This window comes from Mytilus californianus, unplaced genomic scaffold, assembly GCF_021869535.1.
Source record: "Mytilus californianus isolate M0D057914Y unplaced genomic scaffold, xbMytCali1.0.p SCAF_5, whole genome shotgun sequence".
In the NCBI taxonomy this organism is placed as follows: domain Eukaryota; kingdom Metazoa; phylum Mollusca; class Bivalvia; order Mytilida; family Mytilidae; genus Mytilus; species Mytilus californianus.
The window spans coordinates 16882050-17108834 of NW_026262701.1; the positions used below are offsets into that span (position 1 = coordinate 16882050).

A 226785-nucleotide genomic window follows, 5' to 3' on the forward strand; every position below is an offset into this window, starting at 1 on the left:
GAACAGCAAAATCTCTTAAGGTAAGTAGTTTGTGATTAGTTTTTACGATTTTGGGACTTTCTTTCTTTCAAATTCACTTAGGGAAAATGTCCACAGAAAGAGGTAGCTTTCAGGACCTGTACCGTCGTCTAAAGAGTCGATTTCTAAGCGAAAACGATGTGTACGTACCAAGATTCAAGATTTATAAATTATATTTGGGAGTTTGAGTTTAAATCATCGAGGGATGAGTAACGCATTGTGCACTCTATATTGCAATCATAACAATACATATGAGAGGAGAACTAAAATACATAGCTATTTGATTAAGCATTTAACAATTATAAAATATTTTTCTTTTTCAGTTTCAAATGTAGCCAACAGATTTCCACAGGCCATAGGGGATGGAAATATCACGGAACTGTTGGATCAGTTCTCATAGTATTAGCTGTCTTCTGATGAACTACCCAGTTTTGACCAGGCAATAGCAACATATATTGTATAGTTTGTTGGGAGCAATGGCAGAGATCATAGATGACATTTTAGATGGCAAAAAAACATTATGACACTCTTTCAAAGCTTCATGAAGCTATTTTAGTTCAGCCAAATATCAATTCTGACTGTGAGAGATCATTTTCAATTATAAAGAAATTTACACTGAATTCTGATCAGAACTTGACAATGATATGTTGTGTGCCTTGTTATCAAGTAAATGTAACCAAATCAGCAGGTGTTTTGACTATGTGCCTAGTGGTGTTGCTTTAAAAGCAGCAAAACAGACCACTGTTGAATACAATAAAAGTTTACAGTTGAATATTGTTTTTATATTAACAAATTTGCATATAATGTGAAATTATGAACATTGTACCACAAGGTTCCATATCACAAAGGGAAGGCTGGGATTGAGTTTGGGGGTAATTGCCCCAAACGTTCAGGACTTAGGGGCAAAAAAGGGGTCAAAAACAAGCATTTTTCTAGTTTCCAGACAATGACTTCTGTTTAAGTGTATGGATCTCTCTGAAATTGTACTTCAAGGTTCCATAGCACAAAGGGAAGGCTGGGATTGAGTTTGGGGGTAATTACTCCAAGGAGGGGGTTAAATAAGTGGGGGGATTTTTCATGTCCCCGCCGTAGCGGAGGGGGCATTAAGTTTTACCCTTGTCCGTCCGAACGTACGTCCCAAAGTTGGTTTTCGTTCTCTAACTTTAATTTGCTTCCATCAAATGCTACGAAACTTATACACAATGCTAATAACCACAATACACAGATCAAGTTTGAATTTTGGTGGCCTCACTTTCACCGTTCTAGAGTTATGCCCCTTTACAAATTTTGTTCTCTAACTTAAATTAGCCTCAACCAAATGTTTTGACACTTATACACAATGCTTATTACCACAAAATACAGATCAAGTCTGAATTTTGGTGGCGTCACTTTAACTGTTCTAGAGTTATGCCCCTTTACAAATGGAAAAATTGCTGGATTTTTCCTTCCATTCCGTTTTAGTTTGCCTTAACCAAATGCTACGAAACTTATACACAATGCTTATTACAACAAAACGCAGATCAAGTTAGAATTTTGGATTTGTCATTTATACTGTTCTACAGTTATGCCCCTTTACAAATGGAATAAATTGATTTGCCGAGCGCAGCTGGATACGACAGCAGGAGGTCCAACCCTGAACAGTTGGGGCAAAAATGGACACAATATTCGTGCTTGATACAGGTCTAAATTTGGATTGAAATTAAAGGTTTGACACATAATAGGTTTCTGACACAGAATAACTGTAGTCAAAAGAACTTAGAATTGGTTGTATAATTTGAATTTATATTCAATTTTTTATACGCCTGTCAATTTTTGACGGGACGTATTATGGTATACAAATGTCCGGTGTCCGTCCGTCTGTCTGTCCGTCTGTCCGTCTGTCTGTCCGGCATAAACATGTCGCACCGTAACTTGAGAATGACTTATCCAAATTTCATGAAACTTAACATAGTTGTTTCTTATGATGGTCAAACAATCTGTATACTTTTGGTGAAAATAAGATTAAAACTTTTTGAGTTACAGGGACTTAGTAACTAAAACAGGTGTGTGTTTTTTTTCACATGTGGCACCGTATCTCAAAAACAATTTATGATTATTGCTTTAAACTTTACACACTTTTTAGTTATATTAATCTTAAAATCTGTATACTTTTTGGTGATGATTCAAACTTTTATTTTTGATTTATTGAGTATTTTGTAAAAAAAGGGGGAGGGTTTTTTCACATGTCGCGCTGTATCTCAAAAACAGTTTATGATTATTGCTTAAAACTTTACACACTTCTTAGTTATACTAACCTTAAGATCTGTATACTTTTTGGTGATGATTCAAAATTTTATTTTTGAGTTATTGAGTATTTTGTAAAAAAAGGGGGAGGGTTTTTTCACATGTCGTGCCGTATCTCAAAAACGATTTATGATTATTGCTTAAAATTTTACGGGGATGGGTTTTTCACATGTCACGCCTTATCTCAAAAACAGTTTATGATTATTGCTTAAAACTTTACACACTTCTTAGTTATATTAACCTTAAGATCTGTATACTTTTTGGTTTTGATTCAAAATTTTATTTTTGAGTTATTGAGTATTTTGTAAAAAAAGGGGGAGGGGTTTTTCACATGTCGCGCCGTATCCCAAAAACGATTTATGATTATTGCTTAAAATTTTACACACTTCTTAGTTATATTAATCTAAAGATCTGTATACTTTTTGGTTTTGATTCAAAATTTTATTTTTGAGATATTGATTTTTTTTTTTAAAAGGGGGGTTTTCACATGTTGTGCCGTATCTTAAAAACGATTTATGATTATTGCTTAAAATTTTACACACTTCTTATTTATATTAATCTAAAGATCTGTATACTTTTTGGTTTTGATTCAAAATTTTATTTTAGAGATATTGATTTTTTTGTAAAAAAAAAAAGGGGGTTTTCGCATGTCACGCCGTATGTCAGAAACTATTTATGCTTATTGCATAAAAATTCACACACCAGATGACGGGTGTATCATGCGCTCATGGCGCAGCTGTTTATTTGCTTTTGTGCAATACACTATGCTGTTGCGAATTTTTTTTCACCTTCTCCCTCTTCTTTTTCCCCCCAAAAAAATCTTTCCCTCAAGATATGGTCATTATCTCAATTCAAATTTCCAATGTAGTTTGCAACCATAATTACCCATTTAAATACATCATAAAAGTCTTAAAATAGAAAATGACATACATAATCATGTGGTAAAATAATATATCTTTAATCAGCATTTTTATTGGTAACTTCTAAAAATAAATTGACAGCTAATCACCTCAAGACAATACAAAATTTCTTTATACATAATTTTAAAGCAGTGTAAGGGAGGTAATCCAAATTAACATTGTAATTAGACTTTAGGTTTGCACTCTGTCCTTCTGTTCGTCCGGCAACTCAGTTATCCACACTTTTTTTCTTCGTTCTTGAAGATATTGATTTGATATTTGCACTACAAACCAGTAAAAGTCTGAAATGGCCTATATCTGTACTCGACTGTACTGATTTTTACTCGACCAGTCTGAATTGGTCTGAAATTTACTTGATAATACTCGACTGTAGTCTGAACCATATTTAACAGTCCGAACATGTACTTGACCCTTACTCGACCAGTACTTAACCATTTTATACGCGTCTGAACCATGCTTGACCTAGTCTGAACCATGCTCGACCTAGTCTGAACCATACTCGACCTAGTCTGAACCATACTCGACCAAGTCTTAACCAACCTAGACCTATTTTTTGTATCTATCTATTGTATTTCATCAATTTAGGAACTGTTTTTAACAATAGCTATTTCCCCTGGCTAGAAATTTGAAATTAAAACCAAAATATCACAATTAACATAATGTAACTTCATCACCATATTCATCAACACTTATATACATACATATATATCACCTTTAAAATAAAAATAAAACAAGCTGATCAAATAATCTCAAAACTGAATTGTGACTAATATTTTCAATGTTATTCCAAATTTTTTGAATGTTTCAGATATATTTTATGGTTACTGGACAATTTTCACCATTAACTTAAGCCTCGTATAGATTTATGGTGTCAGTTGAGTTTAGTTAATAATGCAGTGAACATTTTTTTTATTAAAATATATATAAAATAGCATATAAAGCAACTTAATAAATTTAAAAAATGACACCTTTGTTTTGTTAAACCAAGAATTTAAAATATAATCATGATAATAGAACTTCCATAGTAATCCTGTGATAAACTTTTAAAAAAGGAAAAGTGTTCCAAATTTAAAGTTACAGTAAAAATTTATTTCAATTAAATTTAAATAATTTTTGTCAAAATTAAAGACATGGCATACAAGAAGCACTTTAATAAGGTTTAATTACCTAAGTACATGTGTGTTTTACAGGTAAAAAGAAAGCCCTATTTTTCTTAAACTCCGTGTATTACTTATCTAGTGAATTCAAAAGGCCTTGCGATTTAAGTTTCACAGGATGTTGCAATTTTGAATGAATGTTATTTAGAATTTAATACTCTCTGACCAGGTGTGATCTTTTTTATGAGTTTGCCCAAAGCAGGAGGTATTACTTTATACTTCACCACTAATCAGAAGAACAATTTTATTTATTTCTTTAATTTTTATCCCTTTTTGATATATATTGTACATGTTGTATATAATATATCCCAAATTATAATAATAGATATATTTCTAAAATAAGGTTAAACAATTTCATAGATTTTGTTGGCTGTTGTTACCTCATTAAAAAGATAATTATATAACTATTGTACATTTTTTGTATGTAACCATGAAACCTATGTAGTTTTTATTTAGGAATTTAGGAAAATTAATTTAAAAAAAAAACACATGCCAAACAAGAAGCACCTTAATAAGGTTTAATTACCCTCAGTATAGGTGTGGTTTTTAGGTAAAAGAAAATCTTTTTTTAACAAAACTCTAAAACTTTTAAATTGATATAATTAAATTATTATATAAGATAATTTGATTTAACTATCTCTATTCGATAAATCTGAGAATCATGTAAGAATGTAAAAATCTGTTTTTATAATATATCATTATTTTATCATGTTTATTGTGGCTGTTGTCATGTCAGATAAAAAGAAATTTATTTTAACAGTTAAAATTTAGAAAAAGTAGAGGTTATTTGGTCAAGTATGGTTCAGACTGGTCGAGTATTGTTCAGACCTTTGGTCGAGTATGGTTTAGACTGAAAAAAATAGGTCGAGTACAGGTCGAGAATGGGTTAAGACGGTTTCAGACTGGTCGAGAAATAGTTCAGACTATTTTCAATGGCAAAGATAAGGGTCAAGTACAAATCAGTACATTATTGTTAATTGTAAATGTCCCCGTGTGACCCTGATTGGAATAACAAAATATTTGATTTGAATCGATTTTATAACTAGATTCCCCCCTTTTAAGTTAAAAAATCTTAGTTTTTCATTTTTGTTTTCTTCAACAGTAAGACGACCTCTTGTCTCTCATTTAGGAATATCCCTCATAATTTAGGGGGATTGTTCCAAAACCTGCGTGCCTTTTCCGTTGTTTTGATACTGTTTTTATACGCCCGTTTACGGGACGTATTATGGTATACCGTTGTCCGTCTGTCCGTCTGTCCGTCCGTCTGTCCGTCGTCAACATGTCGGCGTCTGTCCGTCCGTCTGTCCGTCGTCAACATGTCGGACATTAACTCAAAAATGCTTTAACCAATTTGCATAAAACTTTGGTGAATTGTTTATATCTATTGACATGAACTCCCTTTCGTTTTTTATAAAATTTAGATTTTACGTTTCCGAGTTATGGGGTTTTATTCATTAAAAAAAAGGGGGATTTTCCAGTTTTCGGACAATAAGTCAAGAATGCTTTCACCAACTTGCAAGAAATTGTGGTGAATTGTTTATATCTATTGACATGAGCTCCCTTTTGATTTTTATAAATTTTAGATTTTACGTTTCTGAGTTACAGGGTTTTATTCATAAAAAAAGGGGGGATTTTCCAGTTTTAGGACAAAAACTCAAAAATGCTTTCAGCAATTCTTATGAATATTTGGGGAATTGTTTGTATGTATTGATGTAAGCTCCCTTTAGAATTTTATAAATTTTACATTTTACATTTCTGAGTTATGGGGTTTTATTCATTAAAAAAAGGGGTGACTTTCCAGTTTTTGGACAATAACTCAAAACTGCTGTCACCAATTCTCATGAAACTTTGGTGAATTGTTTATATCTATTAACATGGGCTCCCTTTTGATTTTTATAAATTTTAGATTTTACGTTTCCGAGTTACAGGGTTTTATTCATAAAAAAGGGGGGGATTTTCCAGTTTTCGGACAAAAACTCAAAAATGCTTTCAGCAATTCTTATGAAAATTTGGTGAATTGTTTGTATGTATTGATGTAAGCTCCCTTTAGAATTTTATAAATTTTACATTTTACATTTCTGAGTTATGGGGTTTTATTCATTAAAAAAAGGGGTGATTTTCCAGTTTTTGGACAATAACTCAAATTTGCTGTCACCAATTCTCATGAAAGTTTGGTGAATTGTTTTTATCTATTGATGTAAGCTCCCTTTTTATTTTCATAAATTTCTAATATGACATTGAGAATAAATTGAACTTTATTTGTTTATAGTCTGAAAACAGATATACTAAGTATTGCACAACAGCAAGAAATCTTTAATTGAATATAAATTCAATTCATATAACCAATTTCAAGTTCTTTGACTACATTTATTCAGAAACCTATAATATGTCAAATATTTAATTACAATCCAAATTCAGACCTGAATCAAGCTTGAATATTGTGTCCATTTTTGCCCCAACTGTTCAGGGTTGGACCTCTGCGGGCGTATCTAGCTTTATTATTATTTCAATTTTAACAATTTTCAATTTTAACAATTTCAATACAACTATCCGTTTTAGTTGACTTATTTTGCCTAGAATTTTACTTATCACCATCGACATCTGCCTTTCTCTTCCCCCGATTAATAAAAGAAAACATTGAAATTTGACGATCCGCCATTTTTGTCAATGAAAACAAATTAGCGAAGCGCGATAAGTATTTAAATTTTTACGGTGCGGAAACGAAAAAAATCCGGAATTTGAAAAAAAAAAGCCGACCACCTCCTGCAATGGAAAGGTGGTCGGCTTTCAAAAGAAGGTGGTCGGCACACCCAACTTAAATGCCGAATGGAAAACACTGAGTACAGATATAGGCCATTTCAAACTTTTACTGGTTTGTAGTGTTGGTATGTAATTTTATCATGACAAGTTATAGATCAAGTTCGAATTTTATTCCGGTCTGATGATTTAGTCCACAGTTATGTTCCATATAAAAACTCCATAACTAATGTTAGAGTACTATGTTAAACCATATATCTGTACAAAGGGAGATAACTCATTTTTTAAAAGACATTCTTTGGTAAATTGTTTGAGGAATTTTGTGGCAGGTTTATATGTTATTTTGTATAAACTAATTTTCTGTGTATTTATGTATATTTTTTTTTTATTAAGTGAAATCCTTTAATTAGATAATAATCTATTTTTATTAAAGTATATATTTCATTACATTACATTGTGTAGATACAACTTGTTGACATTTTATAGATAAGTTACAAATCTTTATTAGTTTGTGACAAATGAAAGAAAAAATATTTGGAACTATTAATTATATTTGATTGTAATTTGAAAATAGATATACATTGTATTACATCATATCTAATGTTAGAGTGTTATAGGTTTTCCTCACTTTTTTCATCATGCTTGAAGATATGGATTGACAATTGGTATATAGTTTTATCATGACAAGTTACAGATCAAGTTCAAATTTTTGTTTCGGTCTGATAATTGTGTGCAGAGTTCTGGTCCTTGGACTTGAAAAGATTCACTGATATATTCAGTTTTCCACACTGTTTTTAGTCATGCTTGAAGATATTGACTTGATATTTTCTTTTTGTTTACACCATGTCAAGTTATAGAACAAGTTAGCATTTTTTTCCAGTATAATAAATTTTTACCCAGTAGGGGACTATGTTTTGCCATGCAATACTCTCAGAATGCTTGTTAAAAGTGATTGTCCATATACAAGAAAACCCTTGTTTTTCCCCCCTTTTTTTGCTCCTAATTCCTATACGGTTTGAGCCATTACCCCCCAAAGCCAATTCTAACCATCCCTTTGTGGTATGGAAACTTGTACAATTTCAGAGAGATCCATACACCGTTCCAAAAGTTATTGTCTAAAAACTAGAAAAATGCTTATTTGGGCCCCTTTTTGGCCCCTAATTCCTTAACTGTTAGGACCATAACCCCCAAAATCAATCATGACCTTCCTTTTGTGGTTATAAACCTTGTGTTTAAATTTCATAGATTTCTATTTACTAATACTTCAGTTATTGTCCGGAAACCATGTGTCTTCGGACGACAACGACGACGAGGTGATACCAATATACATTTTTGCGGTCTTATAAAAATTGCTGGATTTTTCGTTTCCATTCTCTTACTTAAGTTTGCCTCAACCAAATGTTATGAAACTGATACACAATACTTATTACCACAAAATACAGATCAAGTTTGAAATTTGGTGGTGTCTCTTTTACCGTTCTAGAGTTATGACCCTTTACAAATGGAAAAATTGCTGAATTTATTGTTTCCGTTCTCTAGCTTAAGTTAGCCTCAACCAAATTTACTGAAACTTGTACACAATTCTTATTACCACAAAACTCAGATCAAGTACAAATTTGGGTAGTGTCACTTTTACTGTTCTTCAGTTATGTCCCTTCATAACTTTATATGATATGCTAGTGGGGGCATAGTCTGTGTCCCATGGACACATTCCTCATTTATTTTTCAATTTTTTTGGGGTGGTTCATACGTTTTTTCTTCAAGATTTTTCAAATTTTCAAATTTTTTCAAAAAAAATTTTTTAGGGTTTTTTTTTTTTTCATAATTTTTATACGCCCGTCAATTTTTGACAGGACGTAATATGGTATACAAATGTCTGGTGTCCGTCCGTCCGTCTGTCCCTCTGTCTATCCAGCGTAAACATGTCGCACCGTAACTTGAGAATGACTTATCCAAATTTCATGAAACTTAACATAGTTGTTTCTTATGATGGTCAAACGATCTGTATACTTTTTGGTGAAAATAAGATTAAAACTTTTTGAGTTACAGGACTTAGTAACAAAACAGGTTTTTTTCACATTTCACGCCGTATCTCAAAAACAATTTATGATTATTGCTTAAAACTTTACACACTTCTTAGTTATATTAATCTTAAGATCTGTATACTTTTTGGTGATGATTCAAAATTTTATTTTAGAGATATTGAGTATTTTGTTAAAAAAGGGGGAGGGGTTTTTCACATGTCACGCCGTATCTCAAAAACAGTTTATGATTATTGCTTAAAACTTTACACACTTCTTAGTTATATTAATCTTAAAATCTGTATACTTTTTGGTGATGATTCAAAATTTTATTTTTGAGTTATTGAGTATTTTGTAAAAAAAGGGGGAGGGATTTTTCACATGTCACGCCGTATCTCAAAAACGATTTATGATTATTGCTTAAAATTTTACACACTTCTTAGTTATATAAATCTAAAGATCTGTATACTTTTTGGTTTTGATTCAAAATTTTAGTTTTGAGATATTGATTTTTTTTTTTTTAAAGTGGGGTTTTTACATGTCGCGCCATATCTCAAAAAAAATTTATGATTATTGCTTAAAATTTTACACACTTCTTACTTATATTAATCTAAAGATCTGTATACTTTTTGGTTTTGATTCAAAATTTTATTTTAGAGATATTGAGTTTTTTGTAAAAAAAAAAGGGGGTTTTCGCATGTCATACCGTATGTCAGAAACTATTTATGCTTATTGCATAAAAATTCACACACAAGACGACGGGCGTTTCATTCGCTCATGGCGCAGCTGTTTATTTGGGTTTTTTTTTCCTAAATATTTTCCATTTTTACATTGATTATTTCTGATTTATATATAAAAGCAACAAATACTGATATGGCAGGAGATACGCACCAAACATGGTGTGTAAATTATTATATAACAGATTAACTAAGTATTGTGCAATAGCAGAGTATTGCGCAATAGCAAGAAATCTTCAATTGAATAGTACTGTGGATTCATTAATATTCGTTGGATACCAATTTTCGTGGATTTCGTGGGTACAAGGGAACCACGAATTTAAATATTCAACGAATTGCAAATTTTCTAAAGGAATGTATGCAGACTTTGCCAAAACCACGAAATTAAATATCCACGAATATGCAAGTTTTCCTCAAACCACGAAAATTGGTACCCACGAAAATAAATGAATCCACAGTATTGTGCAATAGCAAGAAATCTTCAATAGCACAGTATTGCGCAATATCACAGTAAATTATTATATAACAGATTAACTAAGTATTGTGCAACAGCACAGTATTGCGCAATAGCAAGAAATCTTCAATTGCACAGTATTGTGCAATAGCAAGAAATCTTCAATTGCACAGTATTGCACAATAGCACAGTATTGCGCAATAGCACATTATTGCGCAATAGCAATAAATCTTCAATTGAAAATAAATACAAATCTTTTAACCAATTTCAATGGGATTAATTTAAAGTCTTTAAGTTTTGGGGGTTCTAACCTTGTATTACTATTTTGGATATTGGGACCATTTTTAAATTGGTCTACATTGAGGTTCAGAGGGTCCAAAATTAAACTTTGTTTGATTTCATCATTATTATTGAGTTATTGAGGCTTTATGATATGCTGAATCTTATTGTGCATTTTGATTTTTTTATTTTGGGTCCTTTTTTCAAATTAGTCCATATTAAGGTTTGAAGGGTCCAGAATTAAACTTTGTTTGATTTCAACCAAAATACATTTTTGGTGTTCTTTTATATGCTGAATCTAACCATGCTGATAGATTTTGAATATCAGACCATACTAGGTAAATTAAATGTCCCATTTCAAATTTTTAAGATCTTTGACCACATTTATTTTGTGTCAGAAACCTATATTATGTCAAAAATTTGATCACAATCCAAATTCAGACAGTATCAAGCTTGAATATTGTGTCCAAACTTGCCCCAACTGTTCAGGGTTCGACCTCTGTGGTCGTATCAGGCTGCCCTAGGCAAAGCATTTTATTACATTAGATATAAATATACATGCATAGATTGTCTTGTCATCTGTTACACCTTATTTACAGGAAATGGAGCTAATGGAATGATGTACAATCTCTTGATAATATGTGCCTGTTGCCTTCTGTCATGTTTGTGGGGAATCAGGTGTTAAAATGAGGTCGAGGTAAAATTTACTTCACTCTATGATTATACTCCTTTTACTTTGTTTTAAAGACTGATTTCAGAACTGCATCTAATGATATTATAATTAGTTATGACACTGTACTTCAATTATAGACACTTTTCAAATGATCTGAGAAAGTAACCTTTCTTTAATGTTTATCTTATTCTTTTATTTTTCATTTATTCCAGATTCTCTATCTTATTGAAATCAACTATACACTTCTGTTTTTGATTTAAATTAATTGACTATAGCTGCCCAGCATACTAATCAATGACTCAAGGTCATTTGAAAAACACCTGTACCAGTCAAAAAAGGATTCTATGTTGCCATTTGAATTGGTATATTAGCCTGGAAAATAGACATTTAGCCTTGAGAATTGTAGGGTCAGTTTACTCCATTCAAACAATAGCAGTTGATAAATTTGGCTTCATGACTGATTGAGGTGTTTTTCAAATGACCATAATTGCAGGTGCTTTATGCAATTACTTATACCAATCATCTCCATTATTTTGTTTATAAATTGTGAATTTCACTACTTTTTATTTTATTTTTCACAGAAGAACAATGCAACATAGTTGAAATGAGAACCTTGAAAAGAGAAAAATCATGCCATAATTTCTGGAAGATGTCTTCATATGTTCTTCTCACAATTGACATTTTTGTTTTCAAACATATAATTCATTATTTGTGATTTATAATAAATTTTTAAAAGGCAAAGGGTATATGTTCCTGACCAGATAAGAATATATGTATAATTATTGTTGACTTATGTGGTTATTACATTGTGCATATCTTGATTTTTTTTAAATTTAGTAATTTGCCTAGTTTAGATGTAATTTATATCCAATACACACAGAAATATCTTGAATATTTAAATTTTATCTATGGTATGCATACAGTCTGCTTCAACCAGGAGTGTAAGCATATGATTTAGACAGTACTCATTTAATCTAAATGCAAATTGGTCTGGAACATATATACCTTAAGACTTGTTATTGTGAGAATAATCATTGTTATATATTTTTTTTAAAGCACTATTAATGAAATTATCAAATAGTTTGACTTGCACGCATGGAACAGATTTTGCTGTACATTTCTTTTCATAGATTATATTTATGTATGTTCTGTAATCTCTGTTACCACTTTAATCAGTGTTAAAAATTCCTATATGATCTGAAATGTTGATTCTTCATATGTATGGAGACGAAACTACTAGATGACTACTACAAGAGCTAAACTTGTTCATTTTAGATTTCATTTTGATGGTAAAATTTGGACAACTTTTAAGACTGATGAACATTTACTGCTTTTAATTCTATCTCTCATTTCAAGTAATACAGTAGTACTGTGATCAATTTAAGTTTTTTGTTTTCATTGTATTTATTCTTGTCAAATACAAACAATACTGTGGATTCATTTATTTTCGTGGGTACCAATTTTCGTGGATTGAGGAAAAATTACATTTTCGTGGATATTTGATTTCGTGGTTTTGGCAAAGTCTGCATACATTCCTATAGAAGATTTGTAATTTGTTGAACATTTGAATTCGTGGTTCTTGGGAAACCAAGAAATCCACGAAAATTGGTATCCAACGAATAATAATGAATCCACAGTATATTTAAATGTTTATGTTAAGTATAAAAAGTGTAAAATGCTAGTAGTTGAATTCTCGCTGCTTTATTTTAAACAGGTAATACTTTTGTTTTAGCCTGAAAGCTTTTTTATTTTTTTTAAATTTAATTTATGAAGCATTATATATTTTTATCTGTATCATCTAACTGTGATAAGGTTTTTGTCTCACCCATGACGTTAGTCCTAGAACTGACGCTAGTCCCAGGCAAATGACAGTTTTTTTTGCTGAAATCCATATTTCACATATACTGAAAGCAAAATGTCAACTAAAATTAGTGTGTGGAATGATTTGTACTATGGTGTACACATCTGACTATGACCTCATTTAAATGGTTTGTTGTTAAGATTTTGCAGTTGGTTTAGTCTGGTTTTTTCAGATACTATAAGCAATATGTCAACTGATTGTAAGGTGTGCATGTCCATCTGGCAGGATTTATTTGACCTTGATATAATCATAATGGTCCAATGATCATTAAATTTTCATTGTTTGTTAGGTTTGTCAGATATTATAAGCAATTGGTCAACTGTATTAAGTGTATGGAAGTATTGTAAAGTCTGTCTGACAGGGTTAATCTGACCTTTACTTCACTTACATTTATCATTGATAATGTTAAGTTTTAAATGTGATTCTTGAAGTATAACTTTATCTTTAAGACCTTCAACATGATCAGTAAAGCAGGCATGACATTGCAGCATCTACACTCTTGAAGACTATATGTCTCTTCCTGAGATATTTTGATGAGATTCAAACTGATTGTATTATATATTACCTAAAAAAATTATAATGGAAAAGTTTCCAAACTAGAATTGGCAAAACTTAATACTATGTCAAATGGAGATATGTATTAATTTTTATTCTGCATCATGATACTAAGCATTAATGTTAACATACACCTGGTCAACTTTCCTTTGTTGATATGCTGCAGATGTAGCCCATTACAAATTTTAAGCTGAGACAATTTTACAAATTTTTAAATAAGAAATTTTTAGACCTAATAAACTTTAATCACAGGCTGTGTCACTTTCCAATGCTTCATTAGTTCATGCATACTCAGCTATGGTCTTCTTGATGTATACCACAAATCTCTTTTTAATCATGCTGGATGTTTTTTTATTTTCTGTTCAACTAAAAGGATTTTAAAAATGGTAAAGTACTTAAAAATTCAATTTTATAGTTATCTTCTTTATACAAAGTAGTATTATGCTATGTGATGTACATCTATAGGATATTTTGAAAGGTACATTCCTTCATAATTTTATCACTTTTTCATTTTTATGATTTAAATCTTCCAAGAAAATATTGTCATTTGAAATGAACAAATGTTAGAAAGTTATAAAGAAACAAATATTTTTTAAATTTATAAACTTTAATCATATATCTTTTTATGAATATCTGAATATTTATTTTACAAAGAACAAATTCTAAACCTTTTCATATACATTTTCTATATCTATTTAATGTTTTCCTTGTGTTTTGATCATTATTTGATATATTTATAAAAAAAAAATCATTAGTAAGCATTATTATCTTTTTGGCATTGTTATTTCTGATATTAACATATTATGGCTAGAAAGTCAGATTTTTTTTTTGGTTGTATACACCATGTCAATAGAAAAAGAGGGGCAACAGATGCCAAAGGGACATTTAAACTCACAAGTCGAAAATAAACTGACAACGCCATTGCTAAAAAAGAAAAAGACAAACTGACAAACAATAGTACACAAAACACAACATAGAAAACTAAAGACTGAGCAACACGAACCCCACCAAAAATGTGGGGTGATCCCAGGTGCTCTGGAAGGGTAAGCAGATCCTGCTCCACATGTGGCACCCGTTGTGTTGCTCATGTTAGTACAAACCTGGTAATAAGTCTTAATTCAGTACGTCACTTGGGAAAAGGGGACAGGATTGTAGTTACCACATCAGGAACATATCTGCTATCATCTGTGAAACGGATATTCCGTAACGGTCAACCAACTCGTGATGGCATCCTTAAAATTTACGAAGGGATGATTTCAACTTCACCACTTGGAATTCTTGGTTTAATAGCTTCCTTGTGAGCAGCAACCCTCTATCAAGGAAATCATGATAGGAAATACAAGCCCTGGAGTATCGTATCAACTGGGAGATATATACTCCGTATGCAGGCGCTGCTGGAATGTTGCTACATAAAAATGGTAAGTTTACAATTGGGAAGCTGAAATCATCTCTTTTGTCATAAAGTTTTGGTTTCAACCGACCCTCATTGTCAATTTCTAGATGTAAGTCAAGATATGAGGCAGTCTTAACTATCTGTTGTATCCTTTATCCCAAGTTCGATGGGATAGATGAGTTCAACATAGTTACCAAATTTTGAATTATTTAGTGAGAGAACATCATCTATGTAGCGGAAAGTAAAGTTGAAGGATACTGCTAACTTCTTTTCTTTCTTCCTAAGAAGTTCCTGTATGAAGTCAGCCTCATATGAAGAAATCAAGCATCTTGATAATGTCAGTTTCAGAAATTTTTTTGTTAGAATCAGAGTGATTTTTTACAAAGTAGAATTTATCCCTCCCTAAGACCAGATACTTGTATCTACGTTGGCCATTCTTTTTTATGAAACAAAGCAGGACCAACTCTTTCAATTTGTCTTTTAGTTTGGAATGGGGAATACTTGTGTGAATTGTAGAAAAGTCAAATGTTTTAATACTATTGCAAGATGAAAGAGTCTTAGATAGTATGTACTCTAAAAGATCTTTGGAATTTTTAAGTATCCACATCTGATTCACGCCACCTCTTGGATAGGTAGTTTCACAATAACTTTGAAGCCCGGCTTTGATTGCTGATAAAATCGATGTTAATAATTTAGAAAGAGGTTTCGTGGAGCACTTGGAAGACCCAGCAATATACCGTTGTTTGTGGGGACACTAATGTAGTTTAGGTATCCGATACAGTGATGGAAGATCCAGTTCTTCATCTTTGTTTGAAATTTGAAAGGAACATAGAGCAGACCTATGATTATCCAGGATTTCCTCTTTAGTATAAAGTATAGTGGGAGTACATGTTGAGTTTCCAAGTGAATTGTCAATACCTAATTCATTTATCAAGCAGTTTATGTAATGTGATTTACACATAAAAACGATGTTGTTTGGGGCTTTATCTGCGGGGACAACAACATATTTGTCATGGAGGTAGGACAAGTGTTTAACAACATTTGGGTCTTTAAAGATTGATGTAGCATGGGTATTAATAGACTCATTCAGTTTCTTTATTCTGATTTGTATTAACGACATCACAGCTTTAATCCATTCGGAAAGAGTATCTACTCTTCTTTCTCGCGTTTAACCCATTGCCTGGCATAATCCGACTGAATCCATCAGTATTTTGAAGTTGTGTTTCCAATTGATGGATTTAGGCTGACGATATTTCGGGCCTTTGGATAACACATGTCGCAGAGAAGTGTTATTGACAATGTTTAGGTCACCAGTAATAACGTGGCCAGCCGGGTTATATATGAATTGGAAACTATCACAGGTGCAATCAGGAGGTTTAGACTTGAAGTCGTCAATATTGCTGTACAACATTGGAACAAACCTAACTTCCAGTAAAACATGGGAGCTACAACAACTACTCACCTATGTTCTAAATAAAAACATGTCAGCAACAGGGAGAAATTCAATCACATTACCAACAACATCAAATGTGAAACAACACCTCACACTATTATTGCTTATAATAGGAGGCGATATAGAACTAAACCCTGGGCCCAGAGGGAAACCACAATGCGGATACTTATGTGGACTATACGACCACCCAGTAACATGGAAATGCGATGGGGTTTGTTGCGATGAATGTGACATATGGCACCATAGATCATGTATCGAACTAGGTACAGTTGACTATGAACTTCTTCAAAGATCAAACATACAATGGCTCTGTTGAGCACATCAAATTACTACGAACCGCTTATACATGAAATCTCATTCGAATCTGTGTCATCAAGCATATTTAGCACTCTAGAGACCAGCAGTCCAAGACTCAAAACACAATCCTCAACGACAAACAATTCCAAATATTACAGTATTAGAAGTAGAACGCAAAGTAATAATATATTTAACCTGAATGAAAAAGGAACCCGAGAATACTAACTGTCAATTACCAAAGTATAAAAGACCTCCGAATTTAAAGCAGCCTTTAAAACTACATGAAACCTGACATCATCTGTGGAACAGAATCCTGGCTCAAGAGGAAAAAAAAAAGAGAAAACCAGCACTAAAGATGCTATCAAATCCAGCGAAGTATTCCCAGATGACTACACCGCCTACAGAAACGACAGGGGAACACTTGGAGGGGGAGTCTTAATCCTGGTCCACAAAGACATCATATCAGTGGAACAGTCTAGTCTAGTCACCAATTGTGAGATAAATAAAAATACACATTGAATGACAGCAAATACAAACACAAATATCATGATAACTGGTGATTTTTACTGCCCTGATGTAAACTGGGAATCAATGTCAGTACCAAACAACTCAAATGACAAGGAGATACAAACTTAACTCATGGAAATAACTGCATCTTTCCAACTCACTCAAATCCATGAACAACCAACAAGAGAAGACAACCTCCTTGACATAGTACTAACCACAAACCCATCACTTGTCAAAACATCCAAATACACACCTGGCATATTAGACCATGAAATGATAGTTACAGACTAACACCAAACCTTACTATCAGCGTAGCATACCCAGGAAATGCTACATTTACTCTAAGGCCAACAGGAACAACGTAAAAGAGGAGATTGCATTAACATCAACAAAAATCCGACAGATGCAAGATCGTGGAACAAACGCACAAGAAATGAGTGACACTTTCAAGAAGGAACTCTTCCAAAGTATGGACAAACACATTCCATCTAAAGAAATCCGCTCCAAGAACAACTTACCCTGGAAAAACCACAAAACAAGGAAACTGTTAAAAAAGAAACAAAGGCTATACCAACAAGCCAAACGAACTACAAAATGGACAAATTACAGACAGTTCCAAAAAGAAGTGAAACGGCAGGTCAGGAAAGCAGAATACTCTTACATCAATGATACTACACTACAAACCAGTAAAAGTCTGAAATGGCCTATATTTGTACTCGACTGAACTGATTTTTACTCGACCAGTCTGAATTGGTCTGAAATTTACTTGATATTACTCGACTGTAGTCTGAACCATACTAAACAGTCTGAACTTGTACTCGACCTTTACTCGACCAGTACTTAACCATTTTATACGAGTCTGAACCATACTCGACATAGTCTTAACCATTCTCGACCAAGTCTGAACCATGCTCGACCTAGTCTGAACCATACTCGACCTAGTCTGAACCATACTCGACCAAGTCTTAACCAACCTAGACCTATTTTTTGTATCTATCTATATTATTTTTTCATTAATTTAGGAACTGTTATTCATATATATATATATATATATAAAATGTATATCACATTTAAAATTAAAATAAAACAAGGTGATCAAATTTCTGGTTGGATTAAAAAAATATCATGTAATAAATTAAGTTTGTTAAATGAATTTTCATATACATGATATCATGTTCACATTGATTTATGCATCAAAAATACTATAACTTTCAACCATTATTAAAATATCTTAAATGTTATTCAATTTTTTTTTTATCAAAATATATATAAAATAGTATATCAAGCAACTTAATAAATGTTAGAATTGACACCTTTGTTTTGTAAAATCAAAAATTTAATATGATAATAATAATAAAACTTTCATCTTTTTATCCTTGATAACCTTTTAAAAAAGGAAATGTATTCCAAAGTTGCAGTAGAAATTTATTTTAATTAAATTTAAATACGTTTTGTCAAAATTAAAGACATGGCATACAAGAAGCAGTTTAATAAGGTTTAATGGTTTAATGGTTTAATTACCTCAGTACAGGCCTAGGTGTTTTACAGGTAAAAAGAAAACCATATTTTTCTTAAACTCGTGTATTACTTATCTAGTGAATTCAAAGGCCTTGTTATTTAAGTTTTACAGGATGTTGTAATTTTCAATGGATGTTATTTAAAATTTATTACTCTCTGACCAGGTGTGATCTTTTTAATCAGTGTGCGTCAAGCAGGATGTATTACTTTATAGTTTACCCCTAATCAGAAGAAAAATTTTATTCATTTCTTGAATTTTTTATCCCTTTTAAAATACATATATATCCCAAATTATGAATAGGAATAGATATATTTCTGATATAAGGTTAAACAATGTCAGTGATTTTGTTGGCTGTTGTTACCTCATTAAAAAGATAGTTATATAACTATTGTATATTACCATGAAACCTAAGTACAGAAAGTCACAGGACAAAAAGTCACAGGACAGAAAGTCACAAATTTGATAGGACAAAAAGTCACAAATAATTTGTATACAATTGATTGAATATTTATGAGAAAGATCTTGAAATGTTTACTTTTTATGACACATATTCATTTTACAGTTTAGGGAATTGTTCATAAGACTTAATTTGATAAATAAAGATTTATAAAATTTTAATCATGCAAAGGATATATTTCTTGGCACCATGAAGCCATTTAAGTACCAAGACATTGTAACATTTTGTTTTCTTAACAATTATTTGATCATTATTGATATTGTTTCAAGAAAAATACAAAAATGTTTTTTTAAAAATAAGTGTTCTATTGTTCAAAGAAAAATAACCTCAAAACTGAATTGTGACTTTTTGTCCTGTGACTTTCTGTCCTTCATTCGTTTTTATTTAGGAATTTAGGAAAATCAAGTTTTGTTTAAAAAAAAACACATGCCAAACAAAAAGCACCTTATTTTTAATAAGGTTTTATTACCCGCAGTATAGGTGTGGTTTTCAGGTAAAAAAAAGTCTTTTATTTAACAAGACTCAGACTTTAAAATTAGAAAATTTAACTATCTCGATTTGCCAAATCTAAGAGAATCGATCATGTATTATTAAAGAATGTAAAAAATGTTTTTATATATATCTTTATTTAATTGTGGCTGTTGTCATGTAAGTTAAAGAGAAAGTTATTTAAACAATCAAAATTATAAAGAAGAGGTTATTTGGTCAAGTATGGTTCAGACTGGTCGAGTATTGTTCAGACCTTTGGTCGAGTATGGTTCAGACTGAAAAAATAGGTCGAGAGCTGGTCGAGTACTGGTCCAGACTGGGTTAAGACTGTTTCAGACTGGTCGAGTAATAGTTTAGACTATTTTCAATAGCAAAGATAAGGGTCAAGTACAAATCAGTACAGTCGAGTATGGTTAAGACTGGGTCGAGTAATATTAAGTAAAATTCAGACCAATTCAGACTGGTCGAGTAAAAATCAGTACAGTCGAGTACAGATATAGGCCATTTCAGACTTTTACTGGTTTGTAGTGCTATCATCAAAGGCATTTTAAACAAACAATACAAAACCATTCTGGAAGTACATCAAATCCAGGAAAACAGATAACATTGGAGTATCACCTTTAAAAAACGAAGGGAAGCTGATCCATGACAGCAAAGGGAAGGCTGAAATTTTAATCCAACAATTTAGATCCATATTCACAATTGACAAATCAGCATCAATTCCTTAAACAACAAAATACATCGAAGGAACAATACCTGAACTACAAATAACTACTGAAGGTCCCGAAAAACTACTCAAAGATGTGAATCCATCAAAAGCATCTGGACCAGACGGTATACCAAACAGAGTACTAAATGAATGTGCAACAGAAATAGCACCAGGACTAACCGCCATCTTCACAACATCAATAGACACTGGAATACTACCCGAAGACTGGCTCAACGCAAACATTTTATGTGTTTTCAAAAAGGGAGACAAACACGCTGCAGAAAACTACAGACCAGTCTCATTAACATCGGTACCTTACAAACTTCTTGAACACATTATATGCAAGCACATCCTTAAACATCTCGAAAAGCACAGAGTCCTAACATCACTCAACCATGCATTCAGATCTAGATATTCATTCGAAACACAACTGCTAGTCACCTAACATGACTTCATGAACGCATTCGACGCCGGCCTACAAACGGACATTGCAATCCTGGACTTTTCCAAAGCTTTCGACACTGTACCGCATAACAAATTACTATCAAAAATGGGAGAATACGGAATTCGAGGACAACTAAACAACTGGCTAAATATGTTTCTGACACAGAGGAAGATGAAAGTAGTAGTAGAGGGAGAACAGTCCGAAGAAGTAAACGTTGGACCATTACTCTTCTTATGTCACATAAATGACCTCCCAGACACTGTCAAATCATCAGTACGGCTGTTCGTCGATGACTGTTCACTGTACAGAACCATCAAAACAGAGAAAGACCACAAACTATTGCAAGAAGACCTAGCAAACCTAGAAGATTGGGCAAACAAATTGGGTATGCGATTTAATGCAAACAAATGCTATATCCTAAGCATCAAAAACAATAGATTCTACACACTCAACGGCCACATACTCCAACAAGTCCAGAACAACCCATACCTAGGAGTGCAGATATCAGAAGACCTGAAGTGGAGCACGCATATCACAAATGTTGCAAAAAAGGAAAATTCAACCCTCGGCTTCCTTACGGTACTGCCCACAGGAATGTAAGAAAACTGCTTACATTTCTCTAGTACATTCAACTATGGAATATGCAGCAACAGTATGGGACTCTTACAGTATAGCAGATTCAAACAAGCTGGAAAGAATACAGTGGCAAACAACACGGTTCATAACAGGCGATTACAAAACAAGAGAAGATGGCTGCGTAACAAACATGCTTACCAAATTAGAACTCCAAGAATTACAACAAAACTTGTATTTTTGTACAAGGTGGTTGTGGGGCTGGTTCCTGCTATTGATCCAGACGACTTCTTAAAATCATCAAGACCAAGACGAACCATCACAGCAAAACGTTTGACAATTACCAAGCAACAAACATAAGTGAAAAACCAGTGAGAATCAATACTAGGTGTTTTGACATTCCCACCAGTAAAACACCGCAACATTCAAATTCATTCTTTGTGTCCGCAATAATCAACTGGAACCATCTAGAAGACACAATTGTGCGCACAACAAGTGTAGAGAGCTTTAAATCTGCTCTCGCGAAATGTCAATAAATCGACGGCGCCTTCACCCCGTTGTATAATAGCCAGTATTGGTAACGACGACGTACCCATACAGATACAGATATTGAGATCCTGCAACACGTGTTTGTAATTGAAAATTTTAGTTGCAATTGGTTTGGTATACGTATAATAAATGATAGGTACAGACTGATCTTTGAAATAGGGAGGTATTTTCGAGTGAACTAATTTATGATGAAGGATACTGCTCAAATTGATGGCATCGAGACCTTTGTTGGCAAAGGAAAGTTTAAGAAAGGATCGTTTCTCTTTTTCATCTTTTCCAATGCGAACTGGTTTGAAAAGTCTGTGACTTACAATATCCGAAATGATAGCTGACAGGAAAACAGCAGCTGTTTCCGTGCAATAACTTGATCACCATTAATCCAATGCTTTTCAAATTTTAAGACTTTATAACTAATGACAAAATGCATGTTAGGAATGAAATTGCAGATTTTCACTTTCGTCATTCTGTAGTAATAGTTCTTGATAGATAAGGGTGGGGTTCATATTGTGGTGCACATGTCTGCCACACCATGAAGATTACAACTCTGCTTATGCACCTTGTCCAACTGATATGAAATAAGGATATGTGGTATGATTGCCAATAAGACAACTATCCTCAGAGTTCAAATGACATGGATATAAGCAGTTTATAGGTCACTGGACGGCCTTCAACAATGAGAATAGCCCATGCTGTATAGTCAGCTAGAAATAGCCCTGACAAGCAATATCTGAAAAAAATTCAAATGAGAAACCAACAGCATTATTTATAACAATACAAATACGAAAAAATCAGACATGATGGGCATGAACCAATGACAATCACTGAATTACAGGCTCATGACTTGAGACAGGGGCATAAGGAATGTGAAGAGGTGAAACATGTTTTATAACCCACCCTAACCTGGGACAATGGTGTAACAGCACAAACGTAACAAGCTCTAAAAATCAATTCACATAAGATTCATTAAATACAAAGGTTCGATATAAGAGTCTGCAATTATTGAAAGCTAGTTCAAAACCAGAAATACTTTTACAAAATTGATAATATCTAGAGGATTGACCATATACCAAATCTGTCACATTGTTTTTCCTTGAATCATGTGATCGAATTTAAAAAAAAAAGATTTAGTTGATGTGGTTCATAAGTGTTTCTCGTTTTTTATATACATGTAAATTAGACCGTTGGTTTTCCTGTTTGAATGGTTTTACACTAGTGATTTTTGGGGCCCTTTATAGCTTGCTGTTCGGTGTGACCTATAATAGTTTACTTTTACAAATTATGACTTGGATGGAGAGTTGTCTCATTGGCACGCATACCAAATCTTCTTATATCTAATTAGGACGGGTGCCACTAATTGGAAATGGAACTGCTGACCGCCCAGGTTTGTTGTTTTGATTTCTGTCTTCTAATCTTTTGTTATTTGTTAAAAGTATGGGGACTGTTGTTTGTTTGCTCATATTTTTATTTTATGGTCATGGTATTGTTTGTTTTCTTGGACTTTCTGTTTTAGTTGCACCTCTGTATCTTTTTTTTCTTTTTGAGCTGTAAATACAATTTCTTAATATATATCTGCCCTCAATTTAAAATGAAACAGGCATACACAAGCAAGTTCTAGAATTGGTGTTATGAGTGACGAACCATTCATCTTTTGTAAAAGGGAGTCGGGAATGGTTATTTTTTTTCACTTTAAACAAACACATTTTGATATGTAAAACCAGGAACAAGATTTTCATTATAAAACTCAATGTTGTATTAATTTGTTTTTTTCATAATTTCGAATGGAATTTTTATTTCATTACTCAACTTCTCAAAGTAATTATCTTCAAGAAATTTAGAATCGAACAATTTATCTAAAATCGACCATTATCCCCAGAAAAGATGGATGATCAGTGCCTGAATAAAATATATAGTTTTTATCCTGTCTGTTGAAGAATGCATGATAGATACCAATCAATTATGAGTAATCATATTGGTGGCTTTTTATCAAAATATATGATAACAAATTGTATTTAGGTAGTTCATATGTATCCATGCCAGCCAGTGGTTATCACCAATCACTTTGACGACACTTTAATGCTGCGATGAAAAAGTTAATTTTGTCTCTCTTTTTTAACAAAGTCGCGAAGGTGAAATTTAGGCGTGCTCTTTCAGGCGGTGGAGGCATTAACAATGTATTATTTTGTGTTGAGGTCAGTTTAAAAAGAACCACTGGTGGCAAGTCAATGAAATGCTTAGTATGCAGTATTTGTATATCTCCATTCCATTTGGAATATTTGGACCCAATCTTTCAGTCATGGTCTTTGAAACTTTTGCTTAGTTAACATGCATTAGCTTGTAATTAGGTCAGTTGAAGGTTCATCAGACGAAATTGACAAATCGGATAGTGTTTACCCTGCACAATTTACTCTTTGTTCAGACAAACCTTTGCGCCTTGAAAAGTTTTAAGGAATGGCAGGAATTAAATAAATGTAAAAGTAATTAAATAAAAGTAATTATGAAATTTAAATACATTTTATGTGTCAGAAAATTAAAAACATCCTGGATTCTAATATTATGTCTATTACAGGTGTACTATCTGTGTGGTGTTTTTATGTTTCTCTAACATTTGATATTTTTGTATAGAGGTAAATAATTTGTTGTTGGAGAAACTTGATTATTATATAATACATATAAGTTAATGAAATTTACCTGCAGTTAGAGTAATTTGACCAAGGATTTATAATCTAATATACTAGTACGTCTTTGATTTGACAGAAGAAAGAAGTCAAATTCGGAAGAAGGAAACATTTTAACAAAAGAAAGAAGACGGACTTTACCTAATATCATTAGCTGGTTATCAACATAACAAACATTCAAAAGCTGGTAGAGATTAGAAAGTGGAAAAATGGATAAGAAACTGTTATCTGTAACCATGGTAATCAGGCCACTGACTAGAGAGAAAAAATAGATTAAATCGCATGCAATTATTCGTGTATAATTCGGAATTTGTAGAAAACTATGTTGGAGGATTTTATAGAGTGAAATATGTTCCAAGAAAACAGAAATTATATGTGTTTGTAATATTTATATTTTTAATGAGTTCTTTGAATTTGAAATAAACATTTACAGAAATGACACAAGCATATCAGTTGCAATTCCAGTATTTTGAAAAAGGGGTGGGTCACCAAGGCACGTTAGGAGTGGGATTTCTTAAGAGTCTATGTAGTAACCATGTAGCTCTATAAGACTGATTTGCTCAGGGATCTATCTCTTGCTTCTGTTTAAGTTTTGTAAAATTCCATGAAGGTTTGGCAAATTCTTTAAATATTTTTCACAACAGACTATACCTGCATATTGACTTGCCAAACAAATATGTATTTGTAATTTACGTAAGAATGCGTGAAAAATTGTCAGGTATTTTTAGCGTATGAAGAATCTTCTTTAAAAGTTTCCTGAAATTCCTTGAAACTTTGAGGAAGTTTTTGATATTTTGTTAACTTTAACCCTAGGTTGTATCTTAATGTTTATTGATCAAAAATAAGTCTAATCACCAGTGAAATACTGAAAAGTAAAAAAAACAACAAAAAACACTTTTTTATTCAGTTGTCATTTTTTGGGTCAAGAAAAAACTGATGCCTTTGTTCTTAAAATGCTATAAAGTTATTGATGTCTTGAAACTTTAACCCAAGACTATATCTAAATATTAACTTCAAAAATGCCATTTATCAGTAAAACAAATTTGAAACAAATATTTTTAAATTTTTACTCTTGATCTTGAAGAAGCTGCTTGTTTCATTCCAGGGGCCACGATGGCCAAGTGGTCTAAGTAGTCTAACTACTGTGTCACTAGCCTATCAAAACTGAGATTGTGAGTTCGAATCCCACGGTGGCAGGTACGCTCGACTCCAATCATAATTGACTTAAGAATTTTCAATTTTCCTACCGAAGGTCGGTGTTCTCTCCGGGTCCTACGGCTTTCTCCACAAATGAAAACTGACCGCCACGAAATAGCACAATAATGTTGAAAGTGGCGTTTAAAACAAACAATCAATCAATCAATATATTAATCCATTATGCCTCGACAAAGTTATTGATGTTTAAAAAATACGTAATCTTTAGACTGTATTTAAATAAACACATCATAGATACCAGACTTTAAATTGTGTACGCCAGACGTAGAATTCGTTTACAAAAGACCCATGAGTGACGCTCGCATCAAAAAAGTTAAAAGGCCAAATAAAGTATGAAGTTAAAAAGCATTGGGGATTCAAAATTCCAAAAAAATGGCCAAATATAACTAAGGGAATCTATCCTTGAATAAAAGATCCTCAGTATTTCGAAAAATTCAAAGTTTTGTAAACATTTTGCCAAAAAAACTAAGTCATTGTATATAGACGAAGTGTCTGTCAGTTAAGCAAAATTCCATGAAGATTTAACAAATTTATTGACATTTAAAAAAAGAAAATGACCAAAGAATGAATCCAAATATTGATGAGACGGGAGAAAAAGATAGCTATGTCTAGCTTTGGCGACTTTCCCAGGTAGCACAAAAACATTGTATTGATATTTTTAAAATATTTTGCAAAATGTCACAAAAATATCATTCAAAAATATTTTTTTGACGTGAAATGTATGGCTGTACTCATGTGAAGAGCATATTTTCTGGAAATATATGTTCTGAATGTTTAAAGAACATTATTTTTAAATATTTTGATTTTATATTTAAATAACATAATTTTGATATCATTCAGTGTCAATTGAAAATATCCAGACAACATATATCAAACGTTTTCCAAAAATATCCTTTTCATGTCTATAATATGTTTTACTAGTGGATGTCTACCAAATGTTTTTAAAATATCAGAGGCAAGTTTAGGTAGAAATATTTCTTGGAAATGTAAATTAAATATTTCAACAATGTTTTATGGACGTCTTCCCAATATTGATAAAATATCTTGGTAATATATTTGTTAAAACATTATATAAATATTCAAAAAATGTTTTATGTTCAGGCCAACTCTCAGCTTACAAATATATCATGCATATTTAGACCAACATTTATCAGCTCTCCTCCAGGGCCCCTGTTTCTTGTTCTATCATTATATGTAGTGTAATGTGGACTGTTTTTTTTTGTATTTTTTTATTCGAATTTGAATTTTCGTTTGATATTTTTCAGACTTTTTCAAACAATTAAGAGCAGTCAAAGCATGACATGTGTATACTGCCAATACAAAAGCATTAATAGAATAGCTTATTCATATGACAGGACTTAATTATGACTTTCAAAGAATATTGAATTTTCCTGAATAGCATTTTAACATTTTATTAATTAGTCAGAATCTGTATCTTCTACTGCAAGCCTCCTCCTCTTGTTTGCTTTCTGAAGAAGAAAAAAATACATAAATGTTTAAACTCAATTGAGATTTAAGCTTTAAAGCCGACATTAAGTCAAACCGTTGATTTTTTTTTTCAAACATTATGACAAAAATTGTATTATAATAATTAGATTACAGGTATGCCGTTATTTTGATTATGATATGGATTCAGGAAACAGAACTATGTCAAAAACGTTCTAACTAAATAAATAATTCAAGTGAAAAAATACAAAGTCAAATCTAAATCAAAGTGACACTTAGCATTAACTGTAATATCAAACATTTTATACATATATATCTGCGAATTTTAAATCCGATTTAGCATAAAGGATGGCTATTATGTTACTTACTTAAAGTAATTCATTCTGGGCTATCACATGGTAGAATGCATTTTGTCCCATCTCCATTTCCATGCATTTTGTAGCCAGAATATTTTCAAGGATTACTACTATTCCTTTTGCACTCTGATCTAATTTGTCTTCTGTAGTACTCAAATACCTGACCTATATGAGAATGTAAAATTGTACATTAAAAAGAAAACCTACTTCAAGTAATTCATACACGAATCTGTCTGCAAATTTGTATAGACTTTTCCGTTTAGAAATATCCTAAAGTGGGATATTTTTTCACATATACATGCTCTTTCATTTTGTTTTATATATAACTTTTGATGCAGTTCACTTTTCCATGATTTCGTAATGTTTAATTATAAAACGGCATACATATAATTTAAAGAAGTAGCGTCTTCAGCTTTTTGTGATATTTACTCCTACAACATGTACAAAATATTCAAATACAGATTTTATTTTGCTAAAGTTTTGCAGAGGACAAAAACAAGATTCAGTCGAGTCCGTATACATGGTATATCAATTACGAATTTTTTAAATTACATGTTTCTTTCTCTTTGAACTGTGATTTTCTCTTTTGGTTTTCTTTGTTATCACTGCTTTCGGAAGTTACAAATAGACGACAGGAAATAACCTCAAAAGTGACCATGCCATTACATTTAGATTTTCTATAAACTTAATTACCATAGCAACTAGCTTTGAAATGTGTCCAACATCTGGTTAACCTTATCAGAACGTGCTTGATTAACAGAATGGCTGTATCAAATATCACTCTATATAATTGCTTATTATGTTTCATAAATTAAAGTTGAACGAAACAAGTTATAATAATTCATGATTGAAATGTTCATCAAAGGTTAACATTATCAAGGAGGTTATATTATATAACCTCTTTGGAATTATTAAAGCTTTTCTATAAAAATGAGGAGACATTCATGTTAATGTGATATCTAAAAAAATATTTCTTTTTCATATCAAACACTTGCTTCACTCAAATATTACTAACAAACATTTGATAAACATTTCTGTCATACATCTTACAAATATCTATAAGACATATTATGTTAAAATGTTTATAAAATATCCTTCAACTAATATTTTCTAAATAACATCGAAAAATATATTGTTATGACGTTATTAAAATATTCATTAGATATTACCAGCTTATATTTTTAATTAGGACAAGAAAATTATTTAGATGTTACATCAAAAAGATATTTTATTATACATCAAACCTATGCTTTAGTACGCAGATATTAATCAAAAATGTTTTATAAACATTTCTTTTACACATCTTACAAATATATATTATAATTATAATATAAAAATGTCCATCAGATATTGTGTGAATATTGTAAAGAAATATCTCTTCGACATATAACTGTTCTCATTTATAAAACTGTCTATTAAACGTTTACAAAACATCAGCAAAAAATATTTATTTATTTATTATAAAACAATATTTACAAAAAATGTTTTTATATTAGCAATCAAACATTGGGATGAAATGTTATTGGTAAAATATCATTCACACCTAATTTCTAATATATAAACAAAATGTCTTTAAAATATTTTTTTGAAAATATTTCTGATAAACATATATATAACCAGTCAATAATATCACGAAAATATTTTGTGTTAGCTGGGTTAGTCGTAGGCTAGACAAATAGTAAATTGTAAATCAGGATATACTAAGAATATCAGATTTTTTTTCTTTTGTGTTATGAAGTTTTAACTACCTAATAAATTGTTAAAACTCATGACGGATTCAAGATATTGTTTAGAGAACAAATATTCAAATTATGCATTTGGTACGAGAACATTGCATTCGATATCTTCTTGAGTTTCATTCCAGTACGCAATAAAAATAGTTAATTCTTAAAAATCAGTCATTTCTCATTCATATTTATCTTACTTATATTAGTTATGTTCTTTAATATAATACAAATACTAAACGCAAATACTCAATTTTTGAAAGTTCACATTGTCTTGTATTAATTTTAAAAAAAGGTGGATCTTGTGGATGTAAATCAAAAGTCAGCAGACAGTTTGCCACTGATTCTGATAACAATCTATTTATGTGTAACAGTATGTTTACAATACATAGTAAACAGTTCATTTCTGGTCAGTTATCTACAATATTGTCGTCATCAGCAAATTCCTGCTGTGAAGACAAATAAACAGTCAAGTGTTTGAATAAATGATGTACTGTTCTGGCAATATATTTAGCTGAAGAAACCCAAAATCTGGCGTTTGTCCTGTAACTGTATTGGACAAAATGCACTATAAAATCTGAAATTATGCATAAAAATGACGAAGTAGTATACTGCAGAAATAAATATTCACAGGCATAATATTTAGATAAGGGCACTGTAATAAAAATATAAAGAATATAGACGTTATCATTCAAAGTCATGTAATGTATTACGCAAATACCTTAAGAGAGGCAAAATTCAGTTATAATTGTATTAAAAATTATATGCATATTATTAACCATAAGAATATCTTAAAGGGAAACTTCGCAAAAAAATGAAAAATTGATATTATGTTCGTTATGTATAAAAAAGCACAACTTCATAAATATTAAAGTTTTATTCTGCTAGATAAGAGATCACCATCGATTTTAAATTTAGAGTATCAATTCTCCGCATGCGGCCATTTTGACATCCTCCCTGAATAGAAACCACGATATATCTATAAACCACAAAGTACCAAAACAAGCAGTAACCTAACGTAGCCGTAATTGAGTGTCGATATCTTGTCAAGCGTACGGTTGTTTTATCCGACAAGGAAAGCATAAACAGTTTCCCGGGTCACAAAAAGATTATAATAGTCATGGTTGTGCAACCTTTCCTAACTAACTTGATACGGAAAATGTAATAATATATTTTTTTTAAATAACTAGTACTATGGTCTGTCGTTTTAAAACTGTTTTTTTTTTACTAAGTTTTTGAAACAAGAAACTTTAATGGAAATTAGTTAATAGTCAAAGTTCAAAGTCATAAATAAGTGTTCCGTGTAAAATTGTTTTCGAAAATCTAGTTTGTTCATAATTCTTTTATGTAATAAACTTATTTAAATGAATTCGGACCTTCCCTTATCTGATCATTAGCATGGCTTAAGAAATCCCAGAGGTATTGTGAGGTGACACGTCCAGGTATTCAAGCGATTTCCTATCGGGCTTTAAAACTCTTATTACACAATTACGTAAAGCAAGTTTGTGCATCACTTCACTTCTGAGGGTATTGATCAGTGTACACGGCCGATAACTTGTAACTTTCCATTTTGAAACTATCAGGTGTAATATACATCTTTGTCTTGCGTGTCCGATAGTGATATACTAGTCATTACTAAACTCATACGCTTGTTTATAAATAACCTTTCTGGTGTAAAGAATGATATTTATGAAAATCTAAATAATTCCAAAAAAAAAAGATTTGATAAAATAAAAAATCTATTTACATATTTTCCAAGGGTAAATTGGGGAAAATGTAAGTATATACTCGTTGTCAATAAGTATGGATATCTTGAAACATACAAATATTGATTTAACAAAATGTACGCACTTGTCGATCATTGGTTTATACGCCTAGATAGAAGGTTACGGAACTATAGATAGTCGCAATTTAGAATATATACATGTAAATTGAATATACGAGAGAAACATCCAGAACCAATCTGATTTAAATACAGTTCGATACATTACTTGCTTGGGTTCATCGAAGTTATGGACATAGTAAAATCACAGATTTATTTTTCAATAAGATTATTTTGAACAGTTTAAGAAATTCGTCATCATCACAATTGTTGGGTATAATGTATAATAATGTGAACATGGTTCTAAAAGTACCTGATGTCAATTTTCCTGTTCCGACATGCATGTAATATATATGCCACTGGACGTACACTTATGATCCCCAAAAAGTCTATTTGAAGAAATAAAGAAACTTCACTGCGGATAGACTGATAGTAGTTGTATTAACGTCTGGTCAGCTAGAGGGCTGATTAATTTATTTAGTTAGCTTGTGGTGGTAATAAAACATTCCCAATATTGCACTTATGCATAAAATATCAAATGAGAGTAATATAAGAGAAAATATAAATACGAAAAGTCGCATATCTGGTACAAAAAGTCTCACCATGAACTATAGGATTTTACGTACGATTGTCATTCTTAATCGAAATAACGGACAGTCATTTAAATACATGCATGTACGCTGTGATAAAAAAGGGTGTCGCAGTTGCAAAGTATTCATCATAAATCTATTTCAATTTTATACTTTCCTGTTATTTTTATAAGTTAACGCAGAGACATGTATACATCTCTAGCTAACGACAATCAACTATATAAATATCTGAATCTGATGTGATTTACCGTTCATGTCTTTCTTTTTCTCCTTTTTTGTTATTTTGGCAAGAATATATACATTGTAAGATATACTGTTCCCAGGTTTGGGGAAAGGGGGGGGGGGGGGGGGGGGGGGGGGGGTTGAGTTCATGTCTATCGAAAGTTACAAAATAAGAACGGTGTATTTATGAATTTACAAGAAGAATTCTGTTCTTGGGCGTAGTTTTCTTCTTTTTTTTTAGTTCAGTGATTTAAATTGAGAAAAAAAAATCTAGTCAGAATTTAAATTAAATCGTACCGGCAATCCCCCACCTAAGACGCCTCTAAAATAATGAATGGTCATGCTTCACAATCATCAGAATTTTCGTTGCATTGGTATATTCTGTATCAGTAGTGATTAACCTTGACATTTCCGGGTATAACAGAGCTACTTGTATATTACCTGTATGTGGTTAGGTGATCTTAGGTGACGTCCCATGAGGTCTTACGTATACAGGTTCACATTTATAATGGTGTCTGATATAACAATTAGGTTTTATGACATTCACACTTCTGCATGTTCTGTATACCAAATTCTTATCTTTTTTTCAGACCGAATGAGGATGTGAATATATTCCAGGAAAAATATTGAGTATCAAATTAATTTCGGGATTTTTTTCTTTCTTGGTATTAAATCACAGAAATTTAAAGAATATACTGCTTGTCCGTTTTAGGAGTTTTCTTGTCAGTTTAAACAGACGTATATAAGTCTTTGCTTTAGAGTGGGTTTATGAATGAATGATAAGTCTTGCAAAGGTACAAGATATAAAGCACATTGAAAATTGGTTCCGCCGGTCTTTCTCCATTCAAAAAAGGAAAGTTGACGTTAGATTGATTCTGTTAATTTTTTAAAACATCGTTGGTCAAATAGCTAAAGAATCTATACGTTGTGAGATTTAGAATATTTTAATCAGGGCATTCCCGATTAGGTAAATGTAGATCGCTTTGGACGGACCAAACTATATTAATGTAACTGATAATTTTCTCTGCACATTTAAATAAATATTCAAGGTTACCGATGATAATTTGAAATAGTACAGTTTTGATTTATACGCTCGTTTTCGTGAGCCATTTTTATCTATAAAATTATTTAATTGAAAGTAATTCAGAATTTCGATGTTACAACAAAATGATCACTTATTTATTAAAAAATTGAGCTAACGCAAAATGTTCATAAAATATAAAACGGCGATTCAGTTATTTTGCCACCATATTCCTCCCCAAATAATAAAAAAAAAATATCCTGTCTCAAACCTGCACTTCTGTTTTATCCTTTTTTTCCCCATGTTTTTCATACTTACAACGGTGAACCCTTGAGGCCAAACAAAACTCTTGTGAAGATCAAAAGATTAAAAATACATAATGCTAATCTTTTAATAACCGTGAATTTAACCACGCCTTTACCAGGTGGTGTCAGTATAATACACATGCATTGTATTTATACAGTACTAGACTGAAGCAAGGATTTGTATAGTAAGACAAATCCTCGACTGCATGAAGTAATAGGTGAGAATACAAACATGCATTTTTATTACACTATCAGTTATATATGTTTGTTCAACATATCCGTCGGAAAAAAAATCATAAAAACATTCTATTGTATGATTTACTTTTATTACTATAATCATATCAGAAATCCTTAAAATATAAAAGGTGCATTTTAATTTTAAAAGTTGCACGGCTGATCACTTTTCTTTCTGAATTATTAGTTGGTTAATAGCTACGCCAAAAGTCGTCGATGCGCTTTAAATCGCGTTATAAGATGATTAACGAACAAGACTTAAAATGAGATTAATCCACTCCCGGCATGCAAAAAGACTTAAACTACGTCACAGAATACAGGAAGTTCGAATAAATGAAATTAATAATTCCCAATTTTCTTCTTTATTAGTGTTCATATCCAGATAAAACTTGGTGAATATGTTTTTTATGGTATTATGAACATAATAAGATGATAAGTAAAAAATCGCGAATTTTCCCTTAAATAAACATACGTGTAACAAATAAATATAAGAATTTGAACAAAATAAAACTACACAGTTTTTCAACTCTTTTGTTTTCTTAGACGGTAAGTTCTTAATACATGTATAACGTTGACAGTCTGTTATTATTGTTATTTGACATGGGTCGTTAGATACCATGGCTGCTACCTATATCTGTATGGCTTCACAGCTTATGTACATATATGTATATTTTTACATAGAACCAATTTATTTATTATACAGATCCTTGACTAAACCAAATAATGCATTCAAATAAAAGAATGGATTTTTTTAAATTTAATTTCATTCCTTTTCCTTTTATTTTCTACAGTTATTTTCATCAATTGATATATATATATTATTAGATATCTAGTATGGAAGTTATATTATATATCATATACAGGTCGCACTTAACCTTGCAAAGGCAACAATTTTAATTACTATATAAACACCAAACCCATCTATTGTTAGACACTTGTTGAATAAACTTCAAATGTTGTAGAACAGTGAATAAACCATCTGGGTTACACAATGACAATATCATTTTCGCTCTACATTTGAGCAAATGTATCTATCATTTGCACTAATGACGAAATTTGATTTGAGCTTTCCTTTTTCATTCATAATACATATGAAATATATTGTGGGAAATCTAGCTTTTGGTCAATTTTTAAAAATGTAATAAGCGGAAATGTATATTTGCCTTTCCTGGTATGTGGTTTGTTTTATGATACATCCGATGTTTAGTATCAAAAGTTTTCTATAAACTTATAAAGGCAGTCATAACATAAATTGTGACATAAAAAAATATAAAAACATAGAAACATAAAGTATTATACAAGTCATTTTTATTATTCATGAGAATCCATTCTCAGAAGTCTCATACGAATAAATAAAGACACAGAAGAGAAGAGCAGTACAGTGGGTTCTTATATTTTGATGAAACGTTATGTCCTATAAAGTAGAATAGAAGTGCACACAATCCACATATAACGGTGTATATCAATATTGATGATACAGTGATTGGACTGGTGCTGCTGTCTGAAAATGAAAATGAAAGTATTCAAATGTTATTTGTTACAAAAATAAGCCAAATGAAATGAAGGAAATGAAGGAAAGTATGCATTGGCTTATTAGTCTACATTCAATTTATTACCTCGATTTCCTCGAGGGCCATTATTGAAACATATTAATTCACCACGCATTATGAATATATTAATCCTTCTAAACAGAATGGGGGCCTCGATGGCTGAGTGGTCTAGTATTTCATCTACTGTATCACTAGCCTGTCAAGACTGATGTTGTGAGTTCGAACTCCACACTTGGTAGTTGCGTTCGACTCCAATTTTAATAACCAGGATAGTCAGTTTTATCAGGACACTTCGGCTTCCCCACCAATAAAATTGACCGCAGCGACATAGCCAAAAGTGCTGAAAATTGCATTAAACAACAACAAGCAATCTCAATAGAATGACATATGGTAGTAAGTAGATTTAACTTGGGGTAAGGGTTAGGGTTATGGGTTAACCCTATCCCTAACCTTAAAACCAAATTTGAAAAAAAAAAACATCTTGAGTTGTCTTTCAAACATCTATGTGTTAATATGAAGGGAATACTTTTATTCAACAGACATACGACAGCCCTACGGATTGCATTTGTTAACCCCTTTTGATCGACCATTGTCTGTGCAACGACTCCTCATTTATGAGCTTTTCATGGGAAAATAATAGAGGGTTCCTTGGTCGTTTATTTCAAGTATTCATTTATGAGGTACTTTCATTAGATAACTTATTTTTGTGACTATTTTCATGGAATGTGTTTCAATGTTAACGATTTCATATTTTGTTTTCGTTATAAAATTTCATTTTATTCGTGCAGAAATATTCAAGCAGCAACTGCATAAACACTGAGTACATATAAACCCGAGTTCACCACTTAATTGGCTAGAATCATCGTTTGGATGAAGTCGTATGTGCAATGTTTGCTAAAGCTTCTTGTCTTTCTTTCAATTTTCCACCGTCATTATTTGATTCCCGGTTGGTTAATTAAGTAATGTATCTGATTCATGCATAGCTAATGTTTCTTGTCCGGATTTGGCTATACCTTTTTGTTTTGTTTAGTCAGCTCCTCAAATTTTGTAGTAGCTAGACTTATGGATTTTCAAATATATTTGCCGCGAGCATCACTGCAGAAAATAAATTGTCAAAATGCCAATCTGATGTGGTTCAATTGGTACTGTTAATGATATTGTTATTACCATTTGTTTCCTCATTTTTGTCGAGCCTTCGACTTTAGTCGAAAAAGCGAGACATAGCGATCCTACATTCCGTCGGCGTCGGCGTCGTCGTCGTCGTCGTTGTCGTCGGCGGCGTCCACAAATATTCACTCTGTGGTTAAAGTTTTTGAAATTTTAATAACTTTCTTAAACTATCCTGGATTTCTACCAAACTTGGACAGAAGCTTGTTTATGATCATAAGATAGTATCCAGAAGTAAATTTTGTAAAAATAAAATTCCATTATTTCCGTATTTTACTTATAAATGGACTTAGTTTTTCTGCCGGGAAATATTACATTCACTCTGTGGTTAAAGTTTTTAAAATTTTAATAACTTTCTTAAATTATCCTGGGTTTCTACCAAACTTGGACAGAAGCTTGTTTATGATCATAAGATAGTATCTAGAAGGAAATTTTCTAAAATAATAAATCCATTTTTTGCGTATTTTACTTTCAAATGGACTTAGATTTTCTGCCAGGAAACAACACATTCACTCTGTGGTTAAAGTTTTTAAAATTGTAATAACTTTCTCATACTATTTTTGATTTGTACCAAACTTGGACAGAAGCTTGTTTATGATCAAAAGCTAGTATCTAGAAGGACATTTTGTAAAATAATAAATCCATTTTTTCCGTATTTTACTTTTAAATGGACTTATATTTTCTGTCAGGAAACAACACATTCACTCTGTGGTTAAAGTTTTTAAAATTTTAATAACTTTCTTAATATACTATTTTGGATTTGTACCAAACTTTAACAGAAGCTTGTTTATGATCAAATGCTAGTATCTAGAAGGAAATTTTGTTTTCTTCCAGTTAACATTACATTCAGTCTGCAGTCAAAGTTTTTAAACATTTATTAGATTCATAAACTATCCTGGATTTTTACCAAACTTGGACAGAAGCTTCTTACAATCAAAAGATAGTATCAAGAGGAATATTTTTATTGACTTACTTCCTCATTTTTGTTGAGCTTGCGATTAACAGAAAAAGTAGGCGAGACACTGGGTTCCGCGGAACCCTTACGAATTTTTAATCAATCAAACCATCGAACAGTAATGCAACTTTTCCCATGTAGGTGATTATTTCGCAATAAGTTGATATATAGTTTTTTTCACTTTATTATAGAATTACTTTTTAAGAATTGGATTGAAAACGATTATCTAATTACATTTGAAAACGTTAAGTACGTATATCAGCGGACCCTTAAAACTAGAAATCAATCAGTTAAAGCGCATAAAAACATATGCATTGCAATATAATTATATAGACCAAAACCCGTTGACCTGTAACCAAGTTCTTTTTATACTGCCATAAACACATTTTGAAAAGTAATTCAAAATATCAAACGTAACTAATGTATCACATTACTTCAAACGACAACCGAAGTTAATAGTAGTTTATAGATGTTAAAGTCTCGTAAACACTACCATCACTACAAACCCAAGGAAATCGCTTGAACTCCACACAGGGCTATACCGGTTGCATCGACAGAGTATTGTTTTATACTATGCATGTTTTAACCATCAACGTGTAACTACTCTCAGTCAGAATGTCAAGGAGAATGAGTGCTCAAACGATTTGCATGTCAGTCCTGAGTTTAATTCTCAAGTTTTCCAACCCCTTTCTATTTTCTATGATGCACGTAAAGAATGCTTCTGAAAAGAATTGTTTACATTCAAAAATTTGACAGTTGTAAATATTAGGTGTGCATTAAGTATATCTAACATAACGTACCATTAATCTGGAAGGTGAACGTACAATTCTGGTTTCCATAACTGTTTTCCAAGTTTATAATTAAAACATTTACATTTAGAAAATCTTTTGCACTGACTGTCATAGTAATGACATAATCTGCTACAACAAAAGATCTGTTACAAGATTGTATAATAAAGGAATTATTCTGAACAAACATATTGTACCAAGAGCAGTTGAAGAAAGTATTGTACATATTGTTCAAGCATTTCATATACAGATGTCCGCTAGGGTTGTAGACACTAAATGAGATAGTTATATCTTCATTTGTTGACAATGGAATTTCATTGTTTTTATGAAAACATTCTGATTGACCTGAAAATATAAATAATGTACGTATACTGTCAAAACGGGAAATACATTTTTCAATCAAGGAAATTCTGAAATAACGTGACTGTCAATAATTTCGTATGGGAAGAGATATGTACAAAATAATTCTAGAACGATCATTAGTTAAATATGGATAAACTATATAGTATAATGACAAACTGTTATATAACGAAAAGCACAAAATAAATCAAGATACATACATCACACAAAAATTTGAATATTCCGTTGGAGATATCACATTACTTAATATATGTTTTAAAGTCAAACAATATTTGTTTTTCAAACATCATAATAAATCAAATTTTAAATCTGTATTAGCATAAATTTTATTATTGAATATATTCCCCCTGCTGTTTCCGTTTTAGATATTTAATTCAAATGGTAACCAACAATATGTCACCGTTTTATATGGTTGTCCAACCTGAATATCAACATTGCTGGACACCTGTTATGAATTTGGTTCAAATATGTTATTGTCTTCCCAGACAACGTCTCCCCTAAACATCGCCTTCAAAAAATCATATATTAGATATTGAATGTTTGATCAAGAATAACACAGCATATAACCAAACAGACCAAATAGGGAAATCCTGTACAATCATAGATCTGTTTACGTTCTTTGGAATTTCTTTAAAGGGTGATGAAATTGATCATACTTCAATCAACTTTATGTTCGTACAAAAAACTTAACATTCTGTGTTTCTGCAAATTGATCCCAAAAACTGTGTTCATCAGTTATAAATTGGTTTTCTTCAAGCTATCAATACTTGGCTTCTTATTAACCGTACACTGATCATAACAAATCGTTCAACGAAACTAACTTTCAGCATAAGATGATTGAACACCATATTTTCATGGACACCATATAATGTCTGGCAGATGTAATTAAAGAACCTTTGTGAGCACGCTCACATATCCCACGGCCCCACATTGGCACTGACGTGGCAAACAAAATCACAAAGACTCATAACTCGTACAAAAATCAACTGATAAACATTTCTTGTGCATATGCATATCTACATATTATATCCTTATTATCGACAAAGTTTCATGATATTCTTTTGTTTGGTTTCAGAAGAGTTGTGATGACAAACTGTTGCAGTAGAATATTTAGGCCAAAATTCAAGTTCAAAGGGGCATAATAACTCCTAGAAAAAAATTGAATCATAATTTTCTATCGATATGCATAGTATGTCCTTATTATCTACCAAGTGTTATGAAATTCTGTTGTGTAGTTTATTCCACATTCCAAACTAAAAGACAAATTGAAAGAGTTGGTATTACTTTGTTTCATTAAAAAGAATGGCGAACGTAGATACAAATATCTTGTCTTGGGGAGGGATAAATCCTATTTTGTAAAGAATCACTCTGATTCAAACAAAAAATTCTCTGAAACTGACATTATCAAGATGCTTGATTTCTTGATTGACAACATATTTATTGCGTTTGGAGGATGTGTTTTTCAAAAGACTGCCGGAATTCCAATGGGAACCAGTTGTGCCCCTCTTCTTGCCGACTTGTTTCTTGATTATTATGAGGCTGACTTCATACAGGAACTTCTTAGGAAGAAAGATGAGAAGTTAGCAATATCCTTTAACTTTACGTTCCGCTATATAGATGATGTTTTCTCACTAAATAATACAAAATTTGGTGACTATGTTAAACGAATCTATCCCATCGAACTAGAGATAAAGGATACTACAGATACAGTTAAGTCTGCCTCATATCTTGACTCACATCTAGAAATTGACAATGGGGGTCGGTTGGAAACAAAACTTTACGACAAAAGAGATGATTTCAGCTTCCCAATTGTGAACTTTCAATTTCTATGTAGCAACATTCCAGCAGCGCCTGCATACGGAGTATATATCTCCCAATTGATACGATATTCTCGGGCTTGTATTTCCTATCATGATTTTCTTGATAGAGGATTGCTGCTCACAAGGAAGATGTTAAACCAAGAGTTCCAAATGGTGAAGTTGAAATCATCCCTTCGTAAATTTTACGGACGCCATCACGAGTTGGTTGACCGTTATGGAATAACCGTTTCACAGATGATATCGGATATGTTCCTTATGTCGTAACTACAATATCCTTCCCTTTTCACGAATATGACCCACCGAATCAGATTATTTACCGGATTAGCAATAACATAAGCAACACGACGAGTGCCACGTACATGTGGAGCAGGATCTGCCTACCCTTCCGGAGCACCTGAGATCACCCCCAGTTTTTGGTGGGGTTCGTGTTGCTTAGTCTTTAGTTTTCTATGTTGTGTCATCTGAACTATGTTTTGTCTGTTTGTCTTTTTATTTTTGGCCATGGCGTTGTCAGTTTGTTTTCGATCTGTGAGTTTGACTGTCCCTCTGGTATCTTTCGTCCCTCTTTTTAAGAGGAGTTGCGATGACAAGAACAGGACTGACGGACGGACGGGTCAAAAACATTATACCCTACGGAACAAAGTTACTTTGGGTATAATAACATTAACGGTACATTTACTGACTGAGATGGGCATTTCGAAAACTAATGTTTCGTCATTGATGTTCGAAGCAAGATCTAAAACAAACATTGAAGACAAATGTATATTATGATTATTTCATACCCAAGTCACACCTTTTATCATGCAATGGTTGAAAAACAACATTATCTATCTTTGACACTAATTAGAATTTGTTCATTTATAAAAGTAATGTAAGAGGTACATTTCATTTAAAATATTTAAGATGTGTCGTCATAGAAAAGTCGATCGTACGCTTAAGAACCTTTCCCCGAAATGCTTTAACATATAAAGGTACTGAACATATGGCCGTAAATATTTTGACGATTTTGGTTATACTGCTAAAATAAGCGGAAACTAACAACCCTCGAAAATAACCCGATATACCGTAATCTACAGAAAACTGAGACGACACGTCTACCAGCAGTTACATCGACATAGTAGTTGTCAAAACTCACCAATAATATCATGATCATAACTTGGCACGCCATACGCACGTGTCGTCTATATTATATGAAGCTAATAAATGTAAGAACGAAAATGAAGGGCCTGTCTAAAGCATATATAATTAAAACACGGCCCTAGAAATCAATAAATATTTGATGTGTTTTTACTCAGAAGCGAACACATTTTTATCGAGATATTAAATATGTGCCGTTTTTAATTTTCTTGTTCAAGTTAGTGGTCATCCTGTTGGTACCTTCACTGGGCAGGTTTTTATTGGTGTGTTTCAATTATATATCATATGTTCTAGATAGAAAAATGGGCCTGTAATAAATAAGTTATCTTGACCATGTGTGTTCTCATAAGCTGTAGGATATTTTGGGAGATTCTGGTTATGAAATATCTACCACATTGCATTATAAGATATAATGAGTTTCATTCTCTATTTATCCCCAGTTGCATCTCTGACAAACTTTATATTTTCAACATACCTTTAATGAATAACAATATGGATGCCTGAATATTGAAGAACCGGTTATCTGCTCCACATTTTAAACATTTCAAATGGTCGTCCTTTGACGGTACAAATAAGTACTGAAGCATAGATGTATTAGTTACATTCAGAACATCTTCTTGATATGACAAATACAAATCTGGTCCTGGTAAGCCACCTTTTACAAAGCAATTTACATCTAAAGGTACCCCTTCTACTCCAAATAACACGCCTGAACCATTATCACTGACCAGTATCGGGCTTTCTTAAACATAAAAATCGAACATTTCAACGTACGTTATAAGAATACAAATCTCAGTGTTTCGTCTAATGTAAGGATAAACTTTCAATTATACTTTTTTCTTACAAAATTACAATGATAATCAGGAAAATTGTTGTTTGACCATGCCTGGTTAGATCCTTTGACCTTCTAAACCCTAATTAAATTCTTGAAAAGAGTTTCATTGTCTGATCGTCAGTACAGCATTAGTATGCAATTATAACGCAGTTGTTGTCTGTACGCAATGCGCTTTTGAACAGGGGTATTTATAAAACAATTTGGAATAAAATTAACAATTAACTTCGAATAAAACGTCATAAGAATCCATAAGAATGTAAAGATATTTCTTTTGTTCATATATAACAATTCAAATATTGGATATTTTGAATTTATTTTTAGACGGGTTTGGTTAAAAATTAACAATCAGTATAATTATTAAACGCCGATTGTTAAGAGAACAATTTAAGGTCTTTCCACATTAAATTTGTAAATAATTGACAAGGAGCTTCTTCGGTTTACTCAAAGTTACTATTGGTGTCCAATCATACATTTCGTCATTCTTATTAAAAAAAATATGGTTTCTATGTACTTCTATCTGAAATAAGGGAGATAATTCGCTTCTATTATAAATTGTCATCATCGGTGTCGTATGATAGCTTTATTAACACTGATCCCAAAATATATGGTTCCTATATATGTTTGCCTGAAATAAGGGAGATAAATTGCCACTTCTGGTTTAAAAAATGTCATTTCCGGCCTCATATGATAGCTTTATTTGCACTGATTTTAAAAATATATAGTTTTTATACACTTTACGTTACAATAAGGGAGTTAATTTGCTACTTCCATTTTGAAAGAAAATGTCACTTCCGGTATTATATGATAGGTAAATTGACACTGATACCAAAAATATGGCTGTTTACTTTTATATTAAAGTAATGCAAAACAAATGGCTACTTCCGTTGACTTTTTCAAGGTCATGCGTAGTCCTACCAAATGCAAAAAACCCGATGGCTTTATCATGTATCAATATGCGTTATATCAAAGGTCACAATCTAGAAAGTCAAATTTACCTTTGACCTTGACCTCAACTTCAAGGTCATCAAGCAAGGACCTCATATCAAAAGACATAAGGGCTCTTCTATGTATTGTTAATAAGTTATGTTACCATACATCTTATTTTTAACATTCCAGGGGAAAATTCTCCTAGTAAATCATGTAAATGTAAGCGTACCGCTTTGAAGAAAAAATGTTCCTGTTACGACATATCACAACTAACAATTTAGTAGAAAATAATTTGTCGATTTATATTACTTTAGTTTCTTAGGAGAAGCATGCACAAGCTAAAGCAAAAAAACAAAAACATGACCTTGACTTTTGACTTTGACCTCATTTTCTTTTTTGGTGGACCCAGGACCTGAAGTCAAAAGACCCTATATATAGGTCTCTATCGCTTATGGTTTATGAGTTACAATAACATTTCACTTATGTTGAATACTTAAAGGGAAATAACTCTCATATGGAATCTTAAGATCTCTTCGATCAAAATTCTTCTTGACAACCTGAGGATATAACGAGCAATTTGGCAAAATAGTTTTGTCGTAATCTTTTACGGTTGCAAAGGAGTAGTAAACACAAGATAAACCAGTGTTTGGGGAGATAACTCTTAGAAAGAAAAATTTCAGTTAAGCAGGGTCAGTTTCAAAAGCGTATAAACAGTTCTATATCATATACAAAAAATCTAAGAGATATCTTATGGAACAACAATACCGCACAAGAAAAAGATTAAGCAGAAGAAAAAAATAATCTTAACAAATCAAAATGTCTTTCAACGGACAAGTGGAAAGACCTTATAATAATAATCTGAACAAAATCAAAGTTCGTAATTTTTGATATTTTACTTTTTTCAAGAATAATATTGTCTTAAGCATTGCCTATGCGAAATATCATTCTCCGTTGAAGAAAGAGTGCACCCATTTCGTGTCGTAATCTATGGCTCCAAAAAGTTTCTGTAATGAATGTGATATGCTATTAACAAAGGATTAGTGTAATTACTTACTTTAAACTTCAGAAATTTAGTTAAGTCAATATTTTAATAATAATGACAATAATACTAATACTAATACTAATAATATTAGTTATCATCATAATTACCTGCTATTAATGCTTTCATTGTATGACTAATCGTTTTCCCATTTTTCACAGTGTCACAGCTAAAGAAGCCCTGGTCGTTCTTGGAAAACATAACAATCTTTAAATTGTATTTTCTTTTTCCATTTTTAAGTATGACTGCATTGTGTCTGGTAATATTAAGGTCTCGATTAATTTCTCCGTTTATTCCTTAAATTGTGAAGTTAGGTGGACCTCGCCATACAATTGATACTTTCTCCTCCAGAAATGGACATACCAAAATCACCGAAGAATTTTCTTTGACAAAAATAATATCACTTGATACATGTCTTTCTGTTTTGAAACAAATACACATTAACATTACCTAAATCTAACAAATGTCGTAAGTTGACAATAAACCTTTAAGTCATAAAACATAGTGCTATTTATTCTGCATTTAATAGTGTTGTGTCGTAAACAGAGAGGTAGGCAGCTCAGTTGAACTTGAAATGAAAGTCTTATAAGATGACAACAAGGTATTGTTTTTGATTGTTTTTTATCTCCATGTTTTGTGTCAGGTTTTTTTTTTCTGTTTTGTATTTGTTTTTTTTTTGTATTTAATTTTTGTATTAGTTGATTAAGGATGCACACCTCTGAGGAGCCAAAAATTTCTAGAATTAAACTTTTTTTCTCAACCTGATTTTTGGGTTTATATGAATGTAAAAAAATAATTGGTAAAGAAAAAATATGGTGGTGCACATCTGATTTTGCTACGGCCCTTTGAAAGTACCCAATTTTGATGATTTTACATCAATTTTTACCTGTTTTTGGGCTATTATCGTGAAAAAAATCACAGTTCCACAATTAAACAGGAAGTGGACCAATCCGAATAAATTTAACTTGAAAAAACTATAGGTAGGTGTTAAAATAAGAAAGTTTTATCATATTTTGATGCTTTTTTGTGTCAAATTAACCATGCTGTCAATTTTGTAAATTTGTGATTTTTCTCTATTTTAAGAACAAAATGCATATTATTTCAACTTCTTTGTTATATATGATTGAAAAAATACATATCTAAGAAATTTGAAAAGAAAAAAAGTGATATGGGATGTACATGTTTCTGGTAAAATTATTTCTTGTACCCCTCACCCATTTTCTCAAAATTTTGGCTAAAAAGACTGACTTGATTGGTAATAAAATTTGAAAAATTGATTACTCAAAAACTACTCATTGTAAATACGCATTTTTTTCACAGAGTTAAGTTTGATTATAACATTTTTAAAATTCATTGATATTTTCCACTTGTATGAGCTATAAACAAGTTTTATGTGTGAGAATACAGAATTCTTTTTATCATTATTGGAATATTATAAAAGACCACAGAGGGAATTACATAAGGAGAAAGAGAAGATACTAAGTCCAATTAAAACAGACAATACCAGGGCAAAAAAAAACAACCTCGGAAAGACAACACACAAAAAACAAACATTAAATAAAAACTAAAGACCGAGCAACATAAATTCGAAAGTTAACACAAGTGTCCCAAAAGGGTAAGCAGTTATTGATATCTATGTGGCAAGACATTCATTTAAAAATCACCTAACATACATTTAATAAGAAAGACGTGCGTTTCGTCTACATTAGACTCATTATTTGCATTGGACTAGTAGTAAACCATTTGGAAGGAACCAAATACAACATTTTGCAACAGAAACTGCTAAGGTTATCTTTACCTTGGATAGAAAAACCTTAATTATTTTAATAATTCATCATTTATAAGCAAGAAATGAATAGAAAATGACAGTATGAGTGATATATCATTACAACACAGGAGTGCTAAATACCAATACCGGGCTTGTAATACCATTTGAGACAAAACGTCCACCAGCAGAGGCATTGGCCTAGTGATGGTAAAAACTAATAAAAGATACAAGGCATTGTATATTGTACGACAAACCAGAGTTTCCTCTCCATCAGACACAGCAGTAGCGCTCGATTCAGAACAATTCGGAGGTCGAATCACAAAACGAGAATGATTAACAAAGAAACCTTAAAATCCAAAACATTATTGGCAAAGACAAAAAAGGCCATATATGCCTCGGAGTAGAAAACCTTTACTATTTTGAATTATGAACAAATCGGCTGTGTAAAATTGTCCATTATATAATTGAAGTATTTGTTTACAGAAATATGAATTATTGTTGCATGCCTTTTGGACTTTCAAAGTTATATCGTTCCATTAATCGTTTAGTGGAACACCTTTTTAATTACGGGAAATTTGCTTTTGCACAGGATTTGATTTTAGTTTATTTTCTCATAAAAAGTTATTGAACTTTGTCAATTCATGAATAATTTCCCATTTGTTGACAGGGGCTGTCTCTTGAACTGCTATTCCTCTAATGCTTTATAAGTTTAAACACATTTATACATACAGGTGACATGCAGGTGCAAAAATTGAATTTCGTCATTGCATTATAAGAATAAAAGATACCGACGTCAGTATCTTTTTTGAGAAACTTTCATAATAGGATATGGGTAGTTCTATAACAATTATTTTAATATGTGCAAGGTAACATCTGCACTGTGCCAGCTTCATAGAACGGCCAGAAAATTATATGGCTATAGAATTTATTACATTCCTTAGTAGTATGATACCCTTTCCTTTTCAGCTTAATCTTTGGTCCTAATGCAGTACTACATATAGTAGCATGTAGCTGATTTATCTGTCATGTTTTTCATTATATCATAAATGATAACGACCTTTGTTCAAACATCATTACTTCCAACAACTTTACAATGTTTTCCTCTAATGCATAGCGGGGCCTCGGTGGCCGAGTTGTCTAAGTAGTTACTACAGTAATCACTAGCCAGTCAACACTGAGGTTGTCAGTTCGAACCTCGTTCGTGCGGGTGTCCTCGACTCCAATCTTAATTGACAAGGATTGTCAGTTTTCCTATCGAAGGTCGGTGGTTTTCTCCGGTCACTCCGGCTTCATCCACCAATAAAAACTAGCCGCCACAAAATAGCCCAAAAGCGGTGCTTAAAAGTGGCATTAAAACACCAAAAATCAAAAATCAAATATAATGCATAGCCGTTGTTACTAGGTATATACGTTTGAATAAAAAAAGAAGATGTAGTATGACTGCAAATGAGACAGTTATATATCATAATATGGCTTTAAACAACGAGCAGAATCTATACCTTATAGTTTTCTATAGAATGAACAAAAATATGAACGAACGAACTAATTAACAATAAACCAATAAACGTAAAACGAGTATGACCGACCACTCCCTGCAAAAACAACTAGATAACAAGCTGCTGGATTATGTTTTCGGAACGCTAATGTTTTCCTACCCCCATACGTATTTTGAACAATATTACGGAATTTTAGGTTTTAAATGCTCTTCAAATTTGTACTTGCTTTGACCTACCAATGTATTTGTTTCGAGCACCACCACTAATATAGACGAAACGCGCATCTGGCGTAACAAAATTATAAACCTGTTATCTCTGATAATTTTTTATGAGATTTTACTTGATTTCGATAATGTTTATGTCTTTCATTGAATGCTATATCTGTCCTATTTTGGTTAATAAGTGTATGATTAAAAGCTACCTTATGTGTTATGAAGGACACATATATTTTCCTTTTATATGTGTGTTTTTTTTAATCTTTACATATAATCTAAATATTATTTCAAAATAAAAGTCGAAAGAATATATTTCAAAAAGAATAAACTATAACTATTTGCATTATCACAACACATATTATAATCATACTGTATCAATTCTGTTATTTCAATTTATTGAAAACTAAGATTTAATGTGTAATTTGTCACTTTACCTCCATTATAACATGTCATTATTATGTAGACAGGCAACATAACGGTCCATCTGTGCACCAACATGTCTTTAAGAAGCGTACAGAATCACCAAAAAAATCTCTTTTTTTTTAAGAGAAGTTCTTATAAAACTCTGAAAAATACATCACAGATATTCGCTCAAATTGGCTCTATGTTTTATAGATTAACTTAACGATCAACATAGTAAAAATGAATATATAAGATCAAACACATTGCAACAGTGATCATCAATAAAAAGTATAATCAATACAATGATTCATGAATAAAATGTAAACAATGATGAATAAACTAATACAAACAATTAAGCCATTTTTTCACTAAAACATCTTCGAATAGATCATCCGATGTCTTCCACATTACATTACAACATCCAAAAGAAACTTTGATTGATTAGGTAAACTGATATATGTCTTCCATTATGGAGATGAGCCCAAACACTCATCTGTTTATTTCTCAAAGCGGTTGGACCGATTTGCTCTGACTGAATTTATTTATATTATATTTGACACACCCGTGGTATTGCCCAATGAAAAATCTGGTAATTACTTATGATTGTTAATGTTCAAGACTTACAAAACTCAAAACTTATGCCATGCATCATTTGTGACACCTTCAGTTGATAACAAACAATGACCATGAAACTCATCCAAGAATGAGTAACACCAGCAAATAAAACATCAAAGATGAAAATAAATTAATATATAAAAAAGAAGATGTGGTATGATCACCAATGAGACAACTCTCCACAAGAGACCAAATGAAACAGAAATGAACAACTATAGGTCACCGTACCCCTTTCAACAATGAGCAAAACCCATACCACATAGTCTGCTAAAAAGGCCCCGAAATGACAAATGTAGAACAATTCAAACGAGAATACTAACGGCCTAATTTATGTACAAAATAATGAGAAAAAACAAATAAGTAACACAGCAACAAACGACAACCACTGAATTACTGAATATTTCTACTTTCAAAATTTTAATCAGTGCATAACACACAATACAATTGTTTATATTTTTTTTATATATCACATGTTATATAATTTTTTAAATGGATATAATACTGCGCCATTCAAGTAGCCAAACATTTTACAGTCTGTTTATTCACTCTCTAAGAAAGAATGATTTACAAATTCGTGTTTAAACGCGTATATGGTGCAGTAAAATAAAGTTAATGTTATAACTACCACTGGGTCAAAACCTTTACTGGTGGACTGTTAAATTAAGGATTATATTTTCCTCGTGCAAATCTTGTAATGTAAAATTGTGTTTTATATTGTTATTGTTCAATTTATAAATATTTGGTATAAATTCTTGATGCTTTAAGTTATATAAGTAGATTTGACATGACTTTCGGACAAACTATGTTGTAAACTATCCATCTAACTATTTCTGATATTATCATAGATTATTGGACGCAATATGCTGTTATTAAAGATGGAAATTGAGTTGCTCAATTCCACAAAGACTGTTATATAATGTTTTAGTCACTACAAGTTAAAGATAAATGACTTTATAAATTGAACAATAACAATATAAAACACAATTTTACATTACAATAATGACGTCATTATTTGGTCTAAAGATTTTTATTCTCATTTACATCATTTAGAATTAATCTTTAATAGATTAAAAACAGCAAATCTAAAATTGAGACCAAATAAATGTGAATTTGCTAAACCAGAAATTTTATATTTAGGACACATTATCTCTAAAGAAGGTATTCAAGTTGACACATCTAAAACTAAAGCTGTTGAAACTTTTCCAATTCCAAACAATCAACATGTTGTCCGAAGTTTTTTTGAAATGGACTTCATATTGCCAAAAAGCTTTTGAAACTTTAAAAACTGCTTTAACATCAACTCTTGTTCTAATAGTTTCCAAATTTTAACAAACCATTCATTTTATCATGTGATGCATCAAGTTCCGCCATAGGTTATACTTTATCATAATTTGGAGAAGACAAAAAAGAACTGGTTATTGGTTATGGGGGTAGAGCATTAACTCCTGCAGAACAAAATTACACGGTGACAGAACAAGAAATGTTAGCACTAGTGTCAGCCGTTGCATATGTTCATGTTTATCTTATAAGCAACAAATTTACTGTTTATACAGATCACAAAGCATTATCTTGGATACAAACTATTAAACATACAAATTTAAGATTAATTAGGTGGGCTTTAAAACTCCAAGAATACAATTTTGAAGTCATTCATAGACCAGGATCACGTAATTTTATTAATAACAGATTCCTTCTCGCATTGGTGCGAATGTTTTCTAATGAGAACACAAGAGGCAGAAGAAATTGCAAATGTCTTATATTCTCAAATTTTTACTAGATATGGAGCCGTTATTTGGTGTCTGATAGACACGCAAGTAATTTGAGCTATCTTGTTAACATCTTATGTAAAATGTTCAATGTAACACAACACTTTACCAGTTCGTATCATCCACAAAGTAATGTTGCCTGTGAAAGAACAAATGCTACTTTGGCACAATCATTAAGAGCTTATTGTTCTAAAGAACAAACAAATTGGCCAGACATTTTACCCAGTATCATGATGGCATTCAGAATGAGTCCTTGTACACAATCAACGGGTTTTTCTCCGTATTATATGATTTTTGGAAGAGAAATGCCTCTACCTATCGATGCAGCGTTAATTCCAGAGGAAACGCAAACAGACTTAAATCTTATAAAGATCCAAGTGATTTTAGACCACCTCCTAATCAATTAATCAACGATGAAGAAACAGGCAAAGATCATGATAAAGAGGAACAAGATAAAAGTGATGAATTAATTCCAAATGAGGATCAAGAAAACGATTCTCAAAACAATGTCAATGCTGAAAAATTAGAGAAAACTCAAAGTCAAAACAACTCAAATGAATGGTATGAAGTAGATAAATTATTGAAGTTCAAATGGAAATCTGGAAAAAAGTATTATTTAGTTAAATGGACAGATAATTCAGACCCATCATGGGAGCCACAAGAAAAAATTAGTCCACCATTAAAAGAAGCATTTCATTCAGAAAAAGTGCGCAAACGATTAAAAAAGAAACGGAAATAAGCAAATGAAATAAGCATTGACTATTCATTAATCCGGCAAATTAATGGCAAATACATTCAACTTGCAAACCCATATTTAAATTGTCCCTTATTTAGAAAACTGGAAACAAATTCATTCCCTTTATTTTTGACCACCAGAAACAAATTAATTCTTTTTTTTTATATTGTAGGCATGCCAAGATTTTGATTTGTACCGAAGCTAAATAAAACTTTATTTGGTAAATCAAAGCGAAGCCTTTTACCTTTCATAGGAAATATTTTTGAAGGATTGTTCGGTTTAGCTACTCAAAAACAACAACGAAAATTAGCTTCTCATATCAATTCATTAACCTCTGAAAATAATAAAATCTCCTCTGCATTAAAACAATATGGAGGAAGTTTAACATTATTCGTTTCCCAAACTGAAAAAAGAATAGACAATGCAATGAATAGTATAAAACAAAACCACCAAGCTTTTAATTTTTTAAATGCTCTTATTCAAAGGGATTTTCAAAATCTTGAAAAACATTCTACTGATTATTTTCAAATATTGACTGATCAAAGTCAAGATACAAATACAATCCAAAATTATATAATTGATTTAAAAACATCTATAGTTAGTTTACTTGAAGGTAAATTATCTCCTCTACTTCCCAAACCTGAAGTTATCCAGCAGACGTTACTTGATGTTCAATATATTTTGGATACTAATTACGCAGGATATAACATTTTAACTGTAAATCCACATTATCATTACAATTATGCTAAATATGTTGTTTTGCAAAATGATACTAAATTGTATTTGGCAGTTAAGTTTCCATTAACAACCCATGGCAAAGTGTTTGAAACATATAAAATAAAATCATTTCCCGTAGAAATAACTAACAAACTCTACACTCTACTCAACTTATGAATTTACCTCAATATATGATTATAACCAATGACCGCAATTATTATACAACTCTGACTTCTGAACAAATAGGCACATGTGAAAGTTCAAATCCAAAGCATTGTAATTTTGTTCCTTTGTTTAAATCATCAAAAACAATCGAATGTCCTTTTATATTTTTAACAATGATAAACCTAAAATAAAAACATTCTGTGATTTCAAAGTTTTGCTTAATTCCATTTCACCACATATTGAACAAATATCTGATGATTCTGTTTTAATTTATAGACTTGAAACTTTGCACTTAAAATGTAATTCTTAAAATACAACGGTTCCTGATTGTTCCTTCTGTGTATTTACAACTCCTTGTCATTGTATTTTATTGTCAAACCCTTCTAATTTCAAAAGCAAAATAGCACTGTGTGAAGATGAAATAAATGATTTTACCATTTAGTTAATTTAGCAATTTTGCAACACTTCTTTGACGATAATAAACTTTCAAATATTCTTGCTACCACAACTTTTACTAATCCCATTACCATCTCTTTACCAGAATTTAATATTTACAAAAATAAAATGAACCACATTTTTGCCAAAGATGAAAATTATCACCTCAGTCTTAATAAATTAGTTAAAAGAGTTAAAAAACAAAAAATCATATATTTTACTTTGGCTGATACTATGGTTGATGGACAAATAGATCTCGACTTTCAACAATGGCCAACTACAAATGATATGATATCTTTAGTCTCTATAATTATCACGTCAATAAATACAGTCGTTCTAATTTGGCTATTTTATAAATTCAAAATCATTGCAGCTGCAATTGCTTTGTATCAACCAGTTCAAACGTCGGCTACCACAATTCCAAACTTTAAGTTTGAATCCCCTACAACTACAACATCTTCTTCTTGGATAAATGTCTTAAATTCTAATTTAAATTGGGATCATGGCATTTTTGCATTTTCATTTCTATCCTTTTTATTAATCATTGTTTTGATTATTAAATCTATCAAACGCTCTAATATACATACAAAATTATGTATACAAATTACTACTGGATATCAATGTATCTGCATTCCAATTATCTCAATGCCTTTATATCCAATATTTTGAGACATTCTATATCCAAACATAATTGACAATTTATTGGTTGTTAATTACCTCAGACCTAAACTACACGTTTCTTATCCTAATTTCATAATCAGAAATAAAAATACTCTACAATCAATTGTCATACCCGATACAATTAAACGTAATGTTTTTCAAGCTTGTGCATTAAGGTCAATACTCAAACATTCGATCTCAGTTTATATAATATTACTTCATCATAATATTAAATACCCCATTGAAAACCACAATATAGATACTAAAATTAAAAAAAGTCAATAAATCAACAAATCAAATGACCAATTTATATCTATCATTATACTTATTGACATCTTTCTATTTCCCAGGTTTCACAGATTTACAAGACGTTGAAAATTTTACGCCATCACAAGTTTGGTAAACAATCACTTCGATATTGATTATCTCCGGAGTATACAATATTTATTATCATATGATTTTAACCCTTTGATTCTTCTAGTTCGCAATCTTTTTGTTTAAATACCATTTCTAATAATCTAATAATTCTAGTATATATATTCCTGAATTACCACCTCACATATACTTACACATTGATTATTTTCATGAATTAAAACAATCATACATTTCAAATTCCATAATTATTTCCATTAATCAAAATGGATATCATCTGTAAGTTTAAAAATACTACAATACTTTTATATGGAACGCCACAGCTGTCTTATGTGGAACTCTGATATTACGTTATGTTGTTTTATTATTACTTGATGATATTTTGCCTTTACATAATATGGTTTTGACATTAAGTAATGATGTTTTGATATAACTCAATATGGAATAGTCATTACTTAATGATATTTCGATATTACACGATATGGTTTCGTATTGACTTGAAATAGTTTTGTCATTACTTAATATAGTTTTGTCATTACTCGATGTGGTTTCACCATTATTTAATGTGGATGTGTCATTAGGTAATTTGATTTTAACATTACTTGATGTGTATGTGACTTAACGTAATGTAGTTGTTTCATTACATGATGTGGTTTTGTTATTTCGTAATGATGATTTGCCAATTCTTTATATGGCTTTAACATTACGTAATGATGTTTCAAAATTTGACGATTTTAAACTACATGATGTGTTTGTTTCAGTATTTGACGTGGTCCTGTCATTATTTGATGTGGTTATCACATTACTTGATGAGGTAAAACCACGTGACCAATTTTGAAAAACTAGTTCTATTTTTAAATAGATTTCCATGTTTTATGTGCCTTGGATGAGTGTGGCCATCCATCGAGTTAGTGTTCAAATTAAAGTTCGGGTTACTGTTCGAGTTAAACTTCGAGTTAGTCTTCGATTTCGAGTTAGAATTCAAGCCATTATTAGAATTAAAAGTTAAAGTTAGCATTGAGTTTCGAGTTGAACTTCGAATTTGAGTCACATTTAAAGGTAGAGTTCGAGTTACAATTCGACTTCAACTTTGAATTTGAGTCACCTTTTGAGGAAGAGTTCGAGTTAGACTCGAATTTGAGTCTCATTTAGATTAAGATTTCGAGTTGAAATTCGAGTTATCTAATATGAGTTCGTATTTAAATTTTCTATAGCGGATCAAGGGCTTTTGCTCGGGCTTCCGAAAAGAGGACTAAGGGGTATGCGTACAAAAGATAAACAATGTTACAGTATACAAAACACAACATAGAAATTGAAATAAAGTTAGATGTAGTGTGATTGCCAATGAGACAACTATCCACCAGAGTTTAAATGCAGTGGATGTAAGCAATCATAGGCAACCGTACAGCCTTCAACACACCGTATAGTCGGCTACAAAAGGCCACCACGTGAAAATGTGAAACAATTCAAACGAGAAAACTAACGATCTAATTTATAACAAAACAATCTACGAAAAACAAATATGACACACATGATACAACGGCAACCATTGAACTACAGGCTCCTGGCTTGGGACAGGCACATAAAGAAAGTGCACGTGGCGGAGTTTAACATGTATGTGAGCGCTAAACCCTAACCTAACCTCGGACTGTAGTGTAACAGCACAACATAAGAAAAAAATGTAAAAAACAGTTTCAATTGGCTTAACTCAATAGATCGGTATGACTGGGTAGTACTCCGAAAGGGTAAGCAGATTTTGCTCAACGTATGGCACCCGTCGTGTTATTCGTGGAAGTACAAACCCAGTGATTTGGTTTTGGTAGTTCACATTCGAGGAAAAGATGACAAGATTGTGGTTACGACAACTGGAACATATCCGTCGTCACCTGTGATACAGATATTTGTTTTTTCAATTAGTGCGAGGTATATCAGAGAATGCAATTTATAAAAATAAAAGATTGATATTCGTATATGTTCAAATGATTATACAAGCTAAAAAAAAATCAGAGAATTCTTATTCTATAGGAATTGATGCTTTGTCGCTTAGTCCGATCCCCCATTTCCCTGTAACTTTAGTGTGAGTTGATTTAAAGTATCTCTTTTGTTGACAATAAAGTACAAGTCTTTTGATTTGTGTCGAGCCTGCGATATTAATGTAGCGGCAGTGAGACACAACAAACCTATATTCCGTCGTCGGTAGTGGCGTCGGCGTCTTCATCATTTAGATCGTTAGGTTTCTCGTTTGAATTGTTTTTACATTTTTCATTTCGGGACCTTTTATAGCTTACTATGTGGTATGGGTTTTGCTCATTGTTGAAGACCATACAGTCACATATAGTTGTTAACTTCTACGTCATTTGGTATGTGGTTGAGAGTTGTCTCATTGGCAATCATACTACATTTTTCTTATTTTTATATAAGGTTTTTTTTTGGCATTAAATATTACCGAATTAAATTGTTTTGACATGATAAATTTGTAAACCTCCATGAATTGTTATAAAACTTGTATAGGAGTTATTTTTCAAGATCAAGATAAAGCATCTACAGAAAAACATTGTTTTTTAAATTTTGTTTTTTACCGATAAATGCAGTCAACATTACGCTTTTACACTGACAGCAGCAATATCAGGCGAGATACAGGGTTCCGTGGAATCTTTTACGAATTTATTATAATACTGCTTCCATTTAAGAACTATGAAAAAAACGGCAGGACCAAGTGGTTTGGGGATATCCCCCTTATGTCCGAAATACTGTTAATTTTTTAGTACTTTTTTCTTATTTTTGTCTGCCGTTCCCCTTTTTCATACCAAATAACTCTGAACAACAACTCAAACTTTAATTTGAACTTTAACTCAATGGATAGCGATACTCATCCAAAGCACATTAAACAAACGACACATGGAAATCGGTTTAAAAATAGAACATATTTTTTTCCGAAATTGTCACGTGGTTTTACCTCATCAAGTAATGTGATAACCACATCAAAGAATGACAGGACCAAATCAAATACTGAAACAAACACATCATGCAGTGTAAAATCGTCAAATTTTGAAACATCATTACGAAATGTTAAAGCCATATAAAGAATTGGCAAATCATCATTACGAAATAACAAAACCACATCATGTAATGAAACAACTACATTACGTTAAGTCACATACACATCAAGTAATGTTAAAACCACATTGCCTAATGACACAACTACATTTAATAATGGTGAAACCACATCGAGTAATGACAAAACTATATCAAGGCAATACGAAACCATATCGTGTAATATCGCAATATCCTTAAGTAATGACTATTCCATATTGAGTTATATAAAAACATCATTACTTAATGTCAAAACCATATTATGTAAAGACAAAATATCATCAAGTAATAATAAAACAACATAACGTAATATCAGAGTTCCACATAAGACAGCTGTGGCGTTCCACACTTATATCTCATGAAGATAATAAGTTTATTAATCTATCTGAATATTTTAAAGCTTTACAACGCTTTAATGAAAAAGAAGTAGACTTATTTGATGTTTCTGCCTTTCAAATTCTTAGAGAAAAGGTAATACATAATTCTGATATTCCACTCGATAAGGATATTTTAATCAAAATTGTTAAAATAATTTCTTTTCTGAATATATCTGAAGACAATTTCAAACAATTATTACCATTTCCTCATATATCTATCCATAATATCCAATATTTCTTACCATTTATTCAATGTTTATTGATTTTACATTACCCAAATATTGCAAAAGATTGGGCAATCAGAAGTAGGCTTCCATTATCATTATTAAGCATTCCTCTTATTTCCTACAACAAATTTAAGCGTGCGTATAGAAACGCAAAATGCTTGCATGAATATAAAGTTAAAATTTTAGCTCGGTGCCGTTGCCTTCAATGTACACAATTTAGACATAATTTATCATGGTATGACCAAGAAGCACCTTTTCATGAGGAAAATTATGTTCCTTGTTTTGCAATGCGAGGAAAGTTAATTAACGTTGGAAAAACATCTTAAAATACATGTATATTGACCTTGCTTGAATAACATTTACATAACGATAATCGTTTGTTTTAAAATATTCATTTAATCAAGGTTCATAAAAAAAGAACTACGTACAATTGTAAATAAAAGGGCCTTTTATTGTTTAAACATATTAATTACTTATTATATAAAATCTTGTATACCTCATGTTTATATCTCATGTTTATATCGTATGACTTATATTATTCTCATAATACCATTTTATCATAATAAATGAAAAAAAGAGAACAAAAATAAAAAAAAAAAATAAAAAAAAATAAAAAAAAACCAAATACATAATAATAATGATATATATTTTTCCTATTTATTAATCTATTGTATGTAATTTTCCTTAATTGTTATATAATAATTAATAAATAATGTTTAGATATATGATTGGTGGAACAATCATCTTTTTAAAGGGAGGGTAATTATTGTAATATAAAATTGTGTTTTATATTGTTATTGTTCAATTTATAAATACTTGGTATAAATTCTTGATGCTTTAAGTTATATAAGTAGATTTGACATGACTTTCGGACAAACTATGTTGTAAACTATCCATCTAACTATTTCTGATATTATTATAGATTATTGGTATCAATATGCTGTTATTAAAGATGGAAATTGAGTTGCTCAATTCCACAAAGACTGTTAAATAATTTCTTAGTCACTACAAGTTAAAGATAAATGAATTTATGACAATTTCTATCATAAGGAAAATCTAATAATGTATTCTGGGTCAAATTGCAGATGCGACATGGTCAAAGTTAATTGTTTTCTTTTTAAAGTTTAAGATCATAAGTACTGTTATTATTAGAACTGTTTTATTAAATTAAGAATAATTAAAAATATATGTTTCATTTTTATTAATGTTTTCAATTTACAACTACTTTGAAAAAAACAATGTATCAGATATTATCTAATATTGTAATGTCTTAACTTTATTCTGTAGTAAACCATTTCGAACACTTATTGTATTCTAGATTTTCTGGTTGCTGATTCCGGCCTTTCTACAATTGATTGTGAGTTTGTTTCCCCCTTTATTGTGGCATACGTCAATACGATAGCTAGGGTCTCACGCTACGATAACAATTGTCACAATACAAAGCTCTGGTTCCTTGCTGGCTTTGGTTATAATGTTTGTTTTATCTGGTTTTATCAGCTCATAAATTTTCTCACAAGTTTTAGATTTTCAAATATGTTGGCATCGAGTATCATTTAAGAGACATTTATTGTTAGAAAAAAAAGCAGTAAAACTAGTTCGTTAATATTACTGCATTTAGTCTTTTATTAAAGTCATATGAACTTTTAAGTTTAGAAAAAAGTTTATAAACTTGAATGTTAAATTTTTGCTAGTATAAAACAAATGAACATGAACTTTTTTGTAAAATAAAAATCGTACCAAAATCTTCAGAAATGTACTGTTATTGAATTATTGTCTTCTCGTACTCTAATCCACCGATACCTTTTTCGTATTCAATGACCCAAACCACGCAACCTCTTGTTAGAACTTCGACAACCGTACAACGCAAGTGTGAGTGAAAATCGTGATTAAAAGAATGCAAACAAATGTGCACTGGAAGGTAAATAGCGTTAATGATACCGAAAGAACAATTTAAAACACAAAATCATTAAAGGTATCCGGCCTATAATTAGCCAATAAACAACTAGCAAAAAAAATTGCATTTTTATCAATGATTTTAAGTTGGAGGTCTAAGAGTTCTTACAACAGAGCTGGGTTACACTGCCCCCCTTTTTTGTTTTCAAATGTCTAAGAAGGGGTTTAAATAGTATTTAATTTTCAGAAATCTCTATAGTATAATTTACTACTCTATCTTTCAAAAGGGAACCTTAATAACAGCTAACCTTGTCAAATTACACCAATAAAATTAAATTGTAATTTGCTATTCTATTTTAAGGTATCTTTTATTGTTACTAGAAAAATAAAAAGAAGAAAAGTCTAAAATTGTTGAATCTTATATCTTCATGAGTTAAATGTTAAATATTTTAGCAGAGCATTTAAAATAGACACTAGAATTAACTTTATATATTGTTCAATCCTAAATAAAAAAATCAGAAACTTTTACCGTACTGATTTTCAGAAATTTTGATTCATAATGTCAAGGTCAAAGTTTCTAAATGTAGATTGGATATCACAGTGTAAATTTATATAGAAGGTCGCCATACTTGATGTAAACTTATAATTAGAATTAAGTCTGATACCTATGGCATGTAAAGTTCAAAAGGTCAGAGGTCAATGTCATTTTAGGAACTGTTATGGCAAAGTTTTATTTATTAATGGAAATGCATGGAAAATATAACACACAATTAACATCGCTCTATCAACTTCCTTATTATTCACGTGCTCCATGATTCCGTGTTGATTGTTTATCAATGTCATGATCTGATAAACTATTGCAACAAACCCAAAGACTAATTAGAAGCTGAAGTTTGCGATCGACATTCACAGAATGAAATGATTTTTGTCTATTATATATTATTGGTTCGTAATAAAAGTAAAAACGTGCTTAAATGACTTAATTTGGTACAATCTATATATACATGCATATGTTTGCTAATTTTTGTAATATTATAATTACAAGAAACTAGTTTCATTTGTCATTAAGATCTGAAGTGTCTTTGATATGTTATGAAGTAAAACGTAAATTTATATTATGCAACAATGTTTAGTTAAGCTGAGAATATCTTTATTCAGATATATTAGAAAAGGAGGAATACAAAATTAAAAGTAAAAAAGGAATCATTAACGCAATAAATATATTTTCATCGGTTTTATTGTTTTAGTCGACGTTTTTATTTTATTTTTGATAATCATTTACTCAGAGTAAATAACTTATTACTTTAAAAGTATGAAAGTACCTTTTAATTTACCCAAATTCATTAAGTTATCGCATGACTTTTCGTCGTCACTCGGCATTTTACGACAATAGACGTCACAGTTACGACTTAAATGAAAAAAAAAACATGACAGTAGAAGACAAATATTAGGAATTTAGAGAATATAACGTGTACAATGAAAAACAAATAATACGTACAATTCATGCATCGTTTTCAAAGTATTAACATTATATATATATGAATTATAAAAGTGCCACAAAGTTTAAAAAATCATATAATTCTTAGATTAAGGTTGTATTAAATGTTTGTATACATTTGTGTCGTACAAAAATATTAGTATGATATCCCTAGAAAATACATATGGACATTTTGATTTTCCGCAGTTTAATACATCTAAAATAAAATTAAATATTTTCAGCTGTCTATGTTGTTGACTTGCATCGGAGCTCCGCTAGGGACATGCAAAGAAAAAAATATATATTGTGCGCACAACTTAAATATATTGTGCGCACAAAATAATATAGTGTGCGCACAAAATAATATAGTGTGCGCACAAAATAACATATTGTGCGCACAATTTAAATATATTGTGCGCACAACTTAAACATATTGTGCGCACAACTTAAATATATTGAGCGCACAAAATTATATATTGTGCGTTCAAATTCATTGAGCTTACACATGGTACGGCGCTTTTAATGTCTCCTTTTCAAAGAGACAAATGGAGAAATACATAAGGGTTTATTTTGAAATGGGGTTAGTTTACATGGATATACTCGCAGTTTTAGCAAAAAATCATTACTGCATTGTTTCTTATCGACACCTGAAACGAATACTGAAGAAGCTACGTTTATTTCGTCTGAAACTTGGTTTACCAACAGATGCGCTTGAAGGTACCACTTTGTATCGGTGTTTATTGGAACGGTTTGAAACAGACTTGGCATTAGAGTGAGGTCACTATCGAACTCATGTAGACTTTGATAACATGGTTTTACCTATTCTCATGTAACAATTTTAAAACTACTATTTGTGCTTATGCATTATACTTTATATCTTCAAATCTCAAGATTTTGTTTATGTTGATTGACACAAGACTGATATGTTGCTCAATTCACGGCTTTCGTTTGTTATGCTCCGTCGACGATATAAGATGGTCATTATATTTAAAAGTCTTTGCGTCCAACCATCCGTCCTCCTCTTTTTAGGATAAATGTTTTGGTCATAGTAGTGTACAATGAAGTTGTAGTGTCATCAACTTAGATAAATTCTGTGGTTTCACTGAAGATATCATTTTAAAAGTGTAAAGTAAGTCAAATCCACTTAAAACTAAGTACGCGTACAAGTTCTTTATTAAAAGATATACTATGTTTGATCATGTTTAAGTAGGGTTTTGACCCAAAATTTACTGTTCATAATTGAAATGTGACGGTGTGATCAGTCTAAGAAGTTCACTATGAAGTTGTGATCAAATGAAGGTAAAACTGAGTACATATATAAATTAGAAAATGTAAAATGAGTGCCAATGAGACAACTCTCCACCCAAGTTACAATGTATTAAAAGTTAACAATTATAGGTTAAAGTACGGTCATCATCACGGAGCGTTGGCTCACACCAAACAGTAAACTATAAAGGGTCCAAAAATGACTATTAATAAGGTATTAAATAAAACTGGAAATCAACATCAAGTTTATAAAACCTGCATTACTCCTTACTGCTTAATTTCGTGGTTTAAGTTAGATTATTTTTTAATTTGATGTTACTATTATTTTTTTTCATCTTAGTTGATTTTTTCATATTCAACCTATTTATTATGATTTAAAGACATATTTTGCATTATAACTTACCTTCAGAAATAAATTTCAAACACTTGATAGTATGACTAAACCTTTTCATGTTACTTAAACATGAAAACTTGAGATCTAAGCTTACTCCATGCATGCATGGACGAAGGCAACTAACGTTAACTTAATCCATGCTTGCATGGACTAAGTCTGTTTGAATAATTGAATAATTTCAAATGTCTATGTAAAGTTAATTTAGCTCATGCATGCATGGACTAAGTCTGTTGTGTCCAACTATATGTGCCCATATAAATTCATTGATCGTCCAAACCCCCGGACCCCCCTGTGTAACGCGTATTCTCCTACTTAGGATATGTGTTTTAAATTAGCCATGCGGCAATTTTCTCAGTTTTAAATTATTTAATATACCATACCTTTTGTCCAGAAGAAGTTTGAACTGTTGAACTGTTGAAATGTCAGTGCGAATGCAAAAATAACGTTTGTAAACAATGAATGACGCCATGTCTTAAATCCAATCACATAAACGCTTTACAATAGGCAATTGTATGTTCAACATTGAAGCGCTTTTGTGATTACGATAATAACATCAACGGCAAGATTTTGAGACTACAGCAGAGAAAATGTTGTTCTACCAGCCACTTGCAAAAATTCTTAAAGTTATAGAAACAGACGATTTCTGCGACAAGTCAGAGATGGAGGGTCCGTTCCGAATCGTCTACAGATTGCTATTGTTCATGTAAGTTTTACAAACTTTAAGAAATCATACTTTTACTCGTTTTATTTTGTGAACATCCTGATATAATTTCTGATATTTTGTCTTCTATTTCGACAAAAAACTAGGCCTATTTCATTGCACTTATTTTAGTGCTAAGTCAATAATCATTTTTCGGAACATAAATACACACTTCATGCATGTAACTATTAAGAAAAATACATTCAATAAAAACGAAAAGAATAGAATATTAACAATGTCAATGAATGATTTTTTGCACAGTGTCATCTGGATTATATAACGGTTTAGCACATACAGTATAAAATTACCTTAGAGTCTACCTTTTTCATTCTGTTAACGTCAGACGTATGCAGTCAAATTCACAACTGTATTCACCAAAATTGCTTTTTCAAACAAACAATAAATGTGTGTACATTTGGTTCACATGCATGATGACATTTATGTGTAAGACAAAAAAATAATTTTGTCAAAAATGTCTTTCCTTTGGAATTTAGTTCAAACGGGGTTCCATAAGGGGTAACAGAACGTTAGACTTGCATATATTTGTTTATAAAAAAGAAGATATGATATGATTTCCAATGAAACAACTCTACACAAGAGACCAAATGACACAGAAATTAACAACTATAGGTCACCGAGTGGTGCTCCGTAAACGGAGGGATCTACGTACATACATACATACATACATACATAGCCACCTGACCACAATTGTCAGGAATAATGTAAAATTAGTAATCATGATTTTTAGTACTAGTATTGAAATATTTTCAAAAAGTAACTCAAATCCATGTAACTTGTAATAATTTATGTAACTTGTAATGTGAGGTTGATGAAGTCATGAAAGGAGAAGGTCTTTTTGTGGGAATTTATGTTAAAAAATCAAAAAGGTTAATATATGTACCAAATGACATCCTTCAGACATTTTAAAATCAGTCTGTTGGAAACCGGTCTTTAGATTTTTATACTTTTTTTTAACCTCTGTATGTCTGTCTGTAATATGCAAATCCATCAAAGTTTTATGAGGAATTACAAATCAAGAGTTTCCTGAAAGTCATCAGTCCTCATGTGAACATGCTTTACTGAGTAATGCAGTTTAAAATTCACCCATTCAACTTCCCGTTAACAGGATACCTATTAATTCTAACACAAAATTACCATTTATTTTTTAGTTAAATATGCTTTGAAGCTAAGGTTAATAGGACAGATTACAAGAGTTTTTCATATCTAAGTTACCCTCAATGCAGATACTATTCACAATACACAAATTACAAGTGAATGAAATTGCAGCATGATTAATGTATACAAAAAAAAAAGGAAATCTACCAATGACTGTCAATAAATTTATTTAACCATTAAAAATCTTACAATGGGCATATAAACGGAAGTGTATTTATGAGAATTAGGACTGGAAAAGTGGTTGTATTATAATTATTCCGTCAGCACACAGCATAAACTTTAAGGAGAAAAAACATAGACTGTCTGAAGGTACCTGTCCAGCTAGGATGACATGTCTTCTAGCAGATTCTCTCCTTGTGGTGGACTAGCATGTCAAAATTTCAGCTCAGTGTAATATTGGTCTAGTACAAAATAGGGTCATTATTTATATCTGAGTATCAAGTACTCGTTCTGATTATGCACTTAACTTGCAACTGGATGACAAAACATCCATCCATCCATCTTCTCAAAAGTAATATACCCAGTTCCAATGTTCAAGTCTTGATAAATATGTTTTGATTTGACCCAAGCAAGACACCGATACATGTAATATAATAATGTCAAATATAAAACCTATATCAATGAGATCTTACTAAAAACATAAACCATATAAATTGACCGCACCAGAATGAGATGCAAATTTGACAATGCCAAAATATTAAAAAAAAAAAGCTAAAATAACTGTTGAAGAGCTGGACCTAAAGCAAAACAAAATCAGAACAAAAAATCAGTGAAATAAAAAAAACCATAACGAAATCATCAACACAGTATAAAAAAGGATGGAAACGGGGTAAGTGTCAAAGAGAACAATTAACCTAACCCATATGTACAAAACAACCAAGATCACCGATACCTTAATTTTGCTATTAATACATAATTACCTAGTTGATTAGTTTTTCAGTTCTTTTTATTTTCAAATTGGCTTCACTGTATGCATTCAAATGTAAACATTGTAACCAATTGTAAGGTAAATAAACTAAAGTGCAGAGCTACGTACAAAGGACATCTTTTTTAAATAAACACATTAATCCATGCACTGAAAAAAAGTAAAAATATACTTAAAACAGTAATGAAATATTCCGTACAGATACAATACTGATTTAATCAGTATCATAATGAAACAGTACTGAAACATTACTGACGAAATCAGTACTGAAACAGTACTGACGAAATAAGTACTGAAACAGTACTGACAAAATCAGTACTAAAACAATACTGACAAAATCAGTACTGAAACAGTACTGACAAAATCAGTACTGAAACAGCACTGACGAAATCAGTATTGAAACAGTACTGAAAAAATCAGTACTGAATTTATAGAATTAGTACTTGTACAGTTTTTTGTATAATAATAAACAGTAATGAATTAATAGAAAGTATAACATTACAAGTTTTTAGTCTTGCCGAACAGTACTGATATGTACGAGGGTAGAAATGTACCAAAAAAACGTGGGTAAATTCTTGGTAGTGTAGCCCATATACAAAGAAAACAATAAACAAAAACAAATTTGACAGACGGGTATCGATGCAAGCCTTGAATTACGGACCCATGACTTGAAACATGCAAACATAAACTGTCATAGTTTAAACATGCTTATGAACGAGAAATCATCCAAAAAACTGTGATAAAGCTGAAACAGCACAAAAAAAGAATAACTTGTAAAAATAGTTGAAAATGGTTTTATTCATCAAACGAGGAAAAGGCACAAACCTTATAATTGAAACTACTATATCTTTACTATCGTATCTGAAAAACAGACCAAATCTGAGATATTTAACCTTGACCAATAAACCATCAAAATAAGGTCAAGGTCAGATGATACCGACCAGACAAATATATAAACCTTACAATCATTCCATAAACCAAGTATAGTTCACTTATTCCTTATAGTATCTGAAAAACAGACCAAACAAGAATCAAATAACATGGACCAATGAACCATGAAAATGAGGTCAAGGTCAGACGACACCTGCCAGTTGGACATGTACACAAAATCATTCCATACCGAATATAGAAGACCTATTGCATATTGTATCTAAGATGTCGACTTAACCACGAAAACTTAACCTTGTTCAATGATCCACGAAATGAGGTCAAGGTCAAGTAAAAACTGTTTTACTTAGTTTGTGCGCACATTATAACAAATTGTGCGCACAATATATATTTAAACTGTGCGCACAATATATTCAAAGTGTGCGTACTATATATTATGTTGTGCGCACAATATATATTTTTTTCTTTGCATGTCCCTAGCGGGGCTATGTAATTTGCAGTATAAATTGTGTAGTTGCGATTGATATTTTTAAGTAAAACATTTTATGCAATGGTATTTGTTCTACGTTGAAGTATGTAATACAAAAAATATAAAATGAAGTTTTTCATATCAGATGTATAATCAGCTCTCGATCAATATCAGCCCTCAAAATCCCTTATATGGTAAATGTGTTCATTTCTGACTTATATACATGTAGCACACGCATATTTAGTAAAGTATTTTAAGCTAAATGTTTTACATTTCATCGTTTTCATACTATATGTTTGAACTAAGTTAGTATAATATATGTGACAGTGATCTATATTTTTACAGATGGTAAGATATTAACAATAAGCATTCGAAATCTTAAATCACGAAGGATAGACAGTGACATGACCAAAACAAACAAGTTAAAAACAAAAATAATGAAAATAATAAACAAACAAAAAATTAATAAATAAAAGGTGAAAACACATATATATCCACAACACCCTTATTGTAAACTAAAGGCTGAACAGCAGGAGTCCCATCGTAATTCGATGTCGATTTTCAGTAGCTGTGAACTAAGTCACGATTACTAGCGTAAAAGATAACTTCAACTTTAGCATTAGGAACAAATGCAATCCCGACAATTAGTGCAAACCATTAATATTTTATCAACTTGAAAATATTTACTACATATGCATGAATTACATGAAATATTGCTGTATAGATATGCAAAGTTACCTTTTGACAAATTGTTGTCAACTCTTTTGTCGTTAAATTAGGTTCTCAAGTGACCATTACTACCGATTTCTATATGTTAGTTAGGGTATCTCTGGTATCTTCATTCAAGTTTAGTGGAATTATTTGCGATTTACATAGTTATCACATATTCAACTCTAGAAGACATCAGGTGACTTTGTGACTAAATTATCGGTCATCTGGTTATCCGAATAGGGTACATATATTGCATGGATAATGTTGAAAACTGTCTTCTTAAACGATAATGAAAAGAAATATTCGTCAAGTCAGAGATCAATCTAAATTCTTAACACATTAAGAATTTAACTTGTTCCAAAAATAACAATTTAAATATAGCTTTAGTTTCCCCACAAAATTCAATATATTAACAATTCAGGAAGGATTATTTTTAAGAATAAGTCAGAGTTTTCAATAAATATACAAATAATTTTAAACCTGAGATATTATAATCTTGACAGTTTAATTTTGGGTCGGGTCCCTTCCCATGCGTCTTGTTGATTGCAAATTCTGGAAACAAATTGAAATTCCATTTGAAATGGCGGCACTCATGCATGTCACCAGTGGTTTTACTTTTGAAGAATTCAGTTTTAATTAATCAAAATGATATAATAAGGTAGATCTGGGGCCTAAATTAAACTCAATTTTTTTTAAATATTTTCAAAATGTAGTTTATATCATGCCTTTTTCAAAAATGTAATACAAAGTATGGGTCATGGAGGTTTTTTTTCGATCTACAGGTTGTGCAAATCTGTTAGATTTTGTATAGATTATACATGAAAAAACCAATTTTGTGTGAAAGACAGAAAACTAAACTATACAATTTTAAGATGAAATATAAGATACACATTGTAATTCTTGTAATGGGCTTTCCGAAAATGAAAGGAAACATTGGGATCAAGGGACTCCTTTTCTCGCAACAAAACAAAATAGGTAAATTCCCTACACATTCCTACAAGAATGTATATGACAAATTTGAAAAAAAAAATCATTATACTAAAAATGTTTGGTATTCAAAGAAAAACAGTCGTAATAATACGATAAAACACACAATTGTCTTTACAAATGAATTACGATCCCTCAAAAAATTTGTATGTTTTATTAAAGATCTAAACCGATTGAGTTGTACTATTTTACAAAACAAGATAGCGGAAGACATCAGATCTAACATAAATTCATTTTTTGTGTGCCTTAGTGGTTTTGAGCATTCACTTACATATTTCAATTTTAAAATAAGGAGATGTGGTATGATTACCAATGAGACAACTATCAACCAGAGTTCAGGTGAAGTGGATGTAAGCAATTATAGACAACTATACAGCCTTCAACAGTTCTCAGTCGGTTTGCACTTTAAAAAATAATAAGAAACAGTCTTTCATATTTATGTGGGAATTTATATGCATCGATCGTGCATTTAAACCATTGTCAGTAAACTTGAGAAAAGATGTTAAATGACAGATTTTACTTTATAAATGGTAAAAACAAATTATTAAAGCATTTCCACATGATGAATAACTAAAGGAATCAGAGATTCAGACATTTGAAAGTTTTTTTAAGTGCATACACCATCTTTACTGCAAATATTCAAACATTATTAATTTTCTTTTTGAAAGGACATACACTGTCTATATTGCATTTGTTTTGAATCAAATTTGGAATTATAAAAAAAGATTGGTGACCATTAAATACGTACACAAACATCAAACATCTTTAAGTCCACTAGTCTTTAAAAAGTCTGCTGTATACGAACAAAGAAACATATTTTTTTCACATGAAAAATCTCCAACTGAAAATTAAAACTTCTTAATGATGTCGTTTCGGAAAAAAAGGTAGTTTAAAATCAAATTGCCTTTTTACACATCCTCACTTGTCCCTTTTAAAAGCCCGAAATTTGTATTCACGATGACTTTGCATCTACAGTTTTACCATTTTTTATAATCCATTTTTAAGTTTTGATTAATGAATACATAACAGTGGAGAGCTTAAACTATCACACAAGGTAAAAGACTTTATTATACTTTATGCAAATTTCTTATATTATCCATTCATTTCATTGGACACGCAACATTTGTTTATTTTTTTCCTTACCTTTCATAAGCCCCGCCCACCCATAGCAACATATGATAATATTAGCAACGGGTACTAATGCCTAAAATTAACACCCGCTGAGCCCGAAGTCTGCCGGTCCAGAACAATTAACACCCGCTCCGGCCGAGGTTTACCGATTCTTATTTGTACACCATTTCCGTCGTTTTGTTGTTGTTATTAGTTAACTATCTTAATTTATGACTTTATTTATTTACAATTGCCCTTCTAATAACATAGTGCACACTAGAATCATAAGGTATTCAGTATAACAAAAAAAAACATACTGCCCTTGGATTAAGGTGTTAGGATGATTAACACACTCGATGTCTTGGGTGATAATTTTTTCCCTCGTGTGTTTATCTACCATAACGTCTTCATCCAAGGGCAGTATGTTTATAATAATTGTATGTTGTATACCAAATTGTTTGCAGTTTGTTTTCTAAAGAATCGTCAGGTCTTAATCGGAATTATATTGATAAAAAGATATTAAATCTAAAAACATGTAAATGTTATATTACGGGAAAAAGAAAATGGAGTATGGCTATTAATGAGATAAACCAAAATCAAATATTTTAACATAGAAAAAATATCGATCATTTGTCCATAAATCATTTGATGAAACAAAATCCAATTCTTCAAATAGACTTTGTTCAAACATTCATCATCCCCCCTAAAAGGAAGAAAAAGAATAACCCCGTACTAAAGTTTTCTTCAAAAATGTTCAAAAATTTCTTCCGTCGGAATTAAATGTCAGTTGGTCATATTTACTCAAATTATCGTTCCGTTGGTAAATATTTTTGAACGTTTGGTTTTTATTAGTTTTTATGGGCTTCCTCTCTTTGAATTTACATTGGAGTTCGGTATTTTAGTTATTACATTATCTATAAGCAATTAAGGCTAAAGTTTGAAACAATGGATATTGTCAACAGAAACTAAGATTTACACTTGAAATTGATTAATCTATCCATTTACCAAAAATGTTTATATACCCTATATATTACATGTATAAGACTTCAAAGAAGAAGTATATATTTATACAGAGATAAAGATGCCCAGTATTCATACAAGAAATAATCGAAATACTGTCATTTTACTTAATACTTGTATAAAATTTCGACTGACAGACAGACAAAGCTCATTGTCTCATTCGTCTTATCTTTTTCGGGGAGTTTAAGTTAGACTAGTTGAAATTGTAAACCTGGATGATTCCCTTTTTGTCTCATACAACATGTAGAAGTAGTTGTATATATAAATCGAGTGGGATACCAACTATCTTTCGGGATATCAATCTACGACATTCAACGAATACGATATCGATTTAAAATTCAAGCGTTTCAATAAAATGTCTTCTGTCTTCGGTGTTGTGTTATTTGGACTATGTAAATTTGAAGTTTAAGTACGTTTCGTAACTATGACGGAAAACATATAAACCAATAGAAAAAAAAAGGATATGGGCTAGTCATCCATGACACAAGATCAGTACATGCATCGCAAAAACACACAAAAAGCAAAGACAAAGTTCGTTTTGTCTAAATACTCAACAATATATTGACACCCTAAGTAGAATCTAAATTGTTATAGTCGTTTCAGAAGGCCTACTTTGTCTGGCGTAAGAAAAGTATTAATACTGCTAGAAATAAACTCATCAGGCTTAAAATTAAGTACTTCTACAAAAGACTCATCAATGAAGCTCGAAATGTAAGTAAACACGCGACTTTAAAGGGATCCAGTTTAGTTTAATTTTAGAATTTGAAAATTTAAAAATGTACACACAGATTTTAAAAAAGACATACCGAAGGTAAAGATTTTAAAAACACCCAAAGAGAATAAACAATACACATTGAGAATTAAGAATTATACACTTATTTTAAAATTGAAAACAAACATTGGAAATAGAAAATTCAAACAGAGAATCGTGCGGGTTTTTTTTAGCACACAGTCCCAATTAGAGTAATTAGGGTGCGTTTAGATATGTATCTGAGGTCAATTGTTACCCAAAGGCATTTTGTAATTCTCAGCGTGTGATTTTAAGTTTTCTTTAATGTCTGTGTGTTTTAATATATGTGAATTTTTTTTTAGAAAACTGCCTTATACATAGTTTTGACGAGAGCGGCTTGCTTTAACCTTTTTGCACATTGATACATAATGTAATTTAGGTATGCATCACAAGGAATGATAATCTATTACCATTTATATAAGGAGCAAAGGAGACATGAACAGGTTTTGAATTTTCTAAAAATGTTCTTCATGATCATGTTGATAAGAGACGTAGTTGTTTGTGTTATATTACATTTATGGGTTGTTCATTCCAAAATTTTAAACGAGGTATTCAAGATTATGAAAAATAGTAAAACACTATTCCATTGGTCTTTGGTAATTATGGAAATGCTGTCTCCTGTACATCAACCCTATGGTCTATCATTTCCACATAATGCACTTAACAGACATCACAACTTATTTACATACATACAATGAAATGTGAATTACCAAGACTTCATGAAAAGTCATGAAAAGTCCGTATGTGATAACTCTTTTTATATTGGTCTGATAACAAACCTTGATTTCAATTTTATCTTATTCCGGGGAAATAGATACATCAACAAATTACAATATTACAGATTTTGTAACAAATAAAACTTTCTATTCATTATTAGAAAATAAAGTTAACCAAAATGATGCATTAAATACTTACGTTATATTGATAGAGCGTCCTTATCTGTTTGTCTTCAATTTGATTATTATCAGGTTAAAATGCAAAAGCACAGGAAAACATAATTCCAATTTCACCGACCTTTTTGAATTCTGTTGCGGAAACTCTATTTCCTTGTGAAAAAGTTTAATATTTACACGTAATCGTTATTGCCATGACCATTTTTGTAAATAATTAGTCTTTATTGTTACTAAAAAGGGGGGACTATTAGATGTACTTTGACAACTGTTCTTGTAGATAGTTATGACAATGTACATCGTTTTAATTCGTCATCAGTAATTGTAAATGTAGCTCTAAATAAAAAAAAAGTAAAATGCTCTATAGCAGATATTTTCAACAAAACAAATCCGAATTAGGGCACGTGTTAAAACATATTCATTTTTAAAGAGAAATAGGATTTTCTTCATACCTATTGTAAACTACTGCAAATATTGTTAAGATAAAGACGTCTGATCCGTAACTTTGCCGATTGCTTCCTTTTCCCGATTGTGACATTTTTGACAGAGCGCGAATTCTCAGGAGACGTCAATCCTGTCAATGCACTCGGTCTCACTCCTTTTTGACTTCATGCGATTCCATAAAAGTTTGCTGGTTACGTTGATTTGTCTTTTTTTTAATCTATTTATTTTGAACATCGGTTAACTAATGTCGCCTTAATTTACTTGTTGTTTCTAATATAAATACAACATTCAGAAAAAAAATGTACCGTATGTAACTATAAATGTAAATCAAGAGGCAATAACAAGATAATGATGTGATATAAAAAGTAAGACCTGCTTTCTTGCAATACATTCATAACAAGCTCAATGAAAACAACAGAGATTGGACCAGAATAGCCAACTATATTTCAAGTACGTACGGTGTCAATGCGGTAAATTTCAGTTGGTGATTTTTTTCTGTCAACAATAATCTTCATCCTTAGTTCTTTCATGGTTCAAGAACATTTTATATTCCATCATAGTAGAAATTTTTAGAAATGCAGTTACTTTTTTCTTACTGTCTTACTGATAAGGTGTTTAACATGATATTTAACACAAGTATAATATCAAGTGAATAGCTTAGTTGTAATATAAAACCAATATAAAAAAACAAATAAGAAAATAAGATGAATATAGAGTCAAAAATTATGGACCCGTACTATTCTCAATTGTATGAGTAAACAATTCATAGAACCTTTGAATGAATGCACTAATTAAAAAAATGGTCAGATAGTTTGGTGTTTTAATAGAAGCTAATGTTGTTGAGATCTGGATACAGTACAATAGACAATTTTTCTCTTTTGTGAGCTTTTTTGATTTTGAAAGACCTTTTGCTACAATTTGAAGTGATGGATGCTGGGTATCAGTTGTTTACGCAACATATAAACGAGAAATGTTTATCATCATTATCATCATTATTATCAATTTGTATAAAAACATAAAATCTAATTAATTGTGTGTAATAATAATATTTTAGACTATTCTGTATGTAACAAGGTGTCCAGGTGAAGCTTATCACATGTACTTTTTACCTTTGACATTAACGATCTAAAACACTTTTTAGAATACAAAAGCTACGTGGGCTCGGGATTATTTGTGAAAAAAATCGACTCGAAGCTTCACAATTACTTACAATTGATTTGTATCCTTTTTATACATACGACACATTGCTTTTAGCAGACATTGCTGACGATTTACAGACACAACTGGTTTCTTTCAGTGAATACTGAATGTTTTGAAACTAACAGTTAATACTTTGAAAACCAGTGATTTTTTCTAGATGCAGAATGCCGTCAAATTTTCATTTTGATGAAGATGACACTGATGTTGAAATTGTTACAGAATTCAGCTTTCAACTATTTGAGCATTTTATTGTCTTGAGCTGGAAATTCTAAGGTTGCATTGAAATCTGACTGCATACGATATCTTTCTATTTAGCGTCATTTAGGTCTTTTCGATAATTTTATTTCAATACCTCTCTATGGTGTGAAATGTATTTTGTAACTTCTTACAAAACGATAAAATTCCACGCGAAGCTATATAGCCTATGGGGAATTGTTGGACAAAAGATAAAGAGACTAAGATAACTTAAATCGCATATATACTTTTAAAACTTTATTTACTGTTATAATGTATGAACATCCTTTGTAAGTAAGATTATAACTATATTGCAAGAATGCGGTTTTACAAATATTTGGAATACTCAAAGTTTTGTAAACGATATCTGATAAAAGAATGCTTTAAAACTACAATTACAAAATCATTTCACAGTACATGAATACACAATTGCATGAGTCTTCAAAAGCACTTTAAGCTTTTTAAAGATGGATTAGAAGTTGGAAAACAAAAATGTTTACAGATCTTGAAAATGTAGTTTTTGTACGTTTGATAACATAGGACGAATTTCAATATCTGCTATAATGACCGCTTTTGACGTCAATAGGACTTAATATTTGATTATAAATGTTTGGCACGTGTAAATATACCAAAGTTAAAAAAAACTGATGATCCACTTAAACAAAAATGAAGAAATGAAAAAAAATTATGTTAATTTATAAAGTGTGTAAACAAACACAAGGGTTCTCTTCGCTAAAATGTAGCTAAAATCGAAAACACTGTATTGTATATAAATGATTTTAAATACATGCAATGCACAATTTATTACATATTTTGGACCTTCTCTGTACATCCTATGGATCTCTAATGATTATGGGAATAAAGATACAGAGATATAGTATAAAAATCCTTTTTTTCTTCCACTTAAACAAATATTTACCTTTAGACCAAATACTTTTATTTTCCTCATTTTTAATATTTCTTAAAGTTGATCACAGATGAAAACCTAAAATCTAGTATCTATATAAATGCATGTTTCAAAGCAATTAATTGTGCACTTCCAATTTCGTGAAGATGTATATATGTTTTTTCGTGCATTTGAACTTTTCATGTAGAAATGAAGATTCATCAAGTAAAAGTCTACCAGCAGTGTGAGGCACACAAAAGTGTGTACCGAACATTAAGTTTCATTGTTAACATTTTATCATTAACAGTTGTTTTGATTCATAAAATATAACAAAAACAATGTGTCATTTTTATGCACAATCATTCTTACAATTACAATATAATGGTTCTTTTTCTAACACGTTTAAAAATGCATCCTGATACACGAAATACAAGTGCAGAAAACCCACAGACGATTGCATATGTTGTTATGATTGACATGGAACTAGTGCCTGAAATTATCAAATAAATAATATTAAGATAAGATAGAAACATTCTATAAGCTATATCATACCTTAATAAATATCCAATTAATGTAATGCTAGTCAATTCAAAAATCATTATCTGCAATATCATTTTCATTTTGTACTATGTCACACAATAATCATTAGTCAATTACCTACATTCAGTCAATATGCTGTTGATATCCATGGAAAAGGTTCGACGTAAAATATTGATAATTCAAAAATAAAGAGCAGTCATGCATCTGCCGCAGGGAGGATGTAACTGGAGGAAGATTAATAGAATTTTAGGTAAGGCTTGTAAACGGACTTTGTCGATAGTAATATGTGCATTGAGAACATATAATTGGTAAGTAAGTTACAAATGAGTAAATTGTTTATGAAACATGTAGATAAATATTGATTGGTAAAAATTGATAAAAACAGTGGTAGTGTGTCATTCGTTTACATTGGTACGTAAGAAAAAACAATTGTCAAACATTACTTATCACAGCCTAAAACTTTATGAAAGAGGGGCGAAAGTAACCAAGGGAACATTCAAACTCATATCGAAAACAAACTAACAACCCATGGCAAAAAACGAAAAAAACCTCGTCATCTGTAAAAGAGATATTCGATAACGGGCAACCAACGCATGATGGCGTCCGTAAAATATTCGAAGGGATGAGTTCAACTTCACCAACTTGAACTATTGGTTTAATAGCTTGCTTTTAAGCTGCAACCCTCTCTATCAAGGAAATCGTAATATGATATGAAAGCTCTGGAATATCGTATCAACTGGGAGATATATACTCCGTATGCAGGCGCTACTGGAATGTTGCTACATAGAAATGAAAATGTCACAATAGGAAAGCTGAACTAATCTCTTTTGTCGTAAAGTTTTGTTCTCAACTACTCCTTCATTGTCATTTTCTAGATGTAAGTCAAGATATGAGGCATACTTAATAATTGTATCTGTTGAATCCTTTATTTAAAGTTCGATGAGATCGACGAGTTCAACAAAGTAACTAAACTTAGTCAGAGGACATCAACTATATAACATGACGTTAAATGATAAGACTAGTTTCTTTTTATCCTTCCTAAAAGCTCTTGTATGAGGTCAGCTAATGTTATTTAATTAACCACTTAACTGTTTATAACAATATATGTATTCTATCAAATGGTTTAAGTTATTTTTTCCCTAAAAAAAAAAAAAAAAAAAAAAAAATTCAAACCGCTACGTAAGTATTTTTAAATCGAACAAATGTCTTACCATTTGGTTGTAGTTCGTGTTGTTTTATATTATGTTTTTATCAAAACAATGTGTACACTATATGTTAGAGTAAGAAAAAAAGATTAAGATAAAAATAGATTAAAATGAATAAAATGTCAAGAGTTAGCAAACAATAAAGAAATATCTGTTAGCCATTTAGATTATAAAAAAAACAACAGTAATTTCCTTTTGCAATTTGTATTTTCTTTTTATTATGAAGAGTCTGATTATCATGTTTATTAGACACTTATGCACAGTTAATTTATCAAACTATCATTTTAAAATTAAGTTTGCTACTCAATATACAATACATATCTTCTTATCATGTGTCTAGAAGATCACCTGAGTTAACCAATTGACCAATTAACGTTAGCAATGGCTAAAATATTTCATGTTGCAAGGCAAGATATAAACAGTTAACTATTTATGTAAAAACATTTTTTTGAGGTTATTGTATTTCAATCTTATGGTTATCACCATACATATTTTCAAAAGTTTTGTAATATCTTTTCGGTTTTATGCATTAATAAAATAAAATATTACAGATTAGCAATAAAGATTTGGGGTATAAGTATGTATTGCATTAAACAACGTTTGCAATATCATGAATTAATATAACAATTTGTACGTACTGGGGATTTTTTCTGCCCAGCTTGTACTGGAGATTCTTTCCGTCCAGCCTGTCAAATTATTAGATGAGGTAGTTCCAAACATCTCTAAAAGGAAAACAAAAGTAGCAACACTCATCAATGATTAAGATTTACATTATGTGGATGAGTGCTTTGACAACAACCATATTTTACCTTTTCAAATTAAAGCGACAGTAGTTTACCAATGTTCAAATCTCGTAATCGATATAAAAGAGACAAACAGAAACTGATGGAATTGGAAGAATACAAAAACGAGCGAGACCGGGTGCGTCAACCGGGCGAGCTTCTGCTGCTATGCAGGCATCACCCGCTATGAGAGTTCAAAATCAGTTAAAGGTCCACATCGGGAACAGGACACCATCGGTAATATTACAGATCAGACGACTATACTGGCATTTTAAACATCTAAGACTGCGCGAATATGTCACTTGTGATTTTAGACACCGACATATCATATAGGTCAACCAATTCGTGATGGTGACCGTAATACTTAGATAGTGTCGATTTCTGTCGTTCTTCCTCATAACTTTGAAGGAGCAGTTTTAGTGCGAGGAGCAAACCCTTGTTCGGGAAGTCCGTAAATTGTGAACATGCATGAGCGTAACGTATTAACTGAGATATTTAAACAAGCCCATGTTTATCATTTGTGCCAACGCACGACCAGTACTTTTTAGTATACCTGACCATCCCTTCGGTTATATCCTAAAATGTATGTTCAGTGGGATAAATGAGATGTAAGCAAAGACATCAAGGTAAAATTTAAACAAGGGCTGCAATTTCTATCCTGAAACATTCTATGATCATAAAATAACTAATCAATATTGATTGAAGGGACATTTCAGCAATTCATGGACCAACATATCTGTAATACACCTGACGAGTTGATCTTAATATCGTTTAACAATGTACCGCGCTGATAGCCTCTGTCGTGAAAATTTCTGGACATGAAGCACAGGCTCTGGAGTATCGTTCCAACACATCATAGCAGTAGATGTATGCATAACATGAGATGTGTATCCTGTCGACGCACCCGGTCTCATTCCTTTAAGAGTTAATTTCCCAAGTTGTTTTTTTACTTTGATTTGTACCTTTTATATGGATTGATGAGATTTGAACATTGGTAAACTACTGTTGACTGTAACTCATCAACAAAGTTAACTACGAGATATTCATTCCATATGTGTATATATGCTGACAACGACCTTGCATACGAATCCAAATTATCAATGATAACTTAGATGAAATGAAATTAAATTGGAAAATGTTTTTACAAATTAGCGTACTGCTATCCTTTATTCTTTTGCCTATGAAGCTATCTTGTTATCTTATTTTTTTTTTTTATTAAAGGTTGCATTATCTTAACAACCCTTATCAAACAAATATTGTAGAAAACATCATAAGACTTATAGATCAGCATCAGATTTACAAAACCCACAGGTAAAGAACAAAATGATTTACAGGAAACAGTTTAACTTCAACTGTTTCGGTTTCTTATAATCCTTGGCTTTCAAATAGTCGGCTTTGAGCGTTCCCGATGAAGGTAAATCCAGAAATTGCTTCGGACGCATGACATTTATAAAGTGTTGTTTTCATTTTTTACAGGACCGGGTCGGTACTGCTGCCGGTGGACTATCAGTCCCCGATGGTATCATTAGCTCAGTAGTCAGTACCTCGATAGACCCATTATTCAAAACAAACCTCTCTAAAATTGTCCGTTTAGATATTAAGAAATGATAAAGAAATTTTCAACTAGCTCAGGTAAAGTTGACCTAAGATGGATTTGGCAATATTTGGCAGGTCCTTTTTGGTCACAAAGCTCTTTAACTGTTTCGGTTCTTATCGTTTACAAATATTCGGCTTTAAGAATAAAAAAAAAAAGCGCTTCAGACGGAGGAAATTAATAAAGTGTCGTCCAGACAAACGCTGAAAAATTTAAAAACTTTTTTTTTAAAGATGCGATAATCATCGAGACCAACGGCCTCAACGGATAACAAAAGTCAACAATTATTTTATCATATGACTTTGATTCGTTCCACTTTTCTAGTATTTGCTCAATATATTTAACACAAAAATAGAAAAACCAATATGAAAACGTCATACGCATACGTTATATATTTTAGAACACGTTATCTGTTCCAAATCTTATATTAACCTCGTTGTTTTCCCAAAGTGATTATCAAGTTTAACAAAGGCATATTTTGTATGATTTAAGCTAATGAGAAAACAGAAATTTAATAATCATATAATACACTTGTATATACCCGCTACGAAACTGAGAAGTTTATTTACAATAATTTTCGTTAGAAAGTGTTAAGATCCGCCACACCCTAACACACTTCACCTATGGCAGATTAAGTTCGAATTTCGAATCCACGAGGTAAGGACTTCTATTGATCGCAGTTGTAACGGTTTTAAGATAAATAAAACAAAAACAATTGTCACATGCAGATTGAGTCCCGAGTCTTTATCCCTAAAACGTATGACGGTATAAGACACTTTTAAAGTTCTCAATCAACAAATTGAAATCCTTGGTATGCTTCTCGTGTAAATGTTGGAATGTCAATGTATATAAGCGGTTTCTGCTTCACGAGATTTGTCAACACTGAACACAGCCATTTTTAAACCTCCGAATGATAAATTGTACAAGTGCTGTCATTGGTCAGAATGATGTAGTCGGAGTTGGTGTGACTTATATATGTCGCAAGATAGTATAACGCTGTATACGCAAACTATTTAAATCTGCCAAGGGTGATGAGGAGGATTCGGATCGTTATCCTTGGCTAGCGAAGATTATTTACACTATAATAGTAGTACATTGTGTGTTAATATATGAATTACTTTGCGACATTTAGAAAAGCAAGGACATTTTTCTTGTGTCTTAACATCACATAAATCATAAATTAAAGAACAATGTACTAGTAGTATATTGTAAATAAATTTCATAATATATGTTTATCTGTCTTGATTGATTCATTATTATGAGTGGAAAAAAAAAAAAAACAATCTTTTAAAAATGTTTTGGAATGGATTCTTTTCAATACTGAACATTTCGATATCCTTTATGAATAGTAATTCTATCTTTAAAAAATGTATACAGTAATTTATAAATGTTATGCTTATGAAGCGCTTTTCTTGATTTACCTTCATTAAGAACGCTCAAAGCCGAATGCTTGAATGTTGATGGATTGCTGATTAACGTCCAGTGCCAAATTACATCCATACTCAGGACGAGAATATGTTAATGTAATATGAATATTTACCCCCCTTTGTACTAGACCGACACGCCTAGCCAGATTTTTAACAGGCTACTTTACAAGATAACAATCCACATGATGACATGTCACTCTACCCGGAAATATTATTCTGACTCCAAACCGATCAGTCTTTGCACTTCCTTCTTAAAGCCGCATGCCTAACGGAGAAGAAGCAATTACCAATTTTAAAGTCTTTGGTTTGACCCGGACGGGGTTCGAACCCACGACCTCCCACACTCGAGGCAAACATGCTGCCACGAGACCACCGAGGCCAAATATTTGCAAGCTTAGGATGTATAAGAACCGAAACAGTTTAAGAGCTATTTGACCAAAAAAGATCTAAAAAAAATAAACAAATCCATCTCAAGTCATTTTGCCTGAGGGTGTTGAAACCTTAGTTTCGCAAAAATTTCTGATTTTATAACTGATTTAACATTTAGCAGTACTAACCATTTGTATGAACGTTGAAAGTACAATTAACTTCACCATACATGTTTTTCACAAGTATTACCAGAACAAAAGAGGTGTGTAAGTCTTTTCCTGAAATTGTCATATTAATAGGATGCCCAGAAACAAGAAAGTGTATGGTGCCATGTCAACGAACAGATTGTACCGTGAACAGTTATTAAAGGCATCCAAACTTTTGTCAAGACATTCAACTTTGAGATATTCGGTAGGGTTGTAGACTTTAAACGATAACTTGAGTTCTTCATTTCCTGACAATTTTATAGGAATATCCCCATTCATACACACTGGTAGATCTATAAAAAAAACAAAAGTATTATCAAATAATGTGAAATAATACATTATTTCTTAAAGATTTTTAATGATGATGTCATCATTGAAAAAATATTTGTTATATTTCTTAGAAGTAGTCTTTTTGTGACTGTGAAACCAACGAAATTTAAGACAAAGTTGAAATAAGTTTAAGAAAAAGTAAAATAGCAAAAATCCCGAACTCCAAGGAAATTTCAAAACGGAAAGTCCCTTATCAAATGGTAAAATCAAAAGATCAAACGAATGGAAAATAACTGTCATATTCCTGACTTGGTACATGCATTTCCTTATGTGGTAAATGGTGGATAAAACCAGTTTTATAGCTAGCAAAACCTCTCACTTGTATGAAAACACACATAACTTTGGTTTGAAAACATTGTTTTAAAAAAGAAGATATGATAAGGCTACTTTTAAGGCCCCCTGAATTCGAAAATAAAAAGATATTATAAATCTGTCAAAAAGCATGCCTCAGATGTTCATAAGACGTTGGACTGTCTCTCATTAGTAGTTATTTTTAAAACCATTGCTGTGAACTTAGCCTTTTCATTTATAGTAGTTTTTGTTTCTGGAATTAACGTTTGACAATGGAAAGGTATGTACTATGACTTTTAGTAAGAGGAGCTGTGCCCGATCAATTATATTCATAGTATATACCTTCCCATTGACTATCCATTTTTTTTTTACAGTGCAACTGTTAATTTATCAAAATAAAGATAGATGTGTCGCATAGAAAGTCTGGCGGATAGACGTTGAAAACCAACCATCAATAAATCAATTTACTAATTTATCAGAATATAGATTTAGTTACACTTTTCCTTCAAACATTATTACTATGGTTCAATTCATACTGAAAAAGGATCAGTTATCTAACATGTCTAAAGCACGTTTACAATAATGATTGCCATCATCATCATGTTAAGTGACATTACATTTGTTTCATTATCTTGTGTATATCTACGAATAACTCCGCGTCCAATCAAATTGCTTGAACTTCGTTTCACAAAGATACTGGTTTCTGTACAACGTTGTAGGTATGTTATAATGAATGCTTCTTTTATTAAATAGTCCCTGAAATAGACTCTCCAAATCATATTCAACTGTTTCATTTCTGTTCACAATTGGAATTAATTTAAAAACTCACCTTTAAACTTTTCAATTTTTATTCGACGTCACACGGAATCGAACTCCTTACTTGACGTTACGATTATGAATTGCCTTTTAACGGATTCGATTTTTATATGAGGAAAATAATGGTTTATATTTCAAGATGAATTCTAATTAATATTGTCAGCCAACATTTTTGTAAACCTGAACTAATATTAAAATTTGATACACACCGGAACAATGGACGCATATTGCTAGCTGCTTTTAGATATAAAAACTACGTTCGCATAATATTAATTGGTAGCCGCGAGGTTAAGATTAGATGTTGAGTAACGTTGAGAGTAAGGATTTGTAGCTTTAAATTTGATTCCTTGTCTTCCCGTTTCTGTTTCATTCGTTGTAATTTCTGGTTTTCCTTTATCTTGTGTGGTATTGCTGAAACTTTTAGCATGATTACAGATTTATTTCAGTTTTTGTACTTTTAAATGGACTAGTTCACGTATTTCAAAAGAAACTGATAACTTTCAATCTGTCAATCATTTTTGTTTTTTAAAGTGTTATTTCATCTGTTTTGATATATACCTAAATGCATATTCGCAAATTAGATTTAGTGTAAAGTGGAAAAGCTCGAATTATTTGTTGCTCCATACAAATTCAAAAACATGAAATTGAGAACGGAAACGGGGAGTGTGTCAAAGACACAACATCTCGACCAAAGAGTAAAAATCAACCCAAGAATACCATGGGGGCATCAACGCAGCGAGAAAATCCCTCACCCAGAGGCGGACTTCAGCTAGCCCCTATACAATAATGTATACTAGTTGTTCGAAATGGACGCCACACTAAACTCGGAAACATATAAATGAACCAAATTTAAAAAACACAAGACTAAGAAAGTCTAGAGGTTCCTGACTGGGGACAGGCGCATAAATACGGCTGGGTTGAACATGTTTTATGAGATCTCAATCCTCCCCCTATACCTCTAGCCAATGTGGCATAAACAAACACACATCGATACATCTATTTTTACTGAAAAATAAGTTCGAATATTCCTTATTTTGTAAATTACAGATACATTTCAGATTCGTTATCTTAACACAGTATACCGAAAGTACGTGCGATTTTGTCACGATTGAAATGCACTACCTGTATATTTATAATCAATGTTCGGTTCTTGTTCATCTTTCAAGATGATAAAGTGGTTATTTGACAACGTTTTATATACAGACTACTATTTAAATAAAATTATTTCTATAAAATGAAGAAAATGAGATATCAGAAATCAAGGTCATGCCTACCAAATTTTCTTGATAAACTTTCCTACATAATCACTTATAGGAGAATATACAAGGTGCCATTTTCAATAAAATATTATCAATGAAAATGCGTGAACAATTCATTAATTTCAATGAAGTTTACTATATATAGACAGCTTTCTTTCGTTATGGTTTTGAATTATTTCATGCAAACGTGCAAAATTAAATATGACAGGATGTGGATCATGTTTATAACTGAATAACAATACAGATTTAGTAATATTTTGATTTATTTAGACAATATTGAAAGATATAACTACAGTGTAAAATGAATAATCATAAATTTGTTTTATTAACGAACTTAGTAAATTATTGCTTAAATGCCCATGTGTAACTCAAATCGAAACAGTACCTAGTACGGCCAACAGGGCATTATTACAGGGCCATTATGGATTAAACCAGTCATTACGAAAATTCTGGGAAATGATGTTATCTTCTTTGGCACCTTAACTAGGTGACGTCATAGGTAAGCTTCCTGTGTCAAGCGAAAACACCGGTCGTTTTTGGGCTTCCAGTCCGCCTCAGAATCTAATAAAATTAAATTAAAAGAAGATTTCTAGGTGCAAAATGTGAGTTATTTTTACTTATTATTGGAGCAATTACATTTCAATACATTCCGGAATTCAAAATGTCGGCTTCCCTTAGTTACAAACAGGTACTTCCGACACTTGACCTGAAAAGTTGCGACACTTGAACTTTTGATGTCATACAACAATCACTTTTTCTTTGTGGCGTCAGACAATTTCTATTTTGATATCAAAATTTTACGGAAACCTTTGTGATGTCCAGTAATGGCGAACAAATAGCGATAAGGTGTATCTGAACCATTGATACAAAACAATTGCATTAGAAATTAATACTATATTGTGTTATATCAACATGATAATAATATACATGAAGTTAGCAGATTTGTCTTGTTTCGAATTCTTATGACAAAATAATGATTTTAACAGAAATTGCATCCCTGCAGGTTTGAACACTTTGAAACGTTTCAAAAATATTGCTAAGATTGATTTGGTGCTGTATTCATATAGACACTTATATTTCATGCAATAACTCTAAATTAATTTATGACACAAAACACAAACATTTGATACATAAGGCACTTTTCATACCAATTAAACAACAAATTACACAATATTAAAATTAAAAATATATCCTCTGTTTTGTTGATTAATTAATGTATTAAGAAATTGGTGTTTTCATAATGGCCTTGTTATATGTCCTCGGTCAGTAATAATGGCCACGGAGACTGTAATGTCCCTTGGCGTTGCCTCGTGCCATTACAGACATCCTCGACCATTATAACAGACCTTGTACATATAACAGGGCCATTATGAAAACACCCATTAATTAATACTATAGTAATGGAGAATTTCTGGATTACTTTTTTGCAACATTTGACGAGTTAGTGTCTTATTGGCCGAAATGTTATCCTGATTACGTATAAGATATTTCTTCACTGAATATTAATCAAATAGTCAATAAACAATCAAATTACTTACGTGTTACACTAGTCGTGATTGGATAAACTTTGGAAATACCAGAGGGAACATGGAAATTGGCGGCGTCTTGTAATAAACACAACCTTCCTAAAGAATAGTCGCAAAATCGACATGAAAGCTTCATAACCACAAATGAACGTCAGTTATGTGAAGTATACTATTATTTTTTTAATTCAAAAATAGATTTTATGCCAACGTCTTCATTTCTGCGCCATACTCCAACAAGAACCATTGGAAGAAGAGGCATAGCTTAATTTTATATGGTAACTAGTTACATGTATTCCAGTAACAGTGATAAACAACGAAAAACTAATGATAATGTTGTCGGGCAGCATTAGTTTAAATTAAAACAGGATACATATTGTCATTGATCACGGAAGTCTCTAAACACCCTCGAATTTAGTCATTTGCATATTTTTTTTTAAATCGATTACATATTTGATTGTTATATTTCTGCATTAAAAACTCATGAACTGGATTTGATCGTATGCCTTTTTAATGTTTTTTCTAGTACAAAAAGGTATTTAAAACTAATCTTTAGTTCTTTTGTAATTCAATCTTGCGAAGACAAGGGCCTATAAAGGCCGTTTTTGACCCCACCCAATAATTTGTCATTTTGTAACTATACCAAACCCCTTCTGAAAAATGGTGGTATTGTGGGTCTATCTCGTATATTCTGTTGCCCAACAACCTGTATAATGGTGGCAATAAACTCAATAATTATGCTAAATATATAGCTTTAATTTATTTATATTTAAAATCCAACCTGTTTAACATGCAGTAAATCAAACATTTATACATTGTTTAAATGAAACATAATGTAATGAATGCACTTTTGGGGGCAATATCATTGTAATTTCTCCATAGCTTCAAAACTTTGCACATAGCAACGGCAATTTGTTTTCTATTCTAAAAAATTTAACTTTAATATGTTTCATTCAAAAGATAATTTATAATTTAAGATGCACATTGTAAAAAGTACCAAACTCCAAGGAAAATGTCAATGATAAAGAACAATTCTAAATATCTACAACAAGCAAAACGACAGACAAACAACTCTAATTCTTCAAGAGAATGTGGTAATGAAATGCATTTGTGAAGCCCCTCTGTAGAGTAAAAAAATATGCCACTGGTCTTATGGTGAAATTTGTTGTTATAACATTTGTTTCATGAATTAATACATGTACACCTTATATATTCTTTTAATTTTAAACCATTGTCGTGAAGTCAACCTATTCATTTTCCGTGTTTCTTGTTCTAGAATCAACGCTTCTTAAATCTGTCGCTGAAATGGACTCACCAAATTATATTCGATTGTTTCCTTTGTGTACCTAATTTCATTAAGTTTGAATTGGCTAATTTACTGGTACATCTGTGTATATGTAAGAGAATGATAATCCCTTTCTTCATGATTAAGTACGAGCGTTAGCAAGTACTTATCATGAAGTAAGGGATTATCATTCTCTTACAAACTTAGAATATTGTAAAGTGCGCAAGGCTTAAATGATCTCTTGATTGGTTTTATTCATGAATTAGTTTCTTTGTCAGTGCAATGTTTATAATTGATGCATGACTTCCTTTTTCGGCATGTCATTTATGGATTAGTTTTAGTGATGTAAGGACTTTCTTATCATTTGGGAAATATTTTTAACAAAAATGCGTTATAGATATAAGTTGACACAACAGTACAAAGAAAATGTTGGAATTGTATATATTTACTGATTGTGAGTATGAATGTAAATCATGTAATATTTTACTGAGGAATTATCCTTTTTTTTATTATTTACAGTTTAAATTAAATCAATTAATACATTTGAGTTACAATTAAATTTTATTTCACAGCCAATATTTTGGTCCGGCTTTTTACATCAAATACTTTTTCATTATGTCAGGGAAATGTTCAAATAAAATGCCTTTAAAAGTTTTTAATTTGTTCAAAACTAAAATTCCTTTTTTTTTAAATTTTATCGGACTATTGGAAATAACTAATCTTCCCGACAGCTGATCCAGTAATCAAAGTTTTGGAAAGCTAAAGATTTAGGTTATTATTTATTTAAACTTTTTTTTTCTTTTTTTGTATTGCTTTGATATTGTTTAATTTCTTAGTAATTTGAGGTTATTAATATTATCATTATTACATTCACGGTACCAATTTTGCTGCACCAGTAAACTTCAACTTATTTTAAGTTTGTTGTTTGTTTCACAATTCAAATTTTAGTCAGTTTCAATCACTGTGTGATAAATCCTTTCAATCTGATCATGCTGATAAATGTGCTTCGGGGAAGTTGTAACTCTTTTATAGAAACTCTTTGTTTTGAACTGTAAATGAACCAAAATAATAGGATAATCCCTTACTAAGAACATGATTTACATTTATTTTTCACAATTAAGAGGCATCAAATCATACAATTTCGTTGGTCGAGAGCACTTTCCTATATTCTAATCACTAATGTATATCATTTAAAAGTTTACCTTTAACTTTTGTAATTTCGATATGCCTTCACTAGGATTCAAACCCCTCCTTGAAGTCTGTTATGGGTGACTGACATCAAACATCGACGAAACCTTTCGGCTACTAATGGGTTGCAATTTAGATGTCTATTTTATATTCATAAATAAACATATGATACATATCGGTACAACGAACGAACACACAGGGCTTGTACCTTTATATATACATAAAAGTCAATCATAAAGTGTAAGTTGGTAGCCGCGAGGTTTAGATCAATGTAGAGTCAAGTAAGAAGTAGAGATTTGTCGGTTTAGGTTCGAATCCTTTTTTTCTCTTTGATGTCCTTATTCGTTACTTTTTTCCGTTTTTCTTACTTTGTATGTTATTGTGGATATTTTTGTAATAATAGCGTGTTTTCCCGTTGTTTTTTTTTTAATTAATATTAGCTATTTCACGCTTTTGAAAAGAAAACGATTACATTCAATTTGTCAATTTTTGTTTTATAAATATAGTAAGTTTTCATCTGTTTTACTACATATCTTTACAAATGTTTATTCGCGAATCCCTATACTAGTAAATCGTGATGTGTCTAGAATCAGATTTCTTGTTAGAAATTTCGGTAACATACTTATCATATAAACTTAGAAATAAGTTCGAATATGTCTTATTTGTAAATTGCGGATAATATTCAGATGCATAATAATTTAAAGATAGACATGTTATGTTATATTTGTATTTCTCTAACCAATTAATTGTGAACTTTGATTTATTAATGCAAGGTTGAACATGATAACATGGTTATTTAAACTCACTTACAATACCTCCTAATTAAAAGACATCAGACCAATAGTTTAAGTTAGAGACACCATGGATAAGCGTTAATTCATGAAAAATAAACCAGACTCATGGTTTTCTTTTTCAAGAATCAACGCTTATCCACTGTATCTATAATATATACACATTGTTGATGACAATTACAGATTTTGTCTAAAGTGCTTGGTGTTGAGGTGTTTACTTTTGTATTTGAACAGTTATGGCATATAACTTCAGAATGGTAACGTTCTCTCTTTCGACCAATATGTTTATCAACATGTTTATGCGGACCACTATCTACCGATTTTTTATGGATATTTAGTAGAAAAAAAAACTGTTTTTTGTGTAGATTCTGTTGTTTTCTCAAATTTTTTGAAAAGAAAACGATTACATTCAATTTGTCAATTTTTGTTTTATAAATATAGTAAGTTTTCATCTGTTTTACTACATATCATTACAAATGTTTATTCGCGAATCCCTATACTAGTAAATCGTGATGTGTCTAGAATCAGATTTCTTGTTAGAAATTTCGGTATTATACTTATCATATAAACTTAGAAATAAGTTCGAATATGTCTTAATTGTAAATTACGGATAATATTCAGATGCATAATAATTTAAAGATAGACATGTTATGTTATATTTGTATTCCTCTAACCAATTAATTGTGAACTTTGATTTATTAATGCAAGGTTGAACATGATAACATGGTTATTTAAACTCACTTACAATACCTCCTAATTAAAAGACATCAGACCAATAGTTTAAGTTAGAGACACTATGGATAAGCGTTATTTCATGAAAAATAAACCATTCGTCTTCCAGACTCATGATTTTCTTTTTCAAGAATCAACGCTTATCCACTGTATCTATAATATATACACATTGTTGATGACAATTACAGATTTTGTCTAAAGTGCTTGGTGTTGAGGTGTTTACTTTTGTATTTGAACAGTTATGGCATATAACTTCAGAATGGTAACGTTCTCTCTTTCGACCAATATGTTTATCAACATGTTTATGCGGACCACTATCTACCGATTTTTTATGGATATTTAGTAGAAAAAAAAACTGTTTTTTGTGTAGATTCTGTTGTTTTCTCAAATTTTTTGAAAAGAAAACGATTACATTCAATTTGTCAATTTTTGTTTTATAAATATAGTAAGTTTTCATCTGTTTTACTACATATCTTTACAAATGTTTATTCGCGAATCCCTATACTAGTAAATCGTGATGTGTCTAGAATCAGATTTCTTGTTAGAAATTTCGGTATTATACTTATCATATAAACTTAGAAATAAGTTCGAATATGTCTTAATTGTAAATTACGGATAATATTCAGATGCATAATAATTTAAAGATAGACATGTTATGTTATATTTGTATTCCTCTAACCAATTAATTGTGAACTTTGATTTATTAATGCAAGGTTGAACATGATAACATGGTTATTTAAACTCACTTACAATACCTCCTAATTAAAAGACATCAGACCAATAGTTTAAGTTAGAGACACTATGGATAAGCGTTAATTCATGAAAAATAAACCATTCGTCTTCCAGACTCATGATTTTCTTTTTCAAGAATCAACGCTTATCCACTGTATCTATAATATATACACATTGTTGATGACAATTACAGATTTTGTCTAAAGTGCTTGGTGTTGAGGTGTTTACTTTTGTATTTGAACAGTTATGGCATATAACTTCAGAATGGTAACGTTCTCTCTTTCGACCAATATGTTTATCAACATGTTTATGCGGACCACTATCTACCGATTTTTTATGGTAATTTAGTAGAAAAAAAAACAGTTTTTTGTGTAGATTCTGTTGTTTTCTCAAATTTTTGTATCTGTCGAATCTGTTGCCCATTTATTTCAAATGAGGACACATATATTTTATGGCCAATGCGACGTTCGCTACAAGATACAGTGGTTAGTTTGGTACACTATTTCCCACCCACCCATCCCAACTAAAAGTTTGTATCGACTTATGTATGGTGAATTTTGATGCATTTGTGTATGTCTGATTGTAGATATGTTTAATATGTTATATTAAATGCCATCTTGTAGCGAACGCACAACCCTATACTGTGTTTGTTTTTTCTACGATACCTTGTTAAGAAACAAATTAATTTCGAAGGAGGGAAACGAGGGAGAAAATAATGAGTTCAATGTCGTTTTTTAAAATAGAATTAGATATACATACGAAAATAATGATAGAAATACATGTTACCGATAAATGATTGAAAAGGAGAAATTCATATAGACATAAGCATGTAAAATTAAACTTTGTCAGAAGAATCTGTGATATTTTAAAGTCGGCGTTTTATTGCGCTTCTTGTCTATGAAAAGATGTAAAATAAACTATCGCACCAGCATTGCACCAAAAAGATTTTTTATCTGAATGTATGAACTTCTAAAACTGTTAAAATTTCAAATTGGTGCATGCATGGTGCGATGGTCAAAAGAAGGAAAACCACCCCAATTTCTTTCCTAAATTATGACGTCATTTACACTCCCCTTTGTGTTTTTAAAGTCTTTCTGCCATTTTACGCCATTATAGCCCCTACTCCCTGTCCTTTTGTTCTCCTCCTCTAGAAACTTCTGTCATCGAAAGCTTTATTTTTTGGGTTATATATCGGATTATATACATACTCATTCCCTAGCTTTTAGACCTTTACCATATCTTTACCCCCTTGTAGCTAATATTTCGGTATTGATTTATGCGGACAATTTGGTTAAACTGTTCATCTAATCAATATTGTAAATTTTAACTAAGAACTCCGATTGTAACCATTGACGTAAGATGGGTTTATTTTTCTTTTCGTTTGGTTACACACTTCTACTTGTTTTACATATCTTCTGTTTCCAAAATGTTTGGTTTGAATTGATTAGGTTTAAAATTGTTTTGTTTTAGTTACCATTTGAATGTCTATTGTGCTATCGGCATGACAGGAAATACATTTTTTTGGTAACATTTCTGTCTAAACTTTGTGTACTTGTAACTATCTCTCTAGCAAGAATAGTCTTGATAATATTTGAGAACTCAATGCTACCAATCCATTTATGTATTTTGCCTTTGAAACGTTTGTTCTCAGGCGTATCTGCATGATAGAGGTTATGCATTGAAACCGATGAATGTTTATTTTCGTTTTTTTTTTATCCCTTTTGCCTTTTTTTGAGTTCGGAAATATCAAAGAGAAATTAGAACTTACCTTTAATCAGAAATGCGACCAATACTAGAAACATTATTTCTTGTTAACATTGATGTATGCTGCTTTTCTCTCTTAAGAAAAAATTGAGGATTTTCCTATATAAAAAAGTTTCATATGATGTCAGATAAATGCACTATTTGTTCACTTTATGAGAAATCCAATACATGTATGTGTCAAATCACCAGTTAACTAAAGCTTTATTTATTTAAAAACATATTTGTATCAATAGGAAACAAAACAACTTCTATATTGTTTCGCTCTCTCTCTCTCTCTCTCTCTCTCTCTCTCTCTCTCTCTCTCTCTCTCTCTCTCAAAAACTCAACATTTTGCAAAAAACAACAGGGCATCGGTGTTCTTGTAGAGCCAGCAATTCATTAACAGTTATAACTAGCCTGTCAACACTAACACTCTGAGTTCGAATCCCTGCTTCGGTAAGATGCATTTGACTCATGCGATCAGTCAATCATTCAATTAGCCAAAGAACAACTACAACAAAAATATATTTAAAAAGTAAATAAATATATCGGTAATTTTATTGCTTTTTTATTTCAGGTTGGTATAAACAGTTTAATTATTCTGTTTTTAACCTTTTCGATATCGATGAGTCCAAATGATTTGAATTTCTAAATGGTTGTTGAAAAACGTAGTCAAGATATCCTAAATAAAGGCAATAGTAGTATACCGCTATTCGAAATTCATAAATTTAGTTTACGTGCGCACACACCTTTCATTTTGCCTATATAGACCATATGTTGTAAAACCTAGACATACAATAGAAAAGCATTCATGGTGCAGCTACCAACTGAATTACCCCTAACGTGCACAAAATGTCGATTAAATTAAATTATTATGTACTTACAGAACTTTCATATTAAATGTAAACAATACAAAATAATTGTATTTATTGAAAATTAACCGATTAATAAGGAAATTATAATTTCCTTGTTTAATAACGCCTTTGTTTTATTTTGTTGTGAAACATGCTAGCTTTAAATAACACTACATAAACACAAGGATATGAGATGTAATTGACAATAAGAGAACAAGGTTTATTTATGTGCATGTAAAAAAAAATAAAATAAAACTAGTATCTTAATTGTTTGTAAAACAATTGAAAGGTCTTTCCTTTAAAGGTCAGATATTTGTAATGTACTCTTTACGACCTTTCATTTTATATGCGACAAGCATACCTCTTTCAATTTTCACTTTTCACATTTAATGACCCTATTGACCTCCATTTTCGAGATTGGAAGTATGATATTTGTAATGTAGACTTGATGACCTTTCATTTGATATGCTACAACACCATCATCTGATAAGTTTGATTTTTTCAACTTTTGGGGCGACAGGCCTAGAATTTGATATTTGAAATGTACACATAACACCTTTCATATGATATGTTCTAAGACAATTCATTTTTTGCATTCAATGACCCTAACAATCCCATTTTGGGGAACAGAAATTTTATATTTAAAATGTACGCTTTATGGACTTACATTTAATATGCGACAACCCTATCGTCTTAGAAGATTGAATTTTTGCACTTTATGACCCCACCCTTCTCTTTAGGATGTAAAAGGGGGTTTAAAATTCTTATTGTTGAATAGAGCTCATTTGGATGTTCGATTTCATAAGTCAGATGACCTCATTTGGCAAAGTAAAAAAAATGATGCAATTTCAATTGATAGAACTTATGAAACTTACAAAGTCAATTTCAAACAATAAAATTTCAAACCGCTAATGTTTCTTTGTTTTTCATCAAATATGTTTGGTATTAAGTCACACATATAACCATGTTAAACTCTACAATTTCTGAAAATTTCAGGTGGCTCGATGTTAATGTTTTGGAAATATATGCCCCTCACAAAATTTCAAACTGCAATATCTCTGAAACGACAGCAGATATTTCAAATCTGCTAAGTGTAAGATGATCTGAATATGAAGTACAACACTGTCACAAAAAAATTGAGGCAATTCCATAGCTCATTAAGGGCACAGTGAATACTTAAATATATGATACAATACCGAACTTGAGAACCGGAAGTCGTAGAGAAATTGGACTACCACCATTCAACAAAAGACCACTTGACCTTTCAAATAGTCATAAGGTCAAGGTAATAGTACCCGTTGAAGGTCAAGGTGAAATTTACTCAGGACCTTGACATTGCCCTGAAATTGAAAGTCTTCAAATACGGAATCATTTTTGGTCTATGCATTTAATGTAGAGTGTTTATGCAGCTATCTCTTATCGTTTTCTTAATAATTAAGCTTGAAATTAAAGCGTAAAAACTTTTTTACACTCTATGACCTTTGACCTTGGGTGCAAATGAACTAAAGATTATTGGTGAAGGTCCAATGTTTCGACGATTTCCGGTTCTCGAAATATATTTTTTTCTAAAATTGTGTATAATATTTCAAGGTAAATAACTCTTATAAGGGTTGATAACAAATTGTCAATAATTGTTTATGTTTATAAACATTGCCATCTGTACATGTTGCCATTTTCAGATCGATTATATCTGTAACTATGTTGGAATAATAAAAAGAAAAAAACATTTCCCAACACCTTAATTATACCACAATCAACTAAATATAGGGGCGTAGTAACTCAATATCCACAAGAACTAACGACAAAAATCTAAAACACAACGATAGCAAAAAAAAGTAACATAAAACAGATGTATACGAACAGTGAGGATAATGAAAAATAAATGACTTTGGCAATACAAACTCCCATCCAAGCCATGGTGATATTGGACAAGGTAAGCTTATATTGTTTTGCAAGTGATCACAAGCGTCGAAGGATTGTCCGATGGTCATAGCCGATAATGGATAAAACGAGCCACTCTGGTATAGATCGTAAATTGATGTCGTAAAATCAAGGACTAAGATTATCTTGTTGTAATGCTATCCATGAGTCGTCCATCATCGATATGTTATTAAAATGAGAAAAAATCATGTAAAGACACAAAACATTAACGGGTTGATGGCTAAAATAAAACGACTAACGACTAAACTACATTTGGGCATTTTAAGGAAGAATTACAGATTTTCAGTAGTTTTTCTTTGTTCCTTAAAGCAAATGTCATTAACTAAAGATCAATTTTCAAGATTAATTGATGGACCTACTATCACGAATCTTTATCTGTTCCAATACATCACTTGGCCACGTAAAGTTGTATAAGGATCGCTAGACTATCAAACAGTCGCTTCTGCAGTTTAAATGCGCAAATTTGTTTCAATCTTATCTATTCGTATACAGCATTCAGTCCAATCATCATTTCAACAATACACAACTTTCAACAACAAGCCTTAACAATAATTATTATAATCACTTCATTGAAATTTGTGATAAAGTTTTGTGATATATTATGGTCCTATTTTTTAGTAATTATATTCAAAAACCAATACCAAATATTTCATCACACCTGTACATCGTATATACTACCTTCTTTTAGTTTTTACAATTTATCATGATCTGCTTTTCAATTGTTGTAAATACTCTAGATGTAATTGTGCGAAAAATTATACATTAATGGGGGTATCGTAACCGCTATTACGATACAATCTGTCAAATAAGGTCAATTTAAAAAAAAAAATGTTCACCTAACAACCTTACAGCATGCTTTTTTCCTGAAGTTTTTCTTCACCTAGGATTATTCCATTATAAAATTTGATAGGGATGACAATATTATATGTTTTCATTGTTATAAAACCCAAATACAGATGATTAATCTAATTTTGACCCAAAAATCTAAATCAGTAAAAGATTTTCTTAACTGCATGTTAATATGTATGAAAACTAAAACTGTTTTTACATTATAAATGAATCTTTAAATTTGTAACCCTTATACAAAGTATTGTCCAGTTGGCAGTGAAACAAAAAATAGCTATTCAGGTGTTTTATGTTTCAGGTTTCAGATGGATATGTTATGCATTTCGTCATATATCTCTTCAAATGTTTCATTTTGGAATGTTATTCACAGTGTTTGAAATCTTTTGGAATTAATGTGCATAAAATATTGGGATTTATTTTATATGAATTTACTTCTTAGATGCCATCTAATTTTGCTTCTTAAAATGTGACTTGTTCTTTCCAAGAATGGATTGTCATGAATGTATAAAGGAAGAAATCATTAATTCAAAATGTTTTGTGTAGCATTCACAGATGATGTACATGTAAAAGTCGAAATAATTTTGTAGTATACTTTGTAGTGTTTTTCCTTGAAATCTATTAGGATTTTTGTGTATAAAAATAATGTGTTCACTCAAGGGAATTCACTTTTTATAAGATGGGATTTTGTTAATCTAAAAGGTAAAAAAAATCAAAACTGGATTAATGCAAGTAGGAGAAATAAGTTTATCCAACATGTGCTGTGGCTTTTAATGTGATTTTGAAAATAATCATTATAAAATTCTGGATCTAATATTAAGATGATTCACCTGTTTAAATGGAATATATATCATGGAAATGATATAAAATGTGAATACAGTGGATATAGTCAAATCTAGTGATAAAGTGAAAAATAAAAATAAAAAATTCCAAAAAATTCATCACGTGAGGATAACAATTTTGAATGTGATATTGGATTTAAACATTATAAAATTCTGGATCTAATATTGTTTAATTTGAACATATATCATGGAAAATGAAATAAAAACCGAATACTGTGGATATAGTAGAATCAAGTGATGTATTGAAAAATGAAAATAAAATATTCCCAAAAACCTGTAAAGTGAAGATAATTATTTTGAATGTGATACTGGAAATATTCAAAAATTACATAATTCTGGATCTAATATAAAGACTCTTCACCTGTTTAATTATGATATTTATCATTGTAAATTAAACATAATACTGTGGAAATAGAAAAAAAATCTAGTGATACAGTGAAAAATGTAAGAAAATATTCCAAAAAGTTATCAAAATTAGGAAAATATCTTAAAATTATTTCAAATAGTGAAACTGGAATACTGGATGGGATAGTAAATATCAGTGTCCATAAATAAATAAATAAATCAGTTTATTCATAACTATTATTTTGATATTTCACTAAGCACTTTGTACAAGGCTCATGTCAATAAGTATTGAACAAATGTCTAAATGAAGGAAGGCACACATTTGTTCTGGTGTTTATTAATCCGGGAAAAGTATGTAAATTATAAAATGATTAAGATTTCCACAAAAATAAAAAATAAATATTTTGAGTTATCTCCCATTAGAAAAAGCCAAATAGATAAAAGAGGTCTTTTCAACAATATATAAGAAATCCAAGCACTTATAGTATTTGGCTTTAAAAACAATTAAGAGGAAATGTAGTGCATTATATGACATGCAATTAAATACCCTGCAAAAAAAAAAAAAATATATACATTCTTGTTCTTGCTCATTCCTAAAATTTGAAATGACAGTAAAATAAAAATCTCTCTTTTTCCTTCTAAATGTTAATGTGTTTCTTTGGCAATTGTATGGCCAATTACTTTAAAGAATACATTCATTTCAATGACAAAAAAACTGTAATTACAATGTTTATTTCCTTTACTTGTTTTAGAAAAACATGGGGAACTTAATTTTTAAAAATCAGCAGTATTAAGCAAATATAAGAACATGAAAGTTTGCCACAAGAATAAATTTTGAAAGACCTATCCCAGTTACATAGTGCTGCAACCAGAGTTCGTTTTTTTTTAAACTTTAATGTACCGGAAGAACAGACACCTATATTGCATATCGATCGAAAGAGGAAAATGTGTACAATAAGAAACGTTTGGTCGTAAAAACCCAGAGTGGTAACATTTTTGCGAAACAAAAAGGAATTTTCTGAGATATATTCAGTAGAATGCTACAAAGACGATTTAATAACATGAACATTCTCTTTGTGGGATTATCCTGGTAAAAATGTGTAGTCTCATTATATTTGTTAGCAAAGTGATTGATTATAATGTTAATTTGCCATTGTTGTAATTTGACACTCGGCTAATATAAAAATAAGAAGGTGTTGTATGATTGCCAGTGAGACAACTCTCCACAAGAGGCCAAATGACACAGAAATTAACAACTATAGGTCACCGTACGGCCTTCAAACTTGCGATTTGAATTGTTGCTTTAGTGTCTTTACAATGCCTCTTATACTTCTTATTGATATGGTAAAGTATTCCGTCATTGGTGAAGTAGAACGGTTGCAGAGTTAATATGTTTCTTCGCCACTTAGCATTTCCGGGAAGTTCACCGGATTCGAGAAACGTAATAATGTTCTTAAAGTACGTGTCTTTTCTCTGTTCAACTTTCAGTTGAGCCATAGGGAACATATTCACACTTTCCTTAGTAATATTGTCAAGGTCGATATTTTCACTATCTGTAATTTGACGTACAAATGGTAAATGCTTCTTTACTATTTTAACGTTATTACCAGTTTTGTCAATTACAGCACCAAACGGCAAAATATCTTTCAACGACTCCATGTCCTGATCAGTGGCATTCTCATATGAACGGCGACTCACTCCGTCGGCATTTCCATGAGTAGTTCCGGGGCGATATAAAATTTCCATATTATAATACTGTAACAATGCTATCCATCTGGCAAATTTTCCAGTTGGTTCCTTCAAAGTTAATAGCCACTTTAGTGCCGAATCATCTACATAAGCAGTAAATTTGGTAAAACGGAAATAACAGTCAAATTTCAACACTGCATACACCAACGCTAAACATTCTTTTTTTCGTTATTCTGTATTGTTGCACTTGTTGACTTAACGATCGCCCGCAATAACAAATCACTCTTTCTATCCCGTCCTGTGTTTGACATAATACGGCTCCGAGAGCAAATGAGCTTGCATCCGTATACAGTTAAAACGGTTCGTTAGAATTGTCGCTTTGCAAAAGTACACTTTTTAGGGTTCAGCTTCAAACCTGCAATTTTCAAACGTTCAAAAACTGCTGTCAAATGCTGAACATGATCTTCAAACGTTTTTGAGAATACCATTATATTGTCAAGATATATCAGACAAAATTTAAATTTCAAACCATGCAAAACAATTTCCATGAGACGCTGGAACATTTGTGGTGAGATTTTAGGACCCATGGGTAAACAACGAAATTGAAACAGTCCCAAATGACATCTCCATGCATTATAAGGTCTGGACTTTGGGTGTATACTGGAATGATAAAAACCACTCTTCAAATCAAGATACGAAAAGTACGTCGGTTGCGTAGGGCCGACGCTTTCTAAAGCATCTTGTGGTTTTAATAAAGGATGTACGTTTCATTCAATGCATTCATTCACTCTTGGCAAGTCAACTACGGAACGATAATCTGTATTTGTGGTATCACTACTCTTATTAGCGACTAATCAACACGGTGCTGCTCACGGACTAGTGCGTGGTTCTATAATACCATCTTTCAACATGTCTGAAACTTCATTTTCTAATACCTCCTCTTGGTTTTGCACCTAGTTTGTATGGCCTCTGCCTTATCGGTTTACACGTGTCGGGGATGTGAATTTCATGTTCGATAACATCACATTGACTTGCCCTCTTCATTTACAAATACGTCAGATTATTTCTTAAGTAAATCATTTAGCTGACCATGCTCCTCATCCTTCAAATCAAGTGAAATATCTGGCGAATCAAATAATAATATAATTCTAAATTTACATCGTACAACTTATCATCTCTAGAAATGCATTCAAATTTCCCAACATTTAAATTTTTCTTAATTTTTATAGGCTTGGCTTGTCAAAAATTACACAAGCCATGCATAACTGTTCCATTGCTAACATGTGCAATCGATTTTGCGGCTAATAAGCCATGAGAAGCCAAACTAGGTGATTCTGACGCTAAACTTAGAGCATATTCCGTCAATTGCGCACCTTTAATTTTTGCCGCAATTACCACCTCAGACTTTGGCGGAACAGTTATATCTGACTTGGCAATTAATACACGTCGGGGTCAAAAGAAATGTTCTTTGCATTAAAATCTATAACAGCGTCCCAATGATTTAAAAAATCTAAATCTAATATTAACTCTGGGGTCAAACAAGGTACTAAATACAATTTAACAGATGTACATTCATCACCTACTTTCAAATAAACATTAACTGTCCCTACAATTTCTACATGTTCATCATTTGCAGTAATTATAACTTTCTTATCGGATGGCTTACATTGTAACAACAACATTAATACCCACAGAGTCAAGTTAAGATAAAATTGGCGGAAGCTACGCTAATGTCCGTACCTGTGTCAATCATTACATGCAGTGATAAAGTACCTATATTTACATTAATAAAATTGTTCAATAAAGATGATTGACACATTGATACATAATTATTGTCAAAAGTTTCATGCTTGTCACTTACATCGGGGCGATTATTATCCAAGTTCATTTCGTGCCTAACAAATTGCCCGTCTTTGCTAGGCGCTTTTAGTTTTCCGTGCTCGAACGCGTCTTTCTTTTGCGAATTCCTCGTAGTTTCGCGCACATCATTTCTTCGGCATGCTTTAGCCTCATGTTCAAATCGGTCACACAATTGGCATTTAATGTTAGAGTTTCTTCCAATAGCGGAATCTATACTCACATCATCATCTGTTGCCTTCATTTCTTGGATTGACTTTATAAGCAGCTGAATTGCGTCCGTCCTGCTGTTCTTTAAGTGTTTGCTGTATAATGTTATTAGATCCAGCATCTAAAATCTTGAAAACTGCTAAAGACTCCAGCGCTAGCTTGCAGATTGTATAGCTTTCTTGAAGTCTTTTTGATTCTTCTGGATAACAAATAAACGAATAGATGCCGGAAGACCACAAATAAATGCTGTCACTGTCTCCCTGTCGGTTTCAATAATCTCTTGCACAGTCTTTGTATGTCCGTAATGTACTCTTCTAAACCCTCACTTGAACTTAATGAGCGTTCGTAAAGTTGTTGCTCCAGCATCCATGTCGGATAAAGAGATGGTAAATGGTCTAAAATCCTCTGAACAATGCACCACTACTTTTTTTTTAATGTTTGGTAGGGTCTGAAACCAGGAGAGTGCATTTCCCTCAGGGTTTAGTTGCATTGCACTGACTGTTTTGTCCACATTTTATAACCATCCGTTAAACACAATCCAAACCTCAAATTTCTCTAGACATTGCCTTGTATTTTCTGATGGGTGTCCTGAGAAAGTATCCATAATAATATTTGAAGCATTGTTACCACGTTTTGTATTTATTTCCGAAACATGAGTCATCTTATTTAGAGTAATTAACAGCTCATCCAATTGTGGATGTGGCTCTTTTGATTCTGTTTTTCCACCACTCTTCTGCGGATTTATTTTCGTCTCTACGCATTTCAGTAAATTTAACTTGTCTTTTTTGTAGATTGTATGTCATTAAGTCCGACTCCTCCACCAAATGTAACGGGGATTTATTCTGTGTATTTTATAACTTGTCATTTTTCGGATCTATGTATCCGGGATCGATTAATTAATATTTTACCGGGAAACATAGGGAACCAGCTATTCATTAGCTCACTAATGTATATAACTAAGCCTATATACATGTTCATATGTTTAATATGTTTAGATCTTCATATAGCAGTACATGTATAATATATATAAAGGTTCACAATTATAATTTCCAATTAATATTCGTACATTTCCAACTCTTCTTTAAAACTACTGACCAATATCTATTTTCTCACAAGAACGTGCTATTAACATCTGTTCTTAATTTAGACTAAACATTGCTTTATGGTCTTAGAATATTTTAATGAACTTATCAATGTAATTGCAACTCTACGGTGCATCCCTTGTACCTTATAAAGTGTCTAGTTAATCAAGATGAAAGATCATTGAACAGATTAAGTATTGTGTAACCGGAAAACTGGCTATTGGAATGACGATGATAACGAGATGCTACCCACGACCGGTTGCAGAAGTTGGCGATGCCAATGATAGACAATGACCTAGACCTAGTCACTTGCCTTAGAACACTTGCTTTAACTCCACTGGTAGAATTAGGCACAAAATCCTTTGCAGTAGTTAACAATTTAATTATCTCAGGATTGAATATATGTACTTTTACAAATTGGGCGGATTTTGCTAGGTTACAATTTATAATAGAAACGAGGTTATCGAATATCAAGTAAATAATACAAATAGTTCTTAAAGGATTCACAAAAGAATAAAACAAAAATCAGTCGGTTGAGTTTTGGGCTGAATAAGCGCTAATTGAAATGACTAAAGAATTGATTATACTTTACATAAGAAAACTTAAGAACTGTTTAAAGCTGTGAATTTATCTATTATTTATCCAAAGAATTATCTTGAAACAAATTTCCGTCTTTAAGAAAATATACTGACCCTTAATTGTTACTTATAACACAAAAAGCTTTATAAAGAAAAATTGTTACATGTTAATAAAATTACTTTGACGCACGAATATTGCAAATCAAATGATTTCGATAAAATATTAATTAGTATAACAATATAATGACAATTTATGACCGAGCAGTTTGTCCTCGAAAGTCCAAAAATATCAAGTTAAAGAAAAATGCTCTTTTTAGATAGTACCAAATGAAGTTGCACAATTTACACAAATTACAAATTCCCTCCTCTTTGAAATCCAAAGCGTCACTGCTTTGCTTTCGGGATAAATAAAACTATCTTCTACGGTAATGTCTGTTTTCCCGAAAATGGCTGTTGCTATTTGTTAATTGATCATTTGTCTGTGACAGTTGTTGAATTAATTCTAATCTGTTATTTTCAGCCTTTAAGATCTGAATAGTTTTATAAAGTTCATTGCTATGCCAAAAGAGTCTGTCCTTTTCGGGTTTGTGTTTTTCTTCTTGTTCTATAATCCACGAATAAGTTTGCTTGTTAGCAGCAGTTATTACTTTAACAAAATTTTCACTATCAATGAGTTTGAATTCCAATTGAGAAATTGTGTCTGTATATTCTTGGACAGTTTTTGGTTCTTGAATTGCTGATTCTTTAATTTGCATCTTTAAGCTTGTATTTTCACGCTCGAACTCTGATAGTTGATCTTGCAATTGTGTGATATCCTTTGTGTGTGTGACGTTCAATTCATGCAGTTGACTTTTTACAGTCTTTAGTTCGGAACGAAGTATGACAGAAACGTCCAAAAATTTTTGAAAAATATACTGACCCTTAATTGTTACTTATAACACAAAAAGGCTTTATAAAGAAAAATCGTTACATGTTAATAAAATTGCTTTGACGCACAAATATTGCAAATCAAATGATTTCGATAAAATAATTAAAATAATAATTAGTATAACAATATAATGACAATTTATGACCGAGCTGTTTGTCAGTGAAAGTCCAAAAATATCAAGCTAAAGAAAAATATTCTTTTTAATTAGTTCGAATGAAGATGCACAATTTACACAAATTAGCGTTATCACAATTGACTCTTTGGTTTAAATGAACACGTCACATCAGTAGGATTTCGAGCAGGATATAGTTAATAAAATGTGGAGTTCATAAATTAACGCAAAAAGTTTTAAACATCTTTTAATTTTGAAAAATACAAAGCACTGTCATAAAACTTAAAACTCGACAATGGCATTATGTTCAAGTCAGTTCGGGCTTAAAATTAATATCCTAGACTTCTTACAAAAAAATCCCTCGTTATTTCCTGCTGGAAGTACCGCGAATGAAAGTCCAAGAGATTTTGTTTCTTCTCCTTGTCTGTTCGGCTATGAGGTTTGATTGGTAAGTAGAGATAAACTAAGGACTACACTACCATTAACTAGACAGAACTAGTCGATTTACTCGGGTTTAAAAAAAATCTCTTTTTTCTTACTTTTTAAAAATATTTTTTTAACTCATATAAAAGTATCACAGGAAATTTCGCTCAAATTTCTTATTTGAAAATCCAGTTAAGATTAATATTACGGTGCTTAAATGTCCTATGATGTCCGAGCTCAAATGACCCAATGTGCATTTTTTTATTTTCGCTCTAATGTCCCATGCCCAATTTATATAATGTGATAATTGGATCCATATTTCATTTTAAACTTTTAATTGGATTGTCATTTTATCTTGGTTTATTTCATTGTTCAGTCGCAACTTTTGCTGAAAACTTTACAAAAAAAAAAAAAGCTTTTTTTCTTTTTAACAAATTACTTTGGTTTCTACCTGAATGAAAACGAAAAAGTTTTGTAAACGGTAAGGTCCCGAGTTTTAACAATAAAAATTTGTTGGACCCTTTGGACCTGAATGTGGACCAATTTGAAAACTGGACCAAAAATCCTAAATCCAAATACACGGTTAGATTCAGCATATCAAAGAATCTCATTTATTCAATTTGTGTTGAATTCAAACAAAGTTTAATTTTGGACCCGATTTGGAACAACTTGAAAACTGTGCCCAAAATCAAAAATTTATATTCAGCATAAAAAAAACAACAAGAGTTCAATTTTTGTTAAGATCAGACTAATTTTAATTTTTGATACTTTGAACCTTAATGTGCACTCATTTTTGTTTGTATCCTGTTCTTTTATGTTGATAAACTATTGATTATTATGATTAATGCCTTACTACAATCAGTTTTGTTTTTAATATATTAATATGTTAATTCAAATGCAATCAAGTATTGTTTTGTCTACATATGAGCAAATATGATTTTATGAATTTTATCCTCAATAGTTTCTTCATTTTTATTTCAAAAATATTTTTGTTAAATAAAGTTTATCATATTTGTTATAAAGCAACATACTATGGTAGGGAAACGAGGTTTGTCTTGGTCCCGAAATGTTTCCCACGGTGATGAACTGTCTATTAAACATGGAGCCTATTCGCTTCCGTGCCGGTGCCGAACTGGGAACTGTTGTTACCTTATCTACAAAGCGTATCGCTGATTCCGATTCGTAAGACTGGTTTCCGAGAATAGAATGATTTTTATCTTTTATAGAATATCTGACAAAGAACCAGTTTTAAATTATCGATCGCAAGAAAACATGTCAAATTAATATTTGTTTTTAACTTCTTTTCTTCTTATTTTTTGTTTATTACTTTGATCATCAAAGTCGGATTTAATTTATTTTTTACAAAATGATTCAATTTGTCCCGTCGGACAAGCTTGATATGGCTTTTATTTGTCCAACCTTTTTTTCCTCTGGTACCGGACAATCGGACAAGCGTTATTGTCGAGCCCTGCAATTTCAGACAAAACTACAAGTGAACAGTTTTATAAACTGAATATTTTGGCTTCAAATGTCCAAGTTTATTTTTATACACATACTTCTGCCTTCCTGATTTAATCCATCGATGTTTCAGAGATTTCTCTTTCACACTACTCATTAATCCCTGAAAGGGTACTAACTATAACATGTATAATGACTATCCTGAATATAAATTTATATTCACTTCCTATGAAACAGACCATTATTTATATTTTTCAATTTCGGTAGTTCTGTGAAATTAAGTACATGCGCATATGTTTGCAATACCAAAAACACGAAAATAAGTGCTCGGGAAAAAAGTACAGATACAGTAATTCCATTATCCCTTTAACTAAGAATTGATTAATATTGTATTCTGCATTTCTTTTCCACTACATCATACATTCCTAAAATTGCTAAATTATCTATATTAATTTCATAAGGGTAACAGTTTAACAACGTCTAGAAAAATGAATTTCCATCCCTTTCCCATAACCCAAAGTCACAATATATTTAAAAACTTCAATCATTACCTGATGACAAATAAACCACAATCACCGTACACATCCATCTGTACCCCACTTGAAGCAATATTCAAACACCAAAACAATATTAATTGATTTAATAAAAGGTTTTCTATCAATTACAGCTTACACTAAATTTTTTAGGGAGCATTTTAAAAACTCAGCTAATATTGTCCATTAATTAAATATATAAATAAAATTCTTGGTGTACTTGGATATGCTGAATTGAATTTGTATTTAGATTTTGGATATTTGACCATAATAGGTATAAGTTCAATTTCAAATTGTTCAGTTCTATGACCACATTCATTCTGTGTCAGAAACCTATACTGTGTCTAAATTTAATCACAATCCAAATTCAAGGCTGTATCAAGCTGGAATGTAGTGTTCATACTTTTCCTAACTGATCATGGTTCGAACTTGAGCTATGCTTTCGTATCAAGTTATAAAAGGCCCTGACATGAAAATGTGAAACAATTCAAAAGAGGAAACTAAGGGCCTTACTTACACAATACAATTTACCAAAAAAAAAAAAGACAAAAGCAACAGACAATGACAAACAATAACCGCTGCATTACAGGCTCCTGACCTGGGACAGGCACATAAGGAATGTGGCGGGTTAAAATTGTTTGAAGGCGCCAACCCTTGCCCTAAACTGAGATGGTTGTGTACATGTGTGTAACAGCACAACATATGAACAAACTGTATAAATCAGTTGCAAGTGGCTTAACTCAGGTATACTAGTAATGCAAAAACAACCAACTAACATAAAACAATAGATACAAAGCAGCTATATATGAGAACACACAGTTACTTAAAGCCAATTACTACTTATAGATCAATCCTGTTTAAATATACTGGTACACATTATATAACATGCATGACATATAGATTCAGTGTCACATACTTACAAGTGATGGCTTAGGTGTCTGCTCTTTATATGTTTTTAATTTGAACCGATTATCCAACACTAATGGTCAATATATCCAACAGGGTTTTAGATTTTTTGATTTTGTGCTTGGTTATTGTCGTAGCTGTTAAGGAATTAGGAGCCAAAAAGGGGTCAAAAACAAGCGTTTTTCGTGTTTCAGGACAATAATTGGTGTATAAAAGTATAGATTTCTATGAATTTTACCACATGGTTCCATACTTCATAAGAAAAGTTTAGAACGATGTTTGGAGGGTCATGGCCTATATCGTTTGATAATTAGGGGTCGAAAGGGGCAGAAAACAACTATTTTTCTGGTTTGCAGGCAATAACTTGTGTATAAGTGTATAGATCTCTATTCAATTTTTGCACAAGGTTCCATACCACAATAGGAAGGTTGGGGTTTATTTTGGGGGTTTATTTTAGTAGCTGTTTAGGAATTAGGGGCCAAAAAGGGCCTAACAAAAACAATTATTTGTCTTGTTCACAGACAATAACTTTAGTATAACTGTATAGATCTGTATTAGATTTAAGCACAAGGTTCCATTCCACTATAGGATAGTTGGGATTTATTTTCGGGGTTATTGTTGTAGCTGTTTAGTAAGTAAGGACCAAAAAGGGGTAAAAAAGAAGCATTTTCATGTTTCAGGACACTAATATGTGTATTAGATTTGGGATTTTATATGAAATTTTACTACAAGGTTCCATACTTCAAAAGGAAAGTTGAAATTGATTGTAGGGGTCATGGTTTAAACTGTTCAATGATAAGGGACTGAATTGACCCTATTGGTTTAGTTAAAAGGGGCCAAAACCAATACTTTATATAAATTGCTTATTTTTTTTAGCAATTTCAATGGGATTTAATTCAAAAGTCTTGAATTATTGGTAATCTTTAATATGCTGAATCTTATTGGGTATTTGATATTTGAATTGGATTTTAGGGTCTTTATTGAAATGATTCATATTAAGGTCCAAAGGTTCAAAACAAAACTTTGATTGAATTCTTTAAAAATTAAATTATTGGTGTTCCTTGATATGCTGAATCTAATTGTGCATTTAGATTTAGTAATAGGAGGGCCAAAACCAATTCTTTTTATAAATTGCTTAATGTTTTTTAGCAATTTCAATGGGGTTTAATTCAAAAGTTTGAATTGTTGGGAATCTTTAATATGCTGAATTTTATTGAGTATTTGATATTTGGATTTTATGGTCTGTTTTTGAAATGATTCATAATAAGGTCCAAAGGGTCCAAAACTAAACTTTGTTTGAATTCTTAAAAAATAAAATTATTGGTGTTCCTTGATATGCTGAATCTAATTGTGTATTTAGATTTTTTTTTAATGTTGAGGCCTGTCTTCAAATTGGGTCTACATTAAGGTCCAAAGGGTCCTAAATACTTTTTCTTTTTTATTGAAAAAAAATGTATTCTTGGGGTTCTTTGATATGCTGAATGTAAGCATGTATCCAGAGTTTTGATTTGGGGCATGGTCGGCCAACATTAAGGTCCAAAGGGTCCAAAATTAGACTTTGTTTGATTTTAAAGAAAAAAGAATGGTTGGGGTTCTTTGATATGCCAAATCTAAGCGTATTTTTAGATATTTGATTTTAGGCACAGTTTTCTAGATGGACTAAATTGGGGTCCAAAATTGAACATTGTTTGATTTCATTAAAAATTTGATTGTTTGTGTTATTTTATATGGTCAATATATCAAACAGGGTTTTAGATTTTTTGATTTTGTGCTTGATTTTCAAAGTTGGTCCAAATTTGAGTCCAAAATTAAACTTTGTTTGATTTCTACAAAAATTAAATCATTAGTGTTTTTTATTGTATGCAATCTTAAATTTTTGAATATGGCCCGTTTTTCAAACTGGACCCCATAAAGGTCCAAAGTATCCAAAATAAAACTCAGTTTGAATTTAACAAAAAATGAAACAATGTGGTTATTTAATATGCTGAATCCAACCATGTATTTAGAATTTTAATATTGGACCATAATTGGTAAATGTCCAAATTTAAAATTATTTAAGAACTTATAACACATTCATTCTGTGTCAAAAACTATGCTATTATAACATATTTGCTTAGCATCTTAATTCAGAGATGTTATTGGACAATTAATCATTATCTATTTTTGTGGTTTACATTACTGGTATTAAATGTCTGATAAGCTAGTATTATTTAGGTATTTGTCAGTTTCAAATAAACATTTTACTGTTTCAATTTTTATCTGTAAAAAGTTAAAGGTGTAATATGACTCCAAACAATGTAAACTCTTCCTGACTACAGGTTTTGTCATAGATGGAGATTTCACTTTACGAAAACATAGTTTAGAAAGAAGGAAAAAAGGTAATTATTTTCATGTTTATTAATTATAATCTTTTGCAAACAGGTTGTTTATATAGCACTGACATCATAATTATGGAATTTAGAACTTTGTGATTCAAATAGGGTAGGAGGTGGCTGGTTCCTAAGTCAAGACAAAATAAGATTGGTATTTGCTGCTTTTCCGCTAATTACAAAACATTAACGAGTAACTGCAAAGACTGGTCAGCACATAATAAGAATGTTGTTTCAAATATGACTAAGTAATAAAATAACAATTCCATTCGTCGTGAAATATTAATAAAAGGTGTGTGTGTGGAGGGGGATGGGATTTTGATAGACTCTTATTGAAATTTATTAAAATAATAAATTGTGAACCATGACATTTTTCTTTATTTTTAAAATTTAAATGAAAATTTTATTTTTATTTTTCTACCCCCCACCCCCCACCCCCCTTTTTTTTTTTACCAGAAATTATATTTCATGTTTTAAACAAAAACAATGCCAGAATATTAATTCATTTGTTAAATATATAAATGAAAAATATATTTTAATTTATTAAACCCCTCTTTTTTTAGCTTAACTGGCTTTTCTCATCACTTGGCGTCCGTCGTCCGTCGTCGTCGTCCGTTAGCTTTTACAAAAATCTTCTTCTCTGAAACTACTTGGCCAAATACAACAAAACTTTGCCTAAATCATCCTTAGGGTATGTAGTCTGATGACCCCGCCCATCAACCAAGACCACCGCCATGGCTAAATATAAAAAATACATGGGGTAAAATGCAGTTTTTGGCTTATATCTCTGAAACTAAAGCATTTAGAGCAAATCTGACATGCCGTAAAAATGTTCATCATGTCCAGATCTATCTGCCCAGACTCAGCAAGACAACCCGTTGTTGAGTTGCTGTCCCTGAATGGGTAATTTTAAGGAAATTTTGCAGTTTTTAACCGGATTTCCGAAGTAAAAATTGGTTATTGATTTACAGCGGTCGGGCCGGCGTACGGGCGGTCGGGCGGTCGGCTGCAAAAGAGTGTCCGTTCATTTACATACAAACGCTTGGATGAACTTTTTTCAAATTTGGATATGTTGATTATGCTGTGACTAAATGACGGTCAAGTTCAATTTTCACTATTTTAGCTTTTCTCCTTGTCGAGTTATATTCCTTTTCAATAGTGAAAACTGGTACCTATAATGTGATTGAGTTATATCCCTTAGAACAGAAATAGTTAATTATTTTTATTTGGTTATTTTCTTGAATATTATAATAGATAGAGATAAACTGTAAACAGCAAAATTGGTCAGCAAAGTAAGATCTACAAATAAGTCAACACATTGACCCCTTCAGGAGTAATTGCCCTTTAAAGTCAATTTTTCACAATAGTTCGTAAATTTTTGTAATCTTTTTGAAACTACTAAGCCAAATTAAACCAAACTTAGCCTAAATCATCCTTAGGGTATCTAAATTAAAAAATGTACCTGATGACCCCGCCCATCAACCAAGATGGCCGCCATGGCTAAATATAAAACATAGGGGTAAAATACAGTTTGGCTTATATCTCTGAAACTAAAGCATTTAGAGCAAATCTGACATGACATTAAAATGTTCATCAGGTCAAGATCTATCTGCCCTGAAATTTTCAGACGCATCAGACAACCCGTTGTTGGGTTGCTGCCCCTAAATTGGTAATTTAAAAAAAAAAATTGCAGTTACTGGTTATTATCTTGAATATTATTATAGATAGAGAACAGCAAAAATGTTCAGCAAAGTATGCTCTACATATAAGTCAAACATTAACCCCTTCAGGAGTTATTGCTCTTAAAAATCAATTTTTCACAATTTTTCGTAAATTTTTGTAATCTTTTACAAAAATCTTCTCCACTTAATCTACTGGGCCAAATAGAATTAAACTATGCCACAATTTTTAATAGGGTATCTTGATTGAAAAATGCATCCTATGACCCTGTCAATTTTATTAAAAAAGTAAATAAATTAATTGAGGAACACACTCTTGGTGCTTTAATGGTAGGGGGTGATATGAATGATCTACTCTCAACTTTAGATACAAAAAATAATAAACTACATAAAAAGTTTAAAAAGCCAGTCAATGGTTTAAAACAATTAATTAAAACACACAAACTGATAGACATCTGGAGACAATTAAATAAAGATAAAAAACAATACACGTGGAAAAGGAAAAATTCTTTAAATGAAGCTAGTAGAATAGACTTTTTTATAATATGCACAGAAGCACGCATAAATACTGTATCTGCTGATATCAGGCCAGCACAAATTTCATTCACAGACCACCTAGCTATTTCGCTTAAATTAGACATTTATGCAAATAATCGTGGTAAGGGATATTTTGAAATAAATAATAGTATATTAACTGATACTCAGTACAATAAATTAATAAATATAAATAAGTTAATTGAAAAGTATGAGCAACATTTTAATTTTGAGAATGTCCTAAATCAGTGGGACCTGCTTAAAACTGACATAAGAGAGTCTACTATCCAATACTGTAAATCTAAAGCCAAAGAAAGGAAAAATAATATTTTAGTAATGGAAAACAAACTAAATCTTTTAAATAAAAAATTAGACAAATTACCTGACGAAAAAAATGATGATCTTTTTAATCAAATAAAAAATTTAGAAGATATATAAAGTGTAAAATCACAAAAATACTAAACTCCGAGGAAAATTCAATCGGAAAGTCCTTAATCACATGGCAAAATCAAATGACAAAACACATCAAGCGAATGGACAACAACTGTCATATTCCTGACTTGGTACAGGCATTTCCAAATGTAGAAAACGGTGGATTGAACCTGGTTTATACTCTTTAAAAGCCAAAGGAGCCCAAATTAGATTAAGAATAAGATGGGTAGAAGAAGGGGAAAAAATTACCAAGTACTTTTTTATCCGTAGAAAAGAATAGACAGGCTAATAAATCTATTAATAAATTATTGACGAAAAACGGTGAGGTTACTGTAGATCAAAGTGAAATTTTAGATAAAAGTAAAGAGTATTATCAATCTCTGTACAAAAGCACATGTCCTGAAACTGAAATTTTAAATACATACATAGATAATACCCCCATTGATCAATCTTTAAATCCTTTTGAAAGCAAACAAGTGGATGGTAAATTAACCATAGAAGAGTTAACATCTTCTATTATAATATGAAACTAAAAAAACTCCAGCCAAAGACGGTTTAACAGTTGAGTTTTATCGACAATTTTAGCCAAAATTAAAGCATATTGTATTGAAAATTTCTAACACATGTTATGATAAAGAAACTCTATCTGACACCCAAAAGATTGGGATAATATCATTGAGTTTCTAAAAAATGACCCTTTGTCCCTAAATAACTACCGTCCAATTACTTTGTTGAATGCAGATGTAAAACTTATTACATATACTTTAGCACAAAGACTTAAAAAAATTCGACCCCTTATCATACATAGGGATCAAAATGGTTATGTTAAAAGTCGATATATAGGATTCAACGTACGACAAATTCAAGATATTATAGATTATGCTGAAAACTATAATACTGATAGAGCTATAGTATTTATTGATTTTTCTTAAGCGTTCGACTCATTAGAATGGGACCTTATGATGGAATCTTTAAAAAAAATTGGATTTAATGAGTCTTTTCAAAAGTGGGTCAAAACACTATATCATGATATAAAAGGATGTATTTTAAATAACGGGTGGATCTCCCCTTGTAGAATAAGGGATAATAATGACCTGAAAGGGATACAAATAAAAATTGATAAAAAAAACTCATAGCTTAAAAACTCTCTTTTTAAGATCTAAAGATGAAATAAAACATGCACTAAATTTTATAGAAACTTTTGGAACATTTCGGGACTTAAACTCAATAGAAACAAAACAGAAGGTATATGACTAGGTAAACTAAAACATTGCAAAGGCAAATTTGAAAACATTAATTGGAATTGGAAATATAATGTAAAAATCCTCGGTATTTATTTTGGCTTTGACAAGAAAGAATGTCAAAAGTTTAATATAGAGAAACACTTGAAAAAATCAGAAAAAAATAATTCATGATTGGAAAAAAAGGAAATTAAGCATGATTGGTAAAATCACTATCATCAAAACACTTGTTATACCTAATATAACATATATTGCATCACTAATAAATCTATGCAAAGAAATGATATATGATTTTTAATGGGATGGTGGTAGCAAGAAAGTTAAACGCTCAGTGCTAAGAAAAGAATATTTAGAAGGGGGGTTAAAAATGACAGATATTGATTCTTACATTGAAGCAATGAAAATAAATTGGGTTAAAAGACTTACAGATGAAACTTGGGCAAACTGGAAAATAATTCCGACATACTATTTCAGTGAGTTTGGGAGTAAAAACCTACTATTTAGAATGAATCTGGGTTCTCATAAATCATAAGAAAACATAAAAAAGCTGCCTTCTTTTTACTTAGAAATCTTGAAATGCTGGATTAAAAATGGTGGGGGGAAACAAAATAACCTGAAACTATATAGATATAAGGAAATAAGTTATATGGGGAAATCAATATATTAAGAATCAAGGCAAAAGTTTATATTTTAGGCATTGGGTAGAAAAAGATATAATTTTTATTAATGAAATAATTGATGATAAAGGCGAAATTTCGCAAAAAAATCTTAGATAAACTTAAAAAAGAAAGACAATTGGATAGCAGAGACGTGTGATTTACGTAAAGCGATACCCAAATCTTGGAAAGAAAAATTAAAGAGAAAAAAAATAATTTGGGGGTAATTTATGAAACGCCAAAGTTGTCTTATGTGGAACTCTGATATTACGTTATGTTGTTCTGTTATTACTTGATGATAGTTTGTCTTTACATAAAATGATTTTGACATTACGTAATGATGTTCTGATATAACTCAATATGGAAAAGTCATTACTTAATGATATTCCGATATTACATGATATGGTTTCGTATTGACTTGATATAGTTTTGTCATTACTTAATAAGGTTTTGTCATTACTCGATGTGGTTTCACCATTATTTAATGTGGTTGTGTCATTAGGCAATGTGGTTTTAACATTACTTGATGTGTATGTGACTTGACGTAATGTAGTTGTTTCATTACATGATGTCGTTTTGTTATTTCGTAATGATGATTTGCCAATTCTTTATATGGCGTTAACATTACGTAATGACCGATTTCCATGTGTCGTTTGTGTAATGCGCTTTGGATGAGTACCGCTATCCATTAAGGAAAACATGTTTTTCTGTAGATGCTTTCATCTTGATCTTGAAGAGTAACTCCTATACAAGTTTTATAACAATTCATGGAGGTTTACAAATTTATCATGTCAAAACAGTTTAATTCGGTAATATTAAATGCATTAAACAAACCTTATATAGAAATAAAGAAATGTGGTATGATTACCAATGAGACAACTCTCAACCTCATACCAAATTTCGAGTTGAACTTCGAGCTTGAGTCACATTTAAAGACAGAGTTCCTAATTACAATTGGACTTCAACTTTAAAATTGAGTCACCTTTTGGCGTAGAGTTCGAGGTAAACCCTTATTTGAGTCTCATTTAGATTAAGATTAAAAGTTGAAATTCGAGTTATCTAATATGAGTTCTTTTTTTTATCGTGGATCAAGGGCTTCTGCTCGAGCTTCTGAAAAGAGGGTTCAGGGGTAGGTATGCGTACAAAAGATAAACAATTTTCCAGCCTACAAAACACAACATAGAAATTGAAAAGTTAGATGTGGTGTGATTGCCAATGAGAAAAATATCCACCATAGTTTAAATGCAGTGAATGCAAGCAATCATAGGCAATCGTACAGCCTTCAACACACCGTATAGTCGGCTACAAAAGACCACCACGTGAAAATGTGAAACAATTCAAACGAGAAAACTAATGGTCTAGTTTATAGCTAAACAATCTACGAATAAACAGCTGCCCCATGAGCGCATGATACGCCCGTCGTCTTGTGTGTGAATTTTTATGCAATAATCATAAATAGTTTCTGACATACGGCGCGACATGCGAAACCCCCCCCCCCCCCCCCCCCTTTTTTAAAAAAAAAACTCAATATCTCTAAAATAAAATTTTGAATCAAAACCAAAAAGTATACAGATCTTAAGATTGATATAACTCAGAAGTGTGTAAAATTTTAAGCAATAATCACAAATCGTTTTTGAGATACGGCGCGACATGTGAAAAACCCCTCCCCCTTTTTTTTACAAAATACTCAATAACTCAAAAATAAAATTTTGAATCATCACCAAAAAGTATACAGATCTTAAGATTAATATAACTAAGAAGTGTGTAAAGTTTTAAGCAATAATCATAAATTGTTTTTGAGATACCGCGCGACATGTGAAAAAAATACACACACCTGTTTTAGTTACTAAGTCCCGTAACTCAAAAGGTTTAAATCTTATTTTCACCAAAAAGTATACATCTCGTTTGACCATCATTAGAAACAACTATGTTAAGTTTCATGAAATTTGGATAAGTCGTTCTCAAGTTACGGTGCGAAATGTTTACGCCGGACAGACAGACGGACAGACGGACATACGACATTTGAATACCATAGTACGTCCCGTCAAAATTTTGATGGGCGTATAAAAACAAATATGACACACATGAAACAACGACAACCATTGAACTACAGGTTCCTGACTTAGGGCAGGCATTTAAAGAAAGTGCACGCGGAAGAGTTTAACATATAGATATAAGAAGATGTGAGACAACTCTCCATCCAAGTCAAAATTTATAAAAGTAAACCATACAGGTCAAAGTACGGTCTTTAACACAGAGCTTTGGCTCACACCGAACAGTAAGCTATAAAGGGCCCAAAAAATTACTAGTGTAAAACCATTCAAACGGGAAAACCAACGGTCTAATCTATAAAAAAAACGAGAAACGAGAAACACTTATGACCCACATCAACAAACGACAACTACTGAACATTAGATTCCTGACTTAGGACAGGTGCAAACAAATGCAGCGGGTTTAAACGTTTCAATGGTACCAAACCTTCACCCTTTTTCTGAAACAATAGTGTAACATCACAACATAGAAAGACACACTATAAAATATCAACTGAAATAGCTAAACTCAATCAAAGGACATATTAACACCTGTGAACATACACTGAACAAATAAATTTGACCTATGATACAATGTAAATACAAAATAAATAAACTAAGGGAAGAATAATAAAAGTAACATGTTATATCGGTATGAAATGTTAGACAATTTAAGAAAAACAATATTCTCGAACAAAAATATCAGCCATTAGCAATAATGAAAAATATAAGGGCATACACCACAAGCACGGTATGTATGTAAGCGCTAATCCCTATCCTAACCTAGTATATCATAGCACAGCATAAGAAGAAAATGTAAAGACAGTTTTGATTGGCTCAACTAAATAGATCAGTATGACTGGGTAACATAAATCCATCAGCGTGATCTCGGGTGCTTTGGAAAGGTAAGCGGATTCTGCTTAACTTGTGGCACCCGTCGTGTTATTCGTGAAAGTACAAACCCAGTGATTTGTTTTTTTTGGCATTGAATATTACCGAATTAAACTATTTTGACATGATAAATTTGTAAACCTCCATGAATTGTTATAAAACTTGTATAGGAGTTATTCTTCAGGACCAAGATAAAGCAGTGTTCCTTGGAATCATTTACGAATTTATTTCAATACTGCTTCCATTTGAGAACTAAGGAAAAACTGGCAAGTGGTTTTGGGATATCCCCCTTATGTCCGAATTACTGTAAATGTTTTAGTACTTTCTTTCTTAATTTTGTCCGTCGTTCCCCTTTTTCATACCACATAACTATGAACAACAACTTGAACTTTAATTTGAACTTTGACTTAATGAATAGCGGTACTCATCCAAAGCGCATTAATTTACACAACCGACATATGGAAATCGGTCTAAAAATAGAACATATTTTTTTCCAAAATGGTCACGTGGTTTTACTTCGTAGTTGTAATGGGATAACCACATCAAAGAATGACATGACCACATCAAATACTGAAACAAACACATTACGTAGTATAAAATCGTCAAATTTTGAAACATCATTACGTAATGTTAACGCCATATAAAGAATTGATAAATCATTATTACGAAATAACAAAACCACATCATGTAATGAAACAACTACATTACGTTATGTCACATACACATCAAGTAATGTTAAAACCACATTGCCTAATGACATAACCATATCAAATAATGGCGAAACCACATCGAGTAATGACAGAACCATACGAAGTAATGACACAACTATATCAAGTCAATACGAAACCATATCATGTAATATCGAAATATCATTATGTAATGACTATTCCATATTGAGTTATATCAAAACATCATTACGTAACCATATTATGTAAAGACAAACTATCATCAAGTTATAATAGAACAACATAACGTAATATCAGAGTTCCACATAAGACAGCTGTGGCGTTCCATATTAAAATAATATACGTCTGATAACTTTGATGAGTTCTTAGTACCATTTGGGTGATGTCACAGCTGATGGACATTTCGGACCGAAGATAATACCAGCCCAGTAGTCAGCCCTTTTGTGTGGACATGAAATATCGTTGGCATGACTATTTTCCGCGTATTTAATGTTCATAAAATTTTGAATAGTTAGAAACAATAAGCTTTTTCTACACCACCCATAGATTGCCTATGCCGTATTTGGCACAACATTTTCGGAGTTTTCGATACTCTTCAACATCGTATTTTATACCGTATACAAATAATAATTTTGATGTTTAAATAGTGAAGAACCCGTTGTCCGCTGCACATGTAAAACAGTTAAAACTGTCGTCTTTTGAAGGTAAACATATGTATTTAAACATTGATGTATTTGTAACATTCACCATGGTGTCTTCGTGTTTTACGCCCCTTTTTAAATGCAGTGTTGATTCTGGTAAACCTATTACAAAGCACTTTACTTCTAAGTCTTCCCCTTCTATCCCAGTTAACATGTCTGATATGTTATCATTGACCAAAGTGATATCAAATGAACTCTCTACAATATAAGCACCGTATTGCCTATTTTAACCTACACTATTATAACTTCTAATTGCCTTATTAATGCTATTCAAAGAGAAGATAATAAAATTTTGAGTATGTCTTCCCAACTTTCGGTTAACTTACCATACTGTCTACCAAAACTAAGATTCCAACTCTTTCAGGCAAAGTTGACCCTTATTGTCTTTAGCTATTCTTTCTAGGTTCCATTTGATCCTACATACATTTGGAGTTTAGTATGACGTCCATTATCACTGAACTAGTATACATATTTGTTTAGGGGCCAGCTTAAGGACGCCTCCGCGTGCGGGGGTTTCTCGCTGCATTGAAGACCCATTGGTGGCCTTCGGCTGTTGTCTGCTCTATGGTCGGGTTGTTGTCTCTTTGACACATTCCCCATTTCCATTCTCAATTTTATTTTATATCTTATTTATATATCCCCGGCTTTCCAATGTATGTGTTTAAGCGTTACTAATGACGGTAAATTCAGAAATGCACTCAACCAGCCATTGCTGATGCTCCTTTTTGCGGCGTGACTTATGTTGAAGTAATAAATAACAATGTGTATGTCTTTTGTTTGACCAGACACATTTGAAGCCTGGACCGCCTTAGCTCGAGCCAACCACGCTACCAAGAGACCACTGAGGCATTTCAATCGCATTTACAATAAATCTGAAATCGGTCAGTAAATTGTCTTTGAAGAGAATGTTATTAGTCGTACAATTTATTGACCGAAAGAATTCTTTATAACTTCGGATGAAGTAGGTGAGGTACATGGTCTTGTCTGGCCCTTTGCTTTTGAGATTAATCATTTTCGATATGTGAAATAAAATAAAAGTAAAAATAATAACAATATTATTAATGATGATAATGATGGCTAAGATGTCTACAAAACTCTTGCAAAACTTATATTACCTGCCATAACTGTCTTGATTGAATGGTTCACTGGTTTGCTGTCTCTAAGGGTGTCACACCGGAAGAGGCCCTGGTCAATCCTAGAAAAACTTTCAATCTGTAAATTGAATTTGCTTTTCTCATTTTTATTTTTGACTGCCTTGTGTTTGATTGATGAGATGTTCATTTATTATCTCGTCTATTTCATATACATATCTACACTAGGCGGACCTCTCCATATAATTGGTTCATTATCTTTCAAGAATGGACAGACCAAAAGTACCGATGAGTTTTTTTGGACAAAAATAACATCATCACTTGACCCTTCTGAATAGAAACACAAGCATTATGAAATGTTCACAATATCACAATATCAAACAATAACTACGTTTTGGGTAATCAAATATAATTGAAATTTTTTTTTTATCAATTTTGTCAGTGTGGGGTTGTACTGTATTAGAAAGAAGTAACTGTGTAATTAAAATACAAGAGAAAATATGAAAACAAGCCAAACTTCAGTAATATTGAAGGAATATTATTACAATATAACTGCATTATGTATTAAGCGTTTAAAGGGCAGACTATACCAAGGGGTCGTTCAAAAATCATAAGTCGAAGAAAAACAGACCATGGGTAAAAGATACACGACGAAAAAAAACTATAGTATATAAAACAAATAAATTAAAGTAGAGGTCACCAACAAGAAGCCCACAATAAAACCGCGGTTGAAGTCAGGTGATCCGTGATCAAGAAGGTTAAGCAATTTCAAGAGGCACCCGTCTTGTTGCTCATTGCAACTTAAAATCAGGTTTAAAAGGTAGAAAATTTTCATTCAGTAAAATAGAATGACACATACTGGATATGTGCACCAGTAAAGTTTGTAATGCTCTTCAATTTTTTTCAAATGATTTAAATTTCATTAAGCCAACATTTTGTCAATCAATACAGGGTATCTTTCTCAAAATCTACTCTGTGTACTTCGTTTTAGACTAAAATCAGTCAGGTGATGCCATTCTTCGGCAGTTTAATCTAGCATTTTATATGAGTATAGTGGTATCAAAAGAGAGGCAAAAGATACCAAAGAGACATCCAAACTCGTAAGTCGAAAATAAACTGACAACGCCATGGCAAAAAAAAAGACTAAAAGACAAACAAGAGTACACAAAACACAACATAGAAAACTAAAGACTGAGCAACAGAAACCCCACCAAAAAACCGGGGGTGATCTCAGGTGCACCGGAAGGGTACGCAGATCTTGCTCCGCATATGGCAACCGTCGTGTTGCTCATGTAAGACCTAACCGTGATAAGCCTGATTCGGTAGGTCATATTCGGTGAAAATAGGACGGGATTGTGTTTACGACAATTGGCACATAGCCGTCGTTATCTGTGAAACAGATATTCCATAACGGTCAACCAACTTGTGATGACGTCAGTAAAATTTATGAAGGGATGATTTTAACTTCATCACTTGGAACTCTTGGTTTAATAGCTTCCTTTTGAGCAGGAACCCTCTATCAAGGAATTCATGATAGAAAAAACAAGCCAACTAGGAGATATATATTCCGTATGCAGGCGCTGTTGGAATGTTGATACATAGAAATGGAAAGTTCACAATTGGGAAGGTGAAATCATCTCTTTTGTCGTAAAGTGTTGTTTTCAACCGACCATAATTGTCAACGTCTAGATGTAAGTCAAGATATTTGGCAGATTTAACTGTATCTTTTGTAAGAATATTATATATTTACCTTTTACCTTTTTTATTCGATCGTCACTGATGAGTCTATTGAACGCGCGTGATGCCTACACAATTATAGCCATGGTGTTTTTTTTTAAATAGTATATTTTCAATTTATTTTGTATCATTATATCGTTATGGATGCCACATCACTTTTCATAGTCATAACATGTATTGTTTGTTATTCATACGTCTTTACTCGCACCAACTCTGAAACATTTCCCCCCATTATTGCATAGCTGATAAAGGCTAGTTTATTATTATATTGAAATTAAAAAAAATTCTAGTTGTTATCAAGCGAAATCCAATTCTCTCTCGTTGTAAAACTTATACAGAAAAAAATTTCATTGTCAAGATTTTCATAATCTATTATATTACTAGATTTAATTTTACAATTTCATGCATCAATAGTATTTAGCATTGCCACTTCACCTTCAGCATAACATGGTAATATAAGGCAGAAAATCAATATAACGGTCCAATATGGCATTAATAAGCCTACAAAATAAGAAAACAAAACTTAATATTTGGAGTAGATCTAAAAGCTCTGAAAAATAGCATATGGCTTGGATTTATATTCTCTCTCAAATCTGCTCTCTTTCTTCTAAATAAAGAAATGCCAATTATTTATTTGCCCATGCAAAAAAATCCAAGCAATGAACTTATGCAGTCATACAAGGCATTTTTTTAACAATCCAAACAAATTTTACAGTACTAGTATCAAATACATTTATGAAAGTTTTGCCTGTCTAGAGATTAATCGGACAACTTCTAAGGACTAAAAGCTTCTGAAATTATTTCACATCAGGGTAAGATTTTAACAATCTTCCAGCCTTTACTATAATTCACAGTGATAGATCTTTATTTGTGTAATTTAAATCATTTTTAACATTACAAGACCTATTTCTGGACATAGGGCCAAATTATAGATTTCTACACAATGAATCATACAGTAGATGACATAGACTCCTACACATTAAAGGTAGATAACTGGGAAATAAATAGAGTTGCAAATTGTTGCATATATAATCGCTGTAATACCTAACCATCTTGTTGATGCACAAGATCACATATCGTCTTCTTTAATAACAAAAAATAAGGCATTTTTCATTCACGTGGTTGTTATCTGATTTATGCTAAATTTGGCAATCATATACTACCTCATTGGAATACTAAAGATGTACTCGTAGTGTTATATTTATCTTAATAGACTTTTTCAACGACTCTCGACACCGACTTATGTAACCTACAGCTTACATTTGAAATGGGTTGGTCGAATCAAAGATACAACATCATTCATGTATAGCATAATATATATGTACAAATTTGGTTTTACAGTATTATTTTGAAAAAAGAATGAATATACAGCAAATGGCTGTGGATTTATCTCATAATTTTCTCTTTTCTCGTATATTTACTTATCATATTTATTTATAAATCATTTCACATTGAATTCAATTAACCGCCAAGTAAAAAAAATAAAACCACTCTAATCAATTCACATCCGAATATGTTTTTCTATAAATTATTCCCACAAAGACTGCGGCACCTGCGTATAGCCATTTTCTCGGTTTGGAATACCCTTCACATTTTATTATCCCATCGCAACAATTGGGGTCGAGATATTTTAGACTATCAGTCCGTCAGTAGTACTTTCCTTTCACATTTGTGGACTCTCTAGATATTGTGTTTAGTAACAGATCTTCTTCACACTTGCTGTACATATCAAACATAGGGAGGACTAGAAGCATAATAATTTTAATAGTCAAAGGGCAAAGTCATATCCTCATTTTTAGTGGCATTAGAATGCTTCATTACATGGTACCCATTTTAATGTTGCGTTACTTCCTTACTGGTATGAAACAATTTGGAATCATTTTCCCGTTCCTATGTAGCAATTCCAGCATCACCTGCGTATGAAGTCTATATCTCTCAATTCATACCTTATAAGAGGGCCATTAACGAGTCTTTCTGCAGAAGGTCGAACTGTATACTCAAACAGAGGGTTGTTGTCCCACGATTGAGGTAATATCTTTGCAAGTTCTATGGTCGTCTGCACCAACTAATTGATCGTTAGAAGTAATTTTATGTGTGCCGAATAACATCAGACCATATCCCTTTGTTATTGATTCACTCCCTCTCGTTCACGAACATAACCTTCATGAAAAGCACTTCAGAAGTCTTGCAAGAATCTGGAACTGCTAACCCTTTCGGGGCACTTGAGTTGATGCCAGTTTAACGGGATCCGTGTTTTCTCATATATTTCTGGTTTTCTATGTTAAAATTGTCAATGATTTTTTTTTAAATTTTATTTTCCCCGGATATCGTTTTGTTTGTTGATTTCCCATATACATTATATACGCTTCGGATGATTGATTCAAAATTATGTCATTATATTGTTTATACAATTTCTAACAAAGAAGAGTTTTCTATTTCGTATTTTACCTGCAGTTTATCAATAAGATATGCAGCGTCTTCGAGATTTTATATATGATAGACAACATACATGCAATTCTCATCTTTAATTGATAACATTTTAAAACGTATATCCAAATTTCAATAAGTTGCAAAAGCAAAATTAAAAATGCATAGACACGTAATGATGTATCAACGTGCGTATTTAAGATTTAATGCTATCCAATTAACCATCATTATGACCTCCGAAGACTGTCGATGGTCATTCTATTCTATATAAATATAAATATAAAAAGACAGACAGTGCAATCGTATGATGACTATTTTCTGGGTCTGTTTAATTTTATGTAATTGATTTTTTTTTTAAATGCAAATTATCGATTTAACCTGGTAAAGAATGATTCTTTTGTGAACCGAATCATTCGAGGAAATGGTTTCCTATTGACTTGCATGTTTTGCTTCTCAATTATTACAATCGTTCCTTTTAAATACCTGAACACGCTTTGCACATACGTAACCCATCTCTAGTTTAGGTTTAAATCAAATTTTGTATGAATACGGATTCACATTGGCTTGCATGTCAATAATACATCAACGATTTTCAAAGCTTATTTTGACAAAATTGAACAAAACTGAAATATTATCTGAATATTCCGCTTTTGTAAATGTTTGAAACATTACCTTATCATGTTTTAATTTTTTGTCTAAATCGTAGCTAATATTCTTTTAATACTGCACAGCACTACAAAAGTCAAAAAGTCTGAAAAGACAAGTTTTTGTCTGAATTTGCATGAATTTTTACTCGACATTCTTAATTTGTCTGAATAATTTTTAAAAATTCTTGACATAGTATGAATTTGTCTAATAAGATTCTTGATTTTTCTTGACAAGTGTCTTGACAGTATGAACATTGTCTTAAAATTTCTTGACACTTCCTGTATCATCTGGATTAGTCTCGACCAATTCCTGACTGTCTTAAATTTGTCTCGATCTGTCTTGACATATTCTTGACATTCTTAATAATGTCTGAATATATCTCGACATGTTCTTGACATTCTAAACAATTTCTGAATATGTCTCGACACATTCTTGACAGTCTTGAATATGTCTTGACACTATCTCAACAGTATAAATTTCGCCTGAAATGTGAACAGACTTATTCTGCACTGTTTATGACATTCTATTGCTGTTATATACTCCTTTTTATTATGGCTAAACTAAACTTTGAAGAATCAAGGATTAATTTGGAATAGTAAGATACCCTTTTGATGCAACTAAGTTGGAATACCCTGAATAATCCCCCATGTAGTTTAATTTTGATTTATTTTTATTAAACATTTAAGTAATTGTTTTCACTTGGAATATAAGTCGAAAATATTGACAAACAGCATTTAGATTTTTGCCGTTCGCAAAACTGCCAGTCAAATTTGCTTTACTAAAATAGGTGTCTTGTATCTCTTTTGGACCCCACAATTCATCTTTTGGGTTTGTGTGGCTAAAAAAAGAGGGGGGAGGGGGGGGGGGGGGGGGGGGTTTCGTTCAGGTCAAAGAATTTGTTCCCATCTTGATTCAAAAACCTTATTCATTTTTTAGAACAACCCAAAAACATTTTTTATTCAAATTTGAGTGTTGAATTTTATATTTTTTTATCAAAAATAAATATTTGTGACGAAAAGAAAAAAATGTTTAGATTTATATTACCGATGATTTCTATAGAAATCATTGATGGAACCAATAAATAAATGCATTTTTTTTTATTATTCCTGGAGTAGATAATAATTTTCTTTTAATCTTTGGGAATTATTCAATTTGTTTTTATGTTAAAATAATTAACTTCATAATTTTGATGAAGAAAATCTATTTCAATTCAATTTTTTTCATCAAAATGATGATTTTAATTTTCATCTATCAACACACTTTTTAAATTGTAGTGGCATGGTCGGTCAACTGATAAGTTGTATGGCTGATTACAGGTAAAGCAATAACTTCTATTTGACAGTTGCGTGTACTCTGGGGTGTGGAATACCTTAATTTTATGGGGAACATCCTGTCCATGTGTAATACTTAATATATTCCAACAGATGACATTACACAAATTTTTCTTCTGTTAAATGAATGATTTGTATATCATCATAATTTGCTATTTATATAAACCACATTTTGGTATAATAATTACTTACCATATCAACATTGAATATTATGAATGTAGAATGAAATATGTTTACAGTATGATTGGTTTGAATCATTTAATTTATAAGATTTAGGAATCAAAATTTGTAATTATTTAAAAACCCACATTGAAATTGTTTTATATCAACACACCCACATTTGAATTATTTTATACTTTAGATTTCATAGCCATATTTGCATTTGTAAAAATATTTATATACCCAAATTTTCAATTATTTTACATGCCCAACTTTTATTTTTGTTGTAAAGAAGTGTAACTTGAAACAACAGTATATCATATAAAGAGAAATAAAGATTAAAGTTATATCATGAATATTGGTCATGATTTGTAAAACTCAGAACTGTCAAGTAAATTTAAGACACCATTCAATATGTTCAGAATATGTCAAGCCATACTGTGAAAAATAAGAATGTCGAGAATATGTCGAGAAATTTCAAGACAGTATTCAAATGTCAAGAATTTGTCAAGAAATTTTAAGACCATATTCAGAATGTCGAGAATATGTCGAGCAAATTTCATACAAATTTAATATAAATGAGAATGTGTCAAGAAAAATTAAGACACAAGTCATACTTTTGGAGAATGTCGAGTAAAAGTTCATGCAAATTAAGACAAAAACTGGTCTTTTCAGACTTTTAGACTTTTGTAGTGCAGTTTATTATACGTCTAACATTTTATTTCGTTTCGAAAAACAATTTCCTGTATAAACATTGTTTCTTTGAAATTTTTAATTTTCGTGCAACAAGTATAAATACAGAAATAATATTTCCTACATTAACAATAAAGTTTGAACCGCCAATGATTACTTGGTCAGGTGAGATCCAAATAATTGACAATGGGTTGTAATAAAAATTGTCCTTAAAATTAACAGTAATTCTCATAAAAATGTTAATGTTACTGTTAAAAGCAAGAGCATATCATTGTTCTGTTTTTATTGTACATCTGTATTTGTAAATTAAACAGCTGATTCCAGATTAGAAAATATCAGATATACATGTTATCGTCCTTAAAGGGCATTAGCTACGAGATATAATTTTTTTTTTTTTTTTTTTTTGGTTCAGTCATTTCTGAAAGTGAAATAGTGAAATAATATTTCGCTTTCAGCAGCCAGTTTAGTTGAATTGTAAGAAACATAGCTGATGAATTATGTACTTGCAAGTGAATAATTGGAACTCATTGAATCCGTAATCATGTGACCGTCAAATAAACCGCTTAGCTAGAGATTGGTTACGCATGTATTAGCCGTTTTCAGCCATTTAAAGGAAAACATTTCAACATTGAAAGTGTACCAAAGGCAAACAATTTGGTTGACTGATTCGATCCACAAAAAATCAATCTTATACAGGTAAAAACGATTATTAACCTATTTTATTAACCTATAACATCACATCAAACAGACCTGGAAAAGTCAAATTGCACAAGAATGATATCTATTTATATTTATGTTTATGTTTATATCGGGTTATGTGACCATCCTCGGAGTCCTCGGAGGTCATCTCGATGATTAATTAGATGGTGTGTAGACTAAAATAAACACAAAATGCTGATGTACATGTATATTATCGACTATATGCATTGTTAATTGTTTATTTTAGACTTAATTTGGATATACGTTTTAGTATGTTATAAATCAAATATGAAAATTTGAGTTAAATCAGTGAACATGAATTTGACAGCTAATGCCCCTTTAATATGGATGTATAATATTTAATACTTAACATGTGCATCCTTCAAAGCATCATTCAACATAAAATATTGTAATGATTTACGACACATTGAATGGTTTTATTTGACTGAAAGACACACATAAAAATATAACAAAATAAAATTAAAACTACTGTCAAGTACACTAGTTACTTTTTCACCTATAACTATTATAATCTACATTCTGTGATATTCAACATAATGTTTTGTGACAGATGAAGACAGTAAACCGATGTACGTTTAAATGTTAACCTTACAGGTTGGACAAACAGGCAATATAAACCCCCTTGCCGATATTCCCTCATTTGCAAATTGCGCATAGTCGAAACACCATAGATATTGGATGTGTTATTGTATGAATTATGCAACACTTGCATATTTAGAATAGTATTATCAGTCTAAATACATTGAGTGTCTAGGTTTTCGTACATCCTTTGAATAGTATTGAATACATGACAGTATTTGATGATTTTCAGAAAGTAAGGGGCAATTTCAATCTTAAATATAGAGGGACAGATAATACTATAACAGGTACAAACAACCAAACAAACAAACACGGTACGAAAACACATATATTTCCACCAAAAAATAATTGAAAACCAGAGACTGAACAAAAGGAGCCAATAGAAAACCGAGGTCAATTTTTTAACTGTAAACTAAGTCATGATTGCTTGCATGAGAGAGCACTTCAATTATACCATGAAGAACTAAGTAAATCCTTACATTTTATTCATACACATAGTATCTTGTCAACATGAATATTAAATGAACTACATATGTAAGTGCTTTTTAAAAAATGCTTTTAAGATAATGAAAACTATATCATTAGAAAAATTGTCATCTTCTCTTTTGTTGTAAAATAAGGCTCTCAACTGACACTCCCTGTCAATTTTTAGATGTATGGAAGCTTTTTAGGCAGACCAAAAAGTCTTTGTGATATGTAGTTTCAGTAAAATAATATGTAATTGACACAGTCATTAAATATTTTTTCAGACTTGAAGATAAAGAAAACAAAGTTTCTTTTCATTATCTTAAAAAGCCACTGGGTAAATCAAGTCTGCCTCACTTGGATAAAGCAGCATCAATGGTTCATATTAAAAGTCTCAAAGGAAAATTTAAGCATTTAAGTATAATATTTTCAGAAAACTATTTATTAAATCCAACGTCTTTTTATTTTTTACTCAATATGGCTTGTCCCACCATATAAAATCTGTATTTACATTGGCATATATTTCTATAAAGCTTTAACCATATTCAGATATGCATTTTATGTTCACGGAACTCAAATTATACATTTAATCAGTCGTTTTATGTTTTGAATGATAAATAACTGTCTAAATTTGGAGAGCTCAAAGTTTCATTAATTTTATACGAAAAAAAGAACAATTAATTTTGTAATTTCTATACTATTTATTTATTTGAAATCCTTTAACAAATAGTTAGGTTTAATAAGTAACAAAAGTATACTTTTCCCTTAATCATTAGTTATTTTGGAAATGCCCTATCCTGTAAATCTTCACATGTTTTGCAAAGCAGACTGTATGACATATATAAACATGAATAAATTTACCTGTGAATAAACAAGACTAAATGCAAAATTGCTATGACATGATTTGTTAGTGCATTGATTAAAATCTATCATATATAGTGAGAACGTGCATTAAAACTTTCCCGACTTAACAAATTTAGGCTGACGTCAGTTCTAGTGTTTTGTTTATTATGCTTTTTTTTTATTTCATTGTGGTATTTTGTGCAATTACATTATTTTCTTCGTCTGTGTTGTTCTTACTGGTATCTGTACTGGTAAGTATTGTCCACCCTTTGTTCTGGAAAACCCCTTGTTTTTAAATCAAACTTTTCCATTTGTATTGAGAACTTTCATGTGCCAATGGGTTACAGATTTGGTATTGTCTAAGTACAATTCTTACCTATTCGCTATTGTATGATGCCATATCACTGGATATAACACACCAACGTATTTAAGTGGGAGTAACATAGTAGGTTGAATATGGGAAAATGTACATTTGACGCTTTTGAAGACATGAGTCATAGTCACCCCTGTTTTTTTGTGGGGTTCGTGTTAGTGTTTTATGGAATGTTGTTATTATTTTGTTGATATCTGTTTGCCATGTTGTTAAAACAAATCATCAAAGATGTGACGTGTTTTAATACGAAAAGTTAATAAAAAATAAACACTAAGTAAAATAACAAAAATACCGAACTCCGAGGATAATTCAAAACGGAAAGTCCCTAATCAAATGGCAAAATCAAAAGCTCAAACACAAACGAATGGATAACAACTGTCATATTCCTGACTTGGTACAGGCATTTTCTTATGTAGAAAATGGTGGATGAAACCTGGTTTTATAGCTAGCTAAACTTCTCACTTGTATGACAGTCGTATAAAATTCTATTATATTGACAACAATGTGTGAATAAAACAAACAGACATAATAGGTAAAAATGTCAAAAATAGGGGTACAGCAGTAAGCATTGTGTTATAATCTTAATCACTATAAAAACAAACAAATATGTCAACAAAGAAAAACAAAAAGGCATATAGACAAAGCACATTAGCAAAACCGAAAGACAAGAATACAAAAATTTACCATAGCACAATAACACAATGACGGGATGTACAAGTACCGAGCCACGTCAAATGGATATTACCAAAAATACACTAAACTAAAACAACGTCAGTACCTTGAATCTATACTTCAAGACCATCGTGTATAATTTATATATAAGTTGTGAAGTTGATACGGAATATTTATCAACAAGGTCTTGGTATCTTCCGATGAACTTTTTTAGAAAAAGGACGAGACGTTCTTTTACATTACCCTGGTTCATCAACTTTCTGCTCAGATACTGGTAACGTTTTACAAAGTCTGAGTAGCAGCTACGAGCTCTTGGATACTGAATGAGTTTGGAAATGTATATCCCATATGCAGGTGAAGTTAGTATATTGCTACTAAGGTGGGGGGGGGGGGGGGAATAATTTCAAAAATAAAATCGTCTCGTTTGTCATCGATTCTGGTACTGAAATGACCGCTTATGTCAAATTCGAGGTAAAAGTCTTAACATGAGGCAGAGGAAGCCGGGTATGTTGTTTCTTTAATTTCTAGTTCTGGGTGATATATCAATGAAACCCCATCAGAAAAGTTTGTTAATGGAAAGAACATCATCAATATATCTGAATGTGGAACTAAATGATCTAGCTTCTTTGATCTTCTTGTTTTTGACAAGTGTCTGAAGGAACTCTTACTCATTTGAAAATAAGAAGAGGTCGGCAAGGAGAGGCGCACAGTTCGATTCCATAGGAATGCTGAAAATCTGTTGAAAAAGTCTACCTCCAAATTCAACAAATATGTTGTCAATAAGAAACTCCAGCATACTGATCACTTGTTCCTCTGTTTTGCATGTTTAACTTTTTTGTTCACTATTAACAAAATATGCCGTATGGTATCCAAAAGTAATAAATTTATAGCGTGTGCTACCATTTTTATGTTGAAAAGCATTGAGGAGTATTTCTTTTAGACAATTTTTCAATTTCACTTGGGGAATGGTGGTATACTGGGTTGAAAATTCAAATATATTCCTTGGTAACATTTAATGATATTTGATTGAACAAACAGGTAATATTTGAGATCGCAGATTAATTTGTTATTTATGGAGTGTCTAAAGATTGAATGACATTTATTCATTTATAAGCAACTTAAAACTTTTCTTTAGAATTGATGCGCTTTATCTTACTAGATAGCAAAATTATCATTAATGATCTAATATAATCAAGAAAAAAAAACCAATGAACTAAGATGATGCATTAAACTCTTACACTGTAAAATGGAGTCTCCCAATCTGATATATAACTTTCTTTACTAACAGGTTAAAATTCTAAATCACAGAAAAGATTCCATTTCACTGCCATTTGTCAGCCTTTTAGAAATCTAAAGCGTAAACTGTATTTCCTTGTGAAAAATAATGTAACATTTATTTTACACGTAATCATTATTGCAATGGAATATTTTGGTAATGAATTAGTCTTTGTTGCAACTGAGGATGGTCTAAAAGAAATACTTTATCAACTGTTCTTATTCATATGACCATGTTTGCCTTATTATTTGTAATTGTATAATCTTCATGTAGCTCGAAATAAAAGAAAAACCAAAACCTCTCTATCGCAGACGTTTATCCCAGAATTCCAAATTGCATGGTTGTATCTGTTAAAACAATATTGATTTTTTAAAGAGTAAAATGATTTTCATAAACTTTATTGCACACGTCTGAAATGTATATGCATGTGTTAACATTGTGACTACCAGTCTATTTTATACAGCTATTATTAAGTTGTACGATGTATTTTCTCATCTAAAATGTGGTGGTACGCTTTAGCATTTTAGTTTAGCTTAATCGCGACTGTTACCACTAATGTTGGATGTTCATATCACACTTGTTAGTATATTAAAATGGTTCAATTTACACATATTTGTAATCAAGAGTCAAACATGTAACGAAGAGATCAGAAAGTACCTGCACAATTAACAAACCATTAGTTCAGATGTTAATACAGACAGCAAAACTGATATTCCAGCGGTGTAGACACCCGGTGGTATATATGCACAACACGCAATAATGCCTTTAACAGTTTAACAAACAGTAAATGCTTTTATTTCGAAACATAACTTTATAAAATTTTGAAATATGTTTTTTTAATATTTGGAAACTTAAAACAAATCTGTCATAGATTTCTAATATCTACCTACATCATTTTCAGCTATATTTCTGTTTAAAACCTGTGATGTTTGACAAAGTAAGATTTCTTGAGAAAGGCACTTGTTTTAGGCAAGTCATTTGTGAGATATGTACTGACTGGACCTCCATTTGCAAAAAATGTGCCATAAATTAGGAAACTAGAAAATTTGCCATAGATTTGGATTCTTAATAATCTGCCAAAGATTTAGGATGGCATGACGTCATATTTACCATGGATTAGAAATCTGACATAGATCTGGAACCTGCCATGGATGTGAGACCTACACATAAAATGAAGAAAACAAATTGAGTCTTCAGTATATTAGACGATTTTCTCAAACGAAAATTAATTATCTCTTATATATTGTTCAAGTAAAGCATCTTTTTTGTTAATTTTGGTAACAGTTCATAATTATGATTATGGCAGTGAAATTTAGATACAGTACTTCGAGGTAAGGTTCACGTTGTAGAATTGATAAAATAAAATATTTCAGTGATATCACTGTTGCCTACTTTTAATGTATTCGCAGTTAACTGTGCTTTATTGAATTAACATCATAAGTTTCAACTAAAACGGATAGTTGCAAATACAGTGTACCGTATGTGTTCCTTAGATAAGATAATACTGTAAACAGGGATATTTTCGCGGCAGTTTTATTTTCGCTATTTTCGCGGTAAGAATTGAAACGCGAAAATTTCAATGAAACTCAATTCATAAGATGAAGACCATGCATGCACGTATATGAATAGGATATGTATAGAGAACCACTATATAACACCGATTTTACAGACGACAGATCTATACCTCAAATCATAACTGTATTTCTTAATGAAACCAATGTAAAAAATCATGACTTTAACTCAAGTTAATCGTATTAACATGGAAGACATTTCAAGCAAGCGGACATTACAGATATTGTTATGTAAACAACACTCGTAACACATATGTTAATGACACCTGTCAATCAGTTTGAAACGTATTACCTCGTTGAATCTGCGACACAGATAAATCAGATCAAAATATCGAATAATTAGCAATAATCCGGACAGCATTTTATTTTAATTCACTCTTAAATAGGTCTTCTTTTCTGTTATTGTGTATGTGTTTTTACAAGCAAAAATGACACAATTTTTAATCTCATTTAACATGAATGAACCGAAAACAAAAGCTTTCTGGTTGATTTAATCACTTGATTTGCGATACATGTAAAACTGTTCACTTTCTAAATCATTTATGAAAATATTTATATAGGCCAAAGGAAAATCGCGAATTCAAAATGGCGCGAATTAAGATTGTGTTAATAAATCGCGAAATAAAAACGGCGCGAAAATTTCCCGGTTTACAGTATTTGACTTGAGTTCTTGATGTCTTCCGATTGAACTATGGTATTTCTATGATAATATATGTCACCAATATTTGGATAAATACCAAAATACATAAAACTGAACTTTTAATACATTTTATTGCAATTAATTGGTCGTACGTTCGTTGCAAAGTTTTTACTACATTGTATCACACCATTATCAGTACATAAGAAAACAAATATTTCAAACTACGCGTAGTACTTGGAAATGCCTTAAAACGAAAGTAAGTTTGTGGTTGTAGAAGAATTTCAAAAAGTACTAATGACTTTTTTCAGTTCAAGGTTTTATCTGTATTCAATCAGGTAAGCTACTAACACAATTTTCGTTTGAACAAATCAACTCAATTTGAAGACCCGAAAAAGAAGAAGGGAATGTTTTTTTGTGGAAGAAAAAAACGTTGTTAATGCAGTCTTGATTTATATTCTAAAATGGACCTGACGACATACATTCTATTTATAACACCTTTGAGGAAAAATCAAGATAGCCAACATATTTTCGTGAATTGTTATATTATGATATCTAGAATTAACTACTAATTTTGTACGCTAGACGCGCGTTTCGTCTTTAAAAGACTCATCAGTGACGGTCGAAAAAATAAAGTTAAATAGGCCAAATAAAGTACGAAGTTGAAGAGCATTGAGGACCCAAAATTCCAAAAGGTTTTGCCAAATTGAGATATAGGAAATAACTTTACATTAATGTTCATAAAACAAATATTGTTTTCCTTGGAAAACCAGAATCTGAAAATTAAGAAGTCAAAAACTAAGATTCCAACTCCCTAAAGTAATTTTTACGTTCCTTTGTTTGTCAAATATGTTCGATGAAGTAATGTGTTCTTTGTAAAGAAATCGTATATTTCTGATTTGTTTAAAACTTACTGTTTATTTATTCTGACCACTTTCAATGCAGATTGTTTTTTAAATTGTTTTAAACACAAGGCCACTTCTAAAATTTTAAAAAAAGGTAATAAGATCAATCCGTATTTTGTCCCAATTGTAAAAAAAATCTAAGAAACAATGCTTATAATTTGCTACGTTAGACGCGCGTTTCCTCTACATAAGTCTCAGCAGTGGCATTCGAATCAGAACGTTTCGAATATGATATAAAAGACAATAAAAAACCGAAAGTTCCGAAAAATAAAGTAGTTCATAAAAACTGGTTGTGTTTTGAAACAATCATTTTTTCTGTTTGTCTTTTTGTTGTTTTTTTTTTTTTTGCTATAGCAAAGTACATAACTATACCAAATACAAAACAAAACCGCTGTTTTTACATTTTTGACTGATCCAAAAGATCGAAAGATTTTTTTTAGAACGGCTCTACAGTAAAATAAATTCAGGGGAAGTTGACACTACCTTTTTGTACAGTGTAGAGACGGTAAAATAAATCAAGTCATAGTTTTCGTTTATCCCAGGTATAAAAACCAGCACAAAAATACTTCAGTAAATAAACTATCTTTGGTTGTTTCTTTTAAATTGGTCACATTTTATAGACTTGTGAGGATTTAAATCTTGATATTTGGTATAGATTAGACCCGTCTATTGATGAAGACTATTTAATGCGTTCTTGATGTCTTTTTGTTAATTTTATTGTTACGTTGCAGTGTCGTAACTTTAACCGCACATCTTCTTTTGTTCAATTCAGAAAACCTATAGAAATTCATGAAATTGTAATTTTATGGAAAATAATAAACTATGTCATTTCTCTTTTTATTCTTAACCACGGTATGCTGTAAAAAAACTAATTTAATTTTATGATGGCATTAAACATTTATCGTGTTCATTTATGGATCTGTATTTGATATTCGCGTGTGTCTTTATCTGGCTTGCTGGTTTAAATTGAGGATTCCTTTTTCTCTCCCCCCCTCCCCATCCATAAAAAAAAAACAAACACCATGACTTAACTGGCACAAGACATATCTATTATAAAGGTTGCGTCCTGCTAACCGTGGCATTTATTAAAAATTCTTCGTCCTGCTCGCATTGGTTGGCATCGTGTGTATACAAAAATGATCAGATTTGACAAATCTTTCTATTTCAATACGGCTTGATGTTTTAAAGAATTAAAGAACACAAGGCCTATCTGTCTGATTACTAGTTACTTCCCGACATACGGAGATAATTCTAAGCGAAAAGGACTTCCATTAAATGGAGCGCAGTACAAACGTATTATGCATATATCGTTATATTATATTCACAGCTACGATATTTCGGGAAACCAACTTTCAGTAAGATATTTCATGAACAGTTCACCTATAATCACCATTTATAGACTGGTTAAAAAAGCAGCTACTTTCTTATTAATCATAATCTTAGATAATGGATTACAAATCCGAGGAATCGGATTACTCAACCGAGGGAACAGATTACAAGTCCGAGATAACGGATTACTAGTCCGAGATAACGGATTACTAGTCCGAGATAACGGATTACTAGTCCGAGATAACGGATTACTAAACCGATGGAACGGATAACTAAACCGAGGGAACGATTACTAATCTGAGATAACGGATTACTCATCCGAGGGAACGGATAACTAAATCGAGGGAACAGATAAGTAAACCGAAAGAACTGGTTAGTACACCAAGCCGAGGGAACGGATTAAAAAATATAAAGTTTATACCTTCCCGGGCTCCGTACATTTAGGATATTATGTAATTGTGTATTTTTTAACGACGCTTTCCAACAAGCTATCAATATTTTCGTAATGCTATATGTATCAATCTTTAACCAAACCATGACACATGTGACAAAACCTTGACGAAATTTGGAACACTTAACCGAACCATGCCATTGTTTAATGAAACCATATCAATTTTCGTTATTATGCTTTACATGCCTTAATTCTAAACAAGCATAATATCAATATTGAAAGTATGACAAAACATTGACTCAAACATTTTATCTACTTTGTGTAGAGAACTAAATCGTAAGGAGAAGTGACAATCTGAACCAAATCATGACATAATCGCTGTAATAAAAAGCTCATCGATATGACAACGTTACTACCTGTGATATTGATTTTAACATGGTAAATTATTTCAAAGTTCCATCAGTTAACCATAACTAGTATTTATTTTATCAAAGCAAAGTTTTCAGAAAATTATACATTCTGTTATCTATGTTATCAAAGCAAAGTTTTCAGAAAATTATACATTATGTTTAAATATATTCGTAGGTGCATATAATTGACAGAATTACCTGTATCTATTTTTATCTTTGAAAATTTTGAAACGGTTTTTATCTTACATACTGTATATTTATAGATTAAAGGGAATGGCATTTAAACTACCAATTATTCCGTTTCAACTTTAAACTTTAATCATGCATATAAATAAAAATCGACACAAACGCAAATGTTACGTTATCTATTTGAATTTATTAACCATCAAATACTCTTTGCATGATGTTGAGTTAGTATTCCCTTTATAACAAATGTACAAAACTCTTGACGCCAATACTATAGAACGATATAGATACTGTAAGACTTAAAATATACAATGATGTCATCAAGTGGAATTCGAGATATTTGCTGATAAAAGAATAAACAAGCTTATCTAGAAAAAAAAAGGTTTATTGATCCTTTTAAGAACAGTGATTAAACAAATCATACAATAGGTTATTTATTCAAACAAGATAAATTGATTCAATTCGTTACCAAAAGGGAATAACGCAAAATGGTAAGTGTCACAATTTTACATATAGATAGTTTTGCATCAAGGCATTGTCTTCTAAAATAAATCAGCTGATATAACCGACGCTGCTTTTAGTCTTTTTGTGTTAATTTGTTTCATTGTAGTCATATATAAAAATGAAAAAAAATAGATTTTACAGTATGTTAGAAGATTTTCTAAAACGAAAGTTTACTATCTCATATATATTGTTCACGACAAGTATCTTTTCTGTTAATTTTTTGATAAAATTGAGAATGGAAATGTGGAATGTGTCAAAGAGACAACAACCCGACGATAGAGCAGACAACAGCCGAAGGCCACCAATGGGTCTTCAATGCAGCGAGAAACTCCCGCACCCGGAGGCGTCCTTCAGCTGGCCCCTAAACAAATATGTATAGTAGTTCAGTGATAATGGACGTCATACTAAACTCCAAATTATACACAAGAAACTAAAATTAAAAATGATACAAGACTAACAAAGGCCAGAGGCTCCTGACTTGGGACAGGCGCAAAAATGCGGCGGAATTAAACATGTTTTTTGAGATCTCAACCCTCCCCCTATACCTCTAGCCAAAGTAGAAAAAACAAACGTACAACAGTACGCACAGTAAAACTCAGTTTAAGAGAAGTCCGAGTCCTATGTCAGAATAGGAAACAAAAGAAAATAAACAAAATGACAATAATACATAAATAACAACAGACTACTAGCAGTTACTGACATGCCAGCTCCAGACCTCAATTAAACTGATTGAAAGATTATGTCTTCATCATATGAATATCAGGGACAATCCCTCCTGTTAGGGGTTTAGTGTTATACCGTCATAAAATATATGAGAAGAACATAACCCGTGTCATGCCAACAACTGGTTTTAGAATAAATGTGTTTAATTCCGATGCAAAGACCGTATAAGTGAATCAATATTAAAGCCAAAATATGCAATTTAATGACCTGACAACAGTATCGTAACTATATCCCTTCTTAATAAGTCTGTTTAAAGGTTTTGTTAGCTTTTGAGGTGAATACTGACATTTTTGTGCTTTGTAAAGAATATTACCATAAAAGATTGGATGTGAAATACCCGAACGTAAAAGATGTCTGCATGTTGAGTTATATTTACGAATGATGTCCTTATACCGATGATAAAATTTAGTAAATGTTTTGACTAGTTTATGATATCAAAAACCCTGGTGTAATAATTTTTCAGTAATATATAAATTTCTCTCGCTAAAATCTAATACGTTGTTACATACACGGGCGAATCGTACAAGTTGAGATATATAAACACCATAAGATGGTGACAAGGGAACATCACCATCTAAAAATGAATAATTAATGATAGGAAATGAAAAATCATCTCTTGTATCCTAAATTTTTGTATTAAGCTTCCCGTTAATGATATAGATATCAAGATCGAGGAATGGACAGTGGTCATTGTTAGTATTAGCTTTATTTAAAGTAAGTTCAACAGGATAAATTTCTTAAGTATACATACTGAAGTTGTCATTGAGAGCCAATATATCATCCAAATATCTAAAAGTATTGTTTAATTTTTGTATCAGATGTTGTTTCGATTGGTCTTTGCTGATTTAAGGCATAAATTGTAAATTGAGGTCTGATGCAATTCATAATTATGATTATGGCAATGAAATTTAGATAGAGTACTTCGATGTAAGTTTTATGTTGTAGGAGTGGAGTGATAACATTAAATGTTCTGTGATATCACTGTTGTCTACCTTTGATGTTTTGCGCATTATTCAATTGAATTATTAGTTACGACTAACATTGAAAAAAGTAAGTTTGAAGTGACAAATTCACTGTACCAAATATTTTCTTTAAATAAGATACTGTTTGAATAGGGCTCGGGTATATTCTATTTGAACTATGTCAAAACACTGACGTTGGAAAATTATTTTCTGTCTAAGAATTTTAGGTACGTTCAACAAAGGTACACTCTTTCTGTATAATATTGATGGCCCTGAAAAGGACTGTTTACGAGAGATTTCTTCGGAACTAGATGATTTTCCAAGCCTTGTTTTATGTTGTTTCCTTGTTACTTGATGGACTTCTTACCTGGCCGTTGCCATTTTGTATACAGGCGTTATTTTTTGTCGGAGTTATTCACCGCTCCTGCCAATTTTTGGAAAATCATCAAAATTAAACTATGACACGCGATTCCGTATTAGCGAATCAAATAATTACTATATAATTTCAAAATATGGTTTGGAATTGCAAAAAAAAATGAAAATAGAAACAGGGAATGTGTCAAAGAGACAGCAACCGACCACAGAGCAGACTGACATGGGACAGGCGCAGAAATGCGGCGGGGTGAGATCTCAACCCTCCCCCTAAACCTCTAGCCAATGTAGAATAAAAAAACACACAGCAATACGCACAGTAAAACTCAGTTTAAAAGAAGTTCGAGTCCGATGTCAGAATAGGTAACAGAAGAAACTAGGCAAAATGACAATGATACATAAATTAACAAAGGACTACAAGCAGTTACTGACATGCCAGCTCCAGATCTCAATTAAACTGAATGAAAGATTATGAATATAACATTAGCTCATTTCGAAGTCTCACCATCACAACATTATCAATCAATAAGAAAGTATTTATTACACAGTACACTTCGTAAATAGAACCGCTTTAAAGTGAAAGTAGTTTTGTGCAAACAGAAAATTATTGAAAAGAATTTGAAATAGGACAAAATCCATTGACAAAAAGTGAAAATGACTTCTTTCAGTTTAAATTGTTGTTTGTACAAATCACCCAATTCTTAGAATCGCAAAAGACGGCGTGTATTGATGTTTGTTTCGAAGAAAAAAGTTATTATTAATACAGATTTAATTTTCTATTCCTAATAGCTCCTGACGACATACTATCGTTTTATAAAACCTTTAAAAACTCATAAGTACGCAGACAGTTTTCGACGAAGAAGAAATACAAACGGTATTGATATGCTATGTAAGAACATTGTTTTATCATTTTTGTTCTAAAGCATATCTTGCTTTCGGAACAAACCAGGATTTGTAAATCTATGAGTTATTCAAATCAAAAAGTATCAACTGCCCCACATAAAATTGACCACTGGAGAATGTTGCTATTCATTTCATGTTTCTTTTGGCCACTTGTTAATCTCGCAAGTGCCTCATATGAAGTGCTAAATGTATTGTTATTCTTGCAATTACGGGCTTAATGGTGAATACTTTTTGTTTTAAAAATGTTATTCTATATTAATTCTGACTCTAATTTTAATGCAGACAAAAAAAATTTAATACACAAAGCAATTTCTAAGATTTTGGAAAAGGTAAAAATATGAACCCGTAATTTTTCCTAATTATAAAACAAAAAAACAAAGAACAAAAAATTATCAATGATAGTAGGCTTATAATTAAGTTCGCCAGATGCGAGTTTCATCTACATTAGACCCATCATGGACGCTCGAATCAAAACAATAGTAAGGCCAAATGAATTTTAGTCTTAAACGGTCATCTTGATCTTCACTTTATCTGAAAAGTCTGAACAATATATAATTCAGTCCGGTTCAGTCTTTCAGTTAATTTTCAGACTTTTCCACTGCGGTTTAATCAGTACTGTTCAGACAATTCGCTTGCAGTCAATTCAGTACTGTTCTGTAGCTTTTAAGACGATTTAGTGCGATGCTTATGTGTATAGGTAAAAACAACTACAGTCTGAACATAAACTGAATTGATCATACTTGACTGCAAACGATTAGTCTGAAAAGCACTGAATCAACCGCAGTGGAAACGTCTGAACATGACTGAAAAACTGAAAATAACTTAATAATTTATTGCTAAGTCTTTTAAGGGCTATTAAAATCAAAATGACCGTTTCAGATCAAAATTGATTTACTAGTGATACAATGGAACGAACTCCTTCTAACAAAATTCGAAACAACCATATTTTTTGCTATAGCAAACTAAATTAAAATTCCAAACCATATTTTGACAGATTTGACTTGACCCCCTATTAGGACCGAGAACACAGTTATTTCGTAGTGCATTTCTTTTAGACACAAAATAAAAAACGCAAATTAAAAAAAATCACACCTTCTCTATCAAAAAAAAAGAAGGGTAGTGTACTATTTTTGGGACAAATTATATCAAAATTATAAAAAAAAAGTCTATCGGCTCATACTCAAAATATAGACAAATTTGTGTTAAGGGGTTTATAATTCAGTTTGACAGCTTCAGACATACTGATTTTGACCTTTTCATATTCTACCAAATCACTACTTTACCTTTAAAGTCATGCCTCCATTTTTTTTTATGTAATTTCATCCCCCTTCTTCCTATTTTATGCATGAAATATAAATAAACAAATTTGGAAGGCACATGAAAAAAATTGCAAGTTATACACTGTCCACACTAGGGACTCTAATTATAGACAACAAAAATCAAAGGACGATAACTGTGTTCCCGGAACATTACCCCCGGAAAAAATAATTTAAATTTGTAGGTTATAAGCATATTGTTTTACATCTGCCGTGCAACCGCTTCCTGTTTGCTTGCAGATAATCAAGAATTTTACATAACTCATTGTACAAGGAAAATGTTCATCAATCTTTTCTTCTTCTATGGAAAGGAATAATCAGTTATGCTCCAGTATAAATGTTACATCAATCAATTGCATGCAGCGAAGTAGGTCCAGACCAGGTATTGGTCTTGTTTACTAGTTAATTTAATGAATCTGGTTAAACAAAAGCCCTTTTTATGAAACAAATCACTTTTATTAGTGTTCAACAAATAGATCAATATATCGGTTGTTTGAATTTGCCTAGCAATATGAACGAGCGGATGTTTCAGTTATCTTTAATCATCACATAATGTTTACGGTATGAGCATCACATGGTTGTTGATTGTTTAATACCCATTTTTTTTTTGATCAAACCCATCCCCCAAGATTTCATTAAAAAATATCGATAAACAAAATGTTTGTTAGTACCCAACGTTTAAGTCTGATGTTGACTACATGTTGTAGAAATAATAGGAGTTCTGTTTTCATTCATAATTAACTGTGGTTGATATAGAGTTTTAGTTAGTTATGATGACACTCTAATGTTTTTTTGATTTTTGTGTCCTTTGGTTTCATATCTTAATGAAGTCTACATCATATCGCTTTTGGTTTCTATCTATCTTTAAACTTAGGTAACCTTAGACATTGATTACCTAAGTTTAAATATTAATATCAACTTTTTGCAATCGGTGCAATTTTGGAAAATAATGAACCATAGATTCCCATTTTCATAAAGAAAGGAGTTGATTCTTATATCTAACTTTTACTTTATTTTGTTGTGGTGGTTTAATTTCTTACATTGAGTTAGTGATTTATTTAAACCTTTATGAGAAAAGGTATCAACCTATTTCTTTATCGGTAGCATTTTTTTTTTTGCTTTTTGCAGGGCCAAATGGAACTTGAAAAAATCTGGTGGTGCGGGTCAGAAAAAGAAAAGGAAGTCTGAAATCATATTAGTAATAATAATAAATATGTTCTTTTCGTCTCAAAAGGTGCATAATCATCTAAGAAAAACAACTACTATTGCCTCTAATTTAGTCTTGAAATTGGCATAAACGAGAGGCGAAAGATACCAAAGGGACTTTCAAACTCATAAGTCGGAAATAAATTGACAAAGCTATCACGAAAAAAAGACCAAATGACAAACAACAGTACAGAAAACACAAGATATGATAGTATTTGATCATTAGATTATTAAAATGAAATATTTGACACTGGACGTTAATCAACCAACAATCAATCATTAGGTTAATAGCCATTGAGAATAAAATATCGTATTGAAATAGTAATTTATAATACGTTTTCCACTACCTGTCGTTATAATATTATTCTCAGAATATACTATTTCTATATTTCAGACTTTTTAATCCGGAGTATATAATTTTTCGACAGGTTACCACTAGTAATCCGAATTTGGCTTTAACGGCCAAAAAGGTATTAACGACATTTAAAAAAGATTGATTATCATTAGATAACGATTGACAAAAATTAAAAATTGTTTTTAATGCATTTCAATCCATATCAAATTATTTTAATACCAGTCAAATAGATTCACTTGCGGTCATTCAAGTTAGTTTCAGATGTGGTTAAGCTGTGTCAAACTAATTAGCCACGCCCCAGTTAAACGAAATCAAACTGATGTTTAATCCTTTTAATCTTTAAAGTGACCGTATACCTACTCTGTGGTTGGACATTTTGATACTCGGTTAGCATAGAGCAACTATAAAAAGTAAAATCAAGCTTTCAATTGGTACAATTTGGAAAATAAATCACTATTTTTTTATGATTTTGTCGTGTACCCAAAATATTTCATAATTTATTTGTTCCCCGAATGCACCGATTGTAAGCTTTATTACCCTTCTGTAGTCAATAGTCGGTTATAGGTTGCACTTTGTAAATACAGCTGTTTCTCAAACCACGCCTCTTTTGGGGAGATATATAATATTCATAGATATGTTAATTTGTTAACGTACTGGTTCCCATTTATGATCTCTGTGTTTCATTTCATAGAGACATCACTTGGGAATGTAACCAGTATAGAAAAACATGGTAGCGCCTAAATTTTAATTCTTAGGAGGTCCAAAAATGGAGGTAAGGGTAGTCTAGAATTTTAGTATAAGTTTAAACTCTTAGAAGTTCAGGGCATATAAATGTTGAAAATATGCCGCACAGCCCTATATTTTGACCTTTGAATAAAATAGTAGTGCATATAAAGTTTCCGTTCTAGAATATTCTTTTTCAGGAAACTTCATAGTAAATGTGTCACAGTTTTAGCCGCAAAGGGAGTTCCTATGGGAAATTGCATTGTCTATATTTACAGAATTGCAACCTATATAGGGTTAAAAATTAGAACATACAGAATTTCACAAAATCTTGTTTATCTTAGAGATTTTGAAGAATTTAACTTAAATATGAAGTTTTATAAATATTTCATGAAGATTGAGAAAATCCTGGGCCTAAACTATGATGAGTCAGCATAAATTCACTGTTTACAGTATGCATTGTTTACTTAAAGCCATGAATTAAAAATCAATTCATAATATATGCCTATTTGTAATTTAAATTGTTTAGAAGTGCTTATATTTACTCTTCGCAGTCATTGCAACTCATTGATCCTTCTTAAATATTTTTGGGGGGGTGTTTTTGTCCTGTCGATAACCCAAAAGTAAGCCGTAACACCTAAATGTGCTTTTTTGTGACTGCGGCATAAAAAGTACACGCTAGAATTACAAGAAGACCTCAATAAAACTTACAATAGTGTGTTCTATCCTAAATATGTACCAACTATTCCATATTGCTAGAAACAGGGAAAAAATTTAGGAAATGTGAGGCCCAAGGGGCAAAAAAACAGAGAAAAATGCCTTCCCCTTGGTCATAAAACAGATAATTTAACTTCTAAATGCTATGATTTTCTTATTATAAAGGTCTTTTGTAAAGAAAACAATAACTGTGTTAGGAAGTTATGCAAAAATCCGATGTAAGCAGTCATTTCTATCAAACTTTTAGTGAATTTATGCACCAGACTGATATCTTCATAAATACAACTTTTGCAAATATGGCTTTGTTTAAACACTTCTAGTTCATATATTAACTAGCTTATGTTAGATATATGGTTAGGGATGATACTGTTGTAACATGAATTCTAAACTGACCATTTTAGGCAGAAATTGTGAACTTTCATTGACAAATAGGCATACAGTAAGATGTGGACTGGAGACACAGGCAGGATTGGATACTTTGTATAATCTTGAATGTTGGAATGATTAACTACTAAACATTACCTTTATAGTATTTTAAAATGCTTTTAATTTGTTATCAGAATAGTTTCAAACAGGTTTTAGACAGTTCATGTCAGAAAACATGAACATAGGGTAAGCTGGCAATAATTAAAGCCTTGTTTTCAAATTCTTTAAAAAATTAAAACAGGGGTAGGGGTATAAAATGTACTGTAAAAGGAAACTTAGAGTATATGCAGTGATTTCTATAAGGCTATAATTCTGATAAATAAGTATTGTTGTGAGAAAAAGTGTTTTTAGAGAGTTTTATATTTGAATAAATGTTTGTATAGGTTGCACTTTGTAAATACAGCTGTTTCTCAAACCACGCCTCTTTTGGGGAGATATATAATATTCATAGATATGTTAATTTGTTAACGTACTGGTTCCCATTTATGATCTCTGTGTTTCATAGAGACATCACTTGGGAATGTAACCAGTATAGAAAAACATGGTAGCGCCTAAATTTTAATTCTTAGGAGGTCCAAAAATGGAGGTAAGGGTAGTCTAGAATTTTAGTATAAGTTTAAACTCTTAGAAGTTCAGGGCATATAAATGTTGAAAATATGCCGCACAGCCCTATATTTTGAATTTGAATAAAATAGTAGTGCATATAAAGTTTCCGTTCTAGGATATTATTTTTCAGGAAACTTCATAGTAAATGTGTCACAGTTTTAGCCGCAAAGGGAGTTCCTATGGGAAATTGCATTGTCTATATTTACAGAATTGCAACCTATATGAAAAAAATCTATTGAACCGACAAATGACGGATAATTTATTTCAATTTTAAATGCCTTTAAAGTCTATTACAAAGCGAATTTATGAAGATTGATTATTGATCTTTCTGTGCTTATCGTCTAGTGGCAGATGTTACGTGTATGTTATGAATAACAAATAAACAATTGATACAATAGTTAGGTCTTGTAAAAAGAGATGATGAAAGATTAAGGAAGGGTAATTTGAAATGCCACTGAAAAAATTATGGTAAATTGGATAGGGACAGAAATTTAGCCATGCAACAGGCCATCTATAGACCCCACAAAAACCTGTTGCAAGTGTTCTTAACGTGCAAAGAGCGTGCCATTCCCTCTACACGAGCAATCTAATATAACGTCCCCATTTTTACTAGAGGCGATTGCAAATTTACACATCTCTCATTGTAAAATGGAATTCAATGGGACATTGCATTTTGGTCACGTCAAGTCAAGTGTATTTTTGAATTATGCGCCATGAATACATGAACAACATCGAAATGTGCCATTGTTATAAATCACTTTTAGTCGTCTGAATGAACTTGACTAGACTAGACACTAGTAAATGGATATATCATAAAAATTACTTTTGTCAATACAAATGACGTAGTTATTCTTTTAGTAGTATTCAGGAAAACATATCTCTCTTAAACGAATAGTTTTTCAAACGTTGTAAAAAATGAATACAACATTTGTTGACCTTTTTTCAAATCTCATTTAATCATTTAGAATATACACACCAATGAAACAACCAGAAAGTGAGGAAATAGCATGAACGCCAACAAGGAGCCAGACAGGTGCGTCGATAGGGAAAGCATCTCCTGCTATGCATGAATTGCCTGCCATGCGAATCCGAAATTATCTAATAAAATTATCGTCAGCTATTGACTGGGGTTTCGGTAGTGCCATGCTTTTTATAAAAAGGTTTGATTGCAAATGTTTCGGGAAAATCTTGCTGACTAAACAAAACATACATGGTTTTTTGTTTTTATGCTCTTAAGCTTTAATTTTTGGTATTTTATAATATTTTGTACCGAGTGTTACAAATAATGAGGTCAGTAAAAACGTTCCTGGCCCTTATGTATGCATTGTACGCTCATACCTGATAAGCTTATAATTATGTTGCAATAAAACTATTATATACCTCATGTATAATTCATATTTTCTTATTCAGATTTATAATTAGCGTATGTATGGTGTAATGAAGTCTCAATGGGTTATCTATATTCAAGTATTCTGGTCCTCATTTTATGCATATATACCAAGGAAACACATAGTTCAAGTAAGTTATACTTGCATATACGATATATGATACATTTGTTTATTGAAATTTTCAGTTCATAAAAAGTAAAGAGATTTACCGATATAAAACGTTGTTCTTCAATTCTTGAACAATTAAAAGCGAGTAATCTTTCTTGGACATTATTTGGTCCCCCCTAGTTTTGTGCTTGCTTGTGCCACGTCGTGTTGTTCGTTGTTCATTTTGTGTGTCTTCCTTTTTTTCATATTTGTCTATGATGTAGGAGTCGGTTGATGGTGGTTGGTGTGGTTTGTTGAACTATTCAATATTTGCTTTCGAAATTCACGATATCTTTTTTTTATAGATATCTGTATTCGCAATCTTTTGAAAGCATACACAAGTTTCAAAAAGACAGAACATAATTTAATTCGTTGATTAATAATCTAATTTGTAGTAATTTTGTATCAGTCATGTGATTGTAAACATTCGATATGGTTTTAAAGAAGAGTTTATGTTCTATCCACAGATTACTGTTTTTTACTCTTATTTTAAATTAAGGATCATTTGCTTGTGAGTATTCTTCTTGAATCGTACGTGTTGTTTTCATTTTTTACAGCGCTGGGTCGATACCTCAGCTGGTTGACTATCAATTCCCGAGGGTATCATCGGCTTAGTAGTCAGTACTTCGGTAGTGATATGATATATAACAAACCGTTCTTAAATTGTCCGTTTATAAATTTTGAAATTATAAAGAAACAAACGTTTCAACTCCCTCAGGCAAATTTGGTTTTAAATGAATTTGTGAATTTTTTAGGTCCTTTTTGGTAATATACTAACTAATACATGTAACAGTCCCGTGTAGAGTGTTCAATCAGTTTTACAAAATGGTAGAGACCTATTTAGTGAGGTTAGTGTTGCTCAGTTTAGTTTTTTTTGTTGTGTTTTGTGAACTTTTGTTTGTCGTTTCGTCGTGGTTTTTTTTTTTTTTTTTTTTTTTTTTTTTTTTTGCCATGGCATTGTTAGTTTGAATTTTTGATTTATGAGTTTGAATATTCCTTTGGTATCGTTCGCTTCTCTTCTAAGACCACCACATATATTGTTCACAGCGTATCTGTAGCTTAAGCTGATATTGGATTGTAATACTTTTGCAATGCATGGCTCCTAATCTGTGTTATACTCGACAAACGTATTGGAAATTGCTATACTGGGTCTTTTAGGCTGAAAAGTAGAAATCTGCTTATCGCCTTATTGTAATGGTAAAACATTAAATCTAAATGGCATACAGTTTTATTTTAAGAAAAATTATAAATATTGTAAAACAACAAAAAAACAATGACAAATGACCGTTTTTGTATAAAATGAAGAGATATTATAAACGCTACAAAGTTCTGCAGGGTTGGCATTGTGATGACTGTTTCATGTCCAAGAAATGTAAACATTGATACATTCAACCTATGCATTTTACTAGTAATTTCAATACAAACTTTTTTGGTAATACTAGATAAAATTAAAAAAAACCAAGAAGTGCTACCAAAAGATATTTCGTTCACATCAAGTAGGGATGTCAGCTCGCTGAACAATTACTAATCAAGTACTCGTTGGTTTTATCGGGTATTACTCGAGTACTCGCTCGGGAATATATCTACAACACGGAAACACAAAAATACGTACTTTATATTCTATGGTTTGTTGTTCACTTGTTAATTGACGAAAAACCATCTACATAAGGACAAGGAATGACACACCATAAACTATATTTCATTACCTAAAAGTACTAATTAAGTAAAAACAATAATATTATCAATATAACTTAATGAACACATATTTAAAAATTATAACAAAGAAAAACCAGTTCAAACAATAGTATTTGGTAATCGTTAAGAAAAAAAAACATTTAATGTTTACAAAGGCGTAAGGATTAGAAGTTTATCTGTTCACTGTGTGTCACCAGAGGATGCAACGAATGTATTTTATTTGGAAACATTTTCTTGTCAACTATTATTGGGGACAGTCGGTTTTGCAACTTTGTAAATGACAGTCTTGCAGACGAAAATATTCGCTCTGACGGTACCGATGTGACGGAATGGCTAAGACATGTTTAGTTTAAAGTGTTAGCCTAGGTAAAGCCCCCGTATTTCTTGAGGCATTTTAAATGACAATTTAGCACAAGCGTTCGAAACAAAATGTACTTTATTTACTAGTATGATTAATCAGTGATGCCTATTTAATTTTATGAAAGAGGTTCTCAAGAAGATCGATTTTATATAAAAAAAAACAGCAATATTCTAACAGGAAACTGATTAGTCGAGTATTGTTTTTGGTATTCGATACTCGGTACTACCGAGCGATACTCGAGTACTCGTTGACATCCCTAATATCAAGTAATTTGTATAAAACACATGTAGAAAAATTTGTTGTTATGTTATGCTCTGGGTTATATCTTAAAATCTTTTATAAATCCCTCAACGTAGGGAACTTTTACCCTTTTTTTTCTATAAATTAAAGAATTTCAAGGCATATAAGACCAAGTGCAATATTAGCTATGGTACATGATTATAATTTTCTGAACACTTGATGGATGTTATGTGATAAGATAATGTTCCACATCAAATTGCCTAATACTGGTCTTATCATACCTTACCGTTTAGGTTGAGAACAAATACGCTGATTGAAAAAAGTAGGATATGATGCGATATAACAGAGTCACGGGGGTTTGGGGGGTTTGGGGGGATAAACTTCCTATTATTTGGTATACGGGGATGCGCCAAAAATATGGGTCATAATTTTGCGAGATTTTATATAAAAATGACCCTTCTTTTTAACGACATCCTTTATTAAAATGCATTTACATTTGATAACTGTATATTGATTTGGGGTATGATCTACGTATCATATATAAATAAGCAATTGAGAATCTTACATTATTAATGGTCAATTATTATATTAAATTAAAAACTTAAGGGTCGCTGTATATTTATGAATTATGAGTGATGATATAGATTTAATGTTTATATGAGCATGGGTCATATTTTAAATATTGTATATTAGTATTTGTCATTCTTTCTTAAATATTTATATAGTATAACTATAGGTACTGAATTTCAGTGAATGTTATCTTGAAACAGGTACGTTTTTTGAGACAAAAATGGCATACCCCTACCCCAAAAAATCGAAGTAAACTCCTCCCCCCCCCCCGTGAACAGAGTAAATCACAGATCATATAATTGTATCTCTAATTCCTTTCACAGTTTAGAATGATTACGTTTAAAAATCAAAAACGGCAATGTGATAAATGGCACATGGCAAGCGTAACGCCAATGAAATTAAAACGGAAAATGTTTGATAAGAGACTTCAGAAAACTCTGACAGAATAAACAAGTACAAACATACCAATTCAGGGTAGTTACAAAATTATTCAGTAAAATAAGTTTTATTAAAATCCAGTTACAAAAGTGTAAGAGAATCAAAAAAAGTATTTGATCATCGCATCAATGAATATAAACAAAATTTTAGGGACATTTTGTAATGGAATTTTTATCGAGCTCATATTATCCGTTTCTATTGAGTGTAATTAGTTATCTCAAAATAACATTTCTAGTAAAAGAGAGGCGAAAGAAACCTAAGAGATATTCAACCTCATAAGTCGAGATTAAACTGAAAACGTTATGGCTAAAAAAGAAAATAAGACCAAAAAAACAAACATCAGTATGCAAAACACAACAAAAAAAATTAAAGACTGAGCAACACGAATCCCATCAAAAACTTGGATGATCTCAGGTTCTCCGGAAGGGTAAATATACCCTTAGTAGCTATGATTTTGAAAGAACCGTACATAAATATCCGTTCTTTTAAAATGAAATAACAACAGAACGGTACATATTAGTACATAATTAGTAGACGAAATTCTAGAAATACACGATGATAATGTATGTATAGATTATCGAAGGTATTTTAAAATGTTTTTTTTTGTAAATACTTTGAGCTCTATTTCTTGAGTTAAAGTGAAAATAAAAAAAATGATATATCTTTAAGAATTTCCTGTTGCACATGTTTTACCGGTCGTGTAATTCATGCTAGTATAAATTTAAATCCAGCGATAAGTTTTATTTGGTGTATTCACAATTTGGGAAAGAAGACGTGATTGTGACTACGACAATTGAAATATATCCCTGGTCATTTTTGACACAGATATTCCCTTACGGTCAACCAATTCGTGATTGCGTGCGTAAAACTTGCAAAGGGATGACTTCAACTTCAAAGTTTGGAAAACAAATGTAAAGAGTAAAGAAATAATATATATATAAATTGTTTTATTGTGCTTCTGAATACATGATAGAGCAGCATTGGTCCATATATAAAGTGTTCGGTTGAGTAGCTAAGGTCGTGCTGTGTCCATTTTATGGCAAAGTTCTATAAGTAAGGATCTATCAGGAACAACTGATCAAATACCCGTTTACATTCCAAAGAGATTTAAAATTTTTGAAAATGTTTTTGATGCTATAACATATTGATCTAATTTATTTTCAGTAACATGGTATATGGCTAACTCCCCAATTGTGTTCGGTGGTGATGTTGTGTTATACTGCAATGCCTCAATTGTGGATAATTGCTGCACCAATACGGCAACATGGATGAAAGACTTTGATGTTATTGTTCATCATGGAGCGTCAGCAGATTCGTCTAAGTATACAGAGGAACAAAACAGTGATGGGTTTTCACTAGTAATAAAAAGATTTGAAAAAGATGATATCAATCACCAGTACACTTGCCTTTACGATTTTTTCTCATATAGTGCAGTGCTGAAAATAAACAAAAACAATTACAAGTGTATGTATATAAACCAGTATTTTCACTGTTTGTATTTTTTATCATAACGAATATATTATTATGTAATAGTGTATTTTTGCAATGTGTCCATAAATTATTCTTTATAGGTAAACCTTCAGCATACATGAATTACGAAACAAACCTTGTAAGTTGCACTAGAACACCAAATAAAATAATTAACATCTGTCTACTTTGCCGGAGAGAGATAATAAGAGTTGGTTACCAATTAAATATCATATTTCCCGAGATCATTGCTCTACAAAAATATGAAATGTCTATATCTCTATCAACGAAGAGAAATGGATGCTATATTACACTGCTTATACATTTTGTACACTATTTTACAGCATAGGACATTTTTTTCATAGGTAAATTGTGTCCGGGACAAATTAGAATAAGTAAATATTGTCCATGGACAGTATTGACTATGCAAAATTGTCAGGCGGACATAATTTCATGGGGGACATTATTATATCCTACAATATTATGCTCAGTCGGGAATATGAGGTTTTGTTCAATATCAAATAGGATACTCTCCACCTTTCAAATATCAATTTAGCGACAATATTTACATGGTGCGACGTTAAGCAATCATTGAACAAAAAATCAGTCAATATTTTACGGCTGTGGAATAATATGATATTTTACTCAAACAGTTCAGACAAAATATAGCACGAAATGATACCAGTATCAAAACAGGCTGGATGGTACATCAGAGACTGATAGAACACCAGCAACAATACCGAACCATAAATATTTCATGTTGTAACTGCATTATAAACATTTTCTGGAATAACTGAATACCTCAAATTTAAAAAGCTAAAACAGAAAACAGTTGTGTCGTGTTGATATATACGAATGATTCAGGATTCCGTTTAATTTCATTCTTTGTGTAAAATTTATCAGAAGTCTATTCTGTGAACGTAAATTTATGGATTTAGATTTTCTAATCAATTGGTAACTTCCATCTTTTAATCAGTTAATATTTCCAAAAGACATAGATTTATTTTATTTGAATTTCAGATATGCCTAAAGAAAACGAAACGCTATCAAATATAACGATGTTGGATAACTTAATTTTTGCAGAAATCATGTTTGACATTGTATATCCATCTCCAGAATGTGTTCTTGTTGTAAATGTATGTATAGAATTTTAATTAAATATCCAGCAAAAAATATATTTTTAAACCCTCATTTTCGGAGCAAAAGGTATTCATTTGGAAAGTAACTAAACGAATCATTAATTGTCTTTGAACACACTATCAACTTTCTCTTCGCTCTGACATCCATGTTGCGTCATCCGTTTGCCGCTAGGCTTTTAAAATGAACTGAAATTACAAAATATGAAAGTAGCAATGATTGAGTCCTTGTATATAATTTTAACCTTTACCTTATATTCTAAGCCGAAGAAAAGATTAAAATCACTACTACATAAATAACTTCACTTACAAAGAATTACAAAATTTCATAAAATAGATGATATTTTCAAACACCTAAATCTTTATTAGGATAAATGGCTATTCTTATGAATTAAAATAGTCTGTTGTTTTTATTGGCATTATTATTGAATTTGTTATCAGAAAATTATAATCAAACTTAGTATTATTTTTATATACATATGCACATTCATGGTTTCTACAGTCTGTCGATTCATGTATCTTGGCATTGCACAAGGTCATGTTTTTCTTTGACTATTAATGACGTCTTTACACTAAATCCATCGGATGTGGATGTGTAATTATTGATATTTTAGTCTTAGATGCATGATTTTTTTTATAAGTTGTTATTGACTTTGAACTAGCTGACAGTGACTGCGAGTACTCTCATATCTGTACCTAGTGGTTTTTGTTGTTGTGGGGGTGTATAAGTACCCATCCACGTCCACTCTGTGTTTAGTTGGATGTACTTCTGCTTTGTATCGATCTTAAACATAACTGACCAAACTCAAACTATCTGTTTTTTTTTTTAAATTCTATTCATCTAATTTGCATTATCATTAAGTGATGAAATACAAACAACAGTATCAACCGAATAATTATCGACATAATTGAAAACTGTTTGGTTGAACAAGATGAGTAGCAGAAGCGAACAACTGTTCAATATCATATACCAACTATCTTATCGACATTTCAGAAACAAAAGCGACATCTCAGAAATAAAAGCGTTGAAATCAAAAGGGTTTTCTATGGAAAACATGTTTTTGAAATGATTTTTTTTTTATATTTTACTGCTAGGGAGACAAAATGGCAACAAATGTGACGGTATCAGACGAAATATTAACAAGGCTATTTTACAAACTGAAGCTCCGGCTTGTGTGTGAGATACTCAAAAGTGAATGCATCGATAGTATTGCGATTAGTTGTACAGTAGGAGGAGACCAGTTTGTCGATCATAAAAATATGTCTTATTGTCCGGGTAAATTAATATTTTAAGAAGTATTATTTTTTAAAGTGAATGTGATCACTATAATGAATGCATTGCTTGCTTAATGCGACGTGCACATTTGATATTTTAGATCATGAGTATTGATGAATTCTCATACATACATATGATCTAGTATGTTTGAAGATTTTTTGTCTTGTCCTTAAAAGTTTAAGTTATGATATAAGTTAATCGCCGCTAGTTTGTTATGCTTGATTTTATCTGAGTTCTAAGTTTCATTTATATTAATGAAATTTAAAAAAAATGAATTTCAATATTTTTTTTGTATAGATATAACAACCTCCTTTAATTCCACTGAAGAATCGGATTCATTATGGAAGACAGTTTTGCAAATCACTTTTATTTGCTTCGCCACTTTCTGCATAGTTGTGGTTACATGTGTGGTCAGATGGAGAAAGAGAAGAAAAAGAAAACAAAATTATATATCTTTGGAAGGTAATGTAAATATGCGTATTGTTAAACAGTTGTAATCTAAAAGCTAAGTGTTCCAAATCAATAGTTAATATAACATTGGTAATAAGACATATGAAAAAAAATATAATTAATTATTTGTAAAAAAAAACTTTTGGATGTGCTATATAAATACGTGCTGTTGATTGTTTAAATTTGGTTGACAGTTATGACTTTTCGACTCGCCACTGTACTCTTCTAAATAATCTTTCCAAACAGAAAGTTTCGTGTTCAATAAGAGCTCTTTTGACAACTCTGATTGGTGCATTACATTTGCGCGCATTACCATTACATTTGGGCGCAAAAATCTTTACGCTTCCGCACAGCTTTTGATTACATTTGCGCGCATTCTTTTACAGTTAACTCGGTTAGGTAGATTATATTCATTTATTTATCTAACTATTGTTTTCAAGCAGGATAAGTCCTGTGGATATATACAGATAAAAATGTAAAAGCATAGTAAATCCAAAGATTAAAAGTACTGCTTTTACATATCGTAACGTGCACAAAATACATGGATGTGCTGAATGAAATGGTTCATTGTAGTGAGATTGGAATGATTCCGGGCCTTTTGAAGTACGCATGGTCTCTGCTTACGGTATAGTGATGCCCACAGACTTGGAGGAAATAGAGTCTGTTGAAAAACCTTTGTAATTATGTACGATGCATCGCCGTAAAATATTCCCTGATTTAAGTATTCTGTCGATACGGAAACTAAATCCATCTTACACTATTGATTTTTTTCCACCCGGATTTGTTTCTGACACTCTTTGTGTTTGCCTTGACGCATTTTTACAAACTGACTTAAATTATTTATCAAAGCGATCACTTTACAGTAATATTATAAAACAGAATACTATTTACTCTGAAATATTCGAAATTAAATTACATATATATGTCTTAAGCTATTACGGGATTTCTCATGATCACTATATATGTTATTAGAATTCAAAATGAAAAATATATAATTTGAATTTACAAAAATATTCAAAATTAATTTTAACTATAGTTATATTTATTATGAATTATCTTTATTTTACCTGTGTTACCTGTATAATAAATGCACGCAAATGTAATCAAAAGCTGCGCGCAAACGTTAAAAAATGTAATCCCCAAATGCGCGCAAATGTAACGAGCCCCACTCTGATTAGAAATTTAATTGCTGTAATCCATAAAAATAGTCTGTTGTAATGAAAGGGTGAACTATGACGATATGATAAAAGGTGTAAATTATATCCTTAACGACATATATATGTGTGTTTCGGATATAAGGTAAATCGACAGTTAGTTGGCATTTCTAGGGCACCAATTGCACCCTTTATAACAGATTTTTTCTGTATTGTTTTGAATTACCTGTTATGGCCAAATTGAGGAGACTATCAAATCTCGTAAATCGATTAGCAAGAGACAAAAAAAGGTGAACAACAGAGGGAATCGCATAACTGTAAAACAAGCGAGACCGCGTGCGTCGACAGAGTAAGTGTCCTCTTCTATGCATGCACTACCCGCCACGCAAATTCGTAGTCAGTTGAAATATTTCCCTCGGGAAAGGGACAAACACACTAAACAGCTGTCAAAATTCCGTAGGATTAATTAATCTAAAAACACTTACCGTTACCTTGACTGAAAACTCTTTTCAAATACTTACCTCAAAAGAGTCGATTTTTCGTTCCCAGTTGTTAATTTTGCTTTTTCGACGGATATATTCCGTTGATTCCTTTTTGCGGTGTGTACATTACTCAACTTGTTCGCTTCTTCGTGTATGAAGTAGCATTTTATATTTCAATGAAGGACACAATCAATATTTAACTGGTAAATTATCAGATAGGTTGTTCGTACTGACAAATTTCTTAAATCTTATCAATCAAACACGGTTATTAAATCTTTGAATATTGTCTTTATCAGTTCCAGCATAGCTTTTTTATTGATAAAAAGAAAATAAAACTGAATAAGTATTGATATATAGTTTAATTTTTGCATAGCACAATACGTCATGCTCAATATGAAATAAGGAGACGTGGTATGATTTCCTATGAAACAACTATTCACCTGAGACCAAATGACGTAGATTTTAGCAGCAATAGTACACAGTGTGGTCCTGATTTATGCTTTAAACAATAGGAAGTACAAACGCATTCAGAATGTAGCGAGGTTAAACATGTTTGCGAGCAGTTAAACCTCCACTTAATTTAAAAGATCGAAACAGCACAACTGCAGGACATACTGTAAACATTAGTTTCAAAGGGCTTGACCAAAAAATGTGCGCTAAACCAACTAACAAGAAGACAAAATGTACCAATCTAAGAGAACCCAGAATTAATGAAAGCTAGGTCAAAACTTGCAACAGCTACAAAGATAAATCTTTTTTTTTCCAGAACAAAATATCAATCAGTACACATCCAACGAATTAAGCGTAAACACGTCAAAAACAATATTTGAGGTTATTGGTGAATAAGAGAGCTTTTTCGCTCTCCTGTTCCTGTAGCATTACTCGAAAAACCAAAATCCTCATTTATCTGGTTACTTGAACCAAACCAAAGTGTAGTATGATGAGTTTATATACAATATGTAAGACAAGTGAATGGGAATTTTTAAAACAATCACATGAGCATCTATACAACTCCCCGAAACCTAAGACATTTATAAGTTGATTTTTAAACATTTAGGAAAACAAAAGCACAAAATTAAATTTATAAAACTCCAACCACTCGAAACTGTCGAGAAACAGCACTCACTGTCATTACCAATTTGATGATTCCGTTGATAAAATTGCGAAATGTCTTTTGTTGAACGATTGTAGACAACATATCCACTCAGTCTTAATGATAATATCATGAGAAAAGGGAACATGTTTAAATCTTCTTCTATTTACATCATGCACATTGTTGACAAAAGTCGATATAAATCATCATGTCCGGCTGTTCATCCGTAACACTTTTTGTTTCGAGATGATAAATAGAGTCGCTTTTTGAAATTAACTGAATTTTTGATGGAATATTTGGATTACTCAAAACAGGCTAAAGAAAATTAACTGCATGATTTATGACAAAACAGTACACGAAAAACAAAAATGACAGACAGCAACGAAAACCACTGAATTTTCTGTTATAAAACTTTGGCAATCATTTTAGATTAAGAACTTTTTCTTCCTCATGTATGCTAGTTCGGATATCTTGTCTAGATTTGTATGTTTTTTTTACATTCTTGTTTATGTTTAGTTTTATTCTTTTTTTTTTCAATGTCTTATAATACTTTGTTGAAAAGAAAAAAACAAAACAATACATTTCTACGGATGCATTTCATCTAATTCTATCAAGGTGGCGTTGTACACTCTACGAATAATGTGAATAGTCGTTCACGTAGGTTGAGATCACAATGTAATATGACTGAAGAATTTGAATTGAGTCCACTTATTCAAGAACTTATTCAAGAACAAGTACATTCAGGTAAGAAAGAAAAGCTACCACATATACAAATAAAACAAAAAACAAAAAACATTGTTTCATTATAAATATACTTTTTTAAATGCATTAGCAAAACATATATATAAAAAATGTACTATGTACAAAGGGTAAGTGGCTGTTATCATTACATTGAATTATAATCATGTCATTTAAGGATTAAAAATCTCGCGCATTTGATTGTGACAACCAACTGAATATATTTAGGCATGATAAAACCCTTACAGTTTCTTTTTATTTCTGATAAATGAAAAAAAAAATACAGTACAGTCCTAATGAATCTCATAATTCAAAACAGTGTCCCAGTGAACACTTCAGATAGTCAGTCAGAAACTTAGAAAATTTCAACCGCATGATATTTCTAGTAATGATAAATATTTGCAATATTTGTAGCTATTTTGGAGAAAGGAAACCCTAAACACGCTTTTTATATTATTGTGCTTTAAAGAAAAAGAGAAAAAGATTGACATTGACGATGGCCACTCAATGTGCCAAGATTTTTGTCAATATTTTCAATACGATATTATTCCATTCGTATTCGTATATAATCAAGCGAATTTATCAAAGTCGATCGTAAAACTTTGATGCGATAAAGTAGGCCTAATTAGATTCCTTAATAAACAGTTTAGATGACATTAGTTGTCATTGGTAATTTAAGTCTCTGAAAAGATCAAATTTGTTCTTATGTTCCCAGTTTTAAAACAAACTTTCCGAAAAAATGATATCTATAATTTCATTGTGCATATCCTATTCAATTTTCTTATTTAAATGACTTTTTTTTTCCTATATTCTAATAAACTTCCATGTCTCCAGTGGTTAGTAGTTTCCATATTGGATTCACGACAGCTATGCAACCATGTGCCATATTTCTGTTGAGCATATTTCTTTGATAAATCGTATAATTTTCATTTCAGGTACAAACACCGAGGAGACAAATAAAAGCTTACAAGAACAGGAGATTAGAAATGGTATCACATTTTTACTTTTTCGTATTCTGAATGATAAATTGCTGTAATCAAAATATAAATATTGATATCGAAATTAATGAAACTTGGCAGTTTAAACACTTGAAAGCATGAATTCTTTCGCATGTCGTTCCATCCATTCAAAACAAAAGGAAATTATTTCTACATTTTACATTTCAGTAACAAAATTATATCAAATTTTATTCCGTCAGTTTGGACTGGTAATATACTTGTTATACCTTTTGTTCCCGGGGTGTGGATTTCAGTCCATTTTGGAAGATTTGTTTGGTATTTCTCCCAGTATACTTTATTTTTTTATGAATTTTTTACAATGACTTTGTTATATTGTTCCAATTATAAGACCTTACCAATTTCCTAGACGAGGTTATTATTATATTTGTCATTTTTTTACTGTACGGGTTAATACGTTTTGTAACTAACCTGCCATTAGCACTTTATTCTGTTAATCGAGTCATTTTAGATCTTAGCTATATCAATAATAAGGGCCTAGTGTTTGTTTTATTTAAAGTAGATTTTCCAATTGGCATCTTTTTATTACACAATAGAATAAAATGAATGAAGTTAAACATATGATTCCGATATTCTCGAACATAAAATGTTCCAATTGACATATATTGGATACCATCAGCCGTAATTCTAAATAATAATTACTTATGTGGAGTTTCGGATATACCTTAGACTATGAATTTCCGATATTTTACCGTATAGTCTTTCTAACTTTACTTCACATACAATCTATGATATGTAGAACGTCTTTTTTTATCGACGTATTGGTGTTGTGAAAGTTGACGTAAATTAGCAGGTTTTAATTGGAAAAGAGAAAAGAGGAAATGGTCCGGCTTTTTAAATGAAAATATTTTTAGTGTAACCGATTAAAAGGATGTTGATAATCAGATTTTGGTACAATTGAGTATTCTTTTAATATCGAAAATTAAACAATACAAAGACTTATCATATTCCGAGTTTAGACTTTCAACGCATTCATCAAAGTGAGCAGTCAACTTAATCATATCATTTGATGAATGTTGAAGCGCCATTCTTTGTACCAAGTACATGTATTGAACATCAAAAGCAGAGTTATTTGCGTCATCAATAATGTTAAATAATCAAACACATCGCTTACAAATTGTACATTTTGATGCCAGACTGAAAACGTACGTTTCAGTCAAGAATCTTTGCAAGTACTAAATAACATCAAATATACCATTTAAGCAATTTGTCGCAAATAAAGTAGTTGAAATTTTTTTTAACAAGATCCTATACATAGAGATATTATCCAAGAATATAATTCAACAGATACGTTGACCAGCGGAATAACGGCGACATGATATACATGCTATGGAGACATGCATGCATGGCAAATTTGAATATCTAGTTACCACAAAGATTTATTATGAAAATAATACGGACTTCATCTTCTTTCACAGATAACACCTGCCTCATATTATGCATGATTGATATTCATCATAAAAGAAAAATAAGAAACGACCACATCTGCATTACATTTCAGAAAAATTTAAAGTTGCAAATGGAAGATAGACCTATTGTGTCATGCGTAAAAAATGTACTAGTCCGCATTATGATTTATTCTTTTATGCAAAAAAAACCCACTTCCTTGGAATGCGAAGTTAACAAAAAAGACATTGTATATAAAGAGCTGTATGGTGATTCATAAATTAAATATCTATGGATTAGTTCAAAATAATTTGATGTAAAGAATGGGTACAAAATGCAACGATTCCTTACTTCTCAAAATTCTTAATTTCGTTTAGTTATATATAATTTGTTGAAAGCAGCAAAATGGATAAGACACCGCACATAAGACAACACTTTTTGATACCATGCATCGTCATTATGTGCAAAGGATTTCAGTCAAATGTACCACGCGTCGTAAAGTAATTGAGATTCCGTATAAGGCTATTGATTTGTTGAATACCCAAAGCAAAACTACAAGTTGCATACGCCGTTTACTTTGACTGGTATCAAGTTTACTTACTTTGCCAGTAAAATACAGGTCAAGCGTAATTTTTACCCTTTGACACGTACTCTTCAAGAGTTATGACCTCAATTATTTTTAAAATTTGGATTGTTTTGTTTCTGAAAGATAATTAGAGAACCACTTGAACCTCATCGCCTTAGTTTTATATTGTAATCAAATTAAGGGTGTCATATAGAAAGCGAGATTGTAATACCATTGTACATACCTGGTCTGACTCATTGTGAAGTACATGTAATTCATAACTGTAAAACTAACAGAAAAAAAGGAACTTTTCACTTTTATTATCTCCGTTTATTAAAGTCGTCCAAACCGAAGGAGACCTCCGGGTGCGGGAATTTCTCGCTGCATTGAAGACCTGTTGGTGACCTTCTGCTGTTGTCTGTTCTATGGTCGGGTTGTTGCCTCTTTGACACATTCCCCATTTCCATTCTCAATTTTATTTGGTTTAGTTTTATTGTCATATCTATAGTTTATACTATTATTCTTAATTCTAACCTTTATGATCATGTTATAACAGTACAGAATGCATAGAATATGTATATGCGTTCTGAGTATAAAACTTCATAAGGGTATTCTTTTATGGTTAACCCAAAAACATTATGTGATCAAAACTTGAATATTTACGTGTTATTATTTGAACTGTACTGTTCTAGATATCGTTTTTTAAACCCAAGAATTTAGCTGTGTTGTCTTAAAGTACTATTATTCTGGCCAAGCAATACTTGTGGTCTCTGTACATATCTAAGTTGTAACAATTTTAGGCACAACATGCGCAGACCGATTTAGAGCATACACAAAGCAGATGCTGATGGAACTTCTAAAAAAATTAAATTTGGTAATTGAGGAATTCACAAGTCACCTGGAAAAGAGTTTGTTTGCTGCCTGGTACATGTATGTCAAGACTTGTGAAAATACAAATTCAGTCATATATTCTGCTAGTTTGAAAGGCAAGTTTTTATTTATTATATTATTTTTAACACCATTTCCATATATATTTTTGCACGTGTTGTAATCCACATAAACCCAAATATTTGTTATAGACAGTGCAGTACAAGTCAATTATACATACACTTCGGAATAAATCAATGTAAATAACAGAAAAGTAACTGACTCTAATGTTTACTTTTGAGCATTTCATCCGTGTTGCTCAGTCTTTAGTTTTCTATGTTGTGTTTTGTGTACTATTGTTTGTCTGTTGGTCATTTTCTTTTTTAACCATGGCGTTTTCAGTTTATTTTCGACTGATGAGGTTGAATGGGATCTTTCGCCTCTCTTTTTCTTAAGAAGTTTCTTTTCCATGTCGTATGACGTTTTATATCTATAAATTTTCAATCAATATTTTTGCTTGAATTTCATAGAAAAAAAACAAATATTATTATTTTCGATAAAATTTAAATGTTAATCATATAAATTATCATTTAATGGAATAGTTTTACAGAATGATATGATTTTATCTTTGTTTGTATTTCAAACGATTGTAAGTTATCAATTTACGTACAGCCATTTCTAAGTACAATTTCACTTGATTCTTAGAGCTAAAATGTATATAATGAGATATAGCATCTTCCATAGTTAGTAAGTGAATCATACATATAAGGATAAAATAGAAAATGTGTTGAAATTGTATATGTCTTACACATTTTATATTAATTCGTGAAAATTATGTCATATTGCGGTTAAAATATAACGGGAAAAAAAGTTTCGAAGTTTTGTTTTTGCTTTATGTCATTACATTTTCGTTTTTTTTTTCTGGCAAATCCTTTTGGATTGCTTGAATTTTAATCTTATCCATCAATTGTATACTATATCATTTTGAGGTGTTTATAGTAGAAACTTAAATTCATAGCAAAGTTAAATTGGTACATTTGTTTTACTTAAATTCTGTTTTAAACAAATAGCTTCTTATGTAACAGAATATTATATATGATTTTTGTCAAAATATGTTGCAACTAATATAAATACTTATAATTTAGATACCTTTATACCAATATCTAATAGTGAAAGTTCAATGATAAGTTAATATTGATATTGAAAGACCTCCGAACAAACAGGGATATTAAGATATTTGGCTATAATAACTAAGAAAGTTGCGTTGGCAAAACCCCAAAGCACATTGCTCTGCAAAATCAAAATTCAAGCTCGCTCGTTCAAACGCGAACTTCTTTATTTATATGTTAATTCACCATATAGAAAATGATTAAAGTTTAAAGAAAAATTTCTTTTGATATTATTCTTGAAATGCGTAAATAACCTTACAAACAGTTAAAATAATATAAACTAAAAATCTTCACAAAAAGTAACCGGAGTTGATTTTCAAAAAAATAAACGTAACTGAAGAACACACACCTATATTGCATATCGATGGAAAGAGGAAAATGTGTACAATAAGAAACGTTTGTCGTAAAAAGCCAGAGTGGTCATATGTTTGTGAAATTGAGGGTAAAGGTCAAACCTCAAATATATCATAAATTCAAACATGAGGAAAAAAAGAAGGAATTTTCTGAGATATATTCAGTAGAATACTACAAAATCGGTTAAATCACAAGCATATGCTGCCAAGGATGAAAAACATACAATTTTAGCTATTTGTATGAACTGCCACCATTACAAAATGGCGTTGATGATGATGATTCTCATTTTTATTAATTTATGACAAAGAAAATATAGATGTGGCCTTGACCTTTTCACATCCATTAACTTGCCATTTTTCACCACAGACTATGTGATAATTTTTTTATAAACTGTAAAACATCATTTTCTTAATACATTTCAGTTATTTTTCTTCCTTTAAAACAACAAAAATCACTGAAAACCGGGTTTTTTCCATTTTGCATACATGTACAAAAGGATGTGTACTTTTAAAATTAGAACGTAGTAATATATTAACAAATATCGTGTACTTGCAAAGTCGACAGTTATAACCCAGAGTCAACCGAGACCAATGCGAGGTTAAACAAAATCATAGGTGTAACTTGCTTTGGTTTATCTGTTGGGTTAGTTGCCATTAACATTGTCTTTGTGGGATTATCTTGGTAAAAATGTGTAGTCTCATTTTTTAGTGATTGATTGTAATGTTAATCAATGTTGTAATTAGACAATAGGCTAATAATCAATGTTGTAATTTGACAATCGGCTAAGACCCTTATATAACTTGTATTTGGAAGCTACCACAATAACTCTGGTCTTCATCAAATAGGATGAAAAAGTAAGAAAATAATGCTTCAAACTGGGAAATTATTTACATGTTGAAGAATCTAAGCTACACGTCAATCTCTTCGTCATTGTTTGCGAATCCGGTAAACGTATTAGCACCCTTCAGCTCCTTTCACGGACAAAGTTCGGTGCAAGACAGATTGACAGGTACAAAGTATATCTTGCAAGTAATCTAAAGACATTTGCTATTTGCCAAAGATGGGATTTGATCCATGTTGGTCTTCCCAGTTGAACAAAAGTTGATTCATATGGGGGTAGTTGTACCAGGCTAGCATCTTGCTGTTTAGCTTCCCTTATGCTAAGTTTATTCAGATCACCGTGATAAAATTTTGCTTACCGTTTCTGGTCATAGAGCCTTGCAACAAATGTTCTTCTGACAGCAACAGACTCTTCAAAGTCACCGCTTGAAAGATGGTCTAAATCATAAAGTCTTCAAGATTGTGCTTTAAAACCTTGTAAACAGTTTTCTTCTGTAATCCAAACATTGGCAATGTGGTGTCACAACCTATCAAATCAATGAACACATGGACTAATAAAATATGGAAAACATTGTAAAAAACACGTGTTGGTGGATGGTGATACCAACAGTGCTTACAATTATTACCATCAAATTTTAAATGTTTTTCAAAACGGTCAAAATGATATAAACATAACATGTCTGAATGTCGCCTTTTTTATAAACTATATGGCGTGTCAAACGTTGTAATATTCACATAAAAAAAATATATGTTCATAAAGTTAAATAATTGTTCGTAAAAACGAATATATGTTCATAAAGTTAAATAATTGTTCGTAAAAACGAATATATGTTCATAAAAACAAAATATATTAAAAAAATCAAAATGTGTTCATAAAATAAAACATATATGCATAAAACATTAATAATTGTTCATAAAACAAATATTTGTTCTTAAGGATGTGCACCTCTGAGGAGCCTAAAATTTCTAGAATTAAACTGTTTTTCTTAACCTGAATTTTGGGTTTATATGACTGTAAGAAAGTAACTGATGAAGAAAAATCATATGGTGGTGCATTTCTTTTTTTGCTATGCTTATTTGAAAGTACCCATTTTTATTATTTTCCCATTTTTCATCAATTTTTACCCATTTTTGTGCTATTATCATGAAAAAAAATCACAATTTCACAACTTGTTTCATACTTTTACTAAAGATGAAGTGGACCAATCTGATTAAATTTAACAAATAAAAACTAAAGGTTGGTGTTAATATTAGAAAGTTTTATAAACTTTTGTTGCTTTTTTCGTATCAAATTGACGATGCCGTCATTTTTTTAAATTTGGGATTTTTCTCTTTTTTTTAGAACAAAAAGCATATTATTTCAACTTCTTTGTTATAAATGATTGAAACAATACATATCTATGAATTTTGAAAAGAAAAAAATTGATATGGGATGTACATATCTTTGGTAAAATCATTTCTTTGTACCCTCACCTATTTTCTCAGCATTTTGTCTGCTGACACTTACCAGATTGGTTATAAAATTTGAAAATTTTATTACTCAAAAACTACTTATTGTAAGTACACAATTTTTTCACAGAGTTTAGTTTGATTATGATATTTTTTATATTCATTGATATTTTCCACTTGTATCACATGTTTTGGAAATAGTTCCAAAACGAGATTTCAACGAGACTGGAACCTCAGAAGAATACATCCTTTAAAAATGTATATCTGTTTATGATAAACGAGTAATTGTTCATAAGGAAAAATAATTGTTCATAAAAGTAAAATATTGGTTTATATAAGTAAAATAATTGTTCAAATAGTAAAATAATTGTTCATAATAGTAAAATAATTGTTCATAATAGTAAAATAATTGTTCATAATAGTAAAATAATTGTTCATAAAAGGTGCATTATATATTCATTAACACAAAATTTTCTTTCAAAAAAATAAAAATATGTGTTCATAAAATAAAAATATGTGTTCATAAAATAAAAATATGTGTTCATAAAATAAAAATATGTGTTCATAAAATAAAATATATGTTCTTAAAAATTTATAAATACGTCCAATAATTTGCATCATGTGATTCCTCGTTGCTTTTGTAACAGTGTATTTGATTGGGTATGCTCTGAAACCGGCCCGGACGGGACTCCGGACTCGGACCAGATGCTGGACCAGGACTGAGAAATTTATGAGGAAAAATTTACTAGAATTAGGTTCTCCTTTTTGTGTACCCTACTGAAATCTTTAATTTTATTTATGGTAAATTGAAGATAGTCAAGATTGTATTCTTTCTTTCTTTCTTTCTTTCTACAGGTATGAATCGCCGTTCAATATCGACACAGTCCTACATAGTAGGATGGCTAATGCGCTTTGTACAAATATACACCCGCACCCACTAAAAACCCATATCAACACAAAAAAAACCGTGCCACTAATCCACGAACTCATGCATATGTGTATAACAGTAATGGTAAAAGCGTGCTGTACAAAAACTGTGTATACATTTTTCATTATTTACAGTGCGATTGGTTGAAGACGGATGATAAATTATGCGTGTAATGATCATCATTGTTCAATGCCTAAAATACTTGTTTTTATTATATGCTAGCTGTGTGGATAAAAAATATATACATTAGCTTTATATCAGTCTATAGGTTAGCACTAAAAGTTAATGTTTTATACTTTAAATATACTGTTTGTACTGGATAGATACGTTCATCTGCTATTTATGTTGAATACGTTTAACATTTATGGCACATTAAAGCACTATGATGCAAATACGCAGGAACAGAAAAAAATTTAAAGTACACTTTAGTAATATGTCCAAATAAATAATACTAGTAGGTAAAAAGCCCCTTAAAATCTAGATAGAGACATGTTCTATATATTTATATATTAATCTCTTCTCAAGTGGATTGTCGTTATTTTAGAAAAAAATAAAATGCCTCTAGATATGCCTCCACTACGCCCTCATCCCTACACTGCCATCTGTCTCATTCTACTGGTATGGATACTGTAGCTGAACAGCCGTGTGAGGTGTTCTAGCTCTATCTTGTGTTGTTTTTTTTTATTTGGAATCCATAGTTAATGCTTTTGTGAGTACAGTCCATAATTTGTATAAGCATGTCACAGTCAACCAAGTTCTGATAGAGCCCATTCTTTTAGTTTTCCAGGTATGATTTTATATTTTGGAGGTGCCTTTCACGTGTATGCTTATGTCTACTCCATGAAAGTATGAAGTGTTCTAGATCTTCATTTGCTGTATTACAAAATGTACATATTGGGGATATACTTTTATTGTGTCTAGACCTAATTGTCTATAGCATATATGTCTGTGTTACTAGTCTGCTCTTTATTTCTCCTGTTTTTTATATCATTTGGGTTGTTTCCTGTACACAGATATTATGCGGCATAACGGATGGGTTTTACTGTATTTGAAGGTATTTCAGTGTCTTTTTATTGGAGTGGTCTTCTAAGCATACTGCATTCCAGTATTATATTTATACATGTTATAAAAATTACAGTTACATTTGTCGATGTGTATTTATTTCGTGTACTCTTAAGGATGGCCTCACATAAAATTCTTTGCGTAAAAAATATTAGATTAATTCTTTAAACTGAAAGAAATGGTTTAATCAAGTTATCATTTTTATTTATGGAAACTCGGTGTAGTCTTTGGAGAATTCTCCTAACGTTTTTGTATGTGTTTTCAAAATTTATCTTGCAAATATGTATACAATCTTCAATTTACCAGAAAAAGTATTAAATACAAATATATACTAGTATATATATATTATCAAAAAAATAAATAAAAAATATTGACACTGACGAAAGCTATCTATTCAGCCGAAATATTTGTCAACTCGATTTTATAACATAATCTTCGAATATTACCATCTTATATCAGTACCGTTGCGCAAATCTTTAGACTTTATAATGTTTTCCTTATCTGTGCAGTATCGTCTATTCTAGACGATCCGGTACATATTAAATTTGCTGGTCATTTTTATGGACCTCTATATATATTATCATACATCCCATTCCTGTGCTCTAAAAATTAACTTCCTTCCCTCAGTAGGGTACATAAAAGGAGAACCTAATACTAGTAACTTTAGCCACTTTCCCCCATAATTTTCGCAGTTCTGGTCCGGCCTCTAGTCCATGTCCGGGTTTCATACCAAAGTCCGGGTCCGGAGTCCCAACCGGTCCGGTTTCAGAGCATACCCAATCAACAACACTGTTACAAAAGCAACGAGGTATCCCATTATGCAAATTATTGAACGTATTTATAAATTTTTAAGAACATATATTCTATTTTATGAACACATATTTTTATTTTTTTTAATGAAAATTTTGTATTTATGAATATATATTGCACTTTTTATGAATATATATATTTAACTTTTATGAACAATTATTTATGTTTTATGCATATATATTTTATTTTATCAACACATATTTTGATATTTTGAATATATATTTTGTTTTTATAAACATATAGTCGTTTTTACGAACAATTATTTAACTTTATGAACATATATTTTATTTTTTATGAATATTGCAACGTTTGACACGCCATAAAACTAGCACATATTGCAATTCAAATTTAATACGTGACGAACGTCCTTACTCCTATTTTCTGTCAGAAATCGGATTATATTTACCAATTGTTTAATAAGAAATTCAGAGATGAAAAGCAATGCTAGTTCATAACAACTTAATAGTAACGAATACCCACCACTTCAAACATAAATCTAACACGATGCTAATTATGCCTCAATGTTACGGTTTTGTTAAAAAGGTTACGTTTAAAAATTGGCTTATGTGTTAGGTATTCTGCACGACATAATTTCTATCATGCTTTTAGAAATTGTTCTCTCGGAATGGGCTCAGTTTTTCCTTTTTTTTTTTTTTTTAAATCTGGTATTTTAAAACATGAACAAACTCGCAGAAAAACTCACAATAGCCAAAAAAGTATATGATTTCTTATATTATAATAGTAATATCAATGAGTATATCATAAAATAAGAGAGTAATATATATATGATAAAAATATTTATATCGTAAAATTAATTATGTATGCAAATCATCAAAGACATTGATATTCACTTTAGACACAAAACGTATCAACAGATATACTACACCACCAGCACAAAATATGAAAGATGTAACACGAATACTACATCATGCTATTTTACACGATCCTGTATATATTCAAAGACTAGCCACGGATACTGCAATAAATCTTGCTAGACATCTATCGGTATTTGATGGATTTAATTTCTATACTTGTTCGTCTGAGTTGGTGACAAAACATGGTAGGTATTAGAATATTTTAGCAATGCGACACACTTTGGTTAAATATTTTTTTATAGACCTCCTCTTGACTTAACAATGTTTCCACTGAATTAAGCATAACTTTTGCATTTTGGGTGATATTTTTCAGAAGTTTAATTTGCTAGACATAAATCAGACTTTTATTCAAATATATCAATGTATAAAGAAAAATACTGAGCCTCTTAGCCGATTTTGATAATCACTTATTCAACTTTCTATCGTTAATATGTTGCAATTATATTCTCTTGAAATAATTGAATTTATTTGAAATTGCTGTTAGACGAAAATATTTCCTAGTAGTTGGTTGAGTTTATCATTTTTAAACTTTTTATTTTACTTAACTGTTTTCTATGTTTTAGATGAACAAAATTTATTATATTAAACTGATATAGTCAAATCTGTAAAGATTGTTGCATTGGATATCCAATGTCATTTGTTAATAATTACTTAACACGGTTTAAAATAAATGACAGAGTAATGTTAAACCTATGCTTTGAGTTGATTATGATCTTATTTATGCGTTCAATGTTCTTGAATTTCCATGTTTATTAATGAATTATCTCGTAGGTGTCTATATATCATGTTCAACACTATAATGAGCTTTTTATTAACGATATCAAGCATACATTCAAGAAAACAAACAAACACTAATGATTATTGGTGTACAATTACGTACTTATTAAATTAGACGGACGAAAATCAAATAAATCCCTTAACATACACATTTTCAAGATATGAAAAGGTATATAAATCAACTACGTAGATCTTATAACCACAAACACTTCTAACTTGTCTATGTATTAAATTGTCTTGCGTTATGTCCGTCAGGAAACACGTTTGATTCGCAAAGAAATCAGTATCAAACATGGTTTTTTTTAATGAATACACCAAAAGACAAATTTGATAAAGCTTTTGTTGCTGACAAAAACCTGTTGATTGGAACAGGAGTTCGACTTTGGTAAAGTCACTTGAAATGTTATTATCAAAATGTATCAAAACAATAGGAGTTATATTCATAAGGTCTTTCTTTTTCGATAATTGCATACTTGTTCAAGTATTTCGTACCATAGCGTCGTTTTGAAAGTATTGAGAGAAAATCAAAGGTTTGATTTGATATGCTGAAGTCTGTTGATAAAAACAGTAAAAGAATAACAAGAGGCAATTGTCGACAAATGGTTTAAAATGGTTTCTTTGGAAACTACCTGTACCAAGTCAGGAATATGGCAGTTGTTTTCCACTTGTTCCATTGATTGGTTATTCATGGACTTCCTCTTTTTGAACTTGCTTTGGAGTTAAGTATTTTTGTTGTACATTTTGTCAGTGTAGATACCTTAAGAAATTATTCTAATGATTTGTTTCTCCTCCGCTTCTTTTTTTTTTACATTGTTTTATGTTTTATTTTGTTTTTTTTTATGTTACTCAAGACGTCGATAAGATAAAAGATATATTTAACAGTTTACATGATTTTTTTATTAGTTGTTATTGACTTTGGTTACTAGCTGTCAGTAACTGTGAATACTCTCAGATCTGTACTTAGTGTCTTTCTTGTTGTGGGGATGTATAAATACCCTGCCGCGTCTGGTCTGTGTTTTAGATGTTTTTCGGCTTTGTATCGATCTGATGAGTTCAGCCCTTTTCAACTGATCTTTATAGTTTGTTCTCTTGTTGTACTGTTTCACCACTGTCCTAGGTTAGAGGGAGGGTTTGGCGCCAACAAACTAGTTTAATCTCGCCACATTCCGTATGTGCCTGTCCCAAGTTAGGGGCCTGTAATTCAGTGGTTGTCGTTTGTTGCTGTATATTATATTTGTTTTTCGCTCATTGTTTTGTACATAAATCAGGCCATTTGTTTTCTCGGTTTAATTGTTTCACATTTGTCGTTTCGGGGCCTTTTGTAGCGGACTATGCCGTATGGATTTTGCTCATTGCTGAAGGCCGTATGGTGACCTATAGTTGTAAACTTATGTCATTTAATCTCTAGTGAATTTTCTTATTGCCAATCAAACCACATCTGCTTATTTTTATATTTGTGTTTAAGACTGACATCGCTTTACGTAATACTTGTCTTGTAAGAGTTAGCTTCCCTAACGTTGTTATATTTGTGATCACATCTCCATTACTGAATACTGATTATGTTTACTATTGTACTATTTTTGATGTTTTGAAATTTTGGGTCAATTTTGACCGAATCAACCGAGTTTCCTAATATGAGTTACCTCCCCTAAACTAGATTACATTGGGCTATATTCATATAACTCATAAGCCATAAGCAGTAAATACCTTGGGACTTTTGATTTAAAATAACAGGGTCATAACTTGGAAATAAGTTCATCAATGGTGAAGGTTATGTTCTTAATTATCACTTGTGCTTTCAATTGCGATCGCTTCTTCTCTACAAGTACAAAAGATTTGTTAAAAAATACTTATTTGGTCTCTTGTGGAGAGTTGTCTCATTGGCAATCATACCACATCTTCTTATTTTTACAATATGGAAAATGTTTGGGCTATTGAAATGTAGATATGGCACATTTGGTTCAAAACTATTCTACAATCTCTTACACAAGACGATGACATTGGTCTTTAGTATAATGAATTAGGGCTTACGACAGAGCTCAACCGACAACCTTTCAATGAAAAAGTGTCTTCCAACCATATATTTTTGGAATTAGGTAGCTCTCTAGTGACACTGGAAAGGGCCTTCTGTTAACACTTTTTTCTCAGAAGGTAAATTATAAATTACTCACTTTTGGAATCAATTTAGAATAACCCTTTTTATGACACGTGAAGTAGCTTCGTGTTTAATGGAATTTACAAATTATATCCTTTATTTAAAGTGAAAGTACATAGAAACTATATATTTTTAGAATCGAATCTTTGTGAATGATATTTTTATTATTTGATGCTAGAAGTGACTTTGAGTAGACCGACAATTCAAAGTATATCCTAAATTTCATAGAGAAGATTCCAAAATTAGTACATTTTTTACAGATGTAATAGAGTGACAGAACAATTTTAAACACGTAAAAACGCGTCAATTTGCTTTCTTAGCAATATGATTATAATTAAGTTTTCTGATTTTGTGCGATACGTTTTTTTTTTGTTTATAGCCGTACTGAATATGTGAACGTTTAGTATAAGAGAGATACAATATAATTCTATCATTTAACTACAAAAAAGGATATATTAGATTTTTTATTGCAAATGGAATTACCTTTAACTGCGTTTCGTATCTTACTATATTATTGGAGAGGTTAAATGCATTGAGGTATTGAAGGTACATGTACTGTTCAACTGTTTGAGTTTAGGTAGATACGTATAATTACAATTGCATTATTAGTAATACTAGTGAATTTTTGATATACTATTATACACGTTACTAGATATGTGTGATATATAACCTGTAATTTTTAATATAGGGCAAAGTCATAAAGCATGGGTTACTTGTCCAGCACAGAAAGATGTTATCAAAATAGTACATTATGCTAGACTTTATGACAAAGCGTACATTCAAAGGCTTGTAACCAATACAAGAATAAATTGTGCTCGACTACAAAAGTCTTTTCAAAGAAAAGTACCGAGTTACTCTGAGTCTGATCTTCAAAGGTCAAATTGTAAGTATTCAAAATTACAATGCATTTTTCACATATTAATTTCATAAAGTACTAGATATTGTGTATATCATTCCTTAGCAAATATCCTCTAATTTTAAATAAAGAAACTAAGCAAATACCCCCTCCCACGATTCCTAAATCAACCCTTAGCATGTCCAAAGCACTTTTCTGAATATTTATTTTTTTGTTTAGTTTTTTGTTACAATGTAAACAGGTGAAATAAAATTAAGAAGAAGTAAAAACTGTATGACACTAATTTCAAAGCGCACGACCCATGCTTCTTGAATGAGCTAGGAATCACAAATTTTGAAAGCCGAAAATAATAAATGTTTAAAATCATAAAGGAGCGTAAAGTCTATGTCTGAATCTGTTATACCTAAATTTTAGTACGTACAGTTATAAAATTTTTGAAATGTAAATTTACAAAAGAAATGTTTGGGTTTGACGATTACTGCTGCAGGTAAGTCTAGAAAAGCAATTCAAACGCACGGCATCAATAAAGTGTTACGTTCATCTATTAGTGTAAATATGCCTATTATAATATCGAAGCATAACATACTCCCAATTATTGTCACATTAACATATTATGTCTGCCTGGGTTCTTCATCCAATTTTGTGAATATAACGGAACTATAAACAAATATCATACTAGTCGAAGGTTAAGCTATCTATAAAACCAGGTTTAACCCACCATTTTCTTCGGAAAATGACTGTACCAAGTAAGGAATATAGTCATCAAAGGTACCAGGCTTAAAATTGTATACGCCAGACGCGCGTTTCGTCTACATAAGACTCATCAGTGACGTTTAGATCAAAATAGTTAGAAAGCCAAAACAAGTACAAAGTTAAAGAGCATTGAGGTAATAAAATTCCAAAAAGTTGTGCCAAATACAGCTTAGGTAATCTATGAATGGGATAAGAAAATCCTTAGTATTTCGAATAGTTCATACTTTTGCAAACAGTTAATTTATAAACATGACCATATAGTTGATATTCATGTCAACACCGAAGTGCTGACTACTGGGATGGTGATACCCTTGGGGACGAAACGTCCACCAGCAGTGGCATCGACCCAGTGGTGTAAATAGTCATCAAAGGTACCAGGCTTATAATTGAATACGCCAGACGCGCGTTTCGTCTACATAAGACTCATCAGTGACGCTCAGATCAAGGTAGTTAGAAAGCCAAACCAAGAACAAAGTTGAAGAGCATTGAGGTCCAGAAATTCCAAAAAGTTGTGTCAAATACGGCTAAGGTAATCTATGCCTGGGATAAGAAAATCCTTAGTATTTTGAATAATTCATACTTTTGCAAACAGTAAATTTATAAAAATGACCATATAGTTGATATTCATGTCAACACCGAAGTGCTGACTACTGGGCTGGTGATACCCTCGGTGACGAAACGTCCACCAGCAGTGGTCTGAATATGACAGTTGTTTTCCATTTAATCCGTTGGTTGATAAAATTTTACGTTTGATTTTTTTTCAGTTTTTATGGACTTGCCCCTTTTTGAATTAACCTTAAGTTTGGGTTTGGTATTTTTGTTAATACTTTTCAATTGTGTGGATAGTGTTCTCGGGGAAAATGAATTAGCAGGTGTCACGACCCAGGGATAGTTTAATAAATGTGTCATATCGGTTGTTTAGTATACAAATCATGTGTCAGAAATTATCATTTAGACTTCTTATGACTTCTTTGCAGTAAATCAGTTGTAGCCAAGGTATATTTCAGTCCGAAAAATGTGGTTTATTTAATTGTAAAAAGTTGGTGTTCACTAGGATCAATAACTGAGAGTACTTTTACATGGGATCTTTGTGATATGATGTGTCCATAATGAGAGGCAAAAGATACCAAACGGATCTTAAAATTCAAAAAGTCGAAAACGAACTGTCAATGGGAAAAAAACCGAAAAACGAGCAAAAAACAAACAACGGTATAAAACACATCTCAGAAAACTAAAGACTGATTTTTAGTTTGATCTTATACAATATATTGTGATATAACACCATGTTCCAAGCTTTTTGGAGGTTTGGGATTTCACACACATTTTGTATATGCCTTTGCCAAGGCAGGCGTCAGTTATGAAATTGTCGTTTTTGCTGTCTTCTGCCTATCTTTCTTTTTTATAAATGCGGCCATTTTGTTTTCCTTTTTTTTTTTTTTTTTCTTTTAATGTTTTTATCATTTTGTCAACACGGAGGGCTTTATAAATTACAATACGGTTCGTTGTTTTCTGTTTGTTTAGGGCAATACAGTGATCGTAAGTTCTTGGACATTCTTGCCCATTGTATTTGTTGGTGGATAGTTGTCTCACTGGAAATCATACCAGGTTTCCTTATTTATCGCTCGATTAAGGTAATTCCAATTAAATTAAAATTCAGTTCTGTCATTTTCCGAGCAAATAAATAATACGTATTTATTTTGAAATTGACTATGTAATTTTAATAAGATAGGTAAAACCAAAGTAATACCCATCGGATATTTCACATTTTCTAGCTCATAAAGTTCATAAAGTTCAATATTTCAATAAATAAAATTGTTCGATGACTTTAAATTGATATAAATATGAGGAGATGTGGTATGAATGCCTACATGTCGCACGTTTATCTGGATTAACTCCATCCCAGTACCTGATAGTCTATGTGGACCGTGGATTATTCGTTGTATTTTATCTTGATTCGTACGTCTATTTTATTTTGAAGAGTTGTGTATTGAATATCCATTAGTTCTATTTGATTTATTGTATTGTCCAGTGTGTTTAGATATTCCTGGTATGCATTTTTGTTTTATCAAATCCATCTCCATGTTTACATGTTTACATATAATACACGGCAAACGATAAAAATCGCGAGCCATTAACATTTGGACGAAAACATTGTTAAATGGGTGATACCAACAGGGATTACAATTGTACAACAAAAAATTAAATACATTAGAAAATTTATAATAATAGTTTCATTACACGTTTTATTTTGAATTTAACGGTATTTTGTTTTGTTATTATACTACATTATATAATATAATTAGGACGTGATTTATTGTTGTCGAAAATTAAATTTTCTCGAAACTTACTTTCTGTTAGGAATTTCATTATATTTACTTATCAAACAGTAAGGAAATGAGAGCCGAAGTGTGGTGTCAGCTCCAATCAACTAAAAGGGACAATGCCAAAGACACGGAGAATCCACAAAACTTATGAAAAATTTATGTTACCATTTTATCAAAAACAAAGTTCCTTCAACATATTGATTTATTTATTAATATGTTTTCACTTTGTATCAGGTCTTTCATAATGATTTTTGTCAAGTTTGGTTCAGTTTGCTCCTTTATTTCTAAAATGTGATTAAATAGTGAACAGAATAACGAAAATGCTGAATATTTACAACTAAATAAATGTTTTAGTTTTTATAATTATACGTCAACCAGTATTATAAAGTAAGATAATATTGTATTAAACTTACGTTGTAAAAAACTATTCACGTAAACACTAAAAGGTATTGATTTATTTAAGACGATAAATGTACAAATAAAGTTCTAACATCTTCAGCACAAACGAGTGACGATGGCTATCATCATGTATAGATCGACAATAAATGGAATGAATTTTAAGTATAACAAGACTTTAAAACTTAAGCAAGCGAACTATATAAAACAAGGAGATGTGGTATGATTGCCATTGAGACAACTATCCACCAAAGTTCAAATTGAGTTGATTTAAGCAATTATAGGCAACAATGAGAAAAAAAAACCCATACCGTATAGTGGGCTATAAAAGGCCCTGACATGAAAATATGAAACAATTCAATTGAGAAAACTAACGGCCTAATTTATTACAAAACAATTTACGAAAAACAAATATAAAACTGAGGGAAACGCATCAAATATAAGAGGAGAACAACGACACAACAAAACACAACATTAAAAATGTAACACACACAGAAACGAACTATAATATAACAATGGCCATTTTCCTGACTTGGTACAGGACATTTTAAGAAAAAAATGGTGGGTTGAACCTGGTTTTGTGGCAAACCTCCTGCTTTAATGGCAACGTCAAACACAACACCAAAACGACAACATCACATGACAGGACTACAATACAAATAAATGGGAGAACATATAGGACAAAGAAACACACGAATAATAGCTATCAAAAGGTACTAAGCTTAAAATTTAATACGCCAGACGTGCGTCTCGTCCACACAAGACCATCCAGTGACGCTCAGATGAAAAAAGCTTGAAAGCCAAAACAAGTACAAAGCCAAAGAGTACCGAGGACCAAATATAAGACACGACTAAATTGCAGGCTTCTGACATCAGAGACAAAACTGAATATAACGGGGGCTTATCAGATCAACACGAAACACAATAAACACCTAACAAAACTGTGTCCATAATGGAAGATCCTATATAGTTTCTTTTTAATTTTATAGACTCAAGATGATTTTGTTAAAAAAATTGTTTATTGAAGAATGTTTGATGTCCTCTAGACATACTTAATTGTTTATGTCGAAGGGTTGTTGTCTAAAAGATGAAAACCACATCTTCTTGTTCATATATAGGCTTGCTTTTTGGTTTTCAATGGTTGACATGGAGATTTCAACTATATTTTGTCAAGCGTCATTGATTAATGATTAGCAGTCTAGTATTTTTTTTTTTTTTTTTGCTTTAGTTCTTTATTCCTTGATCAATTGGTCTATCAATGACGATTGACAAAAAGAATAAATAATTAAAGTAAAAAACAAAAATACTAGACTGCTAAAAATCATTCAATAACGCTTGACAAAACATAGTTGAAATCTCCATGCCAATCATTGAAAACCAAGAGGCAAGCCAACAATGCACTTTCTTATAAATTTTATGAAAATCAATTTTATGAAATTCGTTCGGAGAAATTGACCATTTGCAGTTTTGGTTATTATAGATGGTATTTTCAAAACTTACAACAGAAGGTCAAATACATTAGAAAAATGATATTCACATCACACGTTTTATTTTAATGGTAAAAGGATTTTTTGTAATGATACCGCATGAGATAATATAAATACGATGTATTTCATTGTTGCCCAAAAGATGAAACAGAACGGTAACTACAAATAAAAACACAATAGACACGATGAAAATTGATGTTACTGTTTTGTCAAAAACAAAATTCCTCCAACAGATCGGTTTATTTATAAAGTATTCTCCATTTTACGGTTTTTAACAGGTCTAAATACATGTAAAAATAAGTCGTGCATATAAAACATTTAAATTATTGATTTATTTTAGACAAAATAAAGGCAACAGTAGTTCGAAATTCATAAATCGATTGAGAAAAAAACAAATCCGGGTTACAAACTAAAACTGAGGGAAACACATCAAATATAAGAGGAGAACTACGACACAACAAAAACACAACATTAAAATGTAACACACACAGAAACGAACTATAATATAACAATGGCCATTAGTACAAAAAACGTACACACAACTGTCTGACATCTCCATCCCAAAAGACGGAAGATAGATATTCGTCATGCAAAAATTTATATTTGAATTGATTAGCTTGATACATAATACTAAAGGTGTAACGATTAACATTTTATATTAGATTTAGGTTCAATTGATACAACCTGCGTAACTTGTCCAGCACCAAACGATAAAGACGTTATTAAATTGATAAATTATGCTAAACGTCATGGTAAAATCTACATGCAAATTCTTGTCACTAATGAAAGAATTAATTATGTTCGACAACTATATTCAAAGTGAAAAGCAAAGGTTGTCAAATTTGATCTTCGATGTTCAGATGGTGAGTATTTAATGTTGTATGCTTTTTTATTAGTACATTTTGTTGACGTTATCCATTTCATAAACTTATAAAATCAGTACCTGTTTAGAAGCTATTGTGTATTTATAATGAGATAATGAGTGTTGTGATGACATTTTCGTTTTTTATAAGGGAAAAAGGAATAAGAAATAAGCAAAAGATCCTAGAAAAGCAATAAGAGGCAAACAAAAACAGCAAAAGCCAAAAATGAAAACTACAAACAATCAATCGATGGTAAAAAAAAACTTTTAAAAATGCAAATATTATATAAACATATTAACACAAAACATGATCAGACAAATCTGTTTTGTAAATTGGGCGTATATGCTAGTAAAAAGCTGACACTCAAGAAAAAGGATGATTGCGTTTAGCTGACTTATTCCTTTTTCACCCATTTGATCGCTCATTAGGTTATGAATTTATGACTTCCATTCGATAATGCAGAAAAAAATCTTTCGATCAACATATTGAATAAATATTCTGGTGTCACATTTTTGGAGAATTAAACTTGCTTTGAATATTCTATAGTAATCTAAGGAATGTCATGGTTCTATGATGTCATATGATAAGACGAGACATTAAATAGTCCGTTATTTGGTATGCGTGAAATTAAAAAGGAAAGACATAGGCAAAACCTTAACTTTCAAATGTAAAGTTTGTCTGAATCACATGTAAATTTCTCATTAATGAAATAAAAGTTATAGACCATAGTAAATGACACCCATCGCTTTGGCATTCAGTTCAATTTTTGAAAAATGTGGACGACGGGCGTTTTTCTAACCTCAAAGTAGCAGCCTTTGCCATGGTTGCGAGGAATTAAGTGTAAAAATGTATAGCACATTTGAAAAAACTTTTTATGACTATACTAGCTGATAACTTCTATTAGTTTTTCGTCGTGCATAAAGAAACGTTTTTGTATGACTAAAAAAGTAAAAATGTGGCGAAGAAACAAAGCACTATTTACTTGGCTGATGTTTTTTTTATCCCGGTGGATGATTGTCTTATTGGTAATCATACCACATCTTCTTTATTTATATTAACAGCAAAATAGTACTCGACTCAGAGATAGTATAATACTTGATTTTTGCGTACAAAACATGTTTCCGAAATTATCATCAGATTGCTTATGACGTCTTCATAAGTTACATGGATTAATTGCTATTTAAGTCTGAAACATTATCCTGTAATTAGTAGAAGGTAGGTATTGAACTATATTTAATCTGGTTTTCTTTTCTTGGTTTCTTTTTTTTCAAAACAAATATACTACTTTTGAACATCGGCAAAATTTTGTTGCTCCTTACATATATACCATACAAGTAAATTTAATGTAATAACAAACTGTATCCTACAGAAGAGCAATATAATAATAAGGAGATGTGGTATGATTGCCAATGAGAAATCTATCCACCAAAGTTCAAATGATTTGTTTTTATTTGTACTCACATGCTGGTCAGTACCTAGTGTAAATGCAATAACTCAAAATATTCCGAAGATTGTTTGCATTTATTATGTATATGCTGCTAACAAATTAAAAATAACCGATTTGGTTCACGGTGATAAAGTTATGAGTCTAATTTCATCTATTGTTTTAAGATACCTTGGATATTGCATTTTATAACTGTTAACGTGATCTGTATTTGCCAAGCAAAAGCAAAGTACTCATTTAACGGATTGAAACCAAACGGCAACCTTTATTTATTTATCATCACGTTATTTTGTTCTTGGTGAAGTGTTCTCTCATTGACAACTATTCCTCGTCTTCTTTTTTTTTTTTATAAATGCGAAGAATATTACCAGTGGGATTCATGAGATATTCCTACAAGAAATTAGATACACATCTTAGAATAGCTATTGGTTTTTTCTCGATAATTTACTATCTCGATGACATTTGAAACAGTTTGAAGCAACGTTTGGTTTCAATGAGAAATTGCAAGTCATGGGCCTGTAATTTAGTCGTTGTCGCGTGTTGGTATATGTCATGTTTGTTTTTCGTTCGATGTTTTGTACATAAATCAAGCCATTTGTTTTCTCGTTTGAATTGTTTTATAATTGTCACGTTGAGGCCTTTCATAGCTAGTTATGCAGTATAGGTTTTTGATCATTGTTGAAGACCGTGCAGGGACGTGTTTTTACCTTTTACGTCATTTCAATCTCTAGTGGTTTTTTGTCTCATTGGTAATTTTACCAAATCTTCTTATTCTTATTAACATATTAAATCATTTTCTCAAATTAATACATTACTTTTGTTATTGTTTGCCTCTTTTTCAGAGCTAACAGGTGATATTGCCGATGAAGTTAAAGATTTGTCATTTTTGCCAACTATGGATATGAAGAATAGTTGTAGGATGATTTCTTAACCGACGTAAATTATATCAGAAAATAAGTTACACCAGTGTCTTATAGAATGATAGTACGTGGTCAATTGTCATTTTATTTTTAAAGATATATTCATGTGAATATATATATTACACACAACCAATTTTAACTTTTAACTTTATAGAACGTCCAGTTATCGGATGGTTATTCAGTGGTTGTCGTTGGTTTCTTATCTAACATATGTGTTTTTCATTTCTTTTTTAAGCATAAATTAGGCCATTGTGTTTCTAGTTTGATATTTTGTCAATTCGGGGCCTTTTATACGATATGGGTTTTACTTATTGTTGAAGGCGGTAAGATGACCTATAGATAACTACATATACATCATTACGTCTCTGATGAATATTTTTCACATTGTCAATCTTGTAACATCCTCCTTTTTTCTATATTGAAGAAATATTTATGTAAACAAATCATCAAATATGTACATATGTAAGTATTATTGATCCATATATCGATTAGTATTATATGTACTTACATGCTGGTCTGTTCCTAGTGCAAATACAATTACTTATAATCCGCACCTCATACAAAACGTGCTTCGGTCAATACTTTTATAATCCAATAAAACTACAATAAGAAACATTCAAATCTTAATTAAAAGATGTTTTATGAATGTAGTACATTTTGTATATAATATACGAATAAACAGTATTTTGCTGTCCGATATGTAAACGTTCTACTCATTTTACAAACACATTATTGGGAATGTATCCATATTCCCATCAAGATTGGTTGACTTGATTAATGTAACGGCGTATTTTTCACTTCATCGCAACTTGACTGTTATTGTTAAACCATCGTGTCTTATTAGTTTATTTCAAAATTATTATTTTTGGATTGAACATCGATTAAAATTTGTCACTCTGTATTCTTTTAAATTGTATTATTTTTTAGATGAAATAAGTTTGATATTTCACACAATACTTAGTTCTGCTTTCTACACATTGGCTTTCAGACATAATTGTTTTCTTTTATTTCTATATTATATATCAGGCCGTTTGTCTTCACTTTCTAAATAAAAACATTTTATTATATTGCTAATAGTTGAAGTCCGGTTCTGTAGTTTTTTTTACATCTTTGTCATTAAGTTTTTGGTGAATAGTTAACTCATAGTAAATCATAGGACATCCCATTAAAGGTGCATAAGTTACGAGATATGTAAAAAAATATGATTTGTTTTTGTATAAACATTAATGAAAGCGAATGGTGAAATGATAATTCGCTTTAAGAAGACATTTTGGTTCAATTTTGTCAAAATAAGCTAACAAACATCGCTGATGAATTATTCATTTGCAAGTGAATACTTTGACCTCATTGAACCCGTATTTATGTGACCTTTAATTTAGCCCCTTAGCTGGAGATGGGTTACGCATGTAATTTGCTATTAAAAGGAGTCATCAGCATTGAAAGTGAAACAAGGATGAACAACTTGGTTGACTGATTCGATCCATAAAAAATCATTGTTATACAGGTAAAAATTATGACAAACATACTTTTCAACCTACAATATGAAATCAAACAGACATAGAAAAAGCCAATTCCACGTGGCCGCTATCTATTTATATTTATAGTCATGTTTATATCGGGATATATGACTGTCGGCAGTCTTCGGATGCCATCTCAATGGTTAATTAAATGACGTCTAGACAAATATACACACGAAATGCTGATACATATTATCATTGTTAATTGTTTATTTTAAACTTTTTGTAATCTGGATATGCGTTTTAGTATGTTACCAATCAACTATGAAAATTTGAATCAAATCGGTGAACTTGAATTTGACAACTAATGCCCCTTTAATTCAAGTATCAGATAAGCTCGTTGATGGTTTTTCCAACTGAATGAATATGTATTTAGGTATTTCATTATCTTATCTAATAAATATAATGATTGAGACATTGTATATCAAATATTGAAGGAGTATGATTATAATAAAACAAAAAGTAATCTGTGTCTGGTATTCTATAGCATGAAAACATTAAAGATCTTTAAACTTTACAAATGTTTCTCAATGTATTATTTATGCAATAGAATCTTAATGCATTTCTTTGAAAGCATTAACACAAAATGATATTAAATAACGATGATAATCTTCTTTAGAGCAGCATGAAATAACAGATGTCATTGTTAGTAACCATCCATCTATTTTGTTTTCACTATACTTTTAAAAAAAATTCCAACGACACATTTTGTTTTGTTCTTTTCCATTCACCAAAATCAAAACTGTTTATAATAGTAATTAAATTTAAAAAAAAAACGTTTACGTTATCACTCTTTCACTCAAAAATCGATTATTTATATTGATATATCAATTTGGTCTTTTGGAAAATGTTGTTTGTGCTGTATTTAGACCCCTCTACCAAGAAATTTGTTTGCATGCACACGTATAAAAATTGCGGTTTTTATCCAACGAAATCATAGGTTTGAACGTTGTTTTTAATTTAGACTTGTTTATATTTTTTCGTTTGGGCTTGTATTATATTTGCCTTCGGGTTTATATGATCCGTTCATCCTATTTCGACTCTTTCAAAATTCAAGTGTCTATCCTAAATTGAGGTAAATTATATGGCCTTACAAATACCGTTTCGATTCCTAACATCACTGAAGAGACATTAATTGTCGAAATCCGGATATGGTGTACAAATTTTTGCACCACATGTTTGCGGTATACCATTTTTTCCGCAAGTTTATTGTTTTCTGTTTGGTAATAAATTAATGATAAGATCTATTTTGTTACATTTTGTGATCCGTTTATCTGGCAATCGCCAATGGCAGTCAGCAGGGTTTAAGAACATCAGTTGTTCGACCTACTAGTCAAATGCGTTTTGTTAAAATATACTTTTTCACTCATTTGGTCTCTTGGAAAATGTTGTTTGTGCTGTATTTAGACCCCTCTACCAAGAAATTTGTTTGCATGCACACGTATAAAAATTGCGGTTTTTATCCAACGAAATCATAGGTTTGAACGTTGTTTTTAATTTAGACTTGTTTATATTTTTTCGTTTGGGCTTGTATTATATTTGCCTTCGGGTTTATATGATCCGTTCATCCTATTTCGACTCTTTCAAAATTCAAGAGTCTATCCTAAATTGAGGTAAATTATATGGCCTTACAAATACCGTTTCGATTCCTAACATCACTGAAGAGACATTAATTGTCGAAATCCGGATATGGTGTACAAATTTTTGCACCACATGTTTGCGGTATACCATTTTTTCCGCAAGTTTATTGTTTTCTGTTTGGTAATAAATTAATGATAAGATCTATTTTGTTACATCTTGTGATCTGTTTATCTGGCAATCGCCAATGGCAGTCAGCAGGGTTTAAGAACATCAGTTGTTCGACCTACTAGTCAAATGCGTTTTGTTAAAATATACTTTTTCACTCATTTGGTCTTTTGGAAAATGTTGTTTGTGCTGTATTTAGACCCCTCTACCAAGAAATTTGTTTGAACGTTATTTTCAATTTAGACTTGTTTATATATATATATATATATATATATATATATATATATATATATATAAAAGTTATGTTTATATATATATAAAAGTCTAAATTGAAAACAACGTTCAAACCTATGAATGCGTTGGATAAAAACCGCAATTTTTATACGTGTGCATGCAAAACAAATTTCTTGGTAGAGGGGTCTAAATACAGCACAAACAACATTTTCCAAAAGACCAAAAAAGTGAAAAAGTATAATTTAACAAAATATCACTGAAGAGACATTACTTGTCGAAATCCGGATATGGTGTACAAATGTTTGCACCTCATGTTTGCGGTATACCATCTTTCCGCAAGTTTATTGTTTTCTGTTTGGTAATGAATTATTATAAGATCCATTTTAAAACATCTGGTGATCCGTTTATTTGGCAATCGCCAATGGCAGTCAGCAGGGTTTAAGAACATCAGTTGTTCGACCTGCTAGTCAAATGCGTTTAGTTAAAATATACTTTTTCACTTTTTTGGTCTTTTGGAAAATGTTGTTTATATATATATATATATATAGAATTGGACAACAGGAACTATCAAAACTATTTTACAGTATCAAGCTCCATTCATACTTTCAAAATGACAATGCCGTTTGTTTTTCTTTTCTGACAGATTTCAAACTTATTACTGGTTTGTTACATTGATGATTGATATCAAAACTTTATTTTGTCAATAGATTTTGAATGTTTTATAAAACTCTCCCCATACAATAACTATTGTAAACGAAATTCAATTCCATTTTCTTTTAAAAAGGTATGTATTTTGATTCAGTCCATATCATCATGGGAGTAAAATTGTTAATTAAAATCGATTTCCCCTGCTTGCAGAAATACTGTTACTGTGTTCAATATTATTATTATTAATATCTATAGTATACTTTAAGATTATCAACAACACTTTTCTACAAAATTTATCAGCCAAATTGCCGATAACTTTAAAATGATAATTGTTTCAGTTGTGGTATTATACAAGACAATGACCGGAACATAAACAAGAAACCGTAGATACTCTTTTCGGATAGATTAAGGATATGAGGTCATTGTTACAACTCAGAATTAAAAAAAAACTTAATGTGACTATTAATATTTGAGCTGCAGGTGTTGCAAAAAAACTTTGCTACCACAATGACAAAAACTCAATCCCAATTTTATATTCATTTTCGTGTCTACACTAAAACAAATCTATTCTATTTTTATAAATTTACCTGTGATAATATACACGTCACAAAAATACATTTCTTTTTGTTACGTTGATACATTCGTGTGACGCGCAGTTTATACTTCGTTTGAGGTGTACTGATGTACTATCGTAAATTTATGGGAGGTGTTCGTTGTTATTCTGTGGTTTACATGTTGTAATGTACTATTATATTATTTATTTATGTATTTCTCTGTCCTGAGTGTGCTTGCATTTATTTGTACTGTATTTCTGTCATGTAATGTTGTTATTTTAGCGGTATGTTTAACATTGCCATATAAGCGGAAGGTTTGGTTAGCCATAAAAACAGGTTCAACCCACCATTTTTTATTAAAATGTCCTGTACCAAGTCAGGAATATGGTTATCAGAAAGTCCGTTTCTATGTATGTTGGCGTTTGTTTTTGTTGTAGTTCAGTGTTTCTGTTATCCGTTGTTTTCCTCTTATAGTAGATGTGTTTCCCTCGGGTTTAGTTTGTAACCCGGATTTGTTTTCGCTTAATCGATTTGTGACTATTGCACAGCGGTATACTACTGTTGCCTTTATTTGTTGTCCACAAAGAAAAAGCCCGAACAATATCTTTTTTGATTGTAAATCATGATAAAAAAAGGGAGGCAAATGATACCAAAAGGACATTCAAACTCACAAGTCGAAAATAAACTGACAACGCCATGGATTAAACGAAAAAAAAGACTAACAAACAACAGTACACAAAACACAACACAAAAAACCGGACTGAGCAACACGAACCCCACAAAAAACGGAGGGTGATCTCAGGTACTCCAGAAGGGTAAGCAGATACCTGCTCCACATGTGGCACCCGTCGCGTTGCTCATCATGTTAGTACAAACCCGGTGATAAGTCTAAATCGGTAAGTCGCATTCGTGGAAAAGGGGACAGTAGTCACGATAATTGGAACAGATCCTTTGTCATCTGTGAAACAAATATTCCATAACGGTCAACGAACTCGTGATGCCGTCCGTAAATTTTACGATGGGACGATTCCAACTTCACCACTTGGAACTCTTGGTTTGATAGCTTCTTTGTGGGCAGCAACCCTCTATCAAAGAAATCATGATAGGAAATACAGGCCCTGAAATATCGTATCAACTGGGAGATAGATAATCCGTATGCAGGTGCTGCTGGAATGTTGCTACATAGAAACGGAAAGTTCACAATTGGAAAACTGAAGTCGTCTCTTTTGTCGTAAAGTTTTGTTTTCAACCGACCATCATTGTCAACTTCTAGAAGTAAGTCCAGAAATGAGGCTGACAACTGTTTATTTTGTATCCTTAAGGTATCTCAAGTTCGATGCGATAGATTCGTTCAACATAGTCACCACATTTTGAATTATTTAGTGAGAGAATATTATCTTTATAGCGGAAAGTGAGGTTAAAGGATACTGCTAACTTCTTTTATTTCTTCCTAAGAAGTTCCTTCATGAATTCAGCCTCATATGAATAAAGGAACAAGTCGACAAGAAGAGGGGCACAGTTGGTTCCTATGGGAATGCCGATTGTTTGTTGAAAAACACGTTCTACAAATGTGACAAATATTTTGCCAATCAAGAAATCAAGCATCTTGATAATGTCAGTTTCAGAGAATTTTTTGTTTGAATCAGAGTGAATTTTTACAAAATACGATTTATCCCTCCCTAAGACAAGAAACTTGTATATACGTTGGCCATTCTTTTTTATGAAAAGAAGTTAATAAGTTATAAATTATTTGACAGACGGACGAATTCTGTTTTACAGTTTACTTGTAAACCCATCATTAACCACCCAGGAAACATCCTTAAGAGGTTGTTCTGAACAATCATATGTCTTTATTGTGTGTTCAGTGTCAGTTAAAGAAGAATTGGATCTTCCTTCACACTACTGGTAACTCAAATTATATTAGTATCCTTAAAAAATCGTTACATATATAGCTGCCTTTACCAATTATCCACGAAACCTATTTCCAAATATTAGCATCGACATTTTCAACAATTTGAACCGGGTTCGAGTAATTCTTAACCTACCTACTTTTTAGGCTGTGCGATCCAATTGTTGATAATAGAATAAATATCAGTTTGATCACATATCCTTTATGTCACTCTTCTTGCGCAATGCTATACAATCATTTTACTTTTCTACGCTTTACACAAGTTTCCGTCAGTATAAACTTAAAGACAGGTTGACAGAATAAGTTCAACTTTATTTGATAAAAAAATGGCCAACTAAAATAAAAGAATCTTATTTTATTAAATGGGTAGGTCATACCTTCAAAACCCACTCTATTTAAACAAAACGTTCTTTGAACCTTTCGTCAAGATGCTTGCTTTTTTATTGACAACATATGTGTTTGCAATGTGTGTATTTCAACAAACGATTGGCATTCCTATGGAAACAAACTGTGCTTTTCTTTTTGTCGACTAGTTCTTTTACTCGCATGAGTAAACCTGAATACAGGAACTTTTCAATAAAGAATAAAGAGAAGCGGGTAATTTAGGTTTTATATGAGACCAAAAATGTAACAAAATTTAGAACTCTTAACTAGATGATAATATGAGGATAAACAGTTTTAACAATAAACTCATCATAAATACCAGGATTAAAATTAAACGCCCTAAAATGTGCTTATCCTCTTGTTGTTAGGGAGGAGGGATGGATAAATACCCTTCCACGTCCGTTCTGTGTTTTTGTTTGATGTTTTCTGCTTTGTATCGATCTGAAGCCCTTTTCAACTGATTTTTATACTAATAGTTTGTTCTTATGTTTTGCTGTTACCCCACTGTACCAGGTTAGAGGGGGTGGTGAACGCTCACAAACATGTTTAACCCCGCCACATTATTTATGTGCCTGTCCAAAGTCAGGATCCTGTAGTTCAGTGGTTGTCGTTGGTTCATGTCTGTCATATTTGTTTTTCGTAAATTGGTTCGTTATAAATTAGGCCGTAGTTTTCTCAATTGAATTCTTTCATATTTTTCATGTTGGGGCCTTTTAAAGCCGACTAAATGATATGTGTTTTTCTCATTGTACTGTTGAAGTTGTATAATTACTTTGTACATCCACTTAATTTGAACTTTGGTGGATAGTTGTCTCGTTGGCAATCATACCTTATCTTCTTATTTTTATATTAATATACATATAAATTGTTTTTATATTAGAATTTGCTTAGAATTGAACGGTTAAAATGTCAAATAATGACAATAAAAAGTAGCTAAATTTCCAATTTCTGTTTATAATAAAGAGATTTGACAGGCAGTTATGTCAATATATAGATAACAAAGGTATATGAGGACATGTGTGTAAATGTTCATTTATCACTACAAGTGAGAATAAATAATATATTCTTCTTCGGTCCACCATTCTAATTGTAATCAATTCTCAAATTTTGGACAAATTAAATAAAGTTACAAGCTCTTCGGAATCAGTAATACAAATGTTATAGTTATTATCATCTAAAGATACATATATAATTCAAAAAATGACTGACAAATCATAGTTCTGAAGTTTCTATTAATCAACAAATTAAAAGTATTCTTATTTGTTTTGTTTTGGTCAGGAAAATGTCCATTTCTCTTTAAAACTTTTTTATGATTAATACGACGATACAAAGTCTTATTTATATAATTTATGTACTTTATTTTATGGTGGTAGTTTCTGTCTTGTATAATGACAATCGAGAATAATAAACACTATGTTTTGATTGTAAAATTCCTCATCAAAGAACGACTCTAACCAAAATTCATGTATTTGTATGTTCAAATCGATATCTAGCTAACTTCCAGCTAAATTTTGGTTTTGGCTAGGAAAGTCCTTATTATTTTTGGGGATAAATACTAAACATTTGTAAAAACTGTAATCTTTTTTACGTGCATTGATGATCTGATCATGTCATGATATTGTTAGAATATTAAAGTACATACATGGATCTGTAATACTGTAATTTCTTTAAAGATTTAAACACTTTTGAATTGGTCCTAGTGTGAAATCAATTCATGGAAATAAGCCCTATCACTTTTCGGATACAAACATTCAAACTCTACTGATAAACTCATCAAAAATAGAGATATGTTATTAACATGTGTTGCGGTTATTTCGACTTATTGTCGATATCAATCAGTACACCTACGTCTTAGAAGGTAACTGTTCTAATACCTTTCTAAAGATACCTATGTAGCTATTTTAAACTTTTTCTAATCTGACTTTAGACTAAGACTTGCCCTAAGACTATCCCACGACATGTCGATGCCCTATGACAGCTTTGCTTACATACCCCCAGGACGCCAAAAAAAAATGGTTTGTATAAAAAAAATTATAATTACAACACATCGTATTCTAAACATGCTAAAAGTTAACATTTCATGATAACATGTCATGTAAAAAATATTTTAATAAGTTTTTAATTAATCTAAAAAATTCCAATAAAACTATTGTTAAAAATTAAATTTTGTTTTTACAAAAAATTAAATATTTGTTATATTATTTCATATATTGTTTAAATCCTATATTTTGTATATAGTTACGCAAATATTTTATGTTTTTTATATATTTTTATATTATCGTTGTTTCGATTTTCTCAAATTTGTTTAACTTCATATATTTTTCTAACTAAGCAAGTTTATTTTCTTTTAACTCTCACACTTAAAAAATCAAACTACACGACGAAAGTTCGATTACTTTAAGGAAAGCAGAAGCCACATATTTTTGTTATCAAATCATTGTGTCTCTATTTTTATGAATAACTAATAATTTAACAATTGTTTGGGTTGAAAAGAAAACGTTTATCCAAGAAACTATTGTGTAAAGTGGGGAATAGAGTAGGGTTTCGGCAGATTTACACTTCTTGGGATAAATTTCTCCGTGGATTTTAATGAAAAGTATGATCCAAAGATGAAAGAAATCGAAAATACTGTAAAAACTCGGACAAACCAAATAATTACCTCAAATGGAAAAATAACAGTTATATAAACACTTATTATATCAAAATTAAATACTAGTAATTTATTTCTATCAATAACTAGTCAAATATTACAAAGCTTAAACACTTTATGGACAAAATATATATTGAAATCTACATAAAAGGTTTATAATTAACTTGAATGAACAGAATTAATAGAAATAATAAAAAACTTGTGAATCTATTGATCGTTTCTGAAAATTTGAATATTTTGAAAATACTATTTACTGGTCTTTATAAAAAGCTAAAAAATCCATTTAAGAAAGAAGTATTTGATGCTTTGAACGATCTTCTAAATTAACAAGATAATTCTCAAATTAACACATGCAATATATGGAAGAATGGTGGAATAAAGATTTGTTATCAATCAATTTTATATATTATGATTGGACTAAAAAGGGGTTTGTTTAGCTGATTAATGATTTGTTAGATGAATGTGGAAATTTTATGACTTTTGATAACTTAAAAAATGTATACAATACCAAAACTAATTTCCTTACATACCAAGGCTTAATTTCTGCACTAAAAAATATTTAAGAGAATGTATTATATGTCTCAATGATGAAGAGAGAGAAAATGGTCCAGTTTTGCCTTCAGTTATCAAAATTTTTTTTAAATCCCCTAAAGTTTAAAAAAATATGTTTAATATGAAAAATGTGAACAAATATGGTCCTTAGTTCTCAATACAAACTACAATTGGAAAAAAATATCTCTTTTTATATTACCAAGAACTCAAAACTGCAGTGGTTTCAATACAGAATAATATCGAATTTAAGACACGAACGAATCTATCTTCCAGGGCCTAATTTAGGATTTTGGAGAGGGAGAAGTGACTTCTCCTTCCATAAGAGAGTACGGAGAAGTGGTCAGTTTCTTGGAGAAGTGACATTTCATTACCGTTTCGTTTGCATTAAATAATGATTTATTGATTTTCCATCTAGCGCATAGTTGATGTGTTTTTATGCCAACTGAAGATGGAGTCTGGTAAAAGACAATTTGGCGATACAAGGGATGAAGAAATCGAACAAAAACGTTTGAAAATGAGTGCTGATAAAACAATAAAGCAGAATATAGCAGCAGTGACTATTTTCAGTGAATATATTAAAGAAAAGAAAATGGATCCAGGATTCGAACATTATGACACATTAAAAGTAGATGAAGCGTTGTGCCATTTATATATAGATGTGCGCAAAGATGATGGAAATCATTATAAAACAAATTCACTGCAGTGCTTGAGATACTCATTGAATATATATTTAAAGGCTCCACCATACAATAAAAAAAATGACATTGTGAATGATGAAAGTTTTAGTGCTTCCAGAAAAATATTTCAAAGCGGCAATGGCAGAACTAAAACGCATGGGAATAAGAGACGTTGAGCATTATCCGTTTAATGAGGAAGCTGACAGAAGGAAACTATATACTTCAATATATATATTACCAAATACACCATTTGGACTTCAAAATAAAGTTCAATTTGATATTAGCTTGTATTTTTGTCGACGGGGAATGGAAAATATGCCACAAATGACCAAATTTACGTTTTCTGTGATAAAAGATCCGAAGACGGGGCTTAAATATTTTGTTAAAACTTTGGATGAGCTGACGAAAAACCATCGCAGTAGTGACAAAGAAAAAACTTCAGGAATAATGCCAGAAAAATCCGGTTCTGAATATTGCCCCGTGTCCACCTTTAAAAAGTATGTAAATAAATTAAATCCGGAAGGTAATAAACTATGACCGACAGATCAGTTCAGTGAGGAGGACTCTACATGGTATTATAACATTCCTGTGGACGAAAAAAACGCTTGGTAATTTCATATCACACTTGAGCAAGAAGTGCAACTTGTCTGAAATCTACACAAACCATTCATCCGAGCTACCGGGGCTACCGTTCTAGCTAAAAACTCGTATTGCAATGCACAGATCATGGCCATTATGGACATAAGTCAGTAGCATCTCTTTCTTTGTACCAGTGGGTTGATGATGATGATAAGATACGTATTTGGCGGACGTTAACAGAAAGCACCACTTATAGGTTGCACTTTGTAAATACAGCTGTTTCACAAGCCACGCCTCTTTTGGGGAGATACATAATATTCATATATATTTAATTTTGTTTACGTACTGGTTCCCAGATATGATCTCTATGTTTCATCTCATAGAGAAATAACTTGGGAATGTTACCAGTATAAAAACAGATGGAAGCGGCAAAATCTGAATTTTGAGGGACACCCAAAGTGGAGGTAGGGATAGTACAGTATTTTAGTATAAGTTTAAACTCTCGGGGCATATAAAATATGCCGCACAGCCCTATGTTTTGACCTTTGAATACAAAAGTAGTGCATATCAGCTTTCCGTTCTAGGATATAATTTATTACGAAACTTCAGAGTAAAAGTGGCCCAGCTTTTGCCGAAAAGGGAGTTCCTATAGGAAATTGTCTATATTTCCAGAAGTGCGACCTATATTGGGTGAAAAAAAAGAACATATAGAATTTCACCAAATCCTGTTTGTCTCAGAGATTTTAATGAAATTAACTCAAATATAAAGTTTTATAAATATTTCATGAAGATTGAGACAATAATGGGCCTCAATTATGATGACTCAGCATAAATTTACAGTTTACAGTATGCATAGTGTACTTAAAGCCCTGAATGCAAAATAAATTCATAATATATGCATATTTATAATTTAAATTATTTAGAAGTGCTTATATTTACTCTTCGCAGTCATTGAAACTGATAGATCCTTGATGAATATTGTTGTTGGGGTGTTTTTGTCCTGTCTATGACCCCAAAGTAGGCCGTAACACCTGAACTTGGTTTTTGTGACTGCGGCAAAAAAAAAATATAAGCTATAAATACAAAAATACCTCAAACAACTAACAATAGTGTGTTCTATCCTAAATATGTACTAAATATTCCGTATTCACAGCAACAGCAGAATAATTTAGCAAATTTGAGGCCCCAGTTTAAAAAAAAACAGAGAAAAATGCCTACACCTGGGTCATAAAACAGATATTTTAACCTGTAAATGCTATGATTTTATTATTTTAAAGGTTTTTTGTATAGAAAATAATAACTGTGCTTGGAAGTTATGCAAAAAACAGATGGTTGCAGTCAGTTTTATAAAACTTTTAGTGAATTCAAACATCAGACTGGTACATGCAACTTTTGCAAATATCGCTATGTTTAAACACTTCTAGTTCATATATTAACTAAACTATGTTAGATATATGGTTAGAGATTATATTATTGTGACAAGATTTCTAAACTGACCATTTGAGGCAGAAATTGGGAACTTTTATTGACAAATAGGCATGCAGTAAGATTTGGACTGGACACAGAGGCAGGATTGGATACTTTATATAATCTTGAATGTTGGAATGATTAACTACTAAACTTTACATTTATAGTATTCTGAAATGCTTTCAATTTGTTATCAAAATAATTTCAAACAGATTCTAGCCATGTCATGTCAGCTCTCTATTTCATTGTTTTCTTGATTGTTTTACATTGTTATCAGTATTTGAAATTGAGGTCTTTTGAAACATTTTGGTGTGTTTTATTGTAAGCTTTAAATGGAATACCGGCAATATCGGCCAGGATGTTGATTTGCCAAGCAGTTCATGCATTTCAGCCCTTATATTTTTACTTACAAAATTTCAAAATTAAATTATTCTCCAAGACATTGTTATAAAGTATTGTTTTAGTGTTATTTTGTCTTGTGTGATCGAGTTGAATTAGGGACAGGTGGTGCCTGACCCTCATCAAGGACTAGTCAATGCTTATCTCTATGATATTTTTGTTGTCTATTCATTTATAAATTTGGAGTTGATGACAAATCTTAGATACTCTTTGTTGAGTTTACAACTTGTTGAGAACCGGGGATATGTAGTTAGCTTGATAGTATAGACATATGTCTACAGATCTTTTTTGCATTTTGTTTTGGCTGAGAATACCATATAATTTTCATATATCAAAAATATTCAAGATGTATACAGATCATCTGAATACTAAAGTTGATGCCTGAAACATTTGATTCGGATTTAACGGCAAGCGGCAAGGTCGGACTTTTTGTGATTTAATCTAGATATAAGTCTGGTATTTTTGGTTAGTTTGTAAAGACTGTTACAGTCTACATGGCAACATGTAATCCGTACAAAGACACATTCATTTTCCTACTTATCGATCAGTCGTTGGTTTAACGCAGCAGCTAAAAAACAGACAGCTTCCTCCACTCAACGTGACTACGCGAGCACCAACGTTAACGCTGTTTTGAACAATTAGATAACTAATGAATTTATTTTTTTCAATAAACCTACAAACTTCTTTTTCTTCAGAACATTTTTATGGCTGGTCTATTAAATTTTTATTGTGTGGGAGGTTGCGTAAATAAAAGAAAGAAAAAAAAGAATTAAATGCATGTATATTTTCACGGGGCTTGTAATTACATGTAACAAACAAAGAAATCAGGTCGTTAGTATTCTTGTTTGAATTGTTTTACATTTGTCATTTCGGGGCCTTTTATAGCTGACTATGCGGTATGGGTTTTTCTCATTGTCGAAGGCCGTACGGTGGCCTATAGTTGTTAACTTCTATTTCATTTGGTCAGGTGAAGAGTTGTCTCGTTGGAAATCATACCACATCTTCTTATTCTTATAATTAAGTGATGTCTTGTAAGATGTTATCTTATGCATGTTCAAACAAAATTTAAATAATGAAATGATAACAAAGAAAACGTAAATGATCATGTACCTCAGCCGCAAGCCATGACTCTGAATCTGCAAAACTGACAAAGTAACAGTTCCCAGATCCAGATGGAATATCCTCGAAACCAGGCGCACATGGCAACCGTTGATTACAATCAACTAAAAGCAAGAAATAATAGATAGAACTAATTCATGCAAAAAAGAAACAAATATAACAATTCAAAGTTGGTCATATCCTAAAAGATGATAAAATATAACTTAAGAACTCTGCTTCTATTAAATAAATAATCTATATTTTTGATATACTTTTTATTAGTTGCACAAAAACATTAGTGAATATATGATATTTCATTTTATTTCACAGTAAACATTTTATTAAACACACTTCTGGTTTTAGAGTTTAGTCTGGGACTATTATACTTACGGGATTAGAATATCGTAGGTTTTTCCTTATGATAAGACTGAATTACCGGACTCCGCGAGATTTTACAAGACTTACGAGGATTTGGAGTGAAAGATGTCTACGGCTGTGTAAATTAACGGATTCATTTTTAAACGATCGTCAAAAATGTTTTTATTGTTAAGTATTAAACCAAACAAAATATAATTTGTTATTTCACCCGATGCAACTGGGGTTTTCCTATTCAATAGATATTAGGTTAAGCGGGGTTATGCTGTTCAGCCGATGACATAGTATACTGTGTTACTATATAGTATCGGGTTATCCTATTGAGTAGAATGACTTAATCAATAAGTTATATGCGTTCCACTAAGGTATTATCGAGCATGCGCAAATTCGTTGAGCCGGGCACGCTGCATCCTATATCAGCATCAACGTTATGTTGGCGGCCATTATGAATATAAGAAAGTTTGTTCTACAGCAGTGCACGATTTATAAGGGTATCTTCATTTTCCGATTGAAAGTTTTGCAGAAAATTTGCAGTGTTGATAACCGTTGAAATGTTGTATAAATATCTTAACCAGTTAACTATCGATAAAAAGTAAGTACACACATTTATAAAAACATTCGGCATCAACCTAACAACTTTTAAAGTATAGTTCTTTAATTGCTCCAGATTGGAACAAAATGAATAACAGTTGACATTTAAACCTGGAAATAATACATCAGTGCGTAACTTCTTTATGTTGTCATAACATTAAAACGTATGAATATCTTACTCAAATGACGAGGTCGAATTTGTTAGCCAGCATGACGTAAAAATGACGAATCAAAGAATTCAACTTTATATATAACTAATGTAGGACAATGCAGGCCCTTTTGTTTTCCACATAATTGTACAATAAATGAAGCTTACCTTAAGTTGAAATTTGATTGTAATTTTGTTGAACCTATTCATGCTGAGGGTTAACATAGGTCTCATGGTAATCTCAGCATATAGGTTCAATGAAATTAATATTACCAATAGTTAACAAGTTCCAGATGGAATCCGATACCGATACCAGTAGTATATGTTACATGAAGTTTCAGTTTGCAACACATCATCATGACAAATGAGTTGAAGGTTCAAAGCAAGGAAAAACTTTTCAAGTAAGAAGCCAACTCAGTTGAAGTGAAAAGTAATGCTTACAGTGTAGGGTTGTACTGATGACCAACACACGCCCCCTGTTTTACCTGAATGGACATGACAAATTCAGACACCGAATCCTAAAGGAATTATAATATAAATAGATGATTTGGGGACTTGAACTGTTGAAATGTTCAAGGACAGGTCCTTTCATTTAAAGCCAATAAAGGATACATTATTCAACATGTCTGTCCGTCGGTCTTCCTGTCCGTCCGTCCATCTGTAACATTTGTAGATATAACCATGTACTCTATGTATTGAAGTGAAACTTCTACAACAAACTTAATATCAACTCTACTGTTTGTAGTTGTGCACAATGGTTTCAGTTTTTTTCACTGGGGTCCGAATGGGGGTGGTTGAAGGGGCGGGTCCATAAAATTAATGGGATCTGCAACTCCTTTGTATATTTTGAAATTGTTTGTGCACTATGGCATTAGGTCTGTAAGGTGATTTTTTCAGGGGTATTTGATCAAAAGTTTTGTCATCTCCTACTACACAGTATGGAACCATCTCATCAAAGAAAAATAGTAATAGTTCAGAGCAAGTTCCTGATAGACTTTCCTATTTAGAGATTTGATATTCAGGGATAGACAAGATATTTTAAATTGCACATTGAATATTTACAATTAAAACACCCTGGAGAATACCCTTAATATTTTCAGAACATTTCATTAGACTACATCCAAAACGTTCATTAAAAAATAACTGAATCACTCGGTAAAAACACAGCACAATCATGGGCTATTACTAGTATATTAGTAATAGTACAATTACACGTACAATGTATCCTTGTGTCACCAGTTTTCAGCCTAATATCACTTTTCACTTCTCAACATTACCATAGCGTATTTTTCATTCCTTCTTACAGACTGGAATTAGAAAAGAATATCCTTTCAAAAAATTTTATGTTCCTTTATTACTGCGTTTTTTAAAGATTCTAATTCTATTGATAATTAAGAAAACTGCGGTCCTATTATTGAACGACCCTTGTTTATTGAAATTTATGTTTTGAAAGATCGCTTTTTTTTGTGATTTCATATATGAATAAAAAAAATATATGTGTATGCCTCCGCTGCTACGGGAAAGGGGCATAAAGTATTGCTTGTTTTCTTCTGTCCGTCCAGTACGTCCCCAAAATTGGTTTCCGTTCTCTTATCTTTAGCTTTCCTCAACTAAATATTATAAAACTTAATACACAATGTTTATGATCACAAAATACAGATCAAGTTTTGAAATTGGGTTGCATCACTTTTACTGTTTTTAAGTTATGCTCCTTTATAAAAATAAAAAATGCTGAACTTTTCGTTTCTGTTTCTGTTTTCTAACTTTAGTTTGCCTAAACCTAATATTATGAAACTAATATACAATGCTTATTACCACATAACACAGATCAGGGATTTGGGTGGTTTCACATTTAACGGTCTTTAGCTATTTACAGTCCCTTTATTAATGGACAAATTGCTAAATCTATAAAACTTATACACAATGCTTATTACTACAAAACACAGATGAAGTTTGAAATTGGGTGGCGTCACTATTACCGCTCTTATGTTACGCCCTTTTATACGTATTTGGCACAACTTTTTTTGGAATTTTGGATCCTCAATGCTCTTCAACTTTGTATTTGTTTGGCTTTCTAACTATTTTGATCTGAGCGTCACTGAAGAGTCTTATGTAGACGAAACGCGCGTCTGGCGATTCAAATTATAAGCTTGGTACCTTGGATAATTATATAAACCTAAAAATTAATGAATGTTTCGTTTCAATTCTCTAACTTTAGTTTGCCTTAACCCACTTTTATAAAACTTATACACAATGCTTATAATCACAAAATACAATCAAGTTCAAAATTGGGTGGCGTCACTTTTACCGTCCATGAGTTATGCTCCTTAATAAAATCATATGCAAGCGGGGGCATCCGTATAACATTGACACATTCTCCATTTTTTTTAATTCTAAAGAGTCAAAATAGGATGAACGGATTATATAAACCGGAGGGAAAATATAATACAAGCCCAAACGAAATAAATATAAATATGTCAAAATTGAAAACAACGTAAAATTCAAGAGTCTATTCTAAATTGAGGTAAAATAATTGGCGTTCCAAATACTTTTCGATCCCCAACATCACTGAAGAGACATTAATTGTCGAAATCCGGATATGGTGTAAAAAATTTAGCACCTCATGCTGTGGTTTACCATCTTTGCCGCAAGTTTATCGTTTTCTACTTGGTATTAAATTAATATAGAGATCCATTTTGTTACACCTTGTGATCAATTTATTTGGCAATCGTCAATGGCAGTCAGCAGGGTTTAATAACATCAGTTGTTCGACCTGTTAGTCAAATGCGTTTTGTTAAATTATATTTTTTCACTCTTTTTGTCTTTTGGAAAATGTTGTTTGTGCTGTATTTAGACCCCTCTACAACGAAATTTGTTACATGCACACGTATAAAAATTGCGGTTTTTATCCAACGCAATCATAGGTTTGAACGTTGTTTTCAATTTAGACTTGTTTATATTTATTTCGTTTGGGCTTGTATTATATTTTCTCTCCGGTTATTAAATCCGTTCATCCTATTTTGCATCTTCGCTAGCCAAGGGTTACGATCCATTTTCCTCCTCTCCACCCTAGGCGGATTAAGCCAACATTTGTGATAACAATGTTGCGCCATCTATCGGTAGATTAAAGTCACGCCCATTCCGAATACATTACTCTTGACCAATGGTAGCACTTGAACTCTTCAATTTGGAGGTAAAAACACGGTAGCGTCTAGATTCTACACACTTGGTAAAGCAGGAAACGAAAATATACGTTGACATTCATGCATTTGTGCAAGAAACATACACAGGAATTTCTATTAGTTGATTAAAAACATTCAAATTGTCACTAAATATAGTTGTATGTTTAGGGATGTAAAGACTTGTTGCACAATAAGCACGTGGCAATTGTTTACATACACTTTCTACATTTACACGTGATCATGTTATAGGCGCTTTTTGATTGGATGCAGCGAGTTTCGACTGCAACCAATAAAAATCATTACCGTGTGTCTCCGAAATTCTATCTCAATCCGCCAAGGGTATAGTGGAGGGAAATGGATCGTAACCCTTGGCTAGCGAAGATGCCTATTTTTACTCTAAAATTCAAGTGTCTATCCTAAATTGAGGTAAATTAAATGGCCTTCCAAATACTTTTCGATCCCTAACATCACTGAAGAGACATTAATTGTCGAAATCCGGATATGGTGTAAAAAAATTTAGCACCTCATGTTGTGGTTTACCATCTTTGCCGCAAGTTTATTGTTTTCTACTTGGCATTGAATAAATATAGAGATCCATTTTGTTACACCTTGTGATCAATTTATTTGGCAATCGTCAATGGCAGTCAGCAGGGTTTAAGAACATCAGTTGTTAGTCAAATGCGATTTGTTAAATTATATTTTTTCACTCTTTTTGTCTTTTGGAAAATGTTGATTGTTCTGTATTTATACCCCTCTACAACGAAATTTGTTACATGCACACGTATAAAAAGTGCGGTTTTTATCCAACGCAATCATAGGTTTGAACGTTGTTTTCAATTTATACTTGTTTATATATATTATTAGATATATAAGATGAAAGTTATATCATATATCATATACAGGTCGCACTTAACCTTTGCAGCAATTTTAATTACTATATAAACACCAAACCCATCTATTGTTTGACACTTGTTGAATAATCTTCAAATGTTGTAAAACAGTGAATGAACCATCTGGGTTACACAATGACAATATCATTTTCGATCTACATTTGAGCAAATGTGTCTATCATTTCCACTAATGACGAAATTATCTTCGACGGCCTTTCTGATATTCGATCTGAGCTTTCTTTTTGCATGCATAATACATATGATACTATGGGAAATCCCGCTTTTGGTCAGTTTTTAAAAATTAAATTAGCGGAAATGTATGTTTGCCTTTTCTGATGTGTGGTTTATTTTATGAAACATCCGTTGTTTAGTATGAAAAGTCTTCTATAAAATTGAAAACAACAGTTCATAAACTTATAAAGGCAGTCATAACATAAATTGTGACATAAGAATAATATAAAAACAAAGAAACATAAAGTATTCTAATATGACGTTCTTCAAACGCTTTGAGTAGAGCTGTCCATATCTTACTCCCACGACGTTTGCTTTTTATGAACGAATTACCCGAGGTCAGACGGTGTAAATGACGTCATTGAACGATGACGTAAGAATATAATAATTCTACGGGAAAATGCATAAACATAAACAAACAATGATAAGAATTTGTTGAAAGCCCATATTCTTGAATAAAAGTAAGATAATCCATCAATTTTGTCCAAACCTGTCTTAGTATGTTATTGTGAATCATTTAAGTATGTCTTTTATTCAGTTTTATATGTTGTAGAAACATACATCTTGATGATGTCAGTTTTAGAGAAATGAACGGAAACTTTATATAATATATATATGATGGTACAGGAAGGAATCGCTAGTCATGAATCATGTGTACAATTACCCATTTTATATATTTTGATTAAACGCTATGTCCTATCAAGTGACAATTTTATTTCTGACATGTTTAAGACTGCATTTTGCCAAGTAGAAAAGAAGTGCACAAACTCCGCATATGACGGTGTATACCAATATTGATGATAGAGTGATTGGACTAGTGCTGCTGTCTGGAAATAAAAATGAAAGTATTAAAATGTTATTTGTCACAAAAATTAGCCAAATGAAATAAAGGAAAACTTGTATTGGCCTATTCTACATTCAGTTTACTACCTCGATTTCCCCATGGGACATTATTGAAACATATTAATTCACCGCTGATTATGAAGATATTAATCCTTCTAAATAGGCCTCGATGGACGAGTTTTCTAAGTATTTCATTTGCTGTATCACTAGCCAGTCAAGACTGAAGTTGTGAGTTCAAACTACGCACTGGCAGGTGCGTTTGCTTCAATCTTAATAAACTAGGACCATAGTCATTTTTCCTTCCGAAAATTCGTGGTTCCCACCAGGCACTTCGGCTTCCCCGAACCAATAATACTGACCGCAACGATATAGTCAATAATGCTGAAAGTGGCATTCAACAGCAACGATCAATCAAGCGACCTCAACAAAATGACATATGATAGTAAGTAGATTTAAATTTCTTTCAATACTGGCTAAAGTAGTAAACAATATCAAATTTTAAGAAGGGGATATTATTTGAAGAAAGATCTCACTATTCATGAATTAAAAGCAACAAGGAAAAGTTCTTGAGTAACTTTTGCTATTCGTTGTAAAGTTTCGTTTTTTTCTAGCAAAAGTATTAAAGCAGCACATGAACACTGGGTACATATAACATCCGAGTTCTCCACTTAATTGGCTAAAATCATCGTTTAAATTTCGTTTTATATGCAATGTTTGCTAAGCTTTTTGTCTTTTTTGAATTTTTAACCGTCATTATTTGATTCTTGGTTGGTGATTTTGGTTTTATTAGCTCTTCAAACTTTGTATGAGCTAGGCTTGTGGATTTTCGAATATATTTGCCGCGAGCATCAGAGATATAAATTGTCTAAATGAGCATCTAATGTAGTAAAATTGGTTTTTTTCATTTTTTTTTTTATCAACCAAACTATCAAACCTTTCACAATGTAGGTGAACATTTTGCAATAAGTTGATATCTGTGTTGTTTTTTAGTTATGGAATTATTTTTCAGATTCGATTGAATACGGTTATCTAATTTAATCTGAGAACGTTAACTGCGTTTATCAGCAAACCATTAAAACTTGATAACAATCAGTTCAAGTATATAAAATCATTGCATTATAAATATATAAACCAAAACCCGATGACCTGTTACATATTTTTTGTATACTACCATAAACAATTTTGAAAAGCAGTTCAAAATACTAATCATAATTTATGCATCACAATTCATCAAACGAGTTACCTAGCATATAAATAAGAGACAACATACGTTAATTTACAGTAGTATACCGATGTTCAAATCTCGTGAATCATGCAAACCCAAGGGAACATCATTTCTCTATCCTGGGCGTTTTTGCATTTATTTGTACTGTATTCCTGTCACGTAATGTTGTCATTTTAACGGTATTTGTAACATTGCCATATTAGCGGGAGGTTTGGCTAGCCATAAAACCAGGTTCAACCTACAATTTGTTTTCTTAAAATGTCCTCTACCAAGTCAGGAATATTGCAGTTGTTATCAAATAGTCCGTTTCTATGTATGTTGGCGTTTGTTTTTGTTGTAGGTCAGTGTTGCTGTTGTTCCTTTGTTTTCCTCTTATAGTTGATGTGTTTCCTTCGGTTTTAGATTGAAACCCGGATTAGTTTTCGCTTAATCAATTTATGACTATTGAACAGCGGTATTCTATTATTGCCTTTAATTATGAACTCCAAACAGGAATATACCGGGTGCATCGACAGAGTAGCGTCTCCTGCTATGTAAGCTTCATCCGCCATGCGAAACCACTGTCAGTCAAAATGTCAGAAGTGAGCGACTGCTTGCATGACTTGCATGCCATCACGAGTTCAGATGCTCAACTTGTTAACAATTATTTCTTAAATTTTTACGATTTACATTAAGAGTTCGCCTGAAAAGAATTGTTGACATTTAAAAATTTGTCAGTGTTAGGTCTGCATTTAGTATATCTAATGATCTAAAATGACTGACCATTTATCTGGAAGTTGAAAGTACAATTCTTGTTTCCATACTTGTTTTCCAAATTCATAACTAAAGCCTTAATATTTTGAAAAAGTTTTGCACTGACTGTTACTCTGATAACATATCCTGCTATCATAAAAGATCTGTTACAAGATTATATGCTAAAGTAATTATCTTGAACAAGCAAATTGTACATAGAGCAGTTGATGAAAGTGTTGTACATATTATCGAGGCATTTCAAATACAGATGTCCACTAGGGTTGTAGACATTAAACGAAATACTTATATCCTCGTTTATGGACGATGTAATTTGACTGTTGTCATGCAAACATTCTGGTTGGCCTGAAAATACAAACAACGTACGTTTACTGTTTAACCGTGAAATATATTATCACTCAGGACACCCCTGAAATTACGTGACTGTCACAATAACTTTCAAAGAAAAAAGATTTATAAAATCTACAACGAATTCTAATAATCTTTATTATTATAAATTTTAAAAGTGTGCATAATTTGCCCTTTATTTTTGTTTCCTTTTTGAATGTTTAATTCAAATTATTAACAACAATACATGTATGTCAGCGTTTTGTTACTTATAGTTGCACAACATCGAAATCAACATTGCTAGACATATGTGGTAAGTTTACTACAAATACATTGTTTCAAGAATAACTTAAGATATGATATAAATTTTGTCACGCATAGATCTATATCTCTATTACAGCATAAATAAAAATCAATTTACTGGTAATCCTCTTTTTTGTACTTATCACACTGCTGACAAATCTTATGAACATACCTTCAACAAATAACAATATGGAAGTCTGAACATTGAAGAATTCGTTGTCAGCTGCACATGTAAAACAGTTTAAATGGTCGTCTTTTTAGGGTACAAACAAGTGTTCAAGCATCGACGTATTCGTGACATTTACCACTTGTTCTTGATATGATAAATATAACGTCGGTCCTGGTAAGCCGTCTTCAACGTAGCACCTTACTTTTAACGGTATCCCTTCTTCTCCAGTTAATATGTCTGAACTGTTATCACTGACCAGTGTGAGATCTGCTGGGCTTTCTAGAACATGTTACTATATTATTTCAGATTCATATTCACCTTTAGCATAAGAAATTCAAATTTCGTTAATCAGACTAATTTAATATATAGAGTAAAAAGTTGCGCTATGATCGCCTATGAGACAACTATCCATCATGAGAACACAGTAAAAGGATACAATAACAATGGGTCAACAGACGGTCTCCAATAATAATAATGATAATAATATTAAAACAATAAAGAATATGTGTTTCGGATGATGATGATGATAACGATGATTATGATAATGATGATGATGGGGAGGAGGAGGATGGTGGTTTGTGATGATGATGATGATGATGATGATGATGATGATGATGATGATGATGATGATGATGATGATGATGATGATGATGATGATGATGATGATGATGATGATGATGATGATGATGAGGAGGAGGAGGAGGAGGAGGAGGAGGAGGAGGAGTGTTGTGATGATGATTATGATGATGATGATGGTGATGATGACGATGGTGATGATGATGATTATGATTACCTGCTATAATTACTGTTATTGCATATTCCATTAGTTTCTTGTCTTTAACAGTGTTGCACCGGTAAAGGCCCTGGTTGTTCTTTGAGAACATTTCAATCTTCAATATGTTTTGGCTTTTCTCATTTTTGGTTATGAATGCTTTGTGTTTGATATTGGTTAGTTTTCCATTTATTGTCTTGTTAATTCCATATACCATCAAATTAGGTGGACCTCGCCATACTATTGATTGTTCTTCTTCCAAGAATGGACATACTAAAAGGACCGATGCGTTTTCTTTCACAGAAATAACATCACTTGAGACTTCTGTATAGAAACAAAGACACAATTTGAATATAGTGTTGTAGGTTGATAATAAAGCTAATAAAATAGTCAGCTATATTTTCTCGTAAACAGTTTTGTAATATATAAAAGGAGGATTGCGAAGGAGGAGAGGATAACGAGCTTTGTGTTTATGTTTTTATTTATGTCTTCCTTCTATGTCTTTCGTTTGCGTGAATGTCCTTTTGTGATTAATTATAATATGCTTGAAAAGTAAGCTCATGTGTAATGAAGGACAAAGATAACTTCATTTATTGTATATAATAAAAATTCCCACAGAACGTAACGAAAAGTTATCGTACAATGGTGCAAATATAATTTCAAACTATTACCAGGGACAAAATGTGTTTTAAAGAGCTTTTCAAGCTTTGCTATACAATAAAAGGATAGTTGCATGCATGTATATTAGTGAATACCATCCCTTGTAGAATATATATTGCACTCGCAGGCTCAAATAATATAAAAATCTATTTGCGACAATTATAGTCACCAATATTCATGCAATAACCCCATATTATTCCATTTCAGTTTTTCATCATAATTTATGATTATAATATCATTTCAAAATAACTCGAAAGTTTACTTTTCAATTAGCACACACTTATAATTTAAATTCCAGCAAATATAGTTTAAAGTCAGACTAGGGATTCTGTTATGTCATTTATCTAATAGTAAAAGTTCATGTAAAATGTGTCACTTTACCGCAAATATGATATATCAGTACCAGGCAGAAAGGCAAAATCACGATCCATCTGTGCACCATCATGTCATTAAAAGTCTAAAAAAATACACACAAAACACAACTTCTTTGTTTGGAGTACATAAGATAAGAAAACGCTTGTACCAAGTCAGGAATATGTCAGTTGTTGTCCATTCGTTCGATGTGTCTTTTTTCTCATAAAACTCTGAAAAATTACATCTGAGTAGATACTCTTTTAAATATGTGCCCTTTTAACTAATGTAATGTTATTTCAAGTATTCAAATTATTTATTTTTTTACAATAACAGGATTCACGAAGATGTAACAAGTTGCCGATTTCAAAGTATATGTAAGTGAATGATAATCCCCTCATTATCTTACTAACTTATAATATTGTAAAGTGTTCAAGGCTCAAATGATCTCTTGATTTTTTTTTTTTATAAAGAATGAGTTTCATTGTCAGAGCAATGTTTATCATTAATGCATGACTCCTTTTGTATGCATTTCATGTATCATGAATTAGTCTGAATCACATAAGGACTGTCTTGTTATCTGGGAAATTATGATACATTGTGTTTAAGATATAAGATGACACATTTTGTAAGCGTATTAGTTCAAGGTTATCTTTAATTTTAAAAGTTTTTTTTGCATTACTTTGATATTGATTGGTTTTTTATCAGTTATTTTGAAGTTATTAAGATTCATATAACATGATTGCATTGTACATTGTACATGTTGTTATATTAATTGTATAAAAAATAAGTATCATTATGTATAAGTATGTCTTGCTTTTAGAGCTTTGAGGTTACAGTTTTTACCTCACTATTATTGTGCATGCCCAAATTATAAAAAGCTTGTATTTCTTTTGCAAGCTAGCTCAAGGAATGTGTGTGTAAATTTCTAAATGCGGCATGGATGATAAGATCACAAATTATAATAGCATAACAGTTGATGGTAATATACGAAGCTGATGTTATAAAATCGTGTTGACAAATGTTTCGGCTGAACAAATAGCCTTCGTCAGTGTCAATGGTTAACAACACCCATTTTGTCACTATCCACATAATAGCAAAACATGAGTCATCACTTAAGTGTTTTAACCTGCAGTCTTTGTGCTTTATGAGGATCTGAAGTGTCTTTAAAAAATTATGACGTAAAATACAAAACTGTAAATTAGTAACAACTTATATTTGTATATATTTTCAGTTCATTTATGAATATGCTCATTAAGAAAATAATGATTACCCAATAAACACTGACAAGACATTTTTACATTTAAGTTGTAAGACTTTGTAAGATGTAACACAACCAAATCGGGCCCAAGCTGTATTTGACCAACATTTCGGAATTTTTGGTCCTCGGTGCTCTTCAACTTCGTACTTTATTTGGCCTTTTTAACGTTTTTGATTCGAGCGTCGTTGGTAAGTCTTTTGTAGACGAAACGTTCGTCTGGCATACAAAATTTCAATCCTGGTATCAATGATGAGTGTATTTGCAGTATCTATATTTACAGATAGTAAGATGATACAACGGGGATAATTAAAATTTCAAATTAAGAGGGACAGAAAACAATGGAAAATGCCATAACCGAAATTAACAACCGAACTCCAAGGCATTTAATATCTTAGAAATATGGAAGTTAGGATTTGAAAAAATTGTTGTCATCTCTTTTGTCATAAAAGTAAGTTTTCAACTGACCCTTACTTCGATGTCTAGAAAACCATACATAAAGGTGTGCGGATACACTGTACTACACCTTACATAAACGTCAACTATTTTAATATTTTAGACTTTACGGTAAATACAAGAATATATTTTTTTCATTCTCTTTAAAATACACTGCTCTGTATAAAGTCTGCCTTTTATGAATAAGGAAGAACATTTGGTTCCTATAGACAGGTTCCAACAGAAAATATAGAATCGACAGGCGTTAATTAAATTTTTAATATCAAAAAGATTTAAATCCAAAAATATTCAAATACTTGTAAGAAATAATGATTAACATTCAGACAAAGCCCAAAGCTTCATTCTTCTGAACTTCTCTCGGGGAGGATAAATTATGCTTGTTGAAATTGAAAAATCGGATGTTTTCCATCTTGTCTTATTAAACATGAAGAAGTATTTATTTAAAATCTGCTTTTTATGAGTTATGAAACATGAATTACAAACTAGGTCTTGTATATAAATATAATATCGAGTGATATACCAACTATCTTTCGGCATATCTATCTATAACATTCGAGGAATACGATATCTATTCTTCGGTGTGTTGTAACTTAAATCGTGTAGGTTTGAAGTAAGTATGGTTTTGCCCGAGCTATGTCAGAAATCCTTTTTTTTTCATTGATATACTCGAAGTATCTATGGCAAGTCATTTTCGTCAAACTAAATAACATATTGAAAATTAATCATACACTGAGATTAAAAAATGAGAAAAAACACACAAGAAATTTAAAAATTCACGCTGAGAATCGTGCGCACATTATATGCGAATATACGTAATTAGCTTAATAAGGGTGTATTTGTATATGTATCTGAGGTTAACCATGGTTACCCAAAAGTAATTTATAATTCTCAACGTGGCTTTTTAAGTTTCCTTAATCTCAGTGCTAAATTTGTTTTCTTCGAAATATGGATTAACCATTTGACGAGAACCGCTTGTCATGAACTTTTTGTACAATGATTCTTATGTAATTCAGATATGCAACTCAAAGAACAATGATCTACTATTTTTCTATAAAGAGAAAAGGAGAAATGAACAAATCATAATGTACTAAATGTTCTTCTTGATTAGTTAATACATTGAATTACATCCATGACGTGTTGATTCCAACATCCTTAACGAGGTATTCAAGTTATTAAAAACCAAAACAATCCCTTTGTATTTGATTGTGTTAGAAATACTGTATCATAGACAACGACCTCATGGTCTTTAATTTTCTTATAATGCACAAAACAAACACCATAACATTCATTAACAAGCATAAAATAAAACGCGAATTGATAAGGCATCATGAAAAGTTGTATGTTATACTTTTTTTTTTGATTCATTTGATAACACACATTGATTTAAATTTTTTTCATTATTTCAGGGGAGAATTTACACGTACAACTAACAATAAAAATACCCCAGTGATTATGACTTTTTAAACAAAAAACGAATATTGATCTAATATGAAAAAACGATCATGCACCAAAATGATGCATTATACACTTACGTTATATAATGGAGCGTCCCTATCTGTTTGTCCTCACTTTTATAATTATCAGTTAAATAGCAAACGCACAGGAAGGAAAACAATATTCAATTTTATTGACCTTTTTGAATGCTAACGCGGAAACTCTATTTCCTTGTGATTAAGTTATAATTTAAAAAAAAATATTATTGGCTTGAACATTTTTGTATTGAATTATTTATTATTGTAACTAACCATGCTTGTTGAAAGAAAAAAAAGGATTTTCATCATACGTACTGAGAACCTGGCACCGATAAGGTCTTCTTTTATTGATGTTTTATTTCAATGAAATAAAACTTTAACGACATTGTTCAATGGAATGTATATATGAAAATAAATTGGCTATCAGTCTACTTTATACAACTTTCAAAAGGTTACTACGATATATTCTCTATAATATATCAAATGTGATGGTACTCTAAAGGATGTTTGCATACCCCAATCGAGATGTTTACCGCTTATGTGTGATGCTCACTACCAAGTAGTTGGTGTATATTAGTGGGTTGGTCAGGTACGGCTGTTCAGGTCAGGTTCGTGTTACTTAGTCTTTAGTTTTCTATGTTGTGTCATCTGTACTATCATTTGTCTATATGTCTTTTTATTTTTGGCCATGGCGTTGTCAATTTGATTTCGATCTTTGAGTTTGACTGTTCCTCTGGTATCTTTCATCCCTCTCTCTTCTAAGGAGTGAGAGATTATGTTTTGGCACATCTCAGTAAATACCTTACGCACGTGCATGTTAACACAATACGGACTTCATTAACAGGGATGTTGTCATAACACCAACATTGGTCCAACAGAGTAATGAGGAAGAACGACTGAAATCGACACTACATAAGATTTACGGTCACCATCACGAATTGTTTGACCAATACGGTGTGACTCAACTCACAAGCGACATGTCTTCGCGGTCTTAGCTCTTTAGAGACCAGTATAGTCGTCTGATCGTCATTTTGCCAATTTATCACCCGGTTGTGACATTTTGACTGCGTGTGAATTTACTTGACGGGTGATGCATGCATAGCAGGATCGCTTACACTGTCTATGCATCGGATATCGCTCATTTTGGTGTCCATAGGATTCCCTAAGAGTTTGTTTGATATCTTGATCTGTCTCTTCTTATATAACCATAAATATTAATCAAGAGCCCAAAAATGTAACGATGAAAGATTAAATTTTAACTAAATTCTACCAATACATTCATACCAAGGTAAATGCAAACAACAACATTGCTATACCAACGATTCCATGTTTAAAATCCTTTCAGACTTCATGTCCTGTCTTTAATAATAACATTAGTGTAGAACTATTGGAATCATATGAAGCAGAGATTGGACCAGAATCCCCTACTTTATCTCAAAATTGACTACGGTGTCAATTAAGTAAATTTCAATAGGTGAATTTCTTCTGTTGAACAATACTCTCCAACTTTAGTACGTTTATGGTTGCAGGACATAGTATTTCTTCATCATACTAGAAATTCAATCTTGTCTCATTAAACATGCAGAACTATTTGTTTAAAATCGGCTTTTTATGAGTTATGAAACATTAAACGGCAAACTATGTCTTGTGTATAAATAAAATATCGAGTGATATACCAACTATCTTTCGGCATTTCTATCCATAACATTCGACGAATACGATGTCTATTCTTGTGTGTGTTGTAACTGAAATCATGTAGATTTGAAGTAAGTATGGTTTTGTCCGATCTATGACAGAAATCGTTTTTTACATTGATAACGATGAACCATGAACGATCAATTCTTATTTAATTCTTTTTGAATCCGACTTGCTGCAAATGAAGTTCTGATTATAATTGACATCTGAACCACATTATAAAAAAAGACAAATTAAGATTTGAAACTTGTTTTTTCTTTACTTTCGTTTCTTATTTCCGGCTTAATGGTACATTTTTTGTTGAAACGAACAAGCGTTAACGTCAAAATACCGTTACATTTCTCTTACTGTTATACACAGTTTAGTGTGCTAAAACATTGGACTTTGGCGACTATAAATTTGTTATGTTTTCTTTAATTTCTATAAAGCAAAACTGGCTTTTACAAATATGATTGGAAACCAGGTGCAGTTATCACCGGTATTTAAGAGATTTCTGGATATAAATGACACTTTATTTGGTCATAATGAACGAACAGATTCCTTAAAGAACTAGGTAGGTGGAATTATGTTGATAGATATGATTGAAAATGTAGTTTTTGTATGTTTGATTTCATTTTTTGCTGGAATGACCGTATTTGATGACAATAAGATATAATATTGGATGATTAATGTTGGGCACGTGTAAATATATCAAAGTTTAAACAACTGATGACCCACTAGAACAAAAAATCAGAGATCAAAAATAATAAGTAAATATTTAAAGTGCGTAAACAAACACGAGGGTTCTCATCGCTAAAATGTAGCATGTTTGAAAACACTGTAATGTATATAAATAATTTAAAATACATGCATTGCACAATTTATTAAATATTTGCATCTTTCTGCATATCCAATGGATCTCTAATGGTTAATGAGATAAAGATACCGAGATATAGTACCATAATCCTTTATTTTCCTTTCAGATAAACAAATAATTACCTTCAAACCAAATACTTCTTATTTCCTCATTTCAATTTTTTTTTAATGTTGGTCACAGATGAAAGCCTAAATTCTAGTATCTATACAAATGCATGTTATATATGTATTTGTGCACTTCCAATTTCATGAAGAAATGTATTTATTTTTTTTTCGTGATGTGGCCCTTTAGTAGAAAGGGAAAGTCTACCAGCAGTGTGGTGCACAAAAAAGAGTGTAACGAAAATTTCATTATCAACAATTGTTTTAATTCATCAAATATAACGAAAACAATGTGTCATTTGTATGAACTATCATTCCTACAATTAGTATATAATTGTTCTTTTTCTAACACATTTAAAAATGCATCCTGATACACAAATTACTAGTGCAGAAAACCCACAGACGACTGTATATGTTGTTATGAATGACATGGAACTAGTGCTTGAAATTATCAAATAAATAATATTAAGATAAGGTAGATACATTCTATAAGCTATATTATACCTTTATCATTATTCAATTAATTTTATGTTGGTCAATTCAATTATCATTTTCTGCAATAACATTGTCATGTTGTACTTTGTCACACAATAATCATTCATTAATTATTCATTCAGTCGATATGCTGTTGATATCCATTGAAAACGCGCGACGCAAAATATTGATAATTCAGGAATAAAGAGTAGTCATGCACATACCGCAAGGAGGAAGTAACGGGAGAAAACACGCCTTCTTAAGATTAATTTGATTTTCGGTAGGGCGTGTAAACGGACATTGTAGAAAGTTGTAGAAAATAATATGTGCATTGGGAACATCTAACAAGTAAGTTACAAATGAGTATATTGTTTAAACATGCAGATAAATATCAAATGGTAAAAATTGATAAGAACAGTCGTAGTGTGTCATTTGTTTACATAGGTATTTTTTTTTCTTCAAACATTGCTTATCACAACCTTAAACGTTATGAAAAAGGGGAGAAAGTAACCAAAGGGAAATTTTAATTCATGTCGAAAACAAATAACCCCATTGCAAAAAACGAAAAAACAACCTCGTCATCTGTGAAAGAGATATTCAATAACGGGCAACCAACTCGTAAAGTATTTGAAGGAATGAGTTCACCTTCACCAATTCGAACTCTTGGTTTAATAACGTCCTTTTAAGCTGCAACCCTCTATCACGGAAATCATAATATGACATGAAAGCTCTAGAATATCGTATCAACTGGGAGATATATACTCCAGATGGAGACGCTGTTGGAATGTTGCTACATGAAAAGTTCACAAACTGAAATAATCTCTTTTGTAGTAAAATTTTGTTCTCGGCCAATCTTTATTGTTAATTTCTAGATCTAAGTCAAAATATGAGGCATACTTAATTGTATCTGTTAAATCCTTTATTTTAAGTTCGATGAGATAGATGCGTTGAACAAAGTTACTAAACTTTAAATAATTTAGTGATAGGACACTATCTATATAGCGGAACGTGAAGTTTAATGAATGATAATACTACTTTCTTTTCTATCTTTCTAAGAAGAACCTGTATGAAGTCTGCTAATAATATTTAATTAACCATTTAACTGTTTATAACAATATATGTATTCCATCAAATGGTTTTCGTTCTTTTTTCACACAAAAAAATAAGTCTCAACCGAATCTTAATTATTTCTAAATCGGCAAAATGACTTACCATCTGGCTGTAGTTCGTGTTGTGTTATATAATTTATTATCAAAACAATGTGTACAATATATTGAAAAGCTGAAGTTTTATGTATTTATAAAAAAAACAATATTACAGATTAACACTAAAGATTCGGGGTATAAGTATTTATTGCATAAAACAACGTTTACAATATCACGAATTAATATATAACACTTTGTACGTACTTGGGATTCGGTCTGTCCAGCTTGTATTAGAGATTATTTTCGCCCAGCTTGTTGAATTATCAAACATCCAGATGACGTAGGTCCAAATATATCTAGGAAGAAAAAAAAAGTAGAAAAACTAATCCAAGATTTAAGATTTTAAATATGCGGATAAGTGCGTTGACTGCAAGTATATATTATTTTTATAAACCATGCACCAAGATGAAATAAAAATAAAATTGCTAACAATTGCAGTCGTATAGTATTCTTCATGTAAGATATTCATCAAGTAACTTATCAATGTAAACTAATGGGACGAGGAAATGAGAAAATAATGCTACCACAAACCGAATTAATCAATGTTACGACATTCCATGACTAACATGTCTGTAGTATATCCGACATGAGGGTCGTAGCTTCGTTGAAATAATTACTTCGTCGGTAGCCTCTCTTATGGTATTCTGAACATGAAATATCACTGAAACGGTCATTACCGTAAATGTTCTGTTTTATAACATTTTGAATATTCGAAGCACTTAGGTTTTTCTACATATGACATAAGTCGTATTAGTAGAACTTTCGGGATTTTTGGTTTTTAATGCTTTAAATTCATATTTGATTTGTCCTAGACAATGTTTTGATATGAGCGCCACTTAACATTCTTATAAAGACGAAACGTGCGTCTGGCGAACCAAGTTAAAAGTCTGGTATCTTTTATGATTTTTATTTTAATCAAAAATCACTAATTCGCTTAGACGTCAGAAAGTTCGTATTGTCAGGTCAAAGTTCACGGAGACTTCTGTGATATCCAGTATGGCGGACACTTGTTAATAAGATGTTGAATAATATCCCTGTGACAAATACATTACACTAGAATTGAAGTAACTATTTGAATTACATTAATTAAAATTAGATAGTCACATAACATATGATAACGTAGTGCATTTACATATTTGCATTCTACAATAAATACGCGATGACAAAGAACATTACCTTTCAGATCCAGCCGGAATCCCATATCAGACATTGAAATGAGTAACGTGGTCGTTATTTGTCTGCTTGTGATTTTGCTTTACAAGTCAATCTGTTACAATACACCAATTCAAAAAAGAGACGGAAAATACCAAAGGAATATTCAAAACTCAAAGTGTAAGAGAAACTGACAACGCCATTGCATTACACGAAAGACGTCAAAAAAGACAAACAAGTATACATATATGCAATAACGTAAAACATTCGAAGGGATAACCTCAATTTAACCGCTTTGAATACTTGGTTCAATAGCATCCTTATAAGCAACAACCCTAGGTCAAAGAAATTAGGATATAACGCAAGGTCTGAAATATCGTATCAACGTAAGGATAGATACACCATACGGAGGCGCTGCTGGAAATTTGCAACATAGTAATGGATAGTTCACAATTGGGAAACTGATATCATCCTTTTTGTCCATTTTTTTTTTCTCTACTGTTTCTCATTGTCAATTTCTATATTAAAGTAAACATTTGCAATATTTGGATAGTTACGCATAAAATTTATAACGTGTTGTTTTCAGTTTTTTACAAAGAATTCATATCCTGTTATGAGAGAACGATAATCGAAATACTGTTCACATTACACTTATGTCTATGTCCATTTCGTAGTCAGCATCCAAGCAATGTCGATTTCATTTGAATAAAACCAAACTAAACATTTTAACATGGATGTTTTAAAAATAGCATAATACAAAGCACGTGTGAAGTCGACAATAAAATAAAAAGTGCTTCTACAGATCGCAAAATAAAATAATATATATTAAAAAAGCAATGTACTATATTGTAAATATTCTTCATGACATCAGTTCATCTGACTGAAGTAATTCATTGAAATGATCGAACATAAGAAAGGTTCATATACAAATTTGTTTTATAATATATTATATTTCATTACTTCTCATTTTGCTATCCTTTTTTAATGATATTAACGTAACCCAGAATTTGATTTTAACATTAAACAGTACTAACCATCTGTATGGAAATTGAACGTACAATTTACTTCCCCATATGCGTTTTTCATAATCATTACTAGGACACCAAACGATTTGAAGTCGTTTGCAGCAATTATCAGATTAATAGTATGTCCAGACACATTAAACCGTATTTTGCCACACAATAAGTAAACAGAACTTATTTCAACAAACAGATTGTACCGTGAACAGTTATGAAAAACATCCAATTTTTGGTAAAGACATTCCACACTGATATATTCGGTAGGGTTGTAAACTTGAAATGATATGCTGTGATTTTCACCTGCTGATAATTATATAGGATTATCTCCATTCATACACACTGGTTGTTCTATAAAGACACAAATGTGTTATCAAATAATTCTAAATAATACATTTTCTTCTTATCAATATTTAAAGATGAGCCAATGCTTAACATCAAAACATTTTTTGTTACAAGATTTGTTTTTTCAAAAATTGCCAATGTGTGTAAATTATCTCTTTTGGGTAAGGCCTTGGCTCATATCTTAAAAAAACTACGTGCAAAATAGCCATGTTAGGTAAACAAAAATGTCATCATTGCATGTTTATGACGCCGTAGTGACCTTTCTGCACTGAAGTATCAAAAGTATATCAACATTTGCATAGCCGTGATCCAAATATACACTTTTTTAGTAAAAAAAAAAAGTATGCACATATTTATACATTCCTATCTAGCTATCAAATCTTTTGGTTTGAATACATTTTGGTTTGTATGGAATCGAGTAATCAATATGTACAAACAGAAATAATTTCCGATATATCAGTGATCACTGATGAATATACATTTGAATTGTCATCTAATAATCATATTTTGTGTTGTTTAAGGCCATACTTAAAAAGAGAGATGAAGTATGAAAACCAATGAAGCAACTATCCACCACATGCTATAGGTGCAGCTAAACTTTAAAACCAAATCTTTGTTGCGGTAAAGAATTCTGTTTTAAAAGTGGAAGATATCAAAGGGATATTCACACTCATTAAGTATTAAGTATTGTGTAGAAACGAAATCCTTGACTTAATTATTTACCAGCTATATAAAGATCATGTTCATTGCAATCTAAAACGTAACTGGAGTCACGTGGATAGATAATTGGGTTAAGAAAGTTACATACTGTAGGTTGCACTTTGTAAATATAGCTGTTTCTCAAACCACGCCTCTTTTGGGGAGATATTTAATATTCATAGGTATGTTAATTTGTTAACGTACTGGTTCCCATTGATGATCTCTGTGTTTCATCTCATAGAGACATCACTTGGGAATGTAACCAGTATTGAAAAACATGGTAGCGGCTAAATTTTAATTCTTAGGAGGTCCAAAAATGGAGGTAAGGGTAGTATAGAATTTTAGTATAAGTTTAAACTCTTAGAAGTTCAGGGCATATAAATGTTGAAAATATGCCGCACAGCCCTATATTTTGACCTTTGAATAAAATAGTAGTACATATAAACTTTCCGTTCTGGGATATTATTTTTCACGAAACTTCATAGTAAAAGTGTCACAGTTTTAGCCGCAAAGGGAGTTCCTATGGGAAATTGCATTGTCAGTATTTACAGAATTGCAACCTATATAGGGTCAAAAAATAGAACATACAGAATTTCACAAAATCTGGTTTATCTCAGAGATTTTAAAGAATTTAACTCAAATATGAAGTTTTATAAATTTTTCATGAAGATTGAGAAAATCCTGGGCCTTAACTATGATGACTCAGCATAAATTCACAGTTTACAGTATGCATGGTTTACTTAAAGCCCTGAATTCAAAATAAATTCATAATATATGCCTATTTGTAATTTAAATTGTTTAGAAGTGCTTATATTTACTCTTCGCAGTAATTGCAACTCATTGATCCTTCCTAAATATTTTTGGTGGGGTGTTTTTGTCCTGTCGATAACCCAAAAGTAAGCCGTAACGCCTAAATGTGCTTTTTTGTGACCGCGGCATAAAAAAGTACAAGCTAGAATTACAAAAAGACCTCAAAAAAACTTACAATAGTGTGTTCTATCCTAAATATGTAGTAAATATTCCACATTGCTAGAAACAGGGAAAAAAATTAGGAAATGTGAGGCCCCATGGGCAAAAAACAGAGAAAAATGCCTACCCCTGAGTCATAAAACAGATAATTTAACTTGTAAATGCTATGATTTTTTTATTTTAAAGGTCTTTGGTAAAGTAAACAATAACTGTGCTAGGAAGTTATGCAAAAATCAGATGTAAGCAGTCATTTCAATCAAACTTTTAGTGAATTTATGCACCAGACTGATATCTTCATAAATATAACTTTTGCAAATATGGCTTTGTTTAAACACTTCTAGTTCATATATTAACTAACTTATGTTAGATATATGGTTAGGGATGATACTGTTGTGACAAGAATTCTAAACTGACCATTTGAGGCAGAAATTGAGAACTTTCATTGACAAATAGGCATACAGTAAGATGTGGACTGGAGACACAGGCAGGATTGGATACTTTGTATAATCTTGAATGTTGGAATGCTTAACTACTAAACAATACATTTATAGTATTCTAAAATGCTTTCAATTTGTTATCAGAATAGTTTCAAACAGGTTTTGGACAGTTCATGTCAGATGACATGCACATGGGGTAAGCTGGCAATAATTAGAGTCTTGTTTTCAAAATCTTTAAAAAATTGAAACAGGGGTAGGGATATAAAATTTACTGTAAAAGGAAACTTAGAGTATATGCAGTGATTTCTTTAAGGCTATAATTCTGATAAATAAGTATAGTTGTGAGAAAAAGTGTTTTTAGAGAGTTTTCTATTTGAATAAATGTTTGTATAGGTTGCACTTTGTAAATATAGCTGTTTCTCAAACCACGCCTTTTTTGGGGAGATATTTAATATTCATAGGTATGTTAATTTGTTAACGTACTGGTTCCCATTGATGATCTCTGTGTTTCATCTCATAGAGACATCACTTGGGAATGTAACCAGTATTGAAAAACATGGTAGCGGCTAAATTTTAATTCTTAGGAGGTCCAAAAATGGAGGTAAGGGTAGTATAGAATTTTAGTATAAGTTTAAACTCTTAGAAGTTCAGGGCATATAAATGTTGAAAATATGCCGCACAGCCCTATATTTTGACCTTTGAATAAAATAGTAGTGCATATAAACTTTCCGTTCTGGGATATTATTTTTCACGAAACTTCATAGTAAAAGTGTCACAGTTTTAGCCGCAAAGGGAGTTCCTATGGGAAATTGCATTGTCAGTATTTACAGAAATGCAACCTGTAAGAAGGGATAAAAGGAACATCACCGTCCACAACAGATACATCAACAAAAGGGAAATAAACAATTGTCGAAATTAAGTACGGAGTTTCCCGTGTGAAATTGAAATATCAAAATCTAGAAAAAGGAAAATATATCTGTTTGTACATGTTGTATAAGATTGATTTATAGTAAGTTTCCTTGAGTAATTTTCCATAATATAATTAGAGCATTTCGGATAATTTAAATCATTACTTTGCTCATTTACACTTTCATAAAATGAAGAAAAAAAAACAATTTTTGATTAACGGTAAACGATTATTATTTTTATTCGTTTTTTTTTATAATGATGACATATTTTTGTTTATAAATGACAATATGATAATGAAGGCAAATGGTACAACAAAATCAATTTTAGTGTCGAACATTTAATTTTTTTTAAGATTCCTAAATCAAAACATCAGAAAGAAAGATAAGACTACAGAAAGAAAATTTGCAACGTTCTTCACATTTTTGTAAGAAAACTTCCATTTGAAACTCTATCGAGTTTGAGCGGTGCTCGAGGGTATCATCAACTTAGTAGTCGATGCATTTTGCATATAGCTCCTCCCCGTGTTTATATCTTTAAATACACTGGCTTACAATTGTTTTGTTTTGAGTTCGCAGGAACTTAATAAAGTGTTATTTTCCTCATCTAAGGAAAAATTGATAACATTTTATTTTGATTGACTTTATTGAGTACGAATACGATCTAAACTACGGTCACCGTGTACTTAAAACAAAATCAGGAACATTTGAAAATAATATGTTATCTGTTTATAAATATTTGGTGGAATGGTTTCTGAAGTGAAAGAGTGCATTTATCCATAAAGGAACCATTCGGTAATAAAATCGGCCCTTGTTCTAATGCATTAATTGCAGTTAACAACAGTATACATAAAGAATTTTCATCATAGATATATTTAAAAACCTGTTTTAATCGATTTTCCAAAAAATCAATTGTTAATTTAACCATATTTGAGAAAATCTGAACAGTACGTACTTGTTTGTTATAACTGTATATTTAGTATTGCTAAAAATGGATAATAATTTGAGCGAAGAGAAATTTCAGAACAAAATGCCTTTAAATGTTTTTACTTTCTTCATTCGAGATTTTCCTAATGGTTTGAATACGTTTTAAAGTGAGTCGTTGGTTTCTACTTGAAGTGAATGAATACAATATAAAAATGTCAATGAGTTTACATTTTAAAATTATGGAATAATTTATTGTTCGGTTATGAAAGAACTGCTAAGATCAAAATGATCGTTGCAAATCAAAATTTACTAATGTTATCTAGAATATTTAATAATTCTGCTAAAATTCTATACCTCCCTATTTCGGTAACCCTTCGCATATTTTATTTAGTATACATCCTGGGGCCTTGGTGGCCGAGAAGTCTAAGTAACTCAACTACAAAATGTACTGTGTCACTAGACTGTCAGCACTTGGGATGGTAGGGCGCCCGTGAACAAGTTTTACCCTGTCGGATTATATTATATATTTGCCTGTTCGAAATCTATAGCTTGTTATACCTGTAACTGTCATGTGTTGTCAAATTTAGTCTTGTCTAAACCTAACTTATGAAGAGCGGACAATAAAATGTCTCGGCGGAAGAATACGACATTTTTCCTGATTTACGAAGTACATAACTGTTGTTACTTTTACAATAGCTTAAACCTCGGAATATATAATCCGTACTACTGGAAGAAATATTTGCCAAGCTTAAATACCTGTGTAACATATTGACTGGACAATTGATGTTATTAGTCTTAGAAATGAGAACATCGTTACCCTCTCTGTACACATCTGTTTTACTCTTTTCGAGAAAAAGGTTCACATATGAGTCATAAAAAATTATGTTATTCCTTTTCAAATTTGACAATTCTGAAAAACGTAAAAAAACAGAAAAACACAATAAGCACATACATGATATTCTCAAATCTTTTAAAGAGTACTTTTCATTGCCATATTACAATACAACATGTTTCAAAATTTCCGGAGTAATTGGCTCTTTTTTGTTTACAGTATGACCTATTAGTCTTAGAGCACCTTCTTTGACAGATAAAACTAAATCTGATTTACATGGATCAGATAACCCGGCGAGCCGGTGAGTCCAACTAATAGTGTAAAACATTTCATTAATCTTGCTATGTGATTTAGCAGATTCAGTTAATTATATTAAATACAATAAAACATGAGTGTCAGAACCATGTAAATAGGAAATTCCATTAAATACACACCATTTAGTCCAAGCTTCAAAAGCATATTTGTAGTTTTTTGCTGTATTCTCTGATCTAGACGAAAGACAAAACTGTGGCAACTTAGTTGACAACTGTGAAAGGTGACTGTTGAAAGAATTCTTTGGTAATGCTTCCCATCTACCAGTATGAAAAATAGCTGAAAAACGTAAATACATATTAAAATGAGAACACTGATTTATGATAATAATCAATAAGCCGTGTCTACTATATTCCATATAGGACCATGCTTTCCTTGACCATGCCAACAACTGGCTATGTCAGCTTAATTTTAAAATAACACATATAAATAAATAACAATCTTCAAGCCATGTCAACTAAACTTCTGTAGGGCCATGCTTTTTCCCTGACCATGACAGCAACCAATCATGTCAGAATATACAATGGATACACAAATAATTGTAATCAATCTAAAAGCCATGTCAACTATAATGCTATAGGACCATGCTCTTCTGAGACCATATCAATCAAATGATCATTATAAGAAAAATCTGTGTTATACAGTATAGCATCAAGCTTTCATTCTGATTGCCAACACTGACGAATTAAAACGTTACGAACCGAAAATAGACTTTTCGTTCGAACCTTGCATAAAAATTCTAAAACATCAGCGACATAATCTTGATATATCATATTTTTTTTTTAAATGTATGGCCAAAACACTGCATCCGTCCATTTAGGGACAATCAATGTACCATTTGCCTTGCAAGCTATAACATGTTTGATAACTCTTAGAATCAAATAAATTGGAGGAACAAGCCAATTGTTCTCTTGAGACCAGTTTTGTGTAAAAGCGTCGATAGCTTCAGCAGTAGCATTCCAAAACAAGAAATTGTAACGAGGTAGCTTAGTATTTAGATGGTTAGCAAAGCGATCGATTTTATGTGGACCCCAGATTTCATCTATTAAATTGAAAAATTCGAAGGAGACACCCCAATCTTCCTGATCAACCATTTTGCTAACATTATCAGCCAAAGTGTTTTCAGAACGTGGAATCTATTGTATATGGATTGATATGCCTTGTTGAGAACAAACAGAAAATATAGAATTTGCTAAATTTTGTAACTCTAATTTCATGCTTCCAGATCTAACAATTCTTACACAATTTTGGTTATCTGTTAACCATTTCAATATTCTCCCTTTGAAAACATTTTTAGAAGAAATCAGGGACTGCTCAATTGCCTTCATTTCTCTCTAAGTAGAGCTCAGTTGCATTTCTGAACGATTCCACATTTGATGAAAAATCTTACTATTAACTTCTACAGTATAAGCACCACAAGCAACATTACTTGCATCTGTGTACACCATTACCGTAGATTTGCTATAAAAATCGAGCTTTTTTTACATTAACTCTCTTAATGTTATCAAGCCAAAACAGTAACTCGTCCTTAACTTGGACTGGTATTTCCATATTCAATACCGTATCCCATGATACCCTACTTTCAATACACATGTAACTATATCTAGTTTTAAGTCTAGAAATATTGCCAATTACAGGAGACATAGATATAATTTCTCACTACCTGGGCTAATCGTCTGGCTGACAATGTGTTAAAATCAAACAAAGCATCCGATAAGGAACATATCAAATCATTAATACGCCTGTCAGGTATAGTAATTCAAAATTCTAGCTCCTGTTTTTTAAAAACCCGGCTGACAAAAGGCTTGTCTAACAAAAAAAACATCTTCATTACATTCTTCAAAAGTAGGAGCAATGCCAAAACCATCGTCCAGATCGTCCAAAAAACTATCTTTATAGAATTTCTTCTCCAGTATTTAACCATTTCACGTAGACATTTTAAAAAAATAAAAGGAGCTGTTGATAAGCCAAAAGGTAAGACAGTGAAGCAGAAAAACTGCTGTTTCCAGGAAAACCCTAAAAAGGTGTGCTGTTGGGGACAAATGATGATACCCCGATTTTAAATCAAACTTATATAGTGAGTAATCATTCGCAAAATATTGTATTGCAATTTTCTAGTCTTCAAACTTGAACTTGTCTTTCCTGACACTTTGATTCAAAATACTGAGATCTAATATTAACCTAGGCTTAGAAGATATATTTAGCGCTACGCTCAAAGGATTCACGACGAAATGCTTAAAAGGGACTAACTTAGCACACCCAGTATCTAATAATTCAGAAATAGATTCATCAACAAATTTCTCATTCATAAATGCAGATTTGTTGTTCTTACAGTGCATCTGTTTAGGTGTTTCTAAAAACGGTATAATGTAACCGCCTTTTATATTGTTAATAACAAAATCACTAGCGCCAATATTTTTCCAAAATTCGATATGTTTATTCAAACTCCCCTTTACACCATGAAAAGTTCTATTATGTTCTGCATTTTCAACAAACTTTATTTGTTCAAGAAAAATAGAAAAGTCATTAATACTGTTTTCATTACCCCATTCAGAAAAAATATGATTCACAATCTAAATACTTATCATTAAATTCCGGTTTAAGATCGTTGGGCGCCTTGTCCTTGAGCTTTGGACTGAAATTTCTGGACCCTGTTAAGTGGGCAGTTCTTGCTCCAATGTCCAAACTTTTTACACTGGTGACACATGTCATACTGGGCCGGCTCACGCCGATCGTAGCCTGCACGAAAGGGCTGTGGAGGTTGAGAATAACCACAGTAAGGCTGAGAATAAGCAGGATTCGGCTTAGTGTCAGATGGTCTAGCAATTTGGGTAGCTTTGTTGCTAATGTTGTACGGAGAAGAGCGAGGTTTGGTCCTCTCTTTAATTGACTTAACAGCACGACTTTCGGCTTGTCTAATCTTCTTTTCATCGTCAGAGTTATCAGCAATGGTATTTAACTCATATTCGCGCACTGTAGTCCAGCCCCCTGCAGAGCTGTCGGCGATCCTTATCGACTTATTCCTAGCTTTTACTTTAGTTATAAGCTCAAACACAATACTGTTAGTTGGAGAATCTAAAGAGGGGCCCTTCTTTCGAATTTTATGGAGCCCGGTCAGAATTTCATCGTTGAAATAATATTGAATACTGTTCCCTTCTTTCTTGAATTTGATACCGACTTCTTCTTTAAATTTACGTGATAAATTGTCTTGCTCGGAATCCAAAGCAGCTTTTAAGTCTACAAGTTTGTAATCTAGATAATCACGGAACAAATGAAAAGCATTCGCGATATCACAACTGGGAGCAGGGGGTAGGCTATCCACCTAAATTTTAAGATCTCAACAAAAATTTAAAAAAAATTATGTAACAGGAAGCTATCTCTATCCAAAAAATTGAGTTATCTTTCTTTTTGAATTAATATTTCTTACCTTCAAAGAACTATAGTCTGTTTCATAAAATACTATAACTGCCACACATTCAGAATACTTTTATTGATCTGAAAATAATTATAAAAAGTTAAATTAAAGATAACATTAATGGTAGCAGTCATAACTAACTATTCATCTTTTATACTACATGTATTGTCAATTGATTAGTGCATTTATTTAAAAAAATAAACAATACATACCATTACAATATAGGTTTCCTTCTCTGTAATCTTTCGTAAATTCTTCTATGTTTAACTCATACTGATCTTCATTTTCATACATTTCCTCCTCGTAGTATTTGATCTATAAATGGAAATATACAAAATTTATTATAAACAATTCATATTGAAAATCAATTTAACCTAATAACAAATGTAGAAAGCTTTAACGCATTAAGCAAAAGTAAAAGCAGCCTAGTTTAGTGTTAAAATGATCAACAAGTTCAATTTACAAGTAACATAAAAGTCGACACATAGACATGATGAACAAGACGTAAACACATATAGCATTCAAGAATCATAGCTAAGAATAAGGCATTTGAAATTGAAAGCAGGTAAGCAAATTATAAAGAAGTTTTAATTGTCAAATATTAGTACAACTGCATGCAAGTTATCATATGCTAGTGATGTGTGAAAAAAAACCCAACATAAACAGATATATTAAAAGCTTTACTTGTAATTAAAACATTGCTCCATTTGGAGTGTTTAAGAATCTGCGTGTTGTTCATCAATTATTGATTAAATTAATTTTTAAATAATATCATTCACCACAGTCACAGTTTTCTTTTTTTGATCTGTATATATATATTCACCAATATTAGAAATAAACAAATTACTTTTGAGATTAAACTCACTTTTATTCAATACAATTTAGTTTAAATTCAACAAATTCAAAAACATAGATATACAGTCAATAATATTGTAGAAGTATGGAGTTTTTCTTAAACAAAGGAAAGACTGGAGGATAATGGAAAATGTTTTTAGATAATGAACTGTCAAGTCAAACAAAGCAAACACCTTAAATGTGTCATTATTGAAGGACATAATCTTCCCACTGTATTTGGTGTCAGTATTTGACTCATCATCTGTCCATACATGAGTTATCAATTTTCCAACAAAGCTATCAGGGTCTTGAAATAGATCCATTTTCTCGCTTCTTATTTTGAGTAATTGTAGCAAATTGTTGGTGAGCGTTTCTATGTTATGTTGTTTTCCTTTAGTACTTAAGTTAAAAAGATGTTTATCACCGCTGTTTACTGCCATTGTTTCCTTATGTATTTGAAGTTGATTTTTTAAGGCTAAATTTGTTCTTTCTTTGTTTTTAATGGTTCCAGTTGTAATTTTATTTCATTTAAGTTTTGCCAAATTCCTAAAATAGTGATATTCTTCATGACCGTTTCCTTTTTTTTTTTAACTTTTTATCCTCATTATCTTTTTTTTTCCTTAATTTTATTGTCAATTATTTGAACTCTTTCCTCGTACAGTTGTTGTCGATTTTCTTTTGCCTCATTCGTTACGTTTTTCCGCTCAGATCTAACATTGGCAATAATTTTGTGTTGCTCATTTTCAGGTTTTGAACTCAACCAATCTTGGGTTTGATTTTGTCCATACATTATAGAACCTTCAATAGTTTTTGGCATGAAATTTGGACCTGTACGTTATTTGTTGTCCAGATCAGCAAAAAGCATTAAAAAGCAAATGTTATTTGGTGGACAAGATTTACTGTTTTCACTTAAAAATTCAGACGGTTCGAAATAAATTCCTTCAGGCAAAAAATCTTTAATAAGAAAATGACATTTAATGCGTAACGAACAAGCAAAGACTTTTAAAATTTGAATGGTATTCTTGTTTAAAGACGGAGAGCAATCAAAAAGGTAGGTAGATTCTGGTTTAAAAGGTAGCTGTGGTCCTGGTAAAAAGTAAACTTCATTTTTCAAAAAAAGTTCCGGATTTGTCTCACAAATGTCAAAAAATTCAATAATTCTGTTATATGTAGGTCCAATATTTATTGCCAAAAATTCGTTGTTACCAGCTACATGTATAGTCCAATACGGTTCTGTTAAAGTTTGACACAAAATTCCTAAAGCTCTGCAAATGCATAACATTTCGTTGTTTTGAAGTGCGGCTAAAATAAAATTTTGTGTATAATTCAATGTACTTTTAGATGTTTTAAAATATGTTACCAAATATTGAGCCAAATAAAAAGTTCCTCTTGCATTATGAAAAAAAGTGTTGAAACGATTTCCTCTAAAGTTCAATATTGGTACATCAAAAATTCCATGATGCTTCTTCAAATATATCTTGGTGAAAAGAGGGTCACCAGATCCATCTTAAAAAAACAGTTTTGATAACAATCGTATCAAATAATGGTTTTTCATGTTGAATATTAACTTTAAAAT

General features: G+C 31.4%; 1 protein-coding gene and 3 long non-coding RNA genes across 8 annotated transcripts; 2 read left to right on the top strand and 2 right to left on the bottom strand.

Moving 5' to 3' along the window:
• Nucleotides 1-35168: 35168 nt before the first annotated feature.
• On the bottom strand, nt 35169-209138 carry LOC127701122 (uncharacterized). Of its 2 annotated transcripts, none has more exons than XR_007981829.1 (5): nt 209096-209138; nt 204860-205162; nt 204070-204345; nt 203280-203612; nt 35169-35217 (listed from the first exon to the last, which is right to left on the bottom strand). It is a non-coding gene; the product is annotated as an uncharacterized LOC127701122 (long non-coding RNA). The 2 variants fall into 2 exon arrangements; XR_007981828.1 differs by lacking the exon at nt 35169-35217 and adding an exon at nt 201018-201276.
• Nucleotides 74810-85238, bottom strand: LOC127701126 (uncharacterized). The gene is made up of 4 exons (XR_007981833.1): nt 85156-85238; nt 80904-81214; nt 77182-77265; nt 74810-75288 (listed from the first exon to the last, which is right to left on the bottom strand). It is a non-coding gene; the product is annotated as an uncharacterized LOC127701126 (long non-coding RNA).
• On the top strand, nt 136072-159449 carry LOC127701074 (uncharacterized). 4 transcript variants are annotated; one of them, XM_052204868.1, is made up of 8 exons: nt 136072-136365; nt 146098-146205; nt 150691-150990; nt 152014-152129; nt 153225-153405; nt 153703-153867; nt 157200-157328; nt 158258-159449. In XM_052204868.1, exons 2-8 carry the CDS (start codon nt 146136-146138, stop codon nt 158356-158358), a joined length of 1062 nt encoding a protein of 353 aa, XP_052060828.1. In that variant the 5' UTR covers nt 136072-136365; nt 146098-146135; the 3' UTR covers nt 158359-159449. The 4 variants fall into 4 exon arrangements, 3 of the variants coding, with proteins under 3 accessions (XP_052060828.1, XP_052060830.1, XP_052060829.1); XM_052204869.1 differs by lacking the exon at nt 136072-136365 and adding an exon at nt 142261-142330; XR_007981812.1 differs by lacking the exon at nt 153225-153405.
• On the top strand, nt 168629-182605 carry LOC127701117 (uncharacterized). The gene is made up of 4 exons (XR_007981824.1): nt 168629-168828; nt 172264-172458; nt 178054-178254; nt 180541-182605. It is a non-coding gene; the product is annotated as an uncharacterized LOC127701117 (long non-coding RNA).
• Nucleotides 209139-226785: the final 17647 nt, after the last annotated feature.

What these genes read in the sequence shown, in the direction of transcription:
- LOC127701074 (XM_052204868.1), top strand. Translation starts at nt 146,136, where the DNA reads ATGGGTTATCTATATTCAAGTATTCTGGTCCTCATTTTATGCATATAT. An exon ending in AAATATGTCTTATTGTCCGG is followed by an intron (nt 153,406 to 153,702) that starts GTAAATTAATAT and finishes TTTTTTGTATAG; the next exon opens with ATATAACAACCTCCTTTAAT. An exon ending in AAATTATATATCTTTGGAAG is followed by an intron (nt 153,868 to 157,199) that starts GTAATGTAAATA and finishes AATTCTATCAAG; the next exon opens with GTGGCGTTGTACACTCTACG.